Genomic DNA, 288,358 nt, shown 5'->3' with positions numbered 1-288,358 from the left:
ACTGAAATTTATGGAAAATCTTATCTTTGCAAGCGTGGCAAAAGGTATCTGAAGATTTGGAGATAGGCTGCTGCCACTCATTTTTAAGTTTTTAGTTCATTTTAAGCACAATTCAAAAAGATGGATTGTTGGTATCAGGGAGAAACCATTTTCCTGTCCTTCTGCTTCAGTGTTTGTATTACTTATCAATAACTTTGTGCACAGTGAATAAATAGTTGCTTTTGACTTTTAGATTTATTTCATTTTGTTGTTGTTGTTGTTGTTGTTTTTCAACTAGAGATGGGTTTGGATGTACAAAGACAGTTTGTTCTGGAAGACATGATAAGAATCACATATTGATACTCCTGTCTTGTAAAACATCACCAGTAAGACCACTGCTGTATAAATCACCTGCAGGGTGGATGCCTAGGACCAGTGCATTTCAACTGCACAAAACTTCCACCACAGGGCAAAGCCAGGTGCCAGCTCACCTCCTGGGTAGTACCTATTCATACAGCTCATGCTCATCTCCCACCTTTGAGCCTCAGATCTGCTACTTTTATAGAGAGAAGTTGAGTGCTGAAGAAATCATACAATGGTAGGGGTTGGAAGGAACCTTTTGAGATCATTGCCAAATCAACAGATTACCTATGAATTAAGAAATTCATAGATTCACAGAATACCAAGTTGGAAGGGACCTCAAGAATCATCGAGTCCAACCTTTCAGGGTAAGAAGATAGTTTAAATTATATGGCCCAGCACCTTGTCAAGCTGGGCCTTGAAATTGTCTAATGTAGGGGACTCCACCACCTCCCCTGGGAGACTGTTTCAATGTCTAATAGTTCAAATGGTGAAAAAATCCTTTAAAAAAATCACAAATAGGGATGTTTAATGTAAAAATTAATATCTAACATGTGGTGTTATGAATATGGAGTTATCTTTTCAGTGACTCAGTCCCAGGAAAGTGAGAGAACTCACTAGAGATGTCCAGCTACGGGCAGGATAGATTCCTTTTTTCCCTCCACTCTTCAAAATCTCACACAGGTCCCTATTATGGGTGTAAAAATCTTTTTAGCCCAACAGAAACTCTACAGCCATCTTCACATCGAGTACAGACAGTCAATTACATGTTGTGTGTTTTAATTCATGAGGTACATTCACAAGGTATTTTTTGACTTTGTCTCTGCACAGTTTATATTGCTTCCAGGTCTCCACTGGCTGAACAGGGAAAACAGGACAGGTCATGTAGCAATAGCAACACACCTTGTACAGCATGGCATATCAATGTGGGAAAATAACATTTCCTGACTGCAATAGTACTGCTTACTTAGTCTAGTTGAAAACCTGGAACACCTGCTTGTTCATAGGTAAGAATGTGACCAGCAGGTTGTAGTAGGTTCTCCTTCCCCTCTGCTGTGCATTAGTGAGGCCAAATCTGGTATGTTGTGTCCAGTTCTGGGCTCACCAATTCAAGAGGGGCAAGGAACTACTGGAGAAAGTCTGATGGAGGCCTAGAAAGATGCTGAAGGAATGCTGAGCATCTCTCAAAAGAGAGGCTGAGAGACTTGGGACTGTTTAGTCTGGAGAAGAACAGCCTGAGAGGGGATCTTCTCAATGTTTATCAATAGCTAAGCAAGGTCAAGAGTACAGGGCCAGACTATTTGCAGTGGTGCCCAGTGACAGGACATGGGACACAAATGAACACAGGAAGTTCTAACTGACCATGCAGAAAACCTTCTTTCCTGTGAAGGCGCCAGAGCACTGGTAGAGGTTGTCAAGAGAGGTTGTGGAGTGTCCTTCTCTGGAGAGAGATTCCAAACCCACCTGGACATTGTGATCCTGGGCAACTTGCTCTGGGTGACCTTACAAACCCCACCATTCTGTAATTCTGTGTTACAGGTTCAGTGTTCAAGCTGGACTATGGTAGCTAACCAAGATACAAACCACAGCAAAAGGATGAAGGGAAGGAGAAGAGCAGCCATGCAGAGGCTCCACAGCAGCAGGCAGAGTGTTGCAGATTTCAGCTGAATAGAAGCAACCCCCTACAAGCATAGAACACATATGCAAACCCATAGCAAGGCATATTTTGAGCTCCTATATCTCTACAAAAAAACAAAACAAACAAAACCTCCCCAAACCTGCATAAACAACACCAGTAGCAAGCCTTAAAGATTGTCACTGAGATAAGTTGCATATATCTGGTATTTCAGATCTTTGAAAATAGATTTTGGCTGTTGGATTCAACTGTAAATCAGAATACCTGTTAATCTGGCTTTAGAGTGGCTTTCCTGCACAGGTTTGAAGGTCTCAAAGGAATATACTGTTGGCTGATTTATAAAACTAGCCTTGCTGAAAAGTTGATTTACCATTGCTTTCTGCAAACAGTGAATTGCAGCTAGCTGGTTCCTCTGAATATGCAAAGCCTGTACTGTGTATAAAGGTGGGAGCGTTTGACAGCTCACAGCTAAGTAAATCACACTGATCCCAGTGTTTGCCTTGAGATTTACAGTGCACACTGTAATTTAGTCTCCAGTGCCAAGTCTCAAAATACAGCCAAATAGGATAGTGTGCTGTCATCTCTTCATGCATTGGAACTTCTTTCCTTTACCCATCATTTCACTCCACCTAACAAAATCCACTTTGAAATGCATTACCAATGACATCTAGAAATGTTTTCAGGCTTAACTTGCCCACGGTCTCAAACAGGGTGTTTTATCTCTGAGTTTCAAGAAGTTTCCTTTTGATTTGCAGCAATGCTCAATTGTTTAAATATGAATCATTGCAGGCAGCCACAGTTAAAAAACTCAAAGCAGTGAGCATATGTTCCAGAGAATTTCTGGAGCCCCAAAGGGTAGGCACAGACATCTCAATTCTAGCCAGAAAACAAACAAACAAACAAGCCCCCAAACAAAAAGAAAAAAGAAAGAAAAAAAGAAAAAAAAAGAAAAAAGAAAAAAAAAGAAAAAAAGATAAAAAGAAAAAAAAAGGGAAAAAAAAAGAAAAAAAAAAGAAAAAAAGGGGGGAAAAAAGAAGAAAAGGAAAAAAAAAAAAAGGAAGAAAAAAAAAAAAAGCCCACAATCTAAATAGCAAAGAATATCATAACTCATTATTTGTTCAGTCAATATTCTCCATAAACACTGTTCCTGCATATTTGATAAGAATATTCTGCCTTAGTGAAGCCACTCTGGAGCACTGTGTCCAGTTCTGGGCTCCCCAGTTCAAGAGAGAGATGGAAATACTGAACAGAAGCCATCATAAGGCTAGCAAGATGCTGAGGGGACTGGAGCGTCTCTCTGAGGAGGAAAGGCTGAGAGACTTGGGGCTGTTTAGCCTGGAGAAGAGCAGCCTGACAGGGGATCTTCTCCATGCCTTTCAATACCTAAGAGGAGGCGTCAAGAGGATGGGGCAAAACTCTTTTCTACTTTGTGCCCAGTGGCAGGACGAAAGACAACAGGCACAAACCAGAACCCAGGAGATTCCATCTGAACATGAGGAAAAACTTCTTCCCTGTGAAGGTGAGAGCACCAGACCAGGCTGCCCAGAAAGACTGTGGAGTCTCCATTGGAGAGATTCCAAACCCACCTGGGCATTGCGACCCTGAGCGACCTGATCTAGGGAAACCTGCTTTAGCAAGGGGGTTGGTGATTTCCAGAAGTGCCTTCCAAGTGCCACCATTCTGTGATTTTGTGAATGCTGTCATATTTATTTCTATGCATGTGACAAAACACAAGCCTGCAATCAGCTGCAACTTTTTAGAAGCTGTTTCAGGACACTTCATCTTCTCAAGGTCATGTAGCCAACTCACAGACCATATGCATGAAGCCAGATCCTTTACCTACAGAGGTGACCCAGCCGTCACCATACTGCAGATAGCAAGATAGCAGAAATTGTTCTTTTGTGCTGATGTTTAATTTGGCAAACTATAACTTGACACATTCTTTATAGTGACTTTTCCTGCTTCTGGCAAAAAAAATTGCGTACCTCATTGGCCAGCTGAATAATGAGGAAAGATTATCTCCTCTGCAGAAAATTATGCCGCCAGCATCACAGCACGAAGACAGTGTAATTTATAACTGCTTTTCTCCCTCCTCCTTTCATTCTGGCCTGGACACTAGGTCTTTTATATCAAATTTCAAGCTATTTTTCATTTTAGGAGCTAATCTGTTTGGTTACTGAAGTGGAATGACAGAACACACCTGTGATCAAAGGGGAAGGTAGATGGAAAAAACATCTCCCGAGTTCATGTACTTGCTACATCCATTACCCTGACCTTGTCACACAGTGCTCCAATATAGGTTTGGTCAATTATTAGACATTTTACAGTTATTTTCAGAACAAAGAAACTATTGAGCAAGTCTGGCACGTGCTTTGTTCTTTATTAATTGAATCTGTCCCAAGTAATGATTTTAGAGAGGTCAAATATCTCTTCAGTTGAAAAAAAATAATAATAATAAAAATGCCTTTTGCATAAAGGAGCAGAGGCAAAAGCCAGAAATTATCATTCTGCAAGAGGGAGTGTGGAAGGTTGAAATTACCCACCAATTAATTTGCAGAAAGTACCCCTCAAATACACTGCCAGACTGGCTCAGTTTGGGATGGAAGCAAATGAAGCTTCATTCACAAGCAAACTAAAATCTAGAAATATGAGAGACAATGAATATGTACAAAGTATACAACATAAATACAATATACATATATATACACACACACACACAATGTATAAACAACAGAGAAGCTCCTCAGAACCCCCTGAACAGATGCAGGGAACCTGTTCACCTCCTCCTCCACTCCCTCCCTCCTTCCCCTTACCTCACATAGTATTCAAAAGAGAGATACCCCTGGTAAGACCATGGAAGGGAGAGAGAAGAAAGTTGCAAGTAGAAGTGATAGAAAAAGAAAGGAGAGCAAGAACTGGTTATGCCTCTGCTCTATATCCCCATTAGCAATCCAGTGAATAATATAGACCTTGTTATTGTTTTCCTTTTGCATCCAATGGCAATTTGTTTTACTTTCAGTCTTTGCAGTCAGGAACTAGGCTGAAGTTCCCCCTTCAAACTATAACAGGGAGTAAGACCACCCCCTGCTACCCAACCCAAAGGATTTATCAGGACCCTCTTTAAAGTGAAGAAATCCCAGATTCACGACCTGGCTTAAACTCATTGAGGGTTTTCAAGGCCCAGATTAGGCTAATTCAGGGGTTTCCCTCAGGAGCAGTTTTAAGTGTCGGTTTTGTTCCAGGGGCAAACAATGAAAACCGAACTCTGAGTGCTGCAGTTTTTTTCCACAAAGATGGAACTTTTCTCACCCAGTCACTTTTAATTAACTTCACTTGTATCATGAGAGCATTGACACACGATGGGATTGTAAGGTTTAGGAAACAAAGCTAAGGGTCAGGATCCCAGCTCTGCTACTCTCTCAGCACTGCAAGTAGGGACAAGACTGCAGGCATCACTCCAATGAATGTTTCCCTTAAGACTCATGGATTTTTGAACAAGTCCTAGGATTTATTTTTTTTTAACTCAATCCTTTCTTCTTTTTTTTTTCCTTTTTTTTTCTTTTCTTTTTTTGTCCAGGGAGCATGCTCAAACTGGGAAAAGAAGGGGAAAATGGTCTAGAAGGAGAAATCAGCTCTGAGCAGACTGCGGACAACCTGCTTATCAGTTCATCTCCGCTATAATTTGCTGCTCTCTCCTCTAATACCCAGGCCATGTTCCCCTTAATGTTTTACTGGTTCAGAAGGAAATAACAGAGGATGAAGAAGAAAAACCTGCTTTATCTGCTCATTTACTTTCCTCTTTCATTTGAAAGAATAAATTATTTATGATATCATTACTATGGAGGCAATGATACTGTGGCAGAGTCATGTGAATTTAGCAAAAGACAGAAACTCAGCAAACTTCTTCAAGGGAAAAAATGAGTGGCCTGTTTACATGGCCCACTACAGTAACAACGAAACCAGCATCAACAACAAAAACAATCATAGGAATAAAAGTTAGAAAAAAGCCTCCTTTTCCCTCCATCCATCCCCACCAAATTATTTCCTGTGGTTCAACAGTGTAAACATCATGTAGGAAAGTTGTAGTTTAGAAAACTGCCTCAAGATTAAAACAAAAACAAAAAAAAACCCTTGTATTTCAACATTACTTCTCCATCAGCTTTAATGAAACAAAATATCAGTCCAGAAAAGGCAGAAAAGTGGAAGCATGTCCTACAAGGACAGGCTGAAGGAGCTGGGGTTGCTCAGCGTGAAGAAGAGAGAGCTCCAGGGAGACCTAATAGCAGCCTTCCAGTACCTGAAGGGGACCTACAAGAAGGATGGAGAGAGACTGTTTACAAAGCCAGCAGCAATAGGATGAGGGACAATGACTTCAAACTAGAGAACAGCAGATTTAGATTGGATGTTAGGAACAATTTCCTTACCATGAGAGTAGGGAACACTGGAACAGGTTGCCCAGGGAAGTGTCTGAGGCCTCATCCTTTGAGATAATCAAGTTCAGGCTCAACAAGGTTCTGGGCAACCTAATCTAGTGGAGGATGTCCCTGCTCACTGCAGGGTGGTTTGACTAGTTGTGATAAAGAGGCACATGGTTTAGTGGTGACTTGTCAGTGTTGGGTTAATGGTTGGACTCAGTGATCTTCAAGGTCTCTTCCATCCTCAAGGAATCTATGACTTTATTGTTTGCAGAGATGTATAAGGTAGAAAACAAAAACTTTTGCCTGCATTTTTTTTCTGAACTAAAAGAATTCTCTGAATGATCCCTTAGTGATAATGTCAATGCATTTTGGAGACCATTTTTTTGCTGCAGTTGAAGATGTGTCTATAAAATAACAGCTGCTTCTGTAAAATGACCAAATTTGCATATCTTGATAACAGATTAATCAAATCTCTGCAAAAAAAAATAAACAAATGAAAACAGAGCTCTTGATGCAGAAATGTTGTTAACTGATTTTTACTTTCACATGCTCTTCTTCTATCTAATTTTAGCTAAAGTCTGAAAAAAAAGAGTAACTGATTGTTCTGTCAGTATCTCCACCTGATTCAAAGTTAGGAAGCTTAGTCAAAATGCTTGAGCAATTCTGAACTGGAAGAACTGCTAAATATTCATCCCCAATTTTGCCATGGAAAAAAATCACCATTTGTCAAACTGAAACTTATTAGTAAGAGGTAAGCACCTATTTCAACAGTGGCAGCTGTGAAAAGAAGAGGTAGAATGTAAAAAGAGGGAGAAGAGAACCCACTGAAACCAAGAGTCCATCAGGCCAGTATAACCCCTTACTCCTAAGTGCCATGAATCTATGAACTCCAGACCCTGTACTTACAAAACCAAGCAGCACAAAGATGCTAAACAAAGAAGGTCCACCCCGGAAGACAGTTCCTCACAGTAAGCCACCATTACTGAAATTTTCCACCCAACTTCATGCAGACTGGATTAAACCAGAACTCAGAGAAGTGCCATCATCTCCAAGGCATTTTATCTTTTGCTAAATGGTGGCCTTTCTTTGAACAAACATGCCTTTCCCAGGAACATGTTTACAAAAGGAAAATTCCCAACAAGCTATTCTCTGATCAGAGATCTAGATTAAATAATCTGAAGACATTGCCAAGAGCCATCTGTTTCTTCCATGCACATTTCCAAGTCTTTCTTCAGCTACTCTTTGTTAATTTTCTACAGTTGTCTTGTTTGGTTACTTGCCCTTTTTTTCTTTTTTTTTTTTTTTTTTTTTAATAAAGAGCTAGAAAATTAATTGTTTCTTCTAACTACTAAAGGAGGGCAAAAGAAAAGACTTAATGGCACAAAGAATGACTTTCTGACAGCAAGCAAAAATTACAAAGACTGAAAAACACCCTGGGCTTGCTGGCAGAGGGGCTGTAACTGAAAGGTTGTGCCACTCACCTTGTGGCTCCTTTGGAGAACAGAAAGAAGAAACATTCACATCTCTAATGCTGGCACTATTCATAAGCATGAAAACCCTACAACACTACCAGTAGAAAGACTTGAGCTTGTTCTGCTTCTGCTCCCAAGCTGACAAGAAATCCACAGCTGTGGTTAGCAAGGCACCAAGCCCAAGCTAATAAAGTTCAGCTAAGGAGCAGGGCATATTAGTTTAGGCGTGGTGCCATGCTAGGCTGCTCTATGGCTTCCAGTCAGCTCAGAGCAAAGACAGAGCAAGCTCACATCTCCTTGTGAAAGGTCACGTAGCCATTACCTAAGATAAATACAAAGACAACATAAGAGCTCTAAGTCTTCAGGTTTGCAGACATAGAGCAGTTAGAAGTGTCTTTGCTAAGCTCTGCCTCATCAGGGGGTTACACTCATTCCTGGTTCACCCACTGGACCCAGCAGGTGCTTCACCACATGGAAATATATCCTAAAAACTAGATATCCTGCAGCCAAAGACATAGGGTTAAGAAAAATCCAAAAGATTTTGGATATGTATGTCATGTAAATGATCTACTATGTCTGAAATAAAGATCTGTAGAAACAAGAGAATTTAGCATGGTAAAGCCACTAGTGTTGTCTCTTGACAACACTAGTGTTGTACTTTGAGATGTGTTCTGAAATGCTATGTGTAATATGGTATTACATTATCATAGAAACAGAGAATCATAGAACAGTTTGAGTTGGAAGGGACTTTAAAGGGTCATCTAGGCATTTATTAAGCAGTGCACCATTTTAAGGCTCTGGCTGACGACTGCTGTGTAGATAATTCATTATTTGATCCTATCAGCAGGGACATCTGCAACAGGTTGTTCAGAGTCTCAAACAACCTGACCCTTGAACCCAGCCTTACCTCTCTGGGCAACCTTTTGCCCCATGTTTTGCCACCTTCAGCATAAAAAATATCTTCCTTCTGTTTAGTCTAAACCTTCTTTCTTTAAGTTTAAAACCATCACCCCTTGTCCTGTCACAGGAGGCCCTACTAAAAAGATTGTCCCTATCTTTTTTTTCCGAGGGCCCCTTTAAGTTTACAATAAGGTCTCCCTGGAGCTTTCTCTTCTCCAGGCTGAACAACCCCAACTGTCTCAGCCTGTCCTCACAGCAGAGGGGTTCCAGCCCCCAGATCATTTTTGTGGCCTCCTCTGGACCCACTCCAACAATATGCTCATGACATGTTCACAGCTGACTTCTCTAATATGACATTTTAGGGCAGAGGCCACTGCAGTGGAGATGAGCAATGGAAACTGAGAAAACACATGTCAACATTCACCCTTCAGAGGTTAATACCATTGGTTTGAAGACCTCAGCTCTATTTTGAAAGAAATATTAATATCCTGTCATATTTTTTTGTAGGAGCAAGATCTGTCTCCAGAGCTGTCACGATACCACACCAGGATTTAAATTACTACTGCTCTTCCAAAATCTTGTTAAGCTTCAGAAAGTTTCTAAGACAGAAGCTTGAAAAGCACAAGACAGATACAAGTTGGTATCAATATCTAAATTACCATTATTGTCTGCTGTGAATAACTTGCTTCTCTGGCAGTCTGGCTTATAGCCTCCAGAAAGAAAAACCAAAATCTATCATCCCTTTGTTCGGAAACAAAGTTAACAACAAGGGATTAAAATGTCTGCAAATTACCATAACTGCACACATTTCACTGCTGAGGAAAGAGGCTGTTTCATTCTTTACTGTCAGAGCTGTAAGGTGGCATCTCTCACACCTCTCATGCATGGGAGAGCAGCAACATAAAACTGCCAAGACTCACTGAATCTCTGAAGTGGTTGTCAAGTAAGTAGGTGTGCTGGTCTTTAAATCGATGTGCATCAAGCTGCCTCCTGGCATCCACATGGCAGTCTGAGAGTTGTGAAGTTAACTCCATCAAACATGGTGCAGACAGGAAAAAAAATATTGCTTAATCATCTTGCCTTGAATTCCTGCAACATTCAAATGACATCTGCAGAGAAGTGCCCTCATTGTGTGACTACACCACCAAATTGGGATCATAGAATCATTAAGGTTGGAAAAGACCTCTAAGATCAAATCCAGCCATCAACCCAACACCATCATGCCCGCTAGACCATGCCATGAAATGCTATGTCTACACATTCTTGAACACTTCCAGGGATGGTGATTCCACCACTTCCCTGGGCAGCCTGTTCCAATGCCTGACCACTCTTCCAGTATTTTTTTTTTCCCTAATATCCAATCTAAACCTCTCCCACCACATCTTGAGGCCATTTCCTCTGATCCTCTTGCTAGTTACTTGGGAAGAGAGACCAACAACTACTCAGCTTGGTGGTATAGGCCAGAACCAGTGCCACGGACTGCTATGCAAGGGCAAATTCACTGAGCTGCTCTTCTCCTCTCAGCAAAGCACAAAGCATAACCACAAAAACTATTCCCCATACCTGGAAGTGTTAGGAGATTAAAAAACCTGATGTGTACATGGGAGGTGTTAGATATGTATGTAACAATTGCTTGTCCCAGCATGTGAATGCAGCACGAGACTTAGAAACAATCTCAGAATAAACTCCTGAAGTCATTACCTGGCAAACTCTTCACGGCCACGAAGTCCAGACCCCCAGAATTAATTCATAAGCATCCACTAACCTCCTTCTCTCCCTGGGGACATAACATAATTTCAGCATTGATTTCACTACCTGCAGGAGTGTGATTGAGATCCATCTGTCTGATATCCTGGGCTGCATCAAAAGAAGTGCAGCTGGCAGGTCGAGAAAGGTGATCCTGCCACTATTCTGCTCTGATGAGACCTCACTTGGAGTACTGTGTCCAGGTCTGGGGCCCTCAACACAAGAAGGGCACAGACCTGCTGGAGCAGGTCCAGAGGAGGACACAACAATGATCAAAGGGCTGGAGTGCCTGTGCTGTGAGGACAGGCTGAAAGAGTTGGGGCTGTTCAGCATGTAGAAAGGAAAGCTTTAGGGAGACTTCATAGAGACATTTCAGTATCTGAAGGAGACCTGTAGGAAGGCTGGGAAAGGACGGTTTAGAAGGGCTTACAGTGATAGGACGAGGGGCAATAGTTTTAAACTAGAGCAGCATAGATTCAGGCTAGGCATAAGGAGGAAGTTCTTTACAATGAGGGTAGTGAAATACTAGAAAAGGTTGCTTACTGAGGTGGTGGAAGCCTCATCCCTGCAGACATTCAAGCTCAAGCTTGATGGGGCCCTGAGCAATCTATCTAGCTGGACATTTCCCTGCTCACTGCAGGGAGGTTGGACAAGACGACCTCTGAAGGTCCCTTCCAACACGATGCATTCTACAAGTCTCACAAAAACCTTGGTAAGGAAAGGTTCAGATGTCTTATCTAGCATCAACCAAATGACAAGAATGAGCATGGTGGCATTTACACAGTCCCCCAGATGTAAAGATATTCATGGGATTCTCAAAGCAAAGGCTTTGTTGATATTTTTCTAAGTTCACTATGGTGAAAGTGTGTTCGCTCCAGCCAAAGCCAGAGTGACAGCAATGTGCTGGACCTTGTTTGCAGAGATTCTTCTCATGCCCTCTACCTTTTCAAAGCAAACAGTCAGGTCTTAGGTCTTGTCTCATACAGACTTGTTTGCACCCAGTAGAGTTACGCTATTCAACACTTCTGTCAGAGTCAAGTGAAACAAGAAATGGAATCCACCTCTATTTTTCATGTTTAAATTTTCCCTATTTAAAAGAAAGGGAGTGAGTTGGAAAACATCAATAGGTACCAATCAGGATCCAACTTGAAAGTTAAGGCAAATTCAAAACAAGATTAAAAAGCCACAACCTATAATGTTGTATCTCTTCTGTAGGATCTGATTGTACTGGTCCCTTCCTCATGTCACATCATTTTGCTTTGGAAACCTTCATACTTTCCTCCCCTTTTCCCCTATGAAAATTGTGAACTTGAAAATTCTGGTGTAGAAAATGGGTTAAACAACATGTTTTGTTCTACGTGGAGTTTCTCTTATGAGAAAAGCCTTAAACACCTGGGACTGTTTAGCCTGGACAAGACATACTTATCAATACCTAAAGGGTGGGGGTCAAGACAATGGGGCCAGACTCTTATCGGTAGTGCCCAATGATAGGGTAAGGGACAATGGCCACAAACTGGAAGACAGAAGGCTCCACATAAACATAAGGAAAAACTTTTCCTGTAAGGTTGACAGAGCCTGGAGCAGGCTGCCCGGAGAGGTTGTGGAGTCTCCTTCAGAGCAGAGATTCTGAACCCACCTTGACATTGTGATCCGGGCAACCTGTTCTGAGAGACCCTGCTTTAGCAGGAAGCTTGAACTACATGATTCCCAGAAGTCCCTTGTGTCACCCCTGCCATGCTGGCATTCTGTGATTAAAGAATTTGTTCCTCAGCAGCAGACACTGCTCAGGTGTCCCTTCTGGCCTCTACCAGTCTGTGATTCTGGGAGTCACACTGGTCCTGAACTAAAGTATTTTTTATTGTAGAGTGGATAACTTTATTAAATCTCTAATATCCACAAACATACAAATCTGGAGTAAGAAAAAACAGCTTTCAATTTTGTACACAATTCTAGATGAAAGATGTGTAGAGAGACCATTTTCTCCTCTGCAAACCTGTCTTCTGGCCCTTAATATCCTTTTACTTTTCCTTCTGTTAATTATGAAAGCAAGAATTGACTTTCCACAGTCCTCGTTCTGTGCTGATATTTACAAGGAGCTAGGGGACTGATTTTTTTATATACTGCAGATCTGAAAATTACTCTTGGACTTAACACAGTCATTTAAATGCCAAGTATTTTTGTAAAGGCCTCACAAATGTCTTGGATTTGTAGTTCATGAAAAGTTTCATTCTTTGAGAGACTCTTTGAATGCTTTTGCCAGGGAAATGATGGTAAAATGGTTTTAGCACTTCTGTGAGAACTGTAGCAGAGATGATTAGAGATTATAATACACAGAACTAGGCCTTGGAGAGTACATTAGGTTTTAACAGCACTTGAAAGCTTAACTAGAAGCTGTACAAAGGAAACCCAACATAAACCCTTCTCTCCTTTCCCTTCCTTACTACAGACAGTTCAGTCTTTTCACACACTAAAAAAAGATAAATAAACAAAATAGCAAAAGAATGAAAATACTCAGATCCAGAGTGGTTGTTACGTCGCATCAAAGAAGATTAGATCAGCCTGGTTAACGTTACCCATATGGCAGAGTAATGGCTTGAGGCAACAGAACTAGAAACCTTATGAGCCTCTGCCAGCACATAGTCCAGTCTTTAAAACCATGAATTTCTTCAGAATTGGGGTTCAGTGTTTCCCAGGGAAATGCAAAACTTCATGCAACATCTTGTTTTAACCATTACCTGAATTTTTCACTTGTTTTTCAGCTGAACACAGGGCAAATCTAAAAGTAGAAGTGTTGGATGTTCAGCTTTTCTGAAGACAAAACTTAATATTGGTGGTGACACTGGTGGGCCTAAAAATTTGTCCTCCCAATTATGATTGAGGTCATGCCCTGACATACAGCTGAGACATGACCTAAACAGTCTTTTCAATGAAACGTATTTATGGGGAAAAGGCAGAGAATTGCTACTAGATCAGAAACAGCCTAGAAAACAAAGGACAGGATCAAGAAATTAATAATCTACCCAGAAGTCATCAGCTAGAGTCTTGAAATGGTGCACTGCTTAATAAATATGTCTAGATGGACATAGAATACCTTTAAAGGTCCCTTTCAACTCAAACCATTCTGTGATTCTATTCTAGGGAATATCTGTAAAAAGCTGGGGAAGGAATCAGCCATCACTGACAGGTGATTTGGTTATCCAGGACTTGGTCCAGGCCACAGCAGACTAGCAGGTCAAGAAATCACAAACACAATGGTAAAACCAAACAGAAAACAGAAACCTTGCCCCTTAGAAATATAATCTTAAATAGAACCTAATCTTACACATGACAGGGTTCTGACAAACATTTCAGCTGAAGGGGATAGAGTGTAAGGCATGTCAGGGAGCTTGCAGAAAGCCTGTCATGCAATTCCAGAATCACAGATTGGTAGGTATTAGAAGAGGACTTCTGGAGATCATATAGTCCAACACCCACAGTAGGTTAACCAGGATCACAATGTCCAGGCAGGTTTGGAATCTCTCCAGAGAAGGAAAGAAGATTCTCCTTATGTTGAGAGGAAACCTCCTGTGCTCCAGTTTGTGCTCCTTGCCTCTTGGTCATATCATTGGACACCACTGAAAAGAGTCTGAACCCATCCTCCTGACCTCTGCCAGTTAAATATTGATAAACATTGATCAAATCTCCTCTCAGGCTGCTTTTCTCCAGGCTAAACAGCCCCAGGTATTTCAGCCTTTCCTCCTCAGAAAGATATTCCAGTCCCCTTGCCATCTTCATACCCTTTCATTGGAATTTCTCCAGTAGTTCCTTGTCTCCCTTGAACTGGGGAGCCCAGAACTGGATCCAGTATTCCAGAGGTGGCCTCACCAGGGCAGAAAAGAGGGGAAGGAGAGCCTCCCTCAACCCACTGGCCACACTCTTCTTCATGCATCCCAGGATATCATTTGCCTTCTTGGCCATCAGAACACATTATTGGCTTATGGTGGACTTTTTGTTCACCAGCACTTCCAGGTTTTTCTCCACAGAGCTGCTTTCCAGCAGGCCAAGTCCTCACCTGTACTGGTGCAGGGGGTTATTCCTCCCTGAGCTGAAGTTCATGAGGTTCCTTTCCACCCAGCTCTCCAGCCTGTCCAGGTCTCACTTGAATAACTGCATAGCCTAGTGGTGCATCAGTCACCCCTCCCAGCCAGGAGCAAAGGAAATGTTTGGCTTCATAAGGAAGAGAAATGACCATCTCAGGGAGGGCATTACAGGGTGGAGTAGGATTAGCCAAGAGGCAGAGCTTCTTCTGTCAAGCAAGTCTGGAAACCCCAGAACCACTAAGGTATTAGGCAGGCAATGAGTGGTCTAGAATGTGATGGAAATATCTAATATATGGCATATTCTGAGAAGAATGGATAGAGCCTTTCTGTTCCAGACTCTGTAGCCAGCGCAATAAATCCCAGCTGAATTTCCAAAGCACAGTACTTCTCCACAATGCACAGGATTAAAATGAGGAGCACACCATCCTGAAAGCTGGAGAGGGTGAGGCATAATCAGGATTCAGACTCTGGAGTATGGAAAACATGCAAAGTTAGCACCATTAACAGCAATACTTTTGGAATAGATGTTGTACCCTACACTTTTGAGCACGAACCAATTATTAGCTAGTGCAATTAAGACCGCATGCAGGCACGATTAGACTAGCTGCCTGCTGGGAAGTTCATGAACCTCCTTCAGGATCCAGCTGATGAATCAAAGCCTGCAAAATTCAAAGTGTGCTGTTTTCTCATTGCAGCAGCTATAGGAAGATCCTGTGAAACAAAATCAGTGTAAAGAATAAAGTAACTCCAATTCCCACGATCCTGCTTGAGCTATGGTTTTCTGATCTCTTAATCTCTCGGACTTCCTTTCCTGCCCCCCCCCCCCTTTTTAATTTTCCTCAATGCTCTGAGATGTATGGTTTTATATTTCAGATTTGTTGCTTTCCTGATCTAGATTTATCAGGCACTTTGAAGCCAGACATAGCGACACCTTTTCAAAATGACCCAGATAAAAATGAGTGCCTGCATTTCACAGGTATGTGAGAATTTATAAGAGCAAATCATTCCATGTGATTTAAAAAATGGCTGAAAAAGCATATGGTAAGAAGCATTTCTGTGTGTCTGTGAAATAACATCACTTCTAACAAAAGGACCTTAGACAATTTACAAAAGGCTACTTTCTCTGCCCAAATTCTTCACAATTTATCCAAGCAATAGACTCATAGAATTGTTAGGCTTGGAAGGGACCTCAAGGATTATCCAGTTCCAACCCCCCTGCCATGGGCAGGGACACCTCACACTAGATCAGGTTGCTCAGAGCCCCATCCATCCTGGCCTTAAAAACCTTCAGGGATGGGGCTTCCACCAGCTCCCTGGGCAACCTGTTCCAATGCCTCATCACCCTCATAGTGAAGAACTTCTTCCTAACATCCAATCTGATTCTACCCATTTCTCTCTTTTTTCCATTCCCCCTAGTCTTATCATTACCTGACACCCTAAAAAGTCCCTCACCAGCTTTAGATATATATAGCTGAAGATCAATCAATATTATCAATCAAATTATCAATCTAATCAATATTATCAATCAAATTATGAATAGCTGAAGATCATTATCCAACCACCTGATTACAAAAGGAGGCAAAAATTGAAAGAGAGGTAGTATCTTTCAAGTATATATAGCACACTACCCTTCCTCCAGTTTGTTTTTTTCCTCAACTTCATAGAATCACAGACTCATAGAATTACTTTGGTTGGAAAAGAGCTTTGAGATCATCAACTCCAACCATTAAGCCATAACTAACAGGTCACCTCTAAACCATACTCATCAACACATCTTCTAAACCCCTCTAGGGATGGTGACTCCACCAATTCACTGGACAGCCTGTTCCAGGGCTTGACAGGCATTCCAAGAAGAAATTTTCCCTAATGTTCAAACCATCACTGGCACAACTTGAGGCTGTTTCCCCTTGTCCCATCACTAGTAACGAGGGAGAAGAGACCAATCCTCACCTCACAACCTCCTTTCAGGTAGTTGTAGAGAGTTATAAAGTCTTCCCTCAGCCTCATTTTCTCCAGGCTAAACAACCTCAGTGCCCTCAGCCACTCCTCACCAGACTTGTGCTCTAGATGCCTCATCATCTTTGTTGCCCTTCTTTGGGCACTCTCCAGCACCTCAATGTCCTTATTGGAGTGAGTGGCCAAAAACTGAACCCAGATAGATATCTTCCCCAGGGCCAAGTACAGAGGAACAATCTCTTCCCTTCTGCTGGCCACAATATTCCTGATACAGGCCAGGATGCTGTTTGTCTTCTTGGCCACTTGGGTACATGCTGGGTCCTATCTGCTTGGCTGTCAACCAGCACCCTCAGGTCCTTTTTCACTTGGTACCTTTCCAGCCACTCTCTCCCAAATCTGGAGCATTGCACGGAGTCATTTTGACCCAAGTGCAGGACCCAAGTTTTGGCCTTGTTGAACCTTATCACATTGGCCTCAGCCCATGAATCCAGGCTGTCCATGTCCCTCTGTAGAGCCTTCCTACTCTCAAGCAGATTGACACACCCACCTTACTTGGTGTCAACTACAAGCTTACTGACAGTGCCCTCGACCACCTCATCCAAATCATTGATAAAGACACTGAAGAGAACCAATACTATGCCCTGAGGAACATCACATTCAATTGGTATGACAATCCACTTAAATCCCAAAACTATCGTAGCTACCGCAGTGATACCAATGCTCACAAAGCCGAAGACTGAAAAGGCACACTGCATATGAATGTAAGATATCAGCTGAAACCTTTTAGTGAACAGAAACAGAAAACAAACCCAAAAGCTCTGCCAGCAAATATTTCTTAAGAAGTGTGTTACAAGTTCCACCTTAAAGATCCTCCTGGTGAGAATGAAAAGCTGACAAGCTTTGGGGTTTTATTTCATTTTCTTTGACTATTGATGTTAATAGGAATGTCCTGTTCAAAGAACTTCAATGCCAGGAAAGAAAAAGAGGCAGACACAGGGGTGAGTGGATGCTGTAGATTCCTCACAGTTATAAACGAAGTACCGGAAAACACATCTGGGAGCCACATTGCTGAAGGCTGAACAAAGTGAACTTAATGATCTGAAGGCTGAAGCAGCACTGGAACTGCAGGCAGACAGACCCCTGCATGTTCAGCAGACCAGAAATATGAAGCATGATGTCTACTTCCAGCATCTACATTTGAGAGATTCCAACTCTGCCAAAACTGTTTCCAATATAAATGCATCAGGTCTTATTTGCCTCTCCCAGACATGCAATGAAGAGAGACAGCAAAACAGTGGAGAAAATTGCAGATTTGCTTCTCAGTATTCCCCTCTGACTTTCCTGGCTTCATATTAAAATAGCAATGCTGCTGGGGTGTGAGTGCCCACCTCACTTTTGCCCTCAGAGGAAATAATTGCAGGTAACAGGAGCTGCTCAACAGCAACCTTTAAACTCTTAGAAAAGTATGTGATGCATGGAAAATGCACGATTCCTACTTTCAGGGGATCATAGACTCTTGGTCTAAGTATGTTTGGAGAACAAAACCCAGCACTGCTTGGAAGAGTCAGTCCAAGAGGTTTCTTCCTCCAGTGGTCCTGCAGATTATTCCATGTTGGACAATCCACCATGATGCAGTGCTCATCCCCACGCAGGTAACTGATGTCAGGGACAGAAGGAATGATGCCTTGTGGCATGGAAAGTGTCTTACCTAGGTGAATGTTCTCCACCACACTGGATATTTATTCATACTTTTGAAAAAGACTCTTTAAGACTGGTTGGTGCTTTTATCTATGATGTGTTCTTCCTCAAATCTCCATGCTACCATTTTCATACATGAATGCAGCCATAGAAGGGATACATCAAGGTTGATCTCACATGGCTTTACCTTGGTTACACCTTTTGCACAGGCACCTTCAACAGTCCTTGGTTAGGCTCACCCAGCTGTGCCTGCTTGCAGCACTTCAGGACAGCACAAAGCACTGCAGCCCCACTGCTTTGCTCCATCTCAGCAAACCTCCCAGGCCACCAGGGTGGCTGTCCACAGTGCTGCATGATGGACTCTAATTGCTTAGGGAAGCAGCTCTTGTTGGGTTTGTTGCTGTCCCAAAAGCATTCCCATTTGCAAGAAGAGGAGCTCTCCTGGGGCTCCAGGTGGAACAAGGTGGCTGCTATTCCCATGACTGCACTGTGCCCTATCTTCTTTAGGCATTCCAAGGAAGTCTTCAGGCATGTGGCCAGAGCCTGCTTTGTACTGCTGCACACAGATTTCATCTGGAAATGGTCTGTCCACCTAGGCACATAGAGCACCTCACATCATAGAATCATGGAATTATTTCAGTTGGAAAAAACCTTTAAAATCAAGTCCAATCATCATCTAACTCTACTGTGCCTGGTGTACACCATGTCCCTTAGCACTGTATCTGTGCCTCTCATAAACAACTCGGGGGATGAGGATTCAGCCACCTCCCTGAGAAGCCTGTTTCAGCCTTTGAGAACACTTTCAGTGAAGAAGTTTTTTCTAATATCCAATCTAAACAGCTATTTCCTCTTGTTCTACCACTTGTTACTAGGGAGAAGAGACCACCTCCTCTCAGGTAGTTGTAGAGAGCAATACAGTTTCCCCTTAGTCCCCTTATTTTCCAAACTAAACAATCCCAGTTCTATCAGTTGCTCCTCATCAGATCTGTTCTCCAGAACCAGATCTAACAAGCAGCAGAGGCTCTCATCATGAAACAAAGCCACAGATGAACTGTGGAGTGAAGTGCGGTCTGGAGCCCTCAGCGTGGGAAAGACCTGCAAATGGCGGAGGAGACCATAAAAATGATCATAGGGATGGAACATCTCTGCTGTGAGGACAGGCTGAGAGAGCTGGGGATGTTCAGCTTGGAGAAGAGAAGGCTCCAGCAAGAGCTTCTCATGCCCTTTCAGTACTTATAAGGGCTTAGGAGAAATGTAGGGACAATCTTTTTAGCAGGGCCTATTGCTGGACAGCTAGTGATGGTTGAAAACTAAAAGAAAGAAGATTTAGACTACAGAGGGGAAGACATTCTTTACCATGAGGGCAGTGAAACACTGGTACAGATTGCCAAAAGAGGTGGTAGATGCCCCATCTCTGGAACTGGTCCTAAAGGGCCTTTTGAAAAAGGATGAATAGGTATCCAGTGTAGTGAAACTTCCAGGTCAGGTAGGACAGAGCTATGACCAGCCAGCTCTAGCTGAAGATGTCTACGCTCACTACAGGAGGGTTAAAGTAGGTGACCTTTAAAGATCCATTCCAACCCAAACCAAATTATGATTCGACACCTACAATTACAAAACTGGATGGAAAAATCATTTAGCAAAGACTGCAGAGGGGATGGGAAAAAAACCCCAACCACCCAAAAAACCCCAACTTAGCAGAAAAAGAGGTTATCACTCACTGCTGAATGCCACCAGCTACCAGGACAATGGCAGTGACCATTCTGTCTGTAAAGGTGCTGGGTTTGGGGGTTGGGGCATTTGGGGGGGTTTGGTTTGGTTGGGGGTTTGTTTGTTTTTCTGTTTTGTTTTTTTTTGTTTAGTGTTTTTATGTGTGTGTGTGCTTGTTGGTTTGGGGTTGTTTTTTTTTTGGGGGGGGTGGGGGGGTGGTTTGGTCTTTTTCCTTTTTGAGGAAGTTCCTGCTAGAAGCAACAAGTCCATAGATCATAGCCTCTCTTTTTATTGCGCAGCCTTCCAGAACAATGAGGCCCTAACAAGCTACAGCACTGAAAATAATAAATAGCTTTAATTTGAAAAATATTGTGTTTTTATTTATTTAGAGCTTTGGTTTTTTCCATTAACCAAGTTGCCACTCCCAAGGCCAGCTCAGTCAGCTCTGCAGAAATGCAGACCTATTAGAATCCATGAGAAACCAAAGAAAATGCTAAGTAGCTAAAGAGGGGGTTCAGCTGGGGGGTGGCAAACGGAGTAAGTGGTCTGTGTAGAGCTTAGCTGAGCAATGACTAAGGGGACATATGGTAACGGGCTACAGGCATCTGTTAGACATAAACAGCTCGCAGAAGTTAGGATAGTAAAAGAGCAACAGTTAGAAATAATGACAACACTAAGAGAGGCAAAATGTAGACTAAACATCAAATATTTTTTTTATTGTAACAGGTCTTCCCAGGCACCTGAATTAAAATACTTTTCTTAGGGCACAGAGTTTTATGCCCATGGTTTAGAGTCAGACAGTATGGAGAACACAGTCTTGCACTGTTAATTTCAGAAAGCAAAGGAGGCTTCTCTCCATGAGCATCATTTATTCTGCAACCTGCTCTGGTAGGAGGGTTGGTCTAGATGATCTCCAGGGGTCTCTTCCAAGCCCTATCATTCTGTGATAATGGGACCACTGGTGGCAGGGACTATCATTCATTTCAGAAATCACTTCTGAAAATTGCTTATTGCTTATGTAAGATAAAAAATAAAATCAATCATATGAAAATAAATCCCAAGGAGTGACAGGTTCATCAAAACAGAATCACAGAATTGCCAGGGTTGGAAGTGACCTCACAGATCATCTAGTTCCAAACCCCCCACCATGGGCAGGGACACCTCACACTAGATCAGGTTGCTCAGAGCTAAAGCAGAAGTAGTTCTGCACACTTTTTGTCCTCTTTCTTTGAGCAGAGCCTCCTTTCTACCTGTTCTTGGAACAAAATTAAAAATACATCCCCATCATATCCCAGAATATTTTAGCAACAGCACTGACCTGTCTGAACATTTTCCACCATCTCAAGACTCTTGAGCTGGTATCTCTTCTGCAACTGGTTCAGTGAAAACCAGGTGTGCATTCTCTAGGGTCATCTTGGTGGATGTATATTCAGGAATGACAATTTCTGGATGGTGTTCAAACATTCCTCTGGATCCGTGTCATCTTGGCAAACAGCTATAGATGCACACACTGACCTGTATCTCTTCATCTGCTCTGTTTTTTTCTCAGCCCTGTAACCACAGCCAGTACATGGATTTCATCACACAGAGGTGCCAAGTCTCTGCAGAATTAGAAAGGAGGAAAACTGCGTGACTCATCCTGAAGAAGACCAGATGTAATGTTCCCATTACCTGTTACAATGAACACATCATCATTTCAAAACCTTCTTGATTTTCAGGGGCTGCACTGACAGTTTCCTAACTTTTCACTAACATTTGGAAGAATTGCTCCCCAAAAGGTCTTTTCTCCTATGGTGGATGCACAGGGAAGCAGCTTCAGCAGATTTCAGCTTGAGCCCACATTTTAAGTTTACTGTTCAATAACTGCTGTCCCAAAGGGACCCTTCATGACTTTGTAGAGCTTAACCAAAATGCTAGAAAACAAACTCAATTGCTAAACATTGAAGCAGTGGTAGAATGTGCTGCTCAGATCCTCACAGCACAGAGGACAGGATGGTCACCCAGCTGATGAGAGAGATGAAATAACTCTCCTATGAGGACAAAGAGAGGTGTGGGATTATTCAGCCTGGAGAAGCCCCTGTGGCAAGATACAGCCTTTCTGTACTAGAGGAAAGGTAGGGACATTCCTTTCAGCAGGGCCTGTAACAACAGGATGGTGTTTTTCAGGCTAAAAGAGAGGAGGTTTAGTCTAGACAGAAGGAAAAAACTGTTCTGTACTGAAGGTAGTGGAACACTGGCACAGAGTGCCCAGAGAAGAGGTAGATGCCCCATCGCTGGAAACATGCCAGGCAAGGTTGGACAGGGCTCTAAGCAACCTGACCTAGTCGCAGATGTTCCTGCTTACTGCAGAGTTGGACTAGATGACCTTTAATGGTCCCTTACAACCCAAATCATTTTATGATTCTATGACTGTGTAAGTCCACCAAGCCTCTCTTCAAAGGTCAGCCACACAATCAGGCTGACTGTTCAAGGAGACTACTTAAACGGTTTATATGTGCCTCTGTCTTTACAAAAATCCTTCCTGCTTCCCCTGCGCTACCTCAGAAGCCTCCCATACTCCCTCTGATGCACCCAATTTGCTGTATTTTACTGATGTCAATACTTGAGAGTTGAGGCAATCCCTTCCAAGACACCATCTTTAATGTAAGCTTACATTTTCCCTTTCCCTTGACTTGAAAATATCAAACATAGGCTATCATCCTTCAGTAGCAGCAGACAAACCATCTGCTCCCCAACACACAGCAGCTGAATGCTTCAGTCATTGAAGAGCTGCTGATAGTTTATACACCATTTCCTTCCAAATAAATACCCACAGGGACAAAAAGGGAGAAATGTCTATCCAGTCATACACACACATTTGATATATCAATCTAATGCCCCATGAAGCTGACTTCAGTGTCAGGAAAAACATTAAAATGTAGGGCTGAAAGAGGTGGTGCAGAAACTATAATATATGAGAGAAGAGACTGACAATGCATTCAAAGCCTTCCACCAGTCTTGATGGAGTTACTGCCTGATCTGTTCTGGCTGAAATCACAGAGTTGAGGCCTCTGAGCTGGCAAGCAATAAATATTGTTGTGCCTGGAATACTGTTTCTTTTGGTACCATTTTATATTTGCAATAAACCAAACATATCCATTTTCTATGAGTTTGTGGGGACACTTGAAAGTGATCTCATCTGGCACAAAGCAAATCTCCACTTTGTTTGCCTTCATGTTTAACCACCATTGAGTCCAGGGCCACCAGCTTATCTCTAGGCTGAGCTCATAGAAATATTGCAGCTCACATCAAAGCTGACCAGAGTCCTGAGCTAATCAACACAATGACCTCATGTAAGAGAGGGTCTGAGTTCAATGAGCTTCATAAGATTCCATTACATAGAGAGCCAGCCCAGCTGAGATGGGATTTCAGTATTCCATGTCGCTGCTGCTTACCAAAATGGAACACACACACAGAGAAACCAAACACCACACCACACACACAAACCCCAACAAAACACACACACCACCACCAAAAAAATACCCCCCAAACACAAAAATCCCAACTAAAACAACAACAAAATCAAGCAAAACAAACAAAACCCCCAAACAAAAAAAGAAAGCGGGGGGTGGGGGTGGGGGGTGGTGAGGTGGTGTGGAAATCATTTTCGTGTATAATGTCTAACAAATCCAGGCAGGCATAGAACCATAGATTCCTGTAAATTGGAAAATACTTTTGAGATCATCAAGTCTGAAATCATATTATGCTCTAGAGTTTCCCAATCAAAAAGTTTTTAAGCTTAAACCACATTCATCATCTGGAGACAAAGTGTTTGGCGAATGAATAAAGCAGAAATAAAAAACCTCAGGTGCATTTTCCTTAGCCATCTTATTTTGTGGCTAATTATAATATGTGGTTAACATAAAATCTTTAAGGTTGGAAAAGGGCCTCTAAAATCATCAGCTTCAACCATCAAACAAGCACCACCATACCCACCAAACCATACCCTGAAGTACCAGGTCTACCTGGCTTGTTTGGACACCTCCAATGTAGCATTGGAATAGTCTGTGATTGGCTCTGCCAATTTAATTTTGAGTCTGAAAGAAAAATAGCATCTGAGAGGGGTGTGAGCTCCTTCACCCTGAAATCAGCAGCAGCTTTGATTCAGGTGAATCCATAGGAGGACACAGTGGAGAAATTCCCAGGTTGACCCTGTTGCTAATGAGCAAAAATTGTTTGCATGGAAAGGCTGTCCCCAGGGAGACATTTGGACAAGAGTATTCTGTTGTAGTTGAAGACAAAAGAGGTTTCTGTTCTCCTGGAAGCCTCTGATATGTTCTGGTTGAGGAATTTGAAGTCAACCACAATAATCTTTCAGCATTTCTTCCATTCTAATTGAAAAAGAGGCAAAAATGAGAGAAGTCAGCAGCACAAAAACACACTCAAATTAAGTGCAATTTCAAAAGAAAATACTGAGGGAATCTTTGCAAAGTTTGGAAAAAATATCATAAAATTGCATTTATGCAAAATTTAGTGTTCCAGAAAGTTCTAAAATTATGCTTGAAGCAATCATCCATGTATTACCCTAGGCAGTAGAGAGGCACTCTTAAAATACGTTGCCCCAAACGACCCTTTGTTAATATCTTCATTTTCTAGTTTTAAAAAACACATTTTCCAAAGGTTTTTCATCCAAGAAAACATTTCCCATGACAGATAATTGCTTTCAGATTCAAAAATACACAGAAGCACCAGTGGCAACCAGTGCATCTACTTGAAAACAAAAAAAAATATCAGGTAGTGTGAAGTTCCACTGATTGCTATTAGGTGAGCAGATAGGGCCACGAGGATGATCAGAGGGCTGGAGCACCTCTCCTGTGAGGACAGACTGAAAGAGTTGGGGCGGTTCAGTCTGGAGAAGAGACGGCTCCGAGGTGATCTAATTGTGGCCTTCCAGTATCTGAAGGGGGCCTACAAGAAGGCTGGGGAGGGACTTCTCAGGATATCAGCTAGTGATAGGACTAGAGGGAATGGAATGAAGCAGGAGGTGGGGAGATTCAGGCTGGACATAAGGAGGAAGTTCTTCATCATGAGAGTGGTGAAGCCCTGGAATGGGTTGTCCAGGGAGGTGATTGAGGCCCCATCCCTGGAGGTGTTTAAGTCCAGGCTGGATGAGGCTCTGGACAGCCTGATCTAGTGTGAGGTGTCCCTGCTCATGGCAGGGGGGTTGGAACTGGATGATCCTTGTGGTCTCTTCCAACCCTGACTGATACTATGATACCTCCAATACTGTCCTCATGTCCTGCAGTAAGGAGGTGAAACTCAAAAGGGAAGGAACCAACCTACTGCAAAGCAGCTCTGCAGAGAAGGACCTGAATTCCTGGTGGACAAGGTCCCCATGAGCCAGCATGGGGGCCCTTCTGGCCAAGAAGGCCAACAGTGCTCCAGAACACACCAAGTGTCACCAGTAGGTGAAGGGAGGCTCTCCTTTCCCCTCTACTTTGCCCTAGGCAGGCCACATCTGGAGTACTATGTCCAGTTCTGAGCTCCCTAGTTCAAGTAATACAAGGAACTACCAAGAGGGAGTCCAAGTGAAGGCTACAAAGATGCTGAGGGAACTGGAGCATCTCTCTGAAGCTGAGAGACCTGGGGCTGTTTAGCCTGGAGAAGAGCAGACTGAGAGGGGATCTGCTCAATGCTCAGCAGGAGTTAAAGGCTGGGGATCAAGAGGATGGGGCCAGACTCTCTTCAGTGATGCCTTCTGACAGGACAACAGCTAATAGGTACAAACTGGAACTCGGGAGGTTCCATCTGAAAATGAGGAGAAACTTCTTTGGTGTGAGGGTACTAGAGCAGGCTGCCCAGAGAGGTTGTGGTGTTTCATTCTCTGGAGAGATTCAAAATCCACCTACATGTTGCGATCCTGGGCAACCTGCTGTGAGTGCCCCTGGTTTAGCAGGGAAATTGGACCAAATGATCTCCAGGGATCCTTTCCAACCTCTACCATTGTCTGCTTCTGTGAAGGTTTGAAATATCTGGAACCAGAATTCCCCAGCATTGACTATGCTCCTGAAAACCTGCTTAAACATGGCCAAGCTATCTGCTCTGGGAAAGGAAGAGCTGAGGGCAAAAGAAAGTCTACAGGTGTCTTCTGGTCATCACCTGGGTGCCCTGTAACTGGATTTGTTGTGATTTTTTAATAAAAAAAAGAGGGCAGAAAATAAATCAACCAGGGCAGCAAACACCCCACTCCTCCTGAAGTGCATATGAATCAATACTGGATAAAAAGGGCGATTTTTTAGGGCTCAAAAGCAAGGACATGGGACAATCAAGGTTGCAGAGCCCAGAAGCCAAGAAGGACTTCTGTTCCAGGGTGGCACAAAGGGTGATGCTTCTGCCCCTTGGATTTGATTGTATTTGCTTGGAAGTGGGAGACACAGTTGAGGAGTAAGCAAGCTATTTAAAGTGAACTGTTCAAATTTCAATTTCAAGGACACCTAAGGACTTACAAGTGCTGACTTATGCTCCCTGACATCGTGAATTATTAGACACTTTGTCCTGCTAGATGTGTTAGAAAAATCTAAGCACCTTTGAAAATCCTGCCTGTATGGGGACCGTATTCATTTTGCATTATTATTCTGGTGAGCAATTTATTAAGAAAACTAAATTTCACTGCTTTCAGTCAAGTGGACAAAATCAATAATAATGTTAAAGGGGTAATTTAGATGAAAAATAATTGCAATTTTCTAATTCTATTCGTTATTTCTTTCTTTTTTCCTTCTTTTTAGTATACTGAAGGTCATTTTACTGAACAAGTGTCTGCTCAGTTCTCTTGACAAATTTTCAGGTAAGTTTCTATTTCCATCCAAAGCCAAGCAACTGGAGCACAGATCTGTTTACAGAGAGCAGTATAAACAGATACAAAGCAATCAAAGAGTAAAATTGGAGTATATTACTTATATCTAGATATCTTCTTCAGTGGAAAAAAAAAAACAAAACAAAACACTCTGGGCCATCCTAGGGTCCAAACCATAAAGTAACACATAAAAGCTTCCCCCAAAACTTGAATAAAAGCATTTCCCAACTTGTTTGGTTGTTATTGTTGTTGTTGTTCCTAACTCTATTAGCATTCCTGAAAAGAAAATATTGTCTGAAGCAGCATTTTATATGCTAACATCTTTCCAGAAACCCAGGCAGAAGAAATCTGGATTACTTTATGTTGAACACCCACCAAGTATTATAAACCTTCCTAGTCTAGTCAGAACTGTCTGACTATAAAAAAGAGAACAAAACCATCCTCCCTATTGGTAAAATTAGGCAGAATATATATATTATTTTTTTAACTAGGCAAAAAAATAATCCAAACCCACCTTCCCCACCACCACCACCCTTTTTTTTTTAAACTAGTCCAGAAAATAATCCAAACCCACTTTTTTTCCCCTCTTAAAGACTCCAAAAGGTGCATTTGATTCTTCCTCTGGTAACCTCTAACACTCTACAAAGTCCATAAGTATTCTGGAGACTTGGAGTAACAGCATCTTTGGAACAGAGGAGATGATGTTCTCTCTGCACAACACTTACAAGAAGCCCAAAGTGCCCATGATTACTTGACTACAGTCTCCTAAGGTCTGAGCTAAACCTGCTGGTAGCCACTCTACTGTCCTCAACAGGCTTTGGAGGACTCAGTAAGTGAATGGACCCATGCAGGTCAAATTCTCTACTGTACCTTTTTTTGCTTTACTTTCTAATAGTAAAAATGGTCACCTATAGATGATTCCAGAAACTGCTCTGGAAACTTCTCAGTCTTTTGGGTTTTTTTATGTGTGTGTTTGTTTGTTCTCAGCTACAAGGTGAAACATTCTTGTGACAGATGGTGCCTTGAGGAGTTCTACACTCATGGCTCCACCAGCACATATATACCCCTCATTTCTATGACTACCATCAACATCACTAGAGACCTCCAAATGGAAAGCTCTTAAACAAGAATGGTCCTTCAGCAGTCCCTACTTGAGAGCACAATGAATTAGAGTCATAGAATCATTGGACTTGATGATCTTTGAGGTCTCTTCCAACCTTAGTGATACTGTGATACTGTAATCATTTCAGTTGGAAAAGACCTTTAAGATCTCCAAGTTCAAACATTATCTAACTCTAACTCTAGCATTAAACCACATCCCTTAACTATGAATGATGAATCTAACAGAGGGAAAGTTCTACACAAATCTGATTTTTTACCCCATTCAGGCATCTGATCTATAAGGGCACGTAGGCTGACAATGTAGGCTCTCCTTTCCTGTGGCTGGGATTTGAGCTGACAGCCTCATCACGGAAGAGTTCTCTTCATTGTAACACTTCTTGTTAACTGGTAAAGAAGCTGAGATTGCTAATGAAAACTGCCACCCACCCACTTTTTTCTTTTTTTTTTTTTTTTTGTGTGCAATTTTCAATTATAAGAAGATTTGTGAAGGGGTTTTGGAGATGTTTTGCTGATTCCTTGCCCCCCCACTACCTCCCGCATTCGCCTTTTTGTTTTGTCTTTCATCTCCTTTCTGATGCCCCACATCCCATCATGCCACACTGCACTGGTTAAATAAACCCCTAAATCTAGCTTTTGTCTAGCACTAATCCTTTTATTTCCTAAATCTTATTTAATCCAAAGGGCTTTCTTTCATCTCTTTAACTGTCAGTCAGGTCACTGTTGTTTCCTATCAACAGCTCCTGCAAATCCTGTATGGAGTTAAAAAGCTTTCAAGTGTTTCCATGATTCCCATTAGGTTCTTCTCTTCCTGACACCTGCTAAAGACACATTGCTGCTGTTCATGTTCTCCTGCCTCATCTCTCCCCAAGACAGCTCCCACCTCACAAGACCAATAATTACTTCCAAAAGGTTTTCTCTGCCCTAGTTCCAGCTCAGATGCTGTTTAAATGTGTGTTATTTAATATAGCGCAGAAAGAAGTTATTTGGTACGGAAGATCAGGAAGAGGGTTACAAGAGAAGCTTTGCCTGGTGCTACAGAGAAGGGTTAGTCTTGGTTTTCATGCATTAAATCACTGCCTGTAGGAAAAAAGTCTCTGCATTTCCTCCTTGTGCCCCTACTTCCAAACTTGATCCTTTCCTAGCCAGTGGAGCACAACTGGATTGACAAGGTGGGGGAGAAACATCTTTCAAAAGTCACTCCCTGTAAGGAGCATCCATTTGGTAGCACTCAGCAGGTGCTGTTAGCAAAGTCATGCCTTTCCAAAACATGATCTTTCAGATTCCTTCTGCTGGGTGAGATACTGAGCAGAAGCTGTAGTGAGAGGACACTTAAGTTCTCACACTTGAAGACCATGCATGCCAGCTCTCTGCTTCTATCCCTTGGTGGCCCAGAGCAGCTTCCTGCACTGTTCTGTAGCTTTCAAAAACCATGGTACAAACTGCTTACGTGTCTGCTGCTCCTCACACCCTCCCATGGCACAGGTAGCAGCAGTAAATCACAAAGCCTGGAGCTGGCAAGCGTGGAAATACCATATCACAGAATCACAGCATGCTGGGGGTTGGAAGGAGCCTCCAGAGATCATCGAGTCCAACCTCCCTGCCAGAGCATGACCATAGAATGCAGTGCAGGTCACACAGGAATGCATCCAGATGGCTCTTGAAAGTCTCCAGAGAAGGAGACTCCACAACTTCTCTGGGGAACCTGTTCCAGTGCTCCATGACCCCAACAGTAAACAAGTTCCTCCTTATGTTTAGTTGGAGCTTCCTGTGCGGTAGTTTATGTCCATTGCCACTTATCCTATCACATGTCCTCCAAAGGGAGCCAGAGCTACTGTATGCCATGGTGAAAATCCTTATCAATCTGCCCAGCCTTCTTCCAGACACCACCTCATGTCCTTTCAAAATGTCTTGGTGATTTTTTAAAGAGGCCAGAGATGACAACCCACTTTTGTATCCTGATGGACAAATAGCCCACAATGTAGAATTCTTTTGGCAGGAAGAAACCTTGAAGATCACCAAGTCCAACCATTATCTAACTCTACCAAGCCGAATACTAAACCAGATGCCATTTAATAGTTCAGGTTTAAAATATGTGAGTTTATTTCCCTCTGTAATCACACCAGCATACTTACCAAATGATGAGCACCATGTACAGAGAAAAAGACCATTCAGAGCCACTATCCAGCTGTATTCTGAGTCATAGCTGTCAAACATAGAAGAGGAAGCACCTGTAGCCCTCCATTAACAACCCCAAATGATTGTCAGGAGACAGGGAAAGGCCAGTCGATATACAGCTCACCACAATCCACAGCCACCACCAAACTCTGTCTTTCCCCAGGTGTTCAGCTTCCTTCTCCATAGTTATTCACAGACTGAAAGCTAACCCTTCATACAACTTGGACAACATCCATATCTTCAGATAATATGATTTCTGGATGAATCACAGGGAGAAGAGGTTACTGGCAATGACACCAAAGAGTGCCTGTTTCCCGCACTGCTCCACTCTCTCGCCCTGGCAGCTGAAGCCTTCTGTTGCCAGCAGCACTTGGAGAAGGTCCAGAGGAGGCCACAAAAATTATCAGGGGGCTGAAATCACTCTGCTGTGAGGACAGCCTGAGAGAGTTGGGGTTGCTCAGCCTGGAGAAGAGAAGGCTCCAGGAAAAAATTATTGCAACCTTTTGGTACTTTAAGGGGGCAAGGAGAAAGATGGGGACAGACTTTCTAGCAGGGTCTGTTGTGACAGGACAAAGGGTGATAGGTTTAAATGGAAAAAGGGAAGACTTAGACTAAAAGTAAGGATGGTGAATCACTGGCACAGATTGCCCAGACAGACAGTAGATGCCCCATCCATGGAACAATTCCAGTTCAGATTGGATGAGGCTCTGAGCAACCTGATCTAGTGAAAAATGCCCTTGCTGACTGTGGGGAAATTGGACTCAATGACATTTAAAGATCCCATCTAACCCAAAACATTCTATGATTCTATTCCCCCTAGCCCCCAGTCACTACCTCCTAAAACCTACTGAGAAAGTCAGGCACAGGATTTCACATTAAATGCTCCCAGATGGGCCCAGTGTATATAACCAGTTAAACTGGCTGGATGGGTGCTGCACTCTACAGCTGCTCCAGTTCCCCTCAGAAGCAAGCTGTCATTTGCTCCCTTTTGCACAACACAGGCCTTATCTCTCTGCAGACATGCAGTAGCACGTCTGTATCCTTTGCACTCCCATACTCATGCTTTAGGATGGGCCAAGTAAGTTGAAACTGCAGAGCCTTTTATTTATGCTGAAATACTGTCCAAGAAGGCTCTTAAGAGTGAGATGAATTGGACTGTGAAATGAGCATGGGAGTGTGGTAACTGTAAATTTATCCTCACTCATCTCTGTCTTATAAGGCTCATACAAAATCTTCTAATGCTTTCAGTAAGATTTTGCTTGGTGTGAGGTCAGTATTTTACTCCTGTGTGATATTCTACCAAAGTTAACTAAGAGCTACAAAATTAAGAGTTGGATTTTTTGGGGGAAAAAAAAAAATCTTTCAAACCCACAAGTGTCTTGTACTGGAGGTTGAACAACTTGCCTTCAGTATCCAAAAACCCAACATTTCTTCCAGCCTGGAGGGTCACCCACCACCCTCACAATCACCTGCTCCAATGTGGATATAATATCAGGATCCAACCCAGCCAACTCTCTCCTAGGTGATTTCCCAGCATCATTCTGGAACTCACAGTAAGCCAGAGATGACCACAATAAGCAGTAGGGACAGGACTGTCCTGCTTTGGTGGGAGATGAGTCCCATAGCTGTGAACTGTGCTGTGCCAGCTACCTTCACCCACCTCTTTGGGTGGCCATTTATAGCACCACTTCATCATCCACCAAAGATTATGAGTCCATCTACCAAATAAAGACAATTTGTTAATGAAAGAAAAATTAAATAGAAGTTGCTGTTGAAGTACACACAAACAAAAGCTTAAGCTTGTCAGAAGGTTGTTGTCCCTCAGCAGGGACTAGGCACCTGCCTGCTGTATTTGAGAACGTTCACGTGCAGAAAGTGATAAGCACATGAACTTTGATGGTTTTCTGGATGAGGATGCATGCATCTGTAAGGAGAAAAAATGTGTCACAAAACACAGATAAAGGGGGGGGGGGGAAGATAAAAGAGAGAAATATGAAGTCCAACATCTATTAAACTAAAAAAGTCTGGAATATTATCCCCTCCCACCCTCCGAAGAAAACAAACCAAAAAGAAACAAAATCAACAACAAAACCCCAGAGAAATAATACAATCCACAATATTAATGCTTATAAAAGGCTACCACACACATTTCACATGTAGGTTTCATCTTGCAGCAAAGGTCCTGCCATCCCAAGATAATGAAAACTCTTTTTTCCTGTGATATCTCCAAAGGCACCAGCCAAAGAAGTAAGCAGCTAATACAGCCAAAATCTCAAATTAACAGCACTACTTTAAAATCATTTTCTAGACATGCAACATAAAGAATGTAGAGTGGAATTTCAGTGTGGCAACTTAAAGCTGGAGAGCAAAGTCCTGCTGCCCTCTGAGACTGGCAGAGGAGATGTATGGAAATACTACTACAAAAGATACATCATAGAATGGTCTAGGCCAGAAGTGACCTCCAAAGGTCATCTAGTCCAACCTCCCTGCAGTCAGCAGGGATGTCCCCAACTAGATCAGGTTGCCCAGGGCCTTGGTGAGCCTCACCTTGAGTATCTCCAAGGAAGGAGCCTCAGCCACCTCCCTGGACTGAAACCTGTTCCAGTGTTCTACCACCTTCATAATAAAGAACCTGTTCCTAACCATAACAGTTCTGTGGGGTTACCAAGGTCTGTGTTGCTATGAAATGATCTTGGGCTAATGAGCAGTAACATCTGCACATAATTTGCATCTGACAGAATGCTGAAGAATCACAGATGATGTAAAGGAAATTATATTAAAATTCATAACAACTTTGTTATCTCCAAACTTCTTTCACATAACTTCCTGTTGAAGTGAGAATGGAGTCACAGAATCTTTAGGACTGGACAACACCTCTAGATCATTGAGTTCAACCGTCAGACTGTGTTAATATTGGGAATATGGGAACACTTCAACTCTCTAAAAAGCCAGCACTTCCAGCAAAAGCAAGGACACCAGTATAACCCATTGGTTCTGCAAAGTTACCTGGGGACCAGCTCTAAGTTGAGAGATCTGTTATTTTATCTCATAGGCTGAATTCATAGAAACATTAAGGTTGGAAAACAGCTCTAAGATCACAAAATCACAGAATTGTCAGGGTTGGAAGGAACCCCAAAGATCATCTAGTTTCAACCCCCCTGCCATGGGCAGGGACGCCTCACACTAGATCAGGTTGCCCAGAGCCACGTCCATCCTGGCCTTACAAACCTCCAGGGATGGGGCTTCCACCACCTCCCTGGGCAACCTGTTCCAGTGTCTCACCACCCTCATGGGGAAGAACTGCTTCCTGATGTCTAATCTAATTCTACCCTCTTCTGGCTTGGATCCATTCCCCCTAGTTGTAGACAGGCAGAAGTTGGTCTCTTCTCCCAGGCAACCAGCACAAGAACAAGAGGACACAGTCTCAGGCTCTGCCAGGGGAGGTTTAGCCTGGAGGTTAGGAGGAAGTTTTACACAGAGATAGAGATTGCCCATTGGAATGGGCTGCCCGAGGAGGTGGTGGAGTCACCATCACTGGAGGTGTTCAGGAGGAGACTTGATAGGGTGCTTGGTTGCATGGTTTAGTTGATTAGGTGGTGTTGGATGATAGGTTGGACACAATCTTGAAGGTCTCTTCCAACCTGGTCTATTCTATTCTATTCTAGTCCTAATACTATCTGACACACTAGAAAGTCCCTCACCACCTTCCCTGTAGGCCCCCTTCAGATATTGGAAGGCCACAATAAAGCTTCCTCAGAGCCTTCTCCAAACTGAACTATCCCAACTCTCTCAGTCTGTCCTCACAGGAGAGGTGCTCCAGCCCCAGTCTTACCAAGTTCATCAACACACATCTCACATGCACTCAAATTGTTCCATTAAACCAGGAAAGTTCTTCACTTAGAGACACAGTAGCTGATTTCACAATATTTAACACAATGTAAAGCAAGCAGAAGCTCTAGCAGGAGGAGGTGTAACCATCATTTATGACCCTGGTACTTTTAATCAGGGTTGTGGTAATATGTTAGCAAACACACGGGAAGAAAACACTTGACACAAGGCTCAAAATCTGCCTAAAAAATTCTATCACCTACACACTTAGGCAAGGATTCTGTTGCAAGTTTCCTCCTGCTGCCATAGTCCCATGTTCAGAAAACACACAGGCACCAGTAACACCTGAGCACATCCCACAAACAATGGCAAGTTGTAGAGAAATAGAAAAGCAAATCCCCCAAACCTTCATTTTTCATCTGGATTCGCTTTAGAGCCTCTCATATCCTGAGATCATCCTTCTCCAGGAATGACATTACTCGCCCTTTACCACAGCCATTCACAAGTAGTAAATGTGTTTCATAACAGAAAGCTGGAAAAGAAGGGAAAATGCAGTTAGATCTTGACTTTTTTTCCCCTGTTTTTGATGACAAATTCAGAATTATTTTTCCAACTCTTCCCCCCTCCCCCCCCAAATTATGAGGAAAACTACTTCATGTTTTATGATAACTTCACCTTCAAGTCATCAACTTGACATGAGGATAAATCACAATCAGGTAAGCAGGACACACAAACACCTTACCTCCAGCACAAATTAAGAGGAATCAGTAAGTTTGCTGAGACAAAAGATGAATTAATGTAAATCCTCACCAAGTGAGAAAAATGGGGACAGGTCTCTGAGTAGCACGATCTACTTGAAGGTGCCCCTGCTTCCTGCAGTGGGTTACACTAGATGACCTTTAAAGGTCCCTTCCAACCCAAACCATTCTGTGATTCAGTGGAAAACACACAAGACCTTGCTGCAAAGAAATTAAACCCTTTCACAGAATCACAGAATGTTAGAGGGTAGAAGGGACCTCCAGAGATCAAGTCCAATCCCCCTACCAAAACAAGATCACCCAGGTTAGTCCACACACAAATGCATCCAGGTGGGTTTTGAAAATCTCCAGAGGAGATTCCACAACCCAGCTGGGCAGCCTGTTCCAGTGCTCACTCACCCTCACTGTAAAGATTCTCCTCATATTGAGGTGAAACCTTCTAAGTTCAAGTTTGAATCCACTGTTCCTTGTCTTACTACTGCACACCACCCAAAAGAGCTTGGCCCCCTCCACTTGACACCCACCCCTCAGATATTTATAAACATTTGTCAGATCCTCTCTCAGTCTTCTCCAGGCTAAACAGCCTCAAGTGTCTCAGTCTCTCTTCACAGGGGAGGTGCTCAAGTCCCCTAATTGTTCTTGTTGGACTCTCTCCTCCAGATCCCTCTCTCTCGTGAACTGGGAAGCCCAAAACTGGACACAATACTCCAGGTATGGTCTCACTAGGGCAGAGTAGAGAGGGAGAAGAACCTCCCTAGCCCTGCTGGACACACTTTGCTTGATGCACCCCAGGATACCATTTGCCCTCTTGGCCACAAGGGCACGTTGCTCTCCCATGCAGAACTTGCTGTCTACAATTCATAGAATCATTTTATTTGGAAAAGACCTCTAAGATCACCAAGTCCAACCATCAGCCTAACACCACCATGGCCATTAAATCATGTCCTGAAGCGAGCACAGTTCATGTTGCCAACTGTCCTTAGTGCCATCCTGGATATAGGGATGACCACATCATTACTGAGGTTGTCTGGGAAGCTCATTAGTCTCATCAAAGCAGCGTGACCAGAAGCTGTTGCATTTTCTGGGGAGTGCAGGACCATTTCACAGCTCCTTGCAAACAGGCTCAATCACAGCACTGTCTGCTTTGATCAGACCTCTCTCCCAAAGCATCTGGATGGAGCCTCAGACAAGAGAAGCTCAGAAAAGGAGTTGGCTGCTTGCCCTGCTGCAGCTGAAGAATTTGAGTGGGGTGGAGGAGGTGGAAGGGGGGGAGAACATATTATTTCCAGTGAAGGGAGAGATACAGCCAAAATATTCCAGATTTGAAGCAGCTTTATCAGCATAGAGAATCAACACGTTTCATTACGGCAGGAGGTAGGAGGGGCTGGGATTGACTGTCTGGGTTTTGAGAGGTCTTACACCATCTCCAAAGCCAGCGGCTAAATATAGACCAATCTACGCATCATTTCTTTTCCTGTGCTAGCTAATTCATGGGAATTGGGGGGGGGGCAGAATCAAACCCAAAATCAGGCCAAATTCTCCACCAGGGTTACCTGGGAGATAGAGGTAGAGGTTAATTGTAGGAAGGGTCTAACCTACATATGCACTCCCTGGAGATAGCCTGTTCAGTCCCACAATACATAATCAAGGTGCAGTCACGTGCAATTCCAACGGCATCTAGTGTGTGCTGAGGGTGGATGCTGCCCTGACTGGCATAGACAAAGACCCTTACAGCCCCCCTGGTCATAAAAGGCATCTGTGTTGAGCCACACATACAGGAACAGGAATCTCTACAGTCAGATGTTTTCCTCTCTCATGGAAGTGGTAGGTTGTAGCAACAGGTCTCAGGTCTCAGCTAGATCATGTACAGAAGCAAGGTAACATTCAGCTGCCCTCCCATTTCCTCTAAAGACAGCAGCTCTAGGACTCCTAGTGTAAGAAAGACCTGCTCAAATGTGTCCAGAGGAGGCCACAAAGAGGATCAGAGGGCTGAAACCCCTCTGCTGTGAGGACAGGCTGAGAGAGTTGGGGTTGTTCAGCCTGGGGAAGAAAAGGCTCTGGGGAAACCTTGTGGTGGTCTTTCAGCACTTAAAAGGGGCCTACAAGAAAAATGGAGAGGGAGTCTTTGTCAGGGAGTATAGTGATAGGATGAGGGATAATGGTTTCAAACTGAAAGAAGGCAGATTTAGATTAGATGTACTGTGAGAGTGATGAGACATTGGAACATGCTGCCCAGAGAAGTCGTAGACACCTCCTCCCTGGAAGCATCAAGATCAGGCTGGATGGGATTCTGAGCAACTTCATCTAGTTGAAAATTTCCCTTTCTATGGAAGTAAAATTGGGACTAGATGATTTTTGAGATCTCTTCCATTCTGTGATACAATTGTATGGTTTTGTAGCACACCATTTTAAAGGAAGGCCTCACAATGACTAACTTAAGTGGTTGCCAGAACTTGTACACCCCTAATGTTCAGAAATGTCACACGGTCATTACACACACACCAAAGGCTCTTCTGAGCTCTGAGAAACCCTGAAGCTTGTGGCTTCACTCATTCACTGGTCAATCATCACCTAGGCTTGTGGTAGCCCAAAGAGCTCATCCCCTTGCTCTCTTCTAGCTTTTGTGTTTGCTGCCAAATATTGAGTTACCTTCCTGCATATTTATAAGCCTTTAGGAGCACAGGATTAAAAATAAGCCAAGGCAGGAGGTCTTAGTAACAACTTCAGTGCCTCAGGAGAGAAGCAGAAACTCCTGGAAAATGAACTACATGTAAACACAAGCAAAAATAAGGTGACCCTTTTTACTTTATACAGCACCAAATGAAGTCTGTGAGGCCATCCTCACCAAAATGTGGAATGTCCCTCTATCAAAACAACAGGCTTAACTGGAGACTTCAGCCACAAGAATTGCCAAGGCTTGGACTGACCCACCAGGGATGGGCTCTGAAGCAACATTGGCTTTAAGCAGCTCAAGGGATGATACATACACTGCTTTTTCCTGCTCAGCCTGGAAGGGTGAGCTCAACATAGACCATATAGGAAATGAGTTGTGCAGGAAATAGGGGACTGAGTAGGAGTCAAAAAGGCCAACAGCATCTTGGCTTGTATCAGCAGTAGAATGGCCACCAGGACTATGGCGATAATTGCCCCCTTGTACTCAGCACTGGTGGGAATGCATTTCACATACTGCATTCCATTTTGGGACTCTCACTACAATAACAACATTGAGCACCCTTATTGAGCAATAAGCTGGTGAAGGGTCTGGAGCACAAGTGAGGAGCAGATGAGGTAACTGGGGTTTAGCCTTGAGCTCAATCGGTTAAAATGAGTCCTTCTGGCTCTCTACAACTACCTAAAAAGAGGTTGTAGGAAGGTGGGTGCCTGTCTCTTCTCCCAAGGGACAAGTGATAGGACAAGAGGAGATGGCCTCAGGTTGCACCAGTAGAGGTTTAGATTGGATATTAGGAAAAATGTCTTTCCAAGAAGGACTGTCAAGCTCTGGAATGTGCTGCCCAGGGAAAGAGGAAGTGTAGATGTGGTGCTGAGGGACATGGTGATCTTAAAGATCTTTTCCAACCAAAACAGTTCTGTGAGTCTATCCTACAAGGAAAGCAGAGTTTACCCTTCCTTGAACACAATATTTACCTAGAAGGCAAACAAGAATTAGATACAAGAGCCTCGGATACTCCTCTCCATTGCTTTCATGCAGAGATAAATGACCACAACCCTGCTGGTACCTCAGCCAGAGACAGGAGCAGCAGCAGCACTCCAGGTGCCCTCTCCTCCCTGCCATGCACATACTGGAGGTAGGAAAGTTGTTCTTGGCAGAAATTCAGCAGGCATCTCTGCCTGCAAAGGTCTTCATTGTAGAAGAGGCGAGAGATCTCCTGGGAGCCCTAAAGTCACTCAGGATTCTGGTAAATAGCAATCTTTTGCAATATGAGACATAGCAGCACCTCAGAGAACTTAAACCATCTCTATTGCTAAATATTTGCTCCACCAAACTTGCTGAAGGTGCTACAGTATTTGCATCCACTGAGGGCTGAGGTAGCTCCAGTAGTCCTGCATGTGCATCCTAATCCGGCTGTGATTTTTGCCAGTGCCACTTCAGTTGCAGACAGCAATGGAAGAATTCCTCTCGGAGCATTTTATTGACACAGATGGCTTAGATATTTTTGTCTCTGCTGCAGGAGACAGCACTGTGCTAGACTCCACAACTGCACTGACTACAGCCAGTCAGCAGGGCAGAAAAAACCCTACCTGATAGAAAAAGTCAGTCATGCAAGTCTTGTCATCATCACATGGCGCTTAGGGGGAGGTCTGTGTAAGCCTTTAAACCCCTATCCTTTTTCATGGAGCCCTGGTCTCAGGATCTTGGAAAGGAAGCACAAAAGATAGCTCCTGAGTTTTATTCATCAGAATTGTTCTTTTTTTGCCCCCATCTGAACAGACCAACAGGATGAAGTTCAACAAGGCCAAGTCACAGGTCCTCAATTTGTGTCACAACAACTCTAGGAAATATTACAGGGGTGAGGCAGAGTGGCTGGAAAGCTGGTCAGCAGCAGTGGACCTGGGGGTGCTGGTCAACAGCCATCTGAACACGAGATAGTATGTACCCAGGTGGCAAACAGCATTCTGGCTGAACTGGAAGAGCTAACAGGACTGAAGTGGGCATGAACCATCTTTCATTCATCTTTTCTCTTCCCAAAGAAGCTTTCTTGACCAAGGATCTTCCCACAGAAGCCTCCTTGACCAAGGATCTTCCCAGATTTGTATGTTTGTACAACTCTGTATGGCCTCTCCCTTGCAGGATGTTCAGAGGAAAGCATCCGGACAGGTGCTCATACCTCTGAAGTTTGGATACACAAATTAACCATCTCTACCCCTTCATTGCTTATAGATAGTCTACATGAGACATTTGATGCAGACTCAATCAATACAACTTTTGCATTACAACAAAACTTCATAGCTTCAACCACCATGGAAGAATAAGATGCTCAAGAAGAAGATTCTGGATACAGTCTCAGTGAAAGCAACAGCCAACCATCCTCCTCTGCAGGGCCCTGAGAAAGGGTAAGCAGCTCACCAGGAGGGTTGTAAAACTCATTGGGAAAGATGGCAAATAGCCACAAGACATCCCATCTGTGGAAAGGACACTTGCTTTGTCATCCCTGCCAATTCCCACAGCAAACATATTAGAGAGGGGAAAAGAGCAGTCCTTCTGTTAAATAAATCTCAGGCCACTCACATGTCCAAGCCAAAACCTAGAATTCCATCATACATTGATAACACACACCAAAGCTTCAGTAACCAATATCATGCAAAAATCCAAACAAGCAGAGTGATGTTGAAGAAAAAACAGTGCTCATCTTGAGACCATATTCACTTGGTGGGGTTAGGGCAGGGAGGGAAGGAAACAACTGAAGTAACAATGAAGCTGAAGCATGCTTTAAAAATACTATTTCTAGCAAACACAGGCTCTCCAGTGCAAGAGAGACAAGGGACTACCAGAGTCCAGAAAAAGGCTATGAAGATGAGGAAGAGACTGGATCATCTCCAAGGTGAGAGAGATTTGGGGTTGTTTAGCCTAGAGAAGACCGAGAGGTCTGCTGATGAATATCTAGAGGGCAGGGGTCAAGAGGATGGGGCCAGACTCTTTTTCATGGTGCCCAGCAACAAGCACAAACTAGATCCAAGGAGGTTTCATCTGAACACGAGGAAAAACTTTCTTGTGACGGTGGCAGAGCACTGGACCAGACTGCCCAGAGTGGTGGTGGAGTGTCCTCTGGAGAGATTTCAAACCCTCTTGAACATGATCCTGTTCATCCTGCCCTAAGTGACCCCTAAACCATTATCCTTAGCACCACATCTTCATCTTTCAAATATCTCCAGGGATGGCAACTCTATCACTTCCCTGGGCAGCCTCTTTAAGTATGATCATACCACAAATACCCAAAGGCCAGGAGCCACACTGTAACATCTCTCCACATTTATAGGTAGCAACGTGTGGATCCGGTCAGCGTGAAGCAACCAGGTTTAGTAATTCAGTAAGCAGACTTTTCAAACAGAATATATCAGATAACCTTTGAAATAACCCCAAAACTCTCCCTCCACAGTGCAAACACTGAAGCAATGCTAAGGATAGTTAAAGGAATGGCACAGCGTGGCTCAACACATGGATATGCTTTGAAGAAACTGTAGCCAACTCCCTATAATGCTTCCAAGTCACTCTTGAGAAGACAGGCAGTGACATCTTTTCTAAACTTTTTTTTTTTTAATTACTTTTATTGTGGCCAAAATCAACACTTTTCAGTGGAGCCCACATTGATTTAGTGGGTGTTGGCGGTTTAGAAGTAGTCAGCTGAGGAAACTATCAGCCTAGAACTTAGGAGATCCCAGTCTAAAAGTTCAGCTCTGCTCTGTCACAGGTTTACAGAGTGCAAAACCACTCCCAAGCAGGTAGAAGCTGGAGCCCGGTGCAGAGCAGCAGTGAGCTGTCAAGGCAGGACAAGGCTGCAGGACAACAGCTGCCAGCACAGGCACTGCACGGCTCCCATTCCTGCCCTCAGTCCGAGGGTACAAATCAAATGACAGCAGGATATCAACTTCCCTACAAGGCTCCTCCAACTTCAATCCCTATTGAAGTTCAAGAATTCCTGGTGGGATCTGCACAGGACCACACAGAAAATGTTAAAAGGAATGGGGGAAAAAATAAAAATGAAAATAAGAGAAAAGCCCACACAATCAATGCCCTTTTCAGATCCAAGCCACCCCAGCCAATGGGACTGCTATGGAGATCTCCCAACATTGACACATCAGCATCCTCCAAAGCTAGTTGTGCTTTTCCTGTTTGTTTTGTGGGTTGTTTTATTTTTTTGTTTTAATAGATCATGATGATCATCACACACCCCCTTTAATCATCTACCACAATCACCCTGTCATCACCACTCTTTCTGGCAGCGTGTGGCATGACAACCCACGACAAGAGGTTGAATTACTCAGACTTTGTTGCAGCAACTACAGAAGAAACACAATAGCAAAGGGTTCTGACCACCATCACCATCTATAAAAGTTACAGGGCTGCTTTTAAAATAAAATAGGAAGTCAAGACATTTCTCAGCTATGTTTCTCAATGTCTCCGCAGGGTTGGTGCCTTGTTGATGTACAGGGCTTCACCTGGTACAAGTGGTGGGTTTACAAGGCAGACAAAGACACATATATCCCAAATTCTCTGTCAAAATTAAAAGCAACATGCAAAAACAGCAGCACAGGATCCCCCTTCATCCTAAAAAGACTAAATCATCAATACCTCTATATTTAAACTTTGCCAGAATCCAAAATCCACCAGGTTGTTTCTCTAAGTCATCAGTGAACACACATTACCTAATAAAGACACAAGTCAAGCTCCCCCTGGAGGCACTGCTGAGGCAGAAGAACAATGAAGAGGTGGTTGGGTACAATCAGCATGGCTTCACCGAGGGCAAATCCTGCCTGACAAATCCGATGGCCTTCTATGACAAGGTCACAAGATTAACAGATGAAGGTCAAGCAACTGACATCATTTACCTGGACCTGAGCAAAGCCTTCGACACTGTCCCTCACCACATCCTGGTCTCCAAGCTGGTGCAGTATGGGCTCTATAGATGGACCATTCAGTGGATACAGAGCTGGCTTGACGGCTGCACCCAAAGGGTGGCTGTCAATGGGTCCACGTCCCAGTGGAAGCCAGTGACAAGTGGAGTCCCTCAGGGATCAGTCCTGGGACCAGTATTGTTCAACATCTTTGTGGGTGCCATGGACAGTGGCATTGAGTGCACCCTCAGCAGGTTTGCTGACAACACCAAGCTGTGTGGTGCAGCAGACACACTGGAGGGAAGGGATGACATCCAGAGGGACCTTGACAGGCTGGAGAGGTGGGCCCAAGCCAGCCTCATAAGGTTCAACAAGACCAAATGCAAGCTCCTGCATCTGGGTCGAGGCAATCCCAAGCCCCTGGGCAGTGACTGGCTTGAGAGCAGCCCTGAAGAAAAGGACTTGGGGGTGCTGGTGGATGAGAAGCTCAACATGAGCCACCAGTGTGCACTTGCAGCCCAGAAAGCAAATCACATCCTGGGCTGCATCAAGAGAAGCATAGCCAGCAGGTCATTCTCCCCCTCTACATTGCTCTGGTGAGACCCCACCTGGAGTACAGTGTCCAGTTCTGGATTATTACAAGGACGATCTAGATGTGCTGGAACGTGTCCAAAGAAGGGCCACAAGGATGATTAGAGGGCTGGAGCTCCTCTCCTATGAGGACAGACTGGGAGAGTTGGGGATATTCAGTCTGGAGAAGACAAGGCTCTGAGGAGACCTTATTGTGGCCTTTTAGTATCTGAAGGGGGCCTACAATAAAGCTGGGGAGGGACTTTTGAGGGTGTCAGGTAGTGATAGGACTAGGGGGAATGGAGCAAAACTAGAAATGGGTAGATTCAGATTGGATGTTAGGAAGAAGTTCTTCCCCATGAGGGTGGTGAGACACTGGGACAGGTTGCCCAGGGAGGTGGCAGAAGCCCCATCCCTGGAGGTTTTTAAGGCCAGGCTGGATGTGGCTGTGAGCAACCTGATCTATTGTGAGGTGCTCCTGCCCGTGGCAGGGAGGTTGGAACTAGATAATCCTTGAGGTCTCTTCCAATCCTAACAATCCTATGATTCTAATCCAACAACACTGAGATTCTCTAAGAGCTGCTTTCCAGAACAGCTCATGTCAAAAGTGTGGTAATGAAAGTCAGCTTATGGCGTATATACTCACTGTGTCTCTTAAATTATGCATCTGAGGTTCACCCTCATGTACTAGCTTGAGGTGAAGCCATTGCAGGGAAAGTTCTTGAAGCACAAGTTGGTTGTAGATAAATAATTAGTACCAGCTCTTGCAGGCAAATTGGTTTCTGATGATATGTAGAGTCTCGACAACAGCAAATATTCACTGATTGTGGCCAACATGTCTTGATTACTGGAAAAAAAGAATCTTAAATTAAAATACAGTAGATACATTAAATACCTACATTAAATACCTACCTAAGTAGGTACATCTTGCTCTTTCTAGCAAGGAATTAGGAGCAACCAATCCTTCCAGCTCTTACATATGCACTTCATTGTAAACTCAGTAATTCCAAACTAAGCACATGCAGAAATGTTGAAAAGACTGAGGCCATCAGAGAATCATCCACCAAGTACTGGCAACCTAAGTAATGTGCTAGTTTCAGCTAGACTACTGAGAGCTGTAAGGCTGACCTCAGGCATGGAGTAATTTCAACACTGGACCTCAGTTTAGGACTGGGTGCTGATACCCTTGAGCTGAGAGACAAGGTTACCAGGCAGTGAGACTCTAGCCCAGATTGCCTAGAGAGGTGTTTGAAGCCCCACGCCTGGAAACATTCCAGGCCAGGTTGGATGGGGTTTTGACAGCCTTATTTAGTTGCAGATGTTCACTGCAGGAGGGTCAGACTAGATGAGCATTATAGGTCCTTTTCAACCCAAAATTCCTAATGTCCACAGAAGCAAACTTGTAAGTACACCCACAACGTCAAGACTTTAGCCTTGATTCCATTAAAGCAAGCTGCAGACTCAACTTTTACACCCAATAACATTCTTTAGTGTCCAAGTACTGCATGTAGACTACTTAGACAATGAAGTATTTCTCAACTTGTGAATGGTAGGACATAGCTCCAGAGTATTTTTTCATGTAAATGCACAGCATGATTACAGATCATCATTTTTAATGGAAAACATTTTATCAAGCAAACAAACAAACCCTGTCGAGTTGAATCCCATTTGTCCCCTAAATACAGAAAATTTCATAACTGTGGAATGATAGAATTATTAAGATTGGAAAAGATGCCTAATATCAAGTCCAACCATCAACCCAACATCACTGTGCCCACTAAACCATGACCTGAAGTGCCATGTCTGCACATTTTCAGACCATTATCTTGGTCTTGGCTTGTAGAGGTGGAGGAGTTCAGAGCCAAGTAAAATCCAAGTATACCTTACAGTGGGAGGAGGATACGGTTAATCATACTCAGAATTAGATATTATGTTTAGATCAAGACATCTAGAGAAAACCCAACTAGATTAGTGGAAAAACACACACCTGGATTGAAGATGACATAATCAGATTTTGCTGTAGACCAGCCACGTATTTTGAAAATGACAATCTCTTGATTGTTCTGAGCTGGAAAATAACCATTAAACATTTTTAAAAGGAGACATTTTACAAGCTTTTCACTTCTGAACTCAGCATGAGGCAATAGCAGATTAATTTAATACTATAGAATTTCATTTATTCATTCCCTTCCCTTGAGTCCATTTAAATATTCGAGTATTTGCATGAAGGGTGATGGTTTTAGGCAGTACACTGCCACAGGGCTGGTGACATGTGTATCTACTTAGGCCAAGATGTCATTTTGTATTGTTATAGGATGGGAAAAAGTAAACAGGCACCCCCTTAGATCTTTGTCCCTTGCTGTGAAAGAAAAATCCCATAAGAGCCATCAAAGCACAATGGGGACTTAAAATAGCAACCATCCAACACACTGGTCTTCACAATGGTGGCTGAATGCACACCCTGCTTCTCCCCACAGAGGATCAGGCGTTGATGATGATGAAGGGCTTCAGAACAATCCTGTGATTCCATGAACATGAATTGAGTGCAAATTTGTCAAGGAAGTGAGCAGGGGTAGGCTGCTCACTCACAAAGGCAAGATCATCTTTATCTGTCAAAGTCCTTGTATGAGACCATTTCTGAGGAAACCTTACCTATAGAAGCATGATCATGAAAAGGAACATTTGGGGCATTATAGAATCATGGGATCACTTCAGATGCAAGAGATCTTTAAGATCAAGGCCAACCTTTAACCAAGCACTGCCCAGTCACCACTAAACCATGTATCTCAGCACCACACATACACGGTTTTTAATTCCCTCCAGGGATGGAGACTCCACTGCCTCCCTGGGGAGCCTGTTTCAGGGCTTAACTATTCCTTGAGAGAAGAAATTTTCCCTAATGTCTAACCTAAACCTCCCTTGGCATAACTTGAGACTGTTTTCTCATCAAAGGGCAAATTATGCTTGACAAATCTGGTGGATTTCTACAACAGAGTAACAGCTCTGGTAAATAGAGGAAGAGCAACTGATGTCATCTACCTGGACTTGTGCAAGGCATTTAACACTGTACTGCACTTCAGAGACTTAGAGACATCTTTGTCTCTAAGATGGAGAGACATGGGCTCAATGGATGGACCACTCAGTGGATAAGGAACTGGCTAGATGGTCACACTCAAGAGTTGTGATCAATGGCTCAGTGTCCAGTTGGAGACTATGGATAAGTGGAGTTCCTCAGGGGTCTGTTCTGGCTCCAGAGCTGTTTAACGTCTTTGTCAGTGACACGGACAGTGGCATCAAGTATGCTCTCAGGAAGTTTGCCAATGACACCTAGCTGTGTGGATCTTGACAGGCTTGGGAAGCAGGCCAGTGCAAACAGCAAGGTTCAACGAGTTAAAGCGCAAGGTCTCGCATCTGGGTTGGACCAGTCCCAGGCACAAATACAGGCTGGGTGCTGAGTGGGTTGAGAGTAGCTCTGAAGAAAGAGACTTAGGGTGTATTTATTGATGAGAAGCTCTACATGAGCCAGCAGGACACTCATGCTGCCCAGAAAGTAAACCATATCCTAGGCTGCATCAAGATGATGTGACCAGTAGGTCACAAGAGGTGATTCTTCCCCTTTACTCTGCTCTTGTGAGACCCCACTTCAAATACTGTATCTGGTTCTGGTGTCCCCATAAGAAGGGCATGGAACTTGTGGAGTGAGTCCAGAGGAGAGCCACAGAGATGATTCAAGGGCTAGAGCACCTCTGTTAAAAGGATAGACTGAGTGAGCTAGGATTGGTCAGCCTGAAGAAGAAACTCAGGGAGGACCTCATAGCTGCCTTCCAATGCCAAAAAGAACACACAGGAAGGCTGGAGAGGGACTCTTCATGAGGGTGTTTAGCAATGGCACAAGAGGAAACGGTTTTAAGCTGAGGGAGAACAGGTTTAGACTGGACCTTCAGAAAAGTTCTTTAGTATGAGGATTATGAGACTCTGGAATAGATTTCCCAGAGAGGTTGTGAATGTCCCCTCCCTGGAGGTGTTCAAGGCCAGGTTGGAGGAGGCCCTGAGTAACCAAGTCTAGTTGGGAGACATCCCTGTCCATGGCAGGGAGGTTGGTGCAGATCTCTAAGGTCCTTTCCAACTTAAGATATTCTGTGATTCTCTTGTCCTATTGCTTATTGCTTGGGAGAAGAGAGCAACCCCCACCTCACCACAACCTCCCTAATTGTAGAGAAAGGTCTACACTAGGCCTCTGCTCCATGCTGAACAAACCCAGTTCCCTCAGCACCTTCTCCTAAGACTTATGCTCTAGAACCTCTAACAGCTTCATTATCCTTTCCTTGAACATGCTCCAGTATCACAATCTTCTTGGAGTGAGGGGCCCAAAACTGAACCCTGTATTCAAGATATGGTCTTACCTGTGCTGAGTACAGGGGGACATTCACTGCCCTATTCCTGCTGGCCACACTATTCCTGATAGAAGCCAGGATGCTCTGTAACCTTCTTGGCCACCTGGGAACATGCTGGCTCACACTCAGCCAGACCTTGACCAGCACCCACAGACCCTTTGCTGCTGGGCACATTTCTGGACACTCTTCTCCAAGTCTGGAGAAGTGTTGTTGTGACCCAAATGTAGGACTTGACATAATCAGGAGCAAGGATCCTCAGTGAGGGGCTGGATGCCACTTGAGCAGATCTCCATATGCTTGGTCTTTGGCTTTACCCATGTTGCATAGTTGATTTGTACACCCTCATTCTCCAAAATAATTCTATCATTCCACAGTGTCCAAAATATGCTTAAAATGTGCAAGGAAATGCAAAACATGAAGGCTGGCCCTTTGGCAGAGCTAAAATGGGGTTTTAGTTTGTTTTTTCTTTGACTGTGGGAGAGCTAAACACGTGGCAGTGACAGGCAGAGCACTTCTAAGTCACAAGGAGCCTTGAATTACCAGCCAAGAGCATGTGCTCACTGTGTGGAGAAGGTCATTTGGTAATTCTCACAAGCATGAAGGTCAGAGTGAAAGGCAAGGGCACTGTGGCAGGCTTCAAAAGAATAAGGTGAAAGGAACCTCCCACCCCAAAAAAGTGCCACAGTAACAAACAACTCATCCATTTTACAGACAAATAAGCACCCTTCACAGATCTGTCCAGCTCTGCTTTCCCTACGTCTCCCAGTCCTAGCTCTATATGTCTACATTCTAAACCAGCTTTAGGCTTCTCTTTGCCTCACATCTCAAAACAAAGGTGTGCCAGCTGCTAAAAAATAAAGCCCACAACAGGAAGCAACCCACCCTGTGACCCATCAGAGTTTCCCTAAGGCTTCAAAGTTACATTCCAACTTAACAAAGCCTGATGATGTGCACGAACTAACCCCACACATAAACCCAAAGTCTCTCTCTAATCACAAACATCTGATTATAAGGCCTTTTAGTTGTTATTTTGCACTAAAGTTAACAGGCTTGGTGAAGCCCTCAGTAGGATTAAAAACACCTTTTACAGTTTGGACATGTTTTTCTTTAAAGCCTTTGACCTGAGATTTTGGGTTTGCTCATGACTTCACTGTTTTATATGTTTTTAACCCAGAAACTGGCTCTTCCTGCTCTCCCTGACCCTAAATCTCTACTCTGCTCCAATCTGCTTCCCTAACCCCCAGCTCAGACCTTGAAAGGAAACTAATCCACCCTGCAACCACTTGGATGTAACTTAGCTAATCAACTAAACCCAGACTCTGCCCTGGTGAGGCCACATCTGGAATATTGTGTCCAGTTCAAGAGGGACAGGGAGCTACTGGAGAGAGACCATCACAAAGCCACAAAGATAATCAAAGGAGTGGAACATCTTCCTTATGAGGAGAGACTGAGGGAGCTGGGGCTCTGTAGCTTGGAGAAGAGCAGACTGAGGGGTGACTTCATTCATGTTTATAAATATGGGAAGGGTGAGTGCCAAGAGGATGGAGTGAGGCTCTTCTCAGTGATGCCCAATGACAGGACAAGGGGCAATGGGTGGTTGCTGAGGCATAGGAGGTTCCATGGAAACATGAGGAGGATTTTTTTCACTGCGAGGGTGCTGGAACACTGGAACAGGCTGGCCAGGGGAGTTGTGGATTTTCCCTCTCTGGAGATATTCAAGATCCACCTGCATGCATTCCTGTGTGATCTGTCAGGCGGGCTGGACTAGATGATCTTTCAAAGTCCCTTCCAGCCCCTAACGTTCTGCGGTTGTGTGACGTTCTTGCCAAACATACCGTAAGGTGGTGAGTCATGTCGATGTATGTTGGAACTTTCTCCCGCTGCAGAGCACACCAGCCCAAGCTGCCCTTGTTTCTCTGAAGTCTTACCTGATTCCTTTAGGCAGTTCCTGGGTACATTACGCTAAATGCGTGTTGGACTTCTCCCCCACCATCAAGTCACCACCATTCCCTGAAGTCCTACCTTGCCATTCTACCTGATGGCATTAAGCCGTTCCTGGCACATCCCTCCAGATCTACCTGCTCCATGCATGGATTGTTTCAGCCCCATGGAGATAAAACCACTGACTCCAGTAGCAAAGGTGTCATGGTCTTTGTATCACTACAATGAAAACAGAGCCTTAAGAACTCTTAGTAGACACCTTAGGAAGAGTGAAAGGGGATTGAAGGATTTACTGGAAGAACACATCACACAATGTTAAGAGACCACAACAGGAAGTAAATAACTCAGAGGTGCTGACAGTGCCTGCAATACCCTCAGCACGGAAAGAAGCCAGAAAGTGAGAAAACCCTGTAAGGAGCTAGAAGAGAAATACCACATACCAGTGCAAGAGTGGGGAAAGTATCTACAGCCACTGGGAACTGAACACAGCAAGAGCAGATTTCTTTAAGCTGCTAAAAGGTGAACTTTCTGCCATGTACAAATAGCACCACACTAATTCCACAGGGTTGATCTCTTCTACTAAGTAACCACTGACAGGACAAGAGGAAAACAGCCTCAAGTTGCACCAAGGGAGGTTTAGGTTGAACATTAGGGTGAACTTCTTTACTGAAAAAGTATGATTGGGCATTGAAATGGGCTGTCTAGGGAGATGGAGTCACCATCCCTTGGCCATCCTGTAAGTGCTGTGTGATTGCACTCAAGATGACCTGTTCTATTCTATTCTATTCTATTCTATTCCATTCCATTCTATTCTATTCCATTCCATTCTATTCTATTCAAACACCACATTGACATGGCACTTGGGGACATGATTTGGAGTGTGTCTGGTGATTTTGGGTTGGTGGTTGGTCTTGATCTCAGAGGTCATTTCCAAAGAATTCTATGATTCTACTCAGTGATACTGTTATAGATATGGATTTGGTGCTACACTCTTGTCAGACAGAAATCCTCTCATGACTTAAAGACAATGTTTCTCTAAATGCAGATCTAATTGTGACAGAACAAAACCTATCAGAGAAACATCACCTGAGTCTCAAGACCCAAGCCAGAATCTGCTGGTTGTCCTTTCTGCAATACCATCGTATCTGGAGAAGAGACAAAATCTCTAAGTTACACAGCCCCGGCGCTTTAATACTTTTTCTGCAGTTCCTGTATCATAGCAATAGGTTTTGAATCAGAATTGTTTCAGCTGGAAAACACCTTTATGGGTTCAACCATTATCTAATTTAATTCAGTCATCTTTTCTCCTTTTTTTTTTGGAACCTGTCATTTTTAAGCTAAATGCCCCAAACCAGTGTCTCTAAGGAGCGAGACAGACTAACTCTTCTTAAAGTAGTTAAAGAAAACACTCCACATCAGGATTGGACAGAATTAGAAACTTTAAATGGAAATTATGTTCATAAACTACATGCTGGAGTGCAAAGCATATAAAATACAAAGAAATCCATAGGCTGCAGTTCTCCAGAACCTCTTTAGGCCACAAAACTCCCTCTAAACCAGGCAAAAAATTCCAGGCCCAAATGCCCCCCCTGCCTCCATACTATGCCTCTCTGCACTCCCCACACTTGAGTGACAGCATTCCAATGGCCAACCACTCTTTCTATGAAGAACTTCTTTCTAACCTCCAGCCTAAACCTCACCTGGTGCAGCTTGAGACTGTGTCCTCTTGTTCGGGTGCTGGCCACCCAGGAGAAGAGACCAACCCCCACCTGGCTATGACCTCTTTTCAGGTAGTTGTAGACAGCAAAAAGGTCTCCTCAGAGCCTCCTCTTCTCCAGGCTAAGCAACCCCAGCTCCCTCAGCCTCTCCTCATAGGGCTTGTGCTCCAAACCCCTCCCCAGCTTTGTTGCCCTTCTCTGGACACATTCCAGCAAGTCAACATCTTCCCTGAACTGAGGGGCCCAGAACTGGATACAAGACTCAAGGAGTGGCCTAGCCAGTGCTGAGTACAGGGACACAATGACTTCCCTGCTCCTCCTGGCCACACTGCTCCTGATACAGGCCAGGATGCCATTGGCCTTCTTGGCCACCTGGGCACACTGCTGGCTCATGTTCAGCCTACTATCAACCAGTAGCCCCAGGTCCTTTTCTGCCTGGCTGCTTTCCAGCTACTCTGACCCCAGCCTGTAGCACTGCATGGGGTTGCTGTAGCCAAAGTGTAGAACCCAGCACTTAGATGTGTTAAATCTCATGCCCTTGGACTCTGCCCATCTGCCCAGCCTGTCAAGGTCCCCCTGCAGTTATAATAGTATACGTAATAGTTATATTACAATATATTATATAATATATAATATTACAATATATTATAATAGTTATACTAGTAACTACTACTATACTGCTGAATACGAAAGATAATTAATTCAATCCTGTTCCTTCAGGTCATTTCTCTACCCTCATCTTCCAAGCATACCCTTGGTTAACCCAATCACTCCTTTATGGTCTTACTTTCAATCAAAGAAACTTTTCTACAGGCCTATTCAGTCAAAATTAATGGCAGAGATTTCCCAGACACAAATCACAACTGTTACAGAGGTCTTGGCCACAGTATGGAAAAATTGAAGCCAAACACAAAATAAGAAAATGGAAGAGAAAAACCTTATAGTTAAATGGCCTTTTTCACAGCTCCACACTCCTGCCAAGGGCCTAATAAAATGGAACATGACATGCTAGGTAAGATATTAAATGCTCAACAATATGTCACAGGCAGAGGTGGAAAATTCATCCCTCTCATGGAAGAATAAAAAGAAAAAAGAAAAACCTCATCTCTGGATTACAATGAGGAAAGATTTCCCAGTGTCTTGGCTATTTTAACCATAAGGCAATAAAAAAAACAGGCAATGTAGCCCCATAACCTGTTGTCCATATGACCACTCAAGCATAGAGGAATAACCTGGCAGGTGACAGAGACAAGACATGCAAGATTTTGTTTATTCCTAGAACAACTGTTCTACCACGTTGTTGTGCAGAGAGGAACAGCAGAATTAAATTATCCAGATGAATGTTCCGGACAGTGCCAACGACAGGGAAACCTGAAATCTAAAATACATGAGAATCTCTTTATTTTTCTTAAGTCATAGCTCAGCTACCATCTGGAAAATCTTCCAGACACTGAGTGAAATACCTGCAATACTATGGCTCTGAACAGGGCTTTTCTCAAATGTGGTCACTTGACAGGAGTATCCAGACTGGATAGAGAATGGCCAAAGCTAAAAGCAAAAGCCAGGCCCCATCAGCAGTTTTAAACTAGTTGTTTCATGGGCAAGAAAACTAGCATTGATAAGGTGGGTATTGATAAGCATTAGTAAGATCCCCTCTCAGTGTTCTCCAGGCTGAACAGCCCCAGGTCTCTCAGCCTTATGATTCCTCATTGTCCAATACAGGTGCAAGTCCACATCAAACTCTTCCCATTGCTGAGGGTTTCAAGATATTATTCCCTGTAGTACCAATGCTTATACTCAGGTCTTTCCTCTTTGTCAGTACTAATATTTCTCTCTCCTCCATCTGTCCAAACTTCCAGATATGCAAAAACTTTCCAATTACTACTGACTTTAAGTTTGATTGAAATTTCCCAGTGGATTCATAAAGAGGGTGGGAATATTAAGGAAACATAAAAGAGCACATAGAGGTCTCCACACTGTGCAGATAACAGTTACTCAGGTTTCATTTCGTGAGTGCTGAGCTACAAACATAATGTCATTGATAGCAGGAAGCTCACTAAATTATAGAATGGTCTAGGTTGGAAGGGATCTCCAAAGGTCATGCAGTCCAACCCTCTCTGCAATAAGCAGGGACTCCTCAGCTAGATCAGGTTGCCCAAGGCCTCCTTGAGCCTCACCTTGAATATCTTCAGGGAAAGGGTCTCAACCACCTCCCTGGGCAACCTGTTCCAATGTTCCACTACCCTAACAGTAAACAACTTGTTCCTAACATCCAATATAAATCTACTCTTCTCTAATTTGAAGCCATTCCCCCTCATCCTATCAGTCTCTCTCCATCTTTCTTGTAAGTCCCCTTCAGGTACTGGAAGGCTGAACAGCATCAGACCCTTCTCTTCTCCAGTCTGAACAGCCCCAGCTCCCTCAGCCTGGATACCATCTCCCATGCTCAGCAGTCAGTGTCTTCCTTCTAAGTCATTTTCTTTATCATATGAGGCTCACACAGCTTTAGATAGTTGTTAGGCCCTTAATAAATACACATCTGCATATTATAAGAATTCTATGTCATCCTAAGTCACCTCACAGGACCAGAATGAGCTTGTCTATTGCTTGTTCCTGGACTGGGCCATTATTCTGCTTTGTGATTCTATGGTTATTTTGCATTTTTGTTCTATTTACCATCCAATTCAAAATAAGGCACAGTCTACTTTTTGGCAAAGACAGAAAAAGAAGAAAAATAATTTGGAAAATTAAAAGCCTTTGGACTGCAAAAGCTTAATCCATGGTTTTAGCACACTCTTTGAAGGAAAGTAATAAATTAAGGACATGGAAGAAAGTGGAAAGTTGGGAGTATAAAGTAAGATGGGGTTACCAAAGGCTGAACTGTTCAGAATAATAGACTTTCAAACTAGAGAAGTGTACCAGTTTTCATATATCTGGATTTCATTACAGTTCTTTCTACAGTGTCATATGGGAAAAGACTACACTGTAGCAAATGGGAATTCAATTCAACAATTGTAAGATGGTAAGAAAGTAACTACAGGGAAGGATGTGCTGACAGCAGAACAATTGGTCTGGAGCAGTTGTCGTCTTGGAATTCTTCAAGGAACTATATATTCTTGTTCGTGCCTCTGGCTGTTCAAAACATAGCAGAAGGATGGACCTATTACCAAGAGTGGCAAAGAGTGGGGTACTTTTAAAGTGTGGCATCTACGCCATCTGCAATATACATATTTCTGTAGATAACACATGGCTTGGCACATTGCTAGAAGCTGCCCATGACTAACAGTAGGCCCACTGGAACAGTCTGGAATAGACTTCTGAGATCATCAAGTCCAGCCTACAACCTAACATCATGACATCAGCTAAACCATTCCATCAAGTGCCATATCCAATCTTTCCTTAAACACCTCCAGGGATGGCAACTCTATCACCCCCCTGAGCAGTCCATTCCAGTGTCTAATTACCCTTTCCATGAGGAAGTGCTTCCTAGCATCCAACCTAAGCCTCCCCTGGCATGGCTTCAGGCCATGCCCTCTTGTCACAGGTTTCCTGGATGAAGAGCCTGATCCCCAACCTTATTGCAACTTCCCTTCAAGTAGTATGATAAGGCCACCCCTGAGTCACCTCTTCTCCAGGCTAACCAACCCCAGGTCCCTCAGCCTCTCCTCATCACACACTTCCTCCAGTCCCTTCACCAGTCTAATTACTCTCCTATGGACCTGCTCCAGCACCTCTTGAAGTGACCACTGTTCACCACTACTACTGAAGCTGCTGGCACTTTTTGGTGGTGGGGGACAGGGGAGAGGCAATTCCTAGTTTGTGTCTGAACATTGAGAAGTACCAGATAACTTCAAGGCACGGAACTCTGGAAATCAGCATTTAGCAGTACTAAGCATAAAGGCAAGCAGTCACTTAGAAATCCGTAGGATTTTATGTCATAGGCTGGGATTTCATTAGTTTGATGAGGAGCAGAGAAAAGAATGAGTCACTCTGTAACAGGAGGAGCAAGAACCACACCTATGATGTCACTGCAGAAGAAAATATGGTCCTCATATTGCCTCATATGCAGGCAAAATTATTTCCCTATCCAGCAGGAATACAAATTATAGAATCCTTTTATTAAACCACCTCTGCAATACCATACAGTCCCAGTCATGCATGAAAACACATACTGGAAGAGGTGTGGGTTGGGAGATGAGGCTAGAACAATTGACTTATACACAATACAAAAAGAAGGTTTGAAAGCAGATGTAAATGCTGTCTGTAAAAAACAGCAGGGAACATCAAATGCAGATACTGATCAATATTACTTAAGCTGCAAGACAAGATGAGCATAAGAGCCAAAGGTATGAATTTGTAGAGCAAAGCTGTCAATCAGAAGTATTTTTCTAAGGGAGGAAAAATTGTATTCTGAGCCCAACACCAAATTTCTAACAATTCATTCAGAAAGCCCAGTCTAGTCCAGTACTTTGCTTTTCTTCTTTGATATTAAGGCTGTGAGACCTAGGGCTGTTTAGCCTGGAGAAGATAGAGAAGGAATCTTCTCAGTGCCCATCAGTAGCATGGCAAAAGGACAGGACCAGACTCTTGGTGCTGTCCCACTGGCACAACAAGAAACAACAGGCACAAATTAGAACCCAGGAGATTCCATCTGAACATGAGGAAAAACTTGTTGATTTCATAGGTGAAAGAGCCCTGGTCCAGGCTTACAAAGAGGTTGTGGAGTCTCCTTCCTGGCAAGTATTCCAAATCCACCTTGATGGGATCCTGGGCAAGCTGCTCCAGGTGACCCTGATTTAGCAGGAGGGTTGGTTCTCCAGAAGTGCCTTCCAACACCCACCATTCTGTGATTCTGTTACTCTTACTAATAAACAGGCATCCTAGCCTCCTGTACTCTTAGAAAAACTTAAATGTAGCACTTTAAGAACAACCCCAGGTATCAGTACAGGTTGGGGACTGACCTGCTGGAGAGCAGTGAAGGCAAAAGGGACCAGGGTGTTCTAGTGGATAGAAGGGTGACCATGAGCCAGCAAGCTGCTCCTGTGGCAATGACATCCTGGGGTATATTAGAAGGGCTGTGGTCAATAGCTCAAGAGAGGTTCTCCTCCCCCTCTATTCTGCCCTGGTGAGACCACATCTGGAATATTGTGTCCAGTTCTGGGCCCCTCAGTTCAAGAAGGACCTCAAGGAACTGCTGGAAAGTGTACAGAGCAGAGCCACAAAGATGAAGGGAGTGGAATGTCTCCCTTACGAGGAGAGACTGAGGGAGTTGGGGCTCTGTAGCTTGGAGAGGAGGAGACTGAGGGGTGACCTCATTCATGTTTATAAATATGGGAAGAGTGAGTGCCAAGAGGATGGAGTGAAGCTCTGCTTGGTGATGTCTAATGACAAGGCAAGAGGCAATGGGTGGAAGTTGAGGCACAGGAAGTTCCATGGAAACATGAGGAGGAATTTTTCATTGTGAGGGTGACAGGATACTGGAACAGGCTGCCCATGGGGTGTGTGGAGTCTCCCTTTCTGGAGATATTCAAGACCCACCTGAATGCATTCCTGTATGATTGGGCATAGGTGATCCTGCTCTGGCAGCGGGGGGGTGGACTGGATGATCTTTCAAGGTCCCTTCCAGCCCCTGGTATTATGTGATTCTGTAATAAAGCTGGCAAATTAAATCAAGTCAGCTGCCAAACTGAGGTCCACCTCAGGTCAAATTAATAGGGGCAGAATCGATTTATTTTTTTCCCCTAGCTGGCACAGTGGATGTAAAGGAGATATGGAATCTATAAAGCTGGTTTGCTGTATTTCATGCCAAGAATTTTCCTTATGACTTGCAGGCTCAACTACATAATCACTAATCTCTCAGAGTGACTCACTTCAGTGAGAATTAAGTGCACATTGGGTCAGCCACCTGAATTCTAGTTCAATAATAATAATAATCCATGAGACATCAATTGAACGTGATCAAGACTCTCTCTGTGAAGCTCCCCGAGGGCTAGGCTTGTGCAAGAGGAATTTTCCACTTTTCCATTTCAGTTTGAATAAATCAATTAAAATGCATTTCTATAGCATCCACATGGTAATAAATAATTTGCCAAAGAGAGAAAAAACCAACAACCCTATAATAATTGTGAAGCAATCAAATTCCATAGCACTTTAGATGAAGCCACACGAGTTCCTGCTGCATTCTGAACTCAGATTTGTGTTAAAGGACAATTGTACCCAGAAGTTGCAATGTGGAAAAAGTTAAGGGTTTTGTAACAGGGGATTATTCCCGGAAACAATTATGCTACTCTGGTATCCTCCTCGTTTAAACAGCTTCAATCTTCTTTCAGCGGTCTCCAGCTGTTTATTTATAGATCGTTCAGTTCTTCGCATTCTGCTCCACCAACCAAAAAGACATCTTCCCTACAGAGTCGGAGGGATGTGCAAGGCAAGAATAGGACAGGCTGAGGATGGCAAAGTATATGTTTCCCAAGAATAAAAGTTCATCGGCTGCAAACGTTTTCCCCATCCAGCAAAGGCCAAAAGGAATTACCAGCAAGCTCCTTAGGAGGCCCTGCTTCTACCGCTGAACACATGGGCTGAAAGTGAACCCACGTACAGGGGTTCATTTGGGAACTTGGACAGGGCTGTTGTGTCATGTGCACATGCTGGCATCCACCAAGAGATGACAATTAGTGAAGGACAACTTAGCATATTGCTTTCATAGTGTTTATGGAGCACATGGCACCGTACTTGCTTACAGAGCATTTGCAACAGCAGTGAAAACTGCTACTCCTACAGAAGTGATGATTGTAAACTCACAGAATGGTAGGGATTGGAAGGGTCCTCCAGAGATTGAGTCCAACCCCCTGCCACAGCAGGACCCCCTAGGACAGGCTGCGCAAGAACACATCCAGGTGGGTTTCTAATGTCTCCAGAGAAGGAGACTCAGCAACCTCTCTGGGCAGCCTGTTCCAGTGCTCTGTCACCTTCACCATAAAAATGTTTCTCCTCATGTTGATGTGGAACTTGCTGTGTGCTAGCTTGTATCCCTTGTTCCCTGACCTTTCACTGGGCACCACTGAAAAGAGACTATCACCATTCCTGTCGGAAGTTCAGACAGGAGAGGAACCAGTTATTGCAGCCTTTCAACACTTAAAGGATATGGAGAAAACATGGAGAAGGGCATTTTACCAGGGCCTGTAGTGATAGGACAAGGTGCAATGGTTTTAAACGAGAGGGGAGATTTAGAGCAGATAGAAGAGGGACACTGAAACAAGTTGTCCAGCAAAGTTGTGGATGCCTCATCCTGAAAGTATTAAAGGCCAAGTTGGAGCTTTGAACAACTTTATCTAGTGAAAGGTGTCCAGGACCATAAAAAGGTGTTTGGAACTAGATGATCTTTAAAGGTCCCTTCCAATGAAAACCATTCTCTGATACCCTAATTCTATAACTCCAAACAAAACACTCATGTTTCAAAACTAAGAAGATGCATATGCAGAAAATTCACTTCCTTATCAATCTTTGTAGGCTTTTAGAGCCATTAAACATCCTCCACTTTTTAGCAGTAAAATTTCAATTTTCTGATACAATCTGTGGAAGTCCATAGAATCACAGAATGGTTTGAGTTGGAAGGGACCTTTAAAGGTCATCTGGTACAACCTGTCTGCAGTGCACAGGGATTTCTTCAGCTACCTTAGGTTGCTCAGCTTCCCATCCGTCACAGAAAAACAGATGCTCCATCTAAGGCAAATTCTGCTGAAAAATAAAGGGAAAAGAGACTTCCCTTAAAGTGATCACCACAGTCAGTGAAGCACGCTGGGGGAGGGAGGCAGGGGCGGGATGTGAAAATACAACCTCTTACAGTATATAAATCATAGATTATGATTTGTTAAAGCCAGAAATCACACAAACAGGACACATTACCAAAAAAAATAGGTACCTCAGAACAAAGTCAGCACTTGAATCTGGATTCTGCAGACGTGTGCATATGGCTTTATTCACATGAGGTGCTCTTATTATCCACATTTATCCCATATCTGAGACTAAATTCCAGCAGTAAACCCCTCCCCAGTAAGAGAGGAGGGAGCAGGAAAAGGAGAGAGAAAAAAAACAAACCTCAGGTTGAGATTAAAAATAATGAAATAAACAAACTGGTAACCATTTCAATATAAAGTATGTAAAGTTATACTCAGCCCAGCAAATTTCAGCAGCCACAAAATCCAGAAAAGCAGTCCTCAAGAGCAGAAGAAAGAAGAGGACCAAGGCAAGGAGAAGGTCAAACAAAAAGCCCAAGCAAATTTTCTCCTTTATACTGAGTGTGATGTTCACAGTCTGGGATCCACCTGGATCCAATTCAGGTCAGCTGTTCTGGCTGACTCAGAGCTGCTAATGGCCTGCACCCTATGGCTGGCCTGAAATTCTGTCCCAGCAAAAGCAGGACACTTAGAGCAATGTGCTCTTTTGGACAAAAAGGCCAATTGTGGCCTGGGGCGCATTAAGATCATCATGGGCAGCAGGTAGACAGAGGTTCTCCTCCCCTCCTACTCTGCTCTAGTAAGGCCATGTCTGGACTATTGTGTCCAGTTCTGGGCTTCCTAGTTCAAGAGAGACAGGGAACTATTGGAAAGAGTCCAGCAGAGGCTACAAAGATTCTGAGGAGACTGGAGCATCTCTGTGAAGAGGGAAGGCTGAGAGAGTTGGAGCTGTTTAGCCTGGAGAACAGGCTGAAAGGAGATCTTGTCAATGCTTGTAAATAGCTAAAAAGTAGGGGTCAAGAGAATGGCAACAGATTCTTCTCAGTGGTGCCCAGCAACAGGACAAGGGGTAATGGGTGCAAGCTAGAACCCAGGTGCTTCTGTCTGAACAGGAGAAAACATTTCTTTGCGGTGAGGGTGCTGAAGCCCTGGAATAAGCTGCCCAGAGAGGCTGTGGAGTCTCCTCTGGAGAGATTTCAAATCTGCCTGGACATTGCAGTCCTGAGAAACCTGCTGTGGGTGACACTCCTTTAGCAGAGGGTTTGGACTAGATAATTTCCATAGGTCCCTTCCAACTCCTACCATTCTGTGATTCTTTGAAGCATTTTTTATACAATGGAATTAGATGCATGCATAAAGAAAAGGAAGGCTTGGTAGATGTATATCCATAAAGCCTGAAACCAGCATTTTTTCCATGTACTGTAAATTTAGTATCAGATTTATTTTTACTTCTAGCTGACAGATTCACCAAGTGATGAAGGACCAACAGCAAGGAAATAAACTGCATCACACTGATGTGTAATGTTCAGAGCACGAGCTGATATATCAAACACAGTGCTCATGTTCCTCTGCACATCATTCTTTCTCACTAGCTGAAAGCACTCAGCTTACTTTTTTCCCCCCGCTTATTGCCTCTCTGTATCAGCTCATGCATCGTTGGCACTGAGACCATTTTCACACACGTCAAGGAAGTCTCTGAGGTATCACATAAACAAACTCTTCTTAGTGTGGTCTAGATTTTACCCAGGTCCACAGAAAAAGCAAAGCCAAATAAAGACTATGTTTTAAGGGAGTCCCTAAGTCTGGAGAAACTTTATTTACTTTGGTCAAACTTTTCCCTTTCTTTTTTGCCTTCCTAAATAAAAAGGCAGCAAATTAAGGCAAGATGCTACTTTTTCTCATCATAGAGTATGGAAACAGTGAAATGAGAATCAGTAACCATGCTTAATTTTGTAGAAAGAAACAGTAACCATGTTTAATTTTGTAGAGGTTTTTTTAATATCTTTAGAAATTCCTTTTTTTTTTTTTTAGGAACACTAGAAACTGGAGGGGGGGTTCTGCAGAACTTCAATCTCCCTTCAAGCCTTGCCTCTCTCAACTAATATTTAGCACTGGCCTCTTTACCAGTTTTTAGCTCTGTTAAAGCCTAAAGACTATTTACAAATTTCACCAAAATAAAAAGGAAGACTCAATGAGATGTATTCACAAGTAACACAGGACTCCTGTCTTCAGTGCTTTAGGTCTTAACTCCATCAAGGCTGACAAAGAACCAGTACAAAACAAACAGGAATATCATAGAGTTGCCCTTCCTATCTAACATCAACAGTGAATCGAGCTTAGAAGGTGGAAATGTGTGATTTGCTTTACACACATAGAAATACACCAGTTTCCTTTACATAATAATCTGATTTCCCTTATGTCATCCATAGAGTTTCCTGCTAGCAGTGCTTGAAAGGAAAATCGCCCAATTTTAATGCTGTGGGATTTCCTGCACACAGTTGTACATGCAAGCTGGTAGAAAAATTCTTCTAAAGAATAGAATTAGGAGGGGCACAGAAATAAACATGATATGCTGGGAAGAATCATAGAATCATTTGGTTGGAAGAGACCTTCTTTGAGATCATCAAGTCCAACTGTTTACAGAATCACAGGATGTTAAGAATTGGAAGGGACCCTGCCAGAGCAGGTTCACCTATACCAGATCACACAGGAACACATACAGGTGAGTTTTGAATATTTTCAGAGAAGGAGACTCCACAAACCCCTGGGCAGCCTGTTCCAGTGTTCTGTCACCCCCACAGGGAAAAAAATTCCTCCTTGTGTTTCCATGGAACTTCCTATGCCTCAATTTCCATGCCCCTTCTATGCCCCTTGTCCTGTCATTGGGCATCACTGAGAAGAGCCTCACTCCATCCACTTGGCACTCACGCATCCCATATTTATAAACATGAATGAGGTCATCTCTCAGTCTCCTCCTCTCCAAGCTACAGAGCCCCAGCTCCCTCAGCCTCTCCTCATAAGGAAGATGTTCCACTCCCTTCACCGTTTTTGTGGCTGTTAACCCAATGCTGCAAGATCACCACTAAACCAAGACCATAAGCAGCTTTTATGGAAGGAACTCACATCAACTTGCTGTTGTAGCTCCTGGAAGTGCTCAACCAGTGTGTAGACCAGGGCAGATCAAAAGCACCTGGTCATTTTTAATTTCCAGTCTCACCAATGGCTCTTAGAAAAACTGAGTATCTGGACTGGATCAGCAATTCTTCCACGGAGAAGTAACCGATTCAAGGGCACAAAGCACAAGGTAGTAAAATATTAGTTTCTCCCAATCTTTCCAGAGATTCTGTCTATGCTGTTCAGCATATCTACCAGCATATTCATGCCCCTGTAAAAGGGGGTGACACCACAGCAGTTTCAAAGATATTCAGAGTAAAAATGAGATTGACAGTGAGGAGCTGCACAAGGGTGTCATAAAACTGACCAAGCAACAGAATATCAAATTAAATGGGGTGTAAACAAACACACGGGGTCAATACAAATCCTAACTTAACACCCTGCCACTTAGAGACTAGATTTTAGGATCATAATACATAACTCCATTCATCTGACTCCATCAAAAAAAGCAATGTGTCCAGGAATTGTTAGATAGGAGAAGCTGAGGGAACTGGAGTTGTTTAGCCAGGAGAAAAAGAGGCTCAGAGAAGACCATATCACAGCCTTTCGGTACTTAAATATGGATGAAGTGGGCAGACTTTTTATCAGGACCTGTTGTGACAGGACAAAGGATACAACTACCTGAAGGGAGGTTGTAGTGAAGTAAGGATGATACTTTAAGGCTGGAAACATTAGGCTGGATACACTAGGCTGGAAACATTAGGCTGGATATATTAAGGCTGGAAAAGACCCCTAAGATCATTTAATCCAATTGCAACCCAACTACCATGAGCTCTAAACTATCCTGAACTTCTTGAACACCTCCACCACCTCCCTGGGCAGCCTATTCCAGCATCTCATCACTCTTTCAGTAAATATTTTTTCCTAATATCCAACCTAAACCTCCACTGGCACAACTTAAGCCTATTTCCTCTCAGTTACTTGGGAGAAGAGACCAACACCAGCCTCACTACAGCTTCCTTTCAAGTAGCTGTAGAGAGCAGTAAGATCTCTTAACCTTGAAGTAACAAGCAGCAGGACAAGAAGAAATGGCCTCAGGGTGTCCCAGGGGAGGTTTAGGTTGGATATTGGAAAACATTTATTTACTGAAAGAGTGATGAGGTGCTGGAACAGGGTGAAGGGATTTAAAAGAGCTGTAGATGTGGTGCTGAGGAATATGGCTTAGTGGTGAACTTGGCAGTGCTGGGTTAACAGTTGGACTTGATGTTCTTAAATGTCTTTTCCAACCAAAATGATTCTATCATATGATTCTATTTGGTGGGAACAGCAAGGGGGAGGGGGGAGGGGGGCACAGCTCTCCCACCTTTGACTACTTGTTTTATTGTTCTGTGCATCTCTCCACAGACTTTTCTTCCACAGGACTGTGCTGACTGAAACAAACAAGCATTCATTTCACTGACACTTCCCAAGGGAAAGCATGTCCTAAACAAAATCCTTTCCAGCAGCTTTCTGTGCACAGGGGCGATAAGATGGCTCCCAGGAGGACGGGTGCGTGTGTCCCCTCAGTAGCTGCCTTCCCTCCTGCCGAGCACAACTTGTTGGAATTGCACACACAAACCCAAGGGTTGTTTTTACTCCACCCACGCGCTGCCAGGAGGTTTTCCAGACTTCCAACATGCTGTTGCCAGGGCGACCATTGATCTCAGATTTCAAACATTGCCAGAGCTGCTTATCCTCTTGCTATTCTCTCCTCCTTTTGGAAAAAGACATCTGCGAGTCCAATTTTGCCCGAAGGAGACTCCGCACAGCACACACCAGTGGGGCTCTAACAAACCCATTAGTTAATACCTGAGGGTTCCTCTTGGTCTTGTTTCTCATACAATACTGCCATAAAACACCAGCAGTACATGCCTTAGGGTAATCAAGTCCTTCGTGATTAATTTCTTCTTGTCCTCAAAAAAACCCTCACTTTACAAATAAAAGGCTTGGTCTCATTTGGGGTGGGGAGGGTCCTTCCAGCAGAAAGAAATGGTTATTTAACCTCTTTCTGCTGCTTCCCACACCACTACCATATCACAGAATCACAGAATGTTAGAGGTTGAAAGGGACCTCCAGAGATCATGAAGTCCAATCCCCCTGACAAATCAGGATCACCTAGGGTAGTCTGCGCAGGAACACATCCAGGCAGGTTTTGAAAGTCTCAGAGGAGACTCCACAACCCCCTGGGCAGCCATGCAGGAAAGCTGAAGAGATTGTAAAGAAGAGCCTGCAATGGAAAACCTAAAACTCACTGCATATACATTTGACTGGTAAGAGAGAGAGACCCACCAAGGTTTCCAGGGACTCCAGAGGAGAGAATGGAAGCAAGCAAGATGTCATGGGTTCAGCTGGATCTGCTGATGAGTATTCAAGACCTTGCCGCTGTCATGCCAGCTTTATAATGACAGTGCTAGCTGGAGCAAGTATCGTGAGGCTTGTAGTTTGAATTGTAAATTGAAGGGGCTTTCTGTTTCCAGGGGGGTTTGCTTCCAACTTGTGGTATTGGTCTTTTCCACTGGGCTAGCTGTAGGCTTGGAGGGTGGAAGAATCATTTTATGGCTGGCTTCTGCTACTGCTTCTGTTTTTGGTTTTCTGCAAAATAGCTAAGGTAGTTGTACATTGTACTATTTCCTTACATTCTCCTTATCTCAAACCACAAAGCTTTTTGCTCTTTTCCCTTGCTCTCAGTCATGAGAGTGAGTCTTGTTTAGTGCAGACAATTATACCAGGACACAAGACAAGCAGATGCAGCCATACCACAGGCAGAGATGTCCAGACATGCTCCACTGCCTCTCTGGATTGGGAGCCTACAGCACCATACTTCTAGTAAGAGCATGCACAAGGTGCTTCAACTTCCTGCTGGGCAACCCAGTGACCATACAGCCTCAAGCTCCTGCTCCCCACAAAAAAATGGGGCAGGATCAGTCATTTGAGCAATCTGTGCCTGGAAAACAGGCAAAATCCAGCCCCACATGGTTTTCTTTTTGTAGCCAGCAGGTTGAGGGAGATAATTCTGCCTCTCTGCTTCACTCTGCTGAGACCACACCTGCAGAGGGATTCACAGCACAAGAGAGACATGGACCTGTTGGAGCAGGGCCAGAGGAGGCAACAGCAATGTTCTGAGGGCTGGAACCCCTCTGCTGTGAGGACAGGTTGAGAGGTTAGATATTTCAGCCTGGAGAAGACAAGGCTCTGGGAAGACCTTATAGCAGAGGACCTGTCAAAGACGAAGACAATCCTTTTAGCATAATCTGTTGAACAGGACAAGGGATAATAGTTTTAAACTAAAAGAGGGGAGATTTAGACTTGACAGAAAGAAGAAATTTTTTACACTGAGGCTGGTGAAACCCTGAGCCAGGTTGCCCCAAGAGGTTGCAGAAGCACCATCCCTGAAAGGGTTCCAGGTCAGTTTGGATGCAGCTCTGAGCAACCTGATCTAGTTGCAGATGTTCATGCAGATGACCTTCAAAGGTTCCTTCCAACCTAAAGCATTCTGTGGTTCTAGCAAACACAAATCCCCACAGCTCATCTTGCCCTAAAAGTCAAAAGGTCCTCTTCAACCACAGAGTTAAGGACACAAACTAAAGAAGTCCTCCTCATGCAAAAATACCTTTCTGTATCCCGTCCTAACCACTCTGGAGAGAAGAGACAAAAAGCAGCCTTCTTTATGATTCCCTTTTGAACTAGCTGCATTATTTCTGGGCCGTACATTAAAACAGATGTCTCATTGATTTCCCAGCCACAAAGGAATCATTCTTTTCATGTCTTGTGATGGATGTTTCTTCAGATGAACAGCTTCGACTTCAAACAGGATTTTTTTTACCTCATGGAATAACTTTCCTCAAACTGATTTAAAAATATCTATTAGCAAACCACAGCCAGCCTCATTGTATTTCTTTAGCAAAGGGTGGGGAGAAACGGTGGCTTTTCAAAACTCTGCAGAATGTCACTGGCATTTGGTATTTTTTTTATCCCTTACGGCCCTGATTGTGACAGAACATAACAGGTGCCTAATTAAGGAGCATTTCATTATTTTTCTCACTCTGGTTTTTTTTTTTCTTGTCTAAGTCTCATTATCAGCCCTGAAAGCCAAAGCCCCAGACACTTCTACATTTCATCTCAATCACCTCAGCTTCATTAAGGAGGGCAAGTTTAATGCATCATCTCAAAGTGTTTCGTAGGGTTTGTTTGGTTTGTAACTTGAAAGGGAGGGAAAACACAGAAGTATATAAGAAAAACCCAAGCATTTTTGGCTTTGAAAGTAAAATGCCCTGTGCTGAGGTAAAGGAAAACTGGGGGGGAATAACCTTGTGATTTACCAAAATACCCTCTATTCCATTTTGAGGTTTGGTTTAGAGAGGGACACGATGCTAGAAAGACTGCCTTGGTCTTTTGTCATTAATCCTTGGCCACACAAATCCTTTGTCCCACTTCAAGTCTTTACAAATGGGGAAATAAACTGCTCCTGTGAGCTACTTAGTTAAACAGTCCGATGGGGTGGGAGGAAAATGCTAGATTATAGCTTTAACTCAGCTCTTGATTTCACCAGATGGATTTGTAGTGCTGTTCCCTTCAGCAGATCTTTTTTTGTTTTGTTTTCTGAAGAGACTACATCAAATGTAAAGAAAAGAGCAGCTAATGCATCTCACCATGAACATGGCATGCATAGTTACACACACCAATTAACTTCCCAGGCTGCTGCTATCTGACCAGAGCACACCTGAGCATCTGCTTCTTCAGAATATGCAGCAGCTGCTGTTTACCTGTCAAACAGCATTTTAAAAGGTCTCAGACAGGGGACCCAAAGTACACTCACAAAGTCACTTTGTTAAATCAGCTTCGAGCTTGTAAACACCATTCTCATTACAAATGCAATTCAGGAGAAGATTCAGGTTTATGATTCAGGAGTAAAGGCCATAGGAGAAATGGAAATGTCAAAGCTTCATCTCCACAAGGAGATTGCTCATCTTCATCACAGCAATATACAATGGCATGCCTGCTTCTGATTCTCAGATAACAGTGTGTGAAATAAAAGGAAAGGTGATGGGGAGCAGTCAAGAGAACTGGAGTTGTTTAGTCTGGAGAAAAGGAGGCTCAGGGGAGACCTTCTCACTCTCTGCAGCTCCCTGAAAGGAGGTTGTAGTGAGGTGGAGGTCTGTCTCTTCTCCCAAGTAATAAGTGATAGGAAAAGAGGATATGGTCTCGAGTTGCACCAGGGAAGGCTTGGGTTGGATATTAGGACAAACTTTTTAATTGAAAGGATGGTCAAGCTTCAGAACAGGCTGTACAGGGAAGTGGTAGAGTCACTACACCTGGAGGTGTTCAAACAACTTGTAGACAGGCACTTTGGGACATGTCATAGTTGCCTTGGTGGTGTTGAGTTGATGTGGTGGGGTGAGTTGACTTGATTATCTTAGAGGTCTTTTCCAAACTTAATGATTCTATATGTCCATGACAATACCAGCAGACCTGGAGCTTCAGCATCCCAGGCTGCATTATCCCTCTATCCACCCCAGCAGAGCAGCTATTTTAGGCACTGCAGGAGCACGGGTTGAACACACAGACAAAAATAAATATGTGGGGTAACATCCTCTCCACATGAAAAGATGAGTCTGTAATCTCCATGGGTGTCAGTTTAGCATAATCCCTACAGAAAGGTTCAGCCTGGTTTAAAATCCACAAATGTCATATTTAAGAAGGGCCCATTCATTTGGGGCCCAAAATACACAAACATGCCTTGAGTAATAAAGCTAAAAAGGTACTTTTTGCTGATGTGTTGTGGTTTAAGATTTCTGAGGAGGTGAAGTATGCAGCTCAGTTGTTGTTTTCATTTTCTGAGGGGGTTTTATTATTATAAAGTTTTAATTTACTTTGGCTCAATCTTTATTTTGTAGGCATGTAAATATAGGCCATCCAGTGCCAATAGCTAGAGCAATAACTCTGGTCAAAATGAAACACAGAGCTTTAGGCTATAAACCTAAGACAAAAATCAAAGGATTTAAATGAATTCTGACATGGCAACTCATTAAATTCAAGACTATCCATGATATTGTATTAAGCATCAGCTAAGTGCATCCTTCAACAAGACGAAGGCAAGTTCAGGAAATGAAACAGTCATTGCCTAGAGATTTAACATGCTGGAGACAAAGAAAGCACACCACTGTTGAACTTAAGCAGAGGAATCACTCCAGCTAGTCCACAGCCTTATCTTCAAGATTTGTCCATATCAGCACCTCTAGAGTCATTCACCTCCTTTATAGAATAAACCCTAAAAGCATTCTCCAGATTGGCTGACTGAACTGAACACAGTATTTCCAATGAGGCCACAATACAGTGAAGACATCAGAGCTTTTAGTCATTTGACATCCTACCTCTTAGGCTTTTGATCAATAAGTTTGATTTTGACTTCTTTCCTTTTTCATGCTGAACAAAAAAAAGCTTTCACAGCAACACCCAAATAGTGATTTTCAGGCTATGAAAAGTGCCGTACCAGGCAAGAGTCATAGTCTCAATCTACAGACTCATTTTGAACAATGTCTAGGAAACATTCTAGGTCAGGTTGGATGGGGCTCTGAGCAACCTGTTCTGCTTTAAGATGACCCAGTAATGTGCTCTTGTGGCCACGAAGACCAATGGCATCCTGGGGTGATTTAGAAGCACTGTGGTTAGTAGGTTGAGTGAGGTTCTCCTCCCCCTGTATTCTGCCCTGCTGAGGCTGCATCTGGAATATTGCATCCAGTTCTGGGCCCCTCCGTTCAAGAAGGACCTCAGGGAACTGCTTGAGAGAGTCCAGCACAGAGCCGCAAGAAAGATGAAGGGAGTGGAACACCTTCCTTACAAGGAGAGACTGAGGGAGCTGGGGCTCTGTAGCTTGGAGAAGAGCAGACTAAGAGGTGACCTCATTCATGTTTATAAAGATACAAAGGGTGAGTGCCAAGAGGATGGAGTGAGGCTCTGCTCAGTGATGCCCAGTGACAGGACAAGGGGCAATGGGTGGAAGTTGAGGCATAGGAAGTTCCATGGAAACATGAGGAAAGCTTTTTCACTGTGAGGGTGACAGAACACTGGAACAGGTTGGCCAGGGGGGTTGTGGAGTCTCCTTCTCTGGATATATTCAAGACCTGCCTAGATGCATTCCTGTGTGACCTGCTCTATGTGATCCTGCTCTGGCAGGGAGGTTGAACTAGATGATCTTTCAATATCCCTTCCAACCCCTAACACTCTGTGATTCTGTGATGTCCCTGCTCACTGCAGGGATGTTGGACTAGTTGAGCTTTAAAGGTCCCTTCCAACCCAAACCATTCTGTGGTTCAGTGGAAAGCATGCAAGACCTATAGCAAGTAACTGAGATGATCTTGATCTTCCCTCCATCTACGCTGGAGAAGTTCTGTTACTTTATTATGACCCAATCTAAGTTTATTACTAGACAGCAAAAGCTATTCCAGTTATGTTCAAGCATATCATGCTGGTCTTCATCTTTTAATTAACTTTCAAGATTCTTCTTAAGCAAGAAGAATCACTCAATGCAGATGTTGCTGCTCCACAATTACTCATATTGCCTTTTGCTCTTTTGACCTGGTATAGATGATCCTGCTCTGTCAGGGGGGTTGGACTAGATGATCTCTCGAGGTCCCTTCCAGCCCCTAACATTCTGTGATTCTGTGAAAGCTACAGATCCAACATAGTGAATACATTAAAGTAGGTAAATTAAAGCAATAAAGTAATGAGAGCTTTAGATACTTAGCTACCACCTTAAGCATATAACGTTAAGAAGCTGCTCTGTTCCTGTGTATGTGTAAATAATTAGGATGTAGATGAGGGTACAGCAGGCCTTTTTCATAAAAGAAGTAGCTCCATTCCTGATGTTTTGAGAGCTAGCATAATCTATGCTGATCTGCACTACAAACAGCCCCAGTGGTCATCTCTGTGCTTAGGCATGCAGACATTGAATGGCAATTGAAAACAGATTTTCCCAGTCCACCAGATCAATCCCCAGAGGATTAAAAATGGCTAAGAATATAGAAATTTAAGTAGCTGCCAAAATACATCTGAATGTGGGCATTCTCTTCGGCTTTAACAGGCTACATAGAATCATAGAACCATAGAATGGTAGGGTTTGGAAGCAACCTCCAGAGATTATTAAATCCAACCTCCTTGCCAAAGCAGGCTCACCTAGGGCAGGCCACACAGGAACACATCCAGATGGATCTTGAAAGCCTCTAGAGAAGGAGACTCCACAACCTCTCTGGGCAGCCTGTTCCAGTGCTCTGGCATCCTTACAGTAAAGAAGTTTTTCCTAATGTTGAGGTGGAACTTCCTGTGTTCCTCTTTGCATCTATTGACCCTTGCCCTTTGACAGGACACCTCTGAAAAGAGACTAGCCCCTTCTTGACACCCACCCTTCAGATCTTTGTAAATATTAATAAGATCCCCTCTCAGTCTTCTCCAGGCAAAACATAGAATCATAGAATCAATAAGGTCAGAAGAGACCTCAAGGATCATCAAGTCCAACCTGTCACCCAAGACCTCATGATTACTAAACCATGGCACCAAGTGCCACATCCAGTCCCCTCTTGAACACCTCCAGGGATGGTGACTCCACCACCTCCCTGGGCAGCCCATTCCAACAGCTAATAACTCTCTCCATGAAGAACTTTCTCCTCACCTCAAGCCTAAACCTCCCCTGGTGCAGCTTGAGACTGTGTCCTCTTGTTCTGGTACTGGTTGTGGTTGCCTGGGAGAAGGGACCAACCTCTGCCTGTCTACAACCCCGCTTCAGGTAGTTGTAGACAGCAATAAGGTCACCCCTGAGCCTCCTCTTCTCCAGATCTCTTAGCCTTTCCTCCTCACATAGGTTCTCCCCTCCCCTAATCATGTTTCTGCTCCTCTGCTGGATTGTCTCCACTAGTTTCCTGTCCCACTTGAACTGGAGAGCCCAGAATTGGACATAATACTCCAGGTGTGGTCTCATTAGGGCAGAGTAGAGGGGCAGTTTGGGGCTTGTGGTACGTTCCATCTCAAGCCATGGCCTTTCTTCTTGTAAGAGCCCTGCAAGCTATCTACAGAGCTGGGTGTGCAACCTGCTTCTCCAATGACTCAAGACTACTACAAATATTACTTTTATCACAGTTATGTAGTGTATTAAAATCATAAAGTTTTCTCAGCAATGCTTGAAAGGGAAAAAAAAAAAAAGGATCATATAAAGGACTCAAAGGAGAATAAAAAGCTCAACAGATGAGAAGGATATCAAGTCACAAAACACCTGTGTTAGAATCACAGCTGTTTTGCTCTTACAAATCCAAAGGACCAATTTCCAACCCACTGATCCCTGGAAACATTCCAGGTCAGGTTGGACAGGGCTCTGAGCAATTTGATCTAGGATGAACATGTCCCTGCTACTCCAGGGAGCTGGACCATATCATCTTTAAATGTTCCTTCCAACCCAAAAGGTGCATTTAAGTACTGAAAGGCTGCAGTAGGGTCTCCCTGGAGCCTTCTCTTCTCCAGGCTGAACAACCCCAAGTCTCTCATGCTGTCCTCACAGCAGAGGGGTTCCAGCCCTCACATCATTGTTGCAGCCTTCTATGGACCTGACCCATCAGATCCATGTCTCTCCTATGACGAGAACTCCAGAGGCAGGCCCAGCACTGCAGGTGGGGTCTCAGCAGATCAGAAGAGAGGGGTAGAATCTCATCCCTCCACCTGCTGCCCACGTTGCTAGGAATGCAGCTCAGGATGTGTTTGGTTTCTGGGCAGTTCTCATACTATTGTCTTTAAATTTCCTTCAGCTGTGCGTAACAGATGGGTGACATGTTAGTTTTATTTACAGAAGGCTCTCACACACAGAGCATCAGAGATGGAAGAGGAACAGCCTGTTTAGTTTTGGCATGAAGGACTTCTCTTGGGAAAAAAAAATCTACTGAGAGGTTTGGGGGGACCTTTTTTTCTTAATTGCTTTGGTTATCAGTTTGGACTTAAACATCAATCCCACAACACTATTGTTCTCCTCTGGAAAATCTTAATCAAAGTTTAAACATTAATCAAGGAGGAAATAAAACTAAAATTACTTCTAAACCACAGTGAGTTATGTCTTGGCACCTCTACCCTTTTGACCTTGTTATCACTTTGATGAATCCAGCCTATTGTGTTGTGTAGTAAAGTGCTGGCTTGCAGGCGCTGTAGCACAAGCTGCCAAGTCATAGACTGACAGTGTCATAGAGTGGTTTAAACCAAACTACTGAAGAAAACCAACAACTCCCATTCACAGAATCACAGAATGATAGATGTTGGAAGAGTCCTCTGGAGATCATCTAGTACAACCTATCAGACAGAAGTCTAGGAGTAACTGGAACCTTGTACCACCTCATGAAGCTGGGTAGCCTCCAATTCTCCTAGATCACTGGGGACAAAAAGTTGCAGAGACAGTCTGCAGAATAACTGGTTGGGATCTACAATTAGTAGATCTGCCATTAGTGGATCATAACCAATTAATATTACTAATCCACTGTTTATACTAAGAATCCATTCATCTCCCATGTTTTGGCAAGGCAGCACCAGTTCAAAAGGTCTTATTCCTACCTGTGTAGGGAGTCAAAAATCCTTAAGTTCAACAATACTTGTGTCAGGTTTATCTGTCTCAACATCTCATTCATGTTTATAAAGATGTAAAGGATGAGTGCCAAGAGGATGGAGCCAGGCTCTTCTCAGTGATACCCAATGACAGGACAAAGAGCAATGGGTGGAAATTGAGGCATGGGAAGTTCCATGGAAACATGAGGAGGAAGTTTTTCACTGTGAGGGTGATGGAACACTGGAACAGGCTGCCATGGGGGGTTGTAGAGTCTCCCTCTCTGGAGATATTAAAGACCAAATTGGATGTGTTCCTGTGTGATCTGGTATAGGTGATCCTGCTCTGGCAGTGGGGAAGGACTGGATGATCTTTTGAGGTCCCTTCTGGCCCCTTACATTATGTGATTCTGTGATCGTCAGCTGCACCCACAAGCACAGACTCATAAAATCAGTGTTAGGGGTTGAAAGGGACCTCTGAGATCACCTAGTTCAAGCCCCCACCAAAGCAGGATCAGCCAGGGCAGGTCACACAGGAACACATTCAGGTGGGTTTTGAAATTCTCCAGAGAAACAGACTCCACAACTTCTCTGGGCAGCCTGTTCCAGTGATTCCTCATGTTGAGGTGGAACCTCCTGCATTCTAGGTTGTACCTGTTGTTCCTTTTCCTATCACTGAGCAAAAAAGAGCCTGGCACCTTCATCTTGACTCCCACCCTTCAGATATTTATAGACATTAATAAGATCCTCTCTCAACCTTCTCTTCTCCAGACTAAACAGCCTCAGTTCTCTCAGTCTTTCTTCATAGGAAATGTGTTCAAGTTCTGCAGTACTCCTTGTAGCTCTCCATTGGACTCTCTCCAGCAGATCCCTGTCTCTCTTGAACTGGGGAGCCCAAAACTGAACACAATATTCCAAGTGCAGTCTCACCAGGGCAGAATAGAGTGGGAGAAGAACCTCCCTAGACATGCTGGACACACTTTTCTTATTTTTTTTTCCTTAACTTTTCTCCACACTAGAGAAGAACTGATATATTCTGTCTTCCTCTGGCAAACCACTGGACCTGTGAGGGAGCAGTGGAACCAAATGCCCAGAGAGGTTGTGGAGTCTCCTTCTCTGGAGATTTTCAAAGCCAACCTGGATGTGTTCCTATGTGGCCTGCCCTAGGTGATCTTGCTTTGGCAGGGAAGTTGGACCTGATGATCTCTGGAGATCCCTTCCAACCTCTAACACTGTGTGATTCTGTGATTCTGTGACCTAAATGCTGTAATCATGATTTCAGCTACAAAGGTGGCTGAAGAAATGCAGAACATGTCATTGTTCTGTAGTGGGATCTTAACCCATGCTAGGTCAATGCTCTGCCCTTCTCATTCTCACTGCTTTAGCCTGATGTTTTGTGCTGGGTCATCTAGGCATAAGACCAATAAAATCTGTCAAGATCTAGATCTAGCAGCAGGCTGCAATTACCATCGGAAAAGATGCTTTCCTAGTGATATCATTTCACTGTCATCAGAGCTGCCTGAGACAATCACTTCATTGTTTTATTGCATAAACATCCTCCTAGGTCATGTCTGCCTTGATGAATTTTGCCAGTGCCATCAGAGGGTGGAAGATGACAGAAGTAGCCAAAGTGCATCAGCTCTGCGAGGCTGCTGTTTACAGCTATGCATCCACACATCATCCATTGTGGAGCAGCTCCAGCATGCTAAAGAGAGTCATGGACTGGCAATTCATAAGCAAAACCTGCTGCTGAGGGGAAAGAGAGGTTATGTTTGGGTTTGAGGTTTTAAAAGATTGCTTTTTTAAAATTTTTTTTTGTCCTTCTTAACCCAAAGGGATCCAAACCAGAAGTTCCTTCCTGCCTGAAAGAATTAGGCATAGGACATTTGTGGCCGGATTCTCCTCTCAGCTTGAGTTAAGTCAGAGAGATTGATTACAGAGGTTCTCCTTTGCTGAGCCACTTGGATACTCACAAGTCCATGGGACCGGATGGAATCCATCCTAGGGTGCTGAGAGAGCTGGCAGATGAGCTGGCCAAGCTGCTCTCCATTATTTACCATCAGTCCTGGCTCACTGGAGAGGTCCCAGAAGACTGGAAGATGGCCAACATGATGCCCATCCACAAGAAGGGCCGGTTGGATGAGCCAGGGAATTACAGACCTGTCAGCCTGACCTCAGCGGCAGGAAAGGTTATGGAGCAGATCATCCTGGGGGCAATCACTGTGCACCTGAAGGATGGCCAAGGGCTCAGGCCCAGCCAGCATGGATTTAGGAAGGGCAGATCCTGCCTCTCCAACCTGATCTCCTTCTATGATCAGGTGACCCGCCTGGTGGATGTGGGGAAGGCTGTGGATGTAGTCTACCTGGACTTCAGCAAGGCCTTTGACACGGTCCCCCACTGCAAACTCCTGGCCAAGCTGTCAGCCCATGGCTTGGACAGGAGCACACTGCATTAGGTTAGGAACTGGCCGGAGGGCCAAGCCCAGAGAGTGGTGGTGAATGGTGCCACATCCAGCTGGCAGCCAGGCACTAGTGGTGTGCCCCAAGGATCAGTGTTGGGCCAAATCCATTCAATATCTTTACTGATGATCTGGATGAGGGGATTGAGTCCATCATCAGTAAATTTGCAGATGACACCAAGATGGGGGGAGGAGTTATCTGTTAAGAGTGTAAGAGAGCTCTGCAGAGGGACCTTGACAGGCTGGACAGATGGGCAGAGTCCAATGGCATGAGATTTAACACATCCAAGTGCCAGGTGCTGCACTTTGGCCACAGCAACCCCATGCAGTGCTACAGGCTGGGGTCAGAGTGGCTGGAGAGCAGCCAGGCAGAAAGGGACCTGGAGGTACTGGTTGACAGTAGGCTGAACATGAGCCAGCAGTGTGCCCAGGTGGCCAAGAAGGCCAATGGCATCCTGGCCTGTATCAGGAATAGTGTGGCTAGCAGGAGCAGGGAAGTCATTGTGACCCTGTACTCAGCACTGGTTAGGCCACACCCTGAGTACTGTGTCCAGTTCTGGGCCCCTCAATTTAAGAAGGATATTGAGATTCTTGAACACGTCCAGAGAAGGGCAACAAGGCTGGAGAGAGGCCTTGAGCACAAGTCCTATGAGGAGAGGCTGAGGGAGCTGGGATTGTTCAGCCTGGAGAAGAGAAGGCTCAGGGGAGACCTCATTGCTCTCTACAACTACCTGAAAGGAGGTTGTAGCCAGGTGAGGGTTGGTTTCTTCTCCCAGGCAACCAGCACCAGAACAAGGGGACACAGTCTCAAGCTGCGCCAGGGGCAGTTTAGGCTTGAGGTGAGGAGAAAGTTCTTCACAGAAAGAGCAATTGGCCATTGGAATGTGCTGCCCAGGGAGGTGGTGGAGTCCCCATCCCTGGAGGTGTTCAGAAGAGGATTAGAAACGACACTTGATACCATGGCATGAGGTTGGACCTCATGATCTCTGAGGTCTTTTCCAACTTTTTTGATTCTATGATTCTATGATTCCTCCCACACTGCTCTGTCCTGGTGAGGCTGCCCCTGGAGTATTGTATCTAATTCTGGGCTCCCCAGTTCAAGAGGGACAGGGAACTACTGGACAAAGATGCTGAGGGAACTGGAGCATCTATCTGAGGAGGAAAGTCTGAGAGTCCTGAAGCTGTTTAGCCTGGAAAAGAAAAATGGGAGGGGATCTTATCAATGTTAATCAATATCTAAAGGGTCATGAAGATGAGGCTGGGCTTTCTTCAGTGGTGACCAGTGACAGGACAAGGAGTGATGGGCACAAACTAGAACACAGGAGGTTTCACTTGATCTTAAAGAGAAACTTCTCTACTTTGAGGTTTTTGGAGCCCTGGACTAGGCTGCCCAGGGAGGTTGTGGAGTCTCCTTCTCTGGAGAGGTTCCAAACCTGCCTGGACATTGTGATCGTGGGCAAGCTCCTATGGGTGACCCTGCTTTAGCAGGGGGTTGGATTAGATGATCTCCAGAGGCCTCTTCCAACCCCTACCGTTCTGTAATTCTGATACCTACAGTGAGCTGACAGAGCACTTCAGGGTGAAACCAGGACAAAGAAGACAAGAATCTGCACCATGCTAATGAAGCCATAATGGCAGCAGCCGTCCAGAGCAGTGTCAGCATTTTCAAACCAAAATGATGTTGCTCTTTCAGCTGGAACACACAAGATTTTGAAGCTCGTTCAAGCAGCCTGCACCAAAATATTCAATTCTTTTCCAGCGTTGTGTAATTGCAGTCGACAAAATGTGTCTGTAGCCAGTTGAGGCCAAGAAAAATGGCAATGACTTTACCCTCTTTTCTCTGCTTGCCAGCTTTTCACCCAGATGAAAGAGAAGACTGACTAGAATAAGCAATAACAATGAGTAAGGAGCCCTTGTGGGTGTCGCAAGGTGTGACATTTTCCACTTGGTGACAAGAGGGACTATTGTGACCACAACCTACAGCATGTAGACCACTGAAGTCATACAGCAGTTCCTGCAGACAGACCACAACCCTTGGCTGACTCAAAAGGTCTACAGTAGAAGGGTTTGGACACTGGAAATGGTTTTTATTATTTGCCTCAAGCAAGAAGAGAAAGAACTTCCATTGTGTGCCTCAGATCTTGTTCTTTTTAAAGCCAGAATCTCAGATGATTCTGTCTGTGATAAATAAATCTAATTTCTTTGCAGGGAGGCAAGTGCAGCTTCCAACATTGGTCCCCATAAGAATTGAGATCCAACAAAAACTCTGATCCCACTTGATCCAGCACAGGTAGATGGGGGATGTGTATGTTTTCAGCATACAGTGCTACTGGTCTGCTCGGGCTTTGCTTTGGCCTTTGAACCTCACTTGTAATTACCAGTTTAGCTTTTGACCTTTCTTCACAGGCTTCAGGTCTGACCTTTACTAATTTTCTTCCTCCTACTCCTGATCTACTTGTCTTACATTGCTTAAACCTTATCTCATCTGCTATCCCAGAATCTCCTCTGCAGTTTATAGTCCCTAATCTTGCAGTTAAGCCTCTGAGGACCTTCTTCACAAGAGCTTCTGGCCAAGTGCAGCCTATTTCCTAGAATCTAATTGACTTCATCTCATCTGCAAACCAGATTCCAGTTTGAGTCTAACCATTCAAATGTCCAAGTCTTGTGTTACCCTTTCAGTCTCATCACATCTTTTGTGACACTCTCCTGTGTCACCTCATCTCTCCTTCCCACTTCCAACAAGTGTGTTGACCCAGAGAATTCTTATGGGGCTGCTGGTCTCACCTTGCACATCCTATGGTTTCTGTCACACAGCTGAATATTTGACAGTATCATAGAGTGGCTGAACTCCAAGCAGCCACAAGGACATTTCCCTTCCTTTTGTCTGCCTTTCCTGTATTTAAGGTCCATTTTCACCACCTGAACTACTCCTTCTTGAGCAAGAGAAGGCCAACCCCCACTAATGAATGCAGCTCCCCAGGATGCACCCTGGCTGGATCTGCTGGCTATTTCCAGTGTCATTTGTTGGAGAAGGTGAGAAGCTTCTTGTCTGTGTGCCCAAGCTCTTTGGAAATCTGAATATTACAACACACCCAAACAGCCTAAATTAGTCAGCAACTGTAAACTAGAGATAGGACTGGTGGAAAAGAGCTGTCCTCTTCCACACCACCAAATTCAGAAACAGCTCAGAGCTACTCAAGCTGCTCTTGGGAAAGCCCTGATGAGTCACAATAAGTTTCCCATACCAGTGTACTCAAAAAGAGTGGTAAAATGATGCTGACTAATATTAGGAAATCCAAGGCAGATACAATGCACAAACTGGTCTCCAGGATGCACAAAAATACTCCTTCTTAAAGTCACAGGCAACATTTAATAAGTTCTAGAGCCCATAGTATGTTCTTCCTTTAACTGTCTCCTAAGATCTGTGGAGCAGTATGATCCAGAAAGTTGTTGGCCTCTCCAGTAAAGGAATCATAGAACTGCTTATGTTGGAAATGACCTTGCAAATCACAGGTCAAATCATTAACCCAACACAGCCACATCACCACTAAACCATATCCCTCAGCACATCTACAGGTCTTTTAAATCCACCCCTTCCCTGGGCAGCCTGTTCAAGGGTTTGACAACACTTTCAGTGAAGATATTTTTCCTAATGTCCAGCCTAAACCTCCCCGAGCACAAGCCAAGGCAGTTTTCTCTCAACCTGTTGCTTGTTGCTTGGGAGAAGAGACTAATTACCACCTTGTTCCAACCTCCTTTCAAGTAGTTGCAGAGAGCAAGAATGTCTCTCCTGAGCCCCCTTTCCTCCAGTCTAAATAATCCCAGGTCCCTGAGCTGCTCCTCACAAGACTTGTGCTCTAAACCCTTCACCAGCAGCAAAGTGGCAGCAAAGTAAGGAAGCAAATTTGGGTGGATATTTGTGAATGTAAACACCAGGAAGTTATCACAGAATCATAGAATGGCTTGAGTTGGAAGGGACCTAAAAAAACCATCTAGTGCAAATCACCCCTGTCGTGGGCAGGGACCCCTCCCACTAGATCAGGTTGCTCAAAGCCTCATCCAGACTGATCTTAAACACCTCCAGGGATGAAGTGTTCACAGCTTCCATGGGCAACCCATTCCAATGTCTCATCACTCTCACAGATGTGGTTATCCTCCTTCCCTACGAAACATACTCACAGGCTGACATTTTTCTTTCCTTTCTGGGTAAATCCTCCAATCTGTATGCACTGGCACACTGATGATTCTTTGACTCCCTCGCTCCTCTCCTGAGAGAGTGCACAAGAAACTAAATAGGTGGGGATTTAATATTGTATTACTCCTATAACCTTATTCTGAGATGTTTATAAAGGAGGAAATCAACCTCTTCCTGGATACCAGTGAACTGTCAATCTCCTCCAGCCAGCTCCTTTGGAAGACATGAAAAGCTTTTCTCGTAGGCAGGTTTATTAGCTTTGCTCCAGCTATGAAAGTGGAGTGAAAAGAAAGGAGCAGGGCTGCATGAGGACCATGCCTCAAATCCTTCCCTTGAACTCCTCCTCATATCCACCAGAAACATGCAGAAGCTCGATATGTGGCACACATCTCAGGTTGTGTTCATGCCTCCTGGATTTGGGAAGGATTTGAGCAAGGAGAAGGCAAGCAGCATGTCAGAGCTTCCTCTACAGCAAGAGGGCTTAGACACGACCCTTGCTGTGCATTGAAGTACCCAGAATACAACGTGGATTGTTCCCAAAGACATAAACAAGAGATTCTTTAACTTCCACACAAGCCCTTGCAATTCCAATTCTTCCCTTCACACATGGATCTGGGAATGCTCTTTGCTAAAATATAAATGCCCCAATTTTCTGTGTCCCAGCAGGAAACCTGGAACATCCATTAAAAACTTTGGAGCTTGCCAATACCCTGAAACCCACAGCACTGGGTAGAACACCTGGCCTGACAGTTCTTTGGTTAATTTTTATGCCTTTCTCTTTTCCCACCCTCCCCACCCCCAATAAACCTGCAGGCAACTACATTCTTTTCTCAACAAGTCTCTGGAGGTGTGTTCTGTCCTCTCCACCTTAAGGGAGGGTTTGATTTCAATGGTTTTCCAAGCTGGGCTGGAATCACAAATTAGGCTTGAACTATTGACCTACATCACACAAACTCTTGGAGGTAAGTTAGAGAAACTCCTGCCCAGTATCAGATGTCTGAGCCACTTGGGAATTCATAATACCTGGGACAACTCAGATGATACCTTTAGCAGGATTATGACACTAAGCCACACCAAGCTTGGACAAAGAAATAGCTGTTGACCATGAACAGTAAATACACACACCTCCCATGAAGTGATTTTGAGTCCTCATCTATGAGAAAAGGACTGGGAAAAGCCTCTCCTGTATAGCCAGTTGGCTCAGTGGCCAAAACAGTGTGAAATAGGGAGGTAGATGAAAGCCAGCCAGCCAGTGTAGAAGGTAGGAGGTTAAAATGGATCTGCCTGGGGGGCAGACAGATGTCTAAACTCTTCCAGGACAAAAGTAGCTGCAGCTTCAGAAGAAAGAAAATAAAAATACCCAGAGACAGTTGAAGGGCACAGCGATACACCCTTGTGAGGGCCCAGGGGAAAGAGCCCTCTTTTGTTACTTGCCCTGGTGGATGGTGGGATTTTTGAGTTTGGAAACTGAGAAAAGAGAAAGAGCGGTTGCTGCAAAAGGAAGGGTGAGCCTCACCACACCCCAGGGAAGAAAGAACTAATGGAGAAGCTCAGGAGGAAAGAGAGCTATGGGTCTGAGCTTAGGACATCCATCACTACTAGCTCAAGAAAGAATCTATGCTGCAAAAAAAACCCCATTGTGTGACAGAGTCATGCACTGATGGTCTGAGAGAAATTTGATGGCAGGATCCCATCTTAAGAAGCAGGAGAACTTCACATGTAGCTCTTTCACAGGTACAAGAATATTTTCTTCTGTTCCTCTGTTTCCTCCCATTCCTCTGTTTCCTCCCATTCCTATGAGAAGTGGCTGAGGGAACTGGGGTTGTTTAGTCTGGAGAAAGGGAGGCTGAGGGTAGATCTTCTCAGTCTCTACAACTCTCTGAAAGGAAACTGGGGAGGTGGAGTCGCCTTCTTCTCCCTAGTAACAAATGACAGCATGAAACAGCCTCAAGTTGCATCAGGGGAGGTTTAATTTGGCTCTTAGGAAATATTAATGGTTGGACACTGGAAAAAACAGTGCAGGTCTTTCACAGAGCCACAGAATCACAGAATGGTGGGGGTTGGAACCTCCCTGCAGTTTTACCTAGAGCAGGTTGCACATAATCACAATGTCCAGGTGGGTTTTGAATCTTTCCAGAGAAGTAAATGTCTTCTTTGGATTTCAGTCCAAAAATACCACTTCTCCTGAAACATCAAGTATGGGGAGCTGAGAAAGCCTAAGTGAGGCTCAAAACAACCTCAGCACCTCACCAACTTCCTTAGTGCAGCTCTTTTCCTACTTGCTCTGAATTTATGGCCTGATGCAGCAGTGCACTGAGCACATGTGCAGTGAAAACCTGGTTATTGCTCATAGGCATCAACAAATGTTGAGTTGCTTGTCATAAGCATGATCTAAGGAGAAGGAGCTCTTTCCTCTCAGACACACTACACCACCCCAGTGGACTGTCCTGGCTCTCTAGCATGAAGCTATGTCTCCATGCCTGCATGAAAGGCTCATTCCTGCCTTTCCCTTCACTGCCAGTGTTGTTTCAGCCTTGCACTTGCATTTCCTGTGGTGATCTTGCTCTGACCTTTGACAGGCTCCACACAGTTAATTAAGTTTGGCTATAAGCTGCTTCAGTTCTTGCAGGGGTTTCATTTTGCAGGATGCAGCTCTTCAAGGGAGATGAATTCTGTCTCCAGGTGAAAGTCCAGAGTTTTCTTTCATGGATTTAAATTAAACTCAAGATTTGCATTGACATCAGAATTTAGTCCTGGGACTTTCAAGTCCTGCCAAATTCATAGAAATGGAGAGAATCCTGCTTCAAATTCTACCTCCCCCCATTTTAGTGTTTTAATTAAGCAATATTTTATAGTGCAATTGAAGGTGCATATGTGTATTTTGAGTGAACATTAATATTTTAAATTATGCAATTAAATGAATTACAAAACTAAATTAGACGCCTGCACTCCAGGGAGTCAGCAAAAGCAGGGTCAGAAAGGATTTCTCCTCTTTTACCTGCTCAAGAAAGGAGCTGAAATTATGTATGTTAATGCTAGAAGGTGTTTCTTGAATTAAAATATCACAGGGCCCTCAAAAGAGAATAAAGGGCTAGGTAAGAATGATTAATGTGCTTCCACACAAAGAATGATACTTTTTATATATCTTTGACCTTCTAAGGTCAAAGGGATTATAGGACTGTTTGAAGTTCAGGAGGAGCTGAGCAAGGAAACAAGAGGGCTTTTCATGGGGTGATGAGAAGCTGTGCCTGACATTTCATGAGCTGAAAGCCTGTTTTGATTAACTCCTTCTTTCTCAGGTAAGAAAACACACACACACACACACAAAATTGCATTTGAGAGAAGAAAATAAAACAAGCCTACAAATGTGACAGAAATAATCCAATTTCCTCTGCAAGCACGCTGACCTAAACCTGAAGGTCAGCAGAGCCAGCATGATCGACCATGAGGAGGCAGAAAAGAAAGACCCATGGAAGACAAGGTACAAGAAAGCAGTTCAGCAAGATATTGGCAGTGGTTAAATTAACATTGCTCACTGAACTTTTGGGAAGTATGAGGACATCAGTTCAGATTATGCAGCAGACATTGGATTCTTTTATTATTATTCTTTTTAATCTTAGATTTTCATAGAATCACAGAATTGTGAGGAGTGGAATGGACCCCAAGGATTACGTAGTTCCAAGCCACCTGCCATGGGCAGGGACGCCTCACACTAGATCAGGTTGCTCACAGCCACATCCAGCCTGGCCTTCAAAACCTCCAGGGATGAGGCTTCTACAACCTCCCTGGGCAACCTGTTTCAGTGTCTCACCACCCTCACAGGGAAGAACTTCTTCCTAACATCCAGTCTGAATCTATCCATTTCCAGTTTTGTTCCATTCCCCCTAGTCCTATCACTACCTGACACCCTCAAAAGTCCCTTCCCAGCTTTCTTGTAGGCCCCCTTCAGATACTGGAAGGCCACAATAAGGTCTCCTTGGAACCTTCTCTTCTCCAGACTGAACAGCCCCAACTCTCTCAATCTGTCTCCATAGGAGAGGTGCTCCAGCCCTCTGATCATCCTCGTGGCCCTTCTCTGGACACAATCAGCATGTCCAGATCCTTCTTGTAATAGGGACTCCGGAACTGGATGCAGTACTCCAGGTGGGGTCTCACCAGAGTGGAGTAGAGGGGCAGAATCATGTCCCTCGACCTGCTGGCTATGCCTCTCTTGATGCAGCCCAGGATATGATTGGCTTCCCAGGCTGCAGGTAATATCCAGAAAAAGCTTATAAATATCCAGATCGAAACCCCTCTGGGAGATGTTTGTTTAGAAAGTTGATCAAATAGTTACTGAATTCTTTTTTTCTTTTGTTCTCTCTTTTCTTTCTCCCAGTATTCACTTGCCTGTGTAGGCATGGAGGTAGCTTTACTTCTTTGTGTAGACAAGAGTCTTCACCAAGAGAATTCCAAGCCCTGTTACAAACAACGAGCAATACATCAACCTCATTTTCTTTGCTGTTGTCTGAACATATTGTTCCAATATTGTATCAAAAGGGGTAAAAGAAACAGAATTTGACCAGCAGAATTGAAGCAATGCTCTCATGGTAGTGAAGGACGGAGAATCATGTCCCTCCACCTGCTGGCTATACTTATCTCGATGCAGCCCAGGATGTGATTTGCTTTCTGGGCTACAAGTGCACACTGGTGGCTCATGTTGAGCTTCTCATCCACCAGCACAGGAGGAAAGCATAAGAACTAACCTTTATTAGGCTATTTTACCCTCAGTGAGTATCCTCCTTGCTGAAATAATTCCTTGTGCAAGAGGGCAGGGGAAGGAGAGGTTAAATTTAATTAATTAGTTTGGCAGTGAGATCTTAGACAGATGAATGACAGAGAAGTGTTTCATTTCATATTTTCAGCATTCTTTCCCCTTCTTGTTTCAAAATGGTATTTTTTCCTTCAGTTAAAATTGCTCAATTACTTCAAATAAGTGTGTTTTTTTTCACAAGACTTTAAGATCTCACAAAGGAAACTGAATATTTGACTTTGGCTCAAACAAAAGGTTTGGATCAATGTTAAATTATTGCTGTTTTGTAGTATAATTGGATATGGCTATGTAGGGTTTAACATGAACATTAATTTCTCGTAAATATATGCCGTTATATCAAACATAAAGTAAACTCTGTATATCTACTTAGCCATGGAGGTAAAAGTGTGGAGGAAAACATTGCTTTCTTTATCTTTTCTTAAACATGCTATAAATTTTACATTTTCATGCCACAAAACCAAAGTCCTGATGTTGAGTCATAGCATCGTAGAATGTTTGAAGTGGGAAGGGAGCCTCACAGAATCACTGAATGTTAGGGGCTAGAAAGGACCTCAAGAGATCATCCATTCCAACCCCCCTGCCCGAGCAGGATCATGTATACCAGATCACACAGCAACTCCTCCAGGCAGGTCCTGAATATCTCCAGAGAGGGAGACTCTACAACACCCTTGGGCAGCCTGTTTCAGTTTCAAGGTCAGGAGCCTTTGCAAAGCATGAAACATATTTCACTTAAGGTCACCACTATAGCAAGAGCCTGTTTCAGTGTCCCTTCTTCAGCTACCTAACTGCTAATTCAGTGGAGATCTTGTATGGAACAACTGGCTCAGGGTCCGCTTCTTACTTTTTCACTTCCTTTTCTGAATTTTTATTAATTAAATGAAGTTGTTTCAAATTTCCAAAATGACAAGTTTAGGCTGGAGGTGAGGAGAAAGTTCTTCACAGAGAGAGTCATTTGTCATTGGAATATGCTGCCCAGGGGGGTGGTGGAGTCACCATCCCTGGAGGTGTTCAAGAAGGGATTGGACGTGGCACTTGGTGCCATGGTCTAGTCATGAGGTCTGTGGTGACAGGTTGGATTTGATGATCTTTGAGGTCTCTTCCAACCTTGGTGATACTGTGATACTTTTCATCTTCTAGCTCTAACCAAAAATTGGAATGAAAAATCTCATCGATCAGTCCCTCTTTTTTCTCACCCTTAAGCTATGAACACTAGCGCTTCGCTGTTCTCAAAGCAGTTTGTTGAACCTACATTAGACTTTCTCAGCATAAGCAGAGGTTGACAATATCTCCATCTGCATATACAAAATGCTAGGTACAAGTATCATGTTCTACAGAACTGCAGTGTGAGCTCTTGTCATGAATGAACTCCTGAAACTGAGTTGGAGATACCTTGCAAGCCTCCACAGTGTAAAGACTCATAGAATGTTTTGAGCTGGAAGGGACCTTCAAAGGTCCCCCAAAAGTCCAAAGCACTGAGAAGGAAAGTCTTCAACTAGATCAGGTTGCTCAGAGCCTTGTCCAGATTGACCTGGAATGGTTCCAGGGATGGGGCTTCTACAACCTCTCTGGGCAACCTGGGCCAGGCTTTCACTACCCTCAGTATAAAATATTTCTCTCTGCTTTTAGTTTAAAACCGTCACTGCTTGTCCTGCTACAGATTCTCTCTCCATCTTTCTTCTGGGTCTTAAATATTGAAGGCCCACAGCAAGAGCCTTCTCTTCTCCAGGCTGGACAACCCCAGCTCTCTCAGCCTCTCACAGCAGAGGGGTTCCAGCCCTTGGATTATTTTTGTCACCTCCTCCAGACCCACTCAAACAGATCCATGTCTTTCCTATGTTGGATCCAACAGCGCAAGTGGGGCCTTAGGCTGGAGCAGAGGGGCAGAATCCCCTCTTTGAACCTGCTGCCCACAATGCTGAGGATGCAGCCCAGTGTGTGGCCACGTATAGTCTTGATCTCTAGATCTTTCTGAAAGATGTATTTCATCTTAAAGGCTTCATTCAGACTACTGTTTACTGTGGACTCATAAATTCACACATGCTCAAGGACTTATTTTTTCATTTGGTGGAATATCTGCCATGCAATACATGTAGCAAAGGACAGATTGGTTGAATTCACTGAATCAGTTTGGCTTGAGGAAAAGTTTAAAAGAGACAGACTCAGGGAGATACCAGCTGTGGCATTGTTTAAGGTAGGATTTTAGCAGTTGGAGAGCAGGGATGGATGCAAGAAAACACTACTTTTCTTCCTCTGCCAGTGGAGATGTAAGCAACAGCACTCAACTCACAGAAGTTCACCCACACTGTCAACCCTTTTTCATATTCAGGTCAGGATATCTGTCTCAATATGCCCTGTTAAGTAGTTTCACTGATATTTAAACAAATGTATGCAGGTCCAGAGGCCATAAAAATGATCAGAGGGCTGGAGTACCTCTGCTGTGAAGACAGGCTGAGAGAGTTGGGGTTGGCCAGCCTGGAGAATAGAAGGCTCCAGGGAAACTTGGTTATGGCCTTTCAGTACTTAAAGGAGGGCTATGAGAAAGATGGAGACTGTCTCTTTAGCAGGAACTTTTGTGACAAGACAAAGGGTGATGGGTTTAAACCAAAAGAGAGGAGAAATGTTTTATGCTGAGGGTGGTGAAACACTGGCCCAGGTTGCCCAGAAAGGTGGTGGATGCCCCATTCCTGGACACATTCCAGGTCACATTGGATGGAACTCTGAGCAACCTAATGTAGTTGAAGATATCCCTGTGCACTGTAGAAAGGTTGGACTGGATGACCTTTAAAGGTCTCTTTTAACCTAAAACATTCTCTGATTCTGTGATTCTGAAACTTAAAAAACAACTGAACTGCAGGTTTCCCACCTTTCAGTTAAGCATCCAACCCATGGGAGTAGAAAGTCGTATTGACATGCTCTAGTTGTCTCAGTGCCTAAAAAGACCATATAGGGCAGAAGACCTTCAATAGAAATGACTGTGGAAGCCCAACTAAAGCCTGGTGGTTTGGGTGTTTACTGCAGACATCTGACTTTAAATTCACTGGGTTTTGATTCAGGAGCTTGGTAGCAGAGGCAAAGCAAGCTGTACAGAAGTGGTTAAAGGCTACATCATGCAAAGAAGGTGTGTGCAAACTCACCCTTCATCTTCACCACTGCAGTGTTTTAAAGCAGGGAGTGGAGTGAAGGTGTTGCCTTCTGCTCCAATTTTTGTTACATATTTTTTGACATCTTCAAGAGAAATTAGGCACGGGAGAAGGTGGAAGGAGCCTGCAAGTTAGAACACTCCTCTGGCTGATTTCTGTGTTCCAATCAGCATTTATACAACGTCAAAAAGTGACAAATCACAGTTCTCGGGAAACGGGTTCAAAGTGCCCAGCTCCTCCTTTTCATTTTCCAGTTTTGTGAATCTGCCTTTGCTTTTCCTGCAAACCCTTGGAAAACAAAACCTTTCATTTTGGATTCAACAGAATGTTTCATTTTGGATTCAACAGAAGGTTTCATTCAAGTAAAAACAAACAAACAAACAAAACCCCCCAGTAATTTAGAGAGGGTTTCAATCTTCCCTGAGCAGGAAAAAGTGGGAAAAGTTGAGATTCATTTTAATCCAAACTGAAACCTTCTATTTTTTTACCCAGTCTCCAGAAGAAGAAGGGAGGGGGGGAAACCAACACGCAACAAAACACTTCTTCACATAGACTTAATGATAAATTCGATCCATTGCAACTGCTAGATCTTACTTGTACAGCTGCTGTTAAGTACACCAAGCGACAAAAATACATTGCTGCAGTAGGGAAAGGTGTGCCAAGCATGCCTGAGTGGAAGACAATATGATTATTGTAAGACAGTTGAAAAAGGTAAAGGGAGAATGGGAGAAGAGAGGAGAGGTTTGGAGAGGAGACGTTCGGAGAGGAGAGGAGAGGTTCGGAGAGGAGAGGAGAGGTTCAGAGAGGAGAGGTTCGGAGAGGAGAGGTTCGGAGAGGAGAGGTTCGGAGAGGAGAGGAGAGGTTCGGAGAGGAGAGGTTCGGAGAGGAGAGGTTCGGAGAGGAGAGGAGAGGTTCGGAGAGGAGGGGAGAGGAGAGGAGGGGAGAGGAGAGGAGGGGAGAGGAGGGGAGAGGAGGGGAGAGGAGGGGAGAGGAGGGGAGAGGAGGGGAGAGGAGAGGAGAGGAGAGGAGGGGAGGGGAGAGGAGAGGAGAGGAGAGGAGAGGAGAGGAGAGGAGAGGAGAGGAGAGGAGAGGAGAGGAGAGGAGAGGAGAGGAGAGGAGAGGAGAGGAGAGGAGAGGAGAGGAGAGGAGAGGAGAGGAGAGGAGAGGAGAGGAGAGGAGAGGAGAGGAGAGGAGAGGAGAGGAGAGGAGAGGAGAGGAGAGGAGAGGAGAGGAGAGGAGAGGAGAGGAGAGGAGAGGAGAGGAGAGGAGAGGAGAGGAGAGGAGAGGAGAGGAGAGGAGAGGAGAGGAGAGGAGAGGAGAGGAGAGGAGAGGAGAGGAGAGGAGAGGAGAGGAGAGGAGAGGAGAGGAGAGTCCATTGTTACTCAACTTGGAGGACTGTGAAAAGCAAGCAAGTAATGGGAAATTTGGCTCATGTTCTGTCACATGAATGAAAAGAATTAAAAAGAAGAAAACCAGTCCAAACTCCTACACTTCAGTAACCTCTGCATGCAAAACCAGGTGAGCCTATGCCAATTCCTCCCAGCCTGTGTGTTGAGACTTGGCTGATGCTGCATTCCACAAATAATTCCCCTTCTCTTTGCCTGCAAGACATTTTGGTGTAGGAATGGGAACACAACCCAGCACTCTCAATTAAAATGGTTATTCAAAACTGGCAATGTCTGGGGTGCTTCTATTCTTTCCTGCTTAAGAGGTGGCATTTAAACTTCCAGAGACACAGACAGGAACTTTGTTTACAGATCAAATGCAGCTCTGAGGAAATCCAGCATCTCACTTGCCTCTCCTAAAGACCATGGAACCCTCTGTAAGGCCTCCCTGTAAGGGGACATTGTTGAGATGCACAGATAAGGATGTTGTCACCCATGCAGGAAAATGTTCTGAACAAAACGTAAAACTGCCTGTCCATAAATATTGTGCAGTTAAAGGACTGAGTAGCACGTAAAACCATTATATTGCTTGCACAGAACAAGGCACCATCCCCCTTCCTTATGCTTTATTATTAATTAAATATCTCACTGCTTTTTTTACATGCTTTACATTAATACAGTTCCAATAGGGGGGAAAAGGAAAGAAAAAGAAAAGAAAACCACCAAACAAGCCAACCCAAGAGATTATTTGACTTTATGTAGACTGAGAAAATATCACCTTCTCCTGGATTCATGAGAACAGCACACATAACCAAATCACCTGGTTTAATTACAAATAGCTTATTAAGGCTCACTACTTATGCATGATCATTCTCCCAGAGAAGCTGGTCTGGTGCTACAAGGCTCAGTGATGTCTGAGCTTCCCTGGTTGGGGAGGGGGGTGGTGGTGTATGCATTATAGCTTTGCTGAGGCAAGTTCTATTCTTTGACTGTAAATGTCTCCCCTGTGGCTCAACCCTTTCCTGTTACTTTCATGAAAATGAGAAATAGTCCTTGATCACAAAGTTCCCAGGTCTTTCCTCACATTGACAAAGGAGATTGTTGTTATCCTGCTGGCAAGTGTTTTTTGAGCTGTACCAAAGAAATGTGATTCAAGTGAATATTCTCATGGATCAGGAAGAAGTTTTTTAATCCCCTGTAGAAGTGGCAAGGACACAGCAATGGGAGCATGTGAGAGAGGCCAAGAGCAACTATGCACTGAACCCAGCATTTTGGGGAGTTCTTTCAGATTTTTCCACTCATGACCTCACTTCCCAGTGCACTTCAAGGCTAATGACCCCACTTCTGATTGCAAGTCTTGCTCCTGCAATCAAGTTCTCATCAAGCCATTTCTTTAGTACCATGAGTTCTAGTTTGCAAACCAGTGTCCTAGAGGTGTGGTAAAGCAGTAACTCCCTTGTGATTGCCTGCACTGGAACAGGCTGCTCAGAGAGGTCATGAAGTCGTCTTCTCTGGAGACTTTCAAAACCTGCCTGGATGAATTCTTCTGTGGCCTGCCATAAGTGATCCCGCTTTAGCAGGGGGCTTCCAACCCCTAATATTCTATGATTCTGTGATTTGTCAAGCTGCAGATGCCACTGGTAGAACCCCTCAAGGATCCGTGTTCAGTCCTGCATGGAACATGTGTACAGGTAAGCTTTAGGTACATGCCTGTACATCCACTAAAGCAGCAGAGGGAAAATGTATTCAACAAACTGTTGTGGTTTAATAACAAATAATTCCTTACACAGGGTGAGGGAACATCTTCCACATGAAAAATACCATCTCCAAATATTTTAGCCATGAAGGGAACCTTGGCTGGAACTGGAACTTTCAGAAACATGTTAGTAGTAACGCCACATGCCTCACTCTTTCCAAATACAGGGAAGATCTTCACATGGATGCACAGAAGCGTGGATTAATTTTTTCTCTCCTCCACCTCCCCACCCTTAAGGAATATGCTTGCCAGAATGCAAGCCAGGAAATACCAACTTCCATAGGCAGTGCCGCTGTGGGTGGTTTGAGGCTGGTGCACCCATCCCTCTGGGGGAACAGATGTTGCCACTGATTCACTTTGCAAGCATGTGAGTCGAAGTCTACATCTGTGACAACTTACAGGAAAGAATCGTGAGCAGCTGTTGAGCCAGAAAGCACAGAGTGAAAAGTCAGTCAAGATGTAAGGGAAGATAAGACATCAGCCCTGAAAGCTGACACATGGAATCTGTTTGATTCAAGGTGTGGCAGATTTACCTGAGAGAAAGAAGGAAAGGACAAAAGAAAGAAAGGGAAAAGGAAAGGACAAAAGAAAGAAAGGGGAAAAGAAGGGAAGGGGAAAAGAAGGGGAGGGGAGGGGAGGGGAGGGGAGGGGAGGGGAGGGGAGGGAAGGGAAGGGAAGGGAAGGGAAGGGAAGGGAAGGGAAGGGAAGGGAAGGGAAGGGAAGGGAAGGGAAGGGAAGGGAAGGGAAGGGAAGGGAAGGGAAGGGAAGGGAAGGGAAGGGAAGGGAAGGGAAGGGAAGGGAAGGGAAGGGAAGGGAAGGGAAGGGAAGGGAAGGGAAGGGAAGGGAAGGGAAGGGAAGGGAAGGGAAGGGAAGGGAAGGGAAGGGAAGGGAAGGGAAGGGAAGGGAAGGGAAGGGGTGACAATTCACCAAGTGCCCCATGTCCAATCCACAGTGACCACTCTCTGATGTCTCACATTACAGGTTGTCCAGAGGGGTGGTGGAAGCTACATCCCTGCAAACATGCCAGGTTAAATTGGACAGGGGCTCTGAGCAACCTGATCTAGTTGTCCCTGATGGCTGTAGGGGGTTTGAACTAAATAACTGTGAAAGATGCTTTCCAACCCAAACCATTCTATGACAGGATTCCATTCTATACCTCCTTTCATATTAAAACATAGATGGAAGGGATTATTTGTACAATATTGCAGAACTTCTGATGAACTTCTGATTCAAGTGCTGCAGCCCTCTTGCACCTTCTAGCCCATCTACTTCATGACCCAGCGAAGTACTGAGAGGGTCTGGCTGAAATGCTGCCCCTTGCCATTTGCAGTCATTAACATCCTTCACTACAATGAGAGCATTGCTTCAATTCTGCTGGTCAAATTCTGTTTCTTTTACCCCTTTTGATACAATATTGGAACAATATGTTCAGACAACAGCAAAGAAAATGAGGTTGATGTAGTGCTCGTTGTTTGTAACAGGGCTTGGAATTCTCTTGGTGAAGACTCTTGTCTACACAAAGAAGTAAAGCTACCTCCATGCCTACACAGGCAAGTGAATACTGGGAGAAAGAAAAGAGAGAACAAATGAAAAAAAGAATTCAGTAACTATTTGATCAACTTTCTAAACAAACATCTCCCAGAGGGGTTTCGATCTGGATATTTATAGGCTTTTTCTGGATATTACCTGCAGCCTGGGAAGCCAATCATATCCTGGGCTGCATCAAGAGAGGCATAGCCAGCAGGTCGAGGGACATGATTCTGCCCCTCTACTCCACTCTGGTGAGACCCCACCTGGAGTACTGCATCCAGTTCCGGAGTCCCTATTACAAGAAGGATCTGGACATGCTGATTGTGTCCAGAGAAGGGCCACGAGGATGATCAGAGGGCTGGAGCACCTCTCCTATGGAGACAGATTGAGAGAGTTGGCACTGTTCAGTCTGGAGAAGAGAAGGTTCCAAGGAGACCTTATTGTGGCCTTCCAGTATCTGAAGGGGCCTACAAGAAAGCTGGGGAGGGACTTTTGAGGGTGTCAGGTAGTGATAGGACTAGGGGGAATGGAGCAGAACTAGAAATGGATAGATTCAGACTGGGTGTTAGGAAGAAGTTCTTCCCTGTGAGGGTGATGAGACACTGGAACAGGTTGCCCAGGGAGGTTGTAGAAGCCTCATCCCTGGAGGTTTTGAAGGCCAGGCTGGATGTGGCTCTGAGCAACCTGATCTAGTGTGAGGCGTCCCTGCCCATGGCAGGTGGCTTGGAACTACGTAATCCTTGAGGTCCCTTCCAACCCTGACAATTCTATGATTCTGTGACTCTATATTTATGATACCAAGCTTTACTAGCTCAAATGGTTATAGAAGGCAGAAATACACAAGGTTGCACAGTGAGGGCAAGCAACATTTAAATGTGCATTTTCCCCTAGCCCAACCCAATCAGGATTTTATTACTGTACTGGTCAGTCACAAAACAGAAACAAGTCCATGAGGCTTAAGTAAATTAAGCCCCTTGTGTAAGAACTTTCTCAAACTTAGTGGCAGTGTAGGTAGCCCAAAAGATAGTTATCTTCAGAATCTTCAAACAACTTAGAATGGTAATTAACCTCATTTAGTTGAAGATTAGGGGTTTGGCCAGTCAGAACAGTTTTCTAAGCGTTGCCAAGGCTATCATTTTGCAAAGGGAAGCAACCTCTTCAAAATTATGTTCTTTATGAATGTTTTGTCTTTAAGACCTGTGTGGTTCAGAGACTTCTTAAATTGAAAAGGAGTGATTTGCCTACCTGAATAGTTTCTCTTTCTTATGTGGGTAGGACTTTCCCTACTGCATATGCTAGTTGTAGCAGCTTGGTAGCTACATGCTGAGTAGAGATTTTTTTTTCCCCCTTTTTTCTGAATTCCTGGAACATTGGACTGTCTGCAGTGCGCAGAACACTTCTGTATATTCACATTGTGGTTATCCATTGCTTTTTATAAGTATTGCTGCATTTATAAGTACCTTTCACAGAATGGTGGGGGTTGGTAGGGACTTCTGGAGATCGTCTAGTTCATCCTTCCTGCTAAAGCAGGGTCACCCAGAGCAGTTTGCCCAGGATCACAATGTCCAGGTGGGTCTGGAGTCTCTCCAGAGAAGGAAGCCACCTCTCAGGGCAGCCTGCTCCAGCACCATCATGGCAAAGAAGTTTTAACTCCTGTGTTCCAGTTTGAGTATGTTGTCCCTTGTCCAGCTGCTGAGCACCACAGAAAAGAGTTCAGCCCCACTCTTGCTCCGCCCCCCATTATTGATGAGCATTGCTATTGATGTCCATTGAGAAGATCCCCTCTCAGTCTGCTCTTCTCAGGATACTGCAAGTTCATTTGTCATTGGAATGTGCTGCCCAGGGAGGTGGTGGAGTCACCATCCCTGGAGGTGTTCAAGAGGAGATTGGACGTGGCGCTTGGTGCCGTGGTCTAGTCATGAGGTCTGTGGTGACAGGTTGGACTCGATGATCCTTGAGGTCTCTTCCAACCTTAGTGATACTGTGATTCTGTGTGATACTCATCCTCTCCTCTTTAGAGAGATGGTCCAGTCCCCTCAGCATCTTTGTAGCCTTCACTGGACTCTCTCCAGCAGTTCCCTGCCTTTAGCAATATTGAACTTCATTCACTACAAGTAGTTCATTTATCTTGATTTCTTAAGGTTCACCACATTTTCTCGAGTCTTTGTCTTCCTATCTACACCTTCTGACTTGAGTAACCTAAATTATTTGGGGGGTATCTGATGACATTTCCTCTGGGCTCACCATTATTTCCAAGTTACTACTGTACATGCTAAACATTGGCCCTAACACAGAAACTTGTCAGACCCTGGTCTTAGGATTTTGTAATAATGAAAATTGATCACTGATGGGAATCAATTCCTTTGCCCTTTTCCAATAACAACTCTTTAACTATTAGCCAGTAACTACTTTTTTTTTAATAGTTGCTGTTAAAAGTCTGTCAAAGTCTAAATAAATTTTGCCAATTCTTTTTCCTTTGTGCAATGGGCACTTTGTTGACACACTCAAAGAAATCAAAGCATTCACTCAGCGCAATCTCCCACTGCAAACACACATTGTGATCTTCCAGGTTCATTTGACTTCATTAGTTCAAAGCCTTTCACAAGGATTGAACAGAAGGTTCATGTTCTGCAAATTCCTGATAATATATAAAGAAAGCATGAAAGACAAAGAGAAGCAAGAAAAGAGGAAAGGAAAAGGAAAAGGAAAAGGAAAAGGAAAAGGAAAAGGAAAAGGAAAAGGAAAAGGAAAAGGAAAAGGAAAAGGAAAAGGAAAAGGAAAAGGAAAAGGAAAAGGAAAAGGAAAAGGAAAAGGAAAAGGAAAAGGAAAAGGAAAAGGAAAAGGAAAAAGAAAAAGGAAAAGAAAAGATGAAAATGAAAAGGAAAAGGAAAAAAGGAAAAGAAAAAAAAGGAAAAGGAAAAGAAAAGGTGAAAAAGAAAAAGAAAAAGAAAAAGGGGAAAGAAAAATTTTTTAAAAAAAAAGAAAAATAGAAAGGGGAAAGAAAAAGATAAAAAGTCAAAGGGCAAAAAAAGAAAAGAAACAAAACAAAGCAAAATTCCCCAAACTTCCACAAAAACCTTTTTCAGTCAGAACTGTGAAGAGAAATCTTGCTCTGAAAGTGTCTCTTTTCATTCTTGATTTGTAAAAGACATCATCCTCTCTTTGTTAAAAGAAACTTCTTTCTTTTTTCAAGCTAGGCTGGTCTCCTCTGTCTCCCCAGACAGACACAAAATGATGGCATGTCAGACAACTGCCTCTCTCTGGTGAAATACGCCTTTATGAGGATATTTTCACCTAAATACAGGTTTGGTATCACAAAGTAATTACCAAGGAAAATCAAAGAGTGGGGTTTGTAAAGGACACACCAAGAAGGTGTTATTATTATGTCACTGTATCTATTCCTCACGGGCCTGCACCTTGGAGACCTCGCACAGTTTTGCTCCTCCAACTCTAAAAAGGATATATTTGAGCTGGGGAAAGTTCAGGGAAAGGTCAAGGGGATGATCAAAGGTATGAAACAGCTTCCCCACCAGAAATAACTAAACTGAATAGGCTGGAAACAAAATGACCAACTTGGGTTGGTCAACAAAATGACAGAGATCCATATATCACACCTTTGTGTCATGGAGGGAGCAAGCTGGGCACAGTGAGAGCACTGTCCCCTGAGGGCAGGAATTGGGGCAGGAATAGTGTGAAGGGAGAAGGTGGCAGGTAGAAAACAAGGCTCTTCACATAACCTGTGAAGCTCTGAAGTACTTTGCCTCAAGATGCTCTGGATACCACTGGTTTAAAAAAAATAATAGTTTCAGTTCACAGGGAACTGAAACTTCACTTTCCTGTGAAGAAAGGTTGAGAGTTGGGGTTGTTCAGCCTGGAGAAGAGAAGGCTCCAGGGAAACTTTCCTGTGGCCTTTCAGTGATGAAGAGGGGGCTATGAGAAAGACAGGGATTATCTATTTAGATGAACCTGTTCTGACAGGACAATGAGTGATGGTTTTAAACTAAAAGAAGGGAGATTCAGACAAGAAAGACTGATGAAATTTTTTAGAATGAGGGTGGGGAAATGCTGGCCAGGTTGCCTCACCCATGGAAACATTCCAGATCAGGTTGGACGGGGCTCTGAGCAATCTTCTCTAGTCACAGATGGCCCTGCTGACTGCAGTGAGGTTGGACTTGATGACGACCTTTAAAAATTCCACTCCAAACCAAACCATTCTGTTTCTATGATTCTAACATTTCTGTCCTTCATCTTTACCACAGGACAGACACTGACTGCTGAACATGGGAGATGGTATTCAGGCAGAGGGAGCTGGGGCTGTTCAGCCAGGAGAAGAGGAGGCTCTGGAAGGACCTAATAGCAGCATTCCAGTACCCGAAGGGGGCCTGCAAGAAGGATGGAGAGAGAGTGTTTACAAAGGCCTGCAGTGATAGGACAAGGAGCAATGGCTTCAAACAAGAGAAGAGTAGATTTAGATTGAGTATTAGAAACATTTTTTTTACTATGAGGGTGGTGGAACACTGGAACAGGTTGCCCAGGGAGGTGGTTGGGGCCCCATCCCTGGAGATATGCAAGGTGAGGTTTGACAGGGCTCTGGGCAGCCTGATCTAGTTGAGGATGCCCCTGCTCAGTGCAGGGGGCTTGGACTCAATGACCTTTGGAGGTCCCTTCCAACCCAGACCATTCTACGATTCCATGATTCAAGAGCTCCCCTGGATTGCTTGGTCCTTCAGGGTAAAGAAAAGTAATTTTAAAATATTTTTAAAGGCTTTTTGCAGAGAAAACTTCTGATGCTATGGAAGAAAGGGAAAAATATACTTGATTGTCAAGATGAACTATGGTGTTTTCAAGCTTGCCTAGCTGTAATTGAAAATTATGGGCTTGTGAAGTTTTTTATCTTGTTTACTTACATAGAAACAATCCCCCATTTGTCTAAAAAAATTTAAAAAGAAGATAATTTTAGATTTATTTATACCCCACTGAAAGCATAAACACCGATGCAGCAACATCAGACCATCCAACAGCAATCATAGTTGCTTAATTTGACAGGGTCAAGCTAAAAAACCCCTCGAGCTTGCTTAATAAATCATCAGTCTAAAAGGGGTCAGTAACACTTATCCTGGACTCATCCCAAATTTCAACTTTTCAGAAGCCTTCCAGGCTGGTGAGACATCCTGCATGAAGAATTGACTCTCCTTGAAGAAGAATAAGCAACATGGCCTCCTTACCACGAAGAAGTAAATTCTCTGGGTCTCATTCCTGGCACTGTCACCAAACCATTGTATAATTCAGTCAGCAGCACAGAAGGAGTTTTTTCAATTAAAGGAGGTTTTCTTCTATCAAAAAATGTGACTTTTGTAAACATAGAGATTTGAAGTTTGTGGTGTTTAAGGAATTCCAACTGATTTCTTCTTTTATTTTATTGGGTTGTTTGGTTTTTAGGGTTTTTTTGTGTGTGGTTTGGGGGTTTTTTTAATTAAAAAAAAAGGCAGCTTTTCTATTTGCTACTTTAAAACCATGAGAAAACTCCCAGACCCCTCTCTCTCCTGTCTTCATTTAAGTTCTGCTTTCCACTGGAAAGAAAAAAGCCATTACAAGAGATAAAAAATATAGTCAATATTTTTAACTTTCTATACTCAACTCTGGAAAACTGAGGAGGGAATAAAGATGTCCACAAAAAATGTTTAAAAGGCAACTTAAATGAGGCAAATTTGAATAGACAGAGTACTGAACCTAAATCTGCCTCACTTCACATATCAGACATACAGTGCCCCAAAGCATAAACAGTCAAACAGCAACCTTGGCCTCAGTTGTAAGGTCCATTTCACCTGGAACACCCTGCTGTCCCAGGCTCATGGATTTCTGCATCACTCATATCCCATCCCAAGGAATTTGCCCCTTGGGATACCACCTAATACTAAGCCAATACTTCCTAATGCTCCTGGCATTGGTGTAGGCATGGTCTCCTCATGCTAAAAACTGACTGGATTTAGCAGTTTTTGTTTTATATCTCTAGATGCCATCCAGGGATTGAGATCAGCCTTGTGGGGAAGGACTTCAGGGTGCTGGTAGATTAAAAGCCAACAATGTCTACTTGCAGCCCAGAAGCCAACTGTGTCCTGGACTGCATCAAAAGTAGCATGAGCAGCAGGTGGAGGGAGGGAATCCTGACCCTCTACTGGGTGAGATCCCCACCTGCACTTGAATCCATCTCTGGAGTCCTCAGCACAGGAGCGACATGGACCTGTTGGAGTGGGCTTAGAGGAACCCCTTCGCTGTGAGGACAGGCTGAGAGAGTTGGGGTTGATCAGCTGGGAGAAGAGAAGGCTCCAGAGAGACATTCTTGTGGCCTTTCAGCACTTAAAGGGGACTATGGAAAAGATAGGGACAGATTTTTTAGAAGGGCCTGTTGTGACAGAACAAGGAATGATGGCTTTAAACTAAGAGAGGGAGATTTAGACTAGATAAAAGGAAGAAATGTTTTACATTGACAGTGGTGAAACCATGGCCCAGGTTGTCCAGAGAAGTGGTAGGAGCCCTATCCTTGGAAGTATTCCAGGTCAGGTTGGACAGGGGTCTGGGCATCCTGGTCTAGTTGCAGATGTCCCTGCTGACTGCAGGGGTGTTGGTCTAAATGACTTTTAAATGTCCCTTTCAACCCAAAATACTCCGTGATTCTAGTATTCTTTTAGTGGAGTAGAGACCTAAAAGTAGACCTATGAGGTCTACACATGGAAGTGGGTCTTCTTTAACATCATTATGTATCCAAATAATTGCACTAGGCTTCCAATGCTTCCCTTTCTGTCCCTATACTCATGTGCCCTCAACCACTCAGACTAAACAATCAAAGTACAGAGTTGCTGTTTTTCAATCTCAGCCCCTCTTCTTTCCCATATGCTTTGTGTTTTGGTTAGGCAACAGGCTAACACTTTAGAGACTGCTTATTAGTATCCATGTGGATGTAATTTAACTGTCTTTTATTCCAGTCATGCTTTTATTTGAAATTTTTAAAGATAGTGGTACCATGCTAACTGGAAACAAAGAAGACAACAATTCATGCGTGATTCCTTTCAGAAAAGACACGTTATGCTATGACATGGTGGGCCACTGTGCAAAATAAATCAGGCTATTAAAGAATAACAATTAAAAAGGAGAACTAATAAATAAATAGAAGTATCAATATCCAAGAAATCACAGAGTCATAGAATGGCTTAGATCAGAAGGGACCTTAGAGATCATCTACTCCAAGCTCCCTGCCACGGACAAGGCTGCCTCTCAACTAGGCTTGGCTGGTCCAAGCCTCATTCAACCTGGCCTTAAACATCCCCAGGGAGGAGGCATCCACAACCTCCCTGGGCAGTCTATTCCAGAGTCCCACCACCCTTGTACTGAAGAACTTCCTAAGATCCAGTCTAAACCTACTCCTTCAGCTTAAAACCATTCCCTCTTTTTCTATCACTGGATAGGACAAGAGGAAATGTACTGTGTAGAAAACACAGGGAAAGTTTAGATTCCATTCCATTCCATTCTTGCATGTGTTTATGTGCCTGAATAATCTGATATATACAGCCATGAAAACATAGAATCTTTATGGTTTGAATGGACCTTGAAGATCATCAAGTCCAATCATTATCTCACTCTACCAAGTCCAGTGTTAAACCATGTCCCTCAACACCACATCTCTTCATCTTTTAAACACTTCCAGGGATAAGGATTCAACCACCTCCCTGGGGAGCCTGTTCCAGTGCTTGATAATCCAACATACAGAGGCTGGTCCATACCTGTGTGTGGAGGATATGGCTCTGTGTTAACAGCCCCACTAGGTGGAACAAACTGGTGAATCCATTTTGCTGTTCAAGCTGTAGGTTAAGTGGCACTTAAGGACTGAATTAAATTAAATTAGACTAAAACATGCTTTAAATATCCTTAATGAGTTAACAGCCTCAAGCATTATCAGATACATGCAGGCTTAGATGATGCATACTGTATATTTTAATAGGTGAAATATACTTGCAGGTATAATATACTTCTATATCTATATACTTATAGGTATATAAGTATAGGTAAAATATATTTTCACATATTTTCATACTTCAGATTTCAGGCAGGTAAATTAATTTGGACCATGGTCTTTGTTAAGTGTAAGGACCGTGATTTTTATGTCGAATGAAGCAAGATCCCGTATCCACATAGTTTGTTTCGGAGGAAATCTCACATATTTGTAAGCATTGCTGGTTCCTTTCTGGAAGCTCCTAACATTATGCATAACTTCATCAATTTCTGGCATAACCATTTTTGACACCACACGTACTTGAGCATGCAACACACACACATGGAGCCTTTGCAGAGCCCAGCATCAGCTGCATTCTCATGGAAGGATGGATTTGCCTTTAATTACGGGGCTTTGGGGCTGCAGGGAGAACAGTGTGCTACGTGATGGTGGAAGGAACAGAGCTATGCCTGTCTGCAATGGGACAAGCAGTTCTCCCAAGGAACCCTTCTAGGGTATCCCTGGGACCAGCACCAACTTGCCCTCATGACAGGAGCTGGGAAGTTCAGTCCAGTCTTCCCAAAGATGGGGTCTGTAATTTAAAATACGGGTGTTGAAAGAACAAGATGGATTTTCTGCTTTTGGATGTTTGTTCCCATCTGGGAGAGCAGCTGCTTCTTGTGGCCAGCACAAGCTCCTTTGTGGCCACTTGCTGAGCAGTGAACTATCTGCCACTGAACTATCTGTCACTGAATCATAAAATGCTTTGGGTCAGAAGGGACATTTAAAGGTCAACTGCTCCAACCCCCCCCTGCAGTCAGCAGGAACATCTTCAACTAGATCAGGTTGCTCAGAACCCACTCCAACCTGACCTGGAATAGTTCCACCTCTCTGTGCAATAGAGACTGAGAAGGGGATCTTCTTGACAAAGATCAATATCTAGAGGGTGGTGGTCAAGAGGGTGGGGCCAAACTCTTTTCACTGGTGTCCAGCAATGGGACAAGGGGCAATGGGCACAAACTGCAGTCCAGGAGATTCTATCTGAACATGAGGAAAAACTTTCTTGTGAGGTTGCTGGAGCACTGGACAGGCTGCCCAGAGAGGTTGTGGAGTCTCCTCTAAAAAGATTCCAAACCCACATGGACATTGTGATCCTGGGCAACCCGGTGTGGGTCATCCTGCTTTAGCAGAGGGGTTGAATTAGGTGATCCCCAGAGATCCCTTCCAATCCAAACCATTCTGTGACTCTGTGATTATGGTATAACAGAGGAGAAGCAGGCCTCCATCCACTGTGCTACTCAATCACTGATGATCAGTACACCAGGCAGCCAATCTGTATCAGCAGGACTAAGGGAGTATGAGAGTATTTTTCCCTGACAGATCATAAAGTTATTGACCCAGGTGGGCAAATATATCTTCTGCTCACCAGACAATAGAAGCAAACAGAACCACAAATGGTTTCCATTTGAGAAACAACGTCTTGTAGATAAACAGTGCTGTGCATCTCAGAAAGCTGGGTAAAAAGACCTGACTGTAAGTAAGTCCTGGGATAGATCATGTAGATAATTTTTTTAAACACTCACTCATTTTGGATGCATCAGTTTGTATAATTAATGTTTTTTAAAGATGTGTGGTTCCATTGTACGCCAAACATGTGGTCAAGACCTGGAATAGGCTGCCCAGAGAAACTGCGGAGTCAACATCCCTGAAGGGATTTGAAAGCCCTGTAGATGTGGTGCTGAGAGTCATGGTTTAGAGGTGGGCATGGCAGTGCAGAGTTGGGCTTGATGATCTGGAAGGTCTTTTCCAACCAAAATAATTCTATGATTCCAAGGATTCTGATCACCTTAGGCCTCCTCACTGGGTTTACAGAGGGCATTTTCTGAGAAGCAAGTTGAATTTCTTTTTTGTCTTTAAAGGTGAAAAATTAATCATTCCTTTCTGAAGTCTTTGAAAAACATTTCACCATACGGTAGGGAGTCAGCTAAACAGCTCAGAAAATTACAAGCAAGTGAAAAGAACAGATTACCATGGTGAATATTATGCAAACTTAACAACTGCAGGAGAAACATCTGCTGAAGTTCAACAGATCCTCTCGCTTCAGTTTTTGAATGTATGTGATGAGGCTTGAGCTGAAATCATAATAAAATCTTATGTGGGGTCATGCTCATTGAATGCAGATACAGCCTGCAAGAATTCCTCCCAATGCCAGGGCCTTTCCAAACAGATGTTTTATTTTAGTTTTACAAAACCAAGCTGTTTAATCTTGTGACACAATCTGCAGTTGAGACATGAAAGGATTTGGCATCAATACATATATATGTGTGTATGTATGGCCATGTATATGTGTATATATATATATATATATATATATATATATATATATATATATAAAAGCAAACACATACATGAACAGACACATAGTTAAGGTATAGCTTAAGTATTTTAACACTAATATTCATCTGCAGAAGAGAAATATCAACAGGAGAATATAATGTAGTTGGTGTGGTAAACTGCACCCCATTTTGTTTAGTGTTTCTTCAGCACCAAGTATTCACCAAGGGTTCTCCAGCAGCAGATAAATATTTCTTCAACAAAAGCTTATGAAATATTTGTTGCTAGTGCAGCCCTCTAAGTGTCACCATAGCTCAGGGGGTGTTATTTCCTTATATCATTATAATAAAATATTTTTTGCCTGTAAGTGGTTTGAATTGTGTCTGCTCTGTCCAAGTGTCTCAGCCTGTTTTGTTAAACCATGATTTCTTCAACTTCAAGTGATCAAGCTATTAATCAAAAGTGTTCTGGTACAGAAGAGGTCTGGCACAACTTAAAGTCCCCTGGTGTTATCATCACAGAGCAAACAGAGACCCTGAGCCCCGCAGAACATAAAGTCAAGGTATGAAAAGAGTGGAGGCACAAAAGCAGAGGACCAAGAGCTCCTTCAGCTCTTAAAGTCCATGTGGCATTGCTGCAACACAGGAAAAACTCCTTGGAACTTAGACCACAGAAATGAGCCTCCACTCTCACTCTTATCATTCATAGCTTCTTGGCGGCAAGATGCAAAGTGGGCCTTAAAACTTAGGGCTTGGAAAATCATAGAATCACAGAATCATAGAATCAATAAGGTTGGAAAACATCTTTGAGATCATCAAATCCAACCATCAACCTAAGACTGCCAAGTTCACCACTAAACCATATCCCTCAGCACCATATTTATGTGGTCTTTGAACACTTCTAGGGATGGTGATTCCACCACTTTTCTGGACAGCCTGTGCTTAACCACTCTTTCGTGGAAGAAATTTTCCTAATATCCAGCCTAAACCTCCCTTGGTGCAAATTCAGGCCATTTCCTCTCACCCCATCACTTGTTACTAGGGAAAAGGGACAGACTCCCACCTTGCTACAACTTCCTTTCAGGTAGCTGTGAAAAGCAAGGTCAGCCTCCTGTTTTCCAGATTAAACAAGCCCAGTTCCCTCATCTGCTTCTCATAAGACCTTTGCTCTAGACCCTTCAACAGCTTTGCTGCTCTTCTCTGAACATGCTCTAGCACCTTAAAGTCCTTTGTGTAATGAGGCCCCCAAAACTTAAGACAAGATATGGCCTCACCAAGGCTGAGTACAGTGGTAAAGTCACTGCCCTAGTCGTGCTGGTCACACTATTGCTGCTACATGCCAGGATGCTGTTGATCTTCTTGGCCACCTGGGCACATACTGATGCATATTCAGCCTTCTGCCAGCCAACTTCCCCAGGTATCTTTCTGGTGGGCAGCTTTCCAGCCACCCTTCCTCTATGATCACTCAGAGCCATTTCAGGCCCAAACCAGCAAGGAGACATAAAAGTAGGTTAAAGAAACCCAGCTGTTAACTTGACATAAAGGATTGAAATGTTGACACTGTTTTCTTCAACATTTTTACAGACATTTTTTCCTTCCTTGTCAGACGTGACAGATTTTAAACACAAGCACATCACAACTCATGCTCCATCTTGAACCACTGCCACTTCTCCTCCAACAGAAGGGAATGCTTTTAACTTCTGAATACCCAGCCAAATGTTAATATAACAACAAATACTGAGGACAGGGCCTCCTTTCTGTTGCAAACAAACACCCCAAGTATATTTCTTTGCTGTATTAGGCATGATCAAAAATTTCTACGACAGCCTCAGGGAACATCTCCTCCTAGCCTTTTAGTGGGAAGGAACCTCCTTCTCTGCTTGCAAATTATTTTAGAAGCATTTAATTTGTGGTAATTTAAATTTTTCAAGAGTGCAGCTTTCAAAGAGAGATTCTGAAAAGTTTTGCAAGAAATAAGTACGCCTCTGAGATTTATGATGCAGCCAAGGCCCACAGAAATTAAATGAGATAACCAGCATAGGGCTGGTTCATGGCTGAGCTAGTACTGGAACTTGAGAGTCTTGCTTCTCAGTTCTCTGATCTTAGATTGTATGGATTTGAAAAGATAGACATCTTGGACTCCCAGAGGAAAGGGCTGCAGACAAAATAAATCACTGTCAGAAGTGGGTGAGATTCTACTGAAGTCATGCCAGGGGTGAGTTGAGCAATTCGTCTTCAAAGGACTTCATTGCACCTTATCTCCAGGAAGATATTAATGATATTAATGGCACCTTTACGCAATGTAAGTTTCAACATGCAAATTGTCTTTGTTAAGACATTTCTTTTCGTTGTTTGCACTTGCTTTCAGACCCAACTATAAAGGATTTGTCACTAGCCCTACAACCTATCCCACTTCTGTTGAAACCAAAGCTGAAACTCCCACTGACTGCAGCAGGAAACTACTGAACTGTCTAAACCTGGACAAAACCTCCAACAACATGTTTGAAAATTGATAAAGCACATGAAGGGCTAAATGTTTCAACATCATCAGAGCTGGTTAAAAGTAGGTTAATTGCCATCCTTTATTTAAGGACTGCCCTGCACTTCTCTGTCCTTGGGATACAAGTTATCCCACCTATCATGCCATAAGGCATGTCCAGTGCTTACATCTAGGGTGTTTTAACCAGCGAATAAGGAATACAGAGATCTCCAGACCAAAGTTCTGTACTGTGAAGATTCCCAAAGCCAAGTATAAGCAAGGGAGCTCATAAATAGCTACAGTCTCAGGTTAGACTGGAACAAGATGAGTAATAACAGTTTGGTAATGGCCTACCATAAAAGCATGTGAGCAATTAAACAGCACTTCTCTCATGTTCTTGATTTCCCAGTCTTGGTGTTCCAGGGAGAAGTCTGTGAGTAGTGGAGCATATTGCAGAGGGCTCTTTACACCCAGTCTTCTGTACAGCTCTTCTCCAGGCTGAGACAGTTGCGGCTGTTCAGTCTGGAGAAGAGAAGGCTCCAAGACCTTATTGTGGCCTTCCAATATCTTAAGGGGGTCTACAGGAAAGCTGATGAGGGACTCTTTAGGGTGTCAGGTAGTGATGGCACTAGGGGAAATGGATGCAAGCTAGAGGAGGGTAGATTTAGATTAGACGTTAGGAAGAAGTTCTTCCCCATGAGGGTGGTGAGACACTGGAACAGGTTGCCCAGGGAAGTGGTGGAAACCTCATCCCTGGAGGTTTTTAAGGCCAGGTTGGATGCAGCTCTGGGCATCCTGATCTAGTGTGAGCCGTCCCAGCCCATGGCAGGGGGATTGGGAGTAGATGATCCTTGGGGTACATTCCCACCCTGACAATTCTGTGATATTCCTCAGAGTTGTTAATCCACAACTCTGTTGTGGGGATATCATCAGAAAACATTAGCCACATTACTGTCTATATTCATAACATCCAAAGATAAAAGTAGAGAGCAGCTACAGAAAGGCACTCAGCTTTACATTCAGTGAGTGAAATGTTAGCTTCTATTTCCTGCTTGGGTCTCTCTGTGCCCACCATGGAAAAATGAAAATCCATGATGCATATCTGGTATGAACTGAAGAATTTGTGTGAGCTTCATCCCTTCCTTTTCCTTGCAAGCAGCTGCACTCATCACAGGCAGCTTGATCCCATTTGACTTACAACAATCATAAAATCATTGGAATCATATAGCAGTTTGGTTTGAAAGGAACCTTTGAATTTCATCTAGTTAAACCACCCTGCACTGAGCACAGAATTCTGCAACTAAAGCAGGATGCTCAGAGCCTTGTCCAGATTGACCTGGAATGATTTCAGGGATGGGGCTTCCCCCACCTCTCTGGGCAACCAGGATCAGTCTAAATCTCCCTCTTTTAGTTTAAAGCTATCACTCTTTGTCCTGTCACAATAGGCCCCGGTAAAAAGTTTGTCCTCATCTTTTCTACAGGCTCCTTTAAGTACTGAAAAACCACAAGAAGGTCTCCTTGGAGCCTTCTCCCAGCTGAACAACCCCAACTCTCTCAACCTATCCTCACAGCAAAGGGGTTCCAGCACCCAGATAATTTTTGTGGTGTACTCTGGTCCATATCTGGCTCAAACAGCTCTCTGTCTTTCTTATGTTCTTCACGTGATGGGAAGAGAAAGTAACTCTATGTGCTGTTTGACACAAGTTAATTTTAACTTTAACCAGACCAAACAAATAAAATGCAGGAGAGAAGGTATAAGGTATCATCTTGACACAAAGACCACGAGACTCCTCATGTGCTGTTGTCTTTAATATACAATGATTTAAAAGGGTACAGAGCAGCTGTCTGATGCTCTGGGAGGTTACTCACTATCTGTTTTCTAGATCCTAAACAGCACCAGCCCCACAAAATACAGAGATGCCTTACACCACCCCAGCTGTTGTACTCCTAGTTCTTGTACCAAGTGCAGAAATAAGAGAGGAAAGAAATGAGCCAGAATTCATCTGCTTGGTCTCTTTCCTTTCCTTCTTTCCTTCTCTTTTTTTTTATTACCTACAACTGTAACTCAGCCACTGCTCCAAGAAACTTGCAACTTCTCTCCAAGAGGCTGCTGGTAATATTTTCTCAGCAGATAAGCAGTTTCCCCTACAGAGCCTGGCAGCTTTTAAGTAGCCTAGAGAACACCTTACAGCTGTAGACAGAATTGCCTGTGAAGATTGCAGTTTAATTCACACACTGGCTGGCTGTGTGTGGACTTGAAGAGCATGTGCTTGAATAATGCACTATGCAGAGGTTGCAAAGACTTTATTAATATAGAAAATAGACTTCTTTTATACATACATGCATACTGTACATGTACATACATCATCTACACAAATGCATGTGTATAACCTGAATTTTTACATTGGTAAATAGATGGAAATGGTGGAAGGAATTTGAAACTTACTGCAGTTGATTGGGAATATCCTGAGAGGATGCATATACTGCCTTGGATATATTCAAAAGCCACCTGGACATGTTTTTGGGGAACTGGCTTTGGGTGGCTCTGCTTGAGCAGGAGGACTGGATCAGATGACTTCCATAAGTGTCAACACTTCTGTGTTATTTCTTTGAAACCATACTAATGCCATTCTGTCCACGAGCGAACTAAGAGTTACAGTTCATACTGTACATGCATTGCTTTAGTCCATGAAGTTATTCTACTTTTTTCCTACTGTTTGGAAAACTGAGGCTCTGAGAAACCAAGTGACTTGCATTGAGCTTTCTTATTAAGCCAGAGAAGAGACTTGCCCCGAACGTCCATTCCACCTCAGATCTAGAAATGAACTCTTCAAGACTTCTTATTGATTTATTTTTCCTCCTCCTCATTTTCAAACTATGTGGGACAATAATGGAATTTTTGGAGCAAATTGTGCCCTCAGTGGCCTCATTGACACATTTGTAATATCATTGTTTGAAAGTGCATGGTAGTGGTATCCTTCTGATGAAGAATGCTGGTTTGTCAGCTCTGGGAAGGTGATTTGATAGAACACACTCGTGCTTAAACATAGAAGTGGGTTTGAGAGCCAGGACCCTGAGTCTAAAATTCAGCGAATCTTTTGAACAAGAATCATCTTTGTAATGAACAAGGAAAAAGAAGCCTACACATGCTTGAGAGATCTGCAGCTCCAAGACTATATGCGCAATTTGAGAGCAAGATTGAAAGTGGCTGCTGTAATATCACTCTGAGAAATAACCAACCTTAGCATGAGAACAAGACTAGGCTTGAGCTGGCCAAAGGGCCACTGCAAAAACCTGGGGGCACTTTGAGATGGGGTCATGCTTTCATCTTGTGTTTGGCCATTTGTGTCTAAGATGTGTTACAAAAGACCCACCACCAAACACAAACACTGGGAAAAAAATGAAAGAAAATTTCCCATCTTCTCCCTCAAAGTCTGCTTGGTCCAGCTGACCACTCAGGTAAGTTATGGGTAGAAGAGCTTCCTTCTTTCCTTTCTGAGAAGCATCTCCTTCAACAGGGCTACCTGAAATAGGTTCCATTTACCACTCTTTGACTGTCCCCTGCTGCACAAGCTTGCCAAGTGGAAAGAAGACTAGTGCTCTACAAGGTATGACAATCTCATCCTTTTTACTTCTTCAGGAGCATAATTTCACATTGCTCATATCAAAAATTAACTAGTCTTGAAAGTTAAGGCTGATATTTGTTTTTTGAAAGGTGGGGACTGGCCTGTTTCTTAAAATGGAGATGCTAAGATGGGAACAAGAAAGCTGGGGAGGGACCTTTTCTATGGGCTTGTAGTGATAGGATAACAGGGAATAGATTGAAGCTTGAGGAGGGCAGATTTAGACTGAAGATGAAGAAGGAATTTTTTACAACGGGAGTGGTGAGACTCTGGAACAGGTTGCCCAGGGAGGTTGTGGTTGCCCCCTCCCTGGAGGTGTTCAGGGCCAGGTTGGATGAGGCCTTGAGCAACCTGATCTAGGGGAAGGTGTCCCTGCCCACGGCAGTGGGGTTGGAACTAGATGATCTTGTAGGTCACTTCCAACCCAAACCATTCTATGAATCTATGAATCTATTTCCCCAAGGATGCTATTAACTCGGAGAAGCATTGGCCCTGAAGGAGCAAAACAAGAAACTAAAGAAACTAAGACAGTAGCTCCCAGGTGCATGAGCTGCTACTTGAGGCTCTCACACAAGCTTGGCAGGTCATGCTAACCCCTTTTCCAGTTTGGAAATGAAACCTGCTTCTTTGGATAGTTTATTAAAAATTTCCATAACTTACATTTTCTCCAAGAAATTACTCAAAATCAAAGTTGCATTTAACTGAGGAAATATAAGCAGCAATGAACAATGCTGTCCATGTGCTTAAATTTTTCCAGGAGTTTTCTTTGTCTTCAGAGATGGAAAAAGGCATTACTCCAACTGGGTGCACAGCACCACAGAGCAAGAAAATACATGAAAGGCATTTTTGGGACACATTTTCAGTCTGCTGGCTTGGCTGTTTATATTTATTAATTCGTGACATCACTGCAGCACAAAACAACATTTATGAAGGCATCTTCATGGTATTTGAGTGTCATGAATGAATGCAGTCAACAGCTCTGGTGAAGGTTAGAGTGACTGCTCATATGCTGGATGATTCTATGATTCTAAATAACTTTGGCCTCTGTTTGTCCTGCTTCCAGAAGAACGCTGTCAGTGTACAACAAGCGCTCACTCTTCCAGTTGGTGTTTTCAGCAGCCTCATCCAGGGCCTACTGTGTCCCTCTCCAGTCACAAAGACGACCCCCACCATGCTCACTGGGAGATGGACCCAGCCCTGAAATTCTGGTTGCAGCAACACCACCATGACATTCTCTGTGCTCACAGTAAAGTCAATCTACACAGAGAAGTTCCTCTTTGGCTCTAAGCAATCAAATCACAAGTATGTTTTAAACACCAGAAAGAAGCGGAGGATCAAGGAGAGAATTTATTTTATGGAAAGCCATTTGCTTTGTTTGAGTTCTTTACATCTCTCTTTGATTTCTTTGTCTGGGAGGGCCCACACTCCACAGGGTCTACTCTTTGTGTTGTTTTATACCTTTATTCCCACCTACTTTTCAAATTCCTCTAGGAAAACTGAAAAAGCAACTTCAGATTATTGCTGCTACATTTTTATTCTGTTTTTGAGAAACCAGCAAGTTTAGTCTAGCAGACGGGCTCTATGTGTGTGCCTGCATGTCTCTGCCTGTAGCTGGAAAACACAGAGAGAAAAGAACCTATCTGGAAAATGGCCACAAGAATTTCATTTTTATCGTGGAGTCATAGAATGGCTTGGGTTGGAAGGGACCTTTAAAGGTCATCTAGTTTAATACCCCTGAAGTGAGCAGGGACATCAACTAGATCAGGTTGCATGTTACTATGTTTGGTCTGTATTTTCTATGTTTATTACTGGGGAGCAGACTTCCAACCTGTGTGTTGTGCCTTAGATGACTAACATAACTTCATTTGCAAAATGTACTTCTCAGAGTTGTTATCTACCCAAACAAGGAAGATGTTAGAAGAAGAAAGAGTAATAAAGGATAGACCTCTGTGGTAACCAGCGCTATCTCACAGCCACAGTTTGCAAGGGAGCATTACCACAGGTACAGTATCACACACAGTATCACAGTATCACCAAGGTTGGAAGAGACCTCGAGGCTCATCGAGTCCAACCTGTCACCACAGACCTCATGACTAGACCATGGCACCAAGTGCCATGTCCAATCTCCTCTTGAACACCTCCAGGGATGGTGACTCCATCACCTCCCCGGGCAGCACATTCCAATGACAAATGACTCTCTCCATGAAGAACTTTCTCCTCACCTCGAGCCCAAACTTTCCCTGGCGCAGCTTGAGACTGTGTCCCCTTGTTCTGGTGCTGGTTGCCTGGGAGAAGAGACCAACCGCTTCCTGGCTACAACCACCTTTCAGGTAGTTGTAGAGGCCAATGAGGTCACCCCTGAGCCTCCTCTTCTCCTGGCCAAACAATCCCAGCTCCCTCAGCCTCTCCTCATAGGGCTTGTGCTCAAGGCCTCTCCCCAGCCTCATTGCCCTTCTCTGGACACGTTCAAGTGTCTCAATGTCCTTCCTAAACTGAGGGGCCCAGAACTGGACACAGTACTCAAGTACATACTTGAGAAAACTGAACCTAGTGTCCCATAAAATAATAATAAAATTCCATTGGCTTCATTAAGGATCTGCTAGGCAAAGGTGGAATATTCTGCTCAATTTGGGAGCCAAGCATCAAGAATATTCTGCTGAAGGCTCTTTCTGTTATTTTTTTAAAACAGAGAATAAGACTAAAACCCAGCAGCTTAAACACCTTATTATAAAGTATAAAAGTGATAGAGGCAGGGACTGATAAACCCTGCTATACCCCATAAAATACAGCATTTTCAGCCCAAATTGAATGGAGAAAGAAACCAATTGCCATTTGTACAATTTAACTTTCCTGCAAAAGATGAATTCAAAAGAAGTTCAGTAGTGCACATCTCTGTGTGTCAGACAGACTCTGGGCCTCGCCTTGTGGATTCCAACTCAACAAGGACATGCAGGAAAACTCTCAAAATCTTCACTTATTTTGATGACTTTTTCATAGGCAACTCACAAAAGGAAATCTGACGTTTGATTCTTTGTGAATTAGTCACTCCACTCCTTTGCAATAAATCTTTAGGTCCCTCTCCTTTGACTTACTCAAGAGCACATACTGTCTTTTTAAAAACACAATGCAGCCATTAGCAACTCATCGTTGTGGCACTGCCAAAGCATTACTGAGTCAAAGAGCACTGCCCCATCCCATTCTTCTCCAGAGCATAAGGTGTCCCACACACTTGCTGCCTCCATTCTTTCCCACCCTCTCCCTCTTTTACATATCTTTCACCACTAGATTGGCACTGGCAGCCAGCCAACCCGCCGGCACTTCAGCTAGACAAGTGCAATGCTGATACGCCTGGATCTTTGAAGTGTCACACAACAAGTCCAACAAGTTCATTTTCTTCCTATTTTAATACTTTTTGTAGAGGGCCCCAGCCACAAAACTCATTTCCCATCAGCCAAAAGGCTCCTTGCTGTGCATACTTCTGCTGACGACTTCCTTTTCGAAAGGTTTTAACCCCCATAATACTTCTGAGATTATGGCTGAGAGGTGCCTTTATAAATTATTTTACATTACACCTAAATTAGGTATATCCTCTGCCCTAGGAGCTCAAGTTCAAAAAGTCGTGGTTGGGTTGGTTAATACAGTTTTTAATGAGTGCTGATGTGACATGCTGCTTAGATCAAAGTGCAGAGAGCTGTTAGTTGTCACTGCTTCCCATTAGTGCCCATTCTGAACTGAGGCACAGTAATGAAACAAGTAGGACTGGGCATATAATAGTTGCAGCTGATGATCTCAAAGATCTCTTCCAACCCAAATGATTCTGTGATTTGATACCTTGTTTAAAAAAATAACAATAAAAATTAATCGTGCATCATTCTGAAAAACAAAACAACACAAACAAACAAAACCCAAAAGCACATCCTTAAAATAACCCAAAATTTAAAAGACAAGGAAAAACAAAATCTGCACTAGTTTGGGAAAGTTCTCCCGTGTCTGAACTCATTGAGTATTGATTTCATCCTGAAGCTGTGCTGATAGCAAATCACAAGTGAAGCCTCATTTACCAAGTTGGCCAATGGAACAATAAAGTCACTGCCCTTTACTCTTAGGAAAAGCTGTTAATGGTGCTGGCATGGGGGTGAGGGGTGTTGTCACTTCCCAAAGGAAGAAAGAGTGACATTCTGGGAGCATAAACTACTTTAGGATAAACTACTTTATGCAGACTATCCTCTGTCACTGCTTTCTGCAGACAATTTTGTTGCTCAACCTGGCTATGGGTGTGTCTAGAAAAAAAGCCTCTCCTTTTGGATGTTGCCCCTTCTAAACAATTTTAAACTAAAAGAGGGAAGATTAAGACTAGAGAGAAGGAAAACATTTTTCACACAGCTTGCTCAGAGAGGTGGTAGATGCCCCATCCCTGAAAACATTCCGGGTCAGGTTGGATGGAGCTCTGAGCAATATGCTCTAGTTGCAGATGTCCTTGCTCAGTGAAGGGAGGTAGGACTAGATGATCTTTGAAGGTCCCTTTCAACCCAAAACTACCTTCTGACCATGCTCCTTTTGATGCAGCTGAGGATACAGTTGGCTTTGTGGGCTGAGTGCACATTGTTGGCTCATGTCCTGCTTTACACCCACTAGTACCTTCTCCACAGGGCTGCTCTCAATCCTTTCATCCCAGGGCCTGTATTGATACTGGGGATTGTCCTGACCCATGTGCAAGTTCTGACATTTTTCCCTCAGTTAGTCATGGAAACAGTCAAGTGGACACACAAGGCTTCCCAATTTGTCCAAATGCACTGCGTCTAGGGCAGCAATCACCTCCCTTCACACCCACTTCTGTGGCACTCACAGGATTGGGTGGAAGATGAGCAAGCCTTAACCAGTGCTACCTGATCATGTGGAGGGACACCTGTTTCTTGAAGGCTGTTGCTTTTCTCTGCACATCTCTCTCCAGGTCACTGTGAGGATACAGAGGACCGCTACAGGCTTGGACAGACCGCCACCAAGTGCTCTGGAAACCATCCTTTCTGGCTCAAAAATCATTCGTGTGAAGCCACAAGCATAACCCTGAGAAGCCAGGGTGCTGGAGCTCTAATTCTGACTCACCACTTGTTTCTATCTCAGTTTCCTCCCTATATAAGTGAGGAAGATTAAATTTATTCTTCCTTCTCAAGGGAGTTGGAAGGAATCATCATTGTTTATATTTCTTTTCAAGCATGCAGCGTGTAAACACTTCAGCTCCGTTAAGCTGTTCAAAATTCAGTGCTGCTGATTTTCTCAAAATTTCCTCCAATTTGATACACATTCTTTGCCATGAGGCCCTACAGCTGAGCCCATAAGTCCAGGCAAAAACTAGAAAATACGATGGCACCGTCCAAGGACATTGCAAACAAAAGCTTTGTGCCTAAACACAAGCACACGAGCCACTCACATGTACAATATTAAGTTCATGCATGTTTGCATGACCAGGCCCTACTAAAAAGCAAAACTAATCAGCAACAGATATGAGGAAAAATGTGCAGGAGAGCAGCTCCAAAGAAGGCAAAATTGACATCTATTTTTAACTTTTAAGATATCTGATTTACATGGAAAGCCACAACCACAGAAAGGTTTGTTTTCACACGCCAACCTTCTTTCCAGCTTATGGGTGCAGTGGTGAGGATTCATTTTGTACCCATTGGGATGTGGGATTCAGGCATCAGGAGCCACTCTCCCTGAAGCTGAGAGAGAACTGACCATCTCCACATGCTTTCCCACGCCTCCTCCAGCCCCCCACAGGCACACAGAATCACAGAAACATGGAACCATAGAATGTTTTGGGTGGGAAGGGACCTTTAAAGGTCAACCAGCCCAACCCCCCTGCAGTGAGCAGGGACCTCTTCAACTAGATCAGGTTGCTCAGAGCCCCCTCCTGTGCTTCCAATCCCCTGGATCAGAAAACAGCGATTTTAAGTCAGATCTCTGTAAACATCTAAATCATCATGTTTTGGAGAGGCTTAGACAGTCATTTCTACTGAATCTCTTCTACCCACTGTGGGGGCTTTAGAGACTTGAGACAACTAAGCCACAGGAATGTGACTCCCAACCCAACGGGTTGGGTGCTCAGATGAAAGGTGGGAAACCTGCAAATAAGTTGTTTTTAAGTTACAGAATCATAGGCTGGTTTTGGTTGGAAGGGACCTTTAAAGGTTATCCAGTTCACAACTCCCGTTCAGCGAGCGGGGACATCTTCAACTAGATCAGGTTACTCAGAGCACCAAGCAACCTGACTTGGAATGTCTCCAGGGATGGGGCTCCTACCATCTCTCTGGGCAACCTGTTCCAGTGTTTTACCACCCTCAGTGTAGAAAATCAGTCCCTTCTCTCTAGCCTAAATCTCTGTCTTTTAGTTTAAAGTCGTCAACAGCTGTCCCGTCGCAATAGCATCCCACCCACCTCCGGGTCGCACTGAACACGGGGGGCTGTCCAGCTCCCCCCTCCAGAACTCGGTGCTTGCTGTCCCCCGCCCCCTCCAACCCCGCCGAGGGTCCCGCCGGGCCCTGGGCCCCCCTTCCACCGCCGTGGGAGCGGTGTCCTACGGGGGCCACCCCCCATTCCCCGCCCCGGGACGAGTCCCCACCTCCCGACCCCTCCTCCTCCTCCCGCTTCAAGGAGAAATATGAAGCGAAGCCGCCGCTGCGCTCCGCGGAGACAGCGAGGGACAGAGCAGCGGCGCGGACACTGTCAGGGAGTGACAGAACCGGAGCGGGGTGGAGTGAGAGGCGGGAGCCCCGAGGAGGGGGGACAGGCCCCCGCAGAGTGCCCATCGGTCCCCGGCCCCCGCCAGCCGCCTGCTCCCCAGCGCCGGGCCGTGGGCTGCCCGCGGCGGCGCTGAGGCGCGGGCGGCGCGGCGGGAAGTGGCGGCGGCGGCCAGAGCGAAGGAGCCGGGGAAGGAGCCTTGTGAGGCGGAGAAATGTCTGCCCCGTACAGCAGCCTGATGAGATACCTGTTCCCAGCCCTGCTGTTGCATGGTGAGTGCGGGAAAGGGGCCGGGTGGCTGCTCCGTGGTGTTCCTGTCTCGCTGGGTGACTTTTGAGGGCAACTCAGCCTCGCTGGTGAGGAGAGGGCTGAGGGTCGATGCGGTATGTCCCGACTGCTCGGGCTTGGGGGTTATGGCAGAGGGAAAATCCGTATGGATGCCGAAGCAGGCAGCGATCTTGTTCTATCTGCCTGAATCCTTTCGTTAGCTGCACCCCTTCACAAAACCCCTGATCACCGTGTGGGGCGCGGCGTGGAGTGGATGAAGTCAGGCAGAAAGTACCCAACTCCAAAGTTTGCGGCGGCAGCTTTATGTTCATAGAATCATAGGGTACCAGGTTGGAAGGGACCTCAGGGATCATCTGGTCCAACCTTTCTTGGGAAAGATGACCCAGCGCCCTGTCCAGCTGAATCTTGAAGTGTCTGGTGTTCTACTCTGCTCCAGCCTTTCATGGAAGAGGTCCAGATATGATGCCCCGTCACCCTGTCCAGCTGAATCTTAAAGAGTCTTGCACTCCTGCAGCTACTTGGATAGCGCAGTCAGTTCGGGCACCTCACACAAAGATACTTTACTCAATTCTGGGCGAAGGAATGGCCTTACCAAACTCCAGGGAGCTTAGCCGAGGTCCTGCAAGGACCCACGGCTCACCCGTGGGCAAAGAGGCGGGTTTTGCCGTGGAGGTGTTACTGGGAAGATATCAGCGGCAAAGCGTGCCTGCACCAGGTGTTGCACCCAATTCAAAATGCCCTGCTGCAGAGTGCAGAGGTCCTTGGTGTTACACAGTCTTGCTTTGACACTCTCTCAGCTTAGCTCTGGATTGGTGCTTCTCTGAAAGTGCACAGTAGACAGAACTTCAGTAGGAAAAACCCAGCGCACTTAAACTTAAATTTACAAGTTCAGCTTGTAAATCTATATTTAGACACTTAAACAGATAACCCATCTTTTCAGAAAGCCAGTGTTCTTCAAGAGCATCTTCTGAAAAAGGTGGTTATTTAATTAACTGCTTAGGTATGTCCAACATTTGGCAGCCAGATTTGAAAGCTCTGGGTGACATACAGTTCTGAAAGAATGACTCAACCTGCTTGCTTACAGCATTGTTTCAGAGGAGGGTTCCTAATTCTGAAGCACTTTGTAGCATCCAGCCCTCTTCAGTGAAGTTTCTTAGGACCCCAGTCTCAGTTGTAAAAAGAGGAATTTTTCTTTACAGTGCAAGGGACCTGCATGGCTTCAGTGTGAGATCTGTGAGCTGGGATTTCAGAGCTTCTCCGGGGGTTGGTTTTGTGTGGCAGGGAAAACTCTTGTGTTTGTACAAGTTCTAAGCACACAGAGGGTATTTAATTAATAACGAGCATGAACTTCTGATTGTGTACTTTGTTTTGAGTAAAGAAAGAGCAGGAGACCCTGTTCTCCGGGAGGGGGTTTTGTACCCTTCTCACAAGCTCAGCTATGAAATCCGGAGAGCGTCAGAATGTGTTTAGCTGAGCCAGACCTGCCAGGACGCCAGAGGTGTTCTTTAAAGCTCTGTGATCTGAGATGTAAAAGTCGAAATGGGAGGTTTGAAGTTAGAGGGTAAAGAGAGGAGGTGTAATTACAGGGTTGGAGTCCCCGGCTCATCTGCTTGGAATTACAGAGCAGAGCTGAACCCTGGCTGGAGCAGGAAACAGATCAGGGCCAGGGATCAGATCAAAACAGCAGCTGCCAAAAGAGGGTGAAGGAGGAAAGTCATCTATTTGTTCCATCTGCAGCTATATATCACCAAATAACATACAGCTAAGTTGTTGCAGAAAGATGTAACTCAGTGCCTTGCATGTACAGAGGCGTTGCAGTGCACAGATTGGATCTGAGCTGCAAGTGCTGGGAAACTACTGCCCTCTTACAAACTTTAAAGTGAGATCAGGGGCATATCATGCACTGCAACGTAGCCTGAATGTAGTTACTCCCTTAGCTTTAACTTGGCTTAGAGCTCTTCCTTCTGTGCCATGGAGTCAATAGGAACATCCTGGGGTCAGCAGATGGCCTGAATCAGTGATTTGTAAGAATAATCAGCAATCCCATGGGATCACAGTGTTAAGTCTCTTTACAGCACATCATGTTTTCTTTTTACATTTCTATTGCATGCAGCAATTAAAGGGTTAAAACCGAGGGTATGTGGGTGGATGGTTGAGGATTTTTAGGGCTTAAAGCTTTAAAACACAAGTTAAAATGCCCTGTAAGGCAAAAGCTTCTGCTTTCATTGCATTAGGAAATGCCTGCTTTCAGATAACTGAATTGAAGTTTGGCTGAAAACTTGTCTTCATTAATCAAAATTAAACCTGTTACCAAAAAAAAAAAAGAAAAAAGAAAAACCAAACACCAAACCAACAAAAACTGAAAGGTTTGCAGCTGGAAGCTGTCCATTATCACTGTTTTCTTTGCTTAGACAAAAAGCCACAGAAGTTTCAGATGTCAAATGCTAAGATCATTCAGCTCCAGAAAGCCTTGTTAATAAAAGCTGCGTTCAAGTGGACTCAAAACAGATTTGGCTAATTTCTTCTGCTGATATAAACTTTATATACAGATGCTAAGAAGAAGGTTTAGCTTATTTCTGATTGTGTAATGAGTTATAAACTCTAAACCAATTTGTTGAACAACAAATAGGACTAATGAAGGTGAGTAAGACAGGACTGGGCTTTTCAGAGCAAAACTGTTTATGCTTTTAAAAGTTCTCTGGCAGTATTGCTCAAATTAGTTACTGAGAAGTGATTTCTTTCAAAACTTGGCCAGGAAAATAAGAAGTAAATGTATCAGGGTCTAAAAATACTCAGATTCATAAAATGGACAAATATCGTGCTCCACACTCAAGGGGTGAGTGATCTGTTCCCTCAGTAAATTCTGTCAGTAAGTGATCTGATCCCTCAGTGATCTGTTCCATCAGTAAGTGATCTGATCCCTCAGACCCTTCTTTCCCTCTTTGTTGTCCTCAGGAAGACAATAAAAAGGGAAAGAGGGGGCTGATGGAGGGTGACATTGTATGTAGTGAGCTGGTTCGACATTGTCTTTACTCAGACACAAGTCCTGTCACCACTGGTGGCAGTTCCACCTGAATCAATCCTGGTGCCAAAGTGTGGGTGTACGGGGCAGAGGTCTGCAAGCTGTGGCAGATGTCTCTGATAGTGAGCAGATGTTTCCTTCAAAGAGGGCAAGATCAAACTACCATTGACATTGAACTGAACTTACAGGCCAGTGCTGCACCAAGTGACAGAGTTCCTGCTGCCCTGAAGGGAGATGATTTTTAACCCTTTGGGTCTTCATAAAACATAGGCTCAAAGAATCATAGAATGTTTTGGGAGGGGAGGGAAGGAAACCTTGGTCAATCCCCTTGCAGTGAGGAGGGACATCTGCAACAGAATCACATTGCCCAGAGCCCTGTCCAACATCACCTTGAATGTTTTCAGGGATGGGGCATCTACCACCTCTCTGGGCAACCTGTACCAGTATTCTACCACCCTCAGTGTGAAAAATGTCTTCCTTCTCTCTAGTCTAAATTTCCCTCTTTTAGTTTAAAGTCATCACCTCTTGTCCTGCCACAACAAGCCCTGCTAAATAGTCTGTCCCCATCTTACCTATTGGCCACAATAAGGTCTTGCTGGAGCCTTCTCTTCTCCAGGCTGAGCTACCCAAACTCCCTCAAATGTTTCTTCATAGCAGACAGGTTCCAGCCCTCACATAGTTTTTGTGGTCTACTCTAGACTTGCTCCAACAGGTCTGTGTCTTTCCCTGTGCTGAGAACCCCAAAGCTGGACCCAGCAGGTCAGTCTCACCAGAGCTGAAGTCTCACCAATCCCCTCCTTTGATCTGCTGGCCACACTCCACAAAGAAGCCCATGCTCTGGGCAGTAGCATTTCACCTTACACAAGTAACAGCCATCATCCTGAACTTAGCAGATGTTATTGGCTGTGTAACTGCTTGGGACCTGGTTCTCCAACCTCTTCAAGAATGAGGCATTGAGTAAGGACCAAGCTCCAGGATAACAGAGGATATCAATTCTGGACCAAACGCCTTGGAGAAGCTTCTTTTTAGCTGCCCCATCTAAGCATACTTTAGATCTCTCTTCAGGATGTTCCACTCTCTCTTTGAAAGCTGGACCTGGAAAGTCTGTGTGCACAAGCAATGCAACAGATCCATGTGAAAGGAAATCATTGTCCTGTCTGCTTCCAGGGCCATAAACCCAGCTTTCCTTTCCCAACCTTTTTGTTTGTAGTAGCTAATTTAGGTCCCAATCCTGCAAGGACTCTTTGAAGTTTCAAGTGCAGGGAAAACAGTGGTAAACACAGCCTGTGGCTTGGTAACAGGACATTATATTCTCCGTGGCAATTACGTAAGCTCGAGCTGTAGCTCAAAGCCTGTCATGGGCATTATCTTACACTATCCCACATCAAGAAAGAGGGCAATCCAAATGTCTATTTATTTAATTGTGCAGGGCAACTGCCCAGATAAGGAGAGTTATAAACTTAATCCAGCCAATTACTCTTTATCTGCTGCAAGGTTTTTCAAGTTTCGGGCAAGTCCTGACTCGCAAAGAGTTTGCAGCAGAAATAAAGCAGAAATGGTTAAAGTGTTTCCACCAAACTGTATTTTGAACTTGTGTAATCAGTCAAGGTTGGTTTTTTTTTCATCATAAAATTGTGCTCTTCTGTGCTTTTTGTTATACAAATGAAAGAAAAAAAATGATGTGGTTCCTGCTGAGCAACCTCAGTCTAAATCCAGGTTGGAATCCTACTTTTAGGTAGCATTTATTCTCCCATTTGGCAAAAGGTGATCTGCTGGAAAGCAGCTCTGTGGAGAAGGACCTGAGAGTCCTGGTGGAAAAGCTCATCATGAGCTATCAGTGTGCCCTTGTGGCCAAGAAGGACAATAGTATCTTGGGGTGCTTTGAGAGATTGTGGCCAGCAGGTCAAAGGAGATTCTTTTCCCCCTCTGCTTTGCCCTAGTGAGGCTACACCTGGACTACTGTGTCCATTCTGGGCTCCCAAGTTCAAGAGAGACAAGGAACTGCTGGAGAGAGTCCAATGGAGGCTACAAAGATGACAATGTGACTGGAGCATCCCTCTGATGCCTGTTCCAGGGCTTGGAAATTTTTTCAGGGGAGAAATTTTCCCTAATATCCAACCTAAACTTTCCCTGGCACAACTTGAGGCCTTTTCCTCTTGCCTATCCCTTGTTACTTGGAAAAAGAGACTGACCTCAACATGGCTACAACCTCTTTTCAGGTAATTGTAGAGAGCAAGTAAGTCTCCCCTCAGCCCCCTTTTCTTCAGGCTAAATGACCCCAGTTCCCTCAGCCCCTCCTCACAAGACCTGTGCTCTAGACCCTTCACCAGCTTCATTGCTGCTCTTTGGACACTCCTCAGCAGCTCCATGTCTTCCTTGTAGTGAGGGATTCAAAACTGATCACACTGCTCAAGGTATGGCCACACCAGTGCTGAGTAGAGGGGGATGATCCCTGCCCTACTCCTGCTGGTCATACTATTGCTGATCCAAGCTAGGCTGCTGCTGGCTTTTCAGCCACCTGGACACGCTGCTGGCTGATACTCAGCCAACTTGCAGGTTTTATTCTAGCATCTTGCCTTTGTTTTGGGGGGGTTTTGGTTTGGTTTGGGGTTTTTTTGGAGATGTGTTGGCAGAGAACTTTGCCACAGCCACCTTTGAAACACTGTGGAGTACCTGGCTGCCAACAGATTGCCCTTTCAAGATTTGTATTTTACTTGCAGCTATATGCAGAAATCTTTGGAGCACTTGACAGTAGCCCATCTTAACAATTATCTTTATCTTGAATGGTTGTTCCCACACCAGATACAGGTTTATAGGTGAACCTGAGAGGCTCAGGTCCTTTGTCTGTAGTGGCAGCTGTGCTGACCTCCACTTTCCCACCCAGATGGATGCTGCATGTGCTCCTGTGAAGTGTGATCTGTGAGGACCTGGGCTGGGATCCCCAGCCAGATGTAGCACCTCTCATACTATTTTCAATTAGTTGATGCTAAAGCTGTGATCTATACTGTTAGGGCTTGGTCATGAAAGAGAAGCTGGATATGAACTCATCATAAAATTAATTTGGGTTGCTTTGTTTTTCTAGATGGCATTTCAGACAGACTTTTCCTTTTGAACTCACTCCTTTGCGTAAGAAGCCACCATGGGGTGGGTGATACAAGCCTATGACCTTTGGTGGTGATGTATCTAATGTGAACACCACCCTAGGTTCACAGAATTATTGCTAGGAGTCTCATGTGAAGACTGGGACTTGTTTGAAATCTGTCACACTTCTGAGTAATAACATGGTGGATTTTCTGAATTTTTTTTGTCTTTGCAAGTGGGTCAGATCCCTTCCTAACAGAAAACCTCAAAAGTCAGTCAGAGCAAGTCTAAGACACTCTCTGAGTCCAAGACACTTACATGGGGTGTCTCAGAGGTATTGAAACATACCATCTGTTTCTGCTGTAGAGAACAGCAGACTTGGATCTCCTTGAATGAAAGTAGTGGCTCCAACTATGCTGCAACTGTGTCTAGGCTCCAAAGTGAACGTTTGCAGAGCCATGAAGTTCTTTTCCCAGCTTCATGAGAGCACATTTTAACTTTGAGCCTATCAGCAACATCCCAGTTAACATGGTCAAATAGACCTTCTTAAATCAGAATCATTGTGGTTGGAAGAGAACTTTAGGATCATCAAGTCCAAACTCAATGACATCTCTGCAGGAGGGAACATACAGAATCATAGAAGGATAGAGGTTGGAAGGGATCTCTGGAGAACATCTGGTCCACCCTCACTGACAGAGCAGGTTCACCTAGAGCAGGTTGCTCAGGACAGCATTTTGGTGGGCTTTGACTCCAGAGATGGAAACTCCACCATCTGCCTGGGCACCTCATTGTGCACTGCCAGGGTGGAGCAGGGGGACAGTGTGCTGCCTCTGAACACCTGGTGGAATCAAAAAAAGGAAGGAAAAGCACAGGAAGATTGTGTTCAGTTTACAGCCTGCGTGGGAAGCGTATCACCAGTCTTGGTCTTTGATCTTCAGATGGGACAAGGGGAAGTTATGTCTCCTTTTTATGGTAGTCATATGTGCAGCCATATGTCAGTAAACACAAAGGCATTGAGATGATTACTTGGTAAGGAAGAAGCCTGTGCTAAATTATTTCCTTGCTCCAGCAACACAAATGTATGTAAAGTTCCCATTATTGCTGTTTAATTTTACACTGTAACTCATATTCTGGTCTTATGTGATGCTGCATATCAGTGTTTACAGCCCTTCCTCTGCCTCTGCAGCCTTCAGTATATGCCTATGCCTGCCTTGATTACCTAAACCTGGTTTTGCCCTCATTTGCCACAGCTGGGTGGACAGAGTCACAAAGAAATAACCTGACAGAATCACAGGATCATTTAGGTTGGAATAGACCTTTAAGATCATTGAGTCCATCCCAGGAAAGATTTCTTTCCTTTGATGGTGACAGAACACTGGAGCAGGCTGCCCAGAAAGGTTGTGGAGTCTCCTTCACTGGAGAGATTCCAGGCCTGACTGGACAGGATCCTGTGCAACCTGCTTTATGCGGCTGTGCTTTAGCAGAGGAGTTAGACTACATGATCTCCGGGAATCCCTTCCAACTCCTACCATTCTGTGGTTCTGGTAACCCAGCACTGCCAAGCCCACCATTAAATGATGTCCCTCAGTCCCACAGCTACATGTCTGTTCAACCCTTCATTGATGGCGATTCCACTGCTACCCTGGTCAGTCTGTTCCAGGCCTTGACAACCCTTTTGTGAAGACATTTTTCCCTGATGTCCAACCTAAACCTCTGTTGAGCTGTACCTCTCACAGGTACAGATCTGAGGCCATCAATTCCAATCTTTCTTCCATCCAGTGATTACAGTTCATCATTTGCAAGCTACTAACAGAACTACACCCATGTGTCAGGGAGAGCTGGGACCCAGTTGCTGTTGAGCTATATCAAAGAGAAGACAACTGTATAATACCACATCAAGTCTGACTCCTTCTCAAAGCCCTCATCTTTTCATTATTTCCTCCAGGGAATAATTGGGAACGTATCATGTGGTTACTACATTTTCTGCTTTGATATCTGCACATACAAGATGGTATCCTCCCGCTGAGGAATTTTTGCTTGGAGAAATGCAGTGCCCAAGTATGTTTAAATGAATAAATCTTTCAATTTTTTTTTAAGTGCATCTGTATTCATGAATCATATGACATGAGCTGGGCAAAATACAATTGCTTAAAAGCCAGTGGTATAATAAACATGCCTTGGAATTAGTCACTTGAACCATTTCAAAGCTTCATCCTGACAGCAGATTTCAAACTCTTAACAACCTTGAAAAGAGATGGAAATTTTCAACGGCTTTTTTCAGTGTGAGATAATTTGTTTGAAGGAGGCATCCCAGCAGGGTTGTTTCTGTTCAAAGTTAATAGTGGTGGCTATAGCTTCTACAGGGTTACCTCTCAGGACCCAAAAGCTGCTCTTAGCCCATGGATAGGAGCATTCACTCCGTTTCAAAACAAGGTGCTGAAGTAGAGTGGGCTTTTTAGTGTGTGGAGACTTAAAGAAGGGTGTCAGAAGGTAAGCTCTCAGTCCCTAACTATGATTCATAGAATCATAGAATGATTTGGGTTGGAAGGGATCTTTAAAGGTCATTTAGTCCAGCCCCTGCCCCACAGTGAGCAGCGACATCTTCCAAGTAGATGAGGTAGCTAAGGTTTGTGATGACAAAAATAAAAACGCTAGTAAGGTCACCTGTACCTGTCTGAACTTGTTCTCTGGTGGTGTGAAGGCCCTGTGATATCTGCTCTATGGTTCAGATAAACTAAATAAGCTCGAGTTTTTGAGAATGTCAAGTGCTGATCCAAGGGAGGTAGGCTGCAGACACAGCACAGAGCTGTACACAAAGCAGTGACCCTATCCTGCCTCTCCAAAAACACAGCATCACCCTGCCGTGGCCCTAACATTTCTGGCAGCAAAACAGGAGCTGTTTGGATCTACATCTAGCCAACAATGTGGAAATACCTGAAAAGCTTTGGTGTGCAGAAAGGGAGAAGTATTGACCCTTTGAAAGTTAGGTTCCTTTAAGGGCATCTCAGACAACATGCTCAAATATCAAAGCTTCTCTATTGTTTATTACCCTTTAGAAAGTGAGGCTGTAAATTCTCACCCACACTGAAGAGTTGTTTGTAACCAGCAACAAAGCGACCAGATTTTTCCAGTAAAGACTCTGTGAAGTTGTTTTTCATGGATCTCAGTATCTTTAGATCATTCAGTGCTCAGCACTCTTTGCATTCCCTCTTTTAGTTTAAAAGCATCACCCCTTGTCCTGTCACAAGAGGCCCTGCTAAAATGACTGTTCCCATCTTTCTTAGAAGCCCCCTTTAGGATCTGAAATGCTATGAGAAGGTTTCCCAGGACTCTGCACTAAGTATCCCAGCACAATGTAGGGTTGCAGCATGCATTGGTGAACCCCAACAGGTTCTTGAGCACGTCAGCCAAAAGCACACCAGAAAAGGTGAGGGTGAATCCCAGACACAGCTCCTGGAAGCACATGTTAGTGAGACATCCCTCTCCTGAGACAGCCACCCTGACTTCCCAAGCACACCACCAGCCCTCTACCTCACTCCGTATTAACTTTCGAGCCTGCTGCTTCTTAAATTCCTTCTGGTAAAGTAATACCATTTCCTCCAGCCCATTATGTAAGGTTCATGTTTGTGACCTCCTAACCTCTAGATGTATATTTTTCTTTTGATCTATATTTTCCAGCATATCTTGAGAACAGGCTGTGCCTTAAAGGATGAAGACACATTCCTTCTGAAGCTGCATCTGTAGAGAGCACTGGTGGTGGGGGTTGGATGTATACCTTACTAGAAACCAAAATTACAGTGTGCTGGAGATAAAAGCAGCTTTAGAAATTCTTCTTCCCTTTTAAAATAAAAATACCCAAATCTGCCTTTAATTGAGTACCTCAGTCATCACAGAGGCTTCCTGTGTGCAGAGGCTCTGCTTGGAGTGTCTGTTTTCCCTTGGATTTAAGGAGTAGCCTCTATTTGCAAGTTTATTATAGAAGTGTTCAAATTAGAGGTGAGCTGAAACCTCAAAGGCTATGCCCAGATCTGGATGCAACTTTCTGAAGGTTTCAAGGTCTATGTTTTTGATTGTCCTGACCAGAGATTATGGACATGCCTGTAAAATTCAGGTTCAGAGCCACAGCTCCTGGGTATGGAAATGCCACACTTTGGTTCAAGCCCTTTTCCTGAGTGTATTTCATAGAATAACAGACTGGTTTGGGTTGGAAGGAATATTTAAAGTCCAACTCACATGTAGTCAGCAGGGACATCTGCAACTAGAGCAGGTTGTTCAGAGCCCCAAACAACCTGACCTTGAATGGTTCGAAGGATGGGGCTTCTACCACCTCTCTGGGGAACCTGGGTCAGGGTTTCACCACCCTCAGCTTACTTCTCTCTAGTCTGAATCTCCCTCTTTCAGTTTAAAACCATCACTCCTCATCCTATCACAACAGGCCCTGTTAAAAAGTCATCTTGTCTATTCTGTAGGTCCCTTTAAGTACTGAAAGGCCACATGAAGGTCTCTCTGGAGCCTTCTTGTGTTCAGGCTGAACAACATCAGGTCTCTCTGCTGGTTCTCATAGAAAAGGGTTCCAGCCCTCAGATCATTTTTATGGTCTCCTCTGGACCTGCTCCAGCAGGCCCATGTCTTTCATGTGCCAAGAGTCCAGAGCTGGACCCAGCACTGCAAGTGGAGTCTCACCAGAGTGGAATAGAGGAGCAGATTCCCCTCCCTCATATTTTGTGAAGCAAATTTATTTAATGGATATTGGCGAGATGACGAAGTGGAAAAGATTCTGATATTTATTCCTTTGCTACAAGAAAGTCATTGAAGCACTGAAGCAGGTCCAGAAAGGACAACAAAGCTGGAGAAAGGTCTAGAAAATAGGTCTTATGGGGAGCAGCTGAGGCATCTGAGGTGGTTTCACATGGAAACAAGAGGGCTGAGGGGAGACCTTCTTGCTCTGCAACTGCCTGAAAGGAGGCTGTAGCAAGGTGAGGGTTAGTCTCTTCTCCCTAGTAACAAGTAATAGGACAAGAGTAAACAGCCTTAAGTTGCACCAGGGGAGATTTAGGTTGAGTATTAGAAGAAACGTCTTCACCGAAAGGGTTCTCAAACACTGGAACAGGCTTCCCAGGGAAGTGGTTGAATCCCCATCCCTGGAGGTGTTTGAAAGATGCAGAGATGTGGTGCTGAGGGACATGGCTTAGCACCAGACTTGATAGAGAAAGATAATGGTTGGAACTGATATCTTAAAGGTCGCTTCCAACCAAATGGTTCTATAACTGCTTTTTTCAGATGAGAAAAGAAATGTAAGCTGAACGTTGCCAGACACATAACAACACAAACAACTGTCATTCAGTACAAGATGTTCATAACTTTCTTTACTGTGTGGAAACCCTTCTTATGCAGCAGAGTCTCATGATAATTTAACCTTTTTCTATTACAGGGCTGGGAGAAGGTTCTGCCCTTCTTCACCCAGACAGCAGGTCCCACCCTCGTTCCTTGGAGAAGAGTGCATGGAGGGCTTTCAAGGAGTCACAGTGTCACCATATGCTGAAACACCTTCACAATGGAGCCCGGATCACTGTGCAGATGCCTCCCAATATTGAGGGTCACTGGGTCTCTACTGGGTAAGGAAAGAGAAAACAAGATGCTCAAGTAATCTCTGTGGAAGAGCATAGGTGTGATTCTAAGGGACATTGGCTTAGCACCAAACTTGGTAGAGTTCGATACTGTTTACAAAGGCCTGTATTGATAGGATGAGGGGCAATGGTTTCAAAGTAGAGAAGGGTAGATTTAGCTAGGAACAAGTTCTTTACCATGAGAGTAGTGGAACATAGGAACAGGTTGCCTGGGGAGGTGGTTGAAGCACCTTCCCTGAAGATATTCAAGGTGAGGCTTGAGAGGGCTCTGGGCAGCCTGATCTAGTTGAGGATACTCCTGCTTACTGCAGAGGAGGTTGGACTAGATGACCTTTGGAGGTCCCTTCCAACCCAGACCATTCTAGTATTCCATGATAGTAATGGTCTTTTCCAACCAAAAGGGTTCTATGATTCTGTGAAGCAGAGAGGTAAGAATGAATATTCCCCACATTAAACAGTACTGGAAATAGTTTTCTTTAATATGGTGATACTCTAAATTCCAGCTGCTTTCTATATATCTCTGCATAAAAGGAGCAGCAGTATGTACATTAAGAAAGCATGCTGTAAAGCTGTCTCGATGAATCAATTTATAGCCTGGATTTTAAACAGCATGCTGTGAAATATCTTTAAATCTCTCTCTGAATAGGAAGGAGCCCAACAAGTTGCCAGAATGGATGCTTATCCAAACAGAACGTTGTCCTGTCTTTGACTCCACGCATCAGACCCATTGAATAGGTCCTTGTATTTACAACCTGTGTCTAGCACAGGTTTTATTAGCAAAAAGAAAGACATGAAAAAGCAGTATTTCTGTCCCTCTCTCTACATGATGAATTGTAATTCAGAGAGTATTTGTGCCCTCTTTGTCTCAGCAGGCAATACTCACATGCTTATTAAAAGTGACTTGGAGCAGGAAACACTTCAGGGGGGTGTTTAACAGAAGGGAGAGTATTTATTTACCTTAAGCAGTATATCTGTGACAAAGGAGACAAGTTTGAAGGTACAAAGGGGCTTTCTATAGCAAGTGGAATTTAACTGCCATTTACATCTTCAGAAAAAATAGAATAGAATAGACCAGACCAGGTTGGAAGAGACCTTCGAGATCATCGCGTCCAACCCATCATCCAACACCACCTAATCAAATAAACCATTCAACCAAGCACCCTATCAAGTCTTCTCCTGAACACCTCCAATGATGGTGACTCCACCACCAAAACAAACAAAAAACCCAAACAACCGAACAAAAAGCCCCCAAACAAACAAAACATAACCAAAAAAGAAACAAACCCAAAACAACAACAAAGTCTGGTACACTACAGGTCAGGGGCTCACCTCGGGAGAGCGCTGAAAGGGAAAATGACCTGGGGGTCCTAGTTGATGGAAGGCTGACCAGGAGCCAGCAATGTGCTCTTGTGGTCAAGAAGGCCAATGGCATCCTGGGGTATATTAGAAGGGCTGTGGTCAGCAAGGACAAGAGTGGTTCTCCTCCCCCTCTACTCTGCCCTGGTGAGGCCACATCTCAAATATTGCGTCCAGTTCTGGGCCCCTCAGTTCAAGAAGGACCTCAGGGAACTGCTTGAGAGAGTCCAGTGTAGAGCTACAAGGATGATGAAGGGAGGGGAACATCTTCCTTATGAGGAGAGACTGAGTGAGGTGGGGCTCTGTAGCTTGGAGAGTAGGAGACTGAGAGGTGACCTCATTCATGTTTATACATATAAATGAGCGCTGAGAGGATGGAGCCAGGCTCTTCTTGGCGATGTCCAATGACAGGACAAGAGGCAATGGGTGCAAACTGAGGCATAGGAAGTTCCATGGAAACATGAGGAAAAATATTTTCATTGTGAGAGTGATGGAACACTGGAACAGACTGCTCAGGGGGATTGTGGAGTCTCCCTCTCTGGGAGGGAAACTGGACTGGATGTGTTCCTGTGTGACCTGCTCTATGTAATCCTGCTCTGGCAGGGGGGTTGGACTAGATGATCTCCAGAGGCCTCTTCCAGCCCCTAACATTCTGGGATTCTGTGAAAACCAAACACAAATAAAACAACCCACAAAAAATACCCCAAAATCTACATATTGAATGGTCCAAATTCACACCACGTAGAATTTTGGCATTAACTGCCACCCCTGTTGAAAGTTGGAGTGGAAGAACTGAGGACATTAGGAAAAATTCTTTCTCTGAAAGAGTCAAGCATTGGAACAGGCTGCCCAGGGAGGTGATGGAGTCACCATCCCTGGATCTGTTTAAAGGTCATTTAGATGTGACTCTCAGTGATGGTTTAGTGATGAACTTGATATAATGGGGTTAATGGTTGGCCCTGATGATCTCAAGGGTCTTTTCCAACCTGAATGATTCTATGACACAAACCAATACGTCCTCTGCAGGCCGGAGCTGGTGGAGCTCCACTGAGAAGCTTCTGCAGCATCACAAAAACCAGTTTGTACTTTTCTTTGGATGTTTGACATTTCACTTTCTGGTGATATCATCTCTTTTGCTAAATCTACCATGCAAAAGGGAAGAATGGATATTTAATAAGCTGCTGCTTTTTTTTTTGGGTGAGAGGAATTGAGTCACATGGTGGTCCCTAGACAAAAAGATAAAGCAAAACATGACTCAAAACTATTTAAGCCTACGAAGATAAAGCCCTTAGATATGATTACCATGAAGCAATATACTAATCCCAGCACAGCAGCAGAGGGAATCATTGGTTAACTGGTAGCCTACAGATGCCTGGTTCCTATTTGCTCCTGTTCATGCCGGAGGGACATTAGTACCCAAGTACCGGTGGAGGCTTCATAGAGTCATCTGGGTTGGAAGGAACCTCTGAAGGTCATCTAGTCTGAGCTCCCTGCACTGAGCAGGGGCATCCTCAACTAGATCAGGTCTACCACAGCCCTGTCAAGCCTTACCTTGAATATTTCCAGGGATGGGCCCTCAACCACCTCTCTGGGAAACCTGTTTGAGTGCTCAGCCACCCTCATTGTAAAGAACTTTTTCCTACCATCCAATCTACATCTACTCTTTTCTAATTTCAAACCACTGCCCCTCATCCTGTCACTGCAGGCCTTTGTAAACAGACCCCCTGCAGCCTTCTTGCAGGCCCCTCTCAGGTACTGGAAGGTGGCAATTAGGTTTCCCCAGAGCCTTCTCTTCTCCAAGCTGAGCAACCCCAGCTTCCTCATCCTTCCTCATAGCAGAGGAGCTCCAACCCCCTGATCATATGCACAGCCCTCTTCTAGACCAGCTCCATCAGGTCCATGCCCTTCTTGTGTTGAGGACTCCAGAGCTGGATGCAGTACTCCAGGTGAGGTTCCACCAGACCAAAGTGGCAGAATCACCTCTTTGGATCTCCTGACCACACTGCTTTAGATGCAACCCAGGATGCCACTGGCCTTCTGGGCTGCCTGCTCATGTCCAGCTTCTCACCCATCAGCAACCTCCAAGTCCTTTATCTCAAGGCTGCTTTCTGTCACCTCCTCCCCCAGGCTGTATTGACAGTGAGTGTCATTCTGACCCTCGCTGCTCAGTCTTGACACCTGTGGTGTACAGGAAATGAGGCCTTGCTAAAAAGTCCTTCCTGTCACTTTCTGTTTTCCCACAGCTGTGAAGTCAGAGCAGGCCCAGAGTTCATCACCAGATCCTACAGGTTCTACCACAACAACACATTTAAGGCCTATCAGTTTTATTATGGTGGCAATCGCTGCACCAGCCCCATCTACACCTTAGTCATCCGTGGCAAGATACGGCTCCGCCAGGCCTCCTGGATCATCCGAGGGGGCACCGAGGCTGATTATCAGCTACGCAGCATCCAGATCATCTGCCACAACGAAGCAATAGCCAAGAAATTAAGTGAGCTGGTGAACCATACGTGTCCTGGATTTGTACCAGAGGACAGTCCCTGGGAGCAGGATGTGAGCTACGATTTGCTGAGAGAAGATAACGGCTGCGAATGCACCAAAGCTCTCAATTTTGCCATGCACGAACTCCAGCTGATCCGTGTGGAGAAGCAGTACCTGCACCACAACTTAGACCACCTGGTGGAGGAGCTGTTTCTTGGAGACATTCACACTGATGCTACTCAGAGGAGGTACTATCGGCCCTCTAGTTACCAACCTCCCCTTCAAAATGCCAAAGTAAGTCTGTGTGTGATTTCTTTATCCTATTTCTGAGTAAGATACCAGTGACAAAGCCCATGTTATTCACAGGATGTTAAGGGTTGGAAGGGACCTCTGGAGATCATCGAGTCCTACCCCCCTGCCAGAGCAGGACCATAGAATCTGGCACAGGTCACACAAGAATGCATCCAGATGGGTCTTGAAAGCCTCCAGAGAAGGAGACTCCACAACCTCTCTGGGGAGCCTGTTCCAGTGCTCTGTGACCCTCAAAGTGAAAAAGTTCCTCCTAATGTTGAGGTGGAACCTCCTGTGCTGTAGTTTATATCCATTGCACCTTGTCCTATCATAGGGTGCAACTGAGAAGAGTCTGTCCCCTCCCTCTTGACCCCCAGCCCTCAGGTATTTATAAACATTTATTAAATCCCCTCTCAGTCTTCTCCAGACTAAACAGCCCCAGGGCTCTCTACCTCGCCTCATAAGGCAGCATTGCACTCCCTTACCTGACCTCAGTGCCAGGCAAGATTATGGAACAGGTCATCTTCATAGAATCATAGAATCAGTCAGGGTTGGAAGGGACCACAAGGATCATCTAGTTCCAACACCCCTGCCATGGGCAGGGACACCTCACACTAGATCAGGCTGGCCAGAGCCTCATCCAGCCTGGGCTTAAACACCTCCAGGGATGGGGCCTCAACCACCTCCTCCCTGGACAACCCATTCCAGGGCTTCACCACTCTCATGATGAAGAACGTCCTCCTCACATCCAGCCTGAATCTCCCCACCTCCAGCTTCATTCCATTCCTCCTAGTCCTATCGCTACCTGAGATCCTGAGAAGTCCCTCCCCAGCCTTTTTGTAGGCCCCCTTCAGATACTGGAAGGCCACAATAAGGTCACCTTGGAGCCTTCTCTTCTCCAGACTGAACAGCCCCAACTCTTTCAGTCTGTCCTCACAGGAGAGGTGCTCCAGCCCTCTGATCATCCTCATGGCCCTTCTCTGGACACCTTCCAGCATGTCCATATCCCTCTTGTAATAGAGGCTCCAGAACTGGATGCAGTACTCCAGGTGGGGTCTCATCAGAGATGAGTAGAGGGGGAGAATCACCTCCCTTGACCTGCTGGCCACACTTCTCTTGATGCAGCCCAGGATCTGATTGGCCTTCTGGGCTGCAAGTGCACATCTTGAGTGCAATCACACAGCACTTACAGGATGGCCAAGGGATCAGGCCCAGCCAGCATGGATTTAGGAAGGGCAGATCCTTTTTTTTTTTTTTGGTTAGGTTTCTCTTGTTCAAATTTGATGTGAGATTTCTTTTTCATCAAGAGATAACCAGCACAATAAAAAAAAAAACAACCCCTAAAAAATGAATCTTTGCATCAACTGCCATGAAAATGCCTTTGGTTGCACCTAGCCATGAAGTTCTCTATGCCAACAGGTTCTCAACCCGTCCATCTGACCCGGTGTTTGCCAAATGTAGGAAGAATAGTAGCAGCTTTATTTTCTTCCTTCAAAGTCCAAGCAAACATACCACTGAAAGGTTACAACCCTTCTTCTTTGAACTCTTTTCCTTTTCTAATTGTTGCTCCACAGGGACCCAGCTGAAAATGAGTTGAAATGCTAAATTGAGTTTAAAACTACAAGTCACAGTCTCCTCTGGAAACTGGACACCTTGAATAAATAGAAACCTTAAATCAACTTGTTTTTTTAAGGTTTCTACAGTCATACCAGGAGGTTGGGGAGGCCAGGAAATTGCCTCTGAAGTGAATCAGGTGTATTGTGTGAAATCTTTCATTTCAGGCTTTCTTCATTTCCTTTTTTTGGTTTGTTTGTGTTTTAAACTTATAAAGGCCTGCCTAAAATAAGCTAAGAGGGCTCACATTTTGAGTTAAATTTATAGTTCAGCCTCTATATAGAAGAAAGTTCCACCCAGCTCAAGAGTTTACACAGCCTGTAAGTTGGATGTGGTAGCCACATTCATTACTTCTGTGGTTGGGATGAACGGTAATTAAAAGCAAATGATTGCTGGCTATGTTAGGAATGCCAGAGCCACATGATCAGGACTTTAAACAAATAGAACTGGACCTTCTCCAGATCCCTGCAGTGATTTTCACCATAGGATGGTAAATCAAAAGGGTTGTCCAAAAAAAACCCAACAACCTGACAGCTTTATGCTGAGCTACAAATCTGAGTGAATTCACAGATTACTGTAACTCAAGTGTTCATATAAACTCAGGGAGCTTTTATATATATATATCATAAGTCATCTTGTAAGGCCTTATGAATTCTCTTAGATAAGAGCATACCTCAAACAAACTCCTCCTGTAAAATAAATGCATGAAAGTTCCTGAGTGGAGCTGATGAACAGGTCACTGAAGAGATTGATCTTAGCGGTCCTCTAGACACTGAGAGCCATGTGGCCAAGAAGGCCAATCGCATCCTGGGGTATATTAGAAGGGCTGTGGTGGGCAGGTTGAGAGAGGTTCTCCTCCCTCTCTACTCTGCCCTGGTGAGGCTGCATCTCAAATGTTGTGTCCAGTTCTGGGCCCCTCAGTTCAAGAAGGGCCTCAGGGAACTGCTTGACAGAGTCCAGCACAGAGCCACAAAGATGATCAAAGGAGTGGAACATCTTCCTTATGAGGAGAGACTGAGGGAGCTGGGGCTCTGTAGCTTTGAGGGGAGGAGACTGAGGGGTGACCTCATTCATGTTTATAAAGACGTAAAGGGTAAGTGCCAAGAGGAGGGAGTGAGGTTCTTCTTGGTGATGCCCAATGACAGGACAAGGGGAAAAGGGTGCAATTTGAGGCATAGGAAGTTCTGTGGAACATGAGGAGGAATTTTTTCACTGTGAGGGTGATGGAACAATGGAACACTGGAACAGGATGCCCAGAGGGGTTGGGAGTCTCCCCCTCTGGAGACACTGAAGGCTTGCCTGGATGTGTTCCTGTGTGATCTGCTCTATGTGATCCTGCTCAGGCAGGGGAGTTGGACTGGATGGTCTTTTGAGGTCCCTTCCAGCCCCTAACATTCTGTGATTCTGTGATATCATCTTGCTGATGAACATCTTAGATGTCTGTTGACATTGTGAGTTTATCAAGATGTTCAATTTCCTGCATGTGGAACTTCTTTAGCCAGCATGAGGGAGCAAATGAGTGGTAAGGGCAGGATGAGAGAACTTCTTGACCATCATTATGCAAGATGTCTCCACTTTGGACAACACCAAGGGACTGGATACTTGGTCATAAAATCCCACCTTACTTACAAATGCCTACAGGGACAGAAAGGCTTGAAGGAAGCATTCATTCCCTCTGCAGAAGGCCAGAAGATGTTTTTGGAGATATCTGCTCCAAAAATGACAGGAAATGTGTACAACAGCAATACTGGGAGGCTTATTTCACATGTGATTGCCTCAGCAATACAACTTTGTAAACAAAGAACTCGTTGTGCTCTTTTATCATCTGAGAGAGTAAGGGGAAAGATCAGAGCAGGGCTGTGATGACCATTCATTCCAGTTAGAGCTTTATTTAGGAATGAGGCTGGAGTGGCCTGGGACATCACAAGAAGTCTAAGCTGTTCTGGAATAACCTTCTTTCTGCTTTTGCCATGCTCTGACATTTGCTGGCCATGCACGTCCAGTAAAGCATTTTTCCCTTGAAAACACAATTCCAATGGATTGTTTCTCTGCAACAAATTGGGATCTGACTTCCAACGGGACCTGGCATTTGCAGCTAATCCAGATTCCACGTATGGAGACTGGTGCTTGGGCTTTCCTTTAGCCAGGAGGTCAAAGAACAAAGTGCACAAAGACCTCTACTGCAAGAGGGGAGATAGAACAAAATGGCTGTCTTCTCTCTAGTGTCTGATGCAGGTAGTCAAACATTGCCATAGGTTGCCCAGAGAAGTGGTAGATGCCCCATCCCTGGAAACATTCCAGGGCTCCAAGCAATTTGATCTAGTTTAAAAACTGTGTAGACATGGCACTTCAGGACATTTGTTTAATGGCCATGGTGGTGTTAGGTCAACAGTTGGACTCAGTGATCTTAGAGGTCTCTTTAAACTGCAACAGTTCTATGATTCTATATCCCTGCTCAGTGTGGGGGTTGGACTAGATGACCTTCAAAGGTCCCTTCCAACCCAAACCAATCTGTGATTCTTCAAAAGTTTTTAGTGCTCTTTGTAGCTCAGTGACTCTTGAGTTATAGTGCTCTGTACTTGAGGAGCTCCCAGTGAAATGTGAGCATAAGTTAATAAGTAGATAAGAAAATCTGCAAAAAGTGTGATTTTGGAGAACAGAACCCCTTTCTTTCCAGAGCAGTGCCGCTAGGCTTCTAGAAGAAGCCAACACTTGAAGGGTTTCTTTTGTACATTACCTGCAAATGACTCTTGGTTAGGGGAATGGTGAGGGGCAGTGAAGAAAGAATATTCAGAAGCATGTTCAAATAGGTTAATTCCAGGTTTATGAACAAGGACACTGCAGCGACACCCCACAGAGATTAGCAAACAACTTCTAGCTGACACTGGTCCTTGCTGTCCTCGGCAGCACTGTTGGCTGTGGCTTCTTTGAAGATGCTTAGTGCCTACATTCTTGCTAGACGTGGGCTGAAGCAGGAGGCTGCTTCTCATCTCTGTGTGAGTCTTCCAGAGCTCGGAGTTACTAATAAACCCCTCTTTCTCTTTGATGATTTAACCACCTGTTTTGACTGGGATTAAATTAACGAGGTGGGAATTATAAAAATACAGTTGTCTGTATGTTCCTGGAAGCCCCACCCCAGCATTATGTACAAACCTGATTGAACTTATTTAGAGGCTCTGTTCAGTCGTGAATTCTACCAGGATGCTTATGGGCAACTTCAGTACAATTTAGAGAACTCAGAAAATGGAAAAGGCTAAGCCACAAAATAGCTTTACCCCACTAACAAAATCAGAGGCTAGTCAGGAGCATAGGGAGAGCCAACGAGAATGCCGACGGTACTCACCAGGACGGAACAGGAGCTTGGAGGCAGTCCCCAGGTCTCTCTTCGGTGGCAGGCTCCAGAACTGGAGGTTTCTAATCCAATGTGTGGATCACACGGCGCAAATCCAAAGGAAAAGGGACCCGCCAAAATCAAAGCGTCCTTCGAGGCAAAGTGTAGCAGCACCGTCGGAGCAACGCAAGGGAAGCCGCCCTGCCGGCCTGCGCCGGCCAGCAGCCGCCGTGTGGCGGCAGGCAGGGTCCCTGCCGCGGCAGGCAGGTCTGGGGAGCAGCCAGCTCCAGCTTCGCCGCGAATCCAGAGCCAGAGGAGAGCAAGTCCAAAACGAGCGCCGAAACTGATCCAAAAATGAGAGCCAAAGTGAGAGCGCAGACTGCTGCCTGGTCACTCTGTGTAAGATTTTCCTTGACAATGTGTCCAGTGCCAATACGTACTGGGCGCGAAGAACCCGGCCAGTCGCAGTTCCAAACCCCAGCGCGGGCTTCTCCCTCAGGTGAATACATGTGAGGAGCTTCAGCTCCCGGCGGGCGGAGTGGAGCCTTTTACCTGTCCCCCAGGGGGAGGGGAAGGCAATTTCGCGCCTTTGTCTTCCCCCATCAAACCTCCGCTGATGGAGGTGGGGGAAGGGGGGTTTGGAGCACCCCTTACCGCTACTACAGTCAGTTCAGCCACTGCACCAACAGCCTGCCCAAACACAAATAAAGTACCAGAGATCAAAATCATAGAATAGAATCACGGAAGGGACCTCCAAAGGTCATTTAGTCCAACCCCCTCTGCAGTCAGCAGGGGCATCCTCAACTAGATCAGGCTGCCCAGAGCCTGCTCGAGCCTCACTTTGAGTATCTCCAGGTGTGGTAGTTTTAGGGACAGGCCCCCAGCCACCTCCCTGGGCAGCCTGTTCCAGCATTCCACCACCCTCATAGCAGAGAACCTATTCCTAACATCCAATCTAAATCTGCTCTTTTCTAGTTTGAAACCAAAATGAATTATTCAGCCCAGCAAAATACTTCAGATCAACTAAACAAACTTACCTAAACTAGCAACACCTTCCTTGGTTTTGACATATACCCACAGCTGCTTTATCTTCTGTAAGAGGGGAGAACTTGCTGATAATATTGCTCCAAGGTTCAGAGGGATGGATTAGTTTTTAAAGCTGTAAGAAATGCATATGGCAGCTTTATTTTGGAATATTCTCTTCCTGAAGATGGGTATTCAAGCTGTCCATTCAGCTTGTCTAGGATTTTTTGTTGGTGGTCCTTCCCAAAATATTCATAGATTCATAGAATGTTTCAGGTTGAAAGAAACCTCAAAGATCATCTAGTTCCAACCCCTCTGCCATGGGCAGGGATACTCTCTACCAGACCAGGCTGCTCAAGGTTTCATCCAACCTGGCCTTGAATATCACCAGGGAGGGGGCATCCACCACCTCTATAAATTACAGAATCACAGGCTGGTAGGGATTGGAAAGGATCTCTGGAGATCATCAAGTCCAATCCACATGCTAAAACAGGGTCACCCACAGCAGGTTTCCCAGAATCACAATGGCCAGGTGGGCTTGGAATTTCTCCAGAGAAGGAGACTCCACAACCTCTCTGGACAGCCTGCTTCATGGTTCTGTCATCCTTGAAGGAAGTAAGTTTTTCCTTATGCCTTGTTAGTGTCATTTGAGTGGAATAGATGGCATGCAAGTGCCTTCATCTGAAAAAAGAAGCAGTGTTCTGCTTGTTCTTGTCTTTTACCCAGACTGAAGTTGTTTATGTGAAAGATGAACAAGACTTCAGAATTTTACCTTGTTTGTATTTATTTCAGTTTCATGCAGGGTTGTGCAACAGAACAGCCATCATAGATCAGGCAGTTGTGTAATGGTGGTGCCTTCAGATTCCTTCAGTATCTTTCCTTTCACAGGAGCAGTTAATAACAACCATTCCTCAGTATCTTAAAATATACTGTATGTGTTTGCAGATAAATCTGAGCATATCTCCACCCTTCTTCCTGCTTGCAGCTCCTCTGTCCCCCACCAAAAGCAATCCCAAACTGACAGCCCTGCAAAGGAGTTACCACTCTCTCCAGCATTTCACTTGCTTCAGGATTTTTTAATTAAAGTTTTAAATCTTTGTTATTCTTCACCCCCTTTGGCAGGCTGAGTTACAGCCATGTCAGCCATGCTTGTCAGCTCTCCAGAGCCAGCTGAAGCACGTCAGCCAGCTCAGCTTCGTATGAGCTCATGGAAAGCCTGCAAATTATCACTTTTGTGGTGGAGAGAGATTGTGGCCATTTGTTAAAGTGTTGTCCTGCTCTGCAGTTACCTGGAGTGGTGGAGGAGTGGAGCTTGGTGCTATGTTGAGCAATTCATAAAAGTGTCCTTTCAGTGGACTCTGCTGCTTGGCAGTGTGGTCGATGTGATGGAGTCTGGTAGGAGGCCAGTATCTAATGGAGTCCCTCGGGGGTCAGTACTGGGACCTGTGCTATTCAATATATTCCTCAACAAGCTGGATGAGGGAACAGAGGGCACTGTCAGCAAGTTTGGTGATGACACAAAACTGGGAGGAGTGGCTGACATGCCAGAGGGTTGTGCTGCCATTCAGTGAGACTTAGACAAGCCGGGGAGTTGGGCAGGGAGAAATTGAATGAAATTCAACAAGGGCAGGTGGAGAGTCTTGCACCTGGGAAAGAACAACCCATGAATCAGTATTGGTTGGGGACTGACCTGCTGGAGAGCAGTGAAAGGGAAAAGGACCTGGGGATCCTAGTGGTTGGGACGTTGACCATGAGCCAGCAATGTGCTCTTGTGGCCAAGTCCAGTGCTGTCCTGGGGTGTATTAGAAGGACTGTAGTTAGTGATGCCCAGTGATAGAACAAGGGGCAATGTTGAGGTATAGGAAGTTCTGTGGAAACATGAGGAAAAATTTTTTCACTGTGAGGGTGACAGAATACTGGAACAGGCTGGCCAGGGGTGTTGTGGAATCTCCTTCTCTGGAGATATTCAAGACCTGCCTGGACACAGTGTGATCTGCTGTAGGTGATCCTGCTCTAGCAGGCGGGTTGGACTGGATGATCTTTTGAGGTCCCTTCCAGTCCCTAACACTCTGTGAAAGCCATCCAACTTTTTCTGTTGAGTTGGAAGCGTTTCCCTGAACTGATGTTCTCTCAAGGGTTTCCATCCTAGCATCACCCAATTACTAACACAAAAACTTGGCCCCTGGTTTTCTTCAGTGGTGAGGTTGAAAGCATCGTGACCAGGCATGTCTCCTTCCATTCCCATCTGGCCATCCCCATGACACATGGTATTCAGGTGGGTGTGAGAGAGCATTGCTAAGCATGACTTTTCTTTTGTCTCTTCTTGAAGTCCTGGAGTATGTCCAGAGAAGAGCAACAAGGCTGGTGAGGGGGTTTAGAGGGTATGAGGAGTGGCTGTGGGAAGTGGAGTTGTTTAGCTTGGAGAAGAAGGGAAATCTTATTGCTCTCTACAACTACCTGGAAGGAGGTTGGAGTGAGGCTGGTGTTGATCTCTTCATAGTAACCAGCAATATGACAAGAGGAACTGGGTTTAAGTTGTGCCAGGGCGGGTTTAGATTGGATATTAGGAAAAATTTCTTTATTGAAAGAGTGGTGAGGTATTGGAACAGGCTGCCCAGGAAGGTGGTGGGGACACCATCACTGGAGATGTTCAAGAAGTGTGTAGATGTGGTGCTTCAGGGTACAGTTTAGTGTCATGGTAGTTGGCTTATTGTTGGACTTGATGATCTTAAAGGTCTTTTCCCACCTTGATGGTAATGATTGTTCAGTGTTTTCCCTCATAGTAATGTGTGTATTCACATGGCAGAGCTTTCCTACCTCAGCTTTTGTGACTGTTGGACTCTACAAGACCCTGGACCACTGGTTAGGTCTGTACTGCACACACAGTTTAAGCCTGAACCCATGCTTGAGAAAACCCAGTGCCTGGTCCCTCACCACATATCTCCCTGCAATGAGGATGTGCAACATGCCAAACCCAGTCACTGCCACATGGCCCATCCGGTGACACCGCATAAACAATGGGGTGCATCAAGCAAAATGTGTCCAGCAGGGCTAGGGAGGGTCTTCTCCCTCTCTACTCTGCCCTGGTGAGACCTCACCTGAAGTATTGTGTCCTGTTTTGGGCTCCCCAGCTCAAGAGAGACAGGGATCTGGAGGAGAGAGTCCAACAGAGAGCCCAACAGAGAGCCACGAGGATGATTAGGGGACTTGTGCATCTCCCCTATGAAGAGAGACTGAGATCCCTTGGGCTGTTTAGTCTTGAGAAGACTGAGAGGAGATCTGATCAATGTCTGTAAATATCTGAGGGGTGGGTGTCAAGTGCAGGGGGCCAATCTCTTTTAGATGGTGCACAGTAACAAGACAAGGAACAATGGATGAAAGCTTGAACATAGAAGGTTTCACCTCAACATGAGGAGAATCTTCTTTACAGTGGGGGTGACAGAGCACTGGAACAGGCTGCCATGGGGGGTTGCAGAGTCTGCTTCTCTGAAGACCTTCAAAACCCACCTGGAAGCATTCCTGTGTGGCCTGCCCTAAGTGATCCTGCTCTTGGCAGGGGGGTGCACTTGATGATCTCTAGAGTTCCCTTCCAACCTCTAACATTCTGTGATTCTGCACTTCTGCAATGTCAGACAAGCTGGCCATAGGATCCATATGAAAAGGGAAGCCCTTGATATAAGAGAAACCTGACCTTGGAATCAAGGTCGGGTTGGACAGAGCTCTGAGCAACCTGATCTTGTTGAAGATGTCTCTGCTGACTGCAGCGGGGCTTGGACTATATGACCTTTAAAGATCCCCTCCAACCCAAACCATTCTATGTGATTCTATATGGAGATATTACATAATTCTATATATTTTCCCAAAACAGTTTGGGAAATTGCTGTGCAATTTTAAAGACCCTGCAGGTGTAAAACAATCTCATTAGAAAACTAATTTAGTTCCCTGCTTCTCAGAATTGTCCACTTCTTTCCCTTAGCCTTTAGTGAGCTCTGAAGAGCAGCGGTCCCACATCTGCCCCAACACCAGGCCTTCTGTAACAGGAGCTTTGCCCATTGGAATGGGCTGCCCAGGGAGGTGGTGGAGTCACCATCATTGGAGGTGTTCAGGAGGAGACTTGATAGGGTGCTTGGTTGCATGGTTTAGTTGATTAGGTGGTGTTGGATGATAGGTTGAATGCGATGATCTTGAAGGTCTCTTCCAACCTGGTCTATTCTATTCTATTCTATTCTATTCTATTCTATTCTATTCTATTCTATTCTAGGAGCTGTCATAGTTTTGCATAGTTTAGCTTTACTACACACCACAACCTTCTATGCCTTTTTCTTCTTAGTGTGTCTGCTCTGCTAAATGCCAACTATTTGCAACTATAAAAGGGGACAGAGAGAGCCTGTCAGAAAACTGTCAGCACCCCAAAATCCCCCTTTTTTTTTTTCTCATTTTGTGAAAAGGAACATTTGCTTTTCAGAGAAAGAAAAAAAAGGAATACCAGAAAATAAAATGTTGCTATTTCATTTGTTGTCAACTGTATTACAGAATCACAGCATGGTGGGGGTTAGAAGGCACCACTGGAGATCTTTCCAACCCCACTCCTAAATCAGGGTCACCCACAGCAGGTTGCCCAGGATCACAATGTCCAGCAGGTTTGGAATCTCTCCAGAGAAGGAGACTCCACAACCTCTCTGGGCAGCCTGTTCTAGTGCCTTGGTACCCTCACAACAAAGAAGTTTCTCCTTTCTGTACTGTAATTTGTGCCCATTCCCTCTTGTCCTGTTGCTGGGCACCGCTGAAAAGAGTCTAGCCCCATCCTCTTGTCCCCCACCCTTTAGCTATTGATCAGCATTCATAAGGTCCCCTCTCTGGCTGCTCTTCTTTAGGTTAAACAGCCCCAGGTCTCTCAGCCTTTCCTCCTCACAGAGATGCTCCAGTCCCCTCAGCATCTTTGTGGCTACCCCTTGGAATTTCTCCAGTAGTTCCTTGTCCAGGGCAGCTCAGGATTTGTGTTTGTAACTGTACACAGCAACTGGGAAGAAGATAAAAAGAGCCTCATCCTCTCTGCTTGGCTTCCAGAGCTCTCTGACCCTGTTACCACTTCAGCTCAGGCAGCAGGAGGGAGGGATAAGGAAAAATGTTGGTGGAAATTTTCAGATCACAAACTATTTTTTCCCTGGCTACCCAGTCATAGGGCAGCAGGCATTTCAGGACTTGGTCACAGAATCACAGACTGGTAGGTGCTGGAAGGGTCCTCTGGAGGTCATCTGGTCCAAAACCCCAGCTAAAGAAGGGTCACCCACAGCAGGTTGCTCAGGATCCCATTCAGGCAGATCTGGAATCTCTCCAGAGAAAGATATTCCACAACCTCTCTGGTCAGCCTGTTCCAGTGCTCTGGCACCCACACAGCAAAGAAGTTTTTCCTCCTGTTCAGGTGGAACCTGCTTGGCTTATGCCCATTGGAAGGTGGAAGTTTCTGTATTCCAATTTGTGCCTGTTGCCCCTTGTTGTGTCACTGGGCACCACTGAAAAGAGTCTAACCTCATCCTCTTGACACCCACCCTTTAGATATTTACAAGCCTAAATACCTTCTAGCAAGACCCCAAGCATTAAACCCATGTTATTGTACACCTCAGATTATCAGAGCAGATGTTCATCCTGTCCACTGCTGCTTTTATTGCTCTTTGGTTTATGTCATGCCCAAATGAGGTTTTTATTAGAGTATTTAATAGTGTTTGGATTCAAATATGCTCTGCCTCTGTCCCCTGTTTTCTTTGAATGTCTGTTTCCAGAAAATAATCTTTCCCTGAGACCCATGGAAAGGGAGTGATTTGCAAAGCCTCAGCTTCAGTAATTAAGAGCCAAGAGAATCTGACCTAAAAAAAAAAGGCAACAGCCAAAGATAAAGTCATTGTTACACATAAATAATCATAGAATGGGTTGGGTTGGGAGGGACCTTCAAGATCAGCTAGTTCCAAGCCTCATTTTCACTCCATTATTTGTGTATCTGCTCCAAAATTACACCATAATTAAAGCAAATTGCCTCATAACAAAAACTAAATCTTTCCCTTGGATAAAAATCGTACTGAGGGAGTTGACACAGGACTGAAGAGGTCACAGAGCCAGATAAGCTACAGACAGCTCCAAAATCCCTATGTGAAGTTTTGCAGTGAGTTAACCTGGATCTTCCTTTAGTTTGCCCAAGGAGTCAAAGGCTTTTTCTGGATATTACTTGCAGCCTGGGAAGCCAATCATATCCTGGGCTGCATCAAGAGAAGTGCGGCCAGCAGGTCAAGGGAGGTGATTCTCCCGCTCTGCTCCACTCTGGTGAGACCCCACCTGGAGTACTGTGTCCAGTTCTGGAGCCCCTACTACAAGAATGATCTGGATGTGCTGGAACAAAGTGTCCAAAGAAGGGCCATGAGGATGATCAGAAGGCTGGAGCATCTCTCCCATGGAGACAGACTGAGAGTTGGGGCTTCAAGAAGACCATATTGTTGCCTTCCAGTATCTTAAGAGAGCCTACAGGAAGGCTGGTGAGGGACTGTTTAGGATGTCAGGTAGTGATAGAACTAGGGGGAATGGAGCAAAACGAGAAGTGGGTAGACTCAGGTTGGATGTTAGGAAGAAGTTCTTCACCATGAGAGTGGTGAGACACTGGAACAGATTGCCCAGGGAGGTGGTAGAAGCCCCAACCCTGGAGGCTTTTAAGGCCAGGCTGGATGTGTCTGTGAGTAACCTGATCTAGTGTGAGGAGTCCCTGCCTATGGCAGGGGGGTTGGAACTGGATGATCCTTGGGGTCCCTTCCAACCCTGATAATTCTGGATTCCAGTCAAAACGATTCTATGATTCTACATTTCAGGTGCTTGGGAGGGTGAGGGCCTGCAAGAAAACATGAAAGGGATAAGAAACGACACAACATATCCCTTAAAATGTGGAGCTGGTGTCACTTCAGCATGGAGCAGACAGCCTGATTCATTGTCCTGTCACAACCAATGCCTAACAGGTTCCTCTCTGCTTCATTTCAGAACCATGACCGCTCGTGCATTGCCTGCAGGATCATCTACAGGTCAGACGAGCACCACCCTCCCATCTTGCCCCCCAAGGCAGACCTGACCATCGGGCTGCACGGCGAGTGGGTGAGCCAGCGCTGTGAGGTGCGGCCAGAGGTCCTCTTCCTCACCCGGCACTTCATCTTCCACGACAACAACAACACCTGGGAAGGTCACTACTACCATTACTCTGACCCCATCTGCAAGCACCCCACCTTCACCATCTATGCCAAGGGGCGCTACAGCCGGGGAGTGCACTCGGCCAAAGTGATGGGCGGCACGGAGTTTGTCTTCAAAGGTAGAGTGCTTCACAGCCCTGGGGCAAGGATGGAAGGGGCCACCTAGTTATGGACCAGACCAGGGCTCACTCCTCCTGATTTGACAGTTGAGGACTTCAATGTGTCCTTTCCTGGAGTTAGTCATTTGTTGGGAAGCTCACAGGGGTTGTGTGAATGCTCAGCCAAGCTGTACAGCTGCACCATGCTTTACACCGCCAAAGCGACGCTGCGTCCAGTTCTGGTGCCCCCATCACAAGAAGGGCACAGAGCTGTTGGAGCAAGTCTGGAGGAGGGCAACAAAGATGATCCAAGGGATGGAACACCTCTGCTATGAGGACAGGCTGCGAGAGCTGGGGTTGTTCAGCCTAGGGAAGAGAAGACTCTGAGGGGACCTTGTAGCTGCCTTATAATACCTGAAAGGAGCCTACAGGAAGGCTGGAGAGGGACTTTTCATAAGGGTGTCTAGCAAAAGGACAAGAAGAAATGGTTTGAAGCTGAGGGAGAGTAGGTTGCGACTGGATCTTAGGAAGAAGTTCTTTAGTATGAGGGTAGTAAGGATCTGGAACAGGCTGCCGAGGGGGATTCCTTCCTGGGTGGGGTTCAAGGCTTGACTGGATGAGGCCTTGAGCAGCTGAGTCTAGTTGTGAGGCATCCCTGCCCATGACAGGAAGGTTAGAGTGGATTATCTCTAAGGCTTCTTCCAACCTAAGCCATTTTATGATTCTGTGAGTATTCATTTGAGTCAGGGATCTTTAACAGCACTAGAAAACAAGAGATCACATCACTAAGGCTTGGAGTCCAGTGGACAGACTTCAAGCATGTAAGCAAAGTGTCTGAAATAAGATCTGTATCCTAGGGCTCCTTCAGCAGGGAGACCAAAGCCTTCAGAAGGCATTTCAGGATGGTATAAATAATTTTCTGGTGAAGACAGGTAAAGCAGTGTGGTGGCTTGACCCAGGCTAGACTGCAGCTGCCCATAAAAGCTTCCTTGTCACATCCCTCCTCAGCTGGACAGGGGAGAGAAAATACAACAAAGACTCCTGGGTTGAGATAAGGGCAGGGAGATCACTCAGCCACTCAGCAATTAACCAGCATGGGCTAAGCAGACTCAGCTTGGGGAAATTAGTTTAATTTATTACCAAGCAAATCAGAGAAGGGGAATGAGAAATAAAAACTAAATCTAGAAACACCTTCTCTCCACCCTTCCCTTCTTCCTGGGCTCAACTTCACTCCCAGTTCCTCTGCTTCCTCTCCCCAAGTCATACAGGGGGATGGGGAATGGGTATGTGGTCAGTTCATCACACAGTCTCTGCTGCTCCTTCCTCCTCAGCAGGGAAGCCTCCTCACACTCTTCTCCCACAGGAGACAGTCCTCCACAAGCTTCTCCAATGTGAGTCCTTCCCACAGGCTGCAGTTCTTCATGAACTGCTCTAGCCAGGGTCCTTTCTGTGGAGTCACAAGTCCTGCCGGCAAACCTGCTCAAGCATGGACTCCTCTCTCCACAGGGCCACAGGGCCACAGGTCCTGTCAGCGTGGGCTTCCCATGAGGTCACAACATCCTTCAGGCATCCACCTGCTCCAGGGTAGGGGATCCTCCATAGGCTGCAGGTGGATAGAATCTGCTCCAACATCAACCATCATGGGCTGCAGGTGGACAGCCTGCCTCACCATGGTTTTCAGCACAGGCTGCAGGGAAATTCCTGCTCTGGCACCTAGAACACCTTTTCCCCATCCTTCATCACTGACCTGGTGTCTGCAGAGTTGTTTCTCTCACATAGGTCACATAGGAAGATGACACAGCTGTGATGCTTTCCAGATTTTCCAATTGGAACTAATGATTTCATTAGCTTTGTGGGGGAACAGATGTTTAAAATGATGACAAATGCTTTATAAACAGCCCTGCTTGTGGATGGATACAGATGGCAATAAAACATGAGCCGAGTTTTATTGCTTCCTCTTTTATCTGTCCTCTCACATAACCAATCAGGGTTTATCTGTAAAGAATTGTCTGGGATTGATGAAGAGAGGAGGGGAGATGAGGAGAGGGGACACTGGGGAGACCTAGTAGCTGGAAAGAGACTGTTTAGAAATGCCTGCAGTGATAAGACAAAGGGCAATGGTTTGAAATTAGAGAAGAGTAGATTTAGATTGGACATTAGGAGCAAGTTCATTTACCATGAGGGTGGTGGAACACTGGAACATGTTGCCCAGGGAGGTAATTGAGGCCAAATCTCTGGAGGTATTCAAGGTCAGGCTCAGCAAGTCTCTGGGCTGTTCTCTAGTGGAGAATGTCCCGGCTCACTGCAGGGAGGTTGGACTAGATGACCTTTGGGAGGTCTCTTCCAACCCAAGCCATTCTATCATAGAATCAACAAGGTTGGAAAAGACCTCAAAGATCATCAAATCCAACCTGTCAGCCAAGACCTCATGCCTACTAGACCATGGCACCAAGTGCCACGTCCAGTCCCCTCTTGAACACCTATCCCCTCTTGAACACCTGATTCTGTGAAAAGCTCTGGTTAATCTCTGGCTGAGAGATGTGGCCATCAGGTTTTCTTCAGAGCAGTTGTGTGTGTTGTGTGTGAGAAGGAGTTATGTCAGAGCTGCAACATGATGCAAACAGATTTGCTGGTCACACCTGTGATGTGGAAACCTGTTTTAAACGTGGTCAATCCCGACTGGACAGGGTGTGTGCCAATACATGTGTCGTCTTTGCTTTTTTATATATAGAATCAGAGAACCATTTTGGTTGGAAAAGGTCTCTAAGAGCATTGACCATTCTCTTAACTTACTAATTCTGGTGCCAAACTGGTGCTCAACACCACATCTCTGCATCTTTCAAACTCCTCCAGGGATGGGGATTCAACCACCTCACCATGGAAAGCCTGTTCCAGCATTTGAAAGCCCTTTCAGTGAATAAGTTTCTTGTTATACCCAACCTAAACCTTCCCTGGTGCAACTTGAGGCCATTTCCTCTTGTCTTATATGACTTGTTGCTTGGGAGAAGAGACCAAGCCCCACCTTGCTACAACCACCTTCCAGGGAGCTGTAGAGAGTGAGAAGCTCTCCCCTGAGCCTCCATTGCTCCAGACTAAACCACCTCAGCTGCTCCTCCTCAGAACTGTCCTCCAGACCAGTTGTTTGTCTCTCTGCTGACACCTCCTCTCTTCTTCTCTCACAGTGAACCACATGAAGGTCACCCCCATGGATATCTCCACCGCCTCGCTGCTCAACGTCTTCAACGGGAACGAGTGTGGGGCGCAGGGCTCGTGGCAGGTGGGGGTTCAGCAGGACGTCACCCACACCAATGGCTGCATGGCGCTGGGCATCCGCCTGCCGCACACCGAGTACGAGATCTTCAAGATGGAGCAGGACGCCCGCGGCCGGTACCTGCTCTACAACGGCCAGAGACCCAGCGACGGCTCCAGCCCCGACCGGCCTGAGAAGAGAGCCACCTCCTACCAGATGCCTTTGATTCAATGTGCTTCATCAGTACCCAGACCTGAAGAGTCACCAGAGGAGAATAAAATCAGGCTGTACAGCAGCGGGGCGCCAGAAGAACAGCCCAGCAGCCCAGCCCTTGCTCTGTTGCTGTTGGTTTGTACTGTGTCATACTGGGACGTCCTCAGATAGAAATGAGCACGCACACAAAACATCACAAAACCAAACCCACCTGATTTTTTCATGACTACAAAGCCAAGGATTCCACCAGACTGGGGGTTGTTTTGCTTCTCCAAGAAAGGGACATTTATTTTCTTGATGCACTTGAATGCCTGAGAACTGTTGTTCTGTTCCTTACTTCCCCCCACCTCCCTCTCCTCCTCGAATCACGAACGGCACTCGTTTGATGTTTGTGCTTTGAACTTCATCCAGTCTGATCCCTGGCCTGACATGACTGCACAAAAGTAATTGCACTTTAGGACTGCAGAGATTTTTTTATTTTTGGGTGGGGAGAGGGAGGGAGTCCCCTTTTATGGTTATTTGATAACTGCTGGGGTGAATGTTATGATCCTGCTTCCATCTCTTACCACTGTGGTACTCTTCTCCCTTGTGCCCCTGTTCCTCATCTGAATTTAGCTCTGGGGAAGGGCTCAGTGTCATGCCTGCGCCAGGAGAGCGGCTTCCCCCTCTGACTTCACAGCCCTGATGTGTAGAGAAGGAGGAAACCCACAAGGATTTGTCTTGGCATAATCTCAACAAGAAGAAACAGCACATCAACAGCCCCTCTGTTCAGATAGCGCTGAAGGGGCTGATCCTGCTAATTAAAAAAAATACTCCCAGTAATTGGAGCTCTTTTTACAATCATTAAGTTGTAAAAATAACTGATGGTGGCAGCTCTTCTCATTCCCTTTCCATAGCTTTGAGGCTTTCCTTTGTATCCAGGGAGCAGTTACAACCAAGCCCCCTCCAAGCCAGGCAGAAGCAGTGTTTTTCTGCCTGGCCTGTGCAGTGCAGGTGAGCTGCTGATACAAGGCTGCAGGAACTCTGTCTGCTTCCACATTCCTGAGACCTTCCACACTCCCCACGTGGTGTTTGTGCCCTGGATTTTGTGTCAACCAGGTGGGCAAAGTAGATAAGTGGTGTCTAATGTGTTCTGCAACCCTGCTGAGCAGTGTGTTCTTAGGGATGTGATCTCATGTAGGAACAAAGAAAGGGTTTCAGAAGCAACCAGACCATAGCCCCTAGTAGAGCAAGTGAGGAGCTGGAAACAGCCCCTCATCCATCTGATGGAGGAAGACCAGCCTAGTCTTACCTGAGGGAGGAGCAAGACTTGCACAGATGGTGCCACATCCTCCCTTTACTGCTTGCTGTACTCTCCCAAAACACACTATGGTTTCAAGGAGCTTAAATTGGCTTGGGTTTGGGGTGACACCACTGAGAAAGTAAGACAGGCACAACCTTCCGAGAGCATTCTTCAGGGTCCTGCCCTGGAAACCTTCATGACAAAGGTCCTTGTGTGCCCTGAGGCAAATGGGAGCAGTGGGAGATACTTAAGGCCACCATGGAGGTACAAGCTCAGAAATCAACCACAGTCCCCTGTTTTAAAGGGAATGCGCTGAGGGCATGGCTTAGCCTTGAGGCATTTGGGCTGCGTCTTTTACTGGTACTCATGTTTTGGGTCACAGGAGGAGCAGGGACCTGTGTAAGATACATCAAGTGCAAGGTCCTAGCATTTCTTCATTAGTATCAACAGCTTCTAGTGGCCCAGTCCAGTACTATGTGAGAAAAAACCTTTAATGGGTTATTTTCAGCATTGCAGGGAAAATATGTCTAGAATGAAGGTGTTCCAGCTGCCCACTCTGTGCTGTCTGCTAGAGCAAAGGCTTCTTTGAAAACTTCAGTGTGGACCTTGCTAGCAAAACCACAGCAAAAACCCACTTCGGCAGCAAATGGCTATGCTCAGCTCCCTACCTCCTCAAAAGCCATGCCTTCTGCACAGGCTTTCCAAGCTGATATCAGCCTTGGATGTGAATTTTCTCAGAGCTGGAACAATAGTCATGCACCTGGGTTTTGAGACAGCAGGAGGAAGGGGAGAAGGAACAGTTGTAAACTCAAAGACAGGTCAGATCACATTTCTCTCCTCATGACAGATGAAAAGTCACAGAAAACACATAAGTCAGGCGTGGTGCTCAGGATGGCTCAGTAATGACCTGAGAAAGTGTTCCTCCAGAACCTGATACCAGGTTCTCCTTCAGCCTGCTGCAAGAAGCTGAAAGCCAAGTCACCAGGGTAAATCAAGCCCTGTGAACAGCTGCTCTGAGCAGCAGCTCCTGATGGTTTATCTGCACCATGCAAGCAAACCTATGTGAAAAGTCAGTTCTGGATCAGGCAGCAGGAGCACAGTTTTAACAAGGGAGTCAAGAAGACGACGTGATGCCACTGGAAGGCATCTAGGAACTAGGATGGAGTTTGGATTTCCCCAGCTGGACTTGAGTTTTATATTCAGCATTTTTCCAACTGAGTTCCTGAGCTATTGCAGTCAAACAAGTCCCTGAAATACCACCTTGTTTTCTGACTTCTGTTTGAGATCTCACAGCAGGAAAGAACTCATCATAGCTTTCTATTTATGAGACTGATGTTCCTTAGATCACACCAGACAAGCTTCTTCCACCAGCATCAGTCACTCCCACATGAGATGGTCCTGTCTCTGGAAAGATATCAATAGCCAAGAGTTGTTGGACCCTTTTCCTTCCCTATGCAAGTGCCAAACACCTGAAACCCACACATGGTGATGATGCAGGAACTGAATCAGAGAGCAAAGGAGCTGCTCCCCAGCTTTGGAGTCATCAGGTCAATGAGCTACAGGTTACTTGTGGTTTGTGGCCCCTCTCTTAAGTTGCCCAACATCAGAAATGTGACAGCAGTTTCAAGAGAAAGATCTGTCAAGTTCTCACCTCTAAAAAGTATATTTATGCCTCAACTCCTTTGAACCACAGACACAAAGGCCTAATTTCTCCACGGCTTGGAGTTAGGTTCAGTGCAAAATGTACACAGTGGCCAAGAGATGCATTTTGTTTTTCCCTTATCACCCTGAGATAGTTAAAGGAGGAGTATTTATAAAAGACCCCTCATAATGCCTTACAAATCTGACTGGGGACACCTCTGGTTTCTTTGTAGTGCTGACCACAAGTGGTATTGTATGATCTGGGTTCTCAGCAGGTGCTACACAAACTTCCCTCTCTGTGCCTACATACTGTTATTTCATTTTCCTATTAGCCAGTACAAGTCAAGTTGGACAAAGATGAAGTCAGTCTCTGGAGTGTTTCATTTATTTTCCAAGCCCCACTGTCTGCAAGGCTTGTCCTAGGTTTAGAGGCACAGCCCTAGGAGCTAAGCTGCCTTCATCTTTTGGTGTAACCATGCACTAAATCAGCTGCTGCACAGCACTGTCCTCATTCGTCACCCAGTAGAGTCCATGCAGTTTGTTTCTTCAACGTGACAGCCCTGGTTGCTGAAGAAGTTCAGCTGCAAGTGGTTTAGCAGTGCAAGACCTAGAAACTGAGTGGTTTGTCCCATAGTGAAATGCAGAAGCCTTAAAAAAATGAAGCTATGAACATTGGTGTCTTCAGGAACTGCCAATGTTGCCAGGACAGGGGAAAGGTTTTCCCTCAGTAACATCCTTTTCAAGGAGGCACCTGGCAGAAGAAATGGAAACCTGAAGAAGTTCACAGAATCACACAGCAGTGAGGGTTGGAAGGGACCTCTGGAGATCATCTAGTCCAACCCCCTTGCTAAAGCAGGCTGCCCAGGATCACAAAGTCCAGGTGGGTTTGGAGTCTCTCTAGAGAAGATTCCACAACCTCTCGGGGCAGCCTGCTCCAGTGCTCTGGCACCCTCGAAGGACAGAAGTTTTTTCCCTATGTTCAGGTGGAACTTCTCCTTGTGTTTAGATGGAAGTTCTTGAACAAATTGTTTTCACAGGTTCTATTTAATAGGACAAAAGGGATCAGAAAAAGGAGCTCAAACCAAGTGCTCTTGCCGTGTCTCTATCCCCTTCACACACTGTGCCTGCTGCCCTGGGGTAGAATGTCATTTCTATGACCAGAAGTCCGTATTTTAGATATAAATGTCTGTCTTGCTTGAGTTGGAGTGTGCTGGCTTAAAGAGTGCAGGATTTAAAAAGAAAACAAATCTGGTTTATTTTTGTAAACTTATAGGAAGAGATTTTTTCCTTTTTTGGTTTTTGTTTTTTTTTTTTTCTTCTCAGCTATGTTCCAGATTAAACTGCCAGGGAAGTTTAAGCACTTGTTAAACTATTGATTGAAATAAAGGAAAAGGAAAAAAAAAAAAAGCTTAACTGAAAAAAAAAAAAAAGGTGGTTTTTTGTTTTGCCTCCTATGCTGTTTCATTGACCTCTTGCCTGTAAAGGATGATCACTGTCTCAGAAAGCAATACCCCAAAAATCCCTCTGTTGAGGAACTTGTGAACTAAAAAACCCCTCACTTCTTACAGAACCACAGAATCAACCAGGTTGGAAAAGGCCTTTGAGATCATCAAGTCCAACCTATCTACCTAACCTAAACTTCCCCTGGCGTATCTTGAGACTGTGTCCTCTGCTTCTGGTGCTGGTTGCCCAGGGGAAGAGACCAACCCCCTCCTGGCTACAACCACCTTTCAGGTAGCTGTAGACAGCAATAAGGTCTCCCCTGAGCCTCCTCTTCTCCAGGCTAAACAACCCCAGCCCCCTCAGCCTCTCCTCATACAACTTGTGCTCCAGACTCCTCACCAGCCTTGTTGCCCTTCTCTGGACATGTTTGAGCATCTCAACATCTTTCTTAAACTGAGGGACCCAGAACTGGATGCACCAGAAAACTGGGTGGCGTTTGGTGTCTGGGGTTTGTTTTTTTGGTTGGTTGGTTGGTTTGTTTGTTTGTTTTGGTTGGTGGTTTTTTGTTTGGTTTTGGGGGTTGGTTTGTTTGGTTTTTGGTTTGGTTGTTTGGGGTTTTTTTTATCCTTGAGAACACCTCGGTGTGAAGAGCTCTGATAGACAGAGCTGGGATAATTTGGATTTCACAGCACATCTTCAGGTTGTCTGAATAAAGTAGAGGCCAGAAGTGCCCAGGGAGTAATGATGGTGTTGGCTTGCAAGGACGGTGCAGCAGAGCAGCTGTGTTGGGACAAAGGGTGTGGATCAACACAAACCAGGGGGGGCTTTATACACAAGGTAGAAGCAATCCAACCAGCATTACTATTCTGCTCTTCCATCTCAACTGCTTTAAAGGGCCTCCACCTGGGTGAGGGAGCAAGGAGAGATTAGAAAGGACCCTCTAAAAGGAAGAAAACCTGAAATGTAGAAGGGAAGCAAGACACAGGGTATGAAAAGCTCAGTGCTGTGAGGTTTCACTCCTGCCCCACTTATGTACAGAAAAACAGGTGAAATGCAGTCAGACCTCCACCATCACCCCCCAAAGCTTTGGAGATGACCAGTTTTGAGTTTTCAGCAGTGACTCAGCAGATCCCTGTAAGATGAGCTGGGTTTTCAGGAAGCACACCCTAAATTACAAGCTACTCCAAGTGCAGTAGCCACAGGCTGTGAAGACGTGGCCTCCCAGCCATACAAAGCACTGGGTAGGGATGAATCCAGGCATAAATAGATTCTACATGGCATAATTTACTCACTCCTGACAGAACAGGGAAGGTTGGGCTATAAAACCCAGCACCACTCATTCTGGATTTTATTGTTTTGTTGGCTTTCCCTCTTACTACAGGTATTTGCCAAGATTATTTTTTCTTCCCTTCTAGTCTCCTCCTCTGCTGCAGTTACTGCTGATTTTCTTCTCCGCTCTTTGCTGCCAGCAATAAAAAAATAAGATTAAGAAACAGAATTTCCACTTCACTGCTGAATCACAGAATGTTAGGGGTTGGAAGGGACCTCCAGAAATCAAGTAGTCCAATCCCCCTGCCAAAAGAGGATCACGTAGGGAAGGCCACACAGGAACGTGTCCAGGTGGGTTTTGAAGGTTTCCTCCACAACCACTCTAGACAGCCTGTTCCAGGGCTACATCACCCTCACCATAAAGAACTGTCTTCGTGTATTGAGGCGGAATCTCCTGTGTTCCAGCTTGTACCTGTTGTTCCTTGTCCTATCACTGGGCACCACCAAAAAGAGCCTGGCACCTTCACACTGACAGCCACCCCTCAGACTTTCCTAGACATTAATAAGATCCCCTCTCAGCCTTCTCTTCTCCAGGCTAAACAGCCCCAGGTGTCTCAGTTTTTCTTCACAGGCGAGATGTTCAAGTCCCACAATCATCCTTGTAGCTCTCTACAGGACTCTCTCCAGCAGATCCTTGTCTCTTGCACTGGGGAGCCCAAAAGTGGACACAGTATTCCAGGTTTGGTCTCACCAGGGTAGAGTAGAGGGGGAGGAGAACCAGGTGGGTCTCCTGTGAGGGATATAGCTGCAAGGGATCAAACCATGAGTAGCCTCAACAGCTAAAGAAACAGTACTCCTGGACTGGCATCAAGCACCTTCTCCCCATCTCTTCTTTGCCACAGTCTGCAGCAGGGTATAGAACCAGTCCATCAGATGGGTTCTAGCTGTGGAGGTACCAAGCCCCAAAACCAGTAGTCAAAATCATTGGTTCAGGTAGGGAGAGCCCTTTAAGATGATCAAGTCCAGCCATTAACCCAGCACCACAAAGCTCACCACTAAACCACATTGCTCAGCACCACAACTACATGTATTTTAAATACCTCCACCACTTCCCTGAGCAGCTTGTTCCTGTGAGGCTGCTGGAGCACTGGGACAGGCTGCCCAGAGAGGTTGTGGAGACTCCTTTCTGGGAGAGCTTCCAAACCTGCCTGGACATTGTGATCCCGGGTAACCTGCTCCGGGTGACCCTGTTTTGTCATGGGGGTTGGACTAGATGATCTCCAGGTCCCTTTCAACCCCTGCTATTCTATGATTCTGTGCAAAGTTCTCCCCTCAGTCTCCTTTTCTCCAGGCTAAACAACCCCAGTTCCCTCTGCTGCTCCTCACTAGGCCTGTTTTCCAGACCCTTCACCAGCTTTGTTGTCCTTCTCCAGACATGTTCTAGCCCATCGATGTCCTTCTTGCAGCGAGGGGCCCCAAAAGACCTGTTCTTCAGTCCCATTACCACCTCCACTGCCCTTTTCTGGACACCCTCCAGCCCCTCAAGGTCCTTCTTGGAGTGAGGGGCCCATAACTGAACCCAGTATTCGAGGTGCAGCCTCACCAGAGCTAAGTACAAAGGGACAAGACGGGTAACTCCTGTGTGTCTTCCATTAATTGCAACTGTCTGTGACCAGCGCCTCGGCACGGATCCCAGCATGGATGTCCCACGGGATCCATCGTCGGGCGGTGGTTGGGGCGCAGGGACCGGCGGCGGGAGGCCGGGGAGACGTTGCCATCTGGTGGCTAAAATCTGCTCAGCAGCCACTTTCCTGCCACTTTTCCCCTCAGGATAAGGGGAGTAGAGGGCGAGGAAACCAACGCCGGCAAGAGTTTAAGGGTCAGTTCCCTTTATGGAGACCAGGAAGCAGCAGCAGCTGAGCCGAGGCCAGGCGTGCCCGGTCTGATTACAGCCATTAATTTAGACCACTTGAGGGGGTAAGAGTAGTAAAGATGGAGTAGAGGAGTGCAAGGGGGACACCTTTCAACCTCCATTTCTCATGAAAGGCAGGGAGGATCAGCAGATCTTGGGTAACCAGAAGACATATCTTGATCCTGAAGCCAGTTTCTTCACCGTACCCATGGGTTTTTGCACCCAGACAATAAAACCTACACACAGTTTGGTGACATTTACAAATCTTCCCTGAGGATCACACCAATACTATAATTTCATTCCACCTGATGTTCTCTCCTCACCACCATCCATGTGAGCAAGAGAAAAGGAATCGCAGAAGCAACACTGAGATCTGAAGTTACGTTTTCAAGAGTTAAGAAACACCAAAATGAAGCTTTGCACCCCCACCCCCCACCCCCTGAAGCCACCACTGCAGCCCCTCCTGTGTACCCAGCACCATATAATAGGGGCAAAGCTTTGTGAACCTACACAACGTGCACTAAAGGGATTCCTTTCCCACATTCTCAAAGGGATACTGGAGTAATGAGATGTAAATGCACAGCTCTTCAGTACTTCAGCCATGGAATTAGCACTGTTTTTAATGAGGAATACCACACATTCCCTAAAACTGATACAAGGGCTACATAAGACTCTCAAACACACACTACATGCTAACAAAATATTACTGATTTTTGCCAGATGCTTTAAATCTGGTATTATTATTATGTCACTCCAGGAGTGACTGCTTTAGCTTCCATTACTCCAACCAGGAATAGGAGATAACTATATCCTGTAAGTGACAGGATCAGGGAAAGGCTTTAAGCTTCAGAAGGGCAGGTTTAGACTGGATATTAGGAAGAAATTCTTTGCAGTGAGGGTGGTGAGACACTGGAACAGGTTGCCTAGGGAGGTTATAGGTGCTCCCTCCCTGGAAATGTTCAAGGCCAAACTGGATGAGGCCTTGAGCAACCTGGACTAGTGGAAGGTGTCCCTGCCCATGGCAGTAGGGTTGGAGTAGATATCTCTGAGGTCCCTTCCATCCTAAGCCATTCTATGATTCTACAGTCTTGCGTCAGCATCCTCCTGCTTCTCTTTAAAGGTCGCATCAACACCCACCTATGTTCAGAGTGCAGTTAGGGGCATGGTTGGACAAGATAGTTCCCATTTGGCATGAAGGAAGGAAGTTTTTCTGCACCCAAAAAATGGCATTTTAAAAGTAACTCAAAAATGAGGAGCAGCTAAAGGAGCAAAGTGGGTTAGAAGTAACTGAAGCAATCACAAATGTATGACACAAGATAAAGCCCTGTAGTAACCCAGCTCCACCATAACCAGTTTGCATGTTGGCACATCAGCACCCCAGAAAGTTTTGTGATCCCAGATCAGACACAAACATGAACATAGAGACACCTACAGAGGTTTTGCATAACCCTCTTCTAACACCTGCCCACGGGGGAATTAACGTTTGCATGCCTTACCTCACCTGAGCAGAGTACTGGAGGACCTGGATCATGCATTGCTTTGTCTCTGCTGCACTCCCAGAGCTGAAGCCAAGGAGATCAGGAGGTCCCTGTACATCTGCCACTGGTTAAGTTGCTGTAAGTGTTTATTTTCAATGAGCTGCCTCATTTCTACCCCTCTAGTTCCACATATGCAACTTCTACATACCTCCTGAAGTGGACTTAGAATACAACCACTTGCTTTTTATTTCTTAGAATCACTGGTCTTAGAGAAGCTTTCAGCTCAGTTTCAGTTGCTCTGAACATCAGGCTCCTTCTCCCATCTCTTTGCAGTCAGAGTCATGAGCATTTCTGACATGCCTGAGCAGAGCAGGTCAAAAGTGCAGGTACTTTATGGATATAAGCTGGAACACAGGATGGTCTGCCTCAGCATGAGGAGAAACTTCTTCACTGTGAGGGTGCCAGAGCACTGGAACAGGCTGCCCAGAGAGGTTGTCTCTCCTTCTCTGGAAAGACTCCAAACCCAGCTGGACATGCTCCTGTGTGGCCTGCCCTAGGTGATTGTGCTTTGGAAGGAGGGTTGGACTCAATGATCTTTTGAGGTCACTTCCAACCCCTACCATTCTCCGATTCTATGCCCATGTGCAAGTTTGTATTTCTTCCAACTGGTAGCATTTCTCCCCCCATCATTCAGCAGTTTTCCTGTATCACCTCCTCCCTGGGTACTTCAAGCTTTGTTCCCACCCCACACACCCTCCATGAGCTTTGTCCTGTGACAGCTCCAGTTTTCCCCCACCATGCCTGGAGCTAACCTGCTCCTAACACACTTCTCTCACCCACATCATTGACAAGTGCTGGGCTACCTCCAGGGTGTTTGATCTTTGCCCAAGCTGGCGCCCTGGCAAGCACACCAGCACTAACTGGTCCAACAGCAGCAAGCAGGACAGGGATCTTTCCAGCTCACCGTGCCAGCTTGCCCTGGATGGGAGCACCAATTTAAATGTCTTTCTTCTCTGCTCTAATTTCTCTGTAATTGGAAGTAGTTGGTATCTGCAAAACATCAACCTACCAAACGTGGCTGCTATTAGATTTCAAACCCACGCAGGGAGAAGCAGTGCAAAGATGCAGCCACCACATAAACTTTGTCTCTTTAAGGAGTTCAGGTTTTCCACAACCACACTGACCTTCCTTTGGCATTGTAAGCCGGCTCCTGTGGAGGCAGGATGAAAAGGTAATTTCACCTCATCAGGAGAGCAATCTGTTCTGATTTTCTTGAAGCTGGGACCTGAAATGAGATGCCCAAGGGCTAAAGCGTTTCCAAGGTATCGCACAGGAAAGTGAATGCTGAAGGCAGTGCCATCAAATTGAAAGCTGCGTTGGAAATCGGACATTACACAGCCCTGGGCCTGAACACCGTGAAAGTCCTTCTGTTCATGAGACTGGTCACCACATTTGAGGCTTTACACCATGAGGCTGGAGAGAAATTCCCACTCCTAGTGAAGACCACAGCAGATTCCAGCATGCCTGGGGAGAAGGCAGCACACACAGACCTTTCTAACAGCCCAGCTGTCCTGAGAAGACAAAGCCACCAACAAAGGCTTTTCTGAAGCAGTTCATCTGGCTCTTCACATGACCCATCTCTGCTACCAATACTCCCTCTCTTGACACTCATCACGCCTGAGATGTGGGACAGGTGTCTCCTGTTTATCCTGTCAGATTTTTCAATGAACCTCAGGTGGTTAAGGCAATCAAGGCAAATGAGCCACCATGTGAGCTCCCAGCTCCTATGAACCTCTCACTCCATCACCAAAGCTGCTCTCTTTCAGACCTCCGATTACAGCTCAGGGCTGTCTCCTGCTTTGACCAAGGGTTCAAGTTCTGGTTCCTGCAGAATCTCCTCCTAAGCCTTTCCAACACATGGTGCTGTCAACTAGACTGTCCTACACAGTCATAGATTGGTTTGTGTTGGAAGGGACCTTAAAGATCATCTAGTTCAACCCCTCTGCCATGGCGAGGGACACCTCTTATGAGACCAGGTTGCCCAAGGCCTCCCCCAGCCTGGCCTTGAACACTTCCAGGGTTGGAGCCTCCACAACTCCTCTGGGCAATGTGTACCAGTGCCTCACCACCCTCATGGTGAAGAATTTCTTCCTAATGTCTAACCTCAATGATCTACAGTGATGCCTCTCAACCATTAAGAAACAGAGCACCATCTTTATAAAGACCACCACACAATCACAGAATACTTTGGGTTGAAAGGGATCTGTAAAAGTCATCTAGTCCCAACTCCCCTGCAGTCAGCAGGGACATCTGCAACTAGAGCAGGTTGCTCACAACCTCATCCAAGATGACCTGGAATGGTTCTATGCATGGGGCTTCTCTCACTTCTGTGAACAACCTGGCATAGTGTCTCACCACCATCAGTGGGAAACATTTCCTTCTCTCTAGTCTAAACCTCCTCTCTTTTAGTTTAAAACCATGACCCCTTGTGCTGTCACAATAGGCTCTGCTCAAAAGATAGATGCTCATTAATGTTCCTCAAACCAGCCCTCACATCTCTGCAGCCTGGAAAGCAGTAACAACAGCAAAGCATTTAGGAATTCAGAGTGCAAACACACCAGTGGATTTAACCTCTGTAAGAGGCGGCTATTGCTGGAGCACCTTCCCGTGCAGGAGTCAAAAACCAATTAGGCTTTAACACAAGAAGCGCTTGGATCTTCCGACAAAGTGTCTCCTTCAAATGCCAGAGCCTGGCTGTCTGTCTAATCTGTGTTTGGATGATCAAAGCAGTGATGGAAAAATATTTAGCCACTCCCATGGGTGGAATAGAGAGACACCACCAGGAGCAGGGGAGGTGTAGATTTACAACTGTTTGTTTTCTGTCACTTGAGAAGTACAAACAGCACTGGCTCCACGGAAGGTTCTCCTGGTTGCACAGATACACTTTTATCTTCCAAATAAAACATGCCCAAATGTTTAGCATCTTTTAATTCTCCTCTTTTCTTTTTTTTTTTCCCACCTCTACTCTCTTCAGCAGAGCTCAGGCATTTTTACAAAGACATGCAGGTGATAGGATGAGCAGTGACAGCTTCAAACTGAAGAAACTGGATGGAGATTAGACATTTGCAAGAAATTCTTCCCCATGAAGGTGATGAGGCACAGGAACAGGCTGCCCAGAGAAGCTGTGGAGGCTCCCAGGCTGGAAGTGTTCAAAAGGCAGGTTGGATGGGGCACTGAGCAGCCTGGTCTTGTAAGAGGTATCCCTGTCCATGGCAGGTGAGGTGGAATTAGATGATCTTTAAGGTCCACTCCAAATCATTCTGTGATTCTAATCCCTGACAGCACAATCACTGTTCAACATCTCTCTACCAACCATGTTTTCTGCCTGCCCAGCACTCAGCTCCAGGAGAAGACAAGGCAACAGGCAGGCCTGAAAGGTGGTTGTAGCCAGGAGGGGGTTGGTCTCTTCTCCCAGGCAACCAGCACCAGAACAAGGGGACACAGTCTCAAGCTGTGCCAGGGGAAGTTTAGGCTGGAGGTGAGGAGAAAGTTCTTCACTGAGCGAGTCATTCGTCATTGGAATGTGCTGCCCAGGGAGGTGGTGGAGTCACCATCCCTGGAGGGGTTCAAGAGGAGATTGGACATGGCACTTGGTGCCATGGTCTAGTCATGAGGTCTGTGGTGACAGGTTGGACTTGATCCTCGAGGTCTCTTCCAACCTTAGTGATACTGTGATACTGTCTTTGGGAAACTGCCTTAAAAACCCATGAAAGATTTCCAAACAATGTGAAGCAGCATTTTGGAAATCCAACCCCAAAAAAAGGCACAAGAAAGGCTTGATGAGAAAGAGGATGGAGTGTGCTAGAGAACAGAGGCTGTGCCTAAACCAGCCCTTCCCAATCATGTGTCCCCACAGCCGTGCCCCACACCCCATCTCCAAAGCCAGGATAGGCAATGCAGGCTAAGGCAGTCATGACGATTGCTATTTAATTATTACCCACTCTGATAGCAATGCCATCACCTACATACCTGAACCTGCACTAGCAAGAACTTTCAGGAACATTCTGAAATAATTATCCCCAGATTATGAAACTCCATCTGCAGTCCTGTGTCCAGCTCTGGAGTCCTCAGCACAGGAGAGACATGGACCTGTTGGTGGGCAGCCATAGGCCACAAAATGATGCAAAGGCTGGAACCCCTCTGCTCTGAGGACAGGTTCAGAGAGTTGGGGTTTTTAAGCCTGGAGAAGGCTCCAGGGAGAACTTCTTGTGGACTTTCAGTACTTAAAGGGACCTATAAGAAAGCTGGGGACAAACTCTTTAGCAGAGCTTGTTGTGACAGGACAACGGGTAAGGGTTTTAAACTAAAAGGGGAAGATTTAGACTAGAGAGATGAAAGAAGTGTTTTCCACTGAGTGTGGTGAGACACTGTCCCAGGTTGCCCAGAGGTGGGGGAAGCCCCATCCCTAGAACCATTCCAGGTCAGATTGGATGGGGCTGTGAGCAAACTGCTCTAGCTACAGATTTCCCTACTGACTGCAGGGGAGGTTGGACTAGATGAACTTTAAAGGTTCCTTGCAACACAAACCATTCCATGACTGCACAACTTGGATGATAAGCAAACTTACTTAAAAACAAACCAACCAACCAAAAAACCACCCAAAGCATAACAGCTCACAATGTGGTGGTTCTGTTTTTCTTATGCACAAGTTTAAAATAATTTATTTCAGTCACTTTTAATTAATTGTAATTAATTTTCCAACTACTTCAAACACCTGAGCTACAACAGCTGTCTGTCTCTCACCTCTGTTTCTGGATACTCTCTAACAGCATCTTTTCTAAAGAAGAGGGAGAGGAAGAGCGAAGTTGCACCCCCAGCAGCCACAGAAGCAGCTGCTGTACAAACAAGAGATTCAACACCCCAACATTAAACTTGGTAAAGCCTCTTTCAGGTGTTTTCCAACAAAAGCACTTCTATGACTCTGTGCCATGATTTAATTAAAATGTGATTGCTAGAGGATGAACCAATTGATTTAATTCAGAGCAGTTCCCAGACCCAGTTCATCACGCAAACACACAAACCCTTGTCCCGGCAGGACCATAAAAATGTTCAGAGGGCTGGAACACTTCTGCAAAGACAGGCTGAGTTGGGGTTGTTCAGCCAGAAGAGAATGCTCCAGGGAGACCATTTGGGGGCTTTCCAGTACCTGAAGGGAGCCTACAAGAAAACTGGTAAGGGACTTTTTACAAAGCTATGCAGCACTAGGACAAGGGGCAAAGGTTTTAAACTAGGTAAGGGTGGATTTAGATTGGACATTAGGAAGACGCTCTTTACTATGAGGGTGGTGAAACACTGGAACAGGTTTGCCCAATGAGGTGGTGGAGGCCCTATCCTGAAGACATTCAAGGTCAGGCTTGATAGGTTTCTGAGCAACCTGATCTAGTTTAAGATGTCCCTGTTTACTGCAGGAGAGGTTGCAGTAACAACTTCTGGAAGTCCCTGCCAACCAAGTACAATCATAGAATGGTCTGGGTTGGAAGGGACCTCCAAAAGTCATCAAGTCCAACCCTCTCTGCAGTAAGCAGGAGCATCCTCAACTAGGTCAGGTTGCCCTCTTGAGCCTCCCCTTGAATATTGCAAAGGATGGGGCCCCAACCACCTCCCTAGGCAACCTATGATTCAGATACAAGCAGGCAGCAATGAGTCAGCCAAATAAAAGCTAAGAATTGGTTGTTTTGCTTTTACACAAGACCTCATTTCCATGCAACCTTTTGTCACTTAAAGGGCAAACAAATAAAGGTGATGACACCATGGCTACCTCTTGCTTTTGGAGCCCTGCTAGAATCAGCAGTCCTTAAGCACAAGCAATCTGTGCTCAGAAAGAACACATCAGACCAAGTTTGATCAGATACTTGGTTACATCAAGTGTCCCTGGAAAAGAAATTGACAGGAAATAAATTGATCTAATTTAATCCTCATTAGTTTCAGTGCTTCCTACAGGAGCCTGAGCCTTTGTGAAAACTGGGTCCTGTGTAACTTCCCTCTCCTGTCCAATATTAAAGTGTGCCACCAGAGCAAGCCGCCACAGAAACTCAAAACGAGCAATGCCAGAGCCTCCCTGGCAGCAGCGGTCAGTACCACACAAGGACATGCCCTCCAGGAGACACAGGAACTAGCGCAGAAAGCAAAGCAACGTGGCTAAAAAGATGAGCTACCGTTTCAATCCCACCTGCAAACGCGAAGAGCAAGGCAGTGCAATAATACAGTAGCTGTTGCTGAGGGCTGCTGTGTAACTGTGGAGCTTTCATTCCATCTTTTGACAAAGACTGCAGCAAGTCACTTCAAGCACCTGGGGACTCCAAACAGGAGAAAGAAAACTCTTAGTCATGACCATTATAAATCCCCACAACCCATCAGCATCCTCAGGTTTGCCCTCTCTTCTCTTCACTCCAACACTGAACCTTCATGCTCCTTGCCAGCAGTACCCAGAAACAGGGCAGTGAGGGACACCTATCAGGACTTTACAGAATGAAGAGTCAAGGAGAGGTTCCAAAATAAAAGGGACACTTACCGCATTTTTAATGGTTTATTAACACTTCAACTTTTAATATGTTTGAAGAAGGCCTGAAAGATAAATTTTGCTTATTGGCTTTGTCTTTCCCCTTTGGCAAAATGCCACCTTCCACCTCCTCCCTCCACCCTACCTCCTTCCAAGAGGATAATGAAGTTCCAAGCTAGTGTTTGGTTGCTTCTTATATGCAAATTTGTTTCAATCATAGCAGCAGAAACATGCAAGCCTGGACCTCAGTGTTTGTCAACAGCTTTTAAAGAATGTGTAGAAATGCACCAAAACCTTGTGCATTGATATAAATAACTGTTTCTCCAATGAACTTCATATATGTATATTTTTATACTTTTTAAATGGGTTACATTTGGTGCTCAGAATTACCAGAGCAGCTATATCATCTATTTCACGAAGCTTCTTTAAATGTTTTCTCCCTGACCCATCATTACTCCCCCTTTTTAAAGTGCTATATCCATTCAAACTTTATTCTACACTTGTTCTGTCTCGCCCTTTAAAAAAACAAAAAAAAATCATGAGGGCAACCTGCAAAGTGTATTGAACTGAAGTTACACATTAACCATCACAACAACTTTATGGGCATCACCCTACTGGGAGCAGAGGATAGACTGCATTTCCCCGTGCTTACGTGCGCCGGTAAGCAGGCAGAGACAAAGCAAAAAGTTCTAACCAATCGTTTCAGGAACAAAGACAAACAATTTAATCCATATTACAGAATTTCACTGAATACAGTTGATCTCATCCAAAGTGACTCCTGAGAGCAAAAAGAGTTAATTTGTTTGGTTTTTTTCAGCATTACATTTTATATACAGCTAGGAAGGGATTACTGGACACCAAGACAGCCTCCTTATACCATTACTAAGTACACTGGTGAAGAGACCACCGCACCCCTTTCACTTTGAAGACATTACTTAAGTCACGTTCTACCACCACCTGTTTGTTAGTTATAACTGAGAAGAGTTATTTCAATCTGACTTCAGGGTTGTTTTGGGTTTTTTTGTTTGGTTTGGTTTTTTTTAACCACCTTATTTCTGCCACCAGACATCAAAATCTCATTCAGCTGCACCAAGTGATGATTCTTCTTTCTGCTCTCCAAGTGCTAGCTACCCTTGGAAACCTCCACATTCTGTGCTCTAAATGCTTTAACATCTTCCAGAGGATTGATTTTAATTTTTAGTTTTTCCCTTCAACACAGGAGTATCTATGCTCTGTCTGAAGCAAACTACATCCTGCACACTATTGCTTTTGTATTTTCCACATAGGAACAGGCTATGAAAGTTTTTGACGTGGCAATGTTCTGTTACAGGGAAGGGGGGAGGAAAAAAATACATCAGGAGGATTATTACATCATTCTGAACCAGTGGAACCAAAATAATCAAGACCTCTTAACATGTTGTGGGGTTTGTTTTTGTTTTTTTTCCAGTCACTGGGATGGAAGGAGGCTTGAATGCAGACACTGGAACAAGTAATTGAGAACATCTGTGCTTGCATGCTCAAGTGCAAAGATAAGCAGTATTTGCATTTTCTTCATCATCTTCCTTGCACACGGGCAAGATGTTATAAAAGAAGTTTATCACCAGGAGCAATGACAGAATGTGATGTAATTGTGAGTTTTCTTCTTTAAAAATCAAACAAACAACAACAACAACAAAAAGCACTGGAAATCAAAAGGCAACCAAGATCATGTACATCTTCTCCAGAACATTTTGGTCAGCTACACATGATGTGCGTATACTGAAGTCTAACACACTTAGCTGCACCACATCTAGTCAAGCTGCCCAAGACAGCACATACATTTTGCTTGCAGCAGTATTCCCCCTTTCCACATTTTTTTCAGTTGATAAGTAACCCTCTGGATTTGATTATTCAGAAGTACAGGGAGTATTTTGCTCCAATGCTGTTTGGTTTTATGACATGCTCAGATGAGGCAAGACATGAGATTAAGTGCAGGGAAGCATTCCAGACCCCCAAACAAGGCGTTCTGTAAAACTTAGCAATACATGGCTAAATAGTTAGATCTGCCAAGAGCTGCATCAAAATGATTTTTGCTTTCAAAAGGTGAGCAGCTGAGGCTCACTCAGCAAACATCAACTCTTCTGCATCACCAGATTCACTGTGGGTGCCTGAATGGTTCAGCTTGAACTTTGAGCATCTGCTGCAATAAAATTACAAACCCTGTAATTTAATGTATGTGAATTAGGTAACCCCATGAAGTCAAAGAACAACGTTAACTCCTGGAAGACACCCAGAAGATCCAAAGGTGGAACAGAAGGTTGATTATTACACTCCCACATAATCCACGCAAGTCGTTAATATATCGAAAACATTTGTGTCTGGTACTTGTACCTGCTGGATATCCAAATTAATCTGTCTGAAACCACGTTTGATAACCATCGTCTCTGTAGCTGAAAGCAGCCAGAAAACAGATTTTTTTTCAACAAATGGAAACCCTTTTTTTTTTCCTTTTAAACCCCCCAAGCTTCAATTACAACAGTCTAAGCCAGAGACTTCAGCAAATAAACTTCAAAATAGCCACTTGTTACAAGTAGTAAATTACCATGAACAATGAACTTGTTAGGAACCCCTCCTAAAAGCATGACACACACAAACAGGCTATCCAGCAGAAAAATCTGTTAACAATTTTATTTCTTTTGTAATGTTAAATAGTATGGGACATGACTGGAAGGATGAAGAACTCTCAACAACGCCTCACAAGGAATAAGAAAGAAATTCTGCTGTGATATTAGCAAAGTAAGGTAAGGAGAAAATTTACACAGTAAGAGGCACCATTTCCCCCAGAATACCTCTTGTCATATTCCTGAATGAGTGGGATTAGCAATCTAATAAATCTTTTTTTTCTTTCCAGAGGTAACAGCAACAGATAAAATTTTAAAGGATTATTAAAATAACATTTACAAGACTGAACAAATTTCTGAATCCTTATTAAAACCACAGAAAAGAAAAGAAAAAGAACAATTCTTTTTTTTTTTTTTTTTTCATTTTTTATGAACTTTATGATAAAGGACTGACTGTGCAACTGACACCTGCTATTGATGACAATGTACAATTTTGTCCAGGAGCCAAACAGTTTGTCTTGTCAGAGTGTTTTCTAACCGTGCGAGATCATGATGCTGTACACAAAACAAAACACCAAAAAAAAAAGAAGAAACACATGGCCACTTGGGCCACACTACCAATGAAGTGGTAGGTAAAACAAATCCTTTTTCTGGCCAAAAAAAAAGAAAAAAAAAAAAGGGGAGGGGGGAGGGGGGGGAAGGAGAGAGACCCAAAAAAAAAAAAGGGGGGGGTGGGGAGGGGAAGAGGAAAAAAAAAATATGAAGCTGCATTTTGCATGCTTCTCTCACTCATTCTTTCTACAAGATGAACTTCCCTAGAAAGAATCCGATGAAAATGGCTGCAATTACAACAAGAAGTGAAGGAAGAGAATTAGAGCCGTTATCTCTGATGGCCAAAGCTGTGGGGGATCCAGATTTATCCGAGTGCGCTACCTTTCTGAGCCTCAAGCCTTCATCCTGAGGTTGCAGGGGAAGAGGGGAAAAACAGATGGAAGAAACAAGATTTACCAAGACATCTACTTCACAGTTGTAAAAACTGAACTCAAAGGCCAAATTTACTGCTGGACCTTTAAATAAAGTTTAAAAGAAGTAAGATCAGACCACACCAAAATATGAACATGGTGAGCCCCAGTATTTCAAATATGGACAGATAACCTGGTTGCTCTCCATGCTCTGGTTAAGAATTACTCTGAAATTCTTGCTAGGCACAGCAAAGGTTCCTGATTTTACTTACTAATTAGCAGTAATTCCTTACTTTTAAGGAGAAGCCTCTGCTTTGTGCAGCGTCTCTCCAAATATCCCTATGCCACAGGTGTGGACAGTCTTTTTTCTCATGGTTCTTTAAAGGCTGCCATGGCCAAATCTTCAAATAGCAAAACGCAAATGCACAGAAAAATCACAAGCCACAACTTGCCTGGGTACAGGTTAATAAATGGCACCTTTACATCAAGATACTGGCAAGTAGTTTTTGCTTACCTCCTCTGGCCAAACAACTGTTCTTGTTCCCTAATAATTTGTGCCCCTTTCGATCTCATTTACTTCTTCTTAATAACACTATTATTCAAAGCTACTATGCTATCTCTGATTTAGAGTTGAGGTAACTGCTACTAATTTGGTATCTCTGATTTAGGCTTGCAGTAACTGCTATTTTTTTTTTAATTTAATTAATCAAATATATGAATTCATATCTCTGATTTAGTCTTCAACAAAGACCACCACAAATAGGACCTAGACTTGAAGTAATGGTTACTAAATTGGTATATCTGGATTAAATTTATAGTAACTGCTACTAATTTGGCATCTCTGGATTAAATTTACAGTAGCTGCTACTAATTTGGTATCTCTGATCTAGACTTCAACTAAGAGCACCATAAATAGGATCATTTCATTTAATAAAATCATGTAGCTTCAGTATCTCATCTGTGACCAACACAAAGCCTCAATCACTGAGAAGTTCAAAACATAAGGTCAATAAAATCCTACTATAACTCAATCCTGACAATCACTAGCAGTTGTCACAGGTAGTTGCAGCTACCTCCTGGAATACACATCTGGTGGCCTAATGACAAGCCAAATCTTTCAATCAAGAGATCAATACAAGCAAGGAAGCAGAACTTACTCTCAGGTGCCGATTTTCATCCGTCAGCTTCATAATCTCTGCTTGAAGTCTTTTGCACTCCTCCATTAGCTTCCTTGTTTCAGTGTCATTAAGTGAAACACTATGTGATTTTGGCATCGGGCCATCCTGCTTAGATGTATTCAGGACTTGGGCGGGTTTGCTTGCATCTATGTCATTCTACAAACATTAAGAAGGGCACAGAGAATTTTACTTACCTAGAAAAAAACAATGACCCACAGCTTGAAAGTGAAACAATCCAGCTACTAATACAGTGCAAGGAAGTTTGTGTTTACAGTAATCTGAATAAAACCTTCAGGGGTTTGGAGCACCTCTGCTATGAGGACAAGCTGGGGTTGTTCAGCCTGGAGAAGAAGGTGGCTCTGGGGAGACCTAATAGCAGCCTGCCAGTACCTGAAGGGGCCTATAAGAAGGATGGAAAGAGAATGTTTACAATTGCCTGCAGTGACAGGACAAGGGGCAATGATTTCAGACTACAGAATAGATTCAGACTGCATGTTGGGTACAAGTTCTTTACCATGAGGGTAGTGGAACACTGGAACAGGTTGCACAGGGAGGTGGTTGGGGCCCCACCCCTGGAGATATTCAAAGTGAGGCTTGACAGGGCTCTGTGCAGCCTGATCAAGTTGAAGATGCCCCTGCAGAGAGGGTGAGACTAGATGACCTTTGGAGGACCCTTCCAACCCAGACTATTTTATGATACTATGATTCTGTTGTCAGTTCAAGTATTAGCTCCATACTAAAAAGCAGCTTCATCTAGTTGAAGATGTGGCTGCCTGTGGCAGAGGGGCTGAAGCTGCCAAATTATACTCGCATGCATCTGAAAAATATCTCTACATGGCACTCCATGGTGTGTATGAAAAAAAATGGTTGTAAAGACAGCTACTGGACAGCTGGCAGCCTTCACTGAGACCCTTTATACATGTAAATAATGAAAATTTCAAGTATCAGGCAAAGAAAAAAAAAAGAAAGAAAGAAAAAATATGGTAATGCAGAAGAATTTTGTCATAACTGTCAGTTATGTAGAAGTTTGCAGAATAACTATTACCTTAAATATAAAGCAACACTAACAGATCTTCACTCTACATACAATGAAACTGTCATCTCCTACACAACTGGAATAGATTGTGTCTGAAGGTATAAAAAGAGGTAATTGGGATTTTTTTTTTTTGGTCTGATTATATTTTTATCAACACCATAAAAAGGGCATTTAGGAGTCCCAAAGCACACATTAATTTCTAGCCTTTTCTTTTCTACTTCCTTTTCTAACTCAGATGAATTAGAAACAGACTTTTTAAACCTTAAAAAAAAAAAAAAAGGCATTTAATACTTCAAAAAGCAAGCTCTGCAATCCACTTTTCATTGCATGCAAGACTCAAGCGTCTCCATTTTTAATCTGGCAGCAATAAAATGCTAAAATAAGGTAATGATAAAGATAATGGGTCTGTTTTTTTTTGTATAGTCTCCATTGCTGGAGGTTTTTATGATCCAGTTAGACAGGTTGCTCCATTTCTGAGGAAAGTTCTGGACCTGATGGTATTTCAACATGCCTTTTCGACCTGGGCTGTTCTCTGGGCATCCTCCAGAAGTTACATCCTGAACATCTGTGTGGCCTGATTTAATATCAATTGCTACAATCAATGTAATCAATAAATCAAATAGGTTTAAAAACAATTCAGGACAAATTTCTGTCAGATCCTAACAGTCAGTGTGTGACAGTTTCTTACTCTTTTCTTACTCACCAGTTTATCATTTTCGTTGGGCATTTCAAACACGCATCTCAACTTGGAGTCCATTAGTTCATCAGGTTTTGCTTCTTTCCACTAAAACAATTAACACAGTTACTTAAGGTGCCAAACTCACGCAAACAAACAGTTCATAAGCATGCTCCTAGGACTGGTTTCCTACACAGCTCAATGCTGTCATACCCTAGCTGCAATTTTCAGACCTGCTTCTGAACAATGTTTTCTTGGTTCACTTTGACTACTGCAAAGTAACAAAAGCTAGAAAGAGTTTAAAGTTAGAAATGGAAATGAGTAAATTGAATGCAAGGATGAGTCCAGAGGTTTGGAGGGGACAGGGAGGGGACAATACAGAAGTTCTTTTAATACATCATGAGGAACAAGCACCATCTTGAGTCAGTTTTAGAACCAATTTCTAACCCTTGGTTAAATGTATTCCTATTTCCCATCTTGGAAACACCAGTTTTATACCAAAGACTGAAAGACTCCTTTTAGTGACTCTGAATTCAGTTCCAGAGTAAATTTCTTTAGTTTTGCATACTTTAGTTTTTTAACCACTTCTTCCTTTTACTACGTAAGAAAATTACAATTTGCGCCTGTCCAAAGCTGTTTATCAAGACATTTTAAATTCTGATGTTTACCAATGTATTTAAATAACTGTGATATATGCTGGATTCTCTCTACTAGGCAGACAACTAACTCTCAAAGTACACATTTTAGGTAGTTGCCTTAAATCTTTAGGCTCAGAGACTGATCTGAAATTTGCAGCAGCTTATCCAACAATAAATCCTCTGAAATTACCTTAGAATTGCAGGTCTTGCAGACCAGAACATCCAAGCTTTCCGTAACATCCTTCCTTTCTTTTGTTGGTCTTTCCTTTAAGTGCTTTTAGTTGTACAGTAACTTACAGTTGCAATTACCCATTTTCTGCAAGATCTGTTTCTCAGCACAGAAATACTCGAGCGCACTAAGAAAGCAGTCGTTTGAAAGTGGATTTTTATATCCTCACCATATAACTACGCTTCACTTACCACACATAATCAAGAGCTATGAGAGCATATTAAGGAAACCAGACCAGTAAGGAAGGGAGCTGTTAAACTTTTAAGACATGTAGCTAAGTTAACAAACTCTACAAGCGAACACTGAATATACCTGTGTAAACACAGGCACTCCTTAATCTCCAGAGACAGACTTCTGTGCATCATTCCCCTCCACCTTAATACGCATTTATGGAGGCCACATACACCTAAAGGGCACATTCTGACAAACGAAGGCTTCCTTCCCATTGCTGCCAGCTTGTAACATCAGAAACAAGTCTCCTTGTTTCTGAACTAAATAGCTCAAACCTTAATATCTTCTTTCTGGATCTGCCAACAGCCCAATCTTGCCTAAGAACTGAATCTGTAATGTCTCTATTAAATCTGTAAACAAACCTATCATGTGTGCCGTGTTTAAGGTTTGTCTCTCTACAAGATACCAAGTGGCTAGTCGTCCAAATGTTTCATTTCATTATAATCCCATTCAACATTTCAGTTAAACACTGTTCAACCCAAATGTACTCATTTCAGACAGCTTCAGGCTTGTTGTCTAAATATACTCTTGATTCCTTCAAACACAATCTGTTTATCCCCTTCAGATTAGCTGCATCTAAGGCATAACATGTCCTTCCTTCAACAGTGAGCTGACCTTACCTTAGGTTCACTATTTCCAATTAACCAGTTCACTAGGTGAGTTCTGAAAACTGAGCCTATATTTAATTTTAAAACCTTTGAATCATGTATATAAGTCACTCTTCTTCAGAAAAAAAACCAGTTCTCCAAAAATAAATTGCAAAACCATGATTCATTCACACTTAAGCCTGAGTTTTTAAAGGAAAAAGAACATACAAGTCATTTCACCCCCGTCTGACTTACCACTGCCTCCATATCTGTAATATTTGGTGGTGCATAGGTTGTTTGTACCATAAACTTGTGTTTACTCTTCTCATTTGGGTCATAGTCAAAAGGCTGCAGCATTACTGTTAAAAAGAAAAAAAAGCATAAACCTGTGATTCTTCAGCTGATCACTGTAACAAGCACACTGTCCACTGTGGATTTCTTCTCACTGAGCAGACTCTTGAGAGTTAAAAGGCAAAAGGAAGTGCTGAAAACAAAGCAGACGCTGTACCAATAGGTACTGTGAAGAAAGAGAAGTATTTCAGTCTCGTGTAGCTGACATGATTTTTTTATGCAATTATTGTAAGTAACAGATATTTCAGATTCAAGTATGAACAAACAGATGCTGTAAGACTGACAAAAACAAACAAACCTCCAAGCAAACAGCACAGGGCTTTTCTTTCAAAGAAAAATATTTCATGGTTAAGTGAACATGGAGATCATCCAGTCCAACACCCCTACTAAAGCAGGGTCACCAAGACCAGGTTTCCCAAGATGGCATCCAGGTGGGCTTCGAATCTCTATGGAGAAGCAGATTCCACAACCTCTCTGGACAGCCTGGTCCAGTGCTATGGCACCCTCACAGGAAAGAAGCTAAGTCAGAAATACTGATTTAGCTAGAACAGCTCATTGTATGCTCTGAACAATCTCCACATGTATTCTGAACCAGTTCCAGCTGTAGACTTTGATACTGCTACAGTGTTCTATAATTCAAGTCTACTTTCTACAGTTCTGAACCTTCAGTGGACCAGGGAAGCGACTGTTCCCTTGTACTCAGCACTGATGAGACCACATCTTGACTACTGAGTTCAGTTTTAGGGTCCTCACTAAAGACAGACATTGAGGCACTGGATTGGATCCAGAGAAGGGCAATGAAGCTGGTGAAGGGTCTAGACAAAAAATCTGATGAGGAGTAGCTGCAGGAACTGGGGATTGCTTAGCCTGAAGAAAAGGAGGCTCAAGGGAGACCTTCTCAGACCTTCCCACAGACCTTCCCTCAGACCTTCTCCACAACTTCCTGAAAAGGGTGTTGAAGTAAGGTGGGTGTTGGTCTTGTCTCCCACGTAACAAGTGATAAGAAAAGAGGAAATTGCCTTGAGTTGCACCAGGGGAGGTTTAAGTTGAATAGTAAATGAAATGTCTTCAATGAAGGCGTTCTCAAACGCTGGGACAGGCTCCCCAGGGAGGTGGTTGAATCCCCATCCATTGAGACATGTAAAAGAGGCAGAGGTGGTGCTGAGGGACATGGTTTAGCACCAGACTTGGTAGAGCTCAATAATGGTTGAATTCAATGATCCAAAGGTGTTTTCCAATCACAATGATTCTAATGATTCTGTAGTTCAACCTGCTTCCATTCATACTGAGTTAATTCTTCATGGCAGGACTAAACTGCATCAGTTTATAAAATACTAAGTGCAGTACCAAAGTCACTAATTTGGACTTTCCAAATTCAATAGTACCTATAAAAAAAGTTACTTCTAAATTTAACTGCCTAACTTTAGTCCTTAAATACTAGCTGCAAGTTGCAGGTGTCTGCTACAGGGTGGTTATCTCTTTTTCCCCCCCTTCAATCTTACCTGTAGCATAACCAAAGGGTAAGTGAATAATCTGAATCAGATGTATTTCACAAATAAAGTATATAAAAGGATTGCAGCATTTTACAATCCTATTTTCAAACAGTTCTGTTTGGAAAGGTTTAAAAGTCAGGTTTCCTTAACCATTGGTCTCACCATGGTCTGCAATATAGCTGATCAAAGTGTATGTTTCTTACAGGTATAGATAAGAAAGTAATCTAGCCCTAAAAATTGTTCCATCAACAGACTACTGAATAGCATGAGGTACTTCAGTTCCCTAAAGCCAAGGGAATAGACAGAATAACCTTAAAGATAGGAAAGACATTTTTCCATTACCACAGAATTTCTTCCCATGCTGGCAGGATCCTAAGATTTAATAACTTGATGTTCTTTGACCACTCAGTAACAGCTGAAAATCTGATTGAATTGAAAAGCAGCAGAAAGAGACAATCCACATACTCCAAGAGCTCTTCAAGCTCTTCACAGTTTTAAGTAATGATGGAAAAATCTCATGAATATTTGAAGACACAGTTTGCAAAATATTCATGGAGTCCCTGAGTAGTCCAGAGATCACTTCAAGGAGAATTGCAACAAATAATTACCAAAGCAAGCCTCTTGATAATAAGCTTAGGTTTTCTACACTGGAGGGCTTTATGTCCATGAAATAAATCTTAAAGGGTTCTGAAAGCCAGGAGAAAGAACAACAACAGGAACAAGTTGTGAGGGAGGATGAGTAGCATGATTTATTCTAAAAGGAAAAATCAAACCCAAACAATAGTCATTAATAAGTTAACGAGAAGCAATAAATAGTTAATTTAGGGCATCAAGGTAAAGAAAAATGTGTGAATACATAGCAGTTTTGGAAAGTATAGAGAACTTTACTTTGTGATTGACAAATGAATGATAAACAAAATGCTCTTAAAAAGATAGTTAAATCACATCTCCAGCAATACATTTAAAAACTAGCTTGAGGCTGAATCAGCACAAAGCATTATACAGGCTGAAAACAGCCAATGTTGCCTTAACAGTTAGTTCTGAGCACATTTTCAGCCCATGGTATCCTGCAGTGATTTCCCTCTGCACAACAATGTGAGAGAAATCTATTTTTAATTACATGAAATATGAGTCAGCACTGAAAACATTCAGTGGAGAGATTAAGGAGATAATAAAGTGGGTCACTAGAAAAATTATCTGTGCACTTGGCTTACCAAGTGACCCAGAAGAAATTACATACTCAACAACAAGAAGATAAAGCTGATGCTTTGGGAGAGAAAACTTAATTCTGAAAAGCACTGTGGAGTCACTGTAACTAAACAATTGCACATGAAAGCATCTTGGGGTCACTGTGGCCAAATAACAGCTTGAAAATCCAGTGCTACACAGAAAGGGGTAGTAAAGATTCTCTGCTATGCAAACTGAACTGTGCAGCAGCAGGATGCTGTCTCCCTTTATTGGAGAATGTGAAATGTTCTTTACAGCTCCAGTATTCTGGAGCACGAGTCTTATGAGAAGCAGCTAAGAGTGTTTAGCCTGAAGAAAATGAGGCTCAGGGGAGACCACCTCACTCTACAACTATCTGAAAGGAAGCTGGAAAGTGGTGGGGGTTAGTCTCTTCTCTCAAGGAACAAGTGATAGGACAAGAGGAAATGGCTTTGATTTGCACCAAGGAAGGTTTAGGTTGGTTATTAGAAGAAGCTTACTCACTGAAAGGGTTTTCAAATGCTGGAACAGGCTCTCCATGGTGAGGTGGTTGGAGATGCTCGAAAAATGCAGAGATGTGGGGCTGAGGGACATGGTTTAGCACCAGTCTTAGTAGAGTTAGGTAACAGTTGGACTTTTCCAACCAAAATGATTCTAAGATTCTATTATATAAGCATGAATGTAGTAGTCTGAAGCAAAGGTACTGTTAATATCACAGCCTATTGTCAACTTTCTCTTCCTCCTTTCAGAGATCTGCAGATGAATGTGACAAATGGCAAGTGTTGCTGTATGGAGCATTTTTCATGTGTCACTGTACTCTACATTGAGCTGACACTGCAATAATGAAGGGGAATAGTTTTATTTCTTAAAAAAAAAAAAAATCTTTTTAGAAAGCTGACAGCCTCTAAGAACAAGCAGCCTTCTAAGGCCTCACACAGCCTCTAAGAACAAGCATTAGAGAGCTTCACGAAAGGCTGACAGCCAAAATGAAATGGTTTTTCTTTTACCTGAAACAATTACAGATGATCCCGGATCAATAATTCCACTGTTGGGCCTCACGCAGTACCGACGAGGCGCTGTGGTCTTCACTTTGAAGCATACTTTTCTATCTGATGGATTTCGTAGTTTGAGATTTGTAGTTACTACATCTGTAAAGGGACCTGAAAAGAAAAAAAAGAAACAAATCAAAAAAACAAAACACAAAAACAAGGAGGTGGTTTAAGCATGGAGGCATCTCTCGAAATCTGTTTATACAGTGCAAGTTACTCTGAAGATAAAACTTGATGGCAACAAACTCCTAAAGGCAGGTTAAATCATACATCACTGAAGCACAAGTGCCCTTACACACTCCATCACCTTAGCCATAATGATGCACATTGCAGTAATGAACAAATAACTCTTCAAGAGTATGACAGACTCAGGCTGCTAGTGAAAAGAGCTGAAAGATACATCTGCTAATTGCAAGAGATTATTCTTGACATCTTAAATACCTAGAAGATTATTTCAATTAATTAATTTAACTTAACAATTAGATTAGACATTTGGAAGAAATTCTTCCCCATTAGGGTGGTGAGGCACTGGAACAGGTTGCCCAGAAAAGTTGTGTAGGCTTCAAGCCTGGAAGTGTTCAAGGCCAGGGTGGATGGGGCCTTGAGCAACCTGGTCTAGTAGAGGTGTTCTTGCCTATGGCAGAGGGGTTGGAACTAGATGACCTTTAAGGTCCCTTCCAACCCAAGCTATTCTACGATTAATAACTCCTTAAACAATTTAAATACCTATAAGGGCATATGCCAAAGTGCATCTTGCTGGATTCCTTCTTTAGGAATAGAAGACTTTGATCTATTACAAACACTTCCAGAAAGAAAACACTGTGAGCCTGAAACACTGTAACTACTCTTGAGATTTCAGTTTACATTGGGTTTCTGAGCTTCTACAGACTTCACGGAAATGGGTATCAACCTCATCTTTCAAACTTCCATATGAGCTACAATAGAACCAATTCTCATTAGGGATTTGACTTCTCAGCTCAGTCCCTGCTCAGTGAGGGCACTTTTTCAAGTTCACAGCAGGTTTGCACAGACAGTGGATGCTTCCAACAGTGAGAATGATGATGGGGAGAGTTACTGCCAAGGGCTGGGCTGCAGAAAGACTCTGGCTTAGACTTGCTCCTCAACACACAAATGACACTGCCATATCTTGTGCCCCACCTTGGGGTGCAGGAAGTTAGAAGTGGCATCTGTGAGGACTGGATTGGACAGGACAGGTGACCCTCAACTGACCAACAAGGCATTCCATCCCATGGACATCATCCTCAGGATCAAGCTGAAGAATCACCAGGGTCAATCCCTCTCTTCAGTGAGAGAGTCAGAGGAGGAATCTGTCTTTTCTGCCTTCAATCACCATCCATGCATTCCTGAATCTGTTTCCATCTGCTGTTTACTCCAATCTGGGACTGGGCACTGCTCACAGCATCAGTCATGACAGTGACATCATTGTCATCAGTGGCTGGGTGTTGGTTCGGATGTCTTTATATCTATTTTGGTTTATTGTTCCTATTTCCATCCTAGCTGATTTAGTTTCTTTCCCAGCTCATCAGTCTCTGTCCCTTATTCCTTTTCTTTTCCCCTTGGGAAGGCTTCAGAGAGAGCCTCTGGCATTCGGTAGTCAGCCCAGCCCTAATCCTTCACAACTCCTAGCAGGCAAGAAAGGTGATACTCTGTTGATGCAGCTACTCTAACTATTCCACAGGAAAGAAGCTGTAGTTGCCACGTTTACATATTCAGTGTGGTGTCTTCACTAAACTGTTTATGTTAAACCATCAGGACAGGAATTGTCTCTAAGGATGGATCAGACACGAGGTGTAATTTCAATGTCAAGCTGCAGAACTACTTCTCCCAACAAAGATCACCTCTGTGGGATGTTGTACAGTGCAGCACAAAGAACAAATGAGGTGCACAGTGTTCTCTGCTGTCTTAAGCTTCGTTACACTTGTGTCATCTGAAAGCACAACTGAACAGGCACTGAAGGAATGTAACTTAGGAAATGGAATTTCATATGAACATGAAATTTATTCAACAGAATTTAAAGAACAAGAAAGAAAGATGTGTGCATTAGAAACCACACATTAAATTACTACAAAATAATTGCCATCAGTATTGAAAACATGACCAAAACTAAATAAAACCACAATGGAAGTAAATTTCACATACATAAAATTGGATTTTAAATATTAGTGATATGAACAAGTGGTAAGATACAACAAACCCACTAACTGCACCTGACAAAAGAAGCCAATTCTTTTCTGAATACCTTATTGCACAGAGGTGTCCAAACTGCTCTTAAAGGACACAGGGAGAAATGACTAGACTAGACAAGAATTAACCAGGTTGGAAAAGACCTAAGAGAGACAGTGAACTGCTGCAGAGTCCAACAGAGGCTACAAAGATGCTGAGGGGTCTGGAGCATCACTGTGAGGAGGAAAGGCTGAGACACCTAGGGCTGTTTAGCCTGGAAAGAGCTGTCTGAGAGGGGATCTTATGGATGCTGATCAATAGCTAAAGAGTGGGCACGAAGAGTATGTGGTCAAACTCTGTTCAGTGGTGCCCAGCATATGGACAAGGGGCAACAAGCACAAACTGGAACACAGCTGGTGCCATCTGAACATGAGGAAAATCTTTGCTGTGAGGGTGCCAGAGCACTGGACCAGCCTGCCCAGAGAGGTTGTGGAGTCTCATTCTCTGGAGAAATTCCAAACCCACCTGAACATTGTGATCCTGTGAAGCCTGCTGTGGATGACCCTGCTTTAGCAGGGAGGTTGGACTAGATCTCCAGACAGTCTCTTCCAACCTCCACCATTCTCTGGTTCTGTAATGGTACTGGCTACTATCAGACATGACTACACTGGAGTGTTCATTATCCCATCCACGTCCTTCATTTTGAGAGAACATTAAGCAGAGTCTTGACACAGAACACAAAGATAAATATTAATAAAGGACTAGAATAGGAATTACTGAGTACCAAGAATGGGAGAAGATACACTTGAGCTAACAAGTCACTGAGACTCTTCCGGGAAAACAGGAACTGGTGTTACTTATCTGAAGCTTCCTTTCTAACCTGTCTTTATATGGTGAATGAAACAGTTACCCTCTCAATCCAATCAAATTTGACACAGCCCACAACAGGGAGATCTACACAACTACTTCAAAGTTTCCTGCCACTTGTCTCTTGAAGGATCCAGTTGCATTTACTAATAGACTGATCCAAAAATAACTCTCATCACCTACACCACAAGCTAAACTAAAATGAGGCAGCTGAATACTCCTCCAAGTCAAGACCAGTGGCACTCAGAAAAGACCAAATACCTTTTTTTTTTTTGAGCTACACAAACATTTTGGAGGAAGTTATTCCGGGTGTTTTGCAAACAACCACACAGGCATAACCTTTGCAGTGTACAGCAGCACACAACACCTTGAATGCAGCTTTCAAAGGTGCTGGTGGCTTTAGTTTTATTGCAACTTCAAAAAAGCAGAGCTCCTCAGGTTGTCTAATCTTCTCAACTACTATCATTAAGGAAATTCAGCTTTAAGAAAAGGCTCAGTTCAGATACCCATTTTGAAAGGCACAGCCATGAAGGAATGGAGCTGTACTATTCCAAAACCACATATTTCAAGACAACGCAGAAGTGAATTTATGAACTGATGATAAACTGGGTTTTTTTACTAAAGAAGATGCTCTGTTTCTTCTGAGGCATTTAAGGTCCCCTCATGCCTGCCTTCTCCAAGTGCATAATAATGAGACAGGATTCAATATCTTTATCAAGGTCTAGAGCAACCTTCTAACAGCTTTACCTTTCACCTGCTTTCTAATGGCTTTAAAGGAAAAGCAAAAAAGCCATATAAAGCCTCTCAAGACTCACCACCATCAGATTTCATAAGGAGCTGGTAGCAAACAAAACAAAAAGGCAACAGAATCTCACTGTTTCTGCAGAATGCAGCTATTTTGGTAGTTCAGTAGCATCCCGACAGACAGCACAGATCTGAACACGGACTGGCAGGAGCAGACGCAAGGATAGTAAGCAGGGGGAAAAAAGTCTCTATTACTATTCAGAGGAGCTGCACAATCTAAATTAGCACAACCCAGCTTTCAAACAGAAATCATGTAGCAGCAGGAGAGGATTCTGGAGTTCTCCTTCACATAAACATATATATCACTGCCCTGGGGGAGTGTGGCAATGAAGAGCAAGCTGGCACTGAGTGCAAAAGCCTAAATCGTGATGGTTCCCTGAGGAAAACAAGAGAAGTGGAAGGAGAGGGAGAGCCAGGGAGGAGAAATGTTTTAAGCCACACCACAGACCACATCTAAACAAGGAAAGGAACAAAGATCACAGAATCACAGACTGGTAGGGACATCTGCAGGTCACTTAGTCCAACTCCCCTGATGAAGTAGGGTAACCCACAGCAGATTTCCCAGGATCGCAGTGTTCAGGTGGGTTTGGGGTTTCTCCAGAGAAGGAAACTCTACAACCGCTCTGGGCAACCTGCTCCAGGGCTGACTCCCTCATAGGAAAGAAGTTTTTCCCCACGTTCAGATGGAACTTCCTGTGTTCCAGTTTGTGCCTGTTGCCCTTTGTTCTCTCACTGGGCAATGCTGACAAGAGCAGGCCCCATCCTCTTGACCTCCACCCTTTAGCTATTGATCAGCATTGAGAAGATTCCTTCTCAGGCTGCTCTTCTCCAGGCTCAACAGCCATAGGTCTCTCAGCCCTCCCTCCTCACAGAGATGCTCCAGTTCCCTCAGCATCTTTATAGCTTCTGCTGGACTCTCTCCAGCAGTTCCCTGTCTCTCTTGAACTGGGGAGGCCAGGACTGCACACAATGCTCCAGATGTGGCCTTACCAGGGCAGAGAAGGAGGAGAACCTCCCTCAATCTGTCAGTCAATGCATGCAGATGTACTGCACACACACCAAGATGGACAAACACATCAAGTTCACCTCAGGAAACATAGAGCTGCACTAGGACTGAACTATCTACTCAGAAAGCCACATCTCACTCACTGTCCGCAAGCAGCCCAGGCTGAAAGTGGTTTTCACTTGAGCACTTAAGCCTCTGACCGGCTCATGTCAAACTGTACCCACCACACAAAATACCTCATGAGTACTCATCTGCTATTGTTTGTCCAACATATCCATTATAAACTGCCTAAGGCTATCATTTATCTATATTTGTACAACTTAAGACAAGGGCCTTGTGGATCTGCACTTGGATTTTCAGAAGTGGCGGCAATTTAATAAATCCCCAAGCTATCCTGGTGTAAACTGTGATGTCCAATGACAGGAGATCATTGCTTTATAAACCTGCAGTTTCAGTCTAACAACCTCTGGGAGTCAAAGCTACATTCAAAGGAGACAGGGAGCTCAGTAGTGTCAATTCGAGATATCGATCACAGCATCTTCCTAGAATAAAAGTTGTGAAAGTGCCAGGTTATTCCAAGTATTTTGAATGGAGCAGAGATAATCCACACAGAGATCTTTCCTGGCTTTTTGATTTACAAGGGCCGAAGAAAGCAACCATGGGCACCTGCCTCATCACACTCCCAAAATATTAGAGATCTCCAAAAATACCGAATTTCTACCCCAGCAATCTCCTAGTATGACATTAAGGCCGGGGTTGCCTTTGGCAACTACTCATCTCAGGCTACAGTAACTACTGAGCAGGAAGAAATTGACACAGATTCTGCAGAGGAAGTTTCCACCGCTGAAACATGGTGCTAAGTTTCCCAGCTTGCCAGTTACACTGCAGAAAAAGCAAATTACTATGTATCACTGGACACCTAGGATCTGTGCAGAGATCTTTTTGATCAGTGGCATCAACTTCTCTTCAGACCCCAAAGTCACCCATCCTGGGATGGTCAAACAAAGGAAAAAATGACATTAATATGCTTTTCTAGAGTGGGAAGGAAGAGATCTGACAAACCTCTGCAACATGTGGCACCCCTTGGAAAGGTGAGAGATCACTGACCGTATCTCTCTAATTGCTGATAAATGTCCTGGTTTGAGCTAGAACAGAACCAACTCTGCTCAGAGATTTGACACCTCGGCTCATTCTCTGCTCAGTGACAGCACTTTCTGAAGCTCAGGACAAGATTGCACAGAGTGCCTGCTTCTAGCAGTGAGAACGGTGATGAGGAGAGTTACTGCCACCGGCCGGGATGCAAAAAGGCTCTGGCTTAGGCCTGATCCTGCGCAGACTAAGGACACTGGCACATCTTGTGCCCCACCTTACGGTGCCAGAAATCAGAAGTGGCACCTGTGAGGAGTGGACAGGATAGATGAACCTCAACTGACCAACGAGGGATTCCATCCCATGGATATCATCCTTAGGATCAAGCTGAAGGATCACCAGGGTCAAGCTGCTTCTTCAATAGCCAGTGTCTGAGGAGGACTCTGTCCATTCTGCCTTCCATCCCAATTCATGTAACACCAGGCACCAGTACAGACTAGGGGTCATCCCGCTGGAAAGCAGCTCCATGGAGAAGAATCTGGAGTCCTAATGGACAGCAAGCTCTCCATGGGGAACCAATGTGCCAGTGTAGCAAAGAGGGTCCACAGCATCCTGGGGTGCATTAAGAAAAGTGTGTCCAGCAAGTCTAGGGAAGTTCTCCTCCCCCTCTACTCCGACCTAATGAGACCACACCTGGAATACTGTTTCCAGTTCTGGGCTCCCCCAATTCAAGAGAGACAAGAATCTGTTGGAAAGAGTCCAACAGAGAGCTATGAGGAAGACTGTGGGACATGAACATCTCTCCTATGACAAAAGACAGAGAGAACTGAGGCTGTTTAGTCTGGAGAAGAGAAGGCTGAGAGGGGATCATATTAATGTCTATAAATATCTGAGGGGTGGCTGTCACGATGAAGGTGCCAGGCTCTTTTGGGTGGTGCCCAGTAATAGGACAAAGAATAGTGACTATAAACTAGAACAAAGAAAATTACACCTTAATATGAGGAGAAACTTCTTCATTGTGAGGGTGACAGAGCCCTGGAACAGGCTGACCACAGCAGTTGTGGCATCTCCTTCTCCAGAGACTTTCAAAACCAACCTGGATGTGCTCCTGTGTGGCCTGCCCTAGGTAATCCTTCTTTGGTAGGGGGGTTGGACCCAATGACCTCTGGAGGTCCATTCCAACCTCTAACCTTCTCTGATTCTATGAGTATCATTTTACTGTTCTTTTTTCCATCCCAGCTGGTTTAGTTTCTTTCCCAGCCCATCAGTCTCTCTCCCTTATTCCCTTTCTATTCCATTTGGGAAGGCAGAGGGTTTCATAGGGAGCATCTGTCACTCATCTGGTGGCTGGCCCAGCCCTAGCCCTTCACAGATGCTCCCAAGAGTATGACAAAACTTGCTGGAGCAGTTCATATTCAACATATGATGGTCCCAAAAAGTATCAGTTCATGGTTGTAGGTGGAGGAAAATGATGAGTATTTGTGGATGTAGGTGGAGAGGCATGTACAGAGATGTAGCGTCCATAGCATAGTTGGGACTTGCAGAAGGGACTGAGTTGCCTACAGGGAAGGGGAGCATCAGGAAATTACACACACACAATCACAGAATGGTAGGGGTTGCAAGGGATCTCTGGAGATCATCAAGTCCAAACCCCCTGCCAAAGCAGGATCACTTAGGGCAGGTTACACAGGAACACATCCAGGAGGGTGTTGAAAGTCTCCAGAGAAGGAGAAGCTAGTTTCCTTCCCAGCCCATCAGTCTTGCCCTTATTCCCTTTCTCTTTCCTTTGGGAAGGCAGAGGGGTCCATAGAGAGCCTCTGACACTTGTCTAGTGGCCAGCCCTGCCCTGCCCTTTGACAGAACACAGCAAAGAATTTTGGAGAAGTGGACAGGTTTTGTTAACAAAAGGACCAATTTAAGATTACTAAGGCTGTCATAATATACACATAGAGCCTGTCACAGAATATCCCCTTTACCTAAAACTGGGTAAAAATTTGTCATTTTATTAAATATGTAGAATGTTGGATAATTAGAAGGTGATTAAATTGTAGCTGTGTAAGAGCCTGACTTATTCATATAAAAGGCTGTTGGAGTTATTGAAACAGCTTAAGTTTACTGTCCTCTTCAATTGAAGATGCTGAAGTGGAGCTGTTACAAAAGCTAATACCTACAATGACTCCCAGAAAGCAGAACTGAAGTTTATTTAAGCTGTAAACTGGTACAGTTATATATTCACCCACATCCAAACCAAATATAAGAACACACAAAAAACAAAATCCTCAAAATTAACTTAAAATACATAATCTCAACAAGTTTTGAAGTGGCATACTATGTCCAGATGACTTCTGAGTATCTGGCTGTGCCAGTGCTTAGCCACCCTCAAATTAGAACAGCACTTCCTGATGTTCAATAGGGTCCCCTTATGTTTCAGGTTGTGCCTGTAGTCTCTGGTCCTGTCACTGGGCATCACTGGAGTGGTGGCTCCATCCTCTTTGCACCCTCCCTTATTAAGGTATTTGTACACAATGGGAAGACGCCCCTGAACCTGTTGTTCTTCAGGCCGTCCCTGCTCTCTGCCTTTCCTCATAGAGCAAAAGTTCCAGTCCCTTCATCACTTTTGTTGCCATTCCTGTACTCTTTCCAGCACATCCATGTCCATCTTGCAAGGGGGAACCCATAACCAGACCCAGCACTCCAGATGGGGCCTCACCAGTCCTGGGTGGAGAAGAAGGATCATCTCTCTCTACCTGCTGGCAACACTCATTCCAAAGCAGCACAAGATACCACAGGCCTTGGCTGCAAGAGCACATTGCTCATTCATGGTCAGCTTGGTGTTTACCATGACTCCTTAGGTCCTTTTCTGCAATGCTGATCTCCAGCTGGTCAGATCCCAGCCTATTCTGGTGCCTGGCAGGGAACTGTCCCTGCCCAGGTGCAGGACTTTGCACTTCTTGTTGAACTTCACAAGGTTTCTGTCAGCCTATTTCTCCATCTGCCAGCCCCCTCAGCACCTATGGGTACATCCCATCAGGGCCCATGGACTTACAGATGTCCAGTTTACTTAAGCATTTCCTGACCTGATCATCTTCAACCAAAGGGTACTGAAGGGAAGATGTCTAAAATGAAAGACTAGTGGTCTGCACCAAATCAAAACTACCCTAACTATCCAATAAGAAAACTAACCTTAACATACACAAAGCATTTAATTGCTCCAAATAGGATTTTGTAGTTCTTCCTGAAAAAAAAGCACAAATTATACTGCTGACACCGAAGTAAGAGCAGTGCTGTTTCCAAAAATTTGTTCTAAGAAATTTATATTCTCTGTGAAAACAACCTAAAAAAAAAAATATCACAGAACTGCCATGGCTGGTAGAGACCTTCAAGATCACTAAGTCCAACCATTAACCCCACAGTGCCAAGCCACCACTAAACCATGCCCGCAGCATCACATCTACATGTCTTTCCAATCCCTTCAGAGATAGTGATTCCACCACTTCCCTGGACAGCCTGTTCCAGGGCTTGACAACCCTTTTAGGCAAGAATTTTTTCTTAATGTCCAACCTAAACTTCCCCTGGCACAAGTTGAGGCCACTTCCTCTCATCCTGTTACCTGGGAGAGATAACCACCTTGCTCCAACCACCTTTCAGGGAGTTGTAGAGAGCAAGGTCTCCATTCAGCCTCCTTTTCTTCAGGCTAAACACCCTCAGTTCCCTCACCCACCCTAGACCCTTTGCCAGCTTTGTTGCCCTCCAGCACCTCAATGTCCTTCCTGTAGTGAGGGCCCCAAAACTGAACCCAGTATTTGAGATGTGGCCTCACTAGTGCTTAATGCAGGGTGACAATCACTGCCCTTGTCCTGCTAGCCCCACTATTGCTGATACAGGCCAGGATGCTGTTGGCATTCTTGGCCACCTGGGCACATTGCTGGCTCATATTCAGCTGGCTGTTGACCAAATCCATACGATGTATTGCCAAGGAACATAATTCCTTCCTCTGGAAATAACCAAACCCACGACCATTCAAATACATTTGCCTGGAAGAAAAATTGACTCTAACAAATCACTTATGTTAAAATTATTCATAGTCTCTGAAGTGTAACAGCTTTGGTTTCATGGATTAATACTTCAACTTTATAGGTTTGAATGGTCAGGAAAAATCAGTGGATGGAAGTGCAAGATTAATAATACCCACAAATAACCATGGCTTTCGGGTAGATATCTGTACATTAGCAGTCAAACAGACCCTTTTGCTTCTTATTCTACCCTGGCACTTGAGAAACAGTTATGAGTTTTATTATCAACCTGCATTGAAATGTTGGAGTGCAAAAAAGGCTTTAGAGGCAAGCTGACACACCTCAGCAGCCATAACTCCTGAAGTCTGATTCTAGGCTAGCATCAGATTTCAACATCAGATTCTATCTTGAGCTCCCCTCAGTGACATGCTGTCAGCATCCATGCTGGTGATGTATCTGTCAAAAAATTTTCTTTCTAAGAAATGTTCAATGCCCATTTTTTCAATCCTGAAAGATCTCAGCTTCCTCTGTCAAAATGGCAAACAGAGGCTATACATGACTATAGCACCTACATATAGTTATACAGCCCTACATATAGCTATACAGCTTATTAGAGGTGCCTGTGCAGATGCTGGCATACATGCTTCAGTGGGGGCTGGTGTAAGGATCCTTGAATCATAAATCATGAAACAGTTTGGTTGAAAGAATCCTTAAAGATTGTTTAGCTCCAGCCTCACAAGCATGGGCAAGGAAGGACATGTCCTACTAGACCAGATTGCTCATCAAGCCCCATCCAGCCTGGCTTTGAACACTTTCAGGGATAGGACATCTACCACCTCTCTAGATAACCTGTGGCTGGTGTTTCACCACCCTCACAGAAGGGCTTCCTCCTTGCATCTAATGTGAACTTACCCTTTTCCAGTTTAAAGTCATTTATCCCTTATCCTATCACTACATGTCCTTCTAAAAAGTCACTCTCCAGCTTTCTTGTAGGACTCCCTTGGGTATGGAAAAGCTGCTATAAGGTCTCTCTGGAGCCTTCTTTCTCCAAGCTGAACAACCCCAACTCTCCTAACAAGCAGAGACATTACATCCCCCTTATTTTCATTGCCTCCTCTGGACTTGTCCCTGCAGAGCCATGTCCGTCTTATGTTGGGGGCTCCAGAGCTGAACACAACAACCCCACATGGGGTCTCAAGAGTGGAAGAGAGGCAGAATCTCCCTCAATTGCTGCCAACTTTATTTGGTTACATTGAATTAATCAAGAGTAAGAGAGTATACTAAAATTGGTAGATCCTAATTCTACTAGGATAAATTCTTAAGAATCCCATGATAAAGTATTATTCATCCCAAAGCACTCTCAACATTGCGCTAACAAGAGCGGCAGAAATACTTTACTACTAAACACGAGCATTTAAAAACAGCAAATTATCCCTGAAGCCCTGAAAGAACTAAGTAACATGTACAAGCAATCTTTCAGTACAGATGATGCTGTATTAACAACTTAATTCAGTGTTATAAACTCTTCCTGCTGGAGCAACTATTCTCTTCACTGACACAATGTATGATAATTAATTAATCAGATAATTACAGAGGCTCCTAAATTCCAAAAATACCATCAGACTTGAAAAACAGAATTAAAGAAAAACACAAAACTTTCTCCTTTCTTTTTCCTTTCAAAATGTGCTGTATTTTAACCTCCTCTATCTTACAAAATGTTTTAGCGATGCTGAGAAGCCCAGATCTGCTGTTTAAAATATTCATGTATTCAGCAGCTTAAAATATGTCTGCCCCCTCAAGTGTGGAATTTCCAACTGGATACACCTTTCTGATCTGAATTGCAACATTCCAGACACACTTCCTGCTCTAGAGCAGTAATCAGAATACTTGTAATCATCTCAGAGGACAGCTATAGTGGCATGTAGAAAAATCAAGTCTTTGCACAGAGAACCTGACTGAAAGCAATTGCCCAGCGCTGTTCTCCGTGTGCTCTGAGAACTGGGTATCAGAGGCCAAACTCAGACCTCAAATAGAGCACCAGACCTCCCCAAACCCAGAATCTTAAGACTGGTTTTGGTTGGAAGGGACCTGTAAACATAATCTAGTTCAAACCCCTTTCAGTCAAGAGGGACATCTTCAACTAGAGCAGGCTGATCAGAGTCCCATCCAACGTGACCTGGAATACTTCCAGGGATGAGGCTTCTACTACCTCTCTGGGCAACCCATGCAGTGTTCCCCTACCCTTGGTAGTACAAACTTCTTCCCTATCCAGTCTAAATCGCCCACTTTTAGTTTAAAACCATCACCCTTTGTCCTATCACAATAGTCCCCCCTAAAAAGACCATTCCTACTTTTGTTATGGGCACTCCTTCCTGTATAACTTGCCCCCATCTATAAATCAAACATCTAAATCCCTGTGCCCAGAACTCTACTCCTCACACCAAGTCAGACCACTGATCCCCATTCCCTCCCCTAAGCCAAACCTCAGTATACCCAGCTTCACTCTCCTCTCAACCTTAGGCCAAACCACCCTTCCTATACCAGTATCCAGACACTATCAACCTTCACCTTTCCTGAGAACTTCAGCTAGAGCCCTCCAAGTCTCCTCATTATTTCCAACCCGAGCAGTATCACTTAGGATCACAAACTATTTCCTCACTACCTTCACATCACCATGTGGAGCTCAGTTAATCAGCTAAGAGACCTTTTTGCTCTCTACAACTACTTGAAAGGAGGTTGTAGCCAAGTGGGAATCAGTCTCTTCTCACAGGTAACAAATGATGAGAGGAAAAGGCTTCAAGCTGTAACAAAGAAAGTTTAGGTTTGACACTAGGGAAAATTTCTGCTCTGACTCTGTATCTGACCAGTTTAGAATTATTTTTGCCTGCTTAAGTTTTGGAAGGTTGGTTTAGACTGACACTATTCGTATTTGAAATTCAGCTGGTTTCTATTGATCCCAATACATTCACAACCACTGGATGCCAGTGCATTTTTGTACCAGTCCTACCCCTTAGCCTATGCAGCTTTTGTTTTCCCAGTGCTTACCTCTTCCGATCTATTTATAGACAGCAATCAGATCCCCTTTCAGTCTTCCTTCTGCCAAGACAAACAAGCCAAGCTATTCTACTTCACTTATGTTAATAACTTTTCCTTTGCACCATTCCCATTTGGCTTAATTCTCTCTAGGTGTTGCCAGGGATGCATTCAGATAAAGCTTCATTAACGCCACCTTGACATTAATACTTCCCTCACTACAAAACCAGATTCACATTTGTCCCCTCTCGACTTTATGTTTTTCCACTAATCTCTTTTACCAGCAACTTCATTATTAGTTTTTCAGGTTCCTGGGTATCACATAATCAACATTCAGATCATGGAACAATACCTCCTTAGAAGCTGTGCTAAGGCACGTGAAGGACAAGGATTTGAGACAGCCAACACGGCTTCACCAAGGGCAAGTCCTGCCTGACTAACCCAGTGGCCTTCTATGACAGAGTGGACAGGGGAAGAACTATGAACGTCACATAGCTGAACTTCTGTAAGGTCTTTGATACAATCCTCCACAACACCCTCTCTGAAGTAGCCACAAATTTAATGAATGGACTGTTAAATCAACAAGGAATGGCCTGCCTCAATGTCCAAGCGGAAACCAGCAACAACTGGTGTTCCTCAAGGATGCATATTGAGACTGATACTCCTCAATGTCTTCATCAATGACACAGAATAATTGAATGCACTCTCAGCAAGTTTGCAGATGACACCAAGCTGAGTCACACAGTCAACACACTTGGAGGGATGAGATGTCACCCAGAAGGACCTGAACAGGATTAAGAGATGGGCCCATGAGAGTGGGCCAAGTGGAAGGTCCTGCACATAGGGTGGGGTAATCCCCAATAACAATGTAGGCTGGAGGATGAAGGGATTGAGAACAGCCCTGAGAAGAAGGATTGGTGGTTACTGGTGGGTGAAAAGTTAAGACACAAGCCATCAATGTGCACTCACAGCCCAGAAGCCAATTGTGTCCAAGGCTGCATCCAAAGCCTCATGGTCAGAAGATCGAGGGAGTGGATTGTTCCCCTCTAGACCACTCTAACTAGAGACCTCACCTGGAGTACTGTGTCCAAGTCTGGGACTCCCAGTACATGACAGACATTGAACTGTTAGAGAGTCCAGGAGGTCCAGGAGGAACACCTCTCCTGAAGGACAGGCTGAAGAGTTGGAATTATTCAGCCTAGACTAGAGAAAGCTTCAGGGAGACCATATTGCAGCCTTTCAATATATAAAGGGGGATTGTAAGAAGCATGAAGACTCTTTATCAGGGTCTGTAGTGAGAAGACAAAGGGCAATGAAGCTAAACTGAAAGAGGGTAGATTTAGACTGGACATAAGAAAGGAATTTTGTATAATGAGGGTGATGAGACACTGGCACAGGTTGCTCAGAGAAGCTGTGGATGCCCCATGTCTGGAAGCGTTTCAAGATCAGGTTGGACAGAGCTTTGAGCAACTTCATCTAGCGAAAGATGTCCTTGTGTTCATAGGAGGAGATTCAGACCAGGTGATTTTTAGAAGTCCCTTCCGACCCAAATCATTCAGAGACTCTATGAAATAATGGAATAATGTCCAGTAAATCTAGTAGTAAGATCTGATATTGCTTGGGGGATGAGACACAGACAGAGAAGAGGTCTCAGATCAGACTGGCACATTCATGCTCCATTTTATTCCACATCCCATTTACCTCCACAGCTTTAATTATTATTTCCTCCAAAGCTTTGCATACTCTCTAGGTCAGACCTTTTCAAGCACTGAAGTGTTAAATTAAGAATTGCTCTATCTGAGACCACATTTGGAGAAACACAGGAGGAAAAAATTTTGACTATTTTTTTAAACTTCAGGTAAACAATTTTTTTTCCATTGGGAGGTTGGGTTTTTTTCTTTATTGATGTTGTTAAAGTCCTACATCAGGACAATATTTAGCAAATGACATTACCTCTCAAAATCATCTTCATGTTAAAATAAACTGAAAATATTTCTTTTCATTTACATAACTATATATTCCTAAATGCTTTTGCACTATAAAACGAAATATGACAACAGCACTGCCAAAGAATTTATAGTGCCATGAAATAATTGTAAATAATGCAAAAACCCAGTAAACAGCAAGAGAAGTCGAAGGCCCAGATCACTACACACCAGACAAAGGCTTACTACCTTAAGATAAATAAAGTTACTAAAATTCTAGTATGTGTTTCTGCATTTTCATCTTCAATAGTCAAAGAAACATAGAACCTCACAGGCTGGAAAATACCTCCAGGAGTATCAAGTGGTCATTAATCCAACACTGTCAAGTCCACCAATAAATTATGACCCTCAGTGCCCCATCTACACATTTTTCATATGCATCCAAGGACTGATTCCATCACTTCCCTGGACAGGCTGTTCCAGGGTTGGAAAACCCTTTAATGAAAGAAAGTTTTCCTAACATTCAGTCTAAACTTCCCCTGGTGCAACTTGAGGTAATTTCTTCTTGTTCCATCACTTGTTACTTGGGAGACTAACACCCCCATCTCGCTACAACCTCCTTTCAGGGAGCTGTAGAGAGCAAGAAGGTCTCCCCTGAGCTTCCTTTCCTCCATGCTAAACAACCCCAGTTCCCTCAGCTGCTCCTCACCAGAACTGTTCCTCAGACTCTTCACCAGCTTCATTGCCTTTCTCTGGACACACTCCAGCACCTCAATGGCCTCCTTGTAGTAAGGAGCCCAAAATCAAACTCAATATTCAAGGTATGGCTTCACCAGGGCCAAGTACAGGGGACCATCACCTCTCTAATCCTGCTTGCCACACTACTGCTGATACAGGCCAGGATGCTATTGGGCTTCTTACCCACCTGGGTACACGGCTGGCTCATGCTCATCCGGCTGTCAACCAGCACCCATACCTCCTTTTCCACAACAAAATACCACAACAGAAATTAACTTAGTAGAGTTACTTTGCTAAGCTATTTGTTGAGAGTAAATATATATATCTATTATATAATTAGCTCACACACTCTTATCTGACCAACCTGACAATAAACCCACTGTAATTTGACAACTTTCACACTGGAAAACGGAATACTCATCTAAATAGTCATTTTGTCTGGGTTTGTTTGTTTTAATTGTGGCTATTTTGTTAGGTTGGGGTCTTTTTTTGTGTTATTTTGTTGTGGGTTTTTGTTTTTTGACACAGCAGCCTTTTCCAACTTGCAAGCTGAGTATGTCATAATCCTTTAATGACTGATGGTCACAAAGGTCTCGTAAACAAACATCTCCCAAAGACAACGCTGGTCACAAAGCAAAATATTTAAACCACAGCAAAGCCAAAACAGGAACAATTTACAATACCACAATGGACAGTAGGTGCACTAAATATTCAGCTCTATTAACTGAGGCATAAAACAGATCCTCTTATTCACAATAAACTTTGACTTCTCAGCTTGGCCTTGAACAATTGTGCAGTGTTCGGGTGCAATACAATGTTTCTCACAATAATGATGTATTTCTCTGATCCAGAACACTTAGGCTGCCAACCAGCAGAAGAAGTAGGCACTTCATACTCATTACAGCATAAAGGTGCAGCTTTTATACCAGTGACTATGCCACAAGAACAAGAGGGTGAGGTGTGGATACTATTTCTCTGTTAGTGAAGATGCAAAGTTAAGTAAGAGAGTCCTACAAATTGCAGGTAAAGAATAAAACTTCCAAACCTTCACTGATGTATATACTTCTGTCACACAGAAAAATCTTCCATTATTGAATCTTGAAACAAACAGCAAGCTAGACATATAGGTGTTAGATTACATTTTGGCATGTTTGGTTGCACAGATCAATAAAACTTTTTTTTTTATTATTAGTCAATTTTAAATGCAATCTAACACCATGGTAGAGAAAGAATTACAGAATGGTTTAGGTTGCAAGGACCCTCTTGAGACAATTTAGTCCAACAGCCCTGCTAAAGCACAGCAGGTTGCTCAAGATTGCAATGTCTAGGTAGGTTTGGAATCTCTCCAGAGGAGGCTCCACAACCTTTCTGGGCAACCTCAACCTGGGCTTCAGCATCCTCACAGCAAAGCAGCTTTTCCTCATGTTCAGGTGGAACTTGCCATGTTCCAGTTTATGCCCACTGCCCCTTGGCCTGTCTCTGGACACCACTGTAAAGAGTCTGGCCCCACCCTTCTGTCACCCATTCTTTAGATATTGATAAGCACTGAATGTATGTACTCTTACACCACCTCACAAGCAACATCTGGGAAAAAAACAACTACCTTCCTTACTCTTCCTCACCACATTCTGTCCAATCATTTTATTCTTCCACTTTCATTAATAGCTATCATTTTTTTAAAAATACCTTAAAATACTAATAAATGTGACATTTGAACAGCAAAGAATGACTAGAAATAGAGATATATAGGAAGAGTGAACAATTCCATAAATCCTTCTTCCAAGACATCCATCGGATGTTCAATTTTTATCATCAATGCTCAGCCAATAAAAATATTAACTTAAATGGATCATTTCAAGGTATCAGGAAGCCACAATTAAGTTAGTAATCATTTACAAACAATTTATCCCCTCAGCATTTCCATTGTTTACTCTTCAAAATGTTCTGGAATGAAGATACGAGCACATTGACATCCCAATTGATTTTATTCATCTCTCTTGGAAAACTGTGACATCCTAAATTTGATGGTACTTTGGATTGAGTGGAAACAGGTGGAAAGTTTGACATAATCAAGACACACAGAAATAAGATCACATTCGAGGACTTCAAACCCTGCCGACACTAAAAGATATCCCAGGCCAATTCTGGCAACAGACCTTGAGGGCAGAGGATGCATTTAACATTGAGCTATTTTTACCTTTAAATTCCTCCTCCTCCATTTGCAGCAACACACAGCCTGTGGCTGTCAACGTTACCAATGGCAGAGTAACGATTGCAAAATAATCTACAGTGATATCTTTGGTTCATTTCAAAGGTTGCTGAAATCTGCACTTCAGAATAAGCCATAATACTTCACTGAAGTGCCTCCACCTGATGTGGAAAGAGTCATTTGAACTCTTGTTGATACCTGGTTTTATCCACTAATAATTCTGAATTATGAATAGTATTAATAATCAAAAATTAAACATCTTCTGTTACACTAATCTCTCCCAGTAATTCAAACAGTCAAAGGTAAAACTTACTGCACATAACATGCCCAAAAATTTAGTCTCCTTACTTGCTGACTTACTTCTAGCTTAAAAGTAATAAAAAAAAGGAAAACTGTGCCTCATTATTTTGGGAGGATTGCAAAGGTAACCTAGGTGGATTGTATGTAAATCAATAGAGAATTTCAATTTAGAATATTCAGACACTTTTATAATTATTAAGTTTAGAGATTAGGAAGAAATTCTTCCTCATGAGGGTGGTTAGGCTCTGGAACAGGTTGCCTAGAGAAACTGTGGAGGCTCCAAACCTGGAAGTGTTCAAAAGCAGGTTGGATGGAGCCTTGAGCAACCTGGTCTGGTAGGAGGTGTCCCTGCCAATGGCAGGGAGGTTGGAACTATATGATCTTTAAGGTCCCTTCCAACCCAAGTCATTCTACGATTCCACTACTAGTCAGACACCTCTGTATCACAGGAAATTCAAATTCTGAAGACTTCCAACTAATTTTCCAAGGCTCAACTAGGGCCGAGTTTCAGATAGGCATGGCCTAAGAACGTCTTAGGAGTGATTTAAAGATTTCACAAGGTTTTTAGAAAAGGACCATCATCATCCATTACTAACTTCAATACACTTTCAACTGCAAAAGTGGCTTCTTGGACTTCAGGAATACACTAGAAATCTTTGAAATATAAACGTAAAGCTACAATGATTCACAAGGCACATGATAAAGACCACAAGAAGAAGCAAAATATGTTCCAACTTGCAAATGAGTTGTTCTTAAGTGTCTCACATTTCAATTCTTCCTATCCAGTCCTAAACAAACCAAACCAACTTCAGATTTCAGAAGCTACACTCAATACGTTTGATTAAAATGCAGAAGAAAGCTGACCTACCAGAGTGATATGGATGAAGACCTGCATACAAGAACCAGGAGGCAAATATTCAATGCCACATATAGCATCTTTGAAATGTATTAGAGACCTTATTTTTGCTGATTGAGTAAAGCAAGCTAAAAAAATGAAAAGTCTGTTTCATCAGGCAATGGTGAATTTACAGCCTTTACAAGAACTCCAAAATAAGTCCTATATACTTGTTAATTTACATCATTGCTTCCATAGGGGCACAGCAACGCATTTCACTGTTACCCTAAAGGTCAGCAAATCGACACAAAAATCAACAAAACTCTTTCTCCACTTCAGATGTCTAGATTTACACTGGATCTCTCTTCATAGGATTGTTTAGGCTGGAAAAGACCTTTAAGATCATCCAGTCCAACCATTAACACTAACACTACCAAGTCTACCACTAAACCATGTTCCCCAGCACCATATCCACACAGTTTTTTGATCCCTCTAGGAATGGTGACTTCACCAATTTACTGAGCAGCCTAGGCCTGGGTTTGACAACCCTTTGGGGGAAGAGATTTTTCCTGATGTCCAACCTAAACAACTTGAGGCCATTTCCTCTTGTCCTATTACTTGTTACTAGGGAGAAGAAACCAACCTCCACCTCACTAAAACCTCCTTTCAGGGAGTTGTAGAGTGAGAAGGTCTCCCCTTATATCTCCTTTTCCCCAGGCTGAACAACCCCAGTTCCCTCAGCCACTCCTCAGATTACTTGTTCTCATCACCCTTCTTTGGACCCACTCCCAGCAACTAAGCATCCTTCTTGGGGGGGGGCTCAAAACCTAATACAGTATGCAAGGTGTGGCCTCACCAGGAATGAATGTAGGTGCATGATTACCTCTCTCGGTGCTGATACAGGCCAGTGTGTCACACATACATCAACAGTATTACATCAATAACCATAATGGATAATTGACCTGATAAAATAACTTTAAGTACATATTTTCAGTGCAGCCAAGTGGTTTTTTAAACAAAGGTGTATGATTTTGCTACAGTGTTACATTTACCCTAAGTCATGCATCCCCTTCCCAAGGAGTTACTTTTCACAGAATCACAGAATGTTAAGGGTTGGAAGGGACTTCAAAAGATCATCTAGTCCAACTCCCTGCCAGAGCAGGATCACCTAGGGCAGGTCACACAAGAACTTATCCAGCTGGGTTTTTAATGTCTCCAGTGAAGAAGACTCCACAACCTCTCTGAGCAGTCTGCTCCAGTCACAGGCTCTGTCACCCTCACAGTGAACTCGGAACTCCCTTCTTCCTTCATTGTATCTCCCTTCATTGTATCCCTCAATGCAGCATTCTAGAACTGAATTATCTGTTGGCCTACACACCTTTTTAAACACCTCATTATACTAAGGAGTTAGAAAACATTGAGGGTGCACCCAATGCCCCCTCAACAGCAGTTCTTTCTGTAGTATATTACTGCAATAATACAGTAACAGGGAGCGCTTTCCATGGAGTATTAAGACTGCAGTCTCATTATGCTTCTGATTTTGTTTCTGCTTAGTCTGCACTACAGCACCCTTCCTAATATATGCATTAGCCTGAAACCAAAATTTATGCCTAAAGAATACACATTTCATGCTCTAAGTACATAAACACACAGCACAGTAAAGATCCCTCACTGACAACGGCTTCACACAGAGAGAATTTCTAATCCAGTATTTATTCCATATTCTGCGTATCAACACTTTGTTTCCAATCACATAAACAAGGCTTAACTTCAAGCTGGAGACAGCTCAACATCTGAAAGCTTTGAATTAGACACAGTAGCTTTTTAATTAAGGAATAAATAAATAAATAAGTGCATTTTTCTCCAACCTGTTCTCGCAGTACGAATGTGGTGTACTGAAATCCGTGTGCTGCCAGATATGGCAGCGTTTTAACCACACAAAACAGAAGTGAAAAAGATAAGTTCCTGCTCTTTTTGTCTATGGATGCGCAATCTAAAAACTAAAGCTCTCATGAAATTCAAGTATGTGATCAGAGAGATTTGGGGGTCTAATTCATTTGCTGGGTCACGTATAGTTTGTTAAAAGTTTGCCTAAAAGCCAGCCAAAGGTATTTTGGAAGAATACAATGTTGTTCTCTAAAATAAACATTTATTGCTCTAGTTGTCCACTTAAAAGATTTTTTTTAAGACACAGTGAATTCCACTCTCTCCCTCTATAAAATGAGTCAACTAAAAATGGAAAACAGAAACATTTAGTGGATTAGGCAAGTACATGTGCTGACACAGGTCACAAAATTTAAAGCATATATTCAGCAACATTAACAGCTTTAGAAAAAAATAATCTAATATTGCTGGTTCTAAATCTGAAATTCTCAGAGTCTCCTCAATGTCCCTTACGTGTATAAAATATAATCATAGGATACTACCAAGAAGTACTTACTCTATCATGCTTTTCCTTCTGCCCTCACCCTTCAAAGATCACTCATCTTTGAAGAGCCTTTCTTTTCACAACTACCTGATTTACTAGGACAGGAAAAAATCCCCCACATGCTAATGGCACTAACTGGGACCTCTTTTGACAGGGGCACATCATGCCGGTCAGCTGGCACGCAACATTCAACGCACAGAAACTTCCCAAATGCACACATTCCTTTCCTTCATTCCCAAGAAAGGAGCGTACAGTCTGTTTACCTACCCAGAAGCTCACTAAAACATGACAACTTGGAAGGAAAGGGCGAGGAGTCATTTACAAGACCAAACCGGCCAAGCTGCACTGGGGAGAGGGTGCTGGGTGATGGTGCAAAACTGCACCAGACCCCAAGGGGCCAGCGGCGAGGGCCAGGGCCGGGCTCTGACAAGGGCCTGCAGCCGGCCCCCAGGGCGCGGGCTAAGGTGCAGGCCAGACTGGGGCAGCCTCCTGAAGCGAGTTTTTCCCTCCCCGCTTCATTCGCCCACTCCAGTGCCTCTACTTCCCGCTACAGCCCGAGGGACACGTCACGGAGACCAATCGGCGGCCACGCAGACCCCCGCAGTCACAGAATGACAGCAGGGTGATTCCCCCCCTACCCAGACGGGGCCCCGTTCCCTCTTTGGGCCCCGCTACTCCAGGGCCGGGCCTCCCAGGCTGAGCAGTGACACGGCAGCGACCGTCCCAGCATGCGGAGGGGACAGGCCGGGGGCGAACTGGCGCAGCGGAGAGAGGCAGCCGGCCCCCGAGCGCCGCGCCCGGCAGAACGGGCGGCAGGCGGGCACCCGCCGGTGCCGCGGACACGCTCTCGAGTCCCCACGGGATCCCAAGATGGCGGCGAGCGAACCCGTTCACCGGCTCGGCGGCGCCACCCCCCAGCCCCCACCGGACCCGAGCGGGTACGGCCAGGCATCGCGGCCCGGTGGAAAGAGCTGGGGCGGGGGGGGGGAACAAAGAGGCGACTAGAGGCGGCCAACCACCGAGGCGAAACGGGACACCCCTCCGGGCAGAGTCGTCCCGCTGCCCCTCTCCTCCCCCGCCACCGGGCTCCCCCCGTCACCTTTGAATTTGAGGTCGGTGGGCGGATCAAGAACCAGGATCTGCTCGTGCTTTGCCAGAGCCCCGGCGGCCGCCATCTCGCTCGCTCTCTCGCTCCGGCGGGAGGAGGAGTAGGGGGGGTTGGGGGGGGGGGGGGTTGTGGGGAGGAGGAGCGGGAGGACGGGCGGCGGTGCCGCTCCCTCAAGGCGGGCGGGCACTGACTCCGCTGCCGGCGGGCCGAGAGGGCGGCACCACCTCCTGCCGCTGCGCGCTGCCACCGCCCTCCCCACTCAAAGGCCGGCCGGTAACACCGCCCCTCCGCAGGCACTACAGCGGCGGAGGAGGCTCTCCGCATGCGCCTCGCGGGCTTTCCCACACACACCTCCGGCTTTCGACAGCCGGAGGCTGGACCGGGACGACCTCTCCTCAGCAGACCTGGTTCTCAAAACCATCTTCCTATGCAAAAGAACAGGAAGAAGCGGCCCTCCCACCTCAAAAAAACAAAAGCACCCACGAAAAACATAGGCAGCCGCGGGTCGAGGCGGCGATCGCCGGGAGGCGAAAAGCACCGGAGGCTCGGAGTTGTGTGCAGCGGAGGGAAACTACTATTCCCAGAGTGCCGCGCGGCGGGCGCGGGGCATGCCGAGAGTTGGAGTCTCTGGCGGGAAACTGAGGCGGGTTCCCTCCGGGCTTCTCGGCGGCCCCGCGCCCCTCCCGTCGGAACTGAAGAAGGGAGGGTGAGCATAGGTGCTAGATACCAGAGAGGACAACTGGGCAGCAGTGTAACTCTCCACGGCTGCTGGTGGCTCTGGCCATGGGTGCAGGCTGTTCGTGAGTGTGGCTTGAGGCGCTGGGGCCATGGGATCACTGGGGCTTCTGGCTGCCGCAGAATCATAGAATCAAGATCATTTCGGTTGGAAACGACCTTCCAGATCATCGAGTGCAACCATTAACTAATTCCACCGAGTCTGCTGCTAAAACACATCTCTCAGCACCAGATCTCTGCATCTTTTAAACTTCTAAACACCTCCAAGGGATGGAGATTCAACCACCTTCCTAGGGAGCCTGTTCAAGTGTTTCAGAAGCCTTTGAGTGAAGAGGGTTCTTCTAATGTCAAGCCTAAATCTTACCTGGTGCAATTTGCAGCTATTTCCTCTCACTCTGTCACTTGTTACTAGAGAGAAGAGACCAGTCCCCCACTCCCTCCAACCTCCTTTCAGGGAGTAGTAGAGAGCAAGAAGATCTCCCTTCAGCCTCCTTTTCTGCAGGCTGAACAACCCCGGTTCCCTCAACCACCCTCACAAGACCTGTTCTCCAGACCCTTCACCAGCTTTGTTGCCCTCCTCTGGACTGGCTCCTATCACACACACAAGGCAGGACAGCTGTGGCGCAGTCTACAGGCAGCTCTACCACCCTGTAAAGCAGCATGTGGGCACTGAGGTAGGTGGGCTTAGCTTTCAAACAGGCCTGGAAAATGACCATAAACTCTGGAGCAGGTTAATTGTACTTAGGTGAAAAGTTAGGACCATTAACAGGGAGTTGATTTTGAGATCAGTTGAGCTCTTGCCAAACCTAGATGAGAAATAAACCTCATTATTTATTAGTAGGCAGAAACACGGGGTATTTGCAATCCTTCTCGCTAGTGCTTTCTCTCAGACACAGTGTTGTCTCAGTAGGCCTTTTCATTAATATCATACTTTGAAGCAGATGGCGCACCTTGGGGTATTTGAACACAGAAGAAACAAACAAGAAAAAACAGATAGAAAGCCAAATCCATCTGAACCTTGATGATTCCTATGTCCTAATTCTACTTCTGAAGAATCTGGCTGTAAGACAGATGAATTTGTAGTCATAAAATGATAGAATGATAAAGAGTTTGGATTGAAAGAGGCCTTTAAAGCTCATCTAGTCCAACCCTCTGCAGTGAGCAGGGACATCTGCAACCAGAGCAGGTTGCTCAGAGCCCCAAACAACCTGACCTGGAATGGTTCCAGGGATGGGGCTTCTACCACCTCTCTGGGCAATCTGAGCCAGTGTCTCACCACCCTCAGCATAAAATTTTTCTTCCCTTTATCTAGTCTAAAATTTCTCTTTTGGTTTAAAACCATCTCCCATTGTCCTGTCACAACAGGCCCTGATAAAAAGTCTGTCCCCATCTTTCTTCTAGATCCTCTTTAGGTACTGAAAGGCTGTGGTAAAGAGCCTTCTCTTCTCCAGGATGAACAACCCCAACTCTCTCAGCCTGTCCTCACAGCAGAGGGGTTCCAGTCCTCACATTTATTGTCTTTTTGTGGCTTCATTTGGACCTGCTCGAGCAGGTCCATGTCTCTCCTGTGCTGAGGACTCCAGAACTGGATCCAGCACTGCAGGTGGGGTCTCACCAGGGACTAGAAGTGTAAAAGAATTACAAATCAGAGGTATTTTTATCTTCTAAATCTGCATAGAGGAAGCATCTTTGGAATTTGTACTTTTCATTGTTAATCTTCAATCCCATTGAAAGAAGAAAAGACAAAACAACTTGTGCCATTTAGTATTTTGCAGCAGTTCCCCAGGTCTTGATTTTTTTGCAAGCCACGACCCAGTTCTTGTGCGTAATCAGCAGGTCATTAATTTCTGAGAACTGTACACTGTGGCTTAATCTTTGGTGGATTCATGAACAGAAACAGTGAGAGGATAAGAGTCTGTGTAAACAGAAGAGGGAAAAAATACAGTCGGACAGACAAAAAAACCTTCCATCTTCCAATTTATCTTCTAGATGCCAAGGGTAAGAATGCATAATCAGAATGGAACAGCAGTTTTGCTAACAAAGCCCAGCAGTGACTTTAAATATTGCCCTGTAAATAAATGATGTAATTTAAAAGGCTGGTTTATGTGCATCATAAAATGCCTGTAGTAGGAAAACTGCATCCAGGGTAGCTGCAGACCTCTGGTAGCATTTGGATATACGCACCATGTGCCTCCACCTATTGAAGCCAGTTCCAATCAGATAGAACACCTCTGAACTATTTTTTTCCAGAGCAATTTTCTGCTGTCTGTGTTGGTATCAAAAGTCATATGGATATGTGCTGTTGGCAAGAGAGAAGTGGAGAAAAGTGCTGAAGTAGGCAGGCAGCAGGATGGCAGGCCTGGAGGAGAGGCAGGCAGCAAAAGTGGATGGTGAAGTCTCTGCTGGAGTCAAGGCAAGAGCCTGAATCTAAATTAATCAGAGGGTCTCTGCTGCCAAATGGCCTCAAAACCCTTCCTTCATGGTTGGGGTGGAGGTAGAGCTATTCACCAAAGAAATTGTGTGATCCATGCATGGTGTTATGATAAGCTGATCTGAAAAGTAAAGCATCTAACTCATTTCCAAGTATTTATTATCAGGACAGTTTTCAAATGGCTTATTTTGTCCCTCTACATGTTCTTAGCATCTATGCAGCAGATTGCAAGAGAGGAAAAATATATGTGTTAATGCTTCTGACTTCATTTCCATCACCTTGTCCTCCAGCCTTGCATGAGGGTTTAGAATGCCTCTGCTGAGTGCAAACAGAGAGAGCTGAGGTTGTTCAGCCTGGAGGAAACACTCCAGGGAGACCTTTTAGTGACCTTGCAGTACTGAAAGGGGTCTATAAGAAAGATAGGGATAATCTTAAAAACAATACCTAGACCTGTTGCCCTGATAAAGGACAAGGGGTGATGGTTTTAAACTGAAAGAGGAGATCTGAACTAGATAGAAGGAAGAAATGTTTATGCCGAGGGTGGTGAGACACTGGCTCAGGTTCCCCAAAGAGGTGGTAGATGCCCCATTCCTGGAACCATTCCAGGTCAGGTTGTTTGGGGCTCTGAACAACCTGATCTAGTTGAAGATGTTCCTTCTCAGTGCAGGGGAATTGGACTAGATGACCTTTGAAGGTGCCTTGCAACCCAAAACACTGCATGATTTCTTGATTCTCTGATTCTACAATGTCTTGTATAAGGAAATCTGAGGAGATACAGAAGTTAAGCTCTCTCCTTACTATGACAACAGGTCTTGCAGTTCATCCCATGCATGGTTTTCAGTGCAGGTACCTCCTTAGGCATGCCTGTGGGATAGATATAACTGACACCAGGGGATGCGCAGGGGTTGGGACAGGACTAGGTTATAACCAGCATATGGAGAGGTAGCGAATGAATGACAGGACACAGCCTCAAGCTGTGGCTTACAGAGAGAGAAGCACAGCATCCCTGAGGGTGGAAGGGGCCCCAGGAGGGCAGTAGTTCAGTTTCCTACTCAAAGCTGAATTCAGGCCAGGTCATGCAGGGCTTTGTCCTGTGGGGTAATTAAAGCCTCAGGGACAGAGGTTTGCCAGCCTCCCCAAGCAGTTCTGATCAGTGCTGGCCTGCCCAACTCCCATCTATTTCATGTTATAGGAACAGCAAAGTCAATACATGGACACTGAGCACATGCCCTGATGGTAGTCAGGTATGAAGCTGGTTTTTGAATGTAGTCTTTGTTGTGTTTGAAAACACTGAGAACCTTAATAATGCCTTAATCTGTTTTGTCATCTCCCATCTAATGCTTGTATTTCATCCAGACTGATACTAGGCTTTTCTCTCAAACACCACCTGTTCTGTTGATCAGCAATGTCTGGCAACTTCCTCCAGCATCTGATTCAGTTCATTTGAACACATTGTAGCTCAGTTCAGGAATGAAATCTTTGATCTATTTCAGTCAGTAGAACTCCTCTTGGTGAGATCATGCTGTTGTTTGTAGAAGTGTCTTCAGTATATTCTTGCAAAAGGATAACTTTTGCTTAACCTGAGGTCAACTTTTGTCCAGTGTGTTGGTAGCTCTTAATGTTTTTCATGTTGTGATTTCATAGGATCATTTAGGCTGCAAAAGAGCCAAGTGTGGTGCAAAACCATGGCCCTCAGCACCACATCTGCATGTCTTTTAAATCCCTCCAGAGATGGTGATTCAACCACTTCCCTGGGCACCCTTCTCAAAACCCACCTAGCCTCAATCCTGAGCAACCTGCTCTGTGGACCCCGTTTTAGCAGAGGGGTTGGACCAGATGTTGCTTCCAACCTCCACCATTCTGTGATTCCAGGATTTCTTCACCTAGTGACATTACTATAGACAATCCATGCTGGATAACTGGGTAGAGAGAAGCCAATAACATGTAATGGCATTGCCATAAATAGCTACAGAGTAAAATTCCAGCTCCATGTCATACTTTGAACGTGATTATGTTCTGCAGAACACAAAAAATGCCCTAGACCATTAACTTATATAGGAACAAGACAAAAATGGTATCTTGTCTTTGTGATTTAAAGCAGCACTTAAAGAATGGAATGATTCCTGAGCCAATTTCATATGTGCTAAAAGCCATTAGCCCTTTCATAAAGGGCAAAGTTATTAAGGAAATGGATTTTTCAATACTGTTTTCAAGAACTGTTTGTTGCAGCTCATAGACATTCATGAGGGATGTAATGAGATAATTCAATATACAAAATATAGAATGTGTGTGTGTATGTTGCTTGTTGTTTGCTGCTGTTGCATGCACAAATCCTTTGCTAAAAAGGCCATGGGCAGGGACATTTTCAACTGGATCAGGCTGCTCAGAGCCCCACACAACCTCACATGGGATGTTGCCAGGGATGGGGCTTGAACCACAGCTCTGGGCAACCTGGGCCAGTGTTTCACCACCCTGACCACTGAAAATTTCAGCCTATGTTGTCTAAATCTTCCCTTTTTCATTTTAAAACCATAACCTCTTCTCCTGTCACAACAGGCCCTGCTATAAAATCTGTCCCTATCTTTCCTGTAGGCCCCCCTAAAGTACTGGAAGGCTGCTCTAAGGTCTCCCTGGAGCCTTCTCTTCTCCAGGCTGAACAACCCCCAAGTTTCTCAGCCTGTCCTCATAGCAGAGGGGTTTCAGCCCTTCAGTCATTATTGTGGCCTCCTCTGGCCCCACTCCAACAGTTCCATGTCTCTCCTCTGCTGAGGACTCCAAGGCTGGACCCAGCACTGCAGATGGGGTCTTAATAGAGTGGAGCAGAGGGGCAGAATCCCCTCTCTCCACCTGCTGCCCACAGAGAAGACCTGCAGTGAAGTTCCATGTTGAGTTTTGGGCACTGCCCTTCAGGAAAGGTGTCAGATAATTGACAGGAGTTCAGAAGAGAGGACCTCTAATGACAGAGATCCAGAACACAGGCTGAAACTTGAGAACTGATTGAAATATTGAGGTTATATAGCCTAAAGAAGATAAGACTCTTGACTCACGTTCATTAACAGTGTTCCAATACATCTAAAGCTATTGTAAGGAAAAAGAAAATGGTCTGCTCTAGTTTACTTTGGACAGAACAGGAAGTAATGGGTGTAAATCAGAGCAAGAACTGATTCAGAACAGATATGAAGATCTTTTAAGAGTAAAGATAATTAAGGTAAAAGATTTCCTGAAAGCATAGTCCTTGGAGTCCCCATTACTGACCTTTTGTAACAGGTTAAGCATCTGTTGGGAGATACAAATGCAGCTGAAATGTGACCTCCCAAGTCCTTTCCTGCTCTAGGAGTCCATCGCTGTGTGGATTCCAGCATGTTCAAAGATTAAACTGATCATCTGCAGTGGAAATGTCCATTCCCCAAGGTCTAATCTGCAGTCCATTAAAACCAGGGGGATTTTTTTCAGGGACTCTAATAAGCATTGGATCAGACTCCAATTGAGTGTCTAATTTGGAGCTGTGTGTGGAATTTGGTCCACACTTCTGTTAATGGTTTTTGGAAAGGAGAAAAATCCAACTCCTTTTCCCAGGGCACTTTTGTTTGCAGTGGTTACCAGAGAAAGTAAACATGGGCTGAAGAACAGCACTAGCTCTTTCTAACAATGTGGAGTAGAATTGACTGAAGACAGACATGAGGAGAAGATCTATAGAGAAAAACTGGCAACTTTTCTCAGGGAAGAACATTTTTGACAGCTATTTTTTTACATCAGTTGAGCAGGGTCAGACACAGAAAGACAGCAAGAACAATATCAACAACACTTTGAAAGCATATTAGTATAATGAATGTGAGAATTATATGTTTGTGTCTGCTGGAAGATTAAATTAGCTGAAAGCTTGCAAATAGACAGGACAAAAAGAATCCAGAAATTGCAGAATCATAGAATTGTTTAGACTGGAAAAGACTTTTAAGATCTTCAAGTCCAACTGTTACCTAACTCTACCAAATCTGGTGCTAAACCATATCCCCACATCTCTGTGCCTTTTAAACACCTACAGGGATGGGGATTCAATCACCTGCCTGGGGAACCTGTTCCAATGTTTGATAAGCTTTTCAGTGAAGAATTTTCTTCTATTATCCAACTTAAACCTCCCCTGGTGCAACCTGATGCCATTTCCTCTCATCCTGCCACTTACTACTTGGGAGAAGGGAGCAACACTCGCCTCACTCCAAACTCCTTAGAAGGCCTCCCCTCAGCCTCCTTTTCTCCAGGCTAAATAACCCCACTTCCCTCAGCTGCTCTTCACAAGACATGTTCTCCAGACCCTTCACCATCTTTCTTAGTCTTCTCTTGCTCCAGCACCTCAGTGCCTCCTGTACTGAATGCAGGAGTCAGGGTGTGGTCTCAGCAGTGCTGAGTACAGGGGGATAATCACTTTCTTGGACCTGCTTGGCACACTTCTGACACAAGCCAGGATGCTGTTGACATTGGCCATATGGACACATGGTGGCTCCCAGCTGTCAACCAACACCTCCAGATCTTCCTCTTCTGAGCAGCTTTCCAGCCACTCCTCCCCAGGCTGTAGCATTATATGGGCATGTTTTGACCCAAGTGACCTGGCGCTTGGACTTGTTGAACCTCACACTGTTGGCCTCAGTCCATTGATACAGCCTGTCCAGGTCCCTCTGCAGAATCTTCCTACCCTTGAGCAGATCAACACTCCCTCACAGATTAGTGTCATCTACAGACTTACTGAGGGTGCCCTCAATCTCCTCATCTAAGTAATTGATAAAGGTACTAAAGAGAACTGGCCCTGCTACTGAGCCCTGCAGAACACCACTTATGACCAGCTGCCAACTGGCCTTAAGTCCTTAACTCCTGTTAAATGAAGAGACCTGGAGAAATCCAAGCTGTCAGTGGACTCAATTGGCTATGTAGTGACTGATGAGGAAAGATCCACTTCCCTGCAGTCTGTTACCCAATAACGTAAAGATCTTCCTCCCCCCACAATGATCAATTCAGTCACAACACTTAAGCCAGCTAAAGCTGTGCCTCTGCCGTTGGATGTTGCTGTGATCTGGAGGAATAATAATGTGGAGAGAGTGAGGATCAGCAAAATCCCAGCTCCTGTGGGCACCCACAGCCTCTCTGCTTTCATGGGTTGTGTACATCTCTTCCTGGGAATGCTTCCTCTATTACCAGTGTTGTGGCAGGAAACAGCCAAGTACTCAAAATGCTCCTCTAACAGATGCAGGAAGCCAAGGTTCCTGACATGGGGCTAATACACACGTGCAAGATCTTGATTAATGCATTGTCTCCAGAAGCAAAGACAGCAGGTCTCTAGAATCATCTCCCCCACTCTGCAGACCTGTTCTGTGCCTGCACACAATCCTGAGAGATCATGTGTAAAAAAACCATTTATTTACTTTGCATTCAGGGAAGGAAAAACGAGGAAAGTCTGCATAATTTTATTGATGGAATCCTTGGCTGCCAAATCCTGAATTATTTAGAGCTTAATTGTCCAAACAATACCCACGAGGAGCTGGTGGATTGCAGTAGGCAACTGAGACGCTGCACAAAACCAGGGGTGTGCCTTTCAGACTGTGTTCTGCTGCTTCAATGGATCATTTTAAAACAGGGATGGAGACTTCTAAGAGGCAAAGATGGAATACTCAACAGCCTTTTGGAAGTTGCAAGCGGTGAAGAGTCCTGCAGAAAGCTCCACGTAGCAAAAGATGATCTGCTCTGGATTAAACCGGGCAGGACCTTTCCTCTCCCAACCTATGCATGCCCATTAAACAATGATCTATCATGCTGTGAACAGTTCAGTGATGCCCAGTGACAGGACAAGAAACAATGGGTACAAGCTGGAGAACAGGAGGTTCCACCACAGCACAAGGAGAACCTTCTTTATGGTGAGGGTGATGGAGTACTGGAGCAGGCTGCCCAGAGAGGTTGTGGAGTCTCCTTGTCTGGAGACTTTCTATGCCCTCCTGGATGTGTTCCTGTGTAACCTGCCCTAAGTGATCCTGCTTTGGCAGGGGGGTTGGACTTGATGATCTCCAGAGATCCCTTGCAACCCCTACCATTCTGTGATTGTGTGTGTGTAATTTCCTGATGCTCCCCTTCCCTGTAGGCAACTCAGTCCCTTCTGCCCTTCTGCAAGTCCCAGTTATGCTATGGGCACTACACCTCTGTACATGCCTCTCCACCTACAATCACAAATATTCATCATTTTCCTCCACCTACAACCATGAACTGATACTTTTTGGGACTATCATATGTTGAATATGAACTGCTCCAGCAAGTTTTGTCATACTCTTGGGAGCATCTGTGAAGGGCTAGGGCTGGGCCAGCCACCAGATGAGTGACAGATGCTCCCTGTGAAACCCTCTGCCTTCCCAAATGGAATAGAAAGGGAATAAGGGAGAGAGACTGATGGGCTGGGAAAGAAACTAAACCAGCTGGGATGGAAAAAAGAACAGTAAAATGATACTCATAGAATCAGAGAAGGTTAGAGGTTGGAATGGACCTCCAGAGGTCATTGGGTCCATCCCCCCTGTTTTGATAGGATTACCTAGGGCAGGCCACACAGGAACACATCCAGGTTGGTTTTGAAAGTCTCTGGAGAAGGAGATGCCACAACTGCTCTGGTCAGCCTGTTCCAGGGCTCTGTCACCCTCACAATGAAGAAGTTTCTCCTCATATTAAGGTGTAATTTTCTTTGTTCTAGTTTATAGTCACTATTCTTTGTCCCATTACTGGGCACCACCCAAAAGAGCCTGGCACCTTCATCCTGACAGCCACCCCTCAGATATTTATAGACATTAATATGATCCCCTCTCAGCCTTCTCTTCTCCAGACTAAACAGCTTCAGTTCTCTCTGTCTTTTGTCATAGAAGAGATGTTCAAGTCCCTTAACCCTCCTTGTAGCTCTTCATTGGACCCTCTTCAGCAGATTCCTGTCTCTCTTGAATTGGGGGAGCCCAAAACTGGAAACAGTATTCCAGGTATGGTCTCACCACAGAGAGTACAGGGGGGGGAGAACCTTGCTAGACCTGCTGGCTACACTTTTAACTAATGCACCCTAAGATACCATTGGCCTTAGTCACAATTGCACATTTCTGTCCCATGGATAACTTGCTGTCCACTAGGACTCCAAGATCTTTCTCTTTGGAGCTGCTTTCCAGCAGGACCACATATAAACCAATATCCAACCCAACCCCTGATGGCAATGATGTCACCATTGTCTGTTGGCAGGCACAGGGGAAGTCCTAGACTGGACTCAGTGGCAGACAGAAATCAGATTCAGGAACTGGATTCTGGAACTGAATGCAGGAACACATGGGTTGGGATTGAAGGCAGAAAGAGCAGAGTCCTCCTGAGATGATGACCAGTGAAGAAGAAAGAGAAGAAACAAATTGTTTCTCATGATCATGAGCTTTATACACAATAGGATGCAGGGTCTGAATAGCTGCATAAAGCCTTGAGCAGAAACGACTGAGCTGAAAAGTCAAACCACTGAACGGAATGAGTTCTGTCCTATCTCAAACCAGGACAGCATCCAACCCTAAAGATTTAAATGTGTTTTACTTTCATTGATGGACATTATCTCACACACACTATGAAAAGGGAAGAGTTTCTTACCACTTCATTCTAATGGGAAAAAAAATTAAAATCCAGCTTTTCAAAGGAGCTTAGCAAAAACCAAGGCTCTCTTAGCCAGAACTAGTCACCAGGTGAATTAAGATTCCCTCACATCAAAGGCAAAAAAAGAAATTGCTTTTTGCTCCTGTCAGCTACTCAGAGACAATAAGATTGTGACAGAATTAGCTGAGCTGGATTTGGGCTTCTGCATCAGCAACAAAACTTTTAACCAGGTTAAAGTATTGGATGCTCAATCTTAGGATATTGCTCTTCAGGTGATGTTCAGGTGATGTCTAATCTGAGTTTCCAAGTGTGGCATGTTATCTGCAGCAGATCTTAGGAAGCTTGATCTGGGTTGCTTTGATGGAGAGCAGTTACAGTGACATCACCTCACCATTTTTCTCCTTTGTATTTATTGAAAAGTGAAACGAGGGTTTGTCCCTTATAGGGCTGAACTGGTTAGAGGTTTCTGAATGACTCATTTGTGCCACTGACTCAACTCTAACACATTTCAGTTAACAACTCATTATAAAAGGCTAGACAGGATGGGAGGGCTTCTAGCCACATTATGACTGGCCTGGCCTCGTTATGATGACTGACCTGACTTTCAGCCCGAATCATAGAATGGTTTGGGTTGAAACAGGTCCTTAGAAGTCATCTAGTCCAACCCCCCATCAGTGAACAGGGACCTATTCAACTAGATCACAGAGTGTAGTGACAAGACAAAGGGTAATGGCTTCAAACTGGAAGAGGCTAAATTTAGATTAGACATTAGGAAGAAATTCTTCCCCACAAAGGTGATGAGGCACTGGAACAGGCTGCCCCAGAGAGGCTGTGGAGTTTCCTCTGGAAAGACTGCAAACACAACTGGACACAATCCTGGGCAACCTGCTCTAGATGACCCTGCTTTAATAGGGAAGTTTGGATCTATGATCTCCAGAGGTCCCTTCCACCCCCCACCATGCTGTGATTCTGTGAAAATCACAAGTTCCTGTATTCCCATTTCTTGCCTACAGCTGCCTGGTTTCAAATATACATTGGAAATACCTAACATTCAAGATTTGGTTATGCCTTCTTTTGAGAAGAAAAGCTCCCAGTGCTGCCTGAAAAATGGTGGGGAATGCAACACCTTTCCTGAAGCATCCCAGGAAATAAATTCTGGCACCATTTCACCAAGCAGAAAGTGAGTTTTCTTCAAAAGCAGACCTGTCAGCAGGCAGCTTCAATACCTTCAGGCTTTCCTGCACTACCAGAGACATGAACTGAGTCATTTCACCAAGCAGCTAAATAACCACTTTCCCAGAGCCTTGGAACCCATGGCTCCCAGACATCCTCACTTTGCTGTCACTGATGTGATGTGAAACAGGCTTCTCAGATGGCTCCTCTCCTAATTTGGTATTTGCTTCAGGCCCTATAATTTTTTTATCTGTGTCTATCACACAAGGTGCAATTTTCTGCCCTGGTCTGCAGCTTTCCCTGGTGTATGACATGCAGCTAGACAAGGTGAGGTGTCTGAAAGACATGCCCAGTGACAGTGATGACTTGATGACTTAAGTCTTCTGGATTTCCTGAGGCATCCATTTCTTCTGGGGAAAGGTGAAACAAAAATCCTGCCATTTTATCTTTCATTGATGGATCAGCCAGCTTTGGATGCAGTCACTGTGTTATCACAAAGCCTTTATGCTCCCATCAGCAAGTACTTAGGTAGATCCTCCGTGCTGCAGTTACACCAGCCAGTGCAAATCCACTTGCATACATTTATCGCCTCCTCATCCTTATCATCGACTGGTTTGGGTTGGAAAGGACCCTTAAAGGTCATCTAGTTCAACCTCTCTGCAGTGAACAGGGACATCTGCAACTAGAGCAGGTTGTTCAGAGCCCCATCCAACCTGACCTGGAATGGTCCCAGGAATGGGCCATCTACGATCTCTCTGGGCAACCTGGACCAGTGTCTTACCACCCTCAGTGTAAAAAATGTCCTTCTTTTCTCTAGTCTAAATCTCCCCTCTTTTAGGTTAAAACCATCACCCCTTGTCCTGTCACAACAGCCCCTGCTAAATAGACTGTCCCCATCTTTCTTACAAGCCTCTTCAAGTACAGAAAGGCCACAATAAGGTCTCCCATGGAGCCTTCTCTTTTCCAGTCGCCTCTTCCTTAGTCTCCTCTGGGACAATATGCCATGTTTGTGCAGAGCTACTCATCCTTCCACAACATCATTCAGCCAGAGTAAGGCTTCAGGAAAAGTTAAACCATGCAGGCAGGGTGGCTGCCTAAGTGCAGTGGAATGCATTAGCCAAAGCCCTTTGTCCAGGGTTCCAACTCAGTAACCAGTGTGTCATGGACTACATGAATGGGAATCATCTGTTATTCAGTGGACTTTGTACTATATGAAGTCAGACATATCCACAGGTACAGATATGGTATCTTCTCTTACAGGTGGAGTCAAGGCACCTGATGGACTCTTAATCTTATATTTGCTTATGCTCCTATTTTAGCTTGGTTTCTCAGATCACAGATGTGCCATGAAGACACATGTAAATGTGCTCTTTGAATGTTTACAATCTGATAGCTTTTTTACCCTACATCCAAATTTTCTGTTTCAGTCATCACTTTGTTCCTTATCACCTCAATAGAGTTGTGATCCACCACAATGAGTATCTTCCAGAGTAGGAGATCATCATGTTGTTTGCCCCTTTTTTTCAGTTCTGAATATTACTTTCCCTCTTCAGAATTTTGTAATGAACATGACATAGAATCCCAGTATGCTTTGGTTTGGAAGGCACTTTTGAAGGTCATCTAGTCCAAACTCCCTGCAGTAAGCAGGGACATCTGCAACTAGATCAGAGTTGCTCAGAGTCCCAGCCAACCTGACTTGGAATGGCTCCAGGGATGGGGCTTCTACCACCTCTCTGGGCAGCTGTGTACCAGTGTTTCACCAACCTCAAATTAAAAAACTTTTTCCTTCCCTCTAGTCTAAATCTCCCTCTTTTAGTTTAAAACCATCACCCCTTGTCCTGTCATAACAGGTCCTGCTAAAAAACTCTGTCCCTATCTTTGTTTTAGGTCCTCTTTAAGTACTGAAAGGCCAGAAGATCTCCTTGGAGCCTTCTCTTCTCCAGGCTCAACAACCCAAACTCTGTCAGCTTGTCCTCATAGCAGAAGGGTACCAGCCCCCAGATAATTTTTGTGGCCTCCCCTGGCCCCACTCCAACAGGTCCAGGTCTCTCCTGTGTTGAGGACTCCAGAGCTGGACCCAACACTGCAGACGGGGTCTCAGGAGAGCAGAGCAGGGCAGAGGGGCAGAATCTCCTCTCTCCACCTGCTGCCCACCTCTGTTTGGATGCAGCCAACACATTTCCTTTTCTAGGATCTCTGTCATGGGGAAACAAGCTTATCTGTTGAGAGCCCTTTCCTAGAGCATAATGAGCTCTTATTTCCAGCCGATGTCAAAAGCCTCCTTCATATTCAAAACTGCCAAGAAGCTGAGTCACCTTCCTTATAAACATCAGCTGCTGAGACTTCTGTCCCTCCTTCCTGAAACTATGGGGATAACCTTTCCTGTGTTAAAGGCTGTGCTGTGGGAGGAGAGCTGGTGAGGTGCCAGCAGGCGGTTCAGGTTGCCACCTTGAAAGCAAATTATCCCCGAGAACCAGGAATGACCTACAGAGTGTGGTTAAACTCAGAGGACAAAAGGTATCTCTGAAGGGAATGGTGCCAGGAAGCTGTTTCAGTCTCATTTGGTTTCCTGGCTGTCTCAAGAAAGAGCACAGAGAATTTAAGTCTCTGTTTTGAATGCCCCTCTTTCTGAGGACTGTTGTTAGAATCCTACTACACATTTGATGCCTCTTCTGGCTAAATATCCACAGTGAAAAATTGTCCCACATGGCAAGTAATGAACCCAGACAAGAACATGGATATTTGGTTATGAGTCTAGGTTTGCTGATGACTTGGATTTTTTGCTGAGCTAGAATAGGTCCTGCACCTGCATGGTGCAATCCCAAGCACAAAATACAGGCTGAGGAGAAGGACTTGGGGGTGCTGGTGGGTGAAAAGCTGGACATGAGCTGGCAATGTGTGCTCACAGCTCAGAACCAACCGTGTCCTTGGCTGCATCCCCAGCAGCATGGGCAGCAGATGGAGAGAGAGATATTCTGCCCCTCTGCACTGCTCTGCTGACACCTCACCTGCAATGCTGGGTCCAGCTCTGAAGGCAAGAAGGACATGAGCTGTTAAGAGTGGGTCCAGAGGAGGGCATGAAAATGATCAGAGCGCTGGAGCACCTCTCCTATGAAGACAGTTTTGCCCTTTTGCTCTGCTCTGATGAGACTCCACCTGCAGTGCTAGGTCCAGCTCTGGAGACCTCAGCACAGGAGAGACATGGACCTGTTGGAGCAGGGCCAGAGGAGGCCACAAAAATGAACTGAAGGCTGAATCCACTCTGCTGTGAGGACAGGCTGAGAGAGCTGGGGTTGTTCAGCCTGGAGAAGAGAAGGCTCCAGGGAGACCTTAGAGCAGCCTTCCAGTATTTGAAGGGGGCTACAGGAGAGCTGGAGAGGGACTTTTTACAAAGGCATGGAGTGAGAGGGCAAGGGGTAATGGCTTCAAACTGGAAGAAGCTCCATTTAGAGTGGACATTAGGAATTCTTCCACGTGATGAGACACTGGAACAGGTTGCCCGGAGAAATTGTGGAGGCTCCAAGCCTGGAATTGTTCAGTGCCAGATTGGACAGGGCCTTGAGCAATCTGGTCTAGTGGAAGGTGTCCCTGTCCATGGCAGAGTGGTTGGAACTAGATGATCTTTAAGGTCCCTTCCAACCCAAATGACTCAGTGACTCTATGAACACTGTAAAGGGATTTTGAAATGCACCACAGCACCCAAGCTGCATCTTTTGTGTTAAACCTCTGAAAACTCACAACAGAGATTAGTCAGCAAAGCAGCTGGATTCTTTGAGATGACAAGAAGCAGGGATTTCTTTTATGAGGTGTTCAACCTACATTTCAACCCTGTTAAACAAGTGAAGAGAAACTGTTACTGTCCTCTGACTCATTTTTTATATAAGTCTTCTGACTTAAATGCTATTGCTTGCCCCCTCAAGTCCTGTTAGATTGGTAAACAGGAAGGGATTTGATGTTTGTTTTCTTCAATGGTATCTCTAAGACATGCAGCTGACTTCCTTATTGATTGGTACTTGTCGATATGTCATCAGAAGCATAGGGATCGTCTCTCTTAGTCCATAACAGATCATTCCCTGCTGTACTCCCTGCAGGGGAAGAGGATTTGAGTCATTAGGTGCTTATCTTATTTAAACATGTCATGGAGAGAGCAGGAACAGCACTGACTAGGTAAAAGAAGCATGAATTAAATGGACTTTGGGGAAAGGCATTTTTGTTTTCTAACAGTCCCAGAGTGTGGCAATCAGAAAGGTTGAGTGTTTCATCATAAATAAGGTGTGTCTCAGAGAACCTTTGACAGATGATGGCTTCTCAGGGAAGGTTTGAGAAAGCAAGGGCAGTGCTTTTCCAAGAAAGCTTTTTTCCTTTTTGTATTTTAAATACCACAGGGAGTCTCAGGGATTAAAAAAAATAAAATAAGTATTTCTGGCTGGAGAAATTTAACAGCCAGAAAAAAAGGAATCCTTACCACACTGATAAATCACAGAATCATGCAATCATTTCAGTTGGAGAAGTCCTTTAAGATCACTGACTACAACCTATTATCTAATGCTGCCACATCTGGTGCTAAACCATGTCCCTCAGCACCACATCTCTGCATCTTTTAAACACCTCCATGCATTGTGATTCAGCCACCTCCCTGGGGACCCTATGCCAGTGTTTGAGAACTCTTTCAGTGGAGAATTTTTTTCCTAATATCCAAACCAAACATCCTCATACAGACCTCACCAGAAGCCTCCAAATCCTCATCCACCTTAGTGCTGGATTTTCATAATGACATGATATTAAAAACCTGTTAATTGGTGTGACAACTAAACACAAGTTAGAACAGGTCTCTTACACTTCCAGTTTTGCAGGGCACTGCCTTCAGGTTTTCACAACTGCATTACAAAACTATTTCAGTAGCACTTTGACACTGTGTGTGTTGAAAGAGAGGTGATGGTGAACACTAATACCATGAGCTTCTCTTTGTGTTCCTAAAAACTACACAGCAGTCATAGGTGATGATGCAAATTAATCTGAATAGAAACAGCATTGGAGATAACAGAAACACAGGCATTTTGCAATCAGGACTCTTCTTCATCAACAGAGAAGGAACCCATCTTAAATTATACTTTTCAGACATGGTAAAGGCTGGATCGTGCTACATTAGCATTACTGGTGAAGCAACATCTCATCAGTACTTGATACAGTTTTGGCTTCTCACTACAAGAAGGATGTGGAGGTGCTGGAGTGGGTCCACAGAAGGGCAATGAAGCTGGTGAGGGGTCTAGAGTACAAGTCTGGTGAGGAGAGGCTGGAGGAACTGAGGTTGTTTAGCCTGGGGGAAAGGAGATTAAGGGGAGACCTCACTCTCTACAGCTACCTGAAAAGGAGGTTAGGGTGAGGTGGGGGTCAGTCTCTGCTCACTGGGAACAAGTGACAGGATGAGAGAAAATGGCCTCAAGTTGCACCAGGGGAAGTTTAGGTTGGACCAAAGGAAAAATTTCTTCCCCTGGGAGTAGTTAAACCCCAGCACTGGCTGCCTAGGGCAGAGGTGGAGTCCCCATCCCTGGAGGGATTTAAAAGCCTTGTAGATGTGGTGCTGAGGGACATGGTTTAGAGTTAGGAGTGCTGGGTTAATGGTTGAACGCAAGGACCTTGGAGGTCTTTTCCAACCTTAATGATTCTGTGATTCTATGATCATCCTGTGAGTTAACCTTCTCCTCTTAGCCTGCTAAATGCAGTCAGCTGTTGATTTTACAGTTTCTACCGAAGCCTTAGTTTTGGACACTATTTGTATCAAGCAATGAATTTACCCCTGGTCCAGCTGTTAAGAACCACATGTAATCAAAAGTGGATCTTAATCATAGAATCATGGACTGGTTTGGGTTGGAAGGGACCTTTAAGGTCATCTAGTCCAAGCCCCTTGCAATAAGCAGGGACATCTTCAACTAGAACAAGTTGCTCAGAGCCCCAAAAAACCTAACCTGGTGTTTCCAGGGATGAGGCTTCTGCCACCATTCTGGGTGACCTGGTCCATTTTTTTTACCATGCTGACTATAAAAAATTTCATCCCATCTAGTCTAAATCTCCCTTTTTAGTTTTAAACCACCACCCCTTGTCCCATCACAACAGGCCCTGCCAAAAACTTCGTCTCCATCTTTCATCTAGCCCCCCTTTAAGGCCACACTGTTATTAATGGTCAAGAACCCCACCGCACACCAACACTGATACAGAGTCCTTAGAGGGTTACCAGCGCCAATTAACAGAGGTGTTTGTTACAAACTGTTGTAGCCAGGCTCTCCTCTCATGAATGTTTTAATGTTTTAAAGAACATTGCTCTGTAGCCTGGTGGAAAGCAACATCGAGGGTAGGGGGGGAAAAAAAGACTAATCCTGCATCTTAGCATTGTCCTTTGAAGCTTTTCACAAACCTGGTTGAAGCCTGAACTCTTCTGCAGATTAGGTGAGGGGGTGGAGGTATGCAGTAGCTGGACTATTTCATCAGCTGTCCTGATTTCAGAACAGTGCTGAAGAGATCACAGCAGGGTGTCCTGTGATGCTCTTTGCAGAAGAACTGAAGCTGCAACTGTGAAGACCTTGAAGGCCAAAATGCCAAATCCTTTTCTTCAAGTACCCCCAAGACACAACCTGCAGCCTTCAAAAGGGTTTCTTTTCCAGATGATTGTTCAGCTCCCCTCACTGCTAAATTCAACTCAAAACCAACCTAAAGCACTACAAGAACATGCTTCTAAGCCATGTAAAACCTTCCATGGAGTGATCCATCAAGGGGTACAACCCTCTTTCAGATAAAAATCAGCTTTCAGTTCTGATTTTCCAGTGTAAGAATGAAGAGGGACTTACGTAGGCCCTCCTTGAACTCCAGTTTAAGGCTGTGCACCTGGGTTAATTTTTGTTTACGTGGTGGTAACAGACATCTCTTCGATGCTGTCTTCAAGCAGTAGCTAAACTTCCCTTTGAAATAATGGTTTCTCCTTGCCAAGATTAATGGTGTTCTGTGCTGTTACTGTGCTTCTTCTGTATTGGTGTACATTGTATTTATCATGGCAGTTCAAAAAGCCTTATCCCAAAAAGCCATTTTTTCCTTAAAATATCCCCAGCCTCTGTTCATAATCCCTGTCTTTGTGGCAACAGTTTTGCAAATAGGAGACAGTGCAAAAACCCATCAGGTCTGTTGAAAGGCCTCATGAAACAACAGCATTAAGAGGTACAGAATCATAGAAGTGTTTTGATTGGAAGAGATCTTTAAGATCAAGTCCATTAACCCAGCACTGCCAAATTCACCTCTAAACCATGTCCCTCAGCATCACATGTACACAGATTTTAAACCCGCCCATGGATGTGGACTCCACCACTTCCCTGGGCAGCCTGTTCCAGGGTTTGACAAACCTGTATGGGAAGCAATTATTCCTAATGTCCAACCTAAACCTCCCCTGGTACCACTGGAGGCTGTTCCTTGGGAGAAAAGACCAGAAGCTCCCTCCCTCTGTTGCCCCAATCTCTTTTCAAGGAGTGGTACAGAGTGAAGTCTCCCCTCAGCCTCCTTTTCTAAAGGCTGAATAATTCCAGTTCCCTCAGCTGCTCCTCACAAGATCTGTTCTCCAGAGCCTTCACCAGCTTCATTGCCCTTCTCTGGACATGCTCCAGCACTTCAGTGTCCTCTTGTAGTGATGGGCCCAAAACTGAAGCCAATATTTGAGGTGAGGCCTGGAATGAAACACTGCACACTTCTTATGGGAGTGTTAATTTTTTTAAGGGAGTGTTAATTCTTAACTGCTAAAGACAACTTCTAGAGACAGAAAGTAGGAAAAGAAATTCAAATGTAGCACCATATTAAAACATACAGAAAAGAAAAGGTCCTATGAGCCATACTGGGCATGGTTGCTATTCAAAGCAAATGGTAACTAACAGCTCACTTTCTACTGACAGCCACTATTTTGGACAGGAGCACTCTGTGCTGGGTTAAGAACTGGCTGGAGGGCCAGGCCCAGAGAGTGGTGGTGAATGGTGCCACTTCCAGCTGGCAGCCAGTCATTAGTGGTGTCCCCCCAGGAATCAGTGCTGGGCCTCATCCTGTTTAATAACTTTACTGATGATCTGGATGAGGGGGTTGAGTCCATCATCAGTAAGTTTGCAGATGACACCAAGCTGGGGGCAGGAGGGCTCTACAGAGCGGCCTTGACAGGCTGGACAGATGGGCAGAGTCCAAGGGCATGAGATTTAACACATCTTCCAACCTGGTAGATTCTGTGATTCCAAATTTCCAAGCTATTCAGGTAGCTCTCTTTGCATCAAACAAACAACATAGTCTCAGATAAGCTTCTGGTTTAAACTGCAGGATCCCCAAGGAATACTGAAAGACCAGCCACAACACGCATTTCGAAGCAGCAATTAAATCCTAGGTAAGCCACCCACTACCTGCACACAGCCCTTTTCCCACAGCAAATGATGTGAGAAACCTAGTTTGTTCTAAATCGTAGAATCATAGAAACACAGAATCATAGAATGGTTTGGGTTGGAAGTGACCTCCATAGGTCATCAAGTCCAACCCCCTCTGCAGTCAGCAGAGGCATCCTCAACTAGATCAGGCTGCCCAGAGCCCTGCTGAGCCTCACCTTGAATATCTCTAGGAATGGGGCCTCAACTACCTCTCAGGGCAACCTGTTCCAGTGTTCCACTAGCCTCAAAGTAAAGAACTTCTTCCTGACATTCAACCTAAATCTACTCTTCTCTAGTTTGAAACCATTGCCCCTTGTCCTATCACTACAGCCTGCTTTATTGAAATCAGAGACATCCTGAAATCAGAGATATTTAAAACATTTATTAGGGTTAATCATTGTAAGTTAAAAAGCCACAAAACCTACATTTAAGGAAAAAAAACCAAACAAACAAAACAGAAACCCCAAAGAACTCCAAATCCCACACTATTAGGTATGATACAATTAGTATGTAAACTAGAAAGCATTAACAGATGGCAGCATCCCATGTATGAAGTGAGTAGGTCCAGCCTAGTCAAAGGCCTTATATAAAACTACTTCCTTCATTATCATCTCTTTAGACCAGTTCCTGACCAGCCAGAAAATCAAGTAACCCACAACTGGTGGCTCATAGCCTTGAGTCATGGTGCAAACAAGCTCCACCAAACATCCCCAGCACTGCAGCCGGTGCCTCAGGTCTGCTGCCAGCTCTCTTGAGAAACAAACCAGTCTTGGATAAATGCAGGAGTAACTGGCCAGCCTCGAACTGCAGCATTATTTGTTAGTAGTAGTAGTATTATCACTGTTATTAAAGCAGATCAGCTTACAGAGTATTATTATCATTATTATTAAAGCAGATCAGCTTACAGAGTCAGGTGCTCCTCACAGTCATTTAGGTTTTCATCAGCCCTTAACTACCAAGATGAATTCCAGTCACTACTGAAAGTTTTCACTCTGAGATGGTTTGTTGGGGTTTTTTTGTATATTTATGAAGGGCAAATGGCACTTTCCAAGCAACAAAAGGAGCAGAAATAATGGAGTTTACATTTGAAAATCACAGTTTTTAAATTCCCTGACTTGGAGAAACAAAGCTGCTCTTATAGCTCTGAGGAAGAGCAGAAAGGCAACACCATTGCTGAAGGAAGCTTCAGAGAAAGTCTTCAGAGGAAATGTGAGCTGCTCTGCACACTGGGCCCTTATTTCTTCACCTGTGGTTTCAGAGTTTCTCCAGAGCTCACCAAAACTCAAATCTAAAGAATTTACACAACCTAATTCCTTGTTCATTTAAGTATTTTCCTTGATGACTAAAAGCAGAACAAGGTGATTTAGCTTTGGCACACCAAAATGTAAAAATACCTTTGAGACTACTTAGGCAGCATTTGAATTTTAAAGTCTGCCACAGATCCATGTTACTGCTTCCAATTTTAAACTGTTTTAACATATAAAACTGAGATGCTTCACACACAGCTCAATGGTGGCCTGCTCCACAAATTCATGGAATCACAGAATGCTTTAGGTTGGAAAGGACCTTTAAAAGTCCTCTAGAACAACCCCCCTGCAGTGAGCATCTTCAACTAGATCAGGTTGCTCCTAGATCAGGTTCACAGAAATGCAACCAGCTTTAGCAGAGGAGTTGGACTAGATGATCTTCAGAGGTCCCTTCCAACGCTCACCAGTCCATGATTTAGACAAGCATATTGTCTGCAACTTCTTTCTGGAGCAGACTGGAACTGCATGGAGTCCAGCAGCCTCCTCCATGCCAACTCCTTTCACATGCACAGCACCTCCTGACACAGATTTTGACTTTCAGCCTGTAAGAACTGCCCTCACTCAACCTTTGGATCCATTTTCTTTTCTGGTTAGCAAATTCAGTCCATTTCTTGATGCTGTTTACTGGAAGTATGAGATGAAGCTACGGATTTAGAAAAGTACTGAACCAGGTGGCAGAGAAACTCTAAGCCAAAATTCAGGTTTTGTGAGGTTGTTTTCACCCTATGATTACAGAGAATAATCTAAATATGTGCCCAATCTACTTTTCACTGTAAGAAGTTTTGGCTGCAAATCTAAATGTAATATATAAAATTATATTTTTTAATGAAACAAACAAAAAACCCAGTCACTGGTTTCAACAGAGACTCAGAGCACTCTGAGATTGTCATTCTGAGAGGATATCAGAGAGGATTTTCCACCTAGGTTTTGCAAGATCCCTTTGAAGCAAAGCCTTCTACTTCTAGTCCTTGTGTTATTGCTCATGGAAAATGTTAAAATTGCTGCTTTCAAGATAAGGAGCCATGTCACTGAGATCACAAAAGCCCTTTCTCAGTGAAAACAAACAGCAAATGGTGCTGGTTTTCAAGTGGGGTCATCAGCACCTACTACCAGCACCAGGACTAGGAGGGCTATGACGTTGCTTTGGCTCATGAAGTTTGATTGATACATTCTTTTCACCTCCACCAGGAGAGAGGGGTGGAACTCGCTGACCTGAAACACAGAAGAGGAGAGAGACTTCAATTTTCCCTCATGTAGGAACAACACCAACAGGTAACAGAATGGTAGAATGATTCATCTTGCACAAGAATGACATCTAGAATCATAGAATCATAAATGGTCTGGGTTGGAAGGGACCTCCAAAGGTCATCTAATCCAACCCCCTCTGCAGTAAGCAGGGACATCCTCAACTAGATCAGGCTGCCCAGAGCCCTGTTGAGCCCCTTTTAAGTATCTCCACAGATGGGGCCCCAACCACCTCCCTGGGCAGCCTGTTCCAGTGTTGCACCACCCTCATAGTAAAGAACATGTTCCTAACATTCAATCTAAATCTGCTCTTCTCTAAATTCAAACCACTGCCCCTCATCCTATCACCACAAGCCATTGTAAACAGTCTCTCTTCATCCTTCTTGTAGCCCCCTTCAGGTTAGTAGGCTGCTATTAGGTCTCCCCAGAGCCTTCTCTTCTCCAGGCTGAACAACTCCAGCTCCCTCAGCCTGTCCTTGTAGGAGAGGTGCTCCAACCCCCTGATCATGCTTGTGGCCCTCCTGTGAACCAGCTCCATCAGGTCCATGTTTGTCGTATTTTGAGGGCTCCAGACCTGGACACAGTACTCTAGGTGAGGTCTCACCAGAGCAGAGCAAAGTGGTAGAACCTCATGGTGCTTATTTAAGGAGATTGGAACACAAGCCCTATGAGGAAAGACTGAGGAAGCTGGGGTTGCTTAGCCTGGAGAAAAGGAGACTCAGGGGTGACCTTATCACTCTCTACAACTACCTGAAGGGAGGTTGTAGACAGATGGATGATGGTCTCTTCTCCCAGGCAGCCAGTACCAGAACAAGAGGACACAATCTCAGGCTGCACCAGGGGAGGTTTAGGTTGGATGTTAGGAAGATGTTCTATACAGAGAGAGTGATTGCCCATTGGAATGGGCTGCCTGAGGAGGTGGTAGAGTCACCATCATTGGAGGTGTTCAGGAGGAGACTTGATGGGGTGCTTGGTGCCATGGTTTAGTTGTTTAGGTGGGTTGGATTGGTTGATGGGTTGGACGCGATGATCCTGAAGGTCTCTTCCAACCTGGTTTATTCTATTGTTCTATTGTGTCTAATGTGCCCAGCATTTAGTCCTTGTACTGCTGAAGCCCTTAATTAAACCAGTTCTAAACCAGAAGTGATTGTCTCTACTCAGCATTGGTGAGACCACACCTTGAGTCCTGGGTTTAGTTTTGGGGCCCTCACTACAAGAGAGACATTGAGGTGCTGGATTGTGTCCAAAGAAGGGCAATGAAGCTGGTGAAAGGTCTGGAGAACAGGTCTGGTGAGGAGCATCTGGGCAGCTCGGGTTGTTTACCTTGGAGAAAAGGAGGCTGAGGGCAGGAGACCTTCTTGCTCTCTACACCTACCTGAAAGGGACATGGTTCAGTACCACAGTTGACAATGGTTGGACTCAACAATTGTGAAGGTTTTCTCCAACCAAAATGATGCTATGATAAATGTGAGTTGCCTGTACTTGAATAAGAAAACAATCTGTTCTTGTCATCACATCCCTCCCTCTTCTGAGGGGTACCCAAATCTTTCCAGTTGACATCTTTCATTACTTAACACCACCCCCTCCTCTCCAAACTCTCCTGACTTTTTAATCATCTTATGGGGTGATTGGTTTAAGTGTCTGAGAGAATTTCTGCCATCACAGGAGAGCTGCAGCTCTCTCCCAAGGGCAGAAGGCACTGTTCTGACTCCCTCACCCATGTGCCCTTTGAGTATTGCTGCTTTTTTTTTTTGTCTGAACAGCTTCCTACTCATGGACAACACACAATGTGCTTGGTAATTAAAATTGCAGACAGAAAACCAAGATACTCCCAGGTTCAATCTGTCTCTGATGTGGGCCTGGCTTTTCTATTACACCCACAGTGTGAGACCTCCACCAGTTATCTTGCAGAGCTTACAGTCATGGTCTCACACTTCCCTCTTACCTTGTGGACTTCATGACAAAGCTTTCTGCAGAGGACTCTCCTTTCTCTTAATTACTCTTGGTTTTCCTGTCACCCATGTTGAATAACAACAGTTAAAGTATTTAATCTTTGTTTGTTATATGTCACTTTAAGAGAGCACAAAGTTCCTGTGAACCAACTATCTGAATCCAGGTGGATTTTACAGTTCAGACTTCCCCATCCTTTGCTGCTCTCTCTTGCCAACTGTTCCAGGAAATATGTATCTATGCTGATGCCTGAGACCTACAAGTCACCTGGAGGAGTGGTTGTGGGAGGGTGATGCTAAAGCATTCAGGTAAAATCCAATCTCAGTGAAATGAAACAGCAAAACTTCATCTGTAAAACTCATCCTGAAATTCTCTTTGCTCAAGCCCATCAAAATCTCACCTCTTACTCAGTCCTGGACAGGGATGTTCTACACCAAAGTGTGACTTTTGAAGTAGGTAATCTCAGGTGCTTTCACAACTGAATGGGAGGAGGAAAATGCCTCACATTGCTAAGCTACAGATACTCTGGTCTAACAAAATGATAAATGGGTATCATCTTGTGGGCTGAACAACATCTAAGCACATTACAATGCTGCACTCCACTGAGGTCACTAAAAATCAGCTTCACTCCCTGCTTGCATTCTGGACTTTGTGAGTGCCCTTCCAGAGATAAATAAGCAGGATGGGTGGTTGCAGACACAGCTGTAACATGTATTACTTTTGTTGGGAGACAAAGAGAATCCACCAATCCTTAAAACTCTAGGGAATATGAAGAGCATAGGACCTGTGAGAGGCTTTCCAGGAAGGTATCCCTGTGGTTGCAGAGACCTGCAGAGAACTTCTGCATGATAGAATCACAGAATCACAGCAATGGTGGGGGTACCTCTGGACAACATCTAGTCCAACAACCCTGATAAAGCAGGGTCACCCCAAGCATGTTGCCTAAGATCACTACATCCAAGGAGGCTGGAATCTCTCCAGAGAAGGAGACTCTACAACCTCTCTGGGTAGCCTGCTCCAGGGTTCTGGCACCCTTACAGCAATGATTTTTTTCTCATGGAAAAAGTTCAGAAGTTCAGATGGAACTTCTGTGTTCAAGTTTGTTCCTGTTACCCCTTCTCTGGCTGCTGGGCAGCACTGAAGAGTCTGGCCCCATCCTCTTGCCACTCACTCCTTACGATATTGATAAACATTGAGAAAATCTCCTCTCAGGCTACTCTTCTCCAGGCTGAACAGCCCCAGGCCTTCCTTCCTCACAGAGATGCTCCAGTCCCCTCATCATCCTCATGGCAGTCTGTTGGACCATGTCACTCTTGAACTGGGAAGCCGACAACAGGACCCAGTACTACAGATGTGGCCTCAAAAGGGCAGAGTAGAGGGGGAGGAGAACCTCCCTCAACCTGCTGGCCACATTCTTCTTCATGCACCCTAGGAAACCATTGGCCTTCTTGGCCACAGGAGCACACTGCTGGCTCATGATAAACTTCTTGTCCAACAGCACTCCCAGGCCTTTCTCCACAGCTGCTTTCCAGCAGGTGAACCCTTAACTTCTGGTGTTCCATGGGCTTATTCCTCCCCAGGTGCAGGACCCTACATTTTCCCTTGTTGAATGTCATGAGGTTCCCCTCTGCCCATCTTGCCTGCCTGTCCAGGTCTCACTGAACGGCAGCACAGCCTGACAGGGTGTCACTACTCCTCCCAGCCTGGTCTTTTGCATTAGGTACCTCCCAAGTGCTCTCAAATCAGCCCCAGCCAAAGCCAAACCTTTGTGATCTGACTCAGAGCACAGCACAGACAAAAACACCAGGACCTAGAGACACAGTTTCCATAACTTACCATTAACCAAATACTCTCTACACATCTGGTTCTTCCAACATCAAGTTTGTAAGAGAAGAGCTTCTAAGCTTTAGAAGTCTGCATTAAACAATTTTGATACCTCTATTCCTTCTCATTCAGCATTTCATGTATCTTATGAGTACTAAGTCCTGAGGTACCCTTGGTGTGTGTGCAGAGAAGCAGGAGAACTTCTCCCTGGAGCAAAACCATTTGCAGGCTTCAAGGTCAGTCAGCACTTTGTCCAGTTCAGAGCAGGACACAATGTATGCCTTGATTTATTTCACTTCTCAAAACAATAAAACCCAAGCAGATAACAACTACAAATAATAAAGAGGAGGGGAAAAATACCTCTAGCCATAATATTTGCTGATTAGTTACTGTGCCCTTTGAACTAGGAGCAGTTTGTCATTAACTAGTTTTGTTTGTTGCTGTTTGGATACTATCACACCACCTCCTTGACTTCAATACAAGGAAATAAACCTTTAAACAGGATAAAATCTTCTCAACTCAGAGAATTATTTTTTTTTTCTTTTCACCAGGGGATTTTGCCCTCCCCTATCATTTCTCACATTACCAGATTTAATAAACCACCAAGTGAAACCATTCTAGTTTTGGGAACAAGACTTACCCTTGCCAAAAGAGCTTTTATCATCTGATGCATACTGGACGGGAGTAATCTTGGAGTACAAAACTCAGCCTAACACCTGAGAAAAAGCTCTTGAAGCACAAACCTCAGTCTAATACCTGAGAAGTTCTTGGAGCACAAAATTCAGCCTAAGACCCAAGAAAAAGCTCCTGCAGAACAAAATTTAGCCTAACACCTGAGAAGAAGCTTGAGCACAAAACTCAATCTAATACCTCAGCTCAAGCTCTTGGAGCACAAAACTCAGTCTAGCACAAGAAGAAGCTTTTGGAGCATAAAACTCATCCTAACACCTGTGAAGAAGCTCCTAGAGCACAAAATTCAGCCTAACACCAGAGCACAAGCTCATGGAGCACAAAACTCAGTCTAACACATGAGAAGAAGCTCTTGTAACACAAAATTCAGCCTAATACCGAGAAGAAGTTCTTAGAGATCAAAACAGAGTCTAACACCTGAAGACAAACTGTGCAGCAAATGATAGGATGATTTTTCACCAAGGGCCTGGGGAAGTGAATAAAAATAATCCTTCAGAAATCTGTTTGACTGATGGTCTCTCCCTGGGCCTCCTTGACAGTGGGTGGTGTAACAGAGAAAGGTTCAAGCAGCAGCAGCAGCTGAAGGCTGAGCAGTGAAATGCTGAGCCTGCACCAACTCGTCCTGCTTTGAAACCACCTCAATCAGTGCTGCTACCTAAAAGCACCGTGATCATCTCATCTTGTCATTCAGCTCGGGATTAATATGGCATCAATATTGCTGACATCAACTCAAACAGAGGTGGCACTGAGCTGAGCTCACCAGAGGTCATCAACTGAATTCATTTTGGAAAGTACATGAAGTATGTGCTCATGTAGAACATGTCTCTCACTGGTGTGTGTGGCCTCTGTTCCAGAGCAAGAAAAAACACCCCTGCAACAGCTGACCAACAGCATTGCTCATTGACGCTTTCTCTCTCACACAGATGGTGTCAGAGAGGAGTTCTGACACCCAGCCCTGCAATGCTCCTGAAGAAATAAAAAGGTTAAGATAATTCCTCTTCAAACCAAAGACCAACTCAAAAGGTCCATGGGAGATTGAATTCATCCACTGCCTAACTTAAAAAACAAAAACCAGATCACACATACAGTCTTGTCTCCATTTTGGAGAGCAGGACACAGCCACCCAACTTGCCAAAGGTCACTAGTAGCACATAGAAGGTGCCCCCAAAGGTCATCTTGTCCAACTTCTCTGTAGTCAGCAGAGACATCTGGAACTAGACCAGGTTGCTCAGAGCCCCAGACAGCCTGACCTGGAATGTTGCCAGGGATAGGGGGGCAACCTGGGTCAGTGTTTCAGTGCCTCCACTGGAAGAAAAACTTTTTCCTTCTCTCTAGTCTAAGTCTCCCTCTTTTAGTTTAAAACCATCACCCCTTGTCCTGCCATAATGGGCCCTGCTAAAAAGCCTCCCCCCATCTCTCCTGTAGGCCCCCTTTAAGTACTGAAAGGCCAAGGAAGGTCTCCCCAGGACCTTCTAATCTTAGGATTCCAGATGAAACAGTCAATCACACAGAGAAAACCAGCTGCACATACATTTCTCTGACAAGTCTGCAGCTGAGATGGTGGAATGAGGAACTTAGATTATTCAGTTAAATATCTGACTATGTATTTTGGGTTCTTTTCACTAATGTTTAGATTGTATTTCCTGGATTTTGTGCAACAAAATGCAGCTCTACAATTTCCTGAAGAGGTCTTGGTGTTCTCCATGATCTCAGTCCAGTAAACACACCAGGGTGTGTAAAATAATGTGTCACAAGAGGCTGCTGAAATGTAGGGTCACAGAAATTGGCATGGTTCCCAAGTGAACCACCCAGGTTAGCAGGTGAGAAGAACTAAATCAATCCCATCTCCTCCTTTCTCCCATTTTTTAATTGGGATGAGGCAATCTAGGATGAAGGTCAGTCTTCTCCAAAGCCTGGTAGAGTTCCAACTCCTGCTATTGAATGTGAGACTTGTGAAAGTAAAGAGCTTAATCAGCACTCTGGGAGCTGCATTTCTGACAGTGCCAGAGGCAGAGATTTGGAATTTTGAGAGGGTGGGACAAGAAGTGAACAAAATGGGAAGGGAGAGAAATGAAAAGTGGAGCAGGGAAGCGGGAGAGAGAGGAGGGGCTGGGCGACAGCTCTGTGAGCAGAACTTGAAGAAAGGCAGAGGGGGGTTGCTGTGCTGCAGCTGGAAGCAGGATGATGCATCACCACTCTAGTGAAATCTGCTTTCTTTGTTCCCTTTTGAATGTGATGTTACAAGCTGTGACAGACATTAGCTCTGAGTTGTGCTTTTTGGGTTTGTTTGGTTGGGTTTTTCTAACATGAAAGAAGTGTGGTCACTGACCTGTAGAAGGCTGCCTGGAAGGCTGCCTGACAGCTGCTGCAGCTCAGGTGAGCTTTTCTCATGGCTCACCTGATAAAATCTCAGAATACAGGATAGTTTGGTTGGAAATGATCTTTAAGATCATTGACTCCAACTGTAAACCCAATACTGCCAGGTCACCACTAAACCATGTTCTTCAGCACCACATCTACACAGCTTTAAAATAGCTCCAAGGGTGGTGACTCCAGCACTTCCCTGGGCAGCCTGTTCCAGGGCTTGACAACCCTTTAAGTGAAGAAACTTTTCCTAATATTCAACCTTAACCTCCCCTGGTGCAACTTCAGGCCATTTCCTCTCATCCTATTGCTTGTTCCTCAGGAGAAGAGACCAACCCCTCACTCCAGCCTCCTTTCAGGTAGTTTTTCAGTAGAGGGGGAGAAGGTCTCCCCTGAGCCTCCAGGCTAAACAGTTCCCTCAGCTGCTCCTCATAAGCTTGTGCTACAGAATTACAGATTCACAATGGCTGGGGTTGGAAGGGATATTAAAGATCATCTAGTTCCAACTATGCCATGGGCAGAGACACCTCCTACTAGACCAAGTTACTCAAACCCCATCCAACTTGGCTCTGAACACGTCTCTGGGCAACCTGGTATTAGTTCACCATGATATTAATACAGACTTCTTAATATCTAATATAGAACTACTCTCTTCCAGTTTTAAACTGTTAACACTTCATCCTACCATACACTCCCTGATAAGGAGTCTCTTTCATCTTTCCTGTAGGTCCCCAAGGCCTAAGTAGTGGTAGAACAGATAAAAAATGGTCAGAGCCCTCTCCTAAAATTGCTAGGTAAGCCCCTGGAAAGCACTGTTCTCCCTAAACCTCACTAATCACAGAATCATTCAGGTTAGAAAAGACCCTTGGGATCAAGTAGTCCAACCATCAACCCTGCTCTACAAAGTTCACCCCTGAACCACATCCCTAAGTACCACATCCAAACAACCATCTACAAAGCACAGCAGAAGGCAGCAGGCACTTCTTACCCAACAGTTCTGGAGCTCGCATACAAGACTCTTTCTGCATCTGTAGGACTTGGGACAGTCATTCTGCTTATCTCCCCAAAGCCTTTGAATCCAGTTTCACTGGTGTTCTAGAAGTTGGGTGGGCCACTAGATGGGTAAAGAACTGGCTTGATGGCCTCACCCAAAGAGTGGCTGTCAATGGGTCCATGTCCCAGTGGAGGCCAGTGACAAGCAGAGTCCCTCAGGGATCAGTCCTGGGACCAGTCTTGTTCAACATCTTTGTGGGTGCCATGGACAGTAGCATTGAGTGCACCCTCAGCAAGTTTGCTGATGACACCAAGCTGTGTGGTACAGCAGACACACTGGAGGGAAGGCATGCCATCCAGAGGGACCTTGACAGGCTGGAGAGGTGGGCACAAGTCAACCTCATGAGGTTCAACAAGACCAAATGCAGGGTCCTGCATCTGGGTCGAGGCAATCCCAGGCACAAATCCAGGCTGGGCAGTGACTGGCTGGAAAGCAGCCCTGAGGAGTGAGACTTGGGGGTGCTGGTGGACAAGAAGCTCAACATGAGCTCTCAGTGTGCACTTGCAGCCCAGAAGGCCAATCAGATCCTGGGCTGCATCAAGAGAAGTGTGGCCAGCAGGTCAAGGGAGGTGATTCTCCCCCTCTGCTCAGCTCTGGTGAGACCCTACCTGGAGTACTGTGTCCAGTTCTGGAGCCCCTATTACAAGAGGGATATGGACGTGCTGGAAGGTGTCCAGAGAAGGGCCACAGGGATGATCAGAGGGCTGGAGCACCTCTCCTGTGAGGACAGACTGAAAGAGTTGGGGCTGTTCAGTCTGGAGAAGAGAAGGCTCCGAGGTGACCTTATTGTGGCCTTCCAGTATCTGAAGGGGGCCTACAAGAAGGCTGGGGAGGGACTTCTCAGGATATCAGGTAGTGATAGGACTAGGGGGAATGGAATGAAGCTGGAGGTGGGAGATTCAGGCTGGATGTGAGGAGGAAGTTCTTCACCATGAGAGTGGTGAAGCCCTGGAATGGGTTGTCCAGGGAGGTGGTTGAGGCCCCATCCCTGGAGGTGTTTAAGCCCAGGCTGGATGAGGCTCTGGCCAGCCTGATCTAGTGTGGGGTGTCCCTGCCCATGGCAGGGGGGTTGGAACTAGATGATCCTTGTGGTCCCTTCCAACCCTGACTGATTCTATGATATTATGATAAGTTCCTCACAACTCTCACATGGGTTCTAAAGCTTGGCCCACCAGTTCTTTTCCAATTTCTTCTCCCTCATACTTGTGTTGAAGCAGGATCTCCCTAATAGACAGAGCTGATCTACTGTTTGCTTCACGTTGTAAGTTTTGAGGGAAGGTGAGACATCCAGTAAAGGATATTGCATAACTAAGCATAGCTAAGTTGCAATTAAATACTACTGGTCGCACCTCTAACATCATCTCCATACAACAGAATAAAACCCTTTATCTTTTCAAAGCAAAAGCATAGCTTCCTGACACTGAAGTTCTTGATAGGAGAAGGAACAATGCAACTAAACTTTACTCATTTAATTAAAATCTGCAAGGAAAGGAAAATAAAAAATACAGAAAGAAAGATTTACACCTTACATGCATCAAAGTAAACAAAGCAATTCCTACTGCCTTTAATTACCAGGAGATCCAAACTTGATTTGAGGTCCTGCTGTAATTAATTTTGGATTGGTTTGGTTTATTTATTAGCTTGTGTTGAAGAGCTCTCCTCTGGTTGCAGAGAAATCCAAGACCTCACAAGTGGAGTGTAGGAGTAGTTGAAAGGCCACTAAGTTTTAGAATCATAGAATCATTAAGGTTGGAAAAGACCTTTAAGATCATCATTTCCAACCATTAACCTAACACTGTCAAGTTACTACTAAAACATGTCCCTTAGTGCCACATCTTACACATTTTTTCAACACTTGTGGGGATGGCGACTCCACCACTGCCCTGGCAGCCTGTTCCAGGGCTTGACAACCCTTTCAGGGATGACATTTTCCTCATGTCCAACCTAAACCTCCCCTGGTACAACTTGAGGCTATTTCCTCTTGTCTACCACTTGTTACCTAGGAAAAGAGAATGACTCCCACCTCAATCTAATCTCCTTTCAAGTAGCTGTTCAGAGTATGAAGGCCTCCACTCAGCCTCCTTTTCTCCAGGCTAAACAACCCCAGCTCCCTCAGCTGCTCCTCACAAGACTTGTGTTCTAGACCCTTCACCAGCTTCAGTTTCCTTCTTTGGACACATTCCAACAACTCATTAAATTAAAATTTGAAAGAGAGAGGACAACTAATCATAGAACACAGGGAGTATAAATAGTAAAGAATATGTTCTCAAACAAGCCTGGGTGATGTTTTCCCATCCTTTTAGAGGCTTCTTTTTTTCCTTTTCTCTATAGATCCCCCAGTATTTCTAGGAAACAAGTGTTTGGCTGTATTTGGGTTACATTAAATATTCAATCCATGAGCTGCTTGCAAGGCATCAGAAAATCAATAGCTTCATGCATTTCTAACTGAGCACTTACCACATGAAAGGCTGGATCCCAAGACTGAGACACTCTGCTCTAATTAGGAAGCCTCATCTAGGAAGAACATTGTTATCTGGATCCTTGAACATCAGCCTCCCAGTGCAACCATCAGTGAGACCAAGCGTGCTAACTCTTTACACTTCTTCCATAAGGTGACTCTGACAATCTTATTCCTCACTTCTCTCTTACTCTTGACAGAAGATGCTGAAATGCTTCAATCTTTGGTCACACACCGATCTCCAACACTTCACAGAATGGTTCAGGTTGGCAAAGACCTTTAAGGGCATCAGGTCCAACTGAATCCAGCACTGCCAAGTCCACTACTAAACCACGTCCCACAGCACCACATCTACATGGCTTTGAAATCCCTGCAAGGATGATGACTCCACCATTTCCTTGGGCAGGCTGTTTCAGGGCTGCCCATTTAGTTTTCATGCCCATCATTTAGTTTTCATTTGAGCTCAAGTTTATCTCCTGTTTCACTTGGCTTACTCAGTGACTTACCCATCCCACTCCTGTTTACTTTTGAACCTACTGATGCAGACTGGTATTAACCTGGGAGGTCTGGTCTGTCATTTAGGGAGCACAGTGTTGATGTAATCTTCTCTTTGTATCTGGGCCACCTTCACACTGAGGTACACAGGCTGGGGACAAACAGCTGGGCGTGAACCAGATTTGGAGAAGGTGTCTGAGGCTTATCTGAGCTATCAGATGAACAGGTGTCTGAACGCTGCTGGGTTGCGATTGCTCCTGAATGACAGCACACTTGGGGCACCTTCTTCAGTCAGGGAAAACCAGACAGTTTCAATGGGTGAGCTGCCTTCCAGAGTACAAACAGTGATCAGTGGACTAAAGGCCAGCAACCAGAAGGGCCAATACAAACATGGTGTGACCTCCTGCACAAATGCGACTTTAGACACACCTGAGGGACAGGATATCATCCAGAGGGATTTGGATATGGTTGAGAAGTGGGCCTGTGGAAATGTCATGAGGTTCAAGAATGCTAAGTGCAGGGTCCTTAATATGGGTCAGGGCAACTCATGGTACCAGGCCAGGCCAGGCGATGAAGGGACTGAGAGTAGCTGTGTGGAGAAGGACTTGGGGGTGCTGATGAGTGAAAAGCTGGACATGAGCTGGCAATGTGTACTCACAGCCCAGAAGCCAACTGTGTCCTGGGCTGCATCCCCAGCAGCGTGGGCAGCAGGTGGAGGGAGGTGATTCTGCCCCTCTGCCCTTCTCTGCTAAGACCCCACCTGCAGTGCTGGGTCCAGCTGTGGAGCTCCCAGCACAAGAGTGACATGGAGCTGTTAGAGTGGGTCCAGAGGAAACCGCAAAAACGATGGGAGAGCTGGAACCTCTCTACTGTGAGGCCGGGCTGAGAGAGTTGGGGTTGTTCAGCCTGAAGAAGAGAAGGCTTCTTATGGCCATTCAGTGCTTAAAGAGGACCTAAAAGAAAGATAGGGGCAGACTTTTTTAGCATGGCCTGTTGTGACAGGATAAGGGGTGATGGCTTTAAACTAAAAGAGGAAGATTTACACTAAAGAAGAAAGAAATCTTTCACACTGAGGGTGGTGAGACACCGGCTCAGGTTGCCCAGAAAGATGGTAGACGCCCCATCCTTGGAATCATTCCAGGTCACAACCTGCTCTAGTTGAAGATGTTCCTGCTCACTGCTGAGAGGTTGGACTAGCTGACCTTTACAGGTCCCTCCCAACCCAACCCATTCTGAGATACAATTCTACACTGTGCTGCTGCTGCTGCTGTATAAAGCATTCCTGACATTCTTGCTGCTGCTGAAGTACAAAGCAGTGACAAGGAGCTGCTGTGCCTAGGATCCTAAGACTGGGGATAAAAAACTAATACCATTCAATCCTATAGACACTCAGCTATTAAAAGAGAACTGCTGTAACACATGAAAAACCACCCTCAGCTTAAACCCTTTTTACACCAAAATCCTTTCCAGAAAGACCCTGGAGAATGCAGCCCAAGTGGGGAATATGCAGCTACTAAAAATATTATTTTCTTGTTTACAGAGAAATGTAACAGCCATGTGATATTTCACAATCAAAACAAGCCTTTGCTCAGGCACTGCTAAATGTAACCAGGTTAAGTGTGGTGGCTTTCCATCTGAAATCCCAGGGGTCCCACAGCCAGCCAGGAGCTACAGCCCATTCCACAGAGCAGTTAAATGTCTCTAGCGTGGAGAAGACAGTCTGTCCTGACTGTTGTGCTCAGTCTTAACCTCAGCCTTAACCTCAGCCTTATTCACAGAATGGCTTGGGTTGGAAGAGACCTTAAAGATCATCTAGTTCCAACCACTCTGCCCTGGACAAGGACACCTCCTATTAGACCAGGTTGCTCAAGGCCCCATCCAATGTGGCTTTGAACACTTCCAGGCTTGGAGGCTCCACAGTTTCTCTGGGCAACATGCTCCAGTGCCTCACCACCCTCCTGGGGAAGAATTTCTCCCTAATGTCTACTCTAGATGGAGCTTCTTCCAACTAGAAGCCATTACCCCTCACCCTCTCACTCCATGTCTATCTAGAAAGTCCCTCTCCAGCTGTCCTGTAACCCTCTTGAAACACTGAAAGGCTGCTCTAAGGTCTCCCTGGAGCCTTCTCTTCTCCAGGCTCAACAACCCCAGCTCTCTCAGCCTGTCTTCATAGGAGAGGTGATACAGCCCTCTAATCATCTTCATGGCATACTTTGGACCTGCTCTAACAGTTTCATGTCCTTGTCTTGGGGTCCCAAAAGCTGGACATGGTGTTCCAGGTGTCTCAGAAGAGGGGAGTTGCCCTATCTTCAAAAAATCAGAAACTTTGATAGATTTTGATCTTTCACATCTTTTCTTTTCTGGAGAAGAATTAAGGACAACAGATTTATGCTGAGATTGTGTTCTGAAGATGCTCCAATCCTCAGAGAAACTTACCTGAAAAAGAAAAAGTTCTTGAAGAAACAGTGTGATGTAACAACCTCAGAAATGAAGAGATCTGTCTAGAACCTCTGTCATTTTCCCCAGATCTATCTGGCTGTCAGCAAAACATCCCAGTTCCCCTTTTATTTTCTGCCTTCTTTGTATCATTATGTTGAGTAATTTTTTTCCCATTATACTGTTTCATTCCCTTCACAACATTTTCCCTGAGAAAGAGACAGTTGTTAGATACCTCAGAAAGAAAAAAATATTAGGCTCAAATGCTCCTGGGAAATGAAGGGCATAAGCATGCAGGAGGTAAAGTTTTTAGCTCTGTTAAAATGTAGTTTACTCTACTTCAGATATTGATTTCTAGAAGGTTTTTAATGGGGAAATTCTTCACCCATGTTGGAATACCCTTCAAAATCCAGCCTGGAAAAGAGGCAATAGTCTACCCACAAGATCCAAGGCAAACAGAAATTGCTGCCCTTCTAGAGCAGCACAAAGAGAAGGGCATGAACTCTCAGGCAGTGTGATGGCCAAGCTTAAGTTGTGGAATGACTTCTGGGGTATCCCACAAATAAAACTGGTCACCAGGGTAGGAGATGTGGCCACAGAGGGACTCTGTAGGCTGGAAAGGCAGAAATGCTGCCATGGGACTTGGGCACAGGCAGACTATGTAATTGCACAAAGATGAAGTGATATAAAATATAACAGAGAATCCCAGCATGGTGGGGGTTGGGAGGGACCTTCTGGATATCATCCAGCCCCCTTGCTAAAGCAGGGTCACCCTGAGCAGGTTGCACAGGATCACAATGTCCAGGTAGGTTTGGAATCTCTCCAGAGAAGGAGACTCCACAACCTCTCTAGGCAGCCTGGTCCAGGTTTCTTTTGCCCTCACAGCAAAGAAGTTTTTCCTCCTGTTTAGATGAAACTTCCTGTTTCACAATTTGTGCCTGTTACCTCTTGTCCTGTTGCTGGGCATCACTGAAAAGAGTCTGGCCCCATCCTGCCCAGGTGGCCCTGGGCAGCCTGATCTACTTGGAGGTGTCACTGCTCACTGCAGGGAAGTTGGACAAGATGACCTTTGAGGGTCCCTTCCAACTCAATGCAATGTGAATCTCTGAATCTTCTTGATGCTTACCCTTTAGATGCTGATCAGCATTGAGAAGATTCCCTCTCAGGCTGCTCTTCTCCAGGCTAAACAGCCCCAGGTCTCACAGCCTTTCCTCCTCATAGAGATGCTCCAGTCCCCTCAGTGTCTTTGTAGCCTCCCATGGACTCTCTCCAGCAGTTCCCTGTCTTTCTTAAACTGGGGAGCCCAGAACTGGCCTCAGTACTCTAGATGTGTCCTCACTAGGGCAGAGTAGGAGAGGAGGAGATCCTCCCTCAGCCTGCTGGCAATACACTTCTTCATTCACTACAGGGCACCATTTGCCTTCTTGGCCTTGAGGGCACATTCCTGGCTCATGGTGAACTTGTCCACCAGCACTCCCAGGTCCTACTCTGTAGAGCTACTTCCCAGCAGGTCAACCCCTCACCTGCCCTGGTGCAGGGGCTTATTCCTCCCCAGGTGCAGAACTCCACACTCAGAAAGTTATCCGTGCCCTCACAATTACACTAATTAATCCTCTTGCTGATGAAGCATTTTCATTTGGTTTCCACAGTATTTCTATGCATACCAACTACCAGCTCTCTGCTTTCTCTCAGCTGAGCACTTCGTAAGGTCAAGACAACATCCAGGGAGACCAAATATTTCTATATATAGAACTAATTGCCTGTGGAATTAAGTGCACTTGCCTGAGTATCTAGTTCAGCCTAAACTCAATTTAGCTGATTTTCCCTGTCCATCATACCCATTATTAGGGGCAGTGCACACTGCCAGCTGTAGCACTGCCTGGCAGAGACAGAAACTAATTAACTAATTACGAGGTGAGGAGGAGGTCCTCCCCCAGAACATTCACAAGAATCCAACAGAGACAATCAAGGAAACCATCATTAGGAAGAACTGATTCCTCCACAAAGCCATCTCACACTCTCCTCCTTGGTTAAAGGAGGTAAAAGAAAGGTAACATACTCTATGAATAACTTTTCTCAGTAACCAATTCAAGAGTAGTCCATTAAGAGAAGGAAGGAAGAGGTAGAAGGGGAAGGGAAGGGGGGAGGGGGAATGGGGAAGGTAGAAGGGGGAAGGGAAGTGGAAAGGGAAATAGAAGTGGAAAGGGAAATAGAAATGGAAAGGGAAAGGAATATAGAAATGGAAAAGGAAAAAGAAGGGGAAAAATGAAAAGACAAGGCCTTAAGGAAGCAAATTCATGGAGAAGAGGAACCATCATTAGTGAAAGAGGACCACACCATGGAGCTCTTAAGAAAGCTCAACCCATACAACCCTGAGGATGCAGAGGGAGGAAGCCAATGTCACTGCAAGGCCATTTTTTATCATCCCTGTCATTTCTGAAAGGTGGTGGAGAATGTGAGAGGTCCCCTATGACTAAAGAAAGGTGACTGTTAGATATGTCTTCCAAAAGGGCAAGTTGGGATGATAATGCCTAGATAGGCAGACTGGTAGCTGTGTGAAAAATGGGCTGGATGATCAGATTCAAAGGCCAGTGGTGATCAGGATGTATCTACCATAGGCCAGTTGCAAATGCAGAACCTTGCTTAGTATTTTTATCACTGTCCTGAAGGAGGCAAAAATAGTCATGAACTACAACCCTCAGATGATACCCAACTCAGAGGAACGTTCAAAACCCTTGAGGGCAAGTCTGCTGTTTGACAGCCTTAGGCTGCAGGGAGGAATGGGACAACAGAAGCCTTGTGTGGTTCAGAAAGGACAAATACCAAGCCCTGCTTGTGGGGAGGAGGAGCCCCTGGCTATGAGGCAAACTGGGTGCCTGGGAAGCAGCTGTGCCAAAAAGACCTGAGGGCAGCAAACTGAGCGTGAGTCAGCAGTGCACCCTGGCAGTGAAGAGCGAAGAATGCAGAGCAAAGAGCCAAACGCTGTTCAAACAAGAGCTACATCTTTCACTGATAAGCACAGAATCACAGACTCTATCTGGTTGGAAGACACCTTGGAGATCATCCAGTCCAACCCTTAACCCAGCACTGAAAGGTTAACACTAACCATGTCCCTAAGTGACAGGTCCACACACTGCTTGAAATCCTCCAGGAACAGTGACTCCACCACTGCCCTGGGCAGACCATTCCAATGTTTGAGAACCCTTTCAGTGAAGAAATATTTCCTAATATTCAGCCTGAATCTCCCCTGGTGCAGCTTGAAACCATTCCCTCTAGCCCTGTTTCTTGCCACCAAGGAGGAGCTGCCCCTTTCTCACTCCAACAGGTAGTTGTAGAGAGTGATGAGATTTCCCCTTGGCCTACTCTTCTGCTTTTTCACAGACCTCCAGATGCATTTCTCAACATCTAAGTTGTTATCAACAAGATGATAAGATCAACAGGATCACCTCTAAAGCGGGCTTGGCCCAGAACAGAAGTTGTGACCCGGGTCAGAATGTATACACGTATTTAGAAGGAACAGGCTTACCCCATACCTACTATCTACTATGCATTTCTCTAGTGGATTCAGAGTCATTCTTAGTTTACATCTGCAAGAGATAACAGCCATGCTACTGGCCCAGTAGATTGCCCAGTAGATGTCCCTGGGAAAGAAGGTTTTAGACCCAAAATAGCTATTTGCAGAATGTCTCCAAAGAATCACCAGTAAATAAATAAATGGAGCATTTACTCACTGATTGCTTTAAAAAGTTCAGTAATGTTATGACCACTCTTTGCACTGGTTTCAAGATAAATTGCACCTATGGATTCTGCATAGTCTTTGGCCATCTCCAGAGGAACCTTCCTGCAAAGAAAATAATTACAAATTTAGAAACCAAAGAAAACAAATGTAAAGAAAATAATTTCATTTTGGAAAAATAACTTAAAAAAAGTCTCCAACAGCCTACTCAGGAAAACATTGGTATGCTCTTCACAGAATCACACAGAAGGTTTGGGGTTGGAGATCATCTGGTCCAACCACCGTGCTAAAGCAGGGTGACCAACAGCAGGTTGCCCAGGATCATGTCTAGACAGGTTTGAAACATCTCCAGAGGAGACTCCACAACCTCTCTGGGCAGCCTGTTCCAGGTCTCAGTCACCCTCACAGCAAAGATTATGTTTAGGAGGAACTTCCTGTGATCCAGTTTGTGTCCCTTGCCTCTTGTCCAGTTGATGGGCACCACTGAAAAGAGTCTGGCCCCATCCTCTTGTCCCCCACCCTGTAGCTATTGATCAGCATTGAGAAGATCCCCTCTCAGGCTGCTCTTCTCCAGGCTAAACAGCCTCAGGTCTCTTGGCCTTTCCTCCTCACAGAGATGCTCCAGTCCCCTCAGCATCTTTGTAGCCTCCACTGGACTCTCTCCAGTAGTTCCCTGTTGCTCTTGAACTGAGGAGCCCAGAACTGGACCAAATACTGCAAAAGTGGCCTCACCTGCTGGCCCCAGTCTTCTTAATGTACCTCAGGTGACCATTTGCCATCTTGTCCACAAGAGTACGTTGCTGGCTCATGGTGAACTTATTGCCCACCAGCACTCCCAGGTCCTACTGTGTAGAGCTGCTTTCCAGCAGGTCAATCCTTAACCTGTAGTGGTGCAGGGGCTTTTTCCTCCCCAGGTGCAGGACTCTACACTTGCACTGTAGTCCTAGCATTCTTTTTATGGCATTTAGGTGATGAGACTGAAAATGTCAAAATTTCAGCAATGAGAAATCTGCAGACTTCTTGGACTTGCTGCTGGATCCATGGCTTGTGAAAAGGGATTAAATTATAACCCATTTGTTTTGTTTTTCAACTTGACCACAATAAGAACATTGTTGAAACACAACAGAATAGACACTCAACTCTGCTGATCCAAGCAGCAACCAGCACTGCTCACACCAAGTGTTCAAGCTAGGTAAGGTTTTATTGTGGTGGAAGAAAAGGATAAGACCATCATAGATCTAAGAGGAAAAGCAGCAGGTTGGACTGGATGATCTCCAAAAGTCCTTTCCAACACACATCCCTGTGTGATTTTAACATTGAAGTCTTGACTCCTCTCTTTGAAACCACTTCTTAATGACCTGTCAGAAGGACAGGACACATATCAGAAGGAAAAGTCTATTACTGCAATATAGAAGTATGCCAAACACTCACCAGTCCTAGAGCTGGCAGTATTGGAACAAAGGAGGATTTGCTCTCAACAAAATTGCCTGTCTACCTGTAGAAATCCCTTCAAAGTGGAGAAGAACTTGACAGAGTGCCAGTAACTGCTGATTGACAACACTGAGAAAAGCAGCACAGTCCCTGAGCATCCCAAATCCATCTTGGCAGCTGAAAACCAAATCTGAGATGCTAAATGAGGAGCATAATGTGGAAAATGATGATGAGAAATAGTGCCACTCATGTCCCAAAGGAAGAAAATCAGCTCTTATTTCTTCCATTCATTCCTCCTCATGTTATCTCCTGGAGCCACAGAGGTGGCAGAATCCAACAAGAACCGGGTCAGCCTGTCCTCTTTAGCATCTATCCATGCTGGTTTGTAAAGCTGCTGTCTCTCTGATATCCAGCAAAATATCTGCCAGAACTTCCACAGAAACAGCAGCTTGATCCTGTGTGCTCCCATCATCTCAGTTTGAAATTCTCCCTGCCCAAGGGTATATGTGTTTTTTGCTCACTGGAAAATAGTCTGATAAACTGGTTACATGTTTCACCTAAACCCATTTTTACTGAAGTTAATGTGAAGACATGAAGCAGGCAGAGAATGCAAACAGCAGCATGCATTGCATAAACAATCACATTCCTGGGACAACTGTGAAAGCATGTCACGTAGGAGAGAGTCTGCTCTTTAGCTGGCCATCCATGAGATGACTTTAGAAAGAAAAAGCAGTTGAGGGATGCAGAAAGAGTAACAGCATGAAAAAAATACTATCAAAGCCATTTGTAATAGTGAAGACAGGAAAAACAAGTCCCCAAAACCAAGTGCAAGGTCCTGCATCTGGGTCGGGGCAATCCCAAGCACTGATATAAGCTGGCTTGAGAGCAGCCCTGAAGAAAAAGACCTGGGGGTGCTGGTAGATGAGAAGCTCAACATGAGCCACCAGTGTGCACTTGTAGCCCAGAAAGCAAATCACATCCTGGGCTGCATCAAGAGAAGTGTGGCCAGCAGGTCGAGGGAGGTGATTCTCCCTCTCTACACCACTCCTGTGAGACCCCACCAAGAGTACTGAACCCATTTCTGGAGCCCCTATTACAAGAAAGATCTGGAGGTGCTGGAAGGTGTCCAGAGAAGGGCCACGAGGATGATCAGAGGGCTGGAGCACCTCTCCTATGAGGACAAGCTGGGAGAGTTGGAACTATTCAGTCTGGAGGAGAAAAAGCTTTGAGGAGACCTTATTCTGGCCTTCCAGTATTTTGAGGGGGCCTACAAGAAAGTTGGTGAGGAACTTTTTAGGATGTCAGGTAGTGACAGGACTAGGGGGAAGGGAGCAAAACTAGAAAGGGTAGATTCAAATTGGATGTTAGGAAGAAGTTCTTCCCCATGAGGGTGGTGAGACATGGAACAGGAAGGTGGTAGAAGCCCCATCCCTGGAAGTTTTTAAGGCCAGGCTGGATGTGGCTCTGAGCAACCTGCTCTAGTGTGAGGTGTCCCTGCCCACAGCAGTGGGGTGGAACTGTCTGATCTTTGAGGTCCCCTCCAACCCTGGAAATTCTGTGATTCTGTGAAAACAAGAAGAAGAGACATAAGCTCATGGAGGACAGTGAGGACCACACAAACACCAGAACATTTTGTACATAGAATTGCTATACTGGCTGAATAAGAGCAAGAAGCTGATGATCATCATTGTTACTGCTTAAGAATAATGTGGTGGAAAGATCAGTTGCTTTGTGAGAAATTCCAGTATTACAGAATCTATCTGGTTGGAAGAGACCTTGAAGATCATCCAGTCCAACCCTCCAACCAGCACTGAAGAGTCCAACACTAAACCATGTCCCTAAGCACCAGGTCCACATGGTGCTTGAACACCCCCAAGGATGGTGACTCCACCACTGCCCTGGGCAGACCATTCCAGTGTTTGAGAACCCTTCTCATACTGTTTCTAGGGTGCAGGTTTCACTTCAAGTCCTCAAGTTAACCTACCTCTGGTGGCACAGCATAGAAAATGTTGGTGCCATGGTAAATGCCACCAAAAGCACAGGGAGGGCTGGTTATGGATTTATTGCAATTGGTGCCTTTTGTCACCCTCTCCACAGTTATTATTCTTGATTTAACCAGGCAATTGTATTGCTGGGAGCACTTAAACAATAAATTTAAAGTGACTCTCAGGGCAACTGAAAGCTCCAGATTTCTGCTAGCTGGGTTTTGGGTTATTTTTATTTTTGTCCTTTCCTCTTTCTCCTACTTCCTATTTGGAAACCTTTAGTTTTGCCTTACAGGACTGAGGTTCACCATGTTGGCAAGCACATCACATCATGTAGCAGATACACAATTATACTGTACCACAAGGGAAAAACTTCTTCATGAGGTAAAACTTCTTCATTTTGAGGGTGACAGAGAACTGGAACCAGCATCCCAGAGAATTTGTGGAGAGATTCTCAGGTGAGATTCCAAACCCACACAGACATTGCAATTCTGAGCAACCTGCTATGGGTGACCCTGCTTTAGCACTGAGGTTGGACTGGATGATCTACAGAGGTGGCTTCCAGCCCCAACCATTCTGTGACTCTGTGATTGTGTGATCTGTGTGCCTGTTTCTTAGCCCAATAGAAACCAAGAGCCTTCTAGCTTCAGGGCTTGTTCAGGTTGTACACAAAGCAATGACTCACAGCTTTGTGTTGGCTCATGGCTGGTAGTGGTAGTGGAACAAAAAGCCCAAAACCTTTAAAAACCCACACAGGTCCAGTTCTTGTATATGCCTTGACTGGATAAAGCCCTGCTGTGCCACCAGAGGTAGGTTAACTTGAGGACTTGAAGTGAAACCTGCACCCTAGAAACAGTATGAGAAGGGTTCTCAAACACTGGAATGGTCTGCCCAGGGCAGTGGTGGAGTCACCATCCTTGGGGGTGGTCAAGCACCATGTGGACCTGGTGCTTAGGGACTCACCTGCTGGAGACAAGCCCAGAGGAGAGGGACATGGAGGTCCTGGTTGACAGAAGGATGACCATGAGCCAGCAATGTGCCCTTGTGGCCAAAAAGGACAATGGTATCCTGGGGTGTATTAGAATGGGTGTGGTTAGTAGGTCAAGAGAGGTTCTCCTCTCCCTCTACTCTGCCCTGGTGAGGCCATATCTGGATATTATGTCCAGTTCTGGGCCCCTCAGTTCAAGAAGGACCTCAGGGATCTGCTTGAGAGAGTCCACCACAGAGCCACAAGAATGATGAAGGGAGTCAAACATCTCCTTATGAGGAAAGGCTGAGGGAGCTGGGGCTCTGTAGCTTGGAGAAGAGGAGACTGAGAAGTGACCGTATTCATGTTTATAAATATGTGAGGGGCAAGTGTCAGGAGGACACAGCCAGGCTCTTCTTAGAGATAGGACAAGGGGAAATGGGTGCCAGCTGGAGCATAGGAGGTTCCACATGAATGTAAGGAAAACCTGTTTCACTGTGAGGGTCACTGTGAGGGCAGGCTGCCCAGAGAGGTTGTGGAGTCTCCTTCTCTGGAGACATTCAACACCCGCCTGGATGCGTTCCTGTGTGACCTGCTTTAGGTGATCCTGCTTGGGCAAGGGCCAAATGTTGAGGTCCAAATGTTCTGTGATTCTGTAAAATAACGTATTATAACAACACAGAACAATATAATGTTAATAATAATAATAATAATATAAATTGGTTTCCTGAAGGTAGGTAGGAAACTATATATTTAGTGCAACCAAAGCACCACCCCCGACGGACACGTTACCTGACATCAGAGAGATCACATTTGTTTCCAGCAATAGCGATTATAATGTCTTCAGGCTCATGTTCTTTTAGTTCTTGCACCCATTTCTTCAAAGTATGAAATGAACTCTAGGTCAGAGAAAGAACAGATAATAAGCAGTCAGCCTAGTCTCCATCGTGGCATTTGCTTGTTTTGTTTGTTTTTTTTAAGTTAGAGGAAAAGTCAATAAAGACTTTGTAGCTCACAAGACCAGAAGAAGATAGCTGTATCTATGTAAACTGCTTTTCAAACTTTAGGTCCTCAAATTAAGTCTTGGACTTGGATGCTTCTCCCTTTTACCCCCTGGAAGCAGCACTGAATGTTTTTCCTACATTTTCAGTGATAAAGAAACTGCCACAGCTCTTCATCTGTCTAATTGCAGCTCATGCCCACTGAATTATCATGTCAACCACTGTCATATTTTGGGTATCATCCAGGAGAGCTTTCAGGGACCTCCTCCCCATGGTGTTTCCCTATCTATGAGTTGGTAAACCTCAGTTTACTCATGAAACCAAAGAGACAGGTGACAATTGACTTGGCTTTTTTCCTCCAAGTACAGAATTCAAACACTTTTTGATCATAGAATCATAGAATACTTTGGGTTGGAAGGAACCCTTAAATGTCATACAGTCCAAACCCCTGCAGTCAGCAGGGCCATCTTCCTCAGAGCCCCAAACAACCTGACCTGAAATGTTTCTAGGGATGGGGTATCTACCACTTCTCTGGATAACCTGGGCCAGTGTCATACCACCTTCATTGCAATAAGCTGCTTCTTTCTCTCTAGTCTAAATCTCCCTCTTTTAGTTTGGAACCATCACCCCTTGATCTGTCACAGCAGGCCCTGCTAAAATACCTGTCCCTGTCTTTCCTGTAGGCCTCCCTTAAGGCCACAAGAAGGTCTCTCTGAAGCCTTCTCTTCTCCAGGCTGGACAAGTCCAACTCTCTCAGCCTGTCCTCACAGCAGAAGGGTTCCAGCTCTCAGATCCCTGTTGTGGTCTCCCCTGGCCCCAGTCCAACAGGTCCATGTCTCTTCTGTGCTGAGGACTCCAGAGCTGGACCCAGCACTGCAGGTGGAGTCTCATCAGAGTGGAGCACAGGGGGAGCATCCAGCTTTCTTATTGTCCCCTTTAAGTACTGAAAGACCTCCCTAGAGCCTTCTCTCCTCCAGGCTGATGCAACCTACCTTTTAACAGTAAATTTTCTATTTCTTTCCACTAATGAACTAACAGCATCAAAATCACTTTGCTCCTAGAGATTCTAATTAGAACACATGGTTGAAATTTTTACTGAAATTCAAAGGGAGCTTCCAGATATATATATATTTTTTTTCTCTTTTCACCTTTGGAAATGCACCTAAGAGCTGTGTCTCTATCAGCAGTGGTTGCATCAGTGTCACGGAATGGAGAAGACTATCAGTCATTTGGTTAAAAACAAACAACATCCATTCTGCTTTAATGATCAATGCTGAATATTAAGCATCAGAAAGTGAAACACACACTGACCGTCCTATTTCCCCTTCTTTATTCTGAGAGCTGTTGCACCTAAGCTTGGAAAAAGGCTGGCAAAACAGAATTCTATCCTTGTAATGCATTGCAAGATCAACTATAAGATATTTATAGCTCTCTACAACTACCTGAAAGGAGGTTGGAGTGAAGTGGGGGTTGGTCTCCTCTCCCTGTTAACAAGTGATAGAATGAGAGGAAATGGCCTCAAGTTACACCAGGGGAAGTTCAGGTTGGGTATTAGAAGAAACTTGTTCACTGAAAGGGTTCTCAAACACTGCAACAAGCTCCCCAGGGAGGTGTTTGAATTCTCATTTCTGGAGGTACTTAAAAAATGCAGAGATGTGGTGCTGAGGGTCATGGTTTAGCAGCAGATTTTGTAGAGTTAGAAAATGGTTGGACTTTGTGATCTTAGAGGTCTTTTTCAACCAAGTCAGTTCTGATTCTATATTTACATTCAACATAAGTATCAATCCAGCACGAGTCACTCATCTCCCCTTGGCAAAGTAGCAAAGAAGAGCACTGGTGTGCAGCAGCAGCCACCATCATCAGCCACAGATCATTACACTAACACACTGAAGAACCAGCCCAACCCCCTCAGCCTAGCAGTAAATAATTGGCAGGAAAGGAATAAAATTCAATTGGCAGGAAAGGAATAAAATGCCAGTGAACTGTCAGGCCCATCCAACCATTATGACCTCCTTTATCTCAGCTTTATCAGCAGGAGTTTTCTCTCAAAAAGCAGCTACAACCTTCCAGCATCTTCTGCCTGAGAAATGAGCCTGAGCAGGTTAGGATCTGAAAATAAGAGTTTCCATTCCGAATGAATAATGTTGAGACAAAGCTCAGAGACTTATTATTTCATTCATCTCTGGAGCCCTCAACACAGACAGGACATGGACCTGATAGAGAGGGTCCAGAGAAGGGCCATGAAAATGATCAGGGGGCTGGAACACCTCTGCTGTGAGGACAGGCTGAGGGAGCTGGAGTTGTTCAGCCTGGAGAAGAGACGGCTCCAGGGAGACCTAATAGCAGCCTGCCAGTACCTGAAGGCCTAGAAGAAGGCTGTAGAGGGACTGTTTACAAAGGCCTGGAGTGTTAGTACGAGGGGCAATGGTTTGAAATTAAGGGAAAGCAGATTTAGATTGGATGTTAGGAACAGGTGCTATTCTATGAGGTTGGTGGAACACAGCAACAGGTTGCCCAGGGAGGTAGTAGAGGCCTCATCCCTGGAGATGTTCAAGGTGAGGCTCAACAGGGCTCTGAGCACACCTGATCTAGTGGAGAATGCCCCTGCTTACTGCAGAGGGATGTGACTAGATGACCTTTGGAGATCCCTTTTAACCCAAACCATTCTATGATTCCATGATTACTGTTTTCAAAGACCCAAGTCCTGCAATGGAAATTCAAGATGAAATAATGAATGTTAACACCAGTAACACACCAAGAGGTGAATGTCTGATAAAGTGGCCTGCTGGTTTTTGTAGTAATAACTCAATTTCATGCAGAGGATATAGGTGGTGGTGGTGGGAGGGGATACTGAAGGATGTTGTGATAATTCTACTTAGCCAGAGGAAAGCCAAACAAACCCTGACAAAACAGAGTCTCCAACCTTTTGTCTAGGTAAAGTTTAAACCACGCTGAAATAGGACACCTCCATCCACATCTACACAAACTTCTGAAGAACCCAGCCCCCACACAAGTACTTCTGTGGTTGTGGGTTCTAATTTCAGCTCTGGCCCAAGCAGAGGATATAACAGGGGCAAAAGGCATGCAGACGGTCTTACCCATCTCGTGATGTCATAAACGATCACGGCTGCTGTTGAACCTCGGTAATACATTGGAAGCAAGTCAGCAAACTGAAAACACAACACAAAATGTCATTAATCAATCAATCAGAATCATCATGCATTTGGTCATGCCATGGTAGGACCACTGACTTTCTTTCATCCCACAGAGAACACACTAATTCAGTGGTCGCCCACCTCTAATTTTCCTTAAACGCCAAGGAAGCAGAGCTCCCTTGTCTCCTGCCTTTTCCCATTGCAGAGCATGGACTCTGAGAACAAGTTCTGACAGGAAGATCATGCACCTGGGCAAAAATAACATCAGGCACCAGTACAGATTAGGGGCCATCCTGCTGGAGAGCAGCTCCAAAGCAAAAGACCTTGGAATCCTACTGGACAGCAAGTTATTCATGGGACAGTAATGTGCACTTGTGGTCAAGAAGGATGATGGTATCCTGGGGTGCATCAGTAAAAGTGTAGCCAGCAGGTCAAGGTTCTCCTCCCCCTCTGCTCTGCCCTGGTGAGACCACTCCTGGAATACTGTATCCAGTTTTGGGCTCCCCCAATTCAAGAGAGACAGGAATCTACTGGAGAGGGTCCAATGGATAGCTACAAGGATGACTGCAGGACTCATAACCATCTCTCCTATGAAGAAAGACTGTTTACTTTGGAGAAGGCTGAGAGAGGATCTTATTAATGTCTATAAATATCTGAGGGTGGGTGTCAAGGAGAAAAGCAGCCTGAGATGGGATCTTATCAATATCTAAGGGGTGGGTGTCAAGAGACTGGGGCTAGACTCTTTTCAGTGGTGCCCAGCAACAGGAAAAGGGACAGAAGACACAAACTTGAACCCAGGAGGTTCCATCCAAATAGGAGAAAAAGCTTTGCTGTGAGGGTGACTGAGACCTGGACCAGGCTGCCCAGAGAGGTTGCAGAGTCTCCTTCTCTGGAGAGATCCCAAACCCACCAGGACATTGTGACCGTGGGCAACATGCTGTGGGTGACCATGCTTTAGCAGGGGGATGGGGCTAGATGATTTTCAGAGGTCACTTCCAACCCCTACCATTCTGTGATTCTGTGACTTATTGATCACATCTCTTTTGAGAACTGTCCTTAAAAGACTGAGTATTTAGACCCAGCAGCCTCCACGTTTATTGCTGTTTCAATGTGTGTAGGAAGTGAAATACTTCTAATATCAGTGGATTTGTAAGCTCTTCCTCACAGATCACACACTCCAGCTCAAGGTCAATATCTTCTCTAATACCAGTAAGAATGCACAGCAGTAATGACAGATGGTGAAGTGCTGGAGTGTTCTGGGGAGTGAGGCAGGTGGGAGAGCTCATTAATAGAGGAAAACAGGAGGAAGGAGGATGAGAAAAGAAGCAGGAATCAGTCAAAACCTGTGATCTGAAGATCCTGAGGGAGTGGGATAGACACATGCCTTCCAGGCTTTTAGTGTGTGGATTTATTCATGGCCTGTTTCATGCAATAAATGCTTCCAGAATCTCCGGGCTTCCAGAGCATGACAGAAATTTCTAGCATGCTAGAACAAACTAGACTATTTCAGTTGCAAGGGATCCACAATCCAGTCCAACCAACTAACCTGTTGAAGGCTGATCAAAATTTGAAGCATGTTGTTAAGGGCGTCATCCAAATGCCTCTTAAACACTGACAAGCTTGGGGCATTGACCACCTCTCCAGGAAGCCCGTTCCAGTGTTTGACCACCCTCTTAGTAAAGAAATGCTTCCTAATGTTCAGTCTGAATGTCCCCTGATGAAAGCAGCTTTGAACTATTCCCACACACTCAGTCACTGAGTCCTAAGGAGAAGAGGTCAGCATCTCCCTCTCCATGTCCTGACCTTGGGAAGCTGCAGAGAGCAATGAGATCACCCCTCAGCCCCTTTTCTCCAAACTACACTAACCCAATTTCCTCAGCCAATGTTTTCTTTAGACCTTCCCTTGCTATTAACATACTTTCACAAGTCCTACTTGTTGTCTGAAACAGCTCTGGCCAGTTTCAGCATTAACTGAGCTTTAGCTTTTTGTCTTCTTCCTGCATAAAGGAACCACAGCTCTGTACTCTTCCTGCAAAGTTTGACCTTACTTCCAGAGATTAAACAGTTCCTTCTTCCTCTTCAGCTCCATGAGGACTTCCCTGTTCAGCCAAGCTGGCCTTGCTGCCCATCAAGCCAAGCTTCCTTGACTCAACACAATGGGATTGCCCGCTCCTGCCTTCTAACAGGTGGTTCTCAAGGACTGATCAGCATTTGTGGACTCCCAGGATATTCTGCTAAATAGCTCCCTGAGCAGCTTAACGTTTACCCTCCTAAAGCCCAGGGTAGCAACTCTTTTTCTTGTTATGCTCAACCACTTCGTGATCACTTTGGCCAAAGCAGCCACCTACCATCACATCAGCCCACAACTCCTTCTCTATTCACAAACAGCACCTCTAAGAGAGTATCTTTCCCAGCTGATTCACTGAGTACCTGTGACAAGAACTTACCACCTACAAGCTTCAAGAATTTCCAAGGGCTGCTCATCAACATGTATGTTGTGCTCAAGAAGACTGAAAATTAAGGATCTTAACAGTGGAGGGTAGATCTCACCTTTCCTGGTGTATACACACTCCTCCCAGTCTGTAAACTCCTGGAAAAAACCACCCAGCATATCCTACACACATGCTGATTTGCTTTTAATCTAGATTACATGGTATTCATGAATTTACAAAGAGCTCTCAGATAACAGTAATCACACTTCACAGGAGCCAGCCAGTTAAACTTACATGCTTCAAATTCCTTCAGTACTGGCCCAGGAAGCACAACGAGAAGCCCTACAACTTCTCAGGAATTTCTCTCCAAGTTTCTTTTGACCAAGGGAGAAGAACATTTTCCACAACAGCTGTTTCACAGCAGAATATTGCCAGTGTTGGAGGTAGAGAGTAAAAATAAAAGTTCATAATAGTTAAAAACAAAACCAAACTAACCAAACAACCCAAACCAACCAAAACCAAACCAACCAAAACAAAGCAAACCAACTAACCGAACAAACAAATCAACCAAACCAAACCACCACCACCAAAAAACAACAAAAAAGCAACCAAACCAACCAACAAACAAAAAACCCAAGCCAACAACAACAACCAAAAAAGTCCCACCCCCAAAACACCCAGAAAATATGTTTCTAATTGGATTCTGAACAAGTAGAGCAGGATGCAAACTGGAACCAGGAAGCACAAGTCTTATGAGGAGTGGCTGAGGGAAGTGGGGTTGTTTAGCCTGAAGGAAAAGAGGCTGAGGGGAGACCTTCTGGCTCTCTACAACTCCCTAAAAAGAGGCTGGAAAGGAGGATGGACCCAAGTGGGTGTTGGTCTCTTCTCCCAAGTAAAAAGTGATTGGACAAGAGGAAAGCCTCAGGTTGCACCATGGGAGGTTTAGGTTGGACATTAGGAAAAATTTCTTCCCCAGAAGGGTTGTCAAGCCCTGCCACAGGCTGCCCAGGGAAGTGGTGGAGTCACCACCCCTGAGGGATTTCAAAGCCCTGTAGATGTTGTGCTGAGGGACATTGTTTAGAGGTGACTTGGTAGTGCTGGGTTAACAGTTGGACTCAATCATCCTAAAGATCTTTTCCAACCTAAACAATTCTGTGATTTCATGATTTTTGGAGTAGGATTGAGTAGGATTAGTTTTTAGCTGACTTCTCAAACCAGTTTGTGCATTAGATAAACCTCAGGCTCAGATGAAAAGAAGGGGTGGGAAAGCATGGATAAGAAAAAGGAGAAAGGAGAGAGCTCCTGGAAGTCAGATTCACATCAGCTGAGACAGCACCCAAATACCTCTGCACCTGCAGCACTCCATTGTGCACATTTCTGCTGGTACAGTCTACTGCCACTGGCAGTGTTATTCCTTTTGTCCTATAGTGGAAGCAACAATCATTTTAAATCAATGCAGAAACAAAGAAAACTTCCTTTGAAATGTTTTTGGACATTAATTCACTATAGTGTGTGTTGGATTTCAGTGACACAAAGGCCAAACCATTATGTTTGACTTGCTCCTTGCGTGGAGAAACAGAAAAAACAGAGACCAGAGGCACAACATGCAAGAGGAATCTTGTTCCTCAGCTACTTGAGACCAAAATAATCTACTTAAATATTCCAGTTCCTCACAGCTTGGAAACAGGGAGGGCAACAGGACAAAAAAGCTAGGCTCAAAAAGGCACTTGGGGTCAGTGGTTGTAAACATCCAAGTATGAACTCTGCACACTACTGAAAGTCTCTTTATTGCTCAGCTGACAGGACAGTTATTTCCTCTTTCACAATTCCACAGTAATATTTTACCATTAAGGCTTTTTCAGTTAAGAAAACTCCTCTGATCCCAGTGAGGACTCATCTGGAGTACTGAGTTCAGATCTGGGCTCCTCAGTTCAAGAGCAACAGGGAACTACTGGAGAGAGTCCAGTGGAGGCTACAAAGATGCTGAGGGGACTGGAGCATCTGTGTAAGGAAGGAAGGCCAAGAGACCTGGGGCTGTTTAACCTGGAGAAGAGCAGCCTGAGAGAGGATCTTCTCAATGCTGATCAATAGCTAAGGGATGAGGGGCAATAGGATAGGGCTAGACTCTTCAGTGGTGCCCATCAACTGGACAAGAGGCAAGGGACACAAACTGGATCCCAAAAAGTTCCACCTAAACATAAGGAAAAACTTAGCTGTTGAGGGTGTTGGAGCACTGAACCAAGATGCTCAGAGAGGCTGTGGTGTCTCCTTCTCTGGAGATGTTTCAAACCTGTCTAGACATGATCATGGGCAACCTGCTGTGGGTGACCCTGATTTAGCAGATGGTTTGGACTAGATGATCTCCAGGGATCACTTCTGATCCCTGCCACTCTGTGAAAATACATTGTCAGTATTTGGGCATATAGCTGCAGATTTTGGGGGGTTTAATACCAAATGATCAATTTCATCTGGCATATGAATTTATAATGCTATTTGCATAAACCTGACACTCAGCATTTCATATTACAAATGTGGTTACAACACATCTTAATGCAACTTCCTGTGGAGTGTGAAGAAAAGAAGTGCTCTGAAATCGTTTAATAATCACTGAAAGTACATTAGTAACAACTGTAATCAGTTACCACAGTACAAAATATCAAATAAACCCAAAATTTCATCCCTATTACACAATCTAATGAACAAATACACCCTGTCCTGGTCACAAGAAATCATTGTTGTCCAGAAAAAAAGCAGGAAACATCTCCTGGCAACACTGAAGGAATCAAGATTTTATCAACAGCTGGCTGAGCATGAGCCAGCAGTGTGCCCAGGCGGCCATCAGCAGCCAGGCCTGTATCTGAAATAGTGTGAGTAACAGTTATTGCCCCTTCAGTACTGGTGAGGCCACAGATTCAGTATTGGTTTCAGGAAGGACATTGAGGTGATGGAGCAAATCCAGAGAAGGGCAACAAAGCTGGTGAAGGGTCTGGAGAACAGGTCTGGTGAGGAGCAGCTGAGGCACCTGGGATTGCTTAGTCTGCAGAAAAGGAGGCTGAGGGGAAACCTCACTCTCTACAACTCCCTGAAAGGAGGTTAGAATGAGATGGAAGTCAGTTTCTTCTCCCTAGTAAAAGGTAATAGGATGAAAAGAAATGGCCTCAAGGTGCACCACAGGAGGTTTAGGTTGGATATTAGAAGAAACATCTTCACTGAAAGAGTTCTCAAACACTGGAACAGGTTCCCCAGTGATGTAGCTGAATCCCCATCCCTGGAGGTGTTTAAAAGATACAGATGTGGTGCTGAGGCACATGGTTTAGCACCAGATTTGGTAGAGTTAGATAATGGTTGAACTCAATGATCTTAAAGGTCTTTTCCAGCCAAAATGATTCTATGACTCTACAAGAGGGGTTAAAAATTGTAACTGAGTAACTTTGATACAAGACACACAAATGTGTTTTATGAGCATGGATTCTCCATAGCAGTAAAAATATTACTCAAATAATTATGTTAATTGATACTTTTGGGGGGAGAAGTTCTTTCTGTTTCTTGTTACCTTCTAAATCAGCACTCACAAGCTCTTGAACCTTTTTCTGGCCTGATTACCTGGATAAAGAAGGTCACACAAAATTAATTGAAAGGGTACAAAATACTAATGTGCACATTTTTACCTGCCAAGGTCCAAATGTGGGACAGATACCCAAACCAAGTGACACACAAAAAAAAAATCAGCTCACAAAATTAAATCTCACTGGACTGCCTTCTGTATTATAAATTCCAGTCTCTGTAACCTCACATTTATAGCTCAGTAATTCCCAAGGAAATCAGGGAAAACAGGAGCAGTTTAAGATTTGGCAGGAGAACAGCTCTGATTCTTGAGAAGGGCCACCTAAAACACTCAGGCAGCCACCACCAGCTCTGTCTCATGAATGCCCAGACCCCAGGCCCATCTTGCTGAGGAGTCAGCCTGTCCATAACCTGCAGCCAAGAGCAGATGTCACCTCTGCCTCACATTACCTTGGGTTAACAGGGAAACACAGACCCAAAACAGTCACCTTGACTGCTCCCACCAGCACAAATAATCACACTTCTAACCCACTGCAAAAACTTATCAAGACCCAGCCCCAAATCATTTGGGTTTTTATTTCCATGATACTTCTGAGGGGTCTAGACCACAAGAAGGATATTGAGGTGCTGGAGCAAGTCCAGAGAAGGACAACAAAGCTGGTGAACGGCCTGGAGAACAGGTCCTGTGAGGAGCAGCTGAGGGAACTGGGGTTGTTGAGCCTGGAGAAAATGAGGCTGAGGGGAGACCTTCCCCACCTCCCTACAGTGTCCTTTCAAGGAGCTCTCTGAAAGGAGGCCATAGTGAGGTGGGGGTTGGTCTCTTCTCTCAGGAAACAAGTGATGGGACAAGACGAAATGGCTCCAAGTTGTGCAAGAGGAGGTATAGGTTGAACATTAGGAACAATTTCTTCCACAGAAGTGTTGCCAAGCCCTGGAGCAGGCTGCCCAGGGAAGCAGTGTAGTCACAGTCACTGGAGGGATTTAAAAGCCACGTAGATGTGGTGCTGAGGGATGTGGCTTAGTGGTGGACCTGGCTGTGTAGGGTTAACACTTGGACTCAATGATCTTAGAGGTCCCTTCCCACCAAAATGCTTCCATGAGTTTTTGATTCTATTATTTTGACAGTTAAAACAAAAGTCTGACTTCATAATTCCTAAATTAATTGTCATTTACTTGCAGCTTGACTTTCTAACATTCCAGCATCAATGCTTGCCTTCAACTGACACATGAATAGAGAGCACTCTTGCAGTCTTAACTTAGCCATGCTACTAAACCAAGCTCTTCCAGTCTGAAGATAAGGTAATGGGGAGAAGGTAAGGTCTAATCATATTTCTCTGTGCCTGCTTCAGCTTCAGTTCATCTTTTCTGTCTATTAGTGACAAAGTTTGTATGCAGCATTCTAGACATTAGTGCCCTAACATGGAACACAGTTCCCATTGCTGCATCATGCACATCTGATTATCCCCCTACCAGTCAAGACATTCACAGGTGACTTTCCTCCTCTGTCTCTGAAAACATCACCCACAACTTTATAGCACACATTTTAGTTGGGAGTCAAAAGGTACAGGGACTTCCTGCTAATACTACTGATTTTCATCTCTACCATTTCTCTCCAGGGGCGATTTAGACTGGATAGAAGGAAGAAATTTTTTACACTGTGGCTGGTGAGGCACTGGCCCAGGTTGCCCAGAGAGGTGGTAGATGCCCCATCCACGGAACCATTCCTCGTCAGGTTGGACAGAACTCTGAGCAACCTGATCTAGTTGAAGATGTCCCTGCTCATTGCAGAGGGGTTGGATTAGAGGATCTTTAAAGATCTCTTTCCACTCACTCTTGGGGCACAACACAAAGTATGCTACACACCTACACCATCACCTAACTCCTGGTACAGTACTGACTGGGTTCAGAGCACCTTGTGCTCCTTTATCAAGTCCACATTGTACTTAGAGTTTATCAGACTCCCCAGAGTAGCCATATCACCATACTTTAAAGAGGAAAACACACTGAAAGGAACACAAAGTCAATCACACCCAAGCTGTGGTAGTGCAAATCTGAAAACCATGTTTTGATGTGATCCTGGTTTGGAAAGCAAAACAGAAGTCAAATAAAAAGATAAATAAAATACTGTTACTCCTGCCTCTTTCTATAGAGGCTGACAAATGCTGCTGAAGACAGCTTGGACTCCTCCAGTCTGCCAAGCACACCAGGAAATGCCAATTCATGTCAGCAACTCTTCGCACCATCCTGTAGTGCTACACGCCAGTGGTGGCTTACTGCCACAGCAGGGCTGACTCTCCCAAACTCCACAGCCAAGAGGGAAAAAAACCAACAACAACCCCCTACAACTCCTCTCTTTGGTTGCTTTTGCCATCCAGGAGAGGTTTAGGTTAGACATTAGGAAAATGTTCTTCCATGAAAGGGTTGTCAAGCCCTGGAACAGGCTGCTGGAGTTACCACTCTTGAAAATGTTTGAAAAACAAGCACATGTGGTGCTAAGTGACATGGTTTGGTGGTGGACTTGGCAGTGCTGGGGTAATCGTTGGACTCAACGATCTTAAAGGTTCAGTCCAACCAAAATAATTCTATGATTCATGACCCTAGACTGTAAAGGACAGAATTTATTGCTAAAAGGTTGCAATTCTGCCTGGAAAGTACAAGGATGCACACAGTAAGCAGAGTCAGACAGAGATTAGTGAGGATTATTCACCTTCTCATATCTACAGCTGAATTCAGCTAAGATTTTTCCACACAGTGCCTTTTCAAGCCTCTGCAGGTGCACAGCACCACAAGATTTGTTTCCTGACAGCTGTAACCATTTGATTAATTTCATTCCCATTTTTCTCTAAGTAAGTTTCATCTGAGTGGCCAAGCCAAATCCACTTGATCCTCTCGATGTCACAGACCATAGACTGGTTTAGGTTGGAAAAGACCTTAAAGATCACGTAGTTCAAACCCCCTCTCATGGGCAGAGAAACCAATAACCAGACCAGGTTGCTCAAAGCCTTATCCAACCTGGTACTGAATACTCTTACAGGGACGGTGCATCCACAGCTTCTCTTGGCAACCTGTTATAGCACCTCACCACTGTTACAGTGAATAATTTCTTCCTAATATCTGATCTAATTCTACCCTCTTCCACTATAAAGTCATTACTCCTTGTCCTACCACTACATGTCCTTGTAAAAAGTTCCTCTCCATCTTTCCTATCAACCCCTTTAAATACTGAAAGGCTGCAAGAAGGTCTCCCAGGATCCTCTTCTCCAGGCTAAACAACCCAAACTCTCTCAGCCTCCATAGGAAAAGTGTTCCAGCCCTCTAATCATTTTTGTGGCCTCTTCTGGCCCTGCTCCAACAGGTCCATGTCTCTCCTGTGCTGAGGATTCCAGAGCTGGACCCAGCACTGCAGGTGGGGTCTCAGCAGAGCAGAGCAGAGGGGCAGAATCCCCTCTCTCCACCTGCTGCCCATGCTGCTGGGGATGTAGCCCAGGCTATGGTTAGTGTTCTGGGCACCCACATTTGTCTTGAGCAGTTTGAAAGAAATGGAGAAACCCATGCACATATTTTAAAATACCTTCAGACTGCCTTGTGAAATCACACTGCTCCTGTTCATAGCACAACACAGCCATGGTCATGTGAGGCTGGGTTAAAATGAGATGCTTACACAGGCTGTAATGTCACTCCTGATCCATCCAAGTGAATTGCAGGCAATGAAGGTTTTTGTGGGGTGGTTTTGTTTTGTTTTCTGTTAAGTGCAGGAAACGCTTGGGCTTTTATTTACACTCTGCAGCATGATGTAACATGGCCCTGATGAAAGCTGTTGACTCTCAGCAATTCAGTGTGTTATTTATGATGGGAAAACAGATCTTGAAAACCATATTTGAAGCAGAGCATAATTCCTTCCCTTGGATCTTGTTTATTCCGTTTCTGCATGGTCTGGAGCTGACTAATTATTGCAAGAGGTAGCAGAGGTTCAGTTTTCTTTCCCATGGTTTGAGCTTTCTGGCTTATTTTCTCTCTTCCCTATGCTGCCCTATTCTACTTTCAACTCTTTTTTTTTTCTTTTAGCTCCTTAGCACACAAAACTCAGCTCTTGACATTTAGCTGTAAGGATTAATCTACTTTCCTACACAGTCTTAAGACTCTCAAGGCCTTTTTTCTAAGTAGGTGAATATTAATAAAGTCATATTTACTGAACTAAATGATGCCTCATGTGAGGCAGGAAATTTGTGCCTGAGGTCTCACTCTTGGACACAAAAATCCATCCTTCCTATCTAGTCCCTTATGTTTCCTCTCAACTTTTGCTAAGTTCATCCTTTTCCAAACACCTGGTTTCCTTTCTTCTTGTGTCCAGTTGATGTGCAGTGACCACCACAAACCTCATAAATTGCTCAGAATCTGTTACAGAGAAGTTATGTTGCAGTTTTTCATGCATCATCATGAATTACAACCTCTTTCAGCCAGGGATGATCATTTTCTGTGCTTGCAGTATTTCCAGTCCTTCACTCTAGGGAACTGGAGTGATACAGCAAGGTTGATGGGCATCGAGCTCTAGCTACAGAGGCAGACAAGCTTCCCAAGGTGAGGTTCATACTGTTTCAGGTCCCATTTTACAGCTAAACACATGATGCCTCTCAACAGCTTATTCACTTTTACTTTATATCTAGGATTTTGGCTACTTTGGCTCATGTTGCTCCTTCTGATCTAAAACTCAAGATCAAATATCTCCCCCCATTAATTTGCTTGTTGTTATCCTCTGAACAAAAGTGATGACCCAAAGCTTCCAGCTTACTCCAACTTCTGGGCCTACTGCTATTTTTCAGAGTGTACTAATAAACACCTTCTGAGTGCTGTTTCTGCTCTGAGGCCTTTTGTTCTTCCCTTGTTCTTCTCAATTTTAGTTAAGGCTTTTATATTCCACCACTAATATCTGGAAATCTCATCAATGCCTCTATTGTCTAAACTGTTGATAGCAGTGTTAGGACCTCCTGCTCTTTCAACATTGCCTTCTTTTGGCTTCATTCTCCTCAAGATGAGGCCAAGCATAGGACTTGTCTGTGCTCATTCTGGAATTGGGGGGGCTCTGTGTTCCCCCAGCTGTTGCTCTGTCTAATCTGTACTGATGTGGAGCCTTCACAGCAGAAGAGCCTTGGGCTTACTTAAGCCATGAAAGTTAAGCTCAAACCTTAACCATGGGAGAGTGGTCAGGGGGAAGCAACTGCAGCACTTCTTTTATCCTTGTTCATGAGTTTCTTCTTTTACATGAGTTTTCTCTCTCTCTCTGTGTTTTTTGGTTGGTTGGTTTTTTTCCCATGAGCTTTCTCCTCCTTTTCCTGAGTTTCTCTGGGCAAAAAACTGGGAAACTCCCAGCTTGGAGGGTGTAGAGAAACCACTCATACATAATTTTAGTTGCAAGTTCTTATTTAAGCAATGTTCTGCAAGAGCCTTCTGGCTATCTTCAGTCAGATGGGAGAAACTGGAAATTCATGTGGTTGTGTCTGCAAAGGAGCTGTGCTCTGGGTGCTCAGAGAAGGCAGATGGAAGCACTCAGCACCCCCTTGAGGCATTAAATCAACTTTCAGATAGCCACTTGGAACTTTGCAAGCCTTCAGAAATGTTGGTTGTTGCTGGGTTTAAAAGCTTTTAAGAACACAGAATGGTGGGGTTGGAAGGGACTTTTGGAGATCATCTAGCCCAACCCCTCTGCTAAAGCAGGATTGTCCAGAGCAGGTTGCCCAGGATCACAATGTCCAGGCAGGTTTGTAATCTCTCCAGAGGAGACTCTACAACCTGTCTGGGCAGCCTGCTCTAGTGCTCTGACCCCCTCATATGAAAGAAGTTTCTCCTTATGATTAGGAGGAACTTCCTGTGTTTCGGTCTGTGCCCATTGCCCCTTGTCAAGTTGCTGGGCACCACTGAAAAGAATCTGAGCCTATTCTCTTGCCCCTCATCCTTTGGATATTGATGAGCATTGAGAAGATGCCCTCTTAGTCTTCTCTTCTCCAGGCTAAACAGCCCCATGTCTCTCAGCCTTTCATTGCCAAAGAGAGCAGCTGGGTTAGTTGAACCTTAAATATACAGGGCATCTAGTCATCGGCTGGTCATGGAGAACAGGTAACTTCTGTTGTAAATGGATAACAGATGCCATATTCTACTTCTTCTGTGTCTTTTGGAATCATAGACAGAGTAAAGAAAGAACTAAAAAGGCCATTTTGTGGGAAATAATGAGCAAATATCAGTTCTGCAGAATGCCAACAATGAAGCAAAAAATGGACCTCAGAAGTGTTTCTATCACAGCACTGGTGGGACCCAATGCTCAGCATACATCCTGAAGGAGGTGCTGGAGAAGGGCACGTAGCTCTTGAGCAGCTTTTGCTGTGGAAAATTCACATTGTACTTGGTTATAAAAGGAGAGAGTTTCTTAATCCTTCTGTCTTGTTTTTCCTTTTCCCTTTTTTGGCTGGAGGGGTAATCTTCAACTGGCAGCACATTTAACAAAATCCACCTGCTAGAAATTCTGTGCCTCCATCCTGGTCTCTGCAGACTCAGTGGCTTTCTGCTGTGGTGCTAGCAGACAAGCTTGCTGTATTCTGCTTCTCAGAGCAGCTTTCCCTCCACCCCACACTGTTTTCCAAACCTCATTTTCTTCCTTAATCTCACTTTCCCCCCCTTAATCTCACTTTCCCCCCCTTAATCTCACTTTCCCCCCCTTAATCTCACTTTTCCCCCCTTAATCTCACTTTTTCCTCATCAGCTTGAAATTGCTGTCATGGATTTCAGGACTTAAAAGCATGACAATTACCTTCTACTTGGTAGCAAAGCCTCCCTCCCCTAAGAGAAGTCTTTTCACAAGTTAGTTAATGATGTTTTTATTATCATACATTTCGGCTTCATGGTGCCCTAAGTAGTTTCTAATTACAATGCTTTGTGTGAATGCCTTGGGTGGCTGCCAGCTTTCCATTTTGCCAGCTAAGAAATATCAGAGCAAATAGTTGGGGAGCCTGAGGGTTGTGTTTGTAGGGCAGGACAATTTATCTCTGCCCTTTTTAAGCTCACTGTGCTGAACTCTGGGATTTTTAATTTTGTTTAAGAGATGAAGCCACAATTTAAACCTTGATAGGAATGACCCTGAGCTGTGGGCTTGTTTTGCACCATTGAACTGGGGTTGTTTAGTCTGGAGAAAAGGAGGCTGAGGGGAGACCTTCTTGCTCTCTACAACTTCCCGAAAGGTTGGAGCCTGGTGGGGGTCTGTCACCTCTCCCAGGTAGCAAGTGACAGGACAAGAGGAAACAGCTTCAAGCTGCACCATGGGAGGTTTGAGAAAAATTACTTCCCTCAAAGGGTAATGAAGCCCTGGAACAGGCTGCCAAGGGAAGTGGTGGAGTCACCATCCTTGGGAGTGTTCAAAAAACATGTTGATGTGGCATTGAGGGCCAAGGTTTAGTGGTGGACTTAGCAGTGGGTTAACAGTTGCACTTGATCTTAAAGGACCTTTCCAACCAAAGCAACTCTCTGCTCTCCAGGAAAAGGCTGACTGATGAGATACCTACACCACTCTATAGCCCCCTCTTTTCTGAGTGACACTAATTGTCCTGGTGATTCAGACACAGTGTCATAAGGCAGAAGGTGAAAATGCCCCTTGAGATGAGGACCTGCCCTTGCCAGTTCTGGACTCTCCAGTTGAAGAGAGACAGTAGAAGAACTACTTGAGAGAGTTCAGTGGAGGCTATAAAGATACTGAGGGGTCTGGAGCATCTCTGTGAAGAGGAAAGTCTGAGAGACCCGGGGCTGTTTAGCCTGGAAAAGACTGAGAGGAGATCTTCGCAATGCTGATCAGTATCTAAAGAGTGGGCATCAAGAAGATGGGGCTGGGCTCTTCTCAGTCCTGTTAGAGATAGGACAAGGAGCAGTGGGCAAAAACTAGAACACAGGAGGTTTTTCCTGAACTTACAGAGAAACTTCTTTACTTTGTGTGTGGACTGGAAAAGGCTGCCCAGAGAGGTTGTGGAGTCTCCTTCTCTGGAGACTTTCAAAATCTGACTGGATGTGTTCCTGTGCAGCCTGACTGAAGCATACCTGCGTTAGCAAGGAGGTTGGACTAGATAATCTCCAGAAGTTCTTCCAACCCCTACCATTCTATGATTCTATGATAAAGTACCAAGTGAGAAGAGACCTCAAGGATTATCTGGTCCATCCTGTCTTGGGAGAAGCATGATCTAGACAAGATGCACCCTGAATTTAAAAGTGTCTGGTGTTGAGGAATCAAACGCTTCCCGGGGGATATTATTCCAATGCCCTACACATTTAGCAAAAAGTGTTCATTCTTATATATGTATCTTCTTTAATTTGTCTAGCAAAAGAATACTGTCCTGGTTTGAGACCAGACAGATCCTCTCTTGCCCTTGAAAGGGGCAAAAGAATAATACTCACACAAATGGATGGCAAAAGTGATGGCAAGTTTAAATGGAAAAGCAGCAAGTGTTTTACAGAAGCTACAAGCACAGTGACAAAAGAATCCCAAAGCATACAGAGTCCCTTAGAGCACACCCAAAGGCCTCTCAACACTTCCCTTCTCCCTACCCAAAACCCCCAGGGCTCTTTCTTCCCTGCCACTGCTAGGCTAGTCTCAGGCTGGCCAGGTCTGAGACTGCCACCACCCTTCTCCTCCTGGTATTAGGCCTAGACAGGCCTAAGAGGCCTTGAGATACTCCCCCACCATTACCTGACAGGGAGCAAGAGAATGACTTTGCAGATGGATTTACAGGGTGCAGGATATTATGGGTAGAAATACACAGCTTCCTGTGTCTACCTTACCAGGCTGGACTCTCAGGACACCAGAGGTGTAACTATGTGGCAGTAACAGGAAGCACCCAGCCTAAACTACCACAAATACCCAGGACACAGAGAGATCATACAATCATAAAATTATTTGGGTTGGAAAATACCTTTGAAGGTCATCAAGTCCAACCCCATCGAGCAGGGACATCTCCAACTAGATCAGGTTGCTCAGATCCCCAAACAACCCAGCTTGGAATGTTTTCAGGGATGGGCATCTACCACCTCCCTGGGCAACCTGAGACAGTGTTTCACCACTCTCAGTGTAAAGAATTTCTTGCTTCCATCTACTCTAAATATCCCTTCTTTTAGTTTAAAACCATCGCTCCTTGTCCTGTTACAACAGGCGCTGCTAAAAAGTACCTCCCCATCTTTGTTATAGGTCCCCTTTAAGTACTGAAAGATCTTTCCTGCTTTATTCATCTTGCAAATCCTGTGAACTGGAATCTCAGCCATCAATCACAGAAGGAAAGCTACTCAAGGTTATAGAATGCTGAATGGTATCTGAGTGGCTTTCATGCACAACATTTTTCCATTCACTCTTTGCCAGCTGAGAATGTCAGGAATCTTGTATCCCTCCCTGTGCCACTTCTTTGAGCAGCTTATGTGTCAGGATAATCTGGTGACACATCTGGGTTTTGCCTCTGCTTCTCTCCACACTGATTTTCTGTCTGTTGGCAGCCACTGCCTCAGAGGCAAGAGGAACAGGGCATGTAAATGCCCAAATTTCCCCAAGGAGAGGCTCCCAAGCTAGATAGATACTGTTCACGGTGCATGGATTGCTTCAATGAGGTCATGTGATGTAGACACAGTGGTGGTAACCTCTGTGTCTCTCCCCAACACATGCGTACATGATCCATGGAAGCAGTTAAAGCAGCTCTCCTAAACAAGTAAAGGAAGTGGAACATCTCCCTCATGAGGAAAGGCTGAGGGAGCTGGGGCTCTTTAGCCTGGAGAAGAGGAGACTGAAGGGTTGACCTCATTCATGTTTATAAAGATGTGAAGGGTGAGTGTCAGGAGGACAGAGCCAGGCTCTTCTCAGTGATGTCCAATGACTGGACAAGGGGCAATGGGTGCAAGCTGGAGCATGGAAGGTTCCACATGAACATAAGGAAAACCTTTTTCAACTGTGAGGGTGACAGAGCACTGGGACAGGCTGCCCCAGGGGATTGTGGAGTCTCCTTCTCTGGAGACTTTCAAAACCCACTTGGATGCGTTCCTGCGTGACCTGCTCTAGGTGATCCTGCTCGGGCAGGGGGGTTGGACTGGATGGTCTTTTGAGGTCCCTTCCAACCCCTGACATTCGGTGATTCTGTGGAAGTGTTTCTGGCACAGGTCTACCATGCTTTTCAACATGAGAACCTCACTGGTTTAGGTTGTAGGAACAGCGGTCAAAGCATGTGCTTCAGGTGGTTTTGTGGACAGAACTGAAGGAGTTTGTGGGAGTGATACAGCAGGAAGGGCTAAGGATAGGAGAAATGGGACACCCAAAATCACCTGCAGAAGGTCTTCTGAAGATGAAGGGCTTAGAAAAACTACACCAGTGCATTATGGATGACAAAGCTGAACTGCAAAGTGAAACTCACCCGTTCGTGACCAGCTGTGTCCCATATGAGAAATTTATGGAGCTCCTTCCCACAGCTCATAGCTTTATACACGAAGAATGCTCTGAAAAAGAGGAAGCAGCAGAAATTTGTACCATGACCCACACTCTGAACATGCAACTTGTAGACCGTAGTGAGTTCTGCTGCATTAGACTGCATATGGGGAAACTCCCAAACCCTGACAAAACGCCTAAACAGAAGTGAAAATCTCCCATTCCTCTGGTAAAATACATGATACCTAAACATGGATTCTAAAAGAAGGGAAAAGCCCCTGAATGTTCAGAGGGCATTTGTGAGTGGGCCCAGGAACATGAATGATCCTGCTGCTTACACATATCTTCTGTTACTAGCTAGCTCCATCTTCTTAGTCATACTGTCTGGATGCATTCCTATGGGACCTGCACTAGATTCTGTGGTCCTGCTCTGGCAGGGGGGGTTGGACTTGATGATCTCCAGAGGTCCCTTCGAATCCCTAACATCCTGTGATATGGACCTGAGGAGAGGCTGAGGGAGCTGGGGTTGCTTAGCCTGGAGAAGAGGAGACTCAGGGGTGACCTTATTACTCTCTACAACTACCTGAAGGGAGGTTGTAGACAGACGGATGTTGGTCTCTTCTCCCAGGCAGCCAGTACCAGAACAAGAGGACACAGTCTCAGGCTGCGCCAGGGGAGGTTCAGGCTAGATGTTAGGAAAAAGTTCTATACAGAAAGAGTGATTGCACATTGGAATGGGCTGCCTGGGGAGGTGGTGGAGTCGCCATCACTGGAGGTTTTCAGGAGGAGACTTGATGGGGTGCTTGGTGCCGTGGGTTAGTTGTTTGGGTGGTATTTGATTGGTTGATGGGTTGGACGCGGTGATCTTGAAGGTCTCTTCCAACCTGGTTTATTCTATGTATTCTATGTATTCTAAAAAGCATCAGCCAGCATCACACCAGGCAATGTGCAACATTTCAGTTAGACTTAGGAGACTGACTCAAGGGACTGAGGCTGATGGGATGAGGTTCAACAAGGACAAGTTCCAGACCCTGCACTTGGGTCACAACCACCCCATGCAACACTACAGGCTTGGAGCAGAGTGGCTGGAAAGTTGCTTGGCAGAAAAGGACCTCAGGGTGTTGGTTGACAGCTGGCTGGTATGAGCCAGTGTGTGCCAAGGTGGCCAGAAGGCCAGCAGCATCCTGCCCTGTGGCGGCAATAGTGACAGGACTAGCGTTGTGGCTGTCCCCTATACTCAGCACTGGTGAGGCTGCACCTCAAATACTGGGTTCAGTTTTCAGCCCCTTACTCCAAGAACATTGAGGTGCTGGAGTGTGTCCAAAGAAGGGCAACAAAGCTGGTGAAGGGTTCAGAGCACAAGTCTTGTGAGAAGCAATTGAGGGAACTGGGGTTGTTTAGCTCAGGGGAGACCTTCTTGCTCTCTGCAACTTCCTGAAAGAAGGTTGAAGTCAGGGACTGATCTCCTCTCCCTAGTAAAAAGTGAAAGGATGAGAGGAAATGGCCTCAAGTTGCACCAGGGGGAGCTTAGATTGGGCACTGGAAGAACCTTCCTCATTGAAAGGGTTCTCAAACAGTGGAACAGGCTTCTTAGGGAGGTGGTTGAATCACCAACCCTGGAGGTGTTTACAAGGCACAGAGATGTGGTGCTGAGGGACATGGTTTAGCACCACACTTGGTACAGCTAGATAATGGTTGGACTCAATATGCTTAAAGGTCTTTTCCATCCTGAAAGATTCTATGAATCACCAGGGAAAAGAAAAATCACCTTCTGGAATAAACATGGTGAACAAACAGAAAGAAGATTTCCCCCCCTCAACTCAGAGGAACAAGTCTTTGTGGCTTCTTTTATTTTTCACAGAGGATTCTTCTTCTTTTAGAAAACAGGGTTACAATCTACAGGCTTTTCCTGTACCACAGCATTTCAGTTGAAAGCTGGCACTGAAAGTTGACACTGCCAAACTCTGGTAGATTATTTCCCCAAGCACCCCCATTGAAAAACAGAAAACCAACACAAAAAACCCTTTCAGTGAATAAATTTTTACTCATGTCCAATTTAAATCTCCCCTGGACTTGAGCTTGTTACCTAGCAAAAGAAACCAATCTCCTTTCAGGAAGTTGTAGGGAGTGTGATGGTGTCCCTCCAGCCTCCTTTTCTCCAGGCTAAACAGCCCCAGTTCCCTCAGCCACTCCTCATAAAATCAGTTCTCCAGACCCTTCACCAGCTTCATTGCCCTTCTCTGGATTTGCTCCAGCACCTCAATGTCCTTCTTGTGGTCAGGGGCCCAAAACTGAACCCAGTATTCAAGGTGTGGCCTCACTCGTGCTGAGTGGAGGGGTGCAATCACTGCCCTGGTCCTGCTTGTCACACTATGGCTGATCCAAGCCACAATGCTGTTGGCCTTAACCACCTGGACACACCCTGGCTCCTATTCAGTTGGCCATTGACCAGCACCCCAAGGTCTTTCTCTGCCTTTCCAACCTCCCTCTGCTGTCATAATGATGAACATTGCAGAGTTTTTTTTTTTTTTCCATTCGATCAGAAGCCATTTGCTTAGCAACAGAAACCACTTGGAGAAAAAGGCTGCTAATGATTTAGAAGGAAAGAAGCACTCAAGTCCCCATCAATTCCTTCACTGCAAACAAGTGCCCTGCAGTCTAGTAAAGTTATTCATTGTGTGCTTCCTTCCTCTCTATCCATTTTTTCCAAAATCATTCTGGAACTTCAATGTGCAGCTTCCAGCTGAGACTCCATCACTGAAAGGCAGAGCTCAGGAAGATACTGTTTAAGCTGCTGAACAACACACAGTAAAATCAATACCAACCCTTTGCAGCTCTGGCACACAAGCCAGATCAGCCCTTCTCACCCACAGAATCATAGAATCGTTTGGGTTGGAAGGGACCTCCATAGTCCAACCCCCTCTGCAGTCAGCAGGGACATCCTCAACTAGATCAAGTCTCCCAGAGCCCTGTCGAGCCTTACCTTGAATATCTCCAGGAATGGGGCCCCAACCACCTCTCTTGTGCAACCTGTTCCAGTGTTCCACTACCCTCACAGTAAAGAACTTGTTCCTAACATCCAACTTAAATCTACTCTTCTCTAGTTTGAAGCCATTGCCCCTCATCCTATCACCACAGGCCTTTGTAAACAGTCTCTCTCCAGCCTTCTTGTAGGCCCCTTTCAGGTACTGGAAATTTGTTATTAGGTCTCCCCAGAGCCTTCTCTTCTTGATGCTGAACAACCCCTGCTCCCTCTGGCTGTCCTCGTAGCAGAGGTGCTCCAACCCCCTGATCATTTTCATGGCCCTCCTCTGGACCCACTCCATCAGGTTCATGTCCTTCCTTATTGAGGGCTCCAGAACTGGATGCAGTACTCCAGATGAGGTCTCTCCAGAGCAGAGCAAAGTGGCAGAATCACCTCACTCCACCTGCAGGCCATGTTGCTTTTGATGGAGCTCAGGATGCCATTGGCTTTCTGGGCTGCAAGCACATGCAGGGCCCTTAGTATTCCTAGAACAGGGAGAGCAGGGCAGACATGCTTTGGAGCAGCCACAGACTCTCTAAACATGAGCTGAAATCCATTACAGAAGAGTAAATTGTCGAGTAAGATTGATAAGCTAGAGAAAAAAGAAAGGAAGAAAGAAAAAGATACACAGTATTCAGAGATGTGGAAGACAAGTAAATAAAGCAGCTCAGCAGAGGGCAGTGAGCTGAAAAATAAACAGAAGCAAAAGGATACTGCATGTGGTACGTACCCAATGGTAGGTTTGGTAGTGTGTTCAAAGCGGTCTTTGGTAAACCGATAAATGATGCTTGTTTTCCCAACATCACTATCCTGAAAACAAAGGAGAGCAGGGCAGTGAGGTCAGTGGAGCCTAGACGTCAATATTCCACCTGAAGAAACAGTCAAACATCAACATGTGAAATTAAACCCTCTCTAGCGGCAGGTGGGGCAGGTTAAACCTTTAAAAAGAAAAGTGAGTGCATGGATTATCCTTTTCAAACGTCAGCTCCCTGACCCTCTTTCCAGCTCTGCCCTCTCTAGTTTTGGGGGTGGATTTTATATTCCTACTGCAAGGACTGTAGTGCTTTAAGCACAACCATTTACCTGGGGACAGGCTGTGAGAGTTGTCATGGAGCTGGTATTGTTCAACCTGGAGAAAAGAATGCTGCAGGGAGACCTTATAGCAGCTTTCCTGAAGAGGACCTCCAAGAAAGCCAGGAAGGGGCTTTTTACAAGAGCCTGTAGCGATAGGATGAGAGTGAATGGATTGAAGCTTGAGGAGGGCAGATGTAGACTGGATATTAGAAAGAAATTCTTTATAGTGAAGGTGATCAGACTCTAGAACAAGCTGCCCAGGGAGGTCACAGATGTCCCCTCCCTGGAGGTGTTCAAGGCCAGGCTGGATGAGGCCTTGAGCAACCTGGTCTAGAGGAAGGTGTCCCTGCCAATGCCAATGGGGTGGAACCCAAACCACTATATGAATCTATCAATCAAATCCTGTGTTTTCAGACACATGGAGTATCAACCACCAAAGACAGAGAAACAGTTCCATTCTGTCCCATTGCAAGAGCAGCACAAACACTTCCAAACCACGTTACTAACATCAACCTTTTAGTACAATGACAGCACTGACTTGGTGGCACTGACCTTTTCATGGCATGACAAACAAGCCTGCTCAGTGGAACCTTCACAGAGGCTGCTTACACTTGCAGGAATAGTCCTTTTTTTACCCCCTCAGAGGACAAAGAAGGGTTGTACAGTACTGCAAGTTCAGGATAACCTTGGAGAGTGAGGGAAGAGTTGACATTGTCCAGAAATAGCAGCACCCTGGCTTGTATGAGCAATAGTGTGGCCAGCAGTAAGGAAGTGATTGTCCCCCTCTGCTCTGTACTGGTGAAGCCACACCTTGAATATTGTGTTCAGTTTTGGGGCCCTCACTCCAGGAAAGATGTTGAGATGCTGGAGCAGATTCAGAGAAGGGCAACTAAGCTTGTGAAGGGTATGGAGAGCAGGTCTTCTGAGGAGCAGCTGAGGGAACTGGATTGTTTAGCCTGGAGAAAGGGAGGCTGAGGGGAGACCTTCTTGCTCTCTTCAACACCCTGAAAGGAGGTTGTAGTGAGGTGGATGTTGGCCTTTTCTCTCAAATAACAAATGACAAGACAAGAGGAAATGGCTTCAATTTGCACCAGGGGAGGTTTGAGTTGGATATCAGGAAAAATTTCTTCTCCAAAGCCCTGGAACAGGCTGCCCAGAGAAGTGGTGGAGTCACAGTCCCAGCAGGGATTTAAAAGCCATAGGGTTGCTTAGCCTGGAGAAGAGGAGGCTCAGGGGAGACCTTATTGCTCTCTACCACTACCTGAAGGGAGGTTGTGGACAGGCAGGGGCTGGTCTCTTCTCCCAGGCAACCAGCACCAGAACAAGAGGACACAGTCTCAAGCTGTGCCAGGGGAGGTTTAGGCTGGATGTTAGGAAGAAATTCTTCATAGAGAGAGTGATTGCCCATTGAAATGGGCTGCCTGGGGAGGTGGTGGAGTCGCCATCATTGGAGGTGTTTAGGAGCAGACTTGATAGGGTGCTTGGTTGCATGGTTTAGTTGATTAGGTGGTATTGAATGATGGGTTGGACGCGACGATCTTGAAGGTCTCTTCCAACCTGGTCTGGTCTATTCTATTCTATTCTATTCTATTCTATTCTATTCTATTCTATTCTAGATGTGGTGCTGAGGGACATGGTTCAGTGGTGGAATTGGCAGTGCTGGGTTAATGATTGGATCTGATAATCTTAAAGGTCTCTCCCAACCAAAATGATTCTATGATTTTAGTCATTTAAGATATGATCAGTTTCCCCAAAATGCAGATTTTTGTTTGTCTCTGTAATTCCATGGTCAGGAGAGAAACTTAAATTATACAGAGAATTACCAAGGAAGAGGACTAGCAATATTGCTATGTCTCCCTTAGAGACAAAAAGGATGTCAGGAAATCGATCCTGACCTTTCCAAGACATTAACAATGACAGCCAAGGGTCCAATCCAGCTCATTAAAAAGTCAGTGGAAAAGTTCCCTATTAATTTCACTGGAAGTGATGGCAGAACTATGAGATTGTACTGGGTAGTTCCATTTGTATCCACATTTTTAAGACCCTTGAGTAATTTACAGAAGCTTGAAAAGTGTCCAGATGAGAGGAGGGTTTGTGAGAGAGCACTATACATGTAACTATATGGTAAATTAAAACTGCCTTTGTCCACATCTATTTATATATATATATATATATGTATATATATATATATATATATACACATACACACAGAGGGAGAGAGATCCATTTTTTATATATATATATATATATATATACATACACAGAGGGAGAGAGAGAGAGAGAGAGAGAGGTTTGCCTTTCCTGTAGCTGATTTTGCAATATTTTATCTGCTTTTTGAATGGGAAAGCAAAACAATACCTGTTTAGATTTCCTCTCACTGTGCTTCAATGAAACTGTATCTCCACTGCAAGTGAAGTCTTTATAGGCAGCACTTAGCTTAGCAGAAACCCATCATTTAAAGCCTCATATTTAATTCAAAGCTGTCCTTAGTCAGCTTAAAAGCCATAACAAATGCTGGTGCTATGCAGAGGGCTGTTTATCTGCTGTGTTCGATCAATAGGGAAAAAAGGATCAAAGTGAGGAGCAGTGTTTAAAACCAGCCCTGTAGCCTTTGATCAATAGCAGCAACACATCCTGCTGCCATTCCCAAATTTTGCCTTTGTTATCAATTTCAGATGAGATCTCTGTGTAATTTCTAGAGCAAGATGGCAAAAAAACCCCAACCAAATCAAACCCAAAGGTCCTCTGCACTGAAACTGAAGATTTAATTATGATTCTGGATTCTGAATGCAGTGGAGAAACCACAACTCCCACCCACTACATGTTAGGAATTGCATTACCTCTTGGGGATATGGAGTTTTGGCCACTGTGTTCTAAACTAGGCACTGACTCCTGTGCCCTGATGATGCTTTAGTTTGGTCTCCTTCCTTCAACTCCTCTGCCAGGCCACTCTAAAGGGCAACTGCAATGACAGCTCCTGAGCAGGAGGAGCCAGGTCTCTGGCAGGGATGTGATATCCACAAGCATGAATTAAAGCTCAGCTCATTTTCCTAGAGGCTCTTACCTCTTCATCTTTCAGTTTATGGCTCTTACTGACATGCTAATGTTAAAGGAACTTTAAAAGTTTCTATTGCTCTAGCTCACAGCTAAGCTTAAGTATATGCCAGGCACACCAATCATGTAATAGAAAAGTAGAATAGTTTGGGTTGGAAGAGACCTTAAAGATCATCTACTTCAAACCTCCCGTCCATGAGCAGAAACATCTTCCACTAGATCAGGTTACTCTGATCCACATGAAACCTGACCTGGAATGTTTCCAGCAGTGGGGCATGTACCACCTCTCTGGGTAACCTCTGTCAGAACCTCACCATCCTCATTTTAAAGAATTTATTCTGAGTATTTAATCTAAAGTTAACCTTTTTTAATTTGAATCTGTTATACCTCATCCTGATGATCTTGAAGGTCTTTTCCAACCTGGTTAATTCTGTATTCTGTATCCTACCACTACACTCCCTGATAAAGAGTTCCTCATCTTCCTTATTTGCCTCCTTTAAGTACTGAAAGGCCACAAGGTCTCCCTGGAGCCTTCTCTTCTCCAACTCTCTCAGCCTGGCCTCACAGCAGAGGGGTTTCAGCCCCCAGATCATTTTTGTGGTCTCCTCTGGCCCTGCTCCAACAAGTCCATATCACTCCTGTGCTGAAAACTCCAGAACTGGACCCAGCACTGCAGGCAGGGTCTCAGCAGTGCAGAGGGGCAGAATCCCCTCCCTCAACCTGATGCCCACATTGCTGGGGATGCAGCCCAGGACATGGTTGGCTTCTGGGCTGTAAGTGCACTTTGCCAATTCATGTCCACCAGCACCCCCCAAGTCCTTCACCAAAGGACTGTTCTCAATCCACTTAAACTGAAACTTTGCTCCAGGGGTCCTTTGGATTACCAAGAAGGCTAAATTTACCCCTGGTGTAATTCCAGTGACATGAATGGACTTGGGCCACAAAGGAACCTGTCTTTAGGATGACCACCACTGCAGCCAGTGTTTACCAGCTGAAACAAGCACTCCCAGTTTCTGTGCTGCTGCCTGGAGGATATAACTGGCCAGCTACTTGAGTATAATTAGAGCACAGAGGGGAAGGAAGTCAAAAAGAAAAAGGTTCCTACTTAAAGCAGCAATTATAATTCCACCACAGGATTTAAAACTTCTTCGGCAGTTTTCAGGCCATATTAATGTGCTCACATCCATCCAACAAGAACCTCACCTGCCTGAAAGCAAAGTGAATTGTGGTGTGTGAACATTATACAGCAACTTGAAAACACAGGAAAAAATATTTTACCTTATTTTGAACCTACAAGAGGGAACCACTTTGCAGGTTGATCTCTTGAAGCATGCTTGCTTCAAAGATGTAACAAAGGCATCCACTTCTCAACAATGCCTTGAGATCAAATGTCCTTGATACAGCTACACAAAGCTTTCTTGCTCCCATATGCTGTGTCCTTTCCTTCATGGACTTCCTCTACATACACTCACTTTTCCAGCACCTGATAGGGTGCTTGTTTTGTTCCTTCTTCAAAGTATTATCAAGCCACATGCCTGGACAACATTCAGGCATGCAGGCAGAATCACAGAATGGTTTGAGTTGGAAGGGAACTCCAAAGGTCATTTAGTCCAATTCTCCTGCAGTGAGCAGTGACATCCTTCACCAGATCCAGCTGCTCAGAGGTTTGTTGAGCTTGACCTTGAATATCTGCAGGGATGGGGCCTCAACTACCTCCTTGAGCAAGCTGTTCCAGTGTTCCACCACCCTCATGGTAAAGAACTTCTTCCTAACATCCAATCTAAATCTACTCTTCTCTAATTTCAAACCATTGCCCATTGTCTTATCACTACAGGCCTTTGCAAACAGTCCCTCTCCAGCATTCTTGTAGGCCCTCCTCAGGTACTGGAAAGCTGCTATTAGGTCTCCCCTGAGCCTTCTCCAGGCTGAACAACCCCAGCTCCATGACTTATTTTTCTCAGTTCCCAAAGTTCTGCTATTTGCTATCTTTTCATACCTTCACATCTGTTTTTCTGTCTTGTTTTACTCCATGTGTACATACAACATCACACACACCAAGGAGTAACATTTCAACTTATGTAGAAGGGCATCGCAGTACTGAGCTGGGTGGATTGGACAAGTTTCAGAAACTAAGAACTTGTCCTCAGGAGTTATGGCACACTTTAAGGATCAGACCCTGCAATTCTTCAGAAAAATCCTTATCCAGTGGAGATCACACAAATGGATGGCAAAAGTGATGGCAAGTTGAAATGGAAAAGAAGTGTTTTACAGAAGCTACAAGCACAGTGTCAAAAGAATCCCAAACATAGAGTCCCCTATAGCACACCCAAAAGCCTCCCAACGCTTCCCTTCTCCCTACCTGAGGGTATACCCAAAACCCGCAGGGCTCTTTCTTCCCCGCTACTGCTAGGCTAGTCTCAGGCTGGCCAGGTCTGAGACTGCCACCCCCCTTCTCCTCTTGGTATTAGGCAGGCCCAGCCAGGCCTAAGAGGCCTTGAGATACTCCCTCACCGTTACCTGATAGGGAGCATCTCCCACAGGAGCAGAGAGGGAAGAAAGAGGAAGAGAATGACTTTGCAGATGGACTTATAGGGCACAGGACATTATGGGTATGAAATACGCAACTTCCTGTGTCCACCTACTGGGTTGGACCCTCGGGACACCGGAGGCGTAACTTACATGGCAGTAACGGGAAGCACCCAGCCTAAACTATTCTATTCTATTCTATTCTATTCTATTCTAAACTGCCACACTGTGGAAATCTGAAGCTGTATCAGATGTTTCTGATAAATACAAGGAAACAAGCATGACTAATTCCTGATTTGTACCCTTTAACCCTGAATAGAGGCTGCCTAATTCTTCCAAAATCCCTTCCCCACAGACTGAGGCAGGAGGATTTTAAGAGCACCAGCATGCCACAAAACCCTTGTGTTTCCACCCACACTCCTGCTCCTGGAGAACCACCCCACTTGGCTCTTCTCATGTTACTGTAAAGATGAGACCGTATTTCAAGCCAGCAGAATTGCAGGACGTTGGCAGCTCATTTGCAGGCAAACAACAACCAGCTGCTGATTTCTTCTTGCTGATTTGCAGCACCATAGAGGAAGATTAAAAAACAGGGGCAAAAAAGGATAAAGAAAGCAGAAGTTCAATATGAGCGATATATTAAAAAAGAAACCCATTTTCCCACTACAAATAGGCAGCTGAAATATTTCTCTGCCCATTCTTCCAGATGGGTTTATCCTAGCAGGGGAAAAAAAAAAACAAACAAGCAGCTAATGCAGAAAAATGGAGCTCTCTAATTGAAATTTGGAGGGCTCATTTGTATCTTTGCTGAACCACACGGCCCAGTGCTTCAGGCTCTTCCCCAAATTGAAGGGAACTTGATTACCCTGTAAGCACACCCCGGATCAGCACCTTGGTCTTTAGCCTTGATAACAGCTTTTAATGGCACCAGATGGGTCAAGCCCTATGGTGCTGAGCAAACCAAACCCTTCATGCAAATTTTTCTTTTTCCATCTGAAATGAAATGAATGTTGAACTCACCAGAAAAGAAAATACCAAATCCACGCCTGGCGTGACTGATGACTAAACAGCAGCCCTGTAATTATGCGCTCTGCTGCCAGAGCTGGTTTTATTCTTGGCTACACAGAATCTTTCTGTGCTCTGTTAACACACAGGGGGTTTAAAATAAATGTCTAGTTAGATAAAACATGCCCCCCCCCCAAAAAAAAACCCTTTATGACTCCAAGATTTTGGAAAAAACTTCTCACGAGGAAATGGCACATCAAGAACCAAGACACTGGAGAAACTGCCTTCTGTCCTCCCACTTGTGAAGTAAGAAGACAAAAAGAACATCTGGTTTGTAACCGCCACAGATCTCGCGACTAACTTCCCATTTCTGCTTTAAAACAGGGTTGAGATACCCTGGAGACCGGTGCCACAAGAACCTGCCCTGAAAAGTAAGAGAAGCGATCTCTCTAAACCAAGGATCCAACACATGGCTCCTTCGGAAGGATGGAATGTTTCCCATCATCTCAAAGCCAGGATTTGTTCTATGGCACTGCAATTTATATCATTTTCTACAAACTAACAATGTGTGTCTCTCCAAAGCACGTTACTGTAATAACCAAGATTCACTGAGACATGCTCCCCAGGCAGAGGTCTCATTTAAACATGAGTTTAACATGTCACAAGAAGAATGATCGTGGCCAAGCAATCTGGAGCAGATTAATACCAAGTGCTCTAATAAAGCAGGTGAAGCAGATGTTATTTTAACAACAATGTGAGAATCATTTGGAAGTGACAGGTCTTCATCCTTTCCCATAAGCAAGAAACTGATCCCCCAGCTCTGTGACCTTGGCAGAGCTCTGTTGCACCTCACAGTGGAAATGCATCTGTCTCTCAGAGCCAGTTTCTGCTGGATATCACCAAAAGCTGATCTTTCATCAGACACAGAAAAAAGCTTCTTTCTCAGGCACACAGCTGGAGTTATAAAGCTGCTTACACCAATGAAAACCTGGGTTCCAGACAGAAGGCAACACTGGAGCCTACCAGCAAGCTGTTCTGAGGCTTTCCTCATTGGACTCAAGGATCTTAAAGGTCTTTTCCAACCTCCTCTATGATTTTTCAAGACAGGTTAACATCTGGTTGGCAGGGCTGGGATACTGGTTGGAATTAATGATCATAAAGATCTCTTTCAACCAAAACAATTCCATGATCCTATGATCAAGAGGTGCAATAAGTGCACACACCTGGAACAACCACAGCCAAATTTGCCTCACTAATGATCTTCTCAGGGAACCTTCCAGTTCCAGATGCTGCTGCCTTGGGTCATCTTTATAAAGCAGGAGGGAAAAAAACAAACCAACAAAGGCTCAATCTAACATACAGAACAGGGGCACAGTCAAAAAGGTGTCCTGCTCTCCTGGAAGAGGATCTGCTCAGAGAGGAAGCTGGCTTCTCCTGATGATTAAAAGAAGGAACAAGTCCTGGCTCCCTACCACATATTCACACCACTGGACAAAGTTCTCAGCTAGTTCATTACTAACTGAAAAATAACAGAGGAGCCAGTTTATGCTCAAGATCTCCCAAGTTAAATACTCCTCTTTCTGCCTCCTGCCATTGCTACAGCAGAGAGGAAGAAGACGTTGTGGCCTTACCCAGTGCAGAAATTTCATTGTTGGAGTAATTAAGACAAAAATGCTTAAATTGGGATGAAGTTGCCAAAAAGGAGAAAACTGCCACAGAATCACAGAATATTAGGGGACCTTGAAAAATCATCTAGTCCAATCCCCCTGCCAGAGCAGGATCACCTACAGCAGGTCACACAGGAATGCATCCATGTGGGTTTTGAAAGTCTCCAGAGGAGACTCCAAAACCTCTCCGGGCAGCCTGTTCCAGTGCTTTGTCACCCTCACACTGAAAATGTTTTCCTTATGTTCAAATGGAACCTCCTGTGCTCCAGCTTGCACCCATTGCCTCTGGTCCTATCATTGGATATCACTGAGAAGGGCCTGGCCTCCTGACACTCATCCTTCACAAAAACATGAATGAGGTCACCTCTCAGTCTCCTCCAAGCTACTGAGCCCCACCTCCCTCAGCCTTTCCCCATGAGAGAGGTGTTCCACTCCCTTCATCATTCATGTGGGCTCTGCACTGGACTCTCTCAAGCAGCTCCCTGTCCTTGTTGACCTGAGGGGCCCAGAACTGTCCTTTACCATCAATTCATTTGATATTTTGGATACTTAAAAAGAGGCACTCTCCTTCTCTGGAGAGATTGCAAACCCGCCTGAAAGTGATCCTGTGCAACCTGCTCTGGGTGACCCTGCTTTAGCAAAAGGGTGGACTATATGATCTCCGGGGTCCCTTTCACCTCCCACCATTCTGTGTGATTCTGTGTGACTCTGTGTGAAAATCTTGGAAACTGGCCAGGCAAATCTGAGGTAGAAAGCCAAGGTTTAAACTTTAAGGGAGGAAAAAAATCAATGAATCATAAAAAAATGCAAATGCAGGCAGACCTTTGACTCTAGCAGTTCTGTGAAGCACAGCTGGTTTTGACTTGGCAGTTCAGCTTTGGCACATTAAAATAGCTGTTCCTTCCATTGACAGAATTGGTCAGGCTTTCAGTTTGGATTCACAGTGGAATCCCCCTGGCCTGTTCCCATTATCCTCAGCAGGACTTTGATGGAATTTGAAAAGTTCACAGCAGCTCAATCACTTTGCAGTGCTGCTCCACAGTGAACATTTCATTAGCTACCATCAAATACATCGCCAGGCCTGCAGCCTGAAGTGTCACTGGGCTTTTGACCAGTTCTGGTCAAGCCTGGTATCTAGGAGGAATGTCACTCCTCTAGGAGGAATGTCACTCCTCAGGCAAGGTCTGGCATGCAGCCTGGACATATCCAACCTGCATCTTCAATGCTTTCAGAGGTGCCAGTCCTTGACCCAAAGGCATGCAATGTGGTAAAGGCTGAGCACAGGATTCTGGGTTGTCTTTTGAGCTATTGTTGTGGTTTGAGCTGGAATAGAACTGTGATTTGACTTCTCAGCCCAGTATCTGCTCAGTGAGGGCACTTTCTGAAGTTCAGGGGATATTTGCACAGACAGTGGCTGCTTCTAGCAGTAAGAATGCTGATGGGGAGAGTCACTAAAGCAGAGGGATCACTAGGGTCAAGCCTTTTCTTCAGTGGCTAGTGTCCGAGGAGGACTCTGTCCCTTCTATCTTCAACCCCAATCTGTGTGTTCTCTGAGTCCAGTTCAAGAATCCAGCTCCTGAACCTGGTTCTTATCTGAGGCTGAGTCCCGTCTGGGACGTCTCCAGTGCCTGCCCACAGCATCAGTGGTGACAATGATGTCATTGCCATCAGGGGTTTGGGTTCCATACTGGTTTGTATCTATTTCATTTTATTGTTCTTCTTTCCATTAAAGCTGGTTTAGTTTCTTTCCCAACCCACACTGTCTTCCCTTGATTCCCTTTGGAAAGGGAGAGGGCTTCATAAACGGCCTCTGTCACTCATCTGGTGGCCAGCCCAGCCTTAACCCTTGACAATTCCAAAGGAGATAAGGAGGAAATGAGCTAAACAGCAAACCTAAGCTTTGCAATTTGCAGCCTGCTTTAGTCCTCAATGCCTGCCAGTTAAGATTTGAATCGTTACTCAGGCGATCAGATGCAGGCAGCATCGCAATACTTTCCGTGTCTTACTAATCCAGTTACAGCTGTTGTGGAAGGCTGTGGCAGCCAGCTCAGAGAGCATCTGAAACTGGCTTTGGATTTTTATCAACCATATGAACATATGAAGGATGAGTTATGCACAACAGGCTCCTGACCGCAGTTTCCAAGGGCAGTATTTTAATCCAGAAATTATTCCAAGCTGTAAAACTTTTTTGCTAGCCTGAAATGCGTCCTTCGTCCTTCCCTGTATTTACTTTACACTTAACTTCTCTGAAAACACTGCTGTAAGGAGAAATATCTTTCAGGAGACCTGGGTTCAAAGACAGCCCTGGGGTGGGACTGAATCTGCCAAGCATCAGGCTAGTCCCAGCAAAAATGCAGCCGTGCTCTGCGGAGCAATGTCTAGGAAGAAGTGCCAATAGCTTCTTGCTGGACTGAGTTTTTCCATCTGCAAGATGCATCAAGTGAGCACAGCAGAAAAATGAAAAAACAAGAGCAGTTCTTTGATGGACATATTGGCTTTCAGCCATGTCACCAACAGAAAACTGCCCGAGGCTTCAGCCTGAAACAACTTCAGACTTCAGCTCTGAACTTCATCGCTGAGGTGCTCTGAAATGTCACGTCTGCAGTCAAAAGTCGCCTGATCTAGTGTGGGGTGTCCCTGCCCATGGCAGGGGGGTTGGAACTAGATGATCCTTGTGGTCCCTTCCAACCCTGACTGATACTATGATACTACGAAAAGCACACAGGTCTCGTTCAGGACACAAATCATTCTCATAACTGTCCTTACAGCCCTGCAGAATGGGAAATAGATTATTTTCCCTGTGAGCAACACAATTCTTGGAGAAGATCCTTTTCTTGTTGATTCGCTGGACCTCGCTTCCAGAGCTATAGAACTGGCCCAGAGATACAGCATCACAGAATGGTGGGGGTCAGAAGGGACCTTCAGAGATCACCTGGTCCAACCCTCCTGCTAAAGCAGAGTCACTGACAGCAGGTTGCCCTCTCAGTCTGCTTTTCTCCAAGCTAAACAGCTTGAAAACCCTTTTGGGAAATATATTGTTCCTCATGTCCAACCTAAACCTTCCCTGGTTCAACTTGAGGCTATTTCATCTTGTCATGTTGCTTGTGTTATTTGGGAGAAGATTCCAAACCCCACCTGGCTCCAACCTCCTTTCAGGGAGCTGTAGAAAGTGGGGTCTCCCCTCAGCCTCCTTTTCTCCAGGCTAAACAACCCCAGTTCCCTCAGCCACTCCCAACAAGACCTGTTCTCTTGGATGGTCTGTGTCAACTCTCCCACAGTAAAACATCCTGCCCATCAGTTCTAATCACTGGTGTAACTTCAGGCCAAACTGGTGCTGTGGAGCACAAGTGAGCTACAGAATTAAGGTTTTTCTCTCTAGTGCACATTAGCATTAGATTAACTCTAATGCCTTCTACATGGAGGAAGCTGCTTGTTCTCAGAGACATCTTCCTATCCCAGCCAGGTCAGTCGTGTTGTATCAGAGGAAAATCCTTCCTCCTAGTGCTGCAAGGATTGCATTTGGTACATGAATTGTCAGCTCCATCATTCTCAGCTCAATAGCTCTTAAACAAAACTAATAATTACCTGCTTTTCACTTTGTAACAGCATCATGGGGATTTAAATCAGTGACAGCCATAAGGTCTTCATACAGTACAGTGGCAAAGAAACATAAAGTGTCTTAGAAGATATTCAAGGGCTGAATTTATTTGTTTCATGTGTAGATGTGTCTTCAATACCACCCAGAAATTCCTAATAGCCATCTTAAAACAGAGAAATATCTGCTGGACAGGGCTTAATGGTATCCAGCTTCTTGCAGTGTGTTAATGCTGGCTGGATGCCAGATGCCCACCAAAGCAGCTCTCTCACTCCCCTCCTTAGCTAGATAGGGAACAGAAATTACAACAAAAAGCTTGTGGGTTAAAATCAGGGCAAGGAGATCACTCAACAATTACCATCATGGGCAAACCAGACTCGATTTGGGGAAATTAGTTTAATTTATTGCCAATCAAATCAGAGAAGGATAATAAGAAATAAAATGTAAATCTTAAAACACCTTCCTTTCACTCTTCCTTCCCAGGCTCAAATTCACTTCCCATTTCTTTATGCCCTCCCCCCACAGTGGTACAAGGGAACAGGGAATGGGGGGGTGACTTTATTGAGCTCCTATTTTTCAGTAAAATTATGGGCATGTGTCTTGACTATAATCCCTCTTCATAAAAAGCACAGGGGAACTACAACAAGGTGGGAATATCCCCTTTGGGTCCTACACAGAGAATGGGAGAACTTGAGCATCTGAGTCACCTAAGCATAGTGCTTGCTTGTGCCTGTAAAGCAAACAGCAACCTGGAGACTAAGGATGTATCCTCTGCTTGAGGGTAGGAATGATCTACAGAGGGATCTGTGCAGGCTGGATCGATGGGATGAGGTTCAACATGGCCAAGTGCTAGGTCCTGCACTTGGGTCATGACACCCCCATGAAATGCTACAGGCTTTGGGAAGAATGGCTGGAAAGCTGCCTGGTGCAGAAGGATCTGGGGGTGCTGGTCAACAGCCAGCTGAACGTGAGCCAGCATGTACCCAGGTGGCCAAGAAGGCTAACAGCATCCTGGCCTGGATCAGAAATGATGTGTCCAGCACAGTGATCGTGCCCCTGTACTCAGCACTGATGAGGATTCACCTCTTGAATCCAGGGTTCAGTTTTGGGGCCCTCATTACAAGAAGGACATTGAAGTGCTGGAGCATGTCCAAAGCAGGGCAACAAAGCTGGTGAAGAGCACAAGTCTTGTGAGGAGCAGCTGAGGGAACTAGGGTTTTTTAATTTGGAGGAAAGGAGGCTCAGGGGAGACCTTCTCACTCACCACAACTACCTGAAAGGAGAGTGGAACAAGGTAGGAGTTGGTTTCTTCTCCCAAATAACAAGAGATAGGACAAGAGGAAATGGCCTCAAGTTTCACCAGGGGAGGTCTAGGTTAGATATTAGGAACGATTTCTTCCTTGAAAGGGTTGTCAAGCCCTGGAACAGGCTGCCCAGGGCAACAGTGGAGTCAGCATCCCTAAGGGGATTGAAAAGCTGTGTAGATGTGGTGCTGAGGGACATGGTTTGGTGGTGGACCTGGCAGTGTTTGGTTAACAGTTGGGTTTGATGATCTTACAGGTCTCTTCCAACCTATGATCCTATCTTTACTTTGTGCAGAGCCCAGTGACTGAAGTGGCTCTAAATCAAACCCTTATTTTCCACTGCTCTAGCAGTGGGTGGCAGGATTGGTGGTCAGTTAAAGTATCTACTAGCCAAGAAATCACACAAGGTGGCCCATGTGGCTGCTGTACATTTACTTACCCAGCACTTACAAACCATATTGTTCTTGCATGGCCTGCCATCCCTTGTGTGTCAAAAGGACCTGAATTTATGAGACAGGATGAGCCACAGAAGGAAAGGGAGAACAGAGAAGCTTCCTTCAAAGTTATTCCTTAAAATAACTCAAATATAATAAAAATAAATAAATGAAACCATATAGGCAGAACAGAAATGCAGCTGATGGAGGAAAAATAGCCTGGGGGTTCAGCTACCTCAGCTCCTTTCTCTGCAAGGTTACTCAAGAACAGCAACACTGTAGAATGTATTAAGAAAATAACAACAAATTAACACTGCAGCCAACCAAGCTGTGGAATGTCCAACTTAGCAAATTTTGAAGTTTATCTATTTGTCAAGGAAAACAAACAAACAAACAACCCATCTCCAAACCCACACTCTAAATTAAATAATCACTGCATCTTAATGTACAAAGTGCACACTAACCACACCGCCATGCCAGCAGGAGTGGGGACAGCAAAGATAACAGCCTGCAGTCATTAGTAATACCACTCAGAAACTGCTAATTCTCTGTCTTACACACCTCCTTACCCTCCCTACACAAGTCATCAAATTCAGAACAGGAGCTGAGCTGCTGAGAGGATTCAAATGGAAATCAAAGAGCGGAATCTCCATCGATCAAATTCTCATGCTCTTGGCAGCCTGTGGTGTGGATGGTGGCACAGGAGGAATTGCTTAGCCTGGTGAAAAGGAAGATGGAAGCTGGGTGCTTATTTGCATTTCTTCATCTCAAATTGTGGCTCTTGGGGGCACCAGCTCTTCACTTACGATGCTGAACTTATTTTGAACTGCCTCTACAGTTTTAAGTAGGAGCATAATCTCTATAAAAAGCAGCTGCAAATAAGGTGGTGTCAATCCAGCTGAGAGGAAGAAAGGAGAAACAAGAGGAGCACCTTCCAAGGAAGCAGTCACACACAAATCTCTGGAGTAGTAGCACATGCCTACAAAAAGCCTCCCACTGGATGGGTGACACACAACACATGAGTCTTTAGTGAGACTTACTTGTGTTTTACACCACAGTAAAGCAGCTTTTGAGTACAACAGTGTGGTCACAAGCTGTGTGGAAGAAGTAAGTCCAGCCTTTTAGGGAACTCATCATCAAACAAAGCAGTGACTTTTATGAGGACAGGCTAAGAGAGTTGGGGTTCTTCAGCCTGGAGAAGAGACTTTCTTGTGGCCTTTCTCAAGTACTTAAAGTGACCTACAAGAAAGAGGGGGACAGGAGGGCTTGTTGTGACAGGACAGGGGGTAATGGTTTAAAACTAAAAGAGAAGAGATTTAGACTGGATAAAAGGAAGTCACGTTTACAAGAAGAGTGGTGAAAACACTGGCACAGGTTGCCCAGAGCGGTGGTAGACACTCAATCCCTAAAAACATTCAAGCACAGATTGGACAAGGCTTGGAGAAACCTGATCTAGTTGAGGATGTCCCTACTGACTGCAAAGAAATTGGACTAGATGATGTTTAAAGGTCACTTCCAACACAAACCATTCTATGATTAACCCATAGTGAGTAACTTTGCTTCAAAAAACAGTGACTCAGGACTGAACATCTGGTGAGAAGCAAGACCTCTCACAACCTGACACACCAAAGAAAGCTCCAGCACAAAACTAAATGCCATAACCTCCTCTTACAAGGGCTGTTCTGTGCTGGCAGTGGAAGGGAGGGCATTTCATTGGCAAACAGCACCACCTGGTGATTCCTGTCACTATGGGAGGTCAGGCTGGCCATACTGGGACAGGAGGAAAGGATGAAGGACCACTGGCTAAATACTCAAGTGAGATGGGAAAGAAGAGTGTCTGAGCACCTTCCCTTTGAAACATGAACATCTCCCAGCACCTTGGAAGCCCTGCATGGCAATGAGTGGTGTGATCATGGGAAAGGCAGCTGCAAAGGGATGCCCACATCCCACATACAAATCACTCTATTAATGTACTATGAAAAAAAAACAAACACCCACATCTGCAAAGTATCAACAATGCTCTACATCACAAAGAGACTTTCTGGAGGTCATTTTTAGGAGAACTATAGCTGTGGATCTCTGAGGCACTACCACCCAAACAAGAATCATGCTTCTAATTGCCTTCTACTGATCACTGATTCATAGGATCCTCCTGACTAAGGCAGTTTTTCTGACAGCAATCCCTGATTTTTGGCAACACAAATGAGTTTTTGGGCAAATTGGGCAGACCTTTGAACAACTGCACACTGCCATCCTTTTCCTACCTGATCTATCTCAAAATACACATGCAGTCACAAAAATCATAGAATTGTTTTGGTTGGAAGATGCTTTAAAGACCGTCAAGGCCAAATCCACTTAGGAAGAGAGGAAACAGCCTCAAATTGCACCAGGGGAGGTTTAGGTTGGGTAGTAAAAGAAACATCTTCACTGAAAGGGTTCTCAAATACTGGGACAGGTTCCCCAGGATGGTGGTTGAATCCCCATCCTGGAGGTGTCTAGAAGGTGTTTCAAAGACACAGAGATGTGGTGCTGAGGGACATGGCTTAGCAGCAGATGTGGTAGAGTTACATAACGGTTGGACTCAATGATCTGAAAACTCTTTTCCAACCAAAACAACTCTGTGATTCTGTGATGCTCTATTCCCATCAATAAATTCCTGTTTGGATACAAACCTATGTGAGTAATATCTGCTAAGGAATCCTGATAACTGCCCCTGAACTCAAAAAATGAAATAAGGGATAACTGTATGGAAGGAGCTCACAAGTCACTGTACCTCACATCATCACCAATAATGAGTATTGATTGCAGGAGCTGTTATCTCTCTAGGCCACACACACATACAAACATAATAATCTGGTTTAACATCATTCATCATAACAGATCAGAGAAAGCTAAATTCCATTATCAGACTAAATAAAGCAGTAACCTGAGGCTTTCAGCAAACACATTAGGTAACTGCATCCTGACAAATGTTGGTTTTGAGTACAGTTTGGCAGCAAAAAAAAAGGAAACTGGCTAAACAAGTCTGTGATATTCTTTCCAAACCAATTGTTTCCTAAGTGAACCTTCCCCACATGTATCTGTAGCAGCTGAAACTTTCAAAATAATTGTATGGTGAAGAAATAGTCTTTGACCTGAATTGCTGTTTGACACAAGTTTCTCTTCATATGCCACCACTTTGGCTCTTCTGTTATCAAATCCTATTGTTAGGGACCATCATTTCAAAACTGTAGAACTATTATGACTGGAAAAAAAGCCTTGCAAGATCATCAAGTCTAACCTTTACCCCAACACTGCCAGGTCACCACTAAACCATGTGTCGCAGCACCACATCTACACAGCTTTCAAATCCCTGAATTACCTTCAGCTTTGCCCATTCAAGTTCAATTCAATGTTCAGACATTCCCCTTTCAATTTATAACTACCTCATCTACAACTTATTATTGCATTTCAAACCAAAGAGTAAGAAAAAAGCCACATACATTTTGGGTGACAACTGAAAGACCAGTTGAAAATACCACTCCTGGCCAAAAGAAAGCCTGATTCCTTCTCTCTTGCAGCAACAGGCAACACAGAGGAAGGAGGCAGAGTTTGAGGGTGCAGCTATATGAAGGCATTTCCATATTCATTTTTCTGTCTTTGTATCTATTTCATTGATTGTTGTTCTTTCCCCCCCAGCTAGTTTAGTTTCTTTCCCAAGCCATCAGTCTCACAGTATCACAGTATCACCAAGGTTGGAAGAGACCTTGAGGATCATCGAGTCCAACCTGTCTCCACAGACCTCATGACTAGACCATGGCACCAAGTGCCACGTCCAATCCCCTCTTGAACCCCTCCAGGGACGGTGACTCCACCACCTCCCCGGGCAGCACATTCCAATGACGAGCGCCTCCTTTCTTCCCTTTCCGAGGGCAGAGGGGTTCATAGAGAGCCTCTGGCATTCCTCTAGTGGCCAGCCCAGCCCCAACCCTTGCAAATGAGATTGGACAATCAGAAGTTTGCATAAACCTAAATCTGTGTTAGAAAAATGTTCACCAAACTATTATGTTTAATTAACTAAGATTCATAGTGATTTCCTGTTCGCTGGTACCACTACTGTCAAGAAATCCAACATTTAGGGAAAAGACTTTTAAAAGAGCATAAATAGTTTGTGGTACTTTTGTTGTTAAGGCACCTTCCCTTCTTCCTCACCAAAATGACTATTCAAAGATTTGCACTCAAAAATTGCTCTCACGACAGAGCTACTTGTTTACAAACTAAAACGTGAATGAATAAGCAGATGATGAAGAACAACTAACACAGCAAAAAAACTCCACAACTGCTTGTCACACTCTGTTCTTCTATCAGACAGGTACCTTGTCAACCAAAGATTCTAAGGCATATATTTACTTCATCACTACAATTGTCTCTTTGAGACTGCCCTTGTCATCTTCACTACTTTTGCCACACTGATGCAACACAGCTTCTGCCCTTGTGTTTGGTATTACTGTCTTCAGCAGGATGCTCATCTTAACGTGTAGACACCCTTGCACATACCTAGTGAGAAGGAAGGTCCTTCAGTTGTACAACCCAACTTTCTAACAGCAGAGCTCCTGTTTGGGTAGGCACTAAGAGCATTAACAATGATAAAGATTTTAGAGTCCAAAAAGAAACAAGGTTGTCTTTTATGAACATTAACACAAACTAAAAGACACTGAGTCATACCTGTTCAGCATCATAGCTACTTTGAAAAGTGTGGGTGCTGAAGCTTTGCACTGAAAGGTCTGACACATGCCTGTGCTACAGGAATTTGTTCTCCATTCAGCAGAATCCAGAGCTCTACTTTATCATGGTGTGAAGGTAAGAAAACCAGAGATGCATGAATGTGTAGGGACTATGGGACTTTCTACAGAGCAGTTCAGAACAGTTTCTAAGAGCAGTGGCCAAGCCCCCACTTCAGTCAGGTAGCAGAGACACAGAGCCCGGAACAGAGTGGGGAGTGGGAGGGTAGAAGAGATCCCCTTTTCATCGAGCACCCCATGTCCCTCACCCCCCGACCCCAAGCAAGGTAGGAAGCCACCCTCTGTCCCAGTCCCCTCTACTCACTCCAAGCAGACACACTTTCAGCTCGCGTATGGGCATTAGTCTTGGAGGGCTGAACTTCAGCTCTTTCTCCGCATCGCCGCGGCTGCCTCTGACAGTGTCCTGCACTTCCCTGCCGTGGTGCATCAGAGGGCCGCTGCTGCTTCACTGCTGCCTCCCCCGGATCCCCAGAACTTCCAGTTCCCCGCTGTGAGAAAACCTGAGCGCAGCTTGGGTTATATATCTGGCCTGGAGGCGTGGGCCTGACTGGGGACGGCACTGTGAGCCACCTGGGGGCGTGAATGACTGCTGTTGAGGCAAAAGGAATGGGCGCTGAAAAATGGTAGCAGAGACGCAGAGCCCGGGAGAGAGTGGGGAGTGGGAGGGTGGATATCTGGTGCCTCAACATGGCTTGGTGGATTTGATGACAAATTACCTAGGGATGAATCTGTGGCTGACAATGAGATGGGGGCACAGCACGCATACGATTTTCATCACCTCTACCGGGCAAGAAGGCGAGCAGCCGTGGCAAGTATTTTTAAGTTAGCATGGGGTTGTCTGCTATCAGAGGGCAAAAAGCTTCATTCTCAGCAACTGACAGTGCTCTATGGACAACACGGGGGAGAAACTACATTTAAAAAGAGATGACTTACCCGAAGAAATCATTCTTACTTGGAAAATTACTTACGCCGATCTTAAGCCTACTATATTTTTCACATCTCTTCTAAAAACACCATAGGAAGTTCTCAACACAAAGCAGTGTTAAGGAAGCTTGCAGCAGTTGTATTCAGTTTTCAAGAAAGATTTCCCTCTGTGGTGAATATTTATCATTTTTACGACTGATAATAGCAGGCAGAAGCGCTGATAAGCAGCCTGGCTGGCAACTAACAAAGAATGCCAGGGTTCGAATCTCTCCTGCTCCTCCTTTCCACTGTGTTTCTCTTGAAGAGATACTAGCAAAGGAGACTGGTGGAGGGGGCTTTGAAGCCAAGGACAGCATTCATGAAGCAACAAGGGAGGCTGCTAACCTCAGCTTGCAGCACAGCACCTTACGCCTTCTCTCCCCCTTCTCTCCCCATCTCTCCCCGGCTGGCAGTCTTTCACAGTTTGCAGGAGCCATTTTTTGGGTTTCAAAGTGACCATGTTTTGCTTACTAGTTACAAAATATATTTTAACATTTTGTAGGTGCAGACCTGGTGTGGATAATGGCTTTGGAGTTGGATTTTGATTACAATGGATCTTGGAGATTTGGTTTCCCATGTCTGTAGTAATCAAGTTTTAACAGTAGGCATGATAAATAATGAGAGACCCGTGCTGCTGTCTGCCTTCCTGCTTGCCTTTGAGGCACTTGACTCAGTTTTGACTCTTGATTCTGTTCCTGAGAATGTAAAAGTTAGTCACATTAAAGGTCCAGTGGGCATCAATCAGAAGTGAAGCTCAGCTGCATCCAAGCATCAGCTGGAATGCAAGGGGGTTAAACTTCTGCCAAATTCCCACCAGTGGACTGTGACAAGGATTGAAAATAAATAAATAAATAGAAGTTGATGATGCTCATTGTTACTAAAGAAATGTGCATGTTCAGGGCTAAACTGTTCTTTTGGAGGACAAGCTGGCACAATGAAGAAAGGGCCTTCTCAGGATTTCTTGAGAATTGAAACATCCTAGGCAAAGTATGTAAAAATTGCTGTTAAATAACATAGTCAGCTTTTGCCTCAAAACCACCCAGCAATTAGTTGTATTTAAATTCTCTGCCACTTTCCTGGCTAGATCTACTAATGGATTTTTGCCTACAAAAGGGAGTCCCAATTCCTTTTCTAACTTTTCCTTGAGCTCTTTATATAGTGGGCTCACCTCATTTCCGGTTGATGGTTTAGACACGTGTGCCTTAAAGGCTTTTGTCACATTCTATATTCTTTGGCCTGATCCTGAAGCCCTCTGTTATCAATAAGACCCCATTGTCCTAGCTTACAGAAGCAGATCCAGGATTCCCCTTTTGGGCATCCCTGGCCTCTATTGATGCCTCCTATGTCCAGATCTTGGGCCATCCAATAGGTGTGCCCAGTTCAGTACACTCCTTAAAGGTTCCAATAGCACCCTGAGTTAATATGGTTGTTATAGACAAAGCTATAGTGTCTATTCCTTCCAATTTTAACCTGTTCATAACACTGTGGCTTTAATGACTGTAACAAAAGTCATTATAGGCCACAATAACTGGCATCCAACCCAAACCATCTTATGTCAAGGTCTGCTATAGTATATATTTTCACCACTCAACGCCTATTGGGTTACAGCCAACAGCAGAGCAAGAAGTTCTTCTCAGTGGCAAATATTGGGACTATCCCAGTCTTGCCCTTGACTAGCTAGGCAATGGATGTCAGTTTTTCCTTTAATGCAGGCAGCATGTGCCTTACCTATCCCGTTGCTCTCTGCACCAAGCATGGCCAATGAATGCACAAAAATACTCCAGTATCAGGAGGGCAGTAACAGCCTGATCACTAGCATCATCCCACCAGTTACTGGAGGATCAAAAGGAGGGAGGTCCTTACAGCAATCTCCCATCCTTTTCTTCCAGCTCAGAAGTCAAATTTTCCAGGGCCTAAGAAACCCTGACTTGAGTATGATGAGTCCACCTGTGCTCAGCTCTCTTGACTGCTGTCTTGACACTTTGTATGG

At 44.6% G+C, this 288,358-nt stretch overlaps 3 protein-coding genes across 3 annotated transcripts; 1 reads left to right on the top strand and 2 right to left on the bottom strand.

The window, feature by feature from the left end:
* The first annotated feature begins 114,675 nt into the window (after window positions 1-114,675).
* APCDD1 (APC down-regulated 1) lies at window positions 114,676-147,823 on the top strand. The gene is made up of 5 exons (XM_009909944.2): window positions 114,676-115,023; window positions 126,574-126,757; window positions 130,369-130,900; window positions 143,883-144,204; window positions 147,366-147,823. Exons 1-5 carry the CDS (start codon window positions 114,966-114,968, stop codon window positions 147,815-147,817), a joined length of 1,548 nt encoding a protein of 515 aa, XP_009908246.2. The 5' UTR covers window positions 114,676-114,965; the 3' UTR covers window positions 147,818-147,823.
* An 18,747-nt stretch (window positions 147,824-166,570) lies between these two features.
* On the bottom strand, window positions 166,571-198,242 carry VAPA (VAMP associated protein A). The gene is made up of 6 exons (XM_054164172.1): window positions 197,997-198,242; window positions 175,425-175,577; window positions 171,623-171,726; window positions 169,710-169,790; window positions 167,950-168,126; window positions 166,571-166,787 (listed from the first exon to the last, which is right to left on the bottom strand). The coding sequence occupies exons 1-6, from the start codon at window positions 198,070-198,072 to the stop codon at window positions 166,629-166,631; spliced, it is 750 nt and encodes a 249-aa protein (XP_054020147.1). The 5' UTR covers window positions 198,073-198,242; the 3' UTR covers window positions 166,571-166,628.
* Window positions 198,243-200,608: 2,366 nt separating this feature from the next.
* On the bottom strand, window positions 200,609-285,745 carry RAB31 (RAB31, member RAS oncogene family). Its single transcript, XM_054164419.1, has 8 exons — window positions 285,710-285,745; window positions 266,696-266,775; window positions 262,930-263,011; window positions 246,459-246,530; window positions 243,152-243,258; window positions 237,972-238,081; window positions 220,832-220,936; window positions 200,609-200,655 (listed from the first exon to the last, which is right to left on the bottom strand). The coding sequence occupies exons 1-8, from the start codon at window positions 285,743-285,745 to the stop codon at window positions 200,609-200,611; spliced, it is 639 nt and encodes a 212-aa protein (XP_054020394.1).
* Between the last annotated feature and the right edge of the window lie 2,613 nt (window positions 285,746-288,358).

This window comes from Dryobates pubescens, chromosome 9 (genome assembly GCF_014839835.1).
Source record: "Dryobates pubescens isolate bDryPub1 chromosome 9, bDryPub1.pri, whole genome shotgun sequence".
NCBI lineage: Eukaryota > Metazoa > Chordata > Aves > Piciformes > Picidae > Dryobates > Dryobates pubescens.
Note: the sequence above shows the minus strand (reverse complement) of the source record. Positions and strands in the feature narration are given on the sequence as shown.

Coding starts and splice junctions, on each gene's coding strand:
- VAPA (XM_054164172.1), bottom strand. CDS start 198,072: ATGGCGGCCGCCGGGGCTCTGGCAAAGCACGAGCAGATCCTGGTTCTT. Junction 175,578..197,996: donor CACCGACCTCAAATTCAAAG/GTGACGGGGGGA, acceptor TTTTCTTTTCAG/GTCCCTTTACAGATGTAGTA. Junction 166,788..167,949: donor ATGAAAATCGGCACCTGAGA/GTAAGTTCTGCT, acceptor CTGCAACCTCAG/GATGAAGGCTTGAGGCTCAG.
- APCDD1 (XM_009909944.2), top strand. CDS start 114,966: ATGTCTGCCCCGTACAGCAGCCTGATGAGATACCTGTTCCCAGCCCTG. Junction 115,024..126,573: donor CCCAGCCCTGCTGTTGCATG/GTGAGTGCGGGA, acceptor TTTCTATTACAG/GGCTGGGAGAAGGTTCTGCC. Junction 130,901..143,882: donor CTCCCCTTCAAAATGCCAAA/GTAAGTCTGTGT, acceptor GCTTCATTTCAG/AACCATGACCGCTCGTGCAT.
- RAB31 (XM_054164419.1), bottom strand. CDS start 285,745: ATGCCCATACGCGAGCTGAAAGTGTGTCTGCTTGGA. Junction 266,776..285,709: donor TGAAAGTGTGTCTGCTTGGA/GTGAGTAGAGGG, acceptor CTTTGTTTTCAG/GATAGTGATGTTGGGAAAAC. Junction 263,012..266,695: donor ACTACCAAACCTACCATTGG/GTACGTACCACA, acceptor CCTCTTTTTCAG/AGCATTCTTCGTGTATAAAG.